Genomic DNA, 243,793 nt, shown 5'->3' on the forward strand with positions numbered 1-243,793 from the left:
CAAACCTCAAGTTACCGAACAGTGTAAATATCTGTCACGCAATGGTGAGACAAGGTAATTAAAACGAAAAACTGCTGATGTGTATATTTATAACAACCGAACGAACAATAAACACATGCGCATCGAGTGAATCACCATTAAAGTCTAGAAGACAAAGCAGTTCAGTTCAAGAGGAGTTTAAAAACTTCAAATCCTCTAAGCATTCTATCATATACAACCTAAGAAAAAGGAATAGTCAAAATAATCAGGTCATAACCTCATTTAGTGAAATAATTTACATTTTGAAACATTGCCATGACACAGAACCCCGAAATTAAACAATTATATGAACGTTATCATCATAAAGGTTGATCTACCTGTTCGGTGAAGTGCCTTTAAATCATTATTAAATAACTTAAATTATGTCAAGCTGTTATTTTGTCTATGTGGTTTTCTGTTAATGTTATTCATTTATACAACCATTGTTACCCCTGGTAGGCCGCGTTCTTGTATCTTTGCTATTCCTATTGTTTTAGATAAGAGATTGTATGTTATTCCAAGGACTTGCATCTAATTTTATACGGCTGGCAAAACGCAATACTTGCTAAAATAAAAATTTTGTACATACAAAACGAACACCTCCATCAAAGAAGTTAGTGTCTTCTTTTCTGCCATTTCTCTAGTCCAGCGCATTTTCATCTGCAAGAGGTAATGTTTATGTGATATATCTTCCTTGCGTGAGATGTTGATTACATTTCTTGAAAATATATCTTGAAATTTATGAATCCCGCAATGGATGCCACAGGTTACTCTGTAAACAGAACTATTTTAGCATAAAGTAAGAGTTCATTCATACGGTATCATCGGTCCAAAAAATCTCTTAGCATATCATATGAGTTTTGTTACTTTTTCTCAAATGACGTTTACGTCAAATGTCATTACGATAATATTATTCCATTCTGTGAATCAAAGGCGCTAATTGACACGTAGCAAGCAAGCGTTTCTTGGTGCGCGTTGAGATCTTGACAGTGATGTATTATCAATCACATTTAAGGAAAATTTATGGGAACCTGAAAACCGCTGGTAATTAAAGAATTTTATAGCAAAAGGGTAGATCACAAAAGGATCTTAGCTAACTGTTGTTTCTGTAAGAGCGTTTAGCAACACTTCTCTCAAGCAGGACCAGGTATTGCAACAGTACAATAAACGCTTCATTGCCTCTGTATTTGAAAGTTATATCAGTAGCAAAATTCCGGACAAAATGCTACATGAAAATAAGTATATAAAATCTTTGTATACTATAAAAGCAATCATCGATATTATGCCAGACTAAATGGCACACATTATACAACACCACGGTACGTTATTCAGTTTGGACAGATACTACACTATACTAAAGTATTAGATGCTTGTAGTACGAGGTTAGACATGGTGTTGTTTCTAAAGAGTGAAATTATCAGAACTAGAGCATTGTTTCCGAACAATGACATTACTGTCATAGATATCAAGGATCTCCGGCAATGTTGAATGAAACTTGTCTTAAGTTATTGGGCGTTCAATTGCAAAACCATGTTCTTAACTCACTATTGAATATCTCGTGAAAAGGCTTTTGTCAAAATATTTGGACCTAAATAGCAAACTCTAAGCAAGGAACAAATGTCAATTCTTTTTTGTACATGTAGTAGGGTCTGCTGATGGTATGTTAACTCTAACCATGCTGGACATGACTGGTTTTGCCTTTGCGACCAGTGCAGATCATGATCAGCCTGCACATCCGTGCAGTCTGATCATGATCTGCACTGTTCGCCATTCAGGCAGTATCTGTTTGTAAACACCCCTTTCCATAGTTAATGTTACTGTCCAAATTGAAAGATGGACACGTTTATTTTAGAAATTTGGCAGGGTAAGTGTTAACAAATATGCGACACGGATTCATATTAATAGCTTACGAATACCTTCTTCTCAGACTTGATCATAGATTTTCATTGCACAAATCCATAAGCAGTATGTGTTAGGCTTTACGCAAAAAGTATTTTTAGTTATGTCTCTGCATTGATAAGAGATACATTTATTTGAATATATACTATTTAAATTTCGGTCAATTGTGTATCTTATATTAATCACTCTCGGCCCCTTATTTCTGGAGATACCTTCCTGAACGAGAGAAAGATTAGAAGGAAAATCAATTTCGGATATAGTGCTGATAACCAAGCTAGGGTGACTACATGTACCATTTTGCACGTCTTAGGTATGACACGGCAAGGAAAAGAAATGCGCTTACTGCAGGCACTCTACTCCAGGGTTACAGAGGCAGTGATTATTTAGTTACATCTGCATGTCTTTTTGTATTTCAGACTTGTATTTGCATATAATATTATATTTACATTGGTTATATTTCAGTGTCATATTTATATTGAGTATAACCATACATCGTATAGTATTTTTCTCATATCTGTAAATAAATGCATTTATATGATATAGAATTAGTTCAAGAAGTTTTAAATCAACTCAGGAATATGTTGTGGCGAGCAGTTCATGAAAAAAGAATTTATCCGCGAAGATGAGGTACAAGATTTCACGAGCGATGTACGCTTATCAAAAATCCACAATACCTTTCAGCAAGAGAGACAAAAACAGAAAATAGTAACTTTTGAACTTAACATCATTCTTGAAATGCTGACATAAAATTATGCCTAGCCTAGTTTTATTTAAACCATTTATATAAAGTTATTATAATTCAAAGAGGGTCTCTACGGCGAGTGGTGAAGGTCTTTGGGTTCGAATCATGTGCCCCTCACCGATGTGGGTTCGAGTCTCAGTTCAATTCTTCATGTGAAAAAGCCGTCCAGCTGGCTTATGGATGGTCAATGGTTCTACCAAGGTGCCCGATGCTCGGAGAGGCACCTGGGAATCTGCCTCTACCATCAAAGCGCCATACGATCTATAATGGCTCCATATGATCTTTAATTGTGTCGGTGCGACGTTCAAATCCTGCAAAAACAAAAATACCATAATTCATAATTAACGCATTGTTCTTGAGTTCTTGATGTTTGGGCGAAAGCCATCGATTCTAATCAAATATTGAAACTATTATGTAAAAGCAGCAGCAAATGCGAACATGAAAAATGCGTAAGGAACCATGAAGAGTCATAAGGTAATTACAATAACATATCAGGTTTTCACTCTCCTGCATTCTATACTATTGATCATGCAGTCGTTACAGATTTGTTATTCTCTGCCTAAATTAGTTTAATGAATTAAATCCTCTTCTTAAGATTTTGTCCCCCGTTTAGCTGTAGTAAGTTACTGTTGTGTGTGTCTTAGTATTAGGCCACATCTGCAAATGCACGTCATGTGGCAACTTTCAAGCTATAATGGATATAGGAAGACCACGGGTATCCCTCCGGAAATTATTCAGGCCTGGGTTGTCACCTTAGTAGAAGCAGCAACCTTCCACAACACATCTTGGGATCTTCCTTAAATGACGTTCCGAGATTAACTCTGACCCAGAAGCGTGGGGCGATGTCAGCAACAACTGGGCTTACTGCAGCTGAGCTATAGTGGTAGGCTACATAATATTTGGTTTGACGGCAGCTTGGGCTTTTAATATACATGCGGAGGTAGACTTGGACTTTTCGGTAAAATGCGTTAAATTTGTAACATTTGACTGTTTACACAGTAGTTGTTACTTGGCGTATGATAAGCTTGAAGTCTTATACTGATTAAATCTGTCATAATGATTAATATCGTCAAAAGTATGACTTCATGTATCCATTCCTGGACCAGCATTTGTATGCAGCTGATAAGCGTAGAGTGTGGATCAGACTGCATCAGATGGTGTTTCTTTAAGCAACACGTCTGTAATGTTTGGTTTACAAGGATTGGTTACCTGTACTAAAACTTAAAGACCCTAACACCCCACATTTTAGGCAAAAAAAATAAATTCTCTCAAAAATCTGTAATAAGTGAGTACTCTGAAAGTGACTAGTGGTACAAACGTATTGACAAAGATTGTTGCAAGATATTCTTATAAATTTCTTAAAATATTGTGTAGAAGGTAATAGTGACAAACCGGTGCATCGCTTTTGAAATAATGCAGAAACTTTACATTCATTCTATGCCAAGCTTGGCGGAAATGAACGTGTTGAAAAATTGCACCCTAACTGTGGGCGAGTAGCTTTAATGTACAAAAGATAAAACGTCAAAAGTGAACCTGAAATGTCTTTTGACTGTTGACTATCAAGAATGGTGTACATGCTCTGAAAGCGCTTGCAGCTGTAAAAATGTAGGAGAGTGATAATCTGGTTTAAAAGACTTTCAGCAATAATGCTTATTGTATGCACGTGGACGTAGTGTAGGGAAAAACCTATATCTATTTAAGAGTAACAAGTTATCCACTTAAATCTTGTAGCGAATTACGTTGCGCAATATTTCTAGATGTAAACATAAGCTAAATATGCACATTAGCGACATTAATTTATCCATATAGCAGTAACATGAACACAGCCGCACAACATGGGTGTCATTGATTCGAACCCCTCTAGGATCACAACCAATTCCTCTCATATGACACCAGCGCTGAATTATCAGGAAGCGGACTCAAGAGTGGTGCAAAATTTTTGAAGCTCTCATCACAATCGAGTTAAAATAAATTAGTATAAACTAACATGAACATCAGTTTTAAGTCATCAGAACTTTTCCTGCAGTTAAGAAAAATGCTTTAATCAAAATGACGTCGAGTTATTGCTCTAAAAAGATACCCGGAAACGTTCGCGCTCGAAGATAACACATAAAATATCTCTGTCTGCAAATCAAGATTACTAACTGACACGTGTAATGCACGAGTTCTTTGCTTCGTAATGACTAGGATTAACGATCATTAGGGAAACGTCTTGTCAAAATGGCAAATTTTCTGTACATAGCGTGACATTTAATCGGAGACAAGAATAATGTTTATCACTAAAGATAATGTCATTAAGTGCTATGAAACTTTTATAGCAACCGCAATAAGCTCTATTGAGCAAAAGCTTTCTTTCATATAGTAAATAATAGTATGATATGCATATATTCGCACCAAAATTTCAGAGATCTACATATCGTTGTTTCACCAGACTGATTGAGATGTCACGACAGTATAGTAATTTAGAACCTTGGATAGTATTAAGTGACCTAATATTACTTATATATAAAATATTGGATTTTTTTTTATCACAACACTGCAATATTAAAATCACGTCGACATATCGTTTGAAACAAATGAGGCAAGCAGAATAATTCACGGCGAGCAGAATACGAGTAATTCACTATTTGTCTACACACACATGAATTATTCGGTCGGTCGTGTCACTGTTTCGCCATATTCAGTATTATTTAAAAATGCGCCCAGATATAGTGTTTCCTTACTTCGTCCTCTGTTTTACATAAAATGTATGAGTTGAAATAAATATAATATTTCGTCGTGTTCAAATATATTAAAACATGGTTCTGCTATGTATTATATCTTAAGGGAGAAAAATATCATGAATTGCTGAAAGTTATGTCTATAGTTTTGATGTACAAATACAAAATTGAAAGCCTCATAAAAATCGAAATCATAGACCCATAGACCATTGCAAATAATGATATGCAATGATAGTTTTATGATTTTGTGTAGGTGCAAAACATTTCCACATTCCATAATCACAGCTTTCCCAAAACGACACCTTACTGCAGTGAGTATGCGTAAATGATTAGAATTTACACAAAAATACATAGACAAATTATATCATTTACACAACACAGATAATGCAACGCAGTTGGCAACTTCTAGAAACAGTCAGTTGATGCTGAATACTTAATGAAGTTCTGATATTACATCCATAGTGCCACTCTATTTCACCTCTACTGTGTCATTCGGGTGCTGCATAATTTACGATATGTTGTTTTAGTTAAGCTCAATGCTTTCGCACATTCTAGGGCAACATGTTTTATTTTGATATAATATTTGTCATTTGGTCGCGGCTGGTCCCGGCTTCGTATTATTGGCTATAAAAAATAAATATTTCAGAAAGCGATTTCGTCATACGTTTTCAGTCTGAATCATATAGATTTATGAAAATAGTAAGTAGTTTTTGCTAATTTCTTGCAGTTTGAAGCTTTGATGTCTTGTAGTTTTGGCAAGTAAATATTTTAATCAAAGTCTTTCTTTTTTTAATATTAATGTCATACATTTTATATATTACATTTGTATCAGTTAAGTGGATACAATATATCATTTTGAAAACTGTCCTCATTCAGTACGAAGGGAACTATTCTTCTTAGCGAATCTGCTTACGTATGTATAATACACATGTAATTGGTTATGATCTTCGCATGAACAAAATCTCAGAAAAAATTCATAAAAGTAAAGGACAGAGTGTAAATCGTCGTTAACGCTTTTTATAAACTATTTCATAGTTATAACATTCGCGTCTCCCTAAGATACAACTCATGACTTCTCATTCTTTATTCCTGTTGTCTTCTTATAGCTTTCATTGGACAGACAACGAAAGACACTAGTATAGGAGGGACTAAACAATTAAATACGGTAGATGAAGCTATAACTCAATTCAGTTCAATTCGTTTATTTCTCTCGATTCATGATAACATTAGTTAATGAGGTACAATGCATGCTATACAATATTTAACTATAACGATGCTTATGCATTGACAAAACAGCAGGTATAATACTAGCACTAAATATATCTAAATTAAGTTATAATAGATCCGCAAATTCTAGCCCAATTTTTAGCATTAAACAATATGAATATGACTTTTCAATAAAATAGAAAGCAGTCAACAGTTTCCAAACATTTCGTATATTAATTACTATCATAAACTACTTAAACTTCTGGATGCTATTTTTAATAAATATACATATTTTTTATATTCTACAGTATTGCAATTCATATTCATGATATATTCGTAGTGTAAAACATTTGGAAATCTATAACATTTTGATTTTATATACTTTCATCAACAAGTGTTGGACATTCTAGTAGATAGTGGAATTCGTCACCAATATTTGAGTTACACAATATACAAGTTCTATAATCTAGTGGTACTCGTTTCAACATGTAATTTATGATTTTTTGTTCTGAATTTAATCATATATTGAAAAAAGTTATGTTGAGTTTTAACTAAATATTGTTCAAAACCAAAAGTACGCTTAACAAGTCTATAGTTTCCACAGTTGCTGGAGTTTTAACAATGAAAACCATTCATTAAGAAACAAATCTGACAATTTGTGTTTAACACTCAAGGTAAGCCATTTTGTATTGGGGAAATGCGTTTCCCATACATTGACAAGTCCGCAGGACAGACGAATATTTTGAACATTTACAATCCACGGAAAATTATTTGAGTTACTGTGTTTAAAATGACTAAGCAAATTAGCATAGATACTACTTGTTAGTTTCGTTCCTGCCTGTAGGGTAGACAAGTTTTGCCCAAAAAGATAAATATTTGTTTTCACTCTGGGGAATCACATGATCAAAATAATCTCTAAACCAAAACAAATTTATGAATAATGAGAAATAAATCTGAAACAACTTTTGCAGTAAATCTAAAATATATCCTATCATATGGCAACAGAGATGTTTCTTAAAACTACATAGATTTCAATCACAATCACTTTCTGATTATCTAGAACACTTCAAGAAACAGAAACTTCTTATTTTCCTTAGTGTTTGTAATTACAGGATACCTATCATCATAATTTGACAACTTTCATTAGTCATATGTTAGGCTATGTTTAAATTTCATATCTAATTTTGGTAGGAAATATATTCATGTTCTTCAAAATATAACTTTTGTTTGGAGATTATTTTGATCATGTGATTCCCCACAGTGGTTTTAATATCAACAGACAATGGTTGAACACCTCCATATATCATACAAGTTGAAGTACAACTTTTTAGATTCAAAATGTGTTTTAAGGATTTTAATTGAACTCTTTCTATGACATCTATATTTCCATAGCCCCATATTTCGCAGCCATACAATAAGATAGGTTAAACAGTTTTAGAAAAAAGTTCTATTTGCATATCAATAGGTAAACACAATGCTTTTTTTTTTTCAACAGGCAATACATAGCTTTAGTTCCTTGCTTAGCAATATGAATTTTAGCTTCAGAGAAAGAACCACTTCGAAAAAAAAGAACTCCCCAGATATTTGTACTTATCAACAACTTCCAAAATATCATTTTTAAAATGAAAATTATGTTGACTGCGTCGTCCTCTTGAAAAGATTATTTTTTGTTTTTGAGGTATTCAATGTGAGTTTCCACATTTCGCAATACTGTTTAAATATAAATTCAGTGTTTGTTGTAAATCATTTTTCAGTTTCAGAAACAAAATAGCAGTGTCGTCAGCATATAACAAAATGAGAAGTTTTAAATATTCCATTATTCACAAAATATTCATGTAAATCATTTAAATATACTGAAAATAGTAGGGGCAAAGGTTTTCACCTTGTCGCACACCGGTATAACAGTTAAGATAGTCTGATTTCTGCCCATTTTTCATAACTCATGATTTTGCTTGGTAATAAATACTTTTGATAACATTCAAAAACTTTCCATTTACATTCAAATCAATAAGCTTTGACCATAATCCCGATCTCAAGACAGTGTCAAAAGCCTGTCTTAGATCGATAAAAGCACAGAAAAGTTTCTTTTTGCTACTTTTGAGCAGTGTTTGTATGTTTTTGGTTTAACGCCGTTTTCAACAGTATTTCAGTTATGAAACGGCAGGCAGTTAGCCTAACCAGTGTTCCTGGATTCTGTACCAGTACAGACCTGTTCTCCGCAAGTAAGTACCAACTTCCCCACATGAATCAGAGGTGGAGGACGAATGATTTCAAACACAAGATCTTTTATCAAATCGTCACGGATAACATACGCCGCGCACAGGGCTCGAATTCACGACCCCGCGATCCGTAGATCTGTGCTCTCCCTATTCAGCTAAGCGGGCGGGCTACTTCTGAGCAGGTTTATCAACATATTCAGAACAAAGATATTATCTGTAGCGAAAGCCTGACTAACTCATTTATCAAATCATACTTCGTAACAAACTTTTGCAAACGAATTTTTAAAACAGCGGTAAATAATTTTCCTAGACAACTAAGTAAAGTTATCAGTCTGTAATTTGAAGGTTCAGTAGCGTCACCTTTTTTTATATATAGGATTGATAATACCTATCGTCCAGTTTTCTGGTATAATTCCATTGTTAAATATAGTATTGAAAAGTTTGATAAATATGTGTTTCATAACAGGTAAAGTATTTTAATATGTTCATTCAATATATTATCAACGCCACATGCTTTACCAGTGTTCAACATTTTAGCAGCATTTTCAATTTCGTTCATCGTGATAACAGAATTTATCACAGTACTATCAGGAAAATCCGTATTATTAAATACATTTTCTGATGCGGTATCATTTCCTTTTCATACTTCCACACAATACTTTCCAATAAGCTTTTGGGTTCGAATTTCTTAAGCATTGTATTTTTTCTTTGTTATTCATTCTGAATTCAGTAAAACTCTTCCTTAACACTTTCGTATAATGCTTACTATTACTCTTCAAGTTTCTCTTATTTGAATCATTTTTTCTAAGTTTATATAAAAATATGTTTGGCTCTATAGAAATCACGTCTGGCAGTTTACAGCTTTCATTAAACCAAGTGGGTCTATCAACAAGATGTTTTCTAGAATACGAATATTTCTTGGTGGTTCCGAAGCTTTTCCTTGCAATATCTTTAAACACACTACTTATTCTGACACAGTGTTACTAAAATATTCGGACGAAACAAACTTCATGTTTTTAAGTTGACAAAGTTCATCATATATTTCATCAATTTTATCCGGTGTGATTTGTTTAGATACAACACCACATACATTTAAAGATAACAGGTTTATGTTTTTCTGATAGTTATTACACATTACAATGTATATTATTTACTACATTAACCTGAAATCTATTATCACGTGACTCTCCCTGTTCTGCCTACAGCGTTCCCTGTGTATTGGTGATTTCGTCGTCTGTACAATCCATACCGTTATTTCCCGCCTGAAAAGATAAATTTGACTGGGGCCCCAACTGGGGTGGGGGCAGGGGTGGTTGGGGGTGGAGGGGATAAAAGTTTTATATTTTTAAAGGTCTCTTCACAAGGTGGACAGGAAGCCTCAGAGTTAAGACAGTTCTCACCATCTGTTCCTCCCTGCCCATTTTCAAGTTTGTAATAGGTCAACAAGTGTCTCATCTAATGGGGACCTTGCTTTTTGTTTGTTTCTACTCAGAGATTCGGATCTGTTCCGGTGTAGTGCAGCATATTAATTTGGAAGAGTAAAGTCTATAAAATTGTGTTTTGTGCGGTCGCGACTTCTGTGCTTAATCGGTACATGTAAATATGTTCTGGACTTTGAAGAAGGGGCTGATTGCTGACTTGGCACTTGAAAATCTCTTTGGCTACTTGGCGGAACGTTTAATTGGGTTTTATCTGGCATACGTTGTGATTTTTCTTCGTAGTGCTTGCTCGGTCGTGGATTTTCAGGCATACCGGTTTCGAACTTGTACGGCAATCCATTTACAAAAAGCTTATCACGGACAAGAACACATTTGTTAAATCTATTTGTTTTAAGTTTCGACATAATTTGGAAAAGTTTCCGGCGGCGTTCCTCCCCTTTAGGCGAGAATTGTTCATTGATAGAATGATCATTTTTCTGCTTGTTTAAATTAACACCAGTTTGTCTGATAAGATCTTTGTTTTGGTTCAGAGAACTTTGCAATAATTGCACACGGATTTTCCTATACGGGCCTCCAAGCCTATGCACATGGTCAAGCTTGATCTCATTAACGGTAATTTTACCGTCTGTATTTATTGCCAGTTCGTTCTGCACGTGATTCTCTAGGAACAATCGTAATTTAGATTCACAGTCTTCAGTATATGGAACACTACTTTCTCTTACACCAGTAAACAATACGTTGTCCCTCATGGATCTACACTAGAGGTCGAGCAACTTATAGTGCAAGCATTTCAGAATCTTGTGTTTCAAGTGTGGATACTTTGTTTTTAAGACACTTGTTTTCGTACTGTATATCACATATGGATGACGAACATTTTTGTTTATGGTTACAAGAATCATCTGTTATAATATCACTCACAATTTGGCAAAAAGTTTCAACTTCTATCATTTTTGTTTTCAAGCTGGAGTTTTCACTTTTCAAGTCCGCAACATCGCATCTGACTATTGATACTTCATTCTGGATTTGGTTGAATTTATTAACGTTTGTTTCTGTGGACTGGAGACGTGTATTAAGTTTATTTATCATATCAATCAACAGACTAGTCTGTTGATCATTGTTTGTAGGATGTGTATTGATCGACTGTGCAATCCTCGACTGTGTACTTCCGGGCTGTGAAATACTGGGTTGTGTAATTTCGGACTGTGCAATACCGGGCCAAATATCTGTTATCGCATGCCTGAACACTGGGTATTTGATATTGTATTTGCTGTGGAATATTCTTTTTCTTCTTCCTCCTCTGCCAATACTGTGCATATCTACTCTGGAGCATTTTCGCACAAGTAAAGAAGGTAAAAGCCATGGGAAAAGATTAAAATCTGTTAAAACTATGTACATCTTCTTGCGCAGTGGTGGTATTACATGCTTGCGAGTCCCTGCTTGAAGACATCATGACTGTGTGTAGTGGCAAGCTGGGTTGGCAGCTGATTCCACAGTCTTGTCGCAGAGGGGAAGAAAGAGTGGCGCAAGTAATCGGTACGGCAGTATGGCACGATGAAACGGACACTGTTGCCCCGAGTGGCGGTAGTAGCTGGACAGCTGGACGCAGGTATGTATCAGGAGTAATGTGGACGAGGCCATATATGATGCGGTTTCGCATGTAGAGCTTGGCCTGCTGTCGTCTCTGCTGCAGCTCTAGAGTCTGCCATCCAAGATCAGATATCATCTGAGACGTACTGGTTGCTGTGTGATAGTATCCCTTGATAAATTGCGCGTCTCTGGACGGCTTCGAGTTGGTTGATGGAGACTTGAGTGTATGTGTCCCAGACTGTAGACTTGTACATGTACAAGGGTTGGTCGAACGATCGTTGTATGTCATCGTTGTGACCCTCAACGAGTACCTGTTGGCTACGACCAGAAAGGAAGCTACGGATCTAACCCAGGAGTGAACCAGTGATACCATAGTGTCTGAGCTTGATGAGTAGACGTTCATGTGGGACGCTGTCGAAGGCTTTAGCGAAGTCAAGCAGGACTGCGTCAATCTGTTCTCCAGCATCAAGTGTAGATGTTAGGTCTTGTAAGGTTAGGGTGAGCTGGGTTTCTCAGCTGTATTTCTGACGAAAACCATGTTGCTGGTCTGCCAGTATCTGATGTAGGCCCAGGTGATCCATCACTTGGCTGTGTATAATGTGTTCTAGCAACTTGCTGCACACTGATGTAGTTTCCTGGTACACTGCGATCTCCTTTCTTAAATACAGGGATGACTTGAGCTGTCATCCAGTTTTCAGGAACACGGCCTTGCCTGGTCGATGCTTGGAACACGAGAGCTAGAGCAGGGGCAATAGCTGCGGATGTCTCTTTCAGGAATCTAGCACGAATGCCATCAGGTCCCGATGCCTTTTGAGGGTTTAGCTTGTTCAAGAGCTTTTGGACATCCTCTGTGCCAATAATAAATTTATGCATATCTGGGTAAGGGTCACTCTTCATGCTAAGGAGGTCACTGTGGTCCTTTGCAGTAAAGACACTGCTGATGACTATTGAGGATGGATGCCCTGATCTTGGGGTCGCTGTGGACAACACCATCATTCTTAAGGGATGACACGCCTGAGCTGTTAAACGTTTGCCCTTGATGTAGGAGAACAGTCTTTTACCACCCTTTTCGCCGGAGATACTGTCACGAATGTAGATGTTGTATGCTGTCTTACTTTCACGCTGTGATCGCTTCTTTAGTAGCTTGTAGCGTTCAACATCTTCAGTGTCACCGGTGAGTCTTGCCTTACGGTAAGCCCTCTTCTTCTGGCGGGATAGGCGCTTGATGTTTCTGTTGACCCAATGTTGGCTGTATCGAGAGGACGTCGTTTAAGACGGGGCATGATTTTTAATTGACTTTCTAAAGAAATCTCTGAAAGTGACCAAGAGACTATCAATATCAGAGTATTCTGTGTAACGGGTGGTGAAGTCTGCGGAGAAGTTGGCAACTAGGTGGCGTTTTTTCCAAAGTAAGATCTTGCGTTTCACCTGTCTCTGTTTGGGTACTGTGGCAGATGCTTGTAGAAAGACAATGTCAGGATCACTGATTCCAGGTAATGGTTTGATCTTTTCTATGAGGGATGGTCTGTTTGTTGTAAAGACATAGAGGATATTTTCACCTCGTGTTGGGAAATCAACAACTTGTTCAGGCCCAGTGTCGTACAGAGTGTCCAAAAAGAGCTGAATTATGGCATATATGAGTTATACGAGTTGCCATGTATGGACATGGTATTCCAGGAAATGTCAGGTAGATTCATGTCATCCGAAATCCATACGGTGGACTTTGGATACATGGCGTGTAGGTCTTCTACATTCTTGTAGAGCTCCTCCATGTAGTCTAGCTCTGTGTTTGGAGGGCGGTATACTGCACCAATAATCAATGAGGGATTTCCTTGAATTTCGAAAGAGGCAGCACATTTTCGACAGTCTGGCTGAGTGATTTGTTTGTGTTTTTTTTTGTTTGTTTGTTTTGGGTTTAATGCCGTTTTTTCAACAGTATTTCAGTCATGTAACGGCAGGCAGTTAACCTAACCAGTGTTCCTGGATACTGTACCAGTACAAACCTGTTCTCCGCAAGTAACTTCCAACTTCCACACATGAATCAGAGGTGGAGGACTAATGATTTCAGACACAATGTCGTTTATCGAATAGTCACGGAGAACATGCGCCCCGCCCGAGGATCGAACTCACGACCCCGCGATCCGTAGACAAACGCTCCTACCTACTGAGCTAAGCGGGCGGGTATCTTCCCTAAGTAAAGACCAGGTGCTGAGCCCAAGACACGACCACAGTCTTAGCTCGTTTAACAGTTCAATTGGGTCCCCACAGCAAAGGTCGTCCCCTGTGATGACAAACTTTAGATCTAGACCTCAGGCATCCAGAGCAAGATCATTGACATCCCTTCGTATACTGCTGATTAACGTTCAGAGTATTCGGGCGAAAAAAGCTGAATTCTGGTCACTACTTAATGAAGCCGACCAATGATATTGTCATTGGTAGTGAGACCTGGCTACACCAGGGGTTTTACGGGCGGGAAGTTATACTGACCGGATACCAGTTGATCTCAGTGACATCAGTGCAAATATTGCATTTATCATCGGCGGTAAGTAAAAACTTGGGCCAGTAAAGTGTGTATTTATGTTTCCCCCCCCCCACCACCACCACTCTGGGGGAGACATATTGTTTTTGCCCTGTCCGTCCGTACGTACGTCACACTTCATTTCCGATCAATAACTGGAGAACCATTTGACCTAGAACCTTCAAACTTCATAGGTAGGCAGGGCGTATGGAGTAGACGACCCCTTTAGTTTTTGGGGTTACTTCGTCAAAGGTCACAGAGGCCTTAACATGGAAAACCATTTCCGATCAATAACTTGAGAAAGACTTGACCAAGAAAGTTGAAACTTAACACGATGATTGGTCATGCAGAGTAGATGACCCCTTTGATTTTGGGGTCACTCCGCTAAAGGTCAAGGTCACAGGAGCCTGAACATGGAAAAAGATTTCTGGTCAGTAACTTGAGAACGACTTGACCCAGAATGTTGAAAATTCACAGAGAGATTGGACATGCAGAGTAGATGACCCCTATTGAATTTGGTGTCACTCCGCTAAAGGTCAAGGTCGCAGCAAACAGAACATGGAAATCCATTTCCGTTTAGTTACTTGAGAACCATTTGACCCAGAATGTTGAAACTTTATAGAGTGATAAGACTTGCAGAGAGGATGACCCCTATTGTTTTGGGGGCCACTCTATAAAAGGTCAAGGCTGCAACAAACAGAACATGGAAATCCATTTCCAGTCAATAACTTGAGAATCATTTGATCTAGAACCTTCAAATTTCATAGGGTGATAGAGGTTACAGAGTAGATGGCCCATCAGTGTCGCTTAGACTTTTGCTCCTGTCCCCTATTGACTTCCTGCCTATATGACTATGCATTGGGAGAGACATGCGCTTTTCTACAAAAGCATCTTCTAGTTGAATATGAATATCCACTAGCACCGTTGTATTTTCACGAGTGTTTATTCCGTTTGCACTGTTTGCACTGTCTAATCTACTTACACTTACATTTTATTCCGTTTATTCCGTTTACACTATTAACACTATTCATATTTGTTTTGGTTCCTTTGTTGTCATGTACTGTTGTTTTTGGTCACTATTTAGACTTTTTCTCCGTTTTATTATTTATATCTTATATATCTGACTGTAAAACTAAACAGTTTGTTAATTTATTGTTCCCTATAATCCAGTTCTATCTATAATTTCCATGTTTTCTTATGGCACGAAGTTAAATCCCCGGACACGAAGTTGACTTGAATTAAAAGAAAGAAATCGCATTTTGCAGAAAAAGCCTCCTGTTAGAATAGCGTGTAGGGCTCTAAATTTAGCTCCCAGGAAAAATGGCCTTACCAAGGATCCTGGTACAGTTGTAACAGAGGAAGCCAGCACCAAAAGAAAACACAGTGGTTGCACCAGAAAAAATGACAAAGAAAGAATACAAAACTGTTGGGAAAATGATAACACGTTGTTTAAAGCTGCAAAAACCAGCACCGTTGAAATCCTCAAGGATAAATAAATCTCAGGATGGGAACATTGGCTTGAGTGACATACCACCAGTTAAACCGAAATAAGATGTTGTGGAAAGCAAGACCAAAGTCAAAAGAGAAGGTGTCATTCCTATGACAAACAAACCAACTGAGATGAAAGCAAATTTCTTAATCAGTGAAGCTATAGCTGACTTGGAGGAATCACAGAAAAATTCTACACAGCCGACATCCATGCGGCGCTAAGATGTCAAAAGTGTGTGACGATTCAGGTCTAGGGGATATGTCGTCTTCTTTCTCCAGGCAGGGAAGTATGTTAGAAAGCCTGACAGAAAACCAGGACGATTTGGATTGGGAGGATGTAACCACATTTTCCTTCGGAAGTGAACATCTGCAGTGTTTAGCTACCACTGTGAACAAGATACAAACAGTCTGCTAGCTAATGACAATATCCAGGCGCAGAATTTAAATCAAACCGTCTGTCACAAGATGAAGAAGAGAGCTCGACAGTTGTCCCATCAAAATGTAAACATGAAAGTGAATATTTCAAGATCGTATAGTGTTCCGTCTAACATTTCTAACAGTAAAGAAACAGAATTTTGGGACGATGAGTTAGACTTCTCAGTAAATGACATGGCAAAAGTAGAAATAGCTGAAAGTTATCAAAATCTAGACATTTCTAAATCAGATAGAATGCACAGAGTATCAGAGTAGATTTAGTGAAGGAAAATGTTAGAAAACGCAACAATACATGCTCAGGAAACCATTTAAATGAAAAAAAGACATTGGTGTGATTCCTTTGAAAGGAAACCAACATTCCACACCAGATGTATTCACTTACCTCGGAAGACTGGGAGTCAGAGGTCGTAGATGTAGAGCAATATAAATATGTAGAGAGTGAAATTGCGAGACCATCCACGCCTGTAAATGTTAAAAACCCTTGTTAAAATGATAATTACAGTGCAATACATTATAAAGACACTTATCCAGATTCCACTCCAAAAGCTAGTTCAGTTCTACCCAAGTTCAGTGATCACCATTCAGCTGTGAAGCTGAAACTTTGCATTTCTTAAATCTTCAGGAAATGCTAAAAATGATAGTGCTGAACTCTTTGTGAAAAGTCACCAAAAGTGCTGCAATACTGGAGAACTGTGATATACCAAGTGCAATGATAAAGAATTTGCGGTCCTATCACCATTACCGAGATAAAAGAGACACTGATCTTAGCAGCTCTACCACTGATACTGATGATCAGATCAGTTCATGTATCTCAGACGATAGATTTTAACGAGCAGATGTATGCATGGGAACACACTGAAGACTTGTCAGGGTGAATTCTTTAAAACTTGATCAAGAAAAGTCATGTTGAAATGTATAACACAAAAAAGGAGAGTATGGAAAAGATGAGATTCCACCAAAATCTGTTGCATTACCGGAATATTTACATGTGAAAGAAGCAGAATTAAAGTGCATGAGGGAAAATTTAGATCTCTTTCAAAGTTTAAAATCTGAGTGTTCATTTGGTATTAAAGATGGCAAGGTAAGTACATGAGGAAAAAGCTGTAATTAAGGTTATACGTGAACCACTGAGTCCTTATAGCCAAGAGGATGAAATATGGCGAGCTGAAGAAAGCATGCAGACCGATTTCTGTAAAGTCAAAGAACGGCGAGGAATGTTTAGATAGTACAGACAGTGCCAAATCAATGGTAATAAAATAGCTGGAATACATGTAATTGTACATGTACATAGTTTTCAAGATGACGGCATTTTTAACTTTCTTACTTTCTATTAAGCAATGGTCACATTTACGTTCACGCACGTAGTTGATCGTAGTTCATTTTAAACGTAGTTTGTCGTAGTAATACTACGGTCAACTAGGTTGAAGTACACTCGAACTAGGTTTAAAAGATGAAATATGGAAAGTCTAAGTACGTGTAAGTACGAACAATTACGTTCAACTACGAGTAAATCGGGTACGATTAACTAGGGTATCACTACGTCTTACCACGAGTTACTACGTTGCACTACGTATATACTACGATCGAAGTACGAACAACTACGACAAATTACGATCAACTACGTTGAGCTACGGAAAAGCGTTGTGGTTGCGCCTTGCGCAGGACGGGAAAGCTACAGTCATTTTGCTCTAGGAAGTTGACGAGACAGCATCATTTAAGCTTCAATATGCCGCCTAGGAAAATACGAAAACTGAATTTAAAAGTAAAATGCATAAAAATGCGCAACTTATACCACAGATTTGCTAACTAATGCAAAGAAAATATAATTTAAATGCAATATATAAAATGGATTTTTCCCGGTCTTCATGGTAAATGAACAGTTGATTGCTAGCGCGATTCATGTACATGTAATTGCCGATCCAAATCTGTTGGTCATTTCGCATGAATACCGAAAAATTTCTATTTAATTTTTTAAGTATTTATAATTAGCGATATTATCATACTAGAACTGAAATTAATTTATATAACAGTAAAGTTTTTGTGTAATCGGCTCTGGTTTCATATCATGTTTGTACTTGTACTACGGTCAAAAACGATACACACTACTGTTAAGTACGATCAAGTACGTTTAACTAAGATCAACTACGTTCAAACTACGGTCACAGTAGGGTCAAAACATCGTAGTTAATCGTAGTCAGATTTTGAACATGTCGAAAAATTATTTGCTTACTACGGACAAATCATAAGTTCGAACTACGATCATTACTACGTTTGACTACGATTATCTACGTGTAACTACGCTTAGTACGATCAACTACGATCAACTACGACCATTCCTTACTACGATTAACTACGTGTAGTGTGACCACGCCATTACTTTATTCTTTAACCTAATTAATACCTATGCAGTAATATTAAAAGATCAGAGTCTATGGTACTGCACTTGTTGTTTACTCTAAATTGCAGCTTAAGAGCACCATCACGGGAGAGCGGGTTTGACAGTCAAAAGAGCGTGTGTGTTCTGATTCGATCCACAATCGGTATGTAAAATATAATATTTATTATATATGAATGTAAAAGGCTTATTTAAGGTAATACCTGGATTAGCCACTTGATGATGTACGTTGTATACTTTTACAGTTATTATAAATACACATAACACTATGTTGTAAATATACTGGTACGGAGTCGAACCTGACCTTTTCCTGCGAAAGCTTGTATTTAAATTGGTGAAATACTCCATGTCGGAGTATGATATTGACCGGGGAATACTCGTCTCTAAGTATGTCCGGATTGCCTTTGTTTTTATCTCATACTGCTGCTCAAGTATCTGTAAGCTGCATTTTATTGTATATTTTCAGGGCCACGACACTTTTGATACTTATCTTAGAATTGTATCATTTCGGTGTTCCCTGTGACCATTTTTGATGTTAAGAGAATTAAAATGATGAACTGTAGCAGTGTTGTGGTTCATACATATATGCTGTTATTTTAGAAGTTAAAGAACCCAAGGGTAACATTATTTTTAACTGAGAAAAAATATCTGCCATTTAACGGAGCCTCGTTTTCGCCTTAACAAAGTCTTTATTTGATTTTGCGCTAGTAATTACCTAATTGATCACGCGGAATTTTTCCGTACAAAACGCTGCCAACTATTATAATCAATCACGCGGTGTCCTTGTAATCACAATTCAATCATAGTTTCATTATCCCTGTGTTCGATTCACTAATCACAATTATAAGACAAATTCCTTTTCAAATATAAGGCAATTATGAAGTGTTACTTCGCATACAATGATTAGTTGCGTACAAAGATACCCTTGAGACATGTTCATTCTATTATTATCCATTACATGGTTGTAGATTTGTAATAGCTTGACAAATAGTTTCACAGAAATCAATTTACAGTAAATTACCATTTTCTTCCGTAGTTGATATTGTGTCATATGTTAAACTTTATTTTGTTTCAGCTGTCTCCAGGAATAATACAAAATATGCACCATCCTTGATTTGCACTCATCATATTCAATAGCATCAGTTTGTTATATCTTACTCCCAAAATTATGCTATCTTTAGTTTTTCTTATATTGTTATTTATATGTATCATAATAATATGTGTTCTCAATGAAAACTGCTAACAATTGATGTTCATATACATTTATTTATATGATACGTTCTGTGCAGTCTGCGCTCTTACTTCAAGTTTCTGTCGTAATTATGCATATAGGCAATCGGCAGCTATTTCTTGATTGAGATTAAATCTAGAGTTATTTCGGTCACGCGATATACCGTTTTATCGCAGTGCCACAACGGCTTATATGCTGCGTCACGCTTGTTCATTTGGTAGGAAGCAGCTATTGCCTGACGCAGCTACGCCACCTCATTTCTGTGACAAATTCTGAAATCTACTCTCACCTTTTAAGAAAAAAAAAAACAGAGTGTAAACTTGGGTGCATAGTTAGATAGTGACTGGACTTCAGCATTCAGACGAGTTAACTAACCAGCATATTGTATAAGGTATTAAATGCATTTGCACTATATGCAAACAGCATAAACAATAACATCATTTGAAGTGCAGCATCTTTTCACCGAAGTGCTTCTTGTAATCTACAAGTCAAGGTTTAATTTCAACCTCTGTAAATTGCAATAAATATCCAATCACTATTCGACATAACAAAAATTATCGGCTGTAATAGCTTGATCCGGTAAAATTCGATCTAGGGGATTCTAAAACCAGCTTTTCAAGGACCCTATGTTTTAGAAGAAAAGGAGCATAATCACATAAAAATTTTAATAACCCCAGGAGTTATCTTCCGTGGAAAAAATACGTTCTGAACAGACAATAGAAGGTTATAATAACATACTTAGAATAAGCCACACGCATAGGATACACGGATCTACTAATTAATTGTTTTTTTTCAATCGGTTCAATACTAAATTAAAATCATCTTGAATGATTTAACTTTACAAACGATCGAACAATGTCTCTGTGAGTTGCTATACTATTGTGCTCATTTATTTCACAGGAAAACGAACAATTTACTTTTTTTGACACTGCAAATTTCGAGGGTCCTCCTCGGCTTAGTGGTGAACGTCGCTGGCACTTAATCGGTGTGCGTTCGAGTCTCACTTGGAGTGTTGAATTATTCATGTTATGAAGCCATCCAGGTGGTTAGTGGTTGTACTCAGGTACCCACCTCTGACGAGGTATTACATAGAATTACATGAAAAATGGACCTACAATTGTGCCGGTGTGACGTTAAACCGAAAAAAAAAGTACAAACATCTGTAAAATTGAAACAAGGAATTATTTTGCACGTCCATTATTCATGTTTCTTTGTGCAAAAAATGCAGAAACATTACAATGCTAAAATATGGGTAGTTCCAGCAGTTCTTATCTTAGATATTTTTCACTGTTATTATCTTATCATTATGTAAAGACAGATGGCACATTTCATTACCTTTCATCAAACTGCTTTACTGCGTTTATGTACTCACAGATTTTATTAATCTGACATGGATTTCAACTGAGTTTTCGAAATCAGATATAAATTGTAACATAAAAGAATAAATCTAAGTTATTACTTGACTATATTAAAACCCTCAAATCCACGTTCTTTGAAATGTAACAGCTACTGCAGTTATATTGACAGAATAATTATATAATTCAACAAATGTAATCAATCAATGTTCCCGCTTAATAATCAAATGTTCACCATGCTGAACACCATACTGAGAATGTAAAATATGCACTTCTCCCTCAACTTACATGATTTTTAATCAGTATCATACCAGTTAGATGGACAACATATGGAAAAAATATATAGATTAATGTATTTGTAATTTTTGCATGTGCTGCTGATACATGTTCCATAACTGTAGCATTGAAAGTTATATCTAATAATATGCTTGTATTCATTACCATGTATGTACAGATTAATTTTAGTAACCGCTACGCAGTAATTGAATAAGTGATCTCATTAGTTCACTAGAGACTCTTACATACTCAGCAATGTCAATATGGTACTTGTTAGTTTATACATAGGGTGTTACTGTTTATCAAAATGTCCGAATAATGTGATTAGTTATACTTGGGGAAAAAGGTGTGTCCACATTCACTATTCCCCCTGTATCTTACATTTTCGCAATACATGTATGAGCAGTTTTTTAACATTTGGTATCTTGCCGAACTATCCGACGTGAGCAGTCACACTACACGATACATATAAACAATATAAAACATAGAATATAGGCCATATAATTTCAAACCATACTCGCATTTTTATTTTATTTTTATTTTTTTGCACGTAATGTCCTGATAATTGCGGATGTAAAAAGATCCCCCGGTACTTTGGCGCAGGGATATATATATATATATATATATATATATATATATATATATATATATATATATATATATATTATGGTCACTTGGAATCACGGAATGCATTCAGTTTTACTATATTAGAATAGAATTCCACCGATGCCAAGAGGCGTGAGGAGTGTATTACATTTGAGCCGCACCATGAGAAATCCAACATAGTGCATTTGCGAAAGGCATGGATCCAGACCAGCCTGCGCATCGACGCAGTCTGGTCAGGATCCATACTGTTCGCTTTCAAACCCTATTGTAATTAGAGAAACCGTTAGCGAACAGTATGGATCCTGACCAGACTGCGCGGATGCGCAGGCTGGTCTGGATCCATGCTGGTCGCAGATGCACTATGTTGGTTTTCTCATGGTGCAACCCATTTCATTTCTACTATTGTTTTGCTTGGCAGCCTTCTTCCAAAGGATCTTCTTACAGATTTTATTATATTTTTTAATTTTTTTTTATTAATGTCTCATCACATGTACAGCATATATTAAATCACATAGTAAAACAACAATGTACATATGCCGCTCTATACAGAGCTATAAGAGACAGAATACATATATACATATTAACAATGTTCCAGATCTTTATATAAAACACGGACTTAAAACATCACTCTTTATAAAAAGGGGTGAATAGTTACACTAGACTAAAATAAACTAAAACCTAGTCACATTATGTACCAGAATTTATAAATATTGTTTTTAAAGTTCTTTAAAACGAACAAGGTACGGACGGTATTTACAGATAAGAAAATTGTATCTATTTACAAAATAAAATACTTTTCCTACATTTTAAAATATAAAAGCAGGTTCCAGCAGTGTGTCTAGCTACTTCGTTATTGGAGAAAAGCCATATAAACTTATCAGAGTCATTCATCTGTTCAAATGTGGCAAAAATATCTTTCGCAGCATTGTATAACTTATCTCTTAACTGCTTATATAACGGACAGTAAAGTATTACATGTTTTTCATCTTCCACACAATTCTTACAATAAAATCAAGTTCTTGCATTAACATCTAGGTTCTCATATCTACCAGTCTCCAATTTCAGTGGAGCTACCCCACATCGAAACTTTGCCATAGCACTTCTAAAATGAGACGGAATAGTAGATTTCACATAATTTTCTGTACCAAAATCACTTTTAAATAATCTATATGTCCGTAGTTTATTATTTCCATTACCCCTTTGTGATTCTACTTTATTCAATGCATCCTTCCATCCCTGAATCTCAACCTCTAACAATTTGTTTTCTACTGCTTTAACACAACTTTTAACATTTGGTGATGGCAAATCTTTGATGTGGGAAAGGTTTGTTTGTTCTAACATTTTACACATACGAAATACACTATTTTTACAGTTGCGGGAAGATTCATTCTCAGCCCATAAAAATATTTTTTTATTGACACGATTATGCGTCATATTTTTAAAACGACAAAACTGACGAGTAACTGTACCCCATTGTTTAACCTTTGCTGGTATCCAACCCATTTCCCCATTAATTGCAGTATTTGGTGTATATTTGCCAACCCCAAGAAAATACCTCATTGCACGATTTTGTACAGCTTTAACACAAGAAAATTCTTTATCTCCCCAGATAGCTGCAGAGTAATTTAAGACTGGCCACACCATGGAGTCGTACAGTTTGGTGAAAGTAGAGAATTGGAAGCCACCAAAGGTTTTACTTTTAGATATTACCAGGCCTAAAGCACGGCCTGCAGATAAAGCTGCTGTCTTGGCCATTTCTGCATAATCCAAAAACTCACTGAGTAATACACCTAGATATGTATACTTAGAAACTACCTTTAAATTATCTGTTCCCATTTTAAATACAAAATTTGTTACAGCTTTCTTATTTGGTCTAAAATGTACAATATTTGATTTGTCACAGTTAACCAACATATTATTATTATTACACCAAATATTCACCGTGTCCAACATATTTTGCAAGTCTTCTGGAGATTCAGCCAACAGAGCAACATCATCAGCATACAACGAGATACTAATTTTTTCATTACCAATTTCAATACCTATATCCAGGTCCTTAATGGCAGTTATCAGATCATTGATGTAGAGATTAAACAAAATTGGTGACAGTGGGCATCCTTGTTTTAAACCAGTACCAACTTTGAACCAACGTGATTCAAACCCATTTACCCTTACACAACATTCCACATTCCTATATAAAGATAATATTGCATTATAAAACCTGCCACCGATACCAAATTCTTTTATTTTATCCAATAATGTTGTTCTGTTGACAGAGTCATAAGCTTTACGAAAACCTACAAAGCATACAAATGTATTAAGTTTCTTTAGTTTTCTTGTTTCTATTATGCTAGTTAAGCTATGAACATGGTCAATAGTACTTCTACCCTTAATAAAACCATTTTGCTCATCATGAAGAATATCATTTTCTTTACACCAATTACTTATTCTATTGCTAATTATGCCACCATATAGCTTATACATAGACGAAGCAAGTGTTAAACCTCTGTACTGAAGAGGATCCCGGGGATCAGCAGTTGATGATTTTGGTATGGGTGTTATTACCCCTTATATATATCCTACATCGACTACAAAAATAAAATCGGTGCACCGAGTAACTGTCCGATTGTAATAGTAAAATATCTTATTAATGTTAATAGTGTAACAGCATGCTAATTGCATTAATATTCACAACTGCATAAACATACGTTTTCACAAACATAATTAATGATGTAAAACATTGTCAAAGAGTTTGCACTATATACAAAATGTTGCCGCTACCAATACATTACCGTCTTGGCCTCTACAAAATTCAGTGATTGAAGTATAAAGTGCATTTTGATGTTCTTAACTCTCTACATACTTCATTTGTAGAATACTTTTGTATTATTATTTGCAACTGAATGGCCAGATTCCGACAATTTTGCATGTACTGTATATACGCTTTGATGATTTACAACATCATTTCAAATAGCTTTCTTTTGTAGTCCGGAATCAGAATAAATAATTTTCTTGAAATACGTGATGAGAATTCAGTATCTAAAGCAGTGATTAAATTACCCGAACTTTTGTGAGACACTGTGTATTGTCTGGTTGTTTTGTCTGGTTATGATTTTTTATCCCAGTTAACTTGGCATAAATGCATGCCATAACGAGAACGCAATTTTCAGTCACATTGGTTCACGCGGGCCAATCCATGTTACATAAGATATGTCAATTAACTATGAAGTTTCATTCAAATCTACATTGTAAAATATTTTCTGTACGTGAATTTCTCATTGATTTCCAAACGAAAATTTGAAAGAAGGTACGAATCAGTCAAGCAAAACAAAATCAAACACACGATCCTATTTTTATTGGCCACTCGTCCTAAGTATTTCTTTATGTTTCTGAATATTGTGCTTTAAATTATATTTACATTGTAAAAAGTTATTCTGAACACGAAGAACTACCTTTAAGTTTACTATTACTATGCGCTATCATATTTGGATTTATTCGATTCTGTTTGCGTTGGATATGTATAACAAAGCTTTCATGGATTGCACCTTAAATGTGTTGTTTGATATCACGATTTAACAAGTCTCCTCATCGTGCTACGACAGGTTCATTTGCTACCAATGCTTTTTTGAGCCGCACCATGAGAAAACCATCATAGTGCTTTTGCGACCAGCATGGATCCAGAACAGCCTGCGCATCCGTGCAGTCTGGTCAGGATCCATGCTATTCGCTAACGGTTTCTATAATTGCAATAGGCATTGCAAGCGAACAGTATGGATCCTGCGCAGGCTGGTCTGGATCCATGCTGGTCATAAATGCACTATGTTGGTTTTCTCATGGTGCGGCTCATTTGTTTTTCATTAAAAAAATTCAATTACTTTCAGTTGGAATGCTTTAAAATAAATCAGTTCTTACGATTTGTTGCCAAGAACATATTCGAATAAGTAGCTTAGTAGCTTTTGGTACGGGACATTGTGACGTGCATAATTCGTTTAGTTTGAACAAAATTTAAGGACTTTTCAAGAAAAAATCTAGAACTCGTCTGTTACGCTATTGTTTCAACAGAATATTAATCATTTAGATTACCCACTTTTATTCTATACAAAAATTGTTCTCTGAAAATAACTTACAATCTTCATACATGTGTCCGAAGTTGTAGAACAAATAATTTTAGGCATATTAGCTTTTTCATATCGTACGGAAAACATTTAGAAAATCGCCGAAAGATCGAACTGACGACCTCCCGATTTCCAATACTATTTTCTTCTTACAGTGCTATTATTGGCGGAACTATAACAGGTATAAGTGAGACTAAAACATTTACAAAGTAATCATTTAAACAAGGCGGTTTAAAACGAAACAAGAATCTTCATTTGATTTTGTACATGTAATTTCATTATAAAGCAGGCGGAATATCTAAATACAAAACGCTGCTTATTGTTTTAACTAATCAAGTGTACTCACAATTCAATATCCCAGTAAATATAAAAGCAGCATTCTCAATAAAATATATTATACAATTTCGAAAATGAAAATTCCCTCGCCTGTTTACACATAAAAAAGACAAATTTGGTGGATGAAAAAGATCGATGCCCCGTTAATAATACAAACTGTTTACACATGTGTTCGTAAGCTGACCTATGATTAAACTGAATCTTTGCCCGAACTCGAAATAGATCTATAAGGTTAATAAAAATTAGGTTACTTAACCGGGAGATAAATTTCAATACACCACGGTTGTGTTTCTTTAAAAATGACACAAGGACTGCTTATACTAAGGGTGCAGTCTCGAAAACGACTTTAATAAGATTCAATAAGTAATAAATCCACTCTAGCGAATGAATGGTTTGATAATTATCCATGCCCTACTTTGCCGAGCCCCTAATAGTGTTTCCTTTGGTGCCTTGGCTGATGCAAAATAATCGAGTACAAACATTTATGGTTCTATGGGTTTGATTTATGTATTTTTACACGAGCATATTTCTGGTTTTCTTTGCCCTTAGTTACGCATGTAAAGGATTGACCAGGTGGGCAGAAATTTTATTTGCACTAACAAAAATTTGCAGGTTAAAGCGTGTGGGTTTTGGCGCAAGCAATCTAGATTAAGATCATAGAAAAGGTGGAAACTCCCAGTGGTGTTTTTGCCACTGGCCGTACAACGGCGGTGTCCTGCTTTTGTCAGTCTTTATTTATGTTACTTCTTTGGTATTATTATTCCATATGTTTTTGCATGGAGGTCTATGGTTTTGTTAATGTGTACATATGCCCATCCGCTCTGTATGTGTATAAATTTTTCATTTCCCCTATTTCTTTGGGGTGTGCTGTTTCTTTGAATGTGGCTTTTTCTGTTAAATACTTTCTCCCTCATCCAGTTAAAACTAAATTACTCTAAATTAAACATTGTTTATAGCTCTGGCTGTCATTTCTTTTTCTTTAAGCAACACTACCTAGTTACTCGATAATCCGATTTACAATAGAAGGAGTGGCTTGTAGCTGACGCAAATAACTGCAAACCAAATTTCTAACTTGTAAATATTATATGAGCATGCATATTAACTTTGTCTCGCCCATTATTATTGTAATAAAATTATAACCGCCTCTTTAACACAGAAACTTTCATTTTTATTTAAATTCCTTTCAGACATTTACGGAAATTTGCAGAAATGTAATATTTATGAAACAATTCATTCGAAAATAGGTTGATCATTTTCTATATCCGTAAGTTAGCGTACAAATATATGTCTAAAATAAAGACCTTATATAAGCAGACGTTAAAAAGATGTACATTGTAGGAGTAATTCATGTTTTAGTCATTTGATGTTACACATTCAAAAATGTGTTGTACATTTTTTATATCCTTAAGTAACCATACAAGTATACGTCTGAAATACTGACATTACATAATTCAGACAAATACGTACAATGCAGAAGTAATTCATGTTTCAGTCACATTGTATTAAACAAAAGAAATGTGTTGAACATTTTCTATATCCTTAGGTAGCCATACAAATATATACGTCTGAAATAGAGACTTAAATAAACAGACATTTACGTGAAAAAAGATGCACAGTGCAGAAGTAATTCACGTTTTAGTCATATTTCATGAAACAGTTCATTTAAGAAATGTGTTGAAAATTTTCTATATCCTTAAGTAACCATAAAAATATACGTCTTAAGTAGTGACATTATATAAGAAGTAATCGTAGTCGAGTTAACTTATAATTTAAACCGCTTGAACGCTTTGGAACTCGTTGACAAAATATATATGATAATATTATAAAACAAGGCAGTCTGAAATACAGCTATATTCCCGACCGCTGTTATGGATAGTGAAAGGGTTGATGGTATTGGGTGGAAGCACTAACGTTGTTACGTATATTTTATAGTCTCTGTATGACGACATCAATAAATTTGAAAATCCTTCAAGGAGTTTAGGAGATACAGTGTGGACACAAAATGGAAGGCTCAAACCTTTGACCTTAAGTTATGACCTTGACCTTGTGCAAACATGGCTGACACATGAGTTCTGCACATCGTCTTGATGAGGTGATCATTTGACCAAAGTTTCATGAAAATCCTACAAGGGTTTTAGGAGATACAGTGCTCAAACCTTTCTCCTTCAGTTGTGACATTGACCTTGAGCCAAAATTGCTGACTCATGAGTTCTGCACATCGTCTTGATGAAATGATCATCTGACCCAAGTTCCATGAAAATCCTTCAAGGGGTCGGACACAAAATGTTACGGACGGACCGACGGACGGATGGAAGAACGGAAGGACGCACGGACCAATCGTGGGGGGATTAAAAAGGGATGTGCTTGACTAAATCATTTCAACTGGAAACTTACTGAGTAGAAAATATGTCTCGTTTATAGCTGAGGTTATCTGTTTTATACACTGCTTCGGATAGACTGATATACATCTCGTTGTCACGCACACATGTTAAGTTTTTGTCAGTATTTGTGTGTATGGTATACCATGTCTGTCCATTTTATAGGAAAAAACTTCTTTGAAGCGAACTCGGACTACAAATTTTATTAACTGACGGCGTTACGCTATTTCTTTATAAGTCCTGTCCTATAACATTGTATGTAGATTCAGTTTATAACCTTCTATATTTACGTTTATGTATGTTTTCCTATTGAAACAGATGTTTCTTTTTACCCAAGATTTTATTAACTTTTATTATAGTCTAGTCCGAAACATTTTGGTATTGCTGTTGAATTAAAATGTCAATTTCTTGGAAAAACGAGTTTATGAGATAAGTTTTGTCTGACTTTATTAGGTTTTGTCTATTTATATATAGGATTTATTTTGTCTTCATGTATTATTGTGTTCATATCTATTGTACATATAGGGTTAGGGTAACAAATAAGAAGGGAATTAAAGGGTCTAGTTTATGAACGGGTTCCTTCTGTTTGGATCTTTGATCACGTTTCTATCAGTTTTCAATGAAAGAACACAACGATTTATGTTATAGCGTTTAAAACCTAGACCACAATCAATGTTTTCTTCCGCAAGAACGCGGACTATTTTATATTGCGCAGCTCTGCAAAGATGATTAATTTTCTGACAACCTTTCAGCCGCTTGATGTTATCATAGTATGCGCTTGTTCAATTTTCAATAGACTGAATTATCGTAAATGAACTGAAAGCGTTAACTTAGTTATGTTTTATTTTCCTGCATAAAGTCAGAAAATTGAGCTGGACAACAAAATCGAAATCTGCGACAGATATTAACCAATTACGACGTATATCAGTAATCATCATTCAATAAAGGTTCCATAATTGACTTATACGGCTCACTTATCACATAATAAACAAGAGTGCAAGAATGTCACAATATACGCCCGTCACAGCAAATTTCTTTACTCTAGCACCTGTATTTGCAAATGGAATTTTGACTTTGTGGTTGTTTAGTAATAACTAAGTGTTTTGTTTTTCTAAGTCCACAAAAAAACTCCTTACCAGGTAGAGATACCTTAAAATACACCTAAAATTGGAAAGTAACATCTATGTTGTACCACAGAAAAGTGGTCTTGGTTTTTCCCTACGGTCAATTATAAAAAAGTTACAATATAAGTTATTTATAGCAACAACTAAGGGAAGTTAATCATAAAAAAAAGAAAAAAAAAATCTTTACCAGGTAGAGACTGGTCAAAATACACCTCAAAATTGGATGTAGCATGCATATTGTACTACAGAAAAGTGGTCTCGATTTTTCCCTATGACTAGTAATGAAAAAGTTACAATATAAGCTATTTATAGTAACAACAAAGGGAAGTAATTCGAAAGAAGGGAACTGCGCATGACACTTTGTCTCATGATGGTGTATAATTGTGTAAAGTTACATCAAAATCCCTCAATGCATGAAGAAGAAATGCTTCGGACAAAGTCATTCTTGTATCTGACCTTTGGCCTCTAAGTGTGACCTTGACCTTAGACCTAGGGACCTGGTTCTTGCGCATGACACTACGTCTCGTGTACGTGAACATTTGTGCCAAGTTATATCAAAATCCCTCTATGCACGAAGAAGACATGCTCCGGACAAGGTTTTCATTCTTGTATCCTTTGACCTCTAAGTGTGACCTTGACCTAAGACCTAGAGACCTGGTTCTTGCACATGACACTCCGCCTCATGGTGGTGAACATTTTTGCCAAGTTATATCAAAATCCCTCTATGCATGAAGAAGAAATACTCCGGACAAAGATTTCATTCTTGTAACCTTTGACCTCTAAGTGTGACCTTGACCTTAGACCTAGGGACCTGGTTCTTGCGCATGACACTCCTCCTCATGATGATGAACAATTGTGCCAACTTTCATCAAGATCCCTCTATGCATGAAGAAGATATGCTCCGGACAAAGTCATTCTTGAATATGACCTTTGACCTCTAAGTGTGACCTTGACCTTAGACCTAGGGACCTGGTTCTTGCGCATGACACTCCGTCTCATGATGGTGAACAACTGTGCCAACTTTCATCAAAATCCCTTCATGTATGTAGAAGATATGCTCCGGACAAGGTCTGTGGACGCCGCCCGCCCGCCCGCCCGCCAGGGGCGTTCCCATAATACGTCCCGTTTTTCAAACGGGCGTATAAAAATATTACTTAGTTTTGTTCTCGCCTTCCAAATGTTGTCATAATCCAAGATGTTAGTAATTATGCACTATTAGTTATGTAATTCTTGTTATACGGGATATACGCTGTCGAGGAAATCCGTATCAGGCGAGAGCCAACAAGCAGTGTAACGATTTTATCTTACCGACTACCCTTTACTCCCATGCTACAATCGAAATATTTTGTAAATTAATAAATCTACTTACAGTGAAGACTGAATCCTGCAATCATTTATCTGGTCATTATGTTTTGTATATAGTTGATTAACACCAGCCATAAAATGCATAATGACCTGCATTATGAATGAATCACAAAACACAAAAGCTCAGTTATACAGGTTATGAATCGGTTTAGATCAGAAACACAAAAGAAACTTTCGAAAATCATCAGATTTCACGATGTCAAAAATGTTTTTCATTCCGTTTCCTGTTAAATCCTTTACCTTGCACGTAGATTAAATGACCCCAAAACAAACTACTGTGTAATAAATATTGTAATTCCTTTGTTTTACGATGATATAACTTAAAACAAGATTTCAACGGCCGTGTCTCCGATACAGAGTTATTGTTCTTACGGCTAACTTTTGTCCCAACTTCTCGAGCCTATATTAAGTAGAGGAATGAAAACGGCAAAAAAAAAAACAACACTAAATTAACTTTTGGAAACGACATCTGTAGTATAGTTGGAGCTAATTATAATCTTATTTGATTAAATTATGCCAGCGATTCGGCAGCCATTTTGTTTTAATCTGAAATGTTCTTGCAGGATATGGAATATATCCTGTCTCCATACCGTGACGTTATTGACCAACAGAAATGCAAGAAACTTGTAGGAGGCGAGATAAATAATGATACATATTCATTTGCAGATGTTTTGTCATCCGAAGGTGGCGATGTATTTTTTTTTAAAAGTACGATTTGTGCAAAAAAGAAAAAACAACCAAATTATAACACATGATTTGTAAATATATTTTGATATTCCGGTATTCCACATATTTTTACATATTTTTCAAAATAGAAAGAAATATATTATAAAAAAAAAACAGAGATAACACTAGTGTTTAATAAATATAGAATGAGGTAAGCAATGATATACATGTCATTTATTTTAGTCTATAGCGGATATTGATATCGCTTATGTTACAACCTCGTCTAAGAAGAAGACACCGATACATGTACACATGAACTTCACAGAGAGAGATAGTAAAAAAAAAAATACTTTAACCCTTTATTTCCATCTTGTAATAACTGATAACTTTAAAAACAATAGGCTAAGATATTGTATACTTTTTGTAATAATTTACAAGAGTTGTAGAGACTATGTTGATAAGATAATGTTGATTAGTTTCACGGTCTGCAGCTGAATTAACACCATAGGAATAACCGGAGAATAAATTTGTTTGTTTGTTTTGGGTTTAACGCCGTTTTTCAACAGTATTTCAGTCATGTAACGGCAGGCAGTTAACCTAACCAGTGTTCCTGGATTCTGTACCAGTACAAACCTGTTCTCCGCAAGTAACTGCGAACTTCCCCACATGAATCAGAGGTGGAGGACTAATGATTTCAGACACAATGTCGTTTATCAAATAGTCACGGAGAACATACGCCCCGCCCGAGGATCGAACTCGTGACCCCGCGATCCGTAGACCAACGCTCTTACCTATTGAGCTAAGCGGGCGGGAGAATAAATGTTTGTGCAAATCCTTTAGATGCATAGAATAAAACCAAGAGAAATAATAGCAGGCTCACTTTGACTGATAATGTCCATGAGAGATAATGAGTTTGAAACACCTCTCACACCCTCTAGTACAGCCTTGATCGGAAATTTATAATACATAAATTGGACTCCATGATACCATATGAACAGAAAGTATAACATCGCTGTGTTGTCCGTTTTTGTTTAACTGGACCAATACAAGAAGGGGATTTACCGCAACAAACCCTTACAAAACACTTGATGCAGTTTTATCTATATTAAGGGAATTCCTATAGTAATTTATGCGCATCTTTCTGCGCAGCTGACACTTTCTATGGAAAATTGAAGTAAAGTCAACATTTGTTGAAACATGTGACAGACAATCTTAAATATGAGGAATCTTGAGTAAAATAACATTTTTAGTAAGTTTTATCAGTAGTCAAATGTCGATACTGGTTTATGTTGTATTGACATGTATCATGCCTGACAGGTATCTTGCCATTTCTGTAGCATTGTTTTCACATCACATTTTAGTACAAAGACAGTGTTGTTCATATATGTTAGACAATTGACTTTGTACTGATAAGACAATATCTCCTTTCAGATTATTTAGTATTCAATTATAGAAAGAATTAAGAACTTTTTTTTAACTTCTAGCAGATACATGTAATCAATTTGGTCAGGATCGCGCCATTTTTCGCCCGAACAGGTGTTGTATTCAAGCGGTCTTAACATAAAATTTAGCTTGGTGACCCATACATTTTTATGCTCACAATACAATTATTTATACACAAGAAAATCAGGAAAAAAATCTATGAAACAGTTTTTTTTCAAAATTTGAAAAAAAAATCTTCACTATGGGGATTTTCATTGAAAAAAGTTCACGAAAGTAAAGAAACAACATTTTTTTTTTTCATTTGTACCCATTACTGTAAAGATATAGTATTACAAATACGACTATGATATCAAATAAGTATATAATAAAATCTGTAAAAAGAATAAACCTTATTGTGCTGTCTTGATGCATATTTTGGTTGGTATTTATAAAAAAGCAAAAACTTATGAAAATGTTGATTTCAGCAACAGTGGGTGTATTCAAAACAATTTTTCACAAAAACAAGCCTGGTGACCTATTGTTTTTATTTGTTCATTGTTTTCAGCACAAATTTTCCTATCATATATTTGAATTTGAAAAAAAAAATCTATGAAACGAAAAAAAAAAACTATAGGAATTCTCCTTAAGACACTTGCCTTGTCACTTTTAAATGCCCTCCATGTGCAATAACTTTCCATTGTAAACTTGCATACAGTAGGCATATCGTTACTATGTATTTTAATCCATGATCAAATGACACTTTTACTACGGAACTGCCATGAATGGCTATACGTTAGTACTTTAATGAACGGACACGAAATCCACGATATCCACGCGCAGTTTCTTCAGTTCTTCTAACCGTCACAAGTTCATCTTCAAGTTCACTTTATCTGTGCTATTTACGCATCCAAAAATAGATCAAGTACGTCTTTTTTAAACGAAAAATAGTACTAACCCCCAGCGATAACGTGGTTCCCGCCGAAACGCGAGGACGAGTCTAATTCATGATAACTGATGAAATAACCATTCATAATGCTTGCACATTACTTGACAAATAAATATTAGTATTTCTTTCATTTCAAATACACACTACGTATATGGCAACATAGCTCAGTTGGGTAAAATGCAAATAATAATTGGGTTCGAGCAGATCGTTTAGTGGGTTCGAATCCTCACGAGGGTTGTTTTTTTTTCAGATATTTCTCCTTTTTGTTTTCCGTATTTTTGTTTCTTTCTTTGATGAACGCCACTTTCGGTGTATGTGCGTGCGTCCGTACGATTTTGTCCGGACCATAACTTTGACATCTATGGACCAATCTTGTTTATATTTTGCATTAATGTTTAACTCAATTAGAAGAAGTGTCATGCGCAAACCCCATGTTCCTATCTCAAAGGTCAAATTAAAGTTTGGCCGGAGCATTTCTTCTTCATGCATGGTAGGATTTTGATGTAACTTGGCATGAAAGTTTACCATTATAAGACGGAGTGTCATGCGTAAGAAGTAGGTCCCAAGGTCAAGGTCACAGTTAGAGGTCAAAGGTGCTGGTGGGTTCGACATTCTGCCCGTTGGCATACTTGTATTTGTATATATGTCTTTATATAAGACACTAACTATTATTATGTTCATTATTTGCATGGCTTAGTGCATGCATTTAATAATATCATCTTTGTTATGTAATACACTATTCCGATCTGCCATCTCGCCTTTAGATACCTCTGTCGTGTTGTCACAGAGCTCATGAAGGAATCTTAATTTTTATTCAAAAGTGAAATAAAAATTTAAAAAAATAAATGTTGATGCTGAGTTTCGAACCCACACGGCAAAACATCTGTTGAACATGGACTGTATGCTTTACCAGTGAGCTAATTCTTAACTGGTACAAAACCTCGAAATATTTAGATTGTAATATGTTAGTAAAATGTTGAATTCGCTATGTTCCATTTTAATCTATTTATAGTCATGTTTGTAAATATCAAGTTATCGTTGGGGCATAGTACTGTATATAATTATTGTTTCTTTTTTCCCCTATCGGTTTTCTATGTTTGAATATATAACTGTAAATAAGTTATCTTATCAGAATTCATTTCATAACCACAATATATAGCCTCTTGTTAATAAATGCTTTTCATAATATTTAGACATTCATTGTTAGACATTGTCATTTCAAGACAATTATCCATGCCCATAATAGAATATTTCTGTCATTTTATTTTCTGTTCTGTTATGTTATTATATAATACTTGTATTTTGTAATCTGTATCTTATCTCTAATAAAGTGTATGTTCTGTTCTGTTCAAATAAAGAAGAAAATACACATTAGCACTGTTTAATAGAATTAAATAAAATAGCGATGTTTAGATAATTTAGATTTAATAACTCGGATTTAGGCTTATTTTTACAAGAAATAATGTATTTCTATACCAAATATTGCACGTTTTTTTGACATCATGTATTTCCTGGTATGATTTCCTACACATACAACAATCGTATAAATCATCTAAATATGCATACATCTTACATGAAGAAATAAACAGTAATAACCATGTACTGCTTTGTTTTACCTTCTATCTAGTAAACATGCATTGCTGTTTTCATTGCATTTGTCTTAACGTAGGATAAAAACTTAAAAAGCGACATTTTTTTGCTTTTTACGGACACGTAGGTCGTTATGATTAATGCTGTCTGCAACTATTAACTTCGAAGGAATATTAATTAGTAACAGACAAGCAACTGCGCTAACGGTCCCGCAGTAACAACTGTCGGAAATGTCCTTAACGCAATTTCTGTTATTGTTCCTTTATAATGTTAACGTAGGTAGTTACCACACAAAAATCATCTCTATCTGTCAATCAAGGAGACTAATTGACACGACTAATACATGAGTTTCGTGTTGCAAATCGACATTTTGGCCAAAGTAATGACAAAAGTGACGACCTATGGAAATAAGCCTGACATTTCTTCCGCAGAAAATCACAAATGGCGTTTAAATGCGTGTCGTTAAGACAGGCAAAAGTTGTATGAAGACAACGAAGCTGGCCACAGAATATAAAATGTTTAACAAGAGCACATTCTGAGAGGCGGTATTTTTAGTGTAGAATGTTTGGTTGGCGGGGTTAGCTGAGGAAGAAATAATACGGAGGAGCATAATCAATTTAAACTGAAACAGATATATCAAATGTTGTGAAATTCGGGGGGAAATGGCGTTGTTTCTTGGAGGGAAAGGGTGTTTGTTAGCAGTGGATTACGGTTTAATATAAGACAATGTCAAGAAATTTAAGAATATCAATATCACTGTCAAAATACTGGATAATTATATTTCACTTAAGGTAGTTCCGCACGTTTGATAAACCGGAAGTGATGGCGTAACGTCATTTATCCGGAAAAACGTAAAATAAAGCCTGGATTCGGCGTACGAAAATGAAAATCATTTTATGAATTAATTGAAATATGTGAGTAAATTTATTACAATGGCACTGTTGCTATATTTCTAAAGTCAAAATATGATATTAAAACATATAACACGTTAAAATATTCAAAATAATGTCTTAAAATAGCGTGAAATGTCTGGTTCACTTTAATCATGGTCAACTATCTCAAAATTAAGCACACGGACCTATACATTTTATTTCACCAAATTATAGGCCATGTGTTTATTTACAACTGTGAGAAGTTTCATCAAAATCTACATTGTGGAAAAATTTCTATTCGCGAAAATGTTATGAAAGTAATGATTTTCCCATAGACTCCCATTATGAAATATTGCATGAGGTCCAAATTTTTCAAATCAGTCTAGCAAAAAATCAAGCACAAGACCCCATCTTTTTTATTTGCTGAATTTTCTAGGTATATTCCGAAGTTTTGAAAAATCAGAGTTTCATCAAATTCTACATTGTAGAAAAAAAAAATCGACCCAAACGTGCAGAACTATCTTAACAAAAGGTTACATTATTCTTGTATTTTTACCAATATCTTATTCTAATTTTCACCTGCTTTATCTTTTGTCAGTGTCATATACAAAGTCTATGCGAAACTTGATTGAAATGAGCATCTTGAAAAAATTATCCCAGACTGTGGGCAAGTAGTTTTAAATCTATTTATTCGTAAATTTGTTAACAACTTTATGTATCTTCTCAGCATACTGATGTCTTTATTCCATAATTACGTGCCCGTTAATAATTGATATTACCTGCTTGAATCAGGTCTCAACAGAGCATCCGGGCTACTCACAATGCTTCAATATTTACGCGAAGATGAGTGCAAGCTTGTTCTTTTTTGTTGTTGTCGTTCTATAGGATTTGTGTTTCCGTCCGTCATATTCCGTGTTCGTGTACGTCCATCCTTTAAGAGATTTTATCATTACTTCGCATAAATTTCCCCATTATGGTACGACGTGTCATGCGCAAAACTCAGGACTCCTAGCTCATAGGTGAAGGTAATATGCTTTGATATGAATAAAAATGAATAAAACATAGTCAAAATGATTATAATGAAAAAACTTAAGCACCTTGCTTGCTTGTATATCTTTAATCTATTGGTTTATTGGAATATCAGTTTGTTGAAGGGTTATATGAGCCGCGCCATGAGAAAACCAACAAAGTGGCTTTGTGACCAGCATGGATCCAGACCAGCCTGCGCATCCGCGCAGTCTGGTCAGGATCCATGCTGTTCACTAACCGTTTTTCTAATTGTAATAGGCTTTGATGCGCAGGCTGGTCTAGATCCATGCTGGTCGCAAAGCCACTATGTTGGTTTTCCCATGGCACGGCTCATATTGTTTTTTATCTTTATCAGTGTCTTACTTGCAAGTGAAAAAAGTGCATCTGTAAGGCAAAACTTTAATAGGTGAGCAGGATATGTTGAAGATTTCCTGTGTGTTACTTCGAGAATATCATTTGCTGAATCCCACTTGATCGTAATTGCTTCAGTTCTACTTCTTCCGTTTGCTATTTTCAATTTATTCAACAGTCGTGCAGGAAATGAAAAACGTAAATATAGTTTATTGCATTACACTAGAAATAGTCAAACAACTGAAAACAAAGTTCCTCTCGACGCTGTCAACATTAATAATCAATCAAGCGTTGTTTATGTAATAACCATCCAATCACAGTTTCATTATTGGCTTGCTCGATTGACTAATCACAATAATAAGAAAAGTTCTTTACAAATCTGAGGACAATTATGAGTTACTGCTTTTCACTTTGACGAAAATGATTACTTTCATCTGAAAATATCCTTGAGTCAAGTTCGCTTGATTACTGTGTTAAATAAAAAAAACGATAACTCTTTTCAATCTCTTATAAGACACTTTCAAATTACGCCACAATCAGGGGCTATTCTTCTTTTATAAGCAACACAAATCCACTATTTTATTTAATCGAGTGCACATAGAGCCCTTAATAGTGAATATAAGCGGCTCCCCATTGGTGTTTTGCCACTGACATGTTCGTTTCGTCCTCTACATTTAATGTTTTTAGTCTTTCTCTACGTATGTCTGTGTATTAATTAAACATGTACACATCAATACTTACTGTTATGGGGTTTAGGTTTAAGGAGTAGCTTTTCCTATGTGACAGTTATCTTTGTTTTTAATTGACTGCATGTTTTATACAATAGATAATATAATATATATATTATATTCATGTAGTGACAATGGTCTATTAAGTTTTGTGATCCTGTCTTTGAAATTTTATTATACGGTTTTATATACACTATCCTTTTAGGTCTTACTTAATGATTAATAATTTGATCTAAAATATGGTAAATATTTTTGCAATATTGCCAATACCATAAACGTACATAATTAAATTAAAACAGATCAAATATTCGAATGTTTCTTAATTAAGTTACTGTAACATTCCTGACAAGCACATTTCATAACTCTTCATCGTGTCTCTAGACTCTAAACTCATTTTTTCTTCTTTTGCTGATTAGAGAGGTGTTTTGGGATATATTTTTTCTTAAACTCATTGCCTGAATTTATTTCAGTCGATGCCTGATCATAGGTATTGAAATACAGAGTTATATAACTCATCAGTCAGTCTTGTCTTACAAATAAATTATTTCAAGTTTCAGTGTTAGCAACGATATTAATAGTAATTGTTAAAAATTGTGTTGCCTTGTGTCTTTAATGCGAGACTTTGTTCAGTTATCTCCCTTTCATACTCTCTTAAAGTAAGTAGGTCCTTTCATTTGAATTACTCTGTTGTTATCGCTATGTTATTTGTAACAATATGGTGTAAATGAAGCTAAGATATTGATCACCATGACTATTATCTAATAATGCCTTCATCTTCGTATTCTATAAACACACAAGTGTCTTAATTTTGACATTCCAGACATTTAATTTAACAAATATGCAAGATATCTCACACCTTAGAACTGAAATATGTCATAAACAAAACAGCGCTAAAGTCAGAGGATTCCAAATGATCGGACCAACTTACAATTTTATTATCTTGGACATAATCCAATAAGGGAGACAAATTGAAAGTCACTAAAGTCCCTAATTTCACTATGAAAAATGTATTCGTGTTTAACCCTTATCCTGCAAAATTTCTATAATGAACTTGTCCATCTATAAATTTGGACTGTATCATTAACTATTAAAAGGGGTGCTTACCTAAAAGATACTGACTGAATGGCGAACAGTGCAGACCATGATCAGCCTACACGGATCTAGGTGTGCACTGGTCGCAAAGGCAGAATCACTTGCCGCCAGCAGGCTAAGGGTTAACACAGAGCTATAAAAATAAAACTTTTTTGGGGTTAATTACAAAGTGTGACATTCTGAATACAATACAACATGCTGAGTACAAACTGTAACATGCTGACTACATACGGTTGCATCAAGCTATACAAATAAAACAAAGGATAGTTTCTTGTTATTTAATGTTTGTGCATATTGTTTACGTAGCTATCACGCGGCGAATCACTACAAGGGCGTGTACAATTCACAGTAGCCCATCCATTTATATTGCATTTTAACCAACGGTGATGAAGAATAGTTTAAAATAATTATGTATGGAACGCCTAAACTGCCTTTGCATGATAATGTTTAGTTCGTCATGTGCCATTTTCAATATATTCTCTACAAATCATAATATGTTACGTAGATAAAGCAATTTGTTGTGTACATTAACTAGTTTGTCAGGTACATATCTTAGTTTTTGCTGTACATTCACTAGTTTGTGCTGTCCAATTATAGTTCGTTTCGTGCATTTTCCAGTATATTCGGTACAAATCATAATTTGTCTTCTAGATAAAGCAGTTTGTTATGTACATTTATTAGTTTGTCCGGTACGTTAATTGGACAGCACAAACTCGGACAAACTAGCAAATGTACATAACAAACTGTTTTATCTACATAACAAATTATAATTTCTACCGAATATATTGGAAAATGCACATGACAAACTATTAATTGTACAGAACAAACTACTAAATGCACAACACAAACTAAAAAACGTACCGGATAAACTAATAAATGTACATAACAAACTGTTTTATCTACATAACAAATTATAATTTGTACCGAATATACTAGAAAATGCACATGACGAACTATCAATTGGACAGCACAAACTAAGAAATGTACTGGACAAACTATTCTAAGTACATAACAAACTGTTTTATCTACATAACAAATTATAATTTGTACCGAATAGGTTTTATCTATATAACAAATTGTTATTTGTACCGAATATAATTTTTGGAAAATGCACATAACAAACTATTAATTGTACATAACAAACTAGTAAATGCACAACACAAACTAAGAAATGTACCGGACAAACTAGTAAATGTACATAACAAACTGATTTATCTACATAACAAATTATAATTTATACCGAATATATTGGAAAATGCACATGACCAAGTGTTAATTGTACAGCACAAACTAGCAAAAGCACAACACAATCTGGAATAACTACGTAATAAAATAAAAAAAATATTATGTCAAGGCAGTCTAGACGTTCCACAATTATGCTAAATGGTTATTGTGCAGTTTGAAACAACTAAAGAACTAGGCTATGTACGTAGTTTGTGGTTCCGTGTATACGATGAATAACTGACTCGAGCCGAACGAGCCCGCCCGCTGAGCTCAGTAGGGAGAGCGTTGGTCTACGGATCGCGGGGTTGCGAGTTCGATCCACGGGCGGTGCGTATGTTCTCAGTGACGATTTGATAAAAGGCATTGTGTTTGAAATCATTCGTCCTCCACCTCTGATAATTCATGTGGGGAAGTTGGCAGTTACTTGCGCAGAACAGGTTTGTACTGGTACAGAATCCAGGAGCACTGGTTAGGTTAACTGCCCGCCGTTACATGACTGAAATACTGTTAAAAACGGCGTTAAACCCAAAACAAACAAACAAACAAGCCGAACGATACTTCACGACACTGTATATCGTTTCTTAAATGATATCACATGGGGTTCGACCACTTCCTGTGGTACTGGCTGCTCCTTCTATATCCCTGGTGTTTTCTTGGTTTCTTTGTTTTAAGCCCCAGCGAAGTACCTTGTGTTGTATGGCGTCTGCTACATTCACTTTGGTTGCGCATCCAAATCAAATCGCAGGTCAATCATTTAGAAGTCACGAAGCTTTCCCTTTCATCTGACGTCTTGTTGTAACTTATTACTGAACAACCAATTACACAGTATTGAATATTTCATGAGCATGCCATTAAAATTACCTTTTATAGGTGTATTGTTAATTAAATACAAAAATTAGATTATCACTTCAGCTTACAAAATCGATGTTTGTAAGAAAATAATTTAATATTACAACGGTGGACGTATAACATACTTACATCATTAAATCATTAAGTGCCAATCTTCAAATGATATATAATTGCAAAGTCTCCTATGGGTGGTAAAACACTGTCTCGGAAGCCTAGTGGTTTCGCTCCCTGGCCGAATCATACCAAAGACGTAAAAAGTAGTACTAGAAGCTTTCTCGCTTGGCGCTCAACATTACAAGAATACTGCTAGAACTGCTGAGCCCGGTGTCAGTATAAGTTCATAGTTTTGTCCAGTCTATAACTCTTATGCATAAATGGATTTTCAAGTAACTTAGCAATTTGCAAACCATCAAGCAAACGAAGAGAATATGTCCGGTGCAGGTCTGGGACTCTTAGCTCAAATGTCACGGTCACTCTTGGAGGTAATATAATTTAGTCTGTTTTATTGCCCGGTCTATAATTACTGTATACCTAATAACTTTGCAGTAACATTGAAAATAAGCATTCTAGGCTTATATCCTAACTCAAAGTTAAAATAGTATAAAGTGTTCTGTTCAATTTTCTTTTGTGTACACTTGAGAGCCACACTTACAAACGTATGTGTCCTACAATCACTTTGCGGCGGCAACTGTAGCCTCCGATAATGAAATAACGTGCAGAAACGTGCAGTTTCATAGTAATCATGAAATTATTATCATTGTAGGACTATATTTACGAAGTATATACTGAATTATTATTGTTAGATACATGTGAAAGCTAATTTTCTTGGACAAAACACATCCCATCCTACATTAAGCTGACGAATCGTCTCTAAAAGAGAACACTTTTTATTTCTTTTCGTTTCGTTTTACTTCCTGGAGCGCATATTTCGTCCGTCCATTTACGCTAGCTGTATATATTTTCTATAACAGACCCAGTGACTAATTTTAGGTCAGTTCTTCATCAACAATTTTTGTCGTAAATTACATGAAATAACGCCGTTGTTCATACTTTTGAAGACGTTTATGCGAAATCATTTTATATTACCTAGTGACTGTTGTGTGTGCATCGGTGATCAGTAAATATAAGATGCTGATACAACAAAAAGGGATATGAGTTCCTAACACGTAAGGCTAGATGCATTTTCTTGTAAGTCCCAAGACACAACGAGAGGACGAAATTGTCAGAAATTAGAAACAATAGATATGTGACAAAATTTAGTATAACTTAGATATGTTAACTTGATAAAAAGTAAATGTATGACAAAATATATTGATTACCTTTGATTCTGTGGATCCAATCCCATATTGTGAATTATAACAACATTATGTCAGTCATAATATAACTTTTCTCCTAGCCTTTTAGGTACGGTATGGATTTTTGTATCAAAACCAGCGGTAGATTCTGTGTACTTTTCTTAAAGTTTAAAGCTTCAGTTTTCTACTCAACATTTAACCATTCTATTTTTAAAGTACGAACTTGTCTGTGGAAGGATAAAGCTGTCTGGCTTTTGAATGTTATTATATTAAAATGCCATTTTGTTGTAATAAAGATTTAAGAGGATCTGTTTTATCTTATATTGTCTGGTTTCAACCGATGGAAGGAATATTGTTTACATTTAAGTATGTAAATTGATATAAAATTGATTCAGACTGTCAAAAAATGTTTACTGACGTATTGTTGCTGCAACAAATATTACAGTTTTTTTCCTGTATATCACAGAATAAAAAAAAACTTCAGAATATTCATTCTCAAATGATCTATTGTGAGCTTTTTTACTTATAAAGTCTCGCTATTTCAGCAATAGAAAAACGGCTGGATTAACTGAATATTTTCTGTATCTGATTGGAGTTGAATATACATGACACGATTTATTTCCCTATTCATTACTGAAATAGTGTCAAACGGCATTGAGACGCGCTGGAAATGAAAACGCACAAAATAGGTACTAGTAAATATTTGTTGTGTATCCTTAAAAATGTAGATAATAATTATTGATAACGTGTTAGATTGCTCGTGTATCAAATTGTTTATCTTTCGGATGCGTACTATTATATTCACGGGGCGTTGTGTGTAGTCAAACTTTCAGCCATCACTCTTTCGGCGCAGCAGGACTAAGCTTGCTGTTGCCCGGGATTCGACAAACTTCACAGGCAACAATTAAAACGTCATTTGAATGACAAGCTATTCGGGTTGGGGGCGGTTACCCGCAACCAAAGTCAGAAGTGTACTTGTGATAATCATAGAATCTTTCATTTTATTCCTTTTCTAATTTAGCATGTCTCCATTCACATTGACCATTTAGATTATATTAGATCTGTCGATGATAAGGAATTCCAGGCCATGGTTACATCACTGCTTTCAAGCTGGATAACTTCGTGTGAGGTCTTGTGGTGTTCATCTATAGATTTGAGGCACACTTCTATATTATTTCTCATACATATATTTTAATAATTTGGCGTAAAAATGTGTTACAAATAGAACAGAAATATATTATCAGTAGCGCAATTTATAAGTGAGACATTTATAAAGTAAAAGTGGTGAATGTTGATATTTCACAGTGGAGGTTTGATTTGATTTGCATGGAGATTGTTTGCTTGCGTGTGTGTGTGTGTGTGCGTGTGCGTGTGCGTGTGCGTGTGCGTGTGCGTGCATGCGTGCGTGTGTGTGTGTGTGTGTTTCTTTTTTAATTTATAAAGTTACAGTTTGGTACTGGTGGCGTGACACTTTTAATAGACAAAGGGTAAATTCAATTCAGGTATTCTCTGCTTCATCCTAGCTGTTAACGAATTGACTTTGGTTCAGGTAACTGATGATACAAGCTACTGCCAAACAACACGCTACCGAAAGCTGTCTCTTTCATCTCTATTGCTTCAAGGTTGTCTGGCAGAACTTGTAGTAGCTGTAGTTTGTCGTCGTGCAGTGGCACTATATTCTGCCAACCAGAAATAAGTGACATATCTGGAAATTCAGTTTTCACTGGATTATACAGAGTGCTACATACACATGATTCAGAATTCTTAGCATTTGCCTTTGGTATAACAAATTTTACATCTATCAGGTCCCTAGGTTTAATTCTATGAGTTCTTGGAGGCACCTGTCACTGTTGGGGACAAGATGTCTTGGATATTATATCAGGCGCTGCCTTCGTTTTGAGCGTTTTGTAGTGAGCTAACTGGTAGACAAGTGCTGCAACATGAGCACAGGACGCTTTCCCTGCACCACAACCACGCAACTGGTTTCAAAGCTCCTTGGTATTCAGAAGAGTGATCTATAAAAGAAGAGTTAAGGTTAAATATAACTCAAAAAAATCTAGGTTTACACAAACAGTGTACATGATAAAGTGGTCAATAGCTATACATAGCTAATGTTATCTCTATATACTAGTATAACACGCATGTTTGTTCATGCGCCTAATTTTTAGTTTTGATACACCAGCACATTTGAACCAGTAATGTCCTTGAAAGAGGTTATAACGGTAATAATTATTATTATGCGACTATTTTACATAAATCACCAGTTCATATTTTATGCTATTGACCGGTCAATAGTTCAATATAAGTTATGCCGGACAATTATTTTATCACTCTTTTAATATTTATTTCTGAAGTCTTGTTTACACTAAGGACAATAGTATTTATAAACAAATGACCAACAAGACATTCAATAAGTGTACTTGTTTTATCTTAAAAATTATTTAAGAAGAAAAGGTTTGGAACAACATGAAGTTATCAGAGTGTTCTTTTATGTATCAGTGTGTGACTGAATAGATCTACTTATGTCCCTAAATTTTCTAAAAGTGTATGTAATCTTATATGAAATTTAACTTGCTTCTATTGACCATGGAGATTAATTCTTTTTCATTGACCTGAAGCATTTACATCTCACACTGCACCCTTCTGCATTAACTTTAATTGGAAATATAAAAATAGGTATATCTTAATACACAAATTTCAATAAAGAATATCACACGGAACAACAATAACCTAAACAGAAATTACTGTCTCAAGAGTGTGGGTGGGGTAATGGGTGTGGGTAATGGTAATGGCTACATTTCGGTAACGATATAGATCGTAAAACATTCAATGAAACGAAATTTAATATTAAATTCGTGCGTTGTATGTTGAAAACAATAAAATTGAAGTAATAAAAGAAAGAATTTGCGTTTTTTTTAATGTGCAAATAATACACGGAGTGTGTTCAGAACTTCAATCGTTTCCAACCGGAATACATACCTGAAAGATCGTGAATGTACGATCCATTGAAAAATTTGTAGCCCTTTGAAAGGTGTTTGTTCGGTACTTTAGAATGTTTTTGAATGATTGAAACCACGTCACACATTGAAATATTTGGTATAGCTGCTAAATTATTTGTCCAACCTGGATACCTGAGGCCTTTGTTGACAGACGCCATTGTTTACATTACGCGTTGCGTTAAGAGTCTCGTTTTCGATTTTTTCAGAACGAGGCGTAAATAAGGAGTATGATTGCCATGAAACAGTAAATAAATCTACCAAAATAACGTTAATGGGCTGTTTACGATATATAAATACAAGTTTTTGATATCAGGTACTTGGTTAGTTAGTTATAGCTCCATATAAAAAGACGACACACCTCGGAAAGAACAATCAGTGGTTGATATTTATAATATACCTATATAAATTCTGTCAAAATACAGCTTGTATTTCACAAGTAAATATGAACCGTATTGTACCTTTTGTATTGAATGTTGCTGGACTACTTTCATTTAATATGCATGACCTGACACAGTTCTATAAAAAGTGCATACAAACAGTTCATTCATTTCTATTTTAACATCGACAAACATTTAAGACTTCGTTCTTTAACAAAACAACAAACAAAAAGGTGGAGGTATATAATAACGGGGTCATCACAATAGTAGCTAGATCTGGAATTTTGTAATCGGCTATCGTGGATTTTGCAAGGACGGATCACACTCTGACATCTGGCAAACTACACTCCAGCCGAATACAGCATCCCAGATCGAGCTCTTATTATAATAACCCTATAATATTGTGTTTTTGAAACTGATCTTCGAGCTCAGTTTTATAGGTAAATACAGGTGTTTGCTCAGTATGATTATTTCTATCATGAAAGTATACACAGACTTTTGTGTTTTATGGATTGAACTAAAATGCGCCGACTACTTTCCTAAAGACAGATCGCGTTAAAATTTGCATTTGAATCAAAATACAAAGTATAAAACGTTTACTTTTGGAATATGTCGCGTCCGCCATAGAAGTAAATTGGTTTTACAAGCAGAGATTGAGAAATTATTAATTACACAACTAACATCACGTCTACCCAACATCAGCTTTAAAGGGACTCAAATACACAGTGATATTAGACGATCTCGTGTTTGGATTCAGTGTTGTTGGTTTTCCGGTCCTCTGGGATAATAGAATCCATTAAACATTATTTAAGAAATAACATATAGCAGAATAATGTTTTAACGTACAGAAATGATACGAAGAGGTTATGCGAGTGCAGAATACGTCCACGAGGGCCTAGCCCGAGTGAATTATACACGCAGCATGTAACTGATTCGTATTGTTGAGATATTTTTAAACTTAGTTCTATTATATATCATTGCGATTCTTACATGTATTTTATGTAAGAGGAAAGCACTATTTTATTTGGCGCATGTGTGAATATAGTTGGTCGACGTGACGTCAACGCGTGTGTTAAAACACGGGCCGCGGAATAACTTTGGAGTACGTAAACGTGTAATGAGTTATTCGGTAGCCTAATAATCTATACATTGTGTGTGCGAATTTAATAGTAACACCGTTCTGTTATATTATTTCGATTCTAAAACGTCTTTTTATTAAAATAGTTAATATTTGGCGCCATACATGCGCCATAAAATTGTGCTTGCCTGTTCTATCAACTTGTTTACATTAAAGTCATATTAGAATTAAATAATATTTAGTAAAACCATGTATTCACATATCTCAACAATACGAATCGGTTATATGCCGCCGTGTATAATTCATTCGGTCTACGCCCTCGTAAAATTGACCCAATCGTAATGTTTTGATATGTTAAGGTTATGTTTCTGCTATATATTATTCTTAATTAGAGTTACACTAACTAGGGAGTGTGAGGGATGCTCCACATTTTATTACGTGTTTTGAAGAGACTCAGACGAATCGATATTTTTATATAGCTTAGTTACGTTATCAGCTGGTTTAGGATAGAATTTCAAGATTAGATAAATCATTTTCAAGTATGCTATTTGAGGCACTGTCGTCATATTATTGTGTTGGAGAATCCGAAAATTTACTAAATTTACCACGGAAAGTCGAAAACTTTAAGTTTTTGACAAGAAATTTGTGGCGCAAATTTCAGCCTCTCGGCCTTAAATTTAGCATGAAAAGTAGAATTTAAGTAGAAATTCTTGAGCTTAGCTATCCCCTCGAAAAATTGAAAAGTTTAAGTAATTTCTAAATTTCATGTACAACAAAGCAAAATAAAAGCTCTTGATGTCAACTTATTCAAAGTACATGCTCGTCTCCGAAACCCGCCATTTTACCGGTGAGTCGAAGAAATCGTAAAAAATACCACCCGAATATTATGGTCCTGCCAAATTTCATTCTACCGTGACAATTTCACGTTAAGAGCTCTAATTTCAACTTGATGCACAAACTATCTCTAACACGAAAAGTATAGACGTTGAGACATCAAGATTTTTACTCTTCGCACTAAAAATTTAGTCCACAAGTTGACGCGCCTAAACTTCTACCTTTTCAGGGGAATATCTTGCAGTGTGAAGCTGTCATTAGCTCTTTAAAACTTCTACTGTTCATGCTTAATTTTAAGTCGAGAAGTCAAAATTGTGGCAAAAACTTCAATTTGCAGCACGACAAATAGATATTTAATGCATTATTTCGTGTAGTCGCTTTTCTATCTGGTAGGGAAGTCGATGGCGGAAACAGGATTCCGTAATAACGAAAAATAATTGAATTAAACGATCTCGCAGAAATAGCATATCTAAATAGAATATTGAAAATTACTGGTACTATCAAGGGAATTTAAATTTACAGTTGAACCAACACTGGTGTATTATATTGAGACTTTGCGTCGGATTTTCATCTCAAATTTTTCTCCTTGAAAGCTGTTTCAAGTTGCCGTAACCTTTTAGAAGCCAATTATTTCACATTAAGAGTTTTAGAAATTCTTCACGCTTTCTTTGATGTCGATTGAAGTATTAATTTGTCACGTACTTGCACAAAGCGGGAAAGATGATACCTTTCTAACTCTCGTACATGTTACATTCTTTATGAAAGTCTTCCTATTTTACTTAATATTATTACTTAACGCTTTGAAACATACGAAATTTCCAATCACTATCATTGACTAAGATACGGTAAGCAGTGTTCATGACTAAGACGATGTTTGGGTAGGAACAGAGACATCCACCAGGGCGGCGTATAATTAATGGATTTTTTTTCTTCAAAATACATACTCTTTTATATCTGTTTTAAGGCTACATCTTTGTAACTGTCAGTAATTAATGATATGGGTCTGTCCTCAGTATGTCATATAACCCTCGCTCTTTTAAATTTATAACCGATTATGTTTGAAAGCAGCCAGAAATTAATATTACATGGATGAAATAAAGTACACTTCCGTATTTATACCAGAAACTTTCAATTTGTCTAGAACTGTAAATAGTGGGCAAGAAAGTAACTAGCACTTTTAACCTATTCAACACTAGCACGTTAATTTTCTAATTCATGTTTGTTGTCTATGCTCATTTCAGACCGGGGAAAATCCTGGGGCCTGCAAGTAAACATAAAACAAACCGAAAATACTCTATGAGCCTAACCCAGCAATTCTACTTTTTAAGATAATTTTATGCACAGTGCACTTGCGTTTCCAGTTATTTTACCCATGCCAACAATCTCCACCTCCCCCAGCCCTTGTCCAACTCATGACATAATCATCACTTTCATTCCATTTCAGTCTAATGAATATTTTTCTTTTCGTCATTAAATATACATGGGTAGCAGTCATGCCTGACAGACTGAACTACCTTAATTACGCTGATTTTAAATAGCCGTTGCTTGCGACTCAGTGGATGGACCGTCAGGGGAGGTAACTAGAGTAACAAATTGGTACTAACCCCCCCCCCCCCCCCCCCCCCCCCCCCCCCACACCCCTGATACCAGATGACCTTCGCGCTATGAATAACAACTCGCGATTCACGCATTGATTACGTATCGTTTAAGATGTAAAACTCAATAAAAATCAAATACCTTGATAGTTTCTCTTCGTTCCTTTTAGTATACTTCTCGGCTGAAATAAGACATTCTGAGGAAAAACATAACGTTACGCTACAAATGATAAAACTAAACAGGAAATGGGGGAGTGGTTAAATGGGGAAGAGGTTGTAATGTAGATTGTTGCAGTCTGCAAATCATCTCATCACCTACTGCCAATCTTCCAAATTTCATGTCAATACCTTTAATATTTTAAGTTCTGCTCTGAACACGAAATATGATGTGCAGATTTGACCTTTGACCTATCACCCTGCTCACCGTGTCATTATCCCCTACCTACATCCCAAGTTTGAAGTCAATGCCTTTCAAGAATGGTTAATAAGTTATGCTCCGAACATCGCCTCGGAAGCCTAGTGGTAGAGCGTCCGCTTCGAGTGCGGGAGGTCGTGGGTTCGATCCCCGGTCGCGTTATACCAAATACGTAAATAAAAATGGTACTAGCAGCTTCCTCGCTTGGCACTCAGCATTAAGGGGATAGTGCTAGGACTGATCAGTCCGGTGTCAGTATAATGTGACTGGGCGGGGTATCATGCCACGTGTCTACGGCGTGATATTCCAGTGAGGCAGCACTATAAAGTTGGGCATTGTGCTCACTGCTACAAGTAGACACTGTCGTTTATATGACTGAAAAAATTGTTGAAAAAGGCGTTAAACCCGAACACACATACACACACACACACACGCACACACACACACACACACACATTCACACACTCTAAATATGACGGACAGGTTTAACCTTTAAGCTCAATTTGTGACCTTGACCTTAAACCTACAGACCAGGTTCATATTCTCTGCATATCGCCTTATCACTACCTACATACATACCAAGTTTGGAGTCAAAACCTTCAATGGCTAATACGTTATGCTCCAAACACGAAATATGAGGGACAGGTTTGACATGTTTGAGCTCTACATGCCAAGCCTGAAGTCAATACCTTGCATGGTTATTTAGTTATGCTCCAGACACAAAATATTATTGACACTTTGATCTTTTAGCTCAGTTTCTGACATTGACCTTAACCTTTGACCTACAAAGGTAGTTAAAGTGCTCTGCACATCGTCTCACCGCCATCTGCATATACGCCAAATTTAAAGTCAATACCTTTTATGGTTATAAAGTTATGCTCCAGACACGAATTATGACGGACAGACCCCCGTCATCACATAATACGTCCGTTTGTCAAACGGGCGCATAAAATGGACAATAGATTTAAGCTTATATTGTATAATTACATCAATCCATTGTAAATTACTATAAATTGCATTGCCTCGGATGTTTTAACCACTGGATGTTACCTCTCCTAGTATAAAAGATAACACATCAAAAGAAAATCAAAAGAAAAGAATCTGTGTATCTTAGGACTGCTTGTAAAATGGTTTAAATGCTAAGTGCCGCAATCAACAAATATTATCACGTTTAGACAAATAGATTATCTAACTGCAAACGTTAAAATGTATTTAATGTCATGTTAAATCTCTGCGTAAAGAGCAGGTGCTATCGGATGACAGCAACGCTCGGCTTTTCAACATCCTTGTAAAATGAATTAAAATAAAAGTTGAAAAAGGGGTACAATTTTGTGAAAATGCAATAGAGAGTTATGTAACTTGTGGAATGCATGTCAGCTCAACGCATTGGACAGGTGTGTGAAGTTTAAATCTATTCCCACAATTAGTTACTGAAATACCAGCTTACATAAATCGGGACGCCGACGCACGGGTTGGTCCGGTGGTTCTATCGATTCACGGAATCTCAAGCTAAAAAGTATTTTTATGTTGTTTATGTACACAGATGTCTCTCACTTTCAGGCGAAATAAAGAAAAGTTTAACTAGTTTTAAAATTCATGAGTCAGTCTCAACCGTTGATCAGCCAGTATGCATATACGTGAGGCCATGGGGCGGGGGTGGGGGGGGGGGGCGCAGATTGCTTTCAAACCACGTAACTATCAACAAATGGTGCAAAAGGTAGAGTTGAAATGACCTTGTAATCGTTTTAATGTATTTTTGCCCAGGTGCGGACTGTTTAAATATTGGGTTAGGCGGGAAATCAATATTTGGAGATGATTTCAACATTGTATTTAGGTTTGATTCTTCTCATCCTCGTTGCACATTTAGTTTCTTTTGTTGTAAATAGCCTGAGGATATGAAATATAATCTAATTATAATTCAATTTGAAGTGCCTAAGTATACATAACATGACATTAAATCTTCCTAATGGATTTTAGCACACCATTTTCAGCACCTACAGGGATATGTAATACAAAATGTAATCTTGCCTATAGGTTTTAGAACACTCCATTCAAAATACCGAGCAATAAAAATTATATTCTTTGCTGTTTAATCTTCACTGTTGATTTTAGCACTCTCAATTTCAACAGTAATTGAAATTTACAAATGTGTCACTATTGAAGAAAATATAGTCTCAGGAGATCCAAAAGTTCCTGTCAACAAGTTGCATTGGTGCGTTGCGTTAACTTTTAACATTTAAAATTTTATCTGAACACAGGAAATCACTTGCATTTAAAAATATCATTTTATCATGCACGAAATTACAAGGTTTCATTCTACATTCGATAATTTTAAGATTGTTGAATGTGTAACATGCTTGTTTGTTCGTATTAGACAGTCAAACATCCAGAGGTACAACACAATATCAAAATAATAACACCGACATGATAGACAGCATTAATTGCTCGCTAGTTTTATAATGGGAAAACATCATATTTCAAAGTCAGAAAATGTGACAATATTACACTTAATTCTGTGATTTCTTCCAAGTAGTAATTCCTTATAGGTTTCTAAGAACATTTATAACAAGTCTGCAATAACAAAATGTTGACAAATGAAATCGTTTACATTAAATAATGAAACTCTACATCCCGGCGGTAAAATAATTCTGTCAACAACAAAACGCACTTTTATTCTTTTATATGTGTTCTTAGCCTTCTGCAGGTAGTCTCTGAAGAGTATAGTTATTTTATTCTCATCCGTCAGAGGTTCGTCAGAATCCCTAGACGAACTAAGGAACAATGGTAAATCTGGTATTCTAGAATGATCTTGGCTATATTGTAAGAGGACATAGCCGTCAGTTTTACCGTAACATCCATAGTTTCAAGAACTAAGACACTGGTTATGAAACTGAACCTTCAAAAGTCGAAAGTGCTAGATCTCTATACATAAGCATTCGGCACATTTGTTTGGTCAATAATGATGCTATATATGATAAACACGTCAATAGAAAGTCCAGGACCCAAAAATAAATCCAGCACCCATTTACTACATATTGATCGATTGAAGTTAAACATTTCGGCAGTGTGCATTTCACGGTGACCGTCATTTTTCAACCAAAAACGACATGGTCAAATAGCTCCTTCAGTTCCCGGGTAGATCATTTATCGTCGTTTCATTTCATTAAATAATGCCTATACAATAACACCTTTGGTTGTACCCCGCCAAGTCTTGAATTTTCCTCCTCAGTAAATGATCTTTTAGTCTATGTCAACTTGAATTGATTTTTTAAAAAGCGATAAACTAACGACCAGATAAATTTGATTTTCCAACCAACGATAAAAGTAATCAAACAACATATTTCGCGTACCCCAGTGACCGTAAGTTTGTACTTCATGTCACCCAGCATATCATTAACCCAAAATAACATTGAGACATGCGCGATTGTTTGGATCGGACTGGTGACTTAAGAAGTTTTCATTATGTCGGTATACATTTCGTCACATAAGGTAATAAAAGACATCTGATAAATGTCCTATTTTGAAATTTCACATTTACACATGTGGTAGTGTTGTAAATGATATTTGTTTTCAAAGCAAATGCATCAGATATGTACAAAGGGCTTTTTATGAGTTAAGTAAAAGCTTCAGTTGCGGTATACCTATGCTAATAAAGAATCTTAAAAAACGCATCGCTTTCACAAATATCGTTATTGGTATGTTACTTCACAAGTACTCGAAGATATTTTTGTATCATACTTGGGATATATGTCAAATATGGTAATTTAATATTATGTACCCGTGTCACCCAGCATAATATCATTAACCCAAAATAACATTGAGACATGCGCGATTGTTTAGATGGGATTGGTGACTTAAGAAGTTTTCATTATGTCGGTGTACATTTCGTCAGATTGTTCGGTATCATACTTAGGATATATGCCAAATATGGTAGATTAATGTGTACTATTATATACTCTACTAAAATTTATAAGGTACCAGCCCGCCGCAAATCAGAAAGAGAGCAAATCTACGCTAGTTCGAACCCGAGACAATGCATCTGTTCTCCTTGACGACTTAATAAAAGCCATTTCGTCTAAAATCGTTCTTCCCGCACATCAGGTCCGTGTGGAAAAGTTGGCAATTACATGTGGAGAACAGGTTAATACTTAGAACACTTAGGTTAGGGTAACTAAGCAACGTTATAATGAAAGGCTGTGGCTAAAAACAGAGCTTGTGCGCCTGTGTTATATTACAGACTCCGGTATATACCGGATTAACTAAATTTGAACGAAAAATATCTTAAATGTATATATTTTGTAACAATGGTGATACTAACCCAAACCTTAAGTCAGTATATTATGCATATTATACACTAAATGCGCGTGGACATGCAAAAAAATCGCCTAATTTTGTCGTGCGCTCCAATGGAAAATAATTTCGGGCATGCGCAGAACGGCTGCACCAGCTCTGTAATAAGAAACATCGTAATGAAATACCGTAGAAAAACGACTCTAAACCCAAAACAATGAAAATTTTTTCGTAGACTTTTGTGTGATCTGTTTTCTGTTGCAGAAGCCAAATCTAGAAAATTCCCCATTTTCCATTGGTCTTCACTATTAAATTTTTATGCCTTAATACCCAAGTGGTAGCGAACGCTTCGAGTGCGGAAGCTTCTGGGATCGCTGCCTGGCTGCGCTGTGAAAATGACACGTGAAAATGGTATAAGTAACTCCCTCGCTTGACATTCAGCATCAAGGTTGGTCAGCCCAGTGCCGGTATAATGTGGCTGGGTGGAGTATCATGGCACGTGTCTAAGGTATGATATTCCAGTGAGGCAGCGCTATAAACTAGGCATTTTGTTTACTGCTACAAGCAGGCACCGTCCTTTATATGACTGAAACTGAAAAATTATTTTAAAAGCCGCTAAACCCGAACATGCAGAAACACTACACAAATAGATGCATTAAAGACATTCTGACCTGAGAAAGTTCCTTGGAAGGTGAGTCGATGGAAAGGGCAACATCTTGATAATCACCTAGCAGATTTTTGGTTATCTTGGCCAAGGCTTCACGGTCATGGCCGCAATTTGCTTGAAAATTTGCAAATGCTTAAAAAACATTTACGTGCATAGCATATACAAGCATGACTTCAGTGTTGCTATGTTTTCTGGTCCTTTGGGGTCATGGGGTCCATTTAATATCTATGTAATAGAATTCCTCCTAAGCCAGTGATAGGCGACGTGAGAGGTGTTGCACTTTCCATTACATCCAGGAACAGACTCGGCTAAACCAAGTCTGCTATTTTTTGCTTGGTTGCATTCTGTGCTTCCAATGGATCTTTTTACAGATTTTAATAACACACTTGTCGGAAGTACCTAGTAAAATATTCCTCACTAGAGACGTATACTGCAATAGTCATTTTGTTTAGAATTTCGTCAACGATTGTGAATGAATGTATAAGGCGATAACGATTTGTTTAAAAAACGTTGCGTTTTTGCGTTGCTATAATTATGACCATATGCAAATATTGTGACACAGTCCAGTCAAACCTTTTCATACCTGTGATACTATTTTCATATGAAATATGATGGAAAGAAGTCACTGGGATATCAGGAGGGCGGCCACAAAATTGAAACTAATTTCATCATACACGGCATTGTTGAAAGAAGTCGTCTAGACTACTTCATCAATGAGAAAATGGCAAAAATATATTTTATTTTGGTTCTAGGTGAACAGAACAGAAAATATCAAAATTATAACGTTTATATGATCAAGACAAGTGGTCTCCACTCTAGTGTTTTATTCCAAACGTTTATTTCAAAGAACTAGCAGTTTGCTATCAGCATATGCCTTGACATTACCACAATCTGTGTCATTTTGACATTACACACAATTCTGTACCATTTTGACATTACCCACAATTTTGTGCCATTTTTCAGGTTTAACCTCCGTTCCTTTGGACTTTTTTATAAACGTTTACAATAAGGCTGTAAAAACAAAGATAAACTGACAATTGTGTCTCAATATGCATTTACAAATTGTTCTTCACCACGGATCCGTATACAAAGTTTTTGAATATACTAGATATAACTATATCTTAACAAGTGGTGGTTTCCGTTCATGTCATTTTTCCAGTAATGAAATTAGATTCATTTCAAGCGTTTTGAACTGATTAAAAGGTTCAAACCAATACAGCCTAAACGGATCGTTGGTTTAAAAAATACGGACTTATAAAACGAGTATGATTGATCCAAGACTAGTCAAAGGCAGATTTTTTTCTCCACGATACTGAAAAATTTGTGCCAAGAAGTAAGTTCAGATCAGAGGTCAAAGCTGCTAAACATTAATAAATATTTGATTACGAACCAGTGTAGAACAACATTCAGAACCCATTTTAGAAGTAAGGTAAAATAATCTGAATGTAAATAAAAGTAAACTTTTGATATTTTGTATGCATCTAAATCAATTGTTGTTTTTAATAAAATAAATATATAATATGTATGGTATTGTTATTTATAACAATAGCGCTCGATCTGGGATGTCGCACTCGGCTTGATTTTAATTTTGCCAGGTCAAGGTTACATGTGACATACAAGAGGCAACTGTAGAGTGCGCAGGCGAAGAATGTGATCCAGCCTTGCAAAATCCACGAGAGCTGAAAACTTCCCAAATGAGTCTGCTGTTGAGAGGAAACGCTTTATTTACTGAGTCATGAGTATGAGTGAAAGTAGTTCAGGCGCAGGAAAAAATACGGTTTAAAATTCATCTAGGAAAATATTGATGTTGTAATTTTGTCAGTTCGTAGGTTTTTTGAAATGCAAGCAATAGTTTTACATTGATAGATACATTATTATTATGCTTTATATTATTATTATCATCATCATTATTATCATTATATATTGTTATTATTATTATTATTATTATCAACATCATCATCATCATCATAATCATCATCAATATATACATATATGGTTATTATAGCAGTAGACTGATCCGAGTATACTAAAGTCTTCATAGTGTTCAATGCTAACTCAGTTTTGATAATTTCTATGTGTTAATCGTGCAACGGTAACTTGAAGTAAACAATGAGCTGTGTTATTTATACAAGTTTTTTTTATCTTTATCTGATTAAGTATTTAGCAATGAGCATTTGACACTTATTGTTTCGTATTTCGCAATCGACAATTATCATTTATCGTTTGACAATTACAATTTGGCATTAAGCATACAGTACAACCTCTATAGAGCGGCCCTCTCTTAAGCAAAACTATCTCTATAACAAGATCATCAAGATTTCCCTAAGCTGAAATATACTATCAAATTTACCTCTCCAGAACAACAGTCATTTTTGTATCTCCCAAAGGGTGTTGCTCTACTGAGGTTGCCCTGTATAACAAATAGAATTTTGCACTAACTATTTGTCATTTAGCATCTGGTAATTAGCATGAACGAAAATTATGTGAGCACAGGAAAGCAGGTGCGCCATGCTAATTGCCAAATGCCAAATGACAAATAGTTTGTGCGAAATGCTGTTTGCCAAATGCTTTATATCAAATATTGACTGTGAAATGGTAATTGTCAAACGATGAATGATAATTGTTAATTGCAAAATATAAGATAAAGAGCTGAAAATATCAGTGCATGAATGCATCCTTTTTAAAGGTAGTCACTGGCCTTCGTTACACAATGTTGTCTCTATTAAAACAAAAACGTCTTTTTAAACAATTTAGAGAAAAATGTTTCGGTCCCATGACCGGATGAACATGTTATTGGTTCAGTTAATCTGATAGAACTTCATAGATTTTAACGAGATTTAAAGTTACAGCCATTACTTTAAGAGATACAGGGCATTTACTCATAAAATTAAAGAATTTGACGATTAGCATTTATCAATAAGCATAAGCTATTTGACATTTAACATTTGGCATTTAGCATTAAATAACTGGTATTTAGTTGGATATATTTGTCATTTAGCATTTGGCATTTAGCATGGCGCAGCGGCTTTCAGTAGTACTAAACAGATAAATTTTGTTTTTGAGAAATATATGCACGTTTGTGCATATTTCAAAACGTTTTAGCTGGTACAACCTCTATACCGTATTCAGCACTCAAGACTTTTGCCAAGTCAAATCAGATAAAGTACGCAAAAATACATTATTTACTGCACACATGTATTTTGCATAGGAAAATCCTAGTACAATATTATTTTTGAATCATGAAAGTTTCGAAAAAAATGTCTAAATTAAAATAAAAAGCAGAAACTATTTTATCCTGACCAGAACATCCTGCAAAATAAATTAATTGTTTCATATAATCATTTGATTGCTCAAACAACTGGAAATTACAATTTCACCATTTTTTGATAAATGCCAATTAAATATCGATAAATAAAAATGTTCCTGTTACAAGTCATAGGTTTCTTTAGACTGATGTATCATCAAATATTTAAAATGATGAACAAGAAAAAAACCTGTATAATGTATAGAAGATTAAACTCTTAAGAGCTTGACAATGTAAATACTATTATCAACTACATTTTACAAATTACGAGTACTGTATATACTATATCTAATAAACATTTAGTCAACAATCTATATATTTGCGATTTAACATTATTTTATACATGCAATAGGTATAGCACAAAATTTTATCACAAAAAATAACGTACTTATATATAAAAGTTCATTTGGTCTATGTTTTTGACTTGAAACTGTCGGTTGTCAGTGTACATGTTAACCTTTAACCTTTTATCGTAAAGACCAGTACCGCAGCGCTATCACAACGGGTAACAATTTTGGCGATGTCATGTCGTCAAAATACGAGTTAAGTGATCTTTCTGGTTCTGATAGAAATATAGTTAGTGAAGACAAAATGTCTGCCAAGGAAGGAGGATGCTACGTTAGAACAGCCACAGGTATTTGTTATATATATATATAATATATATTTACATATTTGCATTTCTTTAAAATATTAAACATCAAACTATAATTACATTATAGAACTCTTCACAGCAACAGTTTTAACTCTATTATTTGAGCTCATTCAAATTATTGCTCTTACATATACCCATTAAAACCGTATTAAATGTAGAAGACATGGCTTTTTCTTCATTTTGCTATAAATGTTGATATTTTTGTTCTTTTTTTCTACTTAATCCACACTTCATTTTTATCAAATTTTCACTTAACCCATTTACTAAGCTGAATGCATGTTTACGTCTATATGACTAAAGAAGATTTCACCAGTAAAATGATTGAAGTGTACAGGATGATTTGCATGCATATAGACTAAATTTGTTTTCTTCAGAATAAATTTGCAGAAAAAATTGGGTGAGTTATCACTTTATCAGGGCAGGTATGAACTCTGAGCTTGTGTTCAGGCGGTCATGCGTTCAAATCATGCATCGATCACTTGCATATTTCAAGGATTCTGGCATCGCGGAAATAGACCAGAATCCGAATAAGCACGCGAGAAAAGAAACCCCGTATTGGGAGATAAAAGGGTCATAAGGTTTCAAGAGGAGACAAAGTAGTTTTTAAGGCGGATTAATAATAGACTGCCCGCAATTTTCAGTTATAGCGGCCGAGCTAGTGTTAGGGCGGCTGTAGCTTCGAATCCCGCACATATAGTAGCGGTTATTTTATAGCAGGCACCATTTTGTTGAAAAATAAATGATTTATTTCATTCATGGTTTTATTCTCCAGGGTTTCTTATTGCCCTTGTCGCAATCTTAATATCAGTGGGAGTGGGTCTGATTGTTCATTTTGCCGAGAACCGTCCTATCGAATGCAGTTTTCCAGACACATATACTGGCGGTGCAGGGAAGTCACAACAACAAGGACGTCAAGGTAAATTCCTGTAATAAAAACTCAACATAAGGAATTCCAACATCGTAGATTTTCATTACTAACATTATTAAAAAGAGACTTTACAGTATATTGTTCTTATCAATAAAGTATTTAATAATCTGTATTACAAGAAAATTGCACAATCCAGTTTTATTTCTTATGTAATACTTGAACCGTTCACAAAACTGGGAATTTATCTGTACATGGACTTGGATCCTTTTTTCTCATCAGTTGAAAAGTTTGCTATCAGTACCTTTTCTATAGATATATGCAATATAACAATATATAAGATAGTATGAATAGAATAAAGTTTATATTGGACGCAGTTAAGCTCGATATAACATTAAGCAGCTTATGTTAAAGCAAAGTGATTATGATTTTGAAACTTGTTATTCGTGAGTTTTCAATTGATGTCAAGGTTATAACACTGATAACAGATAATATTTGGTGCAATGATTAACTTAAGACATATTACAGAAAAAACGGACGAGGTCTATCCCATAAAAGGTTGTTAAGGGCTGTTAGCCGTTCAACTCTTCCCCGTTGTTAGGTTTCTAGGATGCACCGGTTTGAATTGACACACATTGAGAGCTTTCTTCTTTATTTCAAACTGATAATATTTATCAAGATATAATAAAAGGACATTGTTTATATTATTCCGGTGATACGACTATTTGCAGACCGTTATCATAACATACATCATAAATAGAGTGTGGTAGCTTTAACACGAGATTTTGTTATCAAATAAAAGGGAGTCGCCACTTTTAACTAAAGTACGAAAATATGTTAATAAACCGGACCTGAATTTGTGTATAAAAATGACGGGTAGATCTTTATCGTAGATCGATTCCCTTTTACATATTGTGTAAATTCTATCCAGCAACTTCAAATCAAATATAGATGCAGATAGATGAAGAAATATGAATAAAGACGATTAAAATATGATTCAAAAAGGTTTCGCATATCTCAATTCATATTGGCTGGGAATAGCATTGGATAAAATGTCGGTCAAATGTTGCACACTCGGACCTGCTTGGGTCACGGTCTCTGCTACTCATAAGCCGACAAGATGCATGATCTGGAATCTTCATGAAAACAGACTTGAGATTGAATTACAGTCCAACTAAACTGATTTTTACTTATAACATATCAGTTTACGAAAGTTTTTTTCATGTGTACGCCAATCGAACTTTTTATGATCTGATGTGGTATTGAAACTTTTATCATATTTAGAAGCTATCTTTGAATTCGATGCACTTAAATGTATCAACATTAAGATAAAACTTAGCCTTGAGATAGTTTTTTTTTCTGATAAGCGGCCGACATACCCTAAGACATAAACAAGTTATTACGTCAAAACAAAAACGATTTATGTTATTGTTTACACCGAACCTACACGTAAGTTTCCATTTACTGTTGCTACAGCAGTACTTAATTGACCATCCATGAAAACATGTTTTTAAAAATGTACATAATACCTATTTTATATATACTGCTGAAAGGATTTATGCGGATGAAGCTTGAATTCAGTTGATTTCCATGATATATCTTTCATCTCATTTGATAATTTGATATAAATTTAGATCTGAGTCCTATGTACATGCAAGTTTTATACAATTATATAAATTATGTACTTCATAACTGAACTAAACTTATGCAATAACCTTAAGAATAAATTAACGGCGCTATGAAAAAAACCAACAGAGTGCGTTTGCGACCAGCATGGATCCAGACCAACCTGCGCATTTGCACAGTCTAGGCAGGATCCATGCTGTTCGCTAACCATTTCTCTAATTGCAATAGGCTTTGAAAGCGAACAGCATGGATCCTGACTAGACTGCGCGGATGCGCAGACTGGTCTGGATCCATGCTGGTCGCAAACGCACTATGTTGGTTTTCTTATTGTGCGGCTCAAATGTTTTATGTACATGTACGGGTGTTTTAATATTCATACTTCTACAACAAGTTGTTCAGTGTCCACAATCGACAACAAAAGCCGCAAACTTTCATACGCCAAGTGTGTCACCATCAGCTACAACAGCCATGCCGCGGTTAAAAGACGTTCGACTCCCAACGTCTTTAGTGCCAGTGCATTATGATCTCAGACTTCAGCCGGAAATGTATTCTACGGATCCATCTAAATTCATATTTGAGGGAAAAGTTGCCATTGACCTAAACTGTACACAAGCGACAAGGAATGTTACATTACATATCAATATGTTGAACGTAAGTACGCATTTAAGCATTATGTTGATTACCTTTACCCTGCTAATTACGTAAATGGATTAGTCCATCATTTGATTTGGGCAGAACCACTTGTTCATCAAAGGGGTATTCAATGAAAATTTACTGGCAGAATAGCGAACAGTGCAAGATCAGCCTGCACGGACGTTAGTGTCCAGTTTGCATATGCAAATTTTATCAGATGTACATGTTTTTAATGTTTCAACAATTTGTTCAGTCACGAGATATGTGTTAGACACACATACAATTATTATGGTAGTGAATGAACTTTTGTGTGTTTTTTTTATATAAACATTTGTTAAAATACATAACATGGAGAACATTGTTTTTTAAGTATCATATTCTGAACGAAAATGCATCGAAGGGGAGGTAATGAAACAAATTAGGCGAGCCCTTACTATATGATTTCCCAGTTCAGTGTGAAGACTCCTCTATGAAAAATGTAAAAAGCAAGTGTGAATACGATTAAATAATATCTGTAATGTCAGCCGCCTATTAAAATGCTGAAACATGTCTATGACGGCCGATAGAACCTCATTACGTTGCATATTGTAAATCATTGATGTAGAATTGTATACTACATCGGTAAATCTGATTGCACAGAGCTTATGTATGCTGAAAATTGTACACTACATTGATAAAGTTGATTGCACAGAGCTTATGTATGCTGAAAATTGTACACTACATTGATAAAGTTGATTGCACAGAGCTTATGTATGCTGAAAATTGTACACTACATTGATAAAGTTGATTGCACAGAGCTTATGTATGCTGAAAATTGTACACTACATTGATAAAGTTGATTGCACAGAGCTTATGTATGCTGAAAATTGTACACTACATTGATAAAGTTGATTGCACAGAGCTTATGTATGCTGAAAATTGTACACTGCATCGATAAATCTGATTGCACAGAGCTTATGTATGCTGAAAATTGTACACTACATCGATAAATCTGATTGCACAGAGCTTATGTATGCTGAAAATTGTACACTACATCGATAAAGTTGATTGCACAGAGCTTATGTATGCTGAAAATTGTACACTACATCGATAAAGTTGATTGCACAGAGCTTATGTATGCTGAAAATTGTACACTACATCGATAAAGTTGATTGCACAGAGCTTATGTATGCTGAAATTGTACACTACATCGATAAAGTTGATTGCACAGAGCTTATGTATGCTGAAAATTGTACACTACATCGATAAAGTTGATTGCACAGAGCTTATGTATGCTGAAAATTGTACACTACATCGATAAAGTTGATTGCACAGAGCTTATGTATGCTGAAAATTGTACACTACATTGATAAAGTTGAATGCACAAAGCTTAATTATGCTGAAACTTGTATACGTCATTGATAAAGCTTATAGCTCATAGCTTAATTATGCAGAGAACTGCATATTACATTGATACAGTTAATAGCACAGAGCTTAGTTATGCTACATTGATAAATCCGGTAGCTGAAAACTGTATACTTCACCGATGAATCTGATAGCAAAGAAATTATACTGAAAATTGCTTACTTAATTAAGTAAGATGATAGAACTATTGACAAGTTAGTAAGGCTGAACTTTAATATTTGATACATTGTTATCAAACTGAAAAATTGTCTGTAAAAGATGAAAAGACGGAACTTAATTATACTGATATTTTTTTCCCTTTTAGATAACAAAAGACTCAATAGTGTTTAAATTGAAATCAGGATCAGGGAGCACACCACACTATGTTAAACATACGGAAGATAAAGAGCGTCAGTTTCTGATTATCCAGCTGGATAAAGATACAACACCAGGGTCACAGTACCAACTGTCTATGGATTTTGTTGGACCACTGAGAGACGACTTGCAAGGGTTTTACTTAAGTAGTTACAAAGAAGGCAATCAAACTGTGTAAGCAAATATCAGAACCTTTAACACTATATGTACGGTAAATTATTATGTCTCCTACATGTAGTGGGGGAGACATGTTGATTTAGTGCTGTCCGTCTGTCTTGTCATTCACACAGTTTGTCCACTCAACTCCTCCAACACCACTGGACAGATTCCACCGAATCTCACAGGAATAATCAGTGCCAAGCCTCATTATGCATATTGTCGGCATTTTCTTTTATTTCAGTGACTTCAGTCAGAGATATGGCCCTTGATTAATCGAATTTTAGAGCCCGCCCGCTTAGCTCAGTAGGTAAGAGCGTTGGTCTACGGATCGCGGGGTCGCGAGTTCGATCCTCGGGTGGGGCGCATGTTCTCCGTGACTATTTGATAAACGACATTGTGTCTGAAATCACTAGTCCTTCACCTCTGATTTATGTGGTGAAGTTGGCAGTTACTTATGGAGAACAGGTTTGTACTGGTACAGAATCCAGAAACACTGGTTAGGTTACATGACTGAAATCCTGTTGAAAAACGGCGTTAAACCCAAAACAAACAAACAAACAAACAAAATCATCAAATTTTATGATATTTTGGTCACAATTATAATTTGGCGGATATCTACCAAACCTTTCAAGAGTGATCAGTGCCAAACCTCACTGTGCATTCCTTTTCAGATGTTTACAGCAGAGTTATGGCGTTATGGCCCTTGAATATTTGACTTTGTCAGGGCAACTGCTCTGATACCATAAAGTGGAATTACATCAATCTTTACAAAAGTGATCACTGTAAAGCATAGTTCTGCATATCATGGACATGTTTCGGTTCGGAGTTTTTCAAAAGGCCTTTGATTTGTCAAATTGTATGATGTTTCAACCACTTCTGTTATCAAATAGGGTGGATCTCCACCAAACCTTACAGGATAGATAAGTGCCAAGTCTTATCATGTATTTTATCGGCATGTTCCCGTTCACAGATTTTCAGGGGAGTTATTGCCCTTTATTTGTCAAAGGGATTTATGTTATTTTGGTAACTCCTCCTATTCCATTGGGCAGATTTCCACCATACTTTATAGGAGTTATCAGTGCCAATATCATGAGCATCTAGTTCAGTGATTTTCTGCAGAGTTACGGTCCTAGATTTGTCACATTTTACAGTGTTTACACTACTTGCTGTATACAGTTAGGCTTAATTTAACTAAACGTCACTAATTATTGATGACAAGAGTAGTTCTGCATATCATCGTCATGTTTTGATTAAATAATTTCCCTTTGATTTGTCAAATTCTTTGACTTGTGATACTTCTTTGATATTACTGATGAGAATTCCACCTTACTTCGCAGACGTTACCAAACCTAGTAATATATTACTATGGGGAATCACATGATCAAAATAATCCCTAAACCAAAATACATTTATGAATACTATGGGATAATATTGAAGAAACTTTTGCTGTAAATCTAAAATATAGCCTGTCATATGGCAACATAGATGTATCCTAAAACCATATAGATTTCAATCACAATCACGTTCTGATTATCTGGAACACTTCAAGAAACTGGGACTTCTTATTTTCCTTTAAGTTAGTGTTTATAATTACAGGATATCTATCCTTATTGTCAATTACATAATTATCTAACAATTTTCATTAGTCATATGTTAGTCTATGTTTAAATTTCATATCTTACCATGGTAGGGAATTTATTCATGTTCTTCAAAATATAACTTTGGTTTGGAGACTATTTTGATAATGTGATTCTCTACAATGATAGATGTATATCTTGTTGTGATTATGGAACAGTGATTTCCCCTTGAGATATTACCTTTACTTTGTGCGATTTTACAATATCTGCGTGGTAAGTGGTGGGAAACTTACGTTTTTCGTGAAAAACAATCTCTAGTTTATGATAGCGTAACATATATGGAGATGGTTTCAAGAATAAACTTAGAGGTTCCTTCTCAAGCCTTTACACTGTTACTTTGTCGAAGTATATGTTAACAAATGAAACTATGTTTAAAACAAAATGGTTTATCCTAAAAGGTTTAGGAATAGATTAAATCATGTACTTCAATTCGCCTGTATCCCATTTGCACCTAAAATCTCGTCAAAGTTTTGAAAGATTTCTTTCAACAATGTTTTATTGTAAAAAGCGATGTTGCATTTTCCATTACTGCTCATGAACAGACTAAATCAAACCGAGTTTGTAATTTTCACCGTTTGCATTGTTCTCGGTGCTTCCGAGGGATCTACTTTCCAGGTTATATTTTATTTTTGTCGTGTGTAAAATAGTTTCAAGGTATACATTTATACAGGGACCTGATGATGAGTTCGAGCAAAGGGTGGTATTTGAATTATCAGAGTTCGAGCGAGCGGAGTTCGACTCTAACTGAGGCAACCAACTGTTACTTTTAAACACATAACTTGAGCATATTTCCACTTTTTCATTGTGATCTAGGTATTTAGCTACAACCCAGTTTGAGCCTACAGATGCACGGAAAGCTTTCCCATGTTTCGATGAGCCAGCTATAAAGTCGACCTTCAAAGTGACCTTGGTGAGAAAGAAACACCTGATGTCTTTGTCCAATATGCCACGCGAAAACGTTATACCAATGTAAGTGCCCTGTGTTTTTTAAAATGAAAAACGATTGTACATTGTATTAGAAGCAAAATATAACCACTTACAAGAAACTCACATTTTGCATTGTCTTGTGACTTTAGTTACCTCGTGTGGTATTTGTACAGCTCTGCTTAGAATGATATCAGTTGCAAGATGAAAAGCATAAATAAATTGATATTTCTAACATTTGAATTGATTAGTTTTCATCAGTAATAGCCAGTGAACGTGAATTGATAAAGCAACATGGCCAAGGTATCAACCGTAAATAAGATTTGAACTGTCAACGCAGCGCAGGTCTTTTACTTCGTTTAAAGTCGCTTCGAGAGTCTAGAAGTCTACTTAAAATCCACCTGTAGGTAGAGAAACAACCATTAAAGTGTAGCTGAAAAACACACGAATTTCACTCCTTATTTGATTTGTTGTAGCTAGTAATTTTACGCGTTTGAGCACATGGTTATGTCTATCTTTCTGGTATTATCCCTTGAGAATACCCCCTCTTTTATATCAAATTACATGTAATCTGTGTGCAGCACCTTTAACTACTAGTAATCAAAGAAAAAGTATGTTCTGTCAGATTGACTTTAGGAAGTATACTCGGGGCACGGGCGTTTTGATAATAAATTAATGGCAATTAAATTTGCCGATTCCGAAGTAGTGAGAAACATTCATGAAAAAAATTGTGCCCTATGAAAGTAATTATGACAAGAAAGTTCTACGGCAAATTTCAGCGCGGTTGTTATTCTAAATGTATTTTAATCTCACTGGTGAAACTGATTTTGAATTCACAAGAGACAGCCGCTATTTCACACTTTCTGCAATTTGATCGAATATGCATGCCAAATCAAGAACTTTAAATCGGAATACGTAAACATACTTAAGATAAATAAAATTTATATAATTATTTGAATATTTAAGGAGAAATTTCTGCTGATGTACAACAATGGCAATTGTCTTCGTTGTTTCCTAACTTTAGTAATGATTATTCTGACTCCTAGATACACTCTTTTTCAACGTGATAAATACACCTCGCCAAGCGAAGAGAAGAGTGCAGAATGCAAATTGGCATGTTTGCTCAGGGAGGAGCATTGTTTATTAAAATGATTGTTTGACAAAAGGGAAAATATATGCAATATCATTAGTTTATTGCACATATTATGTGTGTGAAGAAATTGATAGAAATATGCTCAGTACATCTAGAAACGCAACGTTTTACCCTCGATTTTTTAATACTTTCCGTGTACATGTTTATTTGAACTTTGTGTAGTAATATTGTAAAATCGTGTAGAAAACTGACCATCATCCAAAACCAAAACCCCCCAAAAAATCAAGTAAGTACATTTTCTTGTCAAATTTTAGGTTAAAAAGATATTGACTGTAGACCAAGTGTTGCGTTTCTAGATGTACTCGGTATATGTCAACGTCTTCTCTGATACTTATTCTTAGTTTTGATTATCACCTTTAGAGCCAACGATTACGTGGAAGATAAATATCAGATATCAAAAAAGATGTCAACTTATCTCCTTGCCTTTGTAATTGGTCAGTTCAACAAAACAGAAAACCGAACAGCACACAATCTTCTGTATGGTGCCTGGGCCAGACCACAATCTGTGGATCAGACTCATGTTGCACTGGATGTTGGCATAAACACAATAGTCAATTACGAAAAGTATTTTGGTGTACGTTTTCCCCTACCTAAACAAGGTAAGAACATCTTTGGTAAATGATATCATGTATTGAAGAAACGACCGAGAGCTTTGCTTTAAAGAAGATTCTTATTTAAAAATTTGTGCAATTTGTTAGAAGGATCTATCTTTTTGATAATTATTTAATACCATTGTTTGTTAATTGACACTTGAAGGCTATTATTATTTTCATTAATTTTAGCTTAAAGGGTTTAAATAAGTTGGCTTTGTATTGAAACTATGTTGCACATTGTTACCTCACATAAATGACAGATCTGTTAAAGCCCAACCAGGAATGAAGAAGGGGTTAAAACTGTAAAGTATTATTTAAAAGAACTGACATTTTTACTTTAGATATGATAGCCATACCAGATTTCGGACTCGGAGCAATGGAGAATTGGGGTTTGATAACTTATAGAGAAACCGCCATGTTGTTCTATCCGGGAGTATCATCAGAGAAAAATAGACAGAGGGTGACCGTTGTTATAACGCATGAACTTGCCCACCAGGTTAATGTTTTCTCATGTTTTCTTCAAAATGAAACATGGCGGTTACTCAAGTTATCAAATTTCGTGTTTTTTTCTAAATTTGAAACAGAAGCCGTATAATCATATAAGTAAATTTTACATTCAGACATGATAGCTATCCCTGACTTTGCTGCGGGAGCAATGGAAAACTGGGGTTTGATTACATATAGAGAAACCGCCATGTTGTTTTATCCGGGAGTGTCGTCAGAGAAAAACAGACAAAGAGTGACTGTAGTCATCACACATGAACTTGCACACCAGGTTAAGAGACTCACACTATCGCAATTGCAATCGATTCAGCCGTAGGCATGTCTTTGTCGCTGCATTTGCAAAACATCCGAGGAGCATAATAAATAGGCTTCCAGTACGCCGTACTGTAAACGCATATATTTTCGCGGGGTCAAAATTTCACGAATTTGAAATTTTGAGTATGTTCGCGAGGTTTAATATTAGCGAAATTGTAAAAATGGTATCCTGCTTGAATAAGAATTATACTAATGGTGAATATTTACGCGAGGATTAATTTTCGCGAGATGTAGGGCCTCGCGGATATAGCGAAAATTAAACCCTCGCGAAAATTTCTGCTTTTACAGTATGATAGGCCAAAACTTTAAGAAAAGAAGTATATGCTCGTACCTTCTTGTTTCTTATCTTATCCCCAGATAATTTAAATACGTGGAGTCCATGTGTTATACATGTAGTTGTACGTATACCCAGCGTCCCGAAAATTGTTCGCATATCTCTATCATAACAAATACACAAAAGAAGCGTTATGTTGTACCTAAAAGTTCAGAGGTTCAGAATCCAAATTTAAAAGACACACGACCCGCTTTATATCAGTACATTAAGAGTGACTTGTCAGCAGTCGGTAATGTGACAATTTTGCTGTTTATCGAAAATTGCATGTATCTTCAAATTCAACTTACAATATAGATAAACCAACCTGATTCTAAAACATCGTGCTGTTACAACAATGACAGAGAGCTCGAGTATGTTCAACTGAATACGATTATGGATAAGTTTTCATGGATCTGTTAAAAGACGCACTGTTCCAAGATTATGTTTGCAGAATTCAGTCGCGATTACTACTTGTTTGTTTAAATTGGCTGATTCCTTTATAGCTTGTTTGATGTTTAGTGGGTCATATGTGTTTTTCGTTTTCGAATCTTAACTTTATGACATTAATTACCCATATTTTAGTACGTCATTGTGCTATTTTTTAATAGCGAAATGGAAAAATCTAACCAACCTTCTGGCTAGACAATTAGTGAACTTAATGTATAACTATTGGTCCACCTGAAAATATTTTCTTTGTCATCTCAAGTTGAAAATAAGGACCAAGAAAGTACGACTTCATACTTCTTTTGTCTGTCTTGGCCAAACTAAAACAGCACAAAAAGCCTATCCGTCAGATCCTGCCGTAATTTTGCTAGTGCAGTGAAGCTTACTGCTTGACAGCTTTGTAGTTGTAGTATTTGAAGCTTTAATACTATTTTTTTTCTTGAGAATAATCACAACGTGGCGGTACTCTAGGTGATCAGAACAAGTAACAGTTATTGTTAAAAGTAACACCATTACAAAATTCAGATATGATAGCCTTGCCTGATTTTCGGCCTGGTGCTATGGAGAACTGGGGTTTGATCACCTATAGAGAGTCATACATGTTGTACACTACTGGTGTAACTTCAAGGAAGAACAAGCAAAACACTGTTACAGTCATTACTCATGAACTCGCTCATCAGGTGATTTGAGAATTTTAGATATCATTCTACTCACACAATTTTTAACCACTCTCATCGAACTTGAGCTTGTATATTATATACAGTCGAAACTCGGTATCTCAAACTCGCTTACCTCGAAATTCCGCTTAAGTCGAAGAAATTTTCAAGTCCCGTCAAATTTCCTTCTTTATATATGTAATTCAACTCCGGTTACGTCAAAATTTGACTTATCGAGACTCCGGATGTGTCGAAAGGGATTTTCAGTCCCGTCAGTAAAATTCAAGTGCATTGTAAACTCGGTAAGTCGAATTGAGGAAAATATGCGATAAAATTTCACACATCTCCTTGTGAATGTGGTTGTTTTTTAACACATGTCCATGTTATTGCCTAATCAGAGAGCCGCGATGCCGACATATCAAAGGTGCTGCGATAATCAAAGTGAAATGATGTCATACTTGTTTGCACGTGCCATTATTATAATTGTTAGATGTAAACATTAGATTTCTTAATCAGCGGTCATTTGTTTTTGAGACGTTATGAAAATTGCTTTTCATTTAAACTAATGAATTAATTAGTTTGAACAGCTACGATCTTTGATAAGGATTAATTAAAGGTAATCGCGATGTGAATGTATTAAAAATAACTTCTTGGGGGAATGTATCATTCATTCAAAATGTCAGATCGAAATGCTGTCAATCCTCCGGGAGAGAAACATAGTACAAAATGAAACTTTGCTCAAAAACATTTGAGGTTAGTATCATTTTCATTCTTCAAAAAAGTGAAAACTTTAGTAAACACAAACTGTACGGAATCGTGTACGTGTATAGTGCCTAAAGCGTATACACAGCATCACGGAAACAGCGTTTATTTTTTATTAAAACTTCTCGTAACTAAACCAACTTTTTTCATCATTTCGTCCAAACGTCCCTTCTCATAACTCGAATTTCGGTTATCTCGAAATAAAAGGCACGGTCCCTTGAAATTCGAGATATCGAGTTTCGACTGTATTTTATTCCGCGTTTACCTTATATGTGTACCATACAACATCCCGTATATATCATTTTGGTAAAATGGATTACCCTGCATGCATTGGCTTTTCTTGAGCAAACCCTGCTGATTGTCTTCTTAAAAAAAAACAGTGAAAAACTAGAACATACATATCACACGAAACTGTACGCGGTTACATTCTTATGTATATGATGTATTTTTGAATACTGCATTTGAGCCGCACCATGAGAAAACCAACATAGTGATTTTGCGACCAGCATGGATCCAGACCCAACTGCGCGGATCAGGATCCATGCTGTTCGCTAACGGTTTCTCTAATTGCAAAAGTCTTTAAAAGCGAACAGCATGGATCCTGACTAAACAGCGCGGATGCGCAGCCTGGTTTGAATCCATGTTGATCGCAAAGCAACTATGTTGGTTTCCTCATGGTGCTGTTCATTTATTTAAAAGTATTAATTAAATTTGTATATGCACGAGGTCGTTATCGTAAATATTGCCTGATACAACTTTAGAAGCGTAAAAATAGTCATGAAAGAGCGAGAGCGTATTGCTCAATGCAGAATTAATAAATATTTTCATCACGCTTATAATTGTCATACAAAAGTTCAATTACAAATATCATCGTAAATCGCTTTTTGACATAATTTCATAGTTTCGAACCACTGCAATAAATTAAAGACAAAATTTCTCAAGTTTGTTGAAACGTAACGCAATAGCTTTCTTTCCTTCATTAAACATTTCATTAAAGTATATTTTTCTGGCACGTTTTACATGTAGGGAAAAGATTATCCCGAGTAAACTGATACAGTAACTATCATTCACTGCTAGATAATTATCTTCCTTTTTTCGTGGTTAAGTGGTTTGGAGACCTAGTGACGATGAGTTGGTGGGATGACCTTTGGCTGAATGAAGGATTTGCCAGATTTGTTGAGCATATGGGTGCGAATATGCTATATCCAGACTGGAAAATGGTAATTTACGCTTGACTCTAGTAAGGTAGCCACATGAATTAGTGTCATTACGTTAAAAGTAACCTAAATTTGTGTTGTTGTTTTTTGTAAGATCGATGTGTCAGAAATGGAATTTCGTATATAAGTACATATAATTGAATGTGGTTTAAAACTGTAACTAAATATACTTATCATTAAATAGCAATTAAAAGTACTGTAATACAAAGCTGAAATAATTACAAGCAAGCGCGTTAACCAAAAGCTAGAGAGTAGATCCTTCTCGTTCTACTTTCACGTGCATTAAAATATAGTACCTTTGGATTTCATGTCATCCTTCAGGTCTGAATGAAATAAAGAAATCAGCGTGGTAAAGGAGATGTATTTTTGACATTTTTATAGAACGAAATGACGGAGAAGATTGTTGTTTTAAGGAAACCTTAATTTTAGTACGAATATTAGTATCAGGTCACAACATTTTAATTTTGATGTAATTTTGTAACAGGGAAATATCTTTTTGACGTTTTATGTCGATTTAAAGAATATTCTTCAAAATTTAAAAAAAAAGGATTTATATCCTGAAACGGGTCCAGCCATCTTTAGGAGTTCATATAAGAAATAAAATAGTATATTGATGCCCTATTAGGATACACTGGCCAAAATTTGATTTTGACTATGCACATACATAGACCTATTCGATTATTTTTTTTTTTCATTTAGAATATGTAGAGGTCATTATATTTGTATCGATATATACAGTATATGTATGAGTTCTGAAGCAGAAATATTTTACAACTGTTGGAGCGTTATATTATACGTTTAAGAAGCGCAAATTTTTCAATGCTATAGAATATTGTTTACATACGTACCTACACTTACTATTAGATGCATTACAAAATGTACAATCATTTCCTTTAGCAAGAGTTGTAAATCAATTTTCAAATACGACGACACTCATGAAAATGACGTATCGACGCACAGGGTATAAATTGGCGATTTTTGGGATCAGACATAACATTGCAGGGTTTTCAAATGAGCCTGTAATAAAAGTTTTTGAATAATGTAAATTTTCACCTTTAAGTTATTATAATTGATTGTTTTATAATATTTTTCTATGTCCTACAGTTTGAACAGTTTGTTGCTCATACTACGCATGCAGCTTTTGAATTTGATTCGCTGGTTTCTTCCCATCCTATTTACGTACCGGTAGAGAACCCGGATGAAATACACGAGATTTTCGACTCCATATCATATGACAAGGTAACTTTAACTACTCGAAATTTTTGTTTCACATGCTACTAAGTATTTAATTATTTTGCCGTCTTATGTTCATACTGATACAAAATATAGCATAGATAGCACTATAATAATCAGACTTTTGACCAATATGATAAAAAATCAGTACAAGTCTGAACAAATCATAAACCTTATTTTCCTTCTCTTTTAGGGTGGCTCTGTCATACGCATGATAAGATTTGTTCTCGGAGAAGAAACTTTTAAAAACGGTTTACAGGTAATTAATTTAAATATTTTCTTAACTGCAATGAATAATAGAAAAATACTAACTGCATTAATACACATTTTATCCTCTCTTTAACTATTCTAAATACATCTAGAATAAAGATTTAAGAATAATACAATTGTATTTGATCTGATAAAAAATATTTGGTTCATACTTAAATTGTTGTTTCTATCAGTTGAATTGACATTTTAATAAATAAACTTGTGTTTCAGCTCTACCTGAGGAATCATAGTTATGGTAATGCCGATCACAACGACCTATGGAATGCCTGGGCAACAGTTAGTACTTAGAGTATTTGGCTGTATGCCTTGTAGTTATTCAGACTATATTTAAAGGTCCATTACTAAGGGAAAGTGAGTTGGCATTATTTTTTCATAGCCAGTGCATAGACTTCTGCAAGACACTAGATAATGAAGATTGGCAGGTCAAAATTTACAGAAGGTCTTTGGAACTCAAAGAAATGTATGTGTATTATGTTGAAATTTCAATGAATCGACAGAATGACCCCCCAGGTCTTTTTAACTTTCTTCATACTTCATAGAAAAATAATTGTACATATACTGCGATTTATTTCGAATTTCTACATACCAACTTTCATTTTCCAATAAAATGAAATAGTTTCTGTGCTTTTTAAAAGAAATTAAAATGTTCACTTTCCTTAGTATTGGACCTTTAAAGAGTGCTTATACAATCTTAATTTATATGAGCTCCATTGTGTAATTTCTGTGACGTTTATTAAAGTCGTGGTCGATTTAACGTCCTCAGATACTAAAAGTCTGTTAAATGTTCGTTCTTATTTGTACATGTGAATGACATAATTTCAGACACTTTCATGGTCCCATAAATGAAGGAAATACATTTAGGAATTTACAATGCATTATTATTTCGACATATCTAAGACTATAAAGTCAGTTTAAAACAGATCAACACAAATTAAAATTCAGATATGATTTCTACTTTTCACATTTTTCTCTGTAATCAAGCAAGCTAAGAATGACGGACATCAGGTGGACGTTAAGAAGATTATGGATACATGGACACTCCAAATGAACTACCCGGTAGTTAAGATCACCAAGCTGAATGGTAAAATTCGTCTGGAACAAAGTCGGTTTTTAAAAAACAAAAATGCAAGAGATCCTGAAAAGTATCATAGTACATTTGGGTAAGTGATTTAAAATTGGTAAAGCTATTCTAGTTAACATGTTACACTACCGCATTCTGTAAATCGCCTTACGTTAACTAGCAGATTAATTACATAAACAGTCTATTCATGTAAAACAAAATGCAGATCGAAATGACTTCCCTTTGTTTGGTACGACTAGAGAATATGACTCTTAATTAGCTGTCCCTCCTACCATAGTAGGTTTCCTTCGCTTGATAAGCAATAAAATTGATTTGTAGAACATTGCTGACTCAACCAAATTATATCCAAGTACAACAAATATTGTGCGACTCGTGTACTACTAAGATCCAGCATGCGTTGTTTAGATGCATAAATTAAAATAAAGCTAAACGTATTTATTACTGAAAACAGTACCAGGATAGCCGATGTGAACGTTGAAGTGAGGATTATTGAGAAATATTGTTAAGATACAAAGTTGTCATAAATGTTGCGAAACATAAAAATTCTCTAAAATAACAATTATTCTCAAGGTGAGACATTAGTAGAGATGGACTGCCAGGCAACATTTTTTGCTTAACCATCTTCTTGTCAAAAACAAACTAGCCAGAATGTTGGAAAAATATGGTGTATAGCCGCCTAACATTTTACTTATTTTCTTATAGACCGCTGGTGCTGGAAAGATAAACAACTTAATATATGGCTGTAGCAGCCTTGTATATACTTTTCTAAATAGTTTTTAGATTGTTCAGACTGGTACATGAAGGGGCCACATGAATATCAGCAAAAAGCCTTATAACAACTTCATCATCCAATGAACCACTTGATGGATTTACACTTATCTGAGTCAATAACATCCTGCTTTAAACCTGTTTTAAGTCTGTTATAATAGTTATGATTGGTCACAATTAGGGTCCGCTAGATATAAACATAACAAAAACATTTAATCAACGTCGTCACATGAGCCACTTTATGGATCTTCACCAAACTTCTGAAGTTTGTTTCTGATGGTTTCTCATTGTCCTTTTTACGGCTCCATAAAAAAAAACAAAAAAAACTTTTTAATGCCCTCTTGATAGATCTTTACCAATATGGGTTTCTCTCAAGTTTGCTCAGTTGGTTGTACATTAACTCTTTTATTGCCTGATGGTCCTAAATGGTTTCACTTGACCATTTTAGGGGCCATCAAAGCTAACAATTAACAAATAGAAAAAAACAATTTAAACAACTATTTCCCACGGGCCTCTTGACAGATTTTCACCTTGTTTGGTATATAGTATCCTGTGTCAAGTTTATTCAAATACTTTCGGATAAGCCCCTACCGGGGCCACCAGAGATTATAGAAGAGGGAAAATGCTTTAAACAACTACTTAATTGATCTTCACCAAATTTGGTCTGTAGCATTCTTGGATAAGAACTGTGCTCCTCAGGTAAGAGACCATTTGTTTCATTTATCATATCAAGCTTGGACGCTTATCTGAACAGGGATTATATCCCAGTGACTTATAGTGTACGTAGCTAACTGCATATGTGTTTCAGATAGTCTGTAGTCCTTTATTCCATCTTACACTAAAGCTATATACACATGTTTGTAGGTACAAATGGGAAATTCCCTTCACTTATGTAACTAGTGCTGCACCAAATGTCAACATTACGAACTCGGACATTAAGTGGTTGAGTGATACAACCTTAGGTACGTAAAAAGGTGCACCTGCAAGTGTCTGTTTTATCTTTTTTCGTGTTTGTTTGTTTGTTTGCATTAATTAATGAGGTCTATGTTGTGTTTGATAACCTCTTTTCAGAACATTTTTACACCACGTACTAGGATATTGTTCTCCATGATATTTACCTTATTGTTAAAAACAAATAACACAGAATTTGGATTTTAGTTGTCGTAACTATGACGATGTTTCTTTTTTAACATCTACTCCGATTTTAACGTTCAATTTTGATTAGAGCATAAAAGCTTTAATAAAATTATTTTTGCTTCTTATAATTGTTTGTCTAACATGTCAATGTATTTCGGATAGTGCAAAAGGATAACTCAGTTCTTTGTTTTTTAAATGAAGTTTAAAAAATCAAGGGCAAGTAAAGAGACACGTAGACTCTTCCATTTTGTTAATATAAACAACCCTCAAAAATTTCAAGTGTTAGGCAAAAGGTCTTGATGGCATTTTTGATATCAATTGTAATGTTCGAAAGGAAAACGTCTGAGGAATTGTTTTAATGTAGAGCTTTTTCTGTGTCTGCTTCTACATATGTTTATAATTCAACAGTGCATATTTTTTTGCAACATGTCCTAACAACAATAGTCTGTACATAGAATGCTTAGGAAAATGATTCAGATAAATTACTTTGCAACTTTTCAACATCCAAACTGTATTTGTTACAATGCCGTTTATGTTATGTTTACTTGACTGACAAAAATACTGTTTAAACTGATGTCGAGTTTAAATTCTAAATACCTGCGTATACAACCTTTGATTTCATTTTTTTTATTTCTTATAAAAGCAAAGATTTATAGATTTCCCTAATTTGTACTCTTTCTGTGAACAAGTAACTTTGATATATATAATAATAATTATAGCAACGAATTGTTCATACATGTATGTTTTTTTGTATTGCATGATTTACGAATTAAACACCAGTGCTACATTTACATACGTTTAATTAATTCTATTTATTTTCAATGGCACTTTTTAAGAAAACAAAAATAGTAGACAAAAACAAGGCTGATATGAAAGTTAGAAACATATTGTAACATTTAATAGGGACAAAAAAACATAGTTTAAGAGAATATAGCTTTTCTGAAAAAAGCAAATATTCTATAAAACGAGATAATTAAAAAAATACGTAAGTTTGAGTTATCAAAATAAAGATAGGAGTGCATTTTTTCTTGCACTTTTTATATGTCTCCATTTACGAAATGAGTGATAGTGTCACCCTCAACTAATAAAAAGTGAAATGTTTTATTTAAATGCATTCAGTAAATGATGGACAGGCTTTGTGATCATGGAGCCTATTCAATTTTACTGTAAAATAATTCGTCTAAAATCGGTGCTAGGGGTCGTGATGAGTGTTGCACATTTCATTACCTCTCATGAACAATCTCAAATAAACGGACTTAGGCATTTTTTTGCAAGTTTCGTTCTGTGCTTCTAAAAGATCTCGGGGTAGAATTTCTAGATAAGTCATAGCATATCTTAGTTGCTCTTCACAAACACGCAATGTGTTATGATTTTAAGAGAATGACCAGGGTAACTGGCACTCTACAAATGTATTGTTTTTCTAGATATTGATCATGTGAATGTAGCTGCAGATGAGTGGATTTTGGGTAATATTGATCAATATGGGTATTACAGAGTTAATTACGAGGATTCTAACTGGAAATTACTTATACAGCAACTCAAAACAAAACACAAGGTAAATATTTCTTTTGCTATTAATTTAGAACTTATAGAATAGTCCTCAAACAATACTTACCAAAAAAGACTACTGAAAGAGAACAGTGTTTAAAACGTTTGTAAGTACCATGAAAGAATACTTTAATTGAAAACCTTGCAAAAATAGTAAACAATATTCCTTATAGTTTTTTTTTTCTTCTCTTTTTTTCAGGTCATTTCAAACATAAATAGAGCACAGATAATCAATGATGCTTGGAGTTTAGCGAGGTAGGACAATCTGATTATGAAGAATATATTTAGAACATTTCTATGGTGCTTCGGGTGACTAGTGACAATGTTTACACACCTGCACTTTACAAGCTACGAGCAGTTTTATTCTGTAAAGCATATACTTTCGTTCTTGTTTCAGGGCAGGCCAATTGTCAACTGATATTGCATTGAATATTCTCGAGTATTTAGGCAAAGAACAAGATTATATCCCATGGGTAGCTGCAAGAACTCAACTTCAATATCTAGATGACATGCTTAGAAAAACTGAATTATATGGGAAGTTTGAGGTTAGGCTATTTTTGTTTTCCCAAATACAATATGTAAAAGGCGTTAATAAATATTCATATCAATAGAATGAACACATAAAATGAAGTGTGTTCATTCCAGAGTTTCCCGCCGTAGCAAACTGTTTAACTTACTTAAAGAAAGAATCCTAGGATTTAACTAGCCGTTCAAACGCATCTTTCCTCAGCCAATAAAACGTAACTGAAAACGTATTTTTGGTCCTAGTCCTTGAAGTTTGTTTCAGACTATCGTTTTATGGCTCAATTATATCAATGTATTTTGTTTTTACGTCGATTCCCTATACTAACGTTGGATAATGTTGTGTGAATCACTACCAGTGGCTCTAATCAAGTATAAGTCGAAAAAAAAACTAATAGTAACGCATTGCCGTTTTTTTTTTCACGGTAATAACTTCTTATAGAGATTTTCGGAGAAATTTGAGAATATGTATAGCGAGAAAATTAATCTCACTTCGAATATACATCATTTACAGTGTTTGCTATGCTTTACATTTCCTAGCAAATTTTATATTATACAATTTTAATCGCAACATAAGATACATTTTAATCGTTTTAATATCATTAATACTTAATGATTTACCTTGCACTATTGTCATGGGAAATTAATTTGCTATATTATCTCAAAGTGTATCGTTAAAATGTACCTGAAGAATAACGTCGGAGTTCCAGCACTAAAATTATATTAGTTTTCCCCTTGCTGTATAAATAAATAGGTTATGTTTGCTTAAGAACATCAACTTTTCATTTCATCTCGGGTAAATAACTTTAAATGAGGCCTAGCTTTGCGTATAATGTTGTAACGCTTCATTTTACGGTTAAGACTCCGTCGAAAAAGAGGGGACATATTTTTTCCCGCATAGATCATAGGATTATTTTCTGCGCTTAGGAAATTGCCCCTATGGTTTGTAGGTAAATATTTGGGGTTACAGTGACCTTTTGACTTAAACTGGTTTCAGATCGATCAAGCCTTACATACATGATAACTATCTGTGGTCAGTAAATTTGTCAGTAACATTGTTTTGAAGGACAGTATATCAAGATCACAGTGACCTCAAGACTGAAAATGGATTCCGATCAATAACCGGAAAACTGTAGGGCCTTGGACTGTCACACTCCATATTAATTTTTTTCCTATGGTCAGTAGATGACACATATAACTTTCATATAGAGGTCAAAGTTCAACGTCAAAGTGACTTTGCCACAAACATGCTTTTCAGTCAATAATTGGATAATGAAATTTCCAGTAACAATCGAGACATTTCAACTGTTATCATACGATATATTAAGTTTTCAATCATTTTTGTTCACCATCGCCAACAAAGTACACTTACATGTATCAACTCTCAGTAAAAATGGGACGGGTTATTTGTGGCCCGTACAGAACTCTATTATTAAGTTGTGTGGCATCAGCAAATACAAGTAACAGAAATAGCTACAGTAAAGGATATTAATGCTATTACCAAATTGTTAGTAAACTGGAATCAAGTGTTTTCATTCATCAACATATAGACCTTTTATAAACACAACATTACATTAAACATTTATTAACGTAATAACTTTATGTTATTGTTCCTTTCTCACTTGAGACAAAATGCGGTGACATTTAATAGTGAAAATACTTCTTATCATATGGGGATACAGTATTTCGTAGAAATTGCTGATGTCTTCTCTTCGGGGACATTTTTTTAGAATTAACAGATTCCTTTCAAGAAAAAAGGAAGTTCAGTTACAGTTTAGCTTTGAAAGCTAAAACTCTTCTTCTTAAATATTCTTACATACGATTGTGTCATAAGTATATTTCTTTCTTTCTCCAGAATTTCATGTTATCGAAACTGTCAGACCCATTCAAACATTTTGGACTGGATGATACGAATGCTTCTCATATTGATTCGTAAGTATAAGGTTATGTTTTGCTAGCTTTATGTGCTTTTCATATTGATTCGTAAATAATTATAATGTCGAGTTTGGTCAGCCTTGCATGCGTTCATATTGATTCGTAAGAATAAGGTTGAGTTTGGCCAGCCATATGTGCTTCTCAAATGCTTAGTGAGTATAAGGGTGAGTGGGGTTTGTCTTTTAGGCTTCTTATATTGAAGGCTTGAGTTTGGTTAGACTTGTGTGCTTTTCATATTGATTTGTAAGTATTAGGTTGAGTTTGGCTAGCCTTATTTGTTTGCGTTCATATTGCTTAGAAAGTATAAGGTTGTGTGAAATTAGTCTTTTAGGCTTCCCATTTTGATTAAAAAAAGTATAATATTGATTTAGGCTTGCATTGTATTGTTCTCATATCGATGTACAAGTATAAGGTTGAGTAGGGCTAGCCGTATATGCTTCTTATTTTATTTTCTCAGCATAAGGTTGAGTGGGGCTAGCCGTGTACCCTTCTCATTTTATTTCCTCAGTATAAGGTTGAGTGGGGCTAGCCGTGTACGCTTCTCATTTTATTTTCTCAGCATAAGGTTGAGTGGCGCTAGCCGTGTATGCATCTCATTTTATTTCCTCAGTATAAGGTTGAGTGGCGCTAGCCGTGTATGCTTCTCATTTTATTTCCTCAGTATAAGGTTGAGTGGCGCTAGCCGTGTATGCTTCTCGTTTTATTTCCTCAGTATAAGGTTGAGTGGGTATGCCTTATATGCTTCTAATATTGATTCGTAAGTATAGGGTTGAGTTGGACTAGCCTTGTATGCTTCTCATTGTGGTTCGTCAGTGTAAGGCTGAGTTAAATTAGTCTTGTCTGCTTTTCATAATGATTTGTAAGTATACGTTTGAGCAGAGCTAGTCTTCATGCTACGACAGCAATTATATCGTATACACATGCTATACTATTTAATTACTCTTTCAATTTAGCAAAACATTTTCCGCATGTTATCCATGTTTTAGTGTACTGTTGACGAAAAGAATAATCATTTTAATAAACTGTTAAAACTGTGACACAAAAAGGATCTCAGATTGATCACCGTGTTTATGATTATATAATTTTTACCTTTCCGTTTTTCCTTTTCAGGCTGATAAGAAGCGATATTGTAGAAATGGCTTGTTCTTATGGATTGAAAGATTGTATTCAACACGCGAAACAGCTGTTTGGGAAATGGATGGACAGTCCAGATGATAATCCGTATGGTTACACATTTTTAGAAAGATAGCGGTTTACTAAAAAAGTAGAACTTAGTATTAGTTGTAGATATTTGTAAATGAAACGGTTAGCACCTTACCCACTAAGTATGACAACAGATTGCTTTCTATTTTATAGTTACGGTCCATGCTAACAGATTCTTGATGCGTAGGCTCTATTACGAGTACGTTTTGAAGCTATGTAGGTGGGAGTGTAATACAAGAAAATACCAAACATTTACAACTGCTTGTATACTATTTCGAAGAATAGTATTATAAACATTTCAGCATAGATCCTGATCTAAGACCTGCTGTATACTGTACTGCGATAGCAGAGGGAGATGAAACTGAATGGACATTCGCCTTCGAAAAGTTTAAAGCTGCCACAGTTGCAACTGAGAAAGTCACTTTGTCAAGGGCGTTAGCTTGCACAAGAAGCACGTGGTTGCTCAGCAGGTAGGTTCACTAATGGGTATAACAATATTATAAATGATATATAGCTATTTATTTTTATTTTTTATTTAGTAAAAAACAATATGATATTCCTTTAAATTCTATATGTTTCCTTTCTTTCTTCATAAAGGTATTTAGAACTGAGCGTAACGCCCAGCGTGGTACGAAAACAGGATGCTACGAAAGTGATACTGTACATTGGAGCAAACCCTATCGGGCAATCGTTAGCTTGGGACTTTGTTAGAGGAAAGTGGGACTACCTTTTCAACACGTTAGTAACTAAGCCAAATTTTAAAACAGATTGTATGATGGCAATTTGAGCAAGTAGAATTTTTGTTTAGACAGAATAAATACTGCAACAGTTTCATCTAATTATGATTTAAGCGGTTATTGCCACAGCTGGACTATATTGGGAAGATACGGTGGATTTTCAAATTGTCATCATTTGAATATGTTATATAACAATAATTGAGGTTGCATAGTTAATTATGACATAGAAAAAACAATATCGCGTTTTATAGAAACAGAGACTATTTGTTTGTTTTCCTTTCTTCAGGTATGGTAAAGGCGTCTTCTCATTTGCAAGGTTAATATCAGGAATAACTGCAACATTTAATACAGAGTTCCAGTTGAAGCAGGTAATACTTTACCACTTATAAGATCCGTGATTTAAGAGTAATAAGTTGCCACTGGTATTAAACGAGCCATATAAACCTAGTTTTATATCTTGAAATAATTCTAAAATCAGCAAGAAGATTATGAGAAAGCTTAGAATGCAGTAAAATAAAATGATACCAGTCTTGGTCTCATTGATTATGTTCATGAGAGGTAATGAGATATGAATCACCCCTCGCGATCTAGGAGGATTGTAGTATACACCGAATAGACTCCACGATGTCAAAGGATCGGAAAATATAACGAAATCCATATATTTTTATATATCTAAGCCTTTAAGTAAAACAGATGGAAAAAAAGAAACAATACAAAGTCTTTATCCGCTGATTTGATAATTCGTTGCAAATTGGACATTTTCCAAACACATTATTTTCATATTTAACAGTTACACGATTTTCTTGAGGAGTATCCAGATATGGGTACTGGTAACAGAGCCTTCAAACAGGCCATAGAGAAAACAGAATCCAATATTATGTGGATGAAGAGAAACAGAGATACCGTTGCTACATGGCTGGACAATGTTGGTACCCCTCATGATGCAAGGGTAAAGGACGTACGACTACCACTTCATCTAATTCCTGATTCGTATGATGTCACCCTGAAACCAAACATGTATAGCAATGACCCAGAACAGTTTAATTTCGAAGGACATGTGAAAATCGTAATGACGGCAAAGGAAATCGGACGAAATGTTACCTTACATGTAAACAAACTAAACATAAATGAAAAAAGCATTAATTTCGGCAAACAAGATGGATCGAAGGGACCTAAATATAAAGGTAAACAACATAAAAAAATTTTCCTTGGGCTTAGTTTTTATTCTTATTGTCGTGCAAGAACTTGTTATCCAAAAGAATTTTATTTGCCTGACAAGTTTTAATTGAAGGTGTGAAAATATGTTTGTATTACCAGAATACCGAGTTTTCGATACCCTGCTTTTGCAGAATAGTTTCATAGTATTTTATCTTTCTTTCTTTGTCTATTCAAACAAAGGTCAAAGACTAACAGATGATAAGAGACAATTTGAAATATTCTTTCTGGACTCGGACACTGTTGCGGGGGAAAAATACACGATTGAAATGAATTTTACTGGGCCTCTAACAGGAGATTTGGCAGGATTATACCTAAGTCAATATAAACGGGAAAATGATACCATGTAAGTATGCTAGGACTATACCTTTTATGACCTTTAGCAGCATGGTTATAAGAAGATGTCAATTATCTGATATTCGTTGTAGATAATTACCTTATGCATCAATAAAGCTCTTTCGTTGTGATGTATTAACTTGTTTGATGCAACATAAAATTAATGTATTCAGTCTAGTAACCAGTGCTTCGTTCGTTGGTTTTAATGTTTAAACAACGATATCTTATCTTTGTTTATGGATCATCAGGCTAATACGTTTGAATAAAGCTTTGCATATGAATACATTATTTCATACTGGAGCGTATAATATACTGCCACAGCTGTACTAAAGGTCCCCCTGAGCTCTACAGACAAGTAGATCTAGTATTTTTTTCAAGTTTAAAATAGCAGCGAATTTTAACTTGTTTATTCAGGAAATATATAAATTATTAGCACATTATGCTCTCTCGTGGTAGGCTTAAAATACATGTATATGATTCTAATATTAATTTATCATTGCAGATACATTGCCACGACTCAGTTTGAGCCAACTGATGCTAGGAAGGCATTCCCATGCTTTGATGAGCCACAGTTGAAAGCTGTATTCAACGTTAGACTTGTCAGAAAATCTCACATGGTCTCTATATCCAACATGCCAATCATTAGTGAACAAAAAATGTATGCTTAGTTTAGATTTTAATTATTTATTCTTTTAAATGGTTATATTATGAAGCAGGTGATACAACTGCAGTTAACAGATAAAAGTTATTATAACTGTCTCACAGTAATCAAACCATGTTACATATCGCAGTCAAAACGGATACGTGGCTAACAGGTTTGGTCTTGCTGGTAAGTTCTATATTCCGGACCAGGGATAACTGAGTCTTCAAAGTTACAAACATTGCCACACAGAATATTTTATTGTCACAGACAAAAACCGAGACCGTCACTTTCTAGTTTTCATTTCAAGCGCAGACTTCATAAAAACTACAAAAGATGAATGCAGAGATGTGATATTTTGTTTAGGCAACAAAAGACATGTTCTCAGATACCTGCAAAAACGCAAAAAATACTCCATTCAGAATATTTTATTGTCCCAAACAAATGAAGGTGGCCTCCATTCCAAGTATGCATGCGTTGTGCAAACTAGCCGAGAAATTGAACAAAATTGAACAATAGAAAGAGGGGCCATGCTGTTTGTAATTATAGTAAGTGAAGGATGACTGGCCAATGGGAAATGGTTCATAATGAGGTTAACAAAAATCTAACTTCCCTAATCAAAAGACCTTTGCCAGGGAAAATTTTACAGTTTCGTTTGCAATTTCGATAACGAGAAAGTATTTTTCACTAGTTGCATTGCAAAAAATATAATATGTGGACCTGTGACGAAGTTTGTAAAGCCCTTTCCTTTTTATTGAACTATATTTTCGTCAGGTTTGGGAATACAGTTTTCAGGCAAGCATTAAGTATTCCCATGGGAACAAATTGTGCAGATTAGATATTAGATTTGTTTTTATATTGTTATGAAAAGGCGGCTCTAAAATACATAGACATACATTATTACTGCATCTAATAAATACTTCACGCAATCTGGATGATATTCGTAATATGGAAAATCCGTTTTTTTATCAACTTGTGGCTGCAGTGTAAGTTCCGAAAACCGCAAACCACCGGGACCATAAGAAAAGTCCGGGTTTTGGTAGGTTCCGGTATTTGGAAGTACGAAAGGTTTTTGGACAAATACAACTGCATACCAGAAATCGTTCTCTGTGATTTAGAGCAAGTTCAGAAGTGCAAACTATTCATTTTGTCCTGTAGGGACAGTTCAGTTATACGATGTTTCTTCGTTGTCTTAGTCATTTTAGTTATGAATATTATAAGCAGAAAATACTTTATAATTTTGATAAGCATCATTTCTATACTTGTATGTTATTCTAGAGTCACTGTTATTATTGCGCTGATTCTAATTACAAAGGGAAGACGATTTTTTGATGGACATTTACAACACATCAGCCAAAATGTCAACATACCTTCTTGCGTTTATTGTATGCGATTTCAAGTACACTGCAGATACAACAACAACGGGCGTGAAGGTACGTTTTGCGACTTTTTCTGTATTGTTGGACCTGCTACTTTACACTCACATCAGATAATTGTCCCCCGCATTTTTTAAGAAAAAAGATGGACATAGAAATAGGCTGCGTCCTTCCGTCCTTCCTTCCGTCCGTCACATTTCGTATCCGGTCCATAACTCCATGAAGGGATTTTGAAAAAACGTGGTGTAATTATTTACCATTATGAGAAGACGTGTCATGCGCAAGACCTAGACCCCTAGCTCCAAGGTTAAAGTCACACTTAGAGGTCAACGGTTAACAGAGTCTGTTTCATGTTCGGTCCAAAACTCTGTCATCCATAATGGAATTTTGAAATAACTTGGTATAAATGTTTACCATAATGAATAAATGTGTCATGCGTAAGACCCAGACCTCAAGCTCCAAGGTCAAGGTCACACTTAGGGGTAATGAATAAAAGGGTCTGTTTCGTGTCCGATTCATAACTTTGCCATTCATCAAGGGATTTTAAAATTACTTGGCACAAATGTTCACCATAATGAGACGACGTGTCATGTGCAAGTTTCAGACCCATAGATCTAAGGTCAATGTCACACGTAGGGGTTTAAGGTTAACATGGTCTGTTTCTTGTCCAGTCCATATCTCTGCCATTCATAAAGGGATTTGTAATGAGATGACGTGTCATGCACAAGACCCAGAACCCTAGCTCCAAGGTCATGGGCACACTCAGAAGTCAAAGTTTAAAATGGTATGTTTCTTGTCTGGTCCATAACTCTGCCATTTATCAAGGGGTTTTAGAATTATTTTGCACAAATGTTTCCCATAGTGAGTTTATAAATCATGTGCAAGAACCAGACCCCTAGCTTCAAGGTCAAGGTCACCTTTTGACATTTTTTTTTTGTTCATGGGATTACGTCCTTTTTATATAATAAAGTACAATACTCATACATGTATTTTTGTATCAGTTTTCCCACAAATTTAAAAATGAAATTATGTTTAAACAGAGATGATCGGTAGTGATAGATATAAAATGCTATTAATAATTGTAGACTTGTAGCATGCAAACCTAGGCACAAGTTACAACTTAATGGTATATAGAGGTAAATGCAGCATTACTATGGTTACAGAACATTAGATTGATATGTAGTGCAGCTCTGCATTGACTAACAGTAGAATTAACCTTTTCTGGTGTGTAATTTAAAAACAAGCATTTTAGTACTACATAAGTGTCATGCATTTGATTTGTCTATGAATTACCTCCATTTAAAATGATTTAATAAAATACTTCATTATATTTTTTTCCCATACCAATTTAAGAATAAAATTAAATATTTGGAATACAGTTATTAGCATTTGAAAGCATTCACCTATTGTAGATTTCCAGACATTTTCAAACTTCATAATGTCTTCATGAATGATATGCTATATATTTAAGACTGACATCCTTGTTTGTAGGTTGCCCTATTATTCAGAAGATGCATGTAGTATGTTTTGTGAAAAAATTCTTTTGGCGGGGGACGTTGAAAACTTTGTCACAAATTCTTGTTTAGGCATTGTTTTTTTTTCTTCTTGATACTAAAGCTATATGCCCATCTGATCTAAACGATTGTCATTTTATAACATATTTTAGTACAGAGCATGGGCTCGTCCAGAATCACTCAACCAGACGAAAGTTGCTTTAGAAACCGGTACAACTTTATTGACTTACTATGCTGAGTATTTTGGAGAAGCGTTCCCTTTGCCTAAACAAGGTATTTATTGATGTTTTTGCTTTCCGATTTCAAATGTAAATGCTCCAAGGCTACTTGCAGTCTTAAACAGAATTTCAGTTCTACCAAACTTTGATTGATACAAACAACTGTACTTTTGGTTATTTTTGCTTCACTTTTATTTCGCGCTGTGATAAATAACAGACAAAGTCGCGTTGTTAAGAATTCGCGCTTCGTAGTTTTTTCTTCTTTGGGAGATAATGCTTTTTAATCTTCGCGAGAGTTTTGAATTCACATCGCTTTGATCGCGAATATTAGAAAAAAATAAAGACGTCGGGAATATAACCTACAGTAACTTACTGTATGGGGCGAATAAAGTAACAGCAAAACCACATGTTTGTTCACACAATGATATAAGAAAGGAACCGTCTTAATGATAACTCAACTGCAGAGCATGAAGTACAAATATAATTCTGAATTTTTTATTTCATTATTGAAAAAAAAAATATCTTGCGAAAATATAAATGTCGACAGTAAAACAAAGTACGCAGTTTGTTATTCGTTTCATTATGCGATACATACCACATTACGGAAATAATGTATTGGTAACTGTCATGAAATATGGTAAGTACAAGAACAGATTTTTAGAATATTTTTATTACAGTTATTGTTCGCTTTACAGATATGATTGCCATACCTGATTTCGCTGCGGGAGCCATGGAGAACTGGGGCTTGATTACATATCGGGAGACCGCAATGCTGTATGAGCCAGGAGTGTCATCTGAGGCCAATTTGCAACGAGTTAAAGTCGTCGTTGCCCATGAACTAGCACACCAGGTAAAGTGGAGGCAGGCTGACGTAAAGGATAATTGAGCTTACTGACTTAGTCTATATAGCCAAACCCCATTTAAGGCTATCTTCATTATGTGATAGAATGAGACGAAATATTCAGAGATAATCATCCAAGGAGGTGTTAAGTTATATGTACGTTTTATGAGTTACAACATCATTTCTGCAGTTCTACTAGTGCGTATTCAACTATCTAAGTGCATACCTTTGGGGTCAGATATTTACGAATAGAATATTCCTGTTTTCCCTACCATAGACTAAACTGCTCCTTCGTTACACAACAAATATATTGGTTAGAACAAAGGGAATGAAATATACATTTGTATCTGTTTTGAGTCTTTATTAGCTTTTTAGCCATGATTTACCCTAACTTGCTACACGAAAGCATGCTGGCGCGTTATGGAGATGATGCGAAAATAATTCGCCACATTAAAACAATGATTAGTCTGCATCAAAGGCTATGTAACTTTACATTTCTTCAGATTTGAATAATGTATAAACATGCCCTACTTGTTATTTCTTATAGACGCTTACTTGCTTTATGTAAGTGAATTTTGACCATATTGCACGATCTGTGATTCTTTTACAATCAACTTTTCATGATTTCCCCTTTCCAAAAAGAGAAAAGTCGTAAATTTTCTGAGATAAAAGCGAAACTTTGCCTCAGAATTTCGCTTAATAAAACGGAAAACTACCAATGAGAGGAAACATTATATCGGCTTTGTTTGTACGGAAGGTTTTAGACATTAAGCGTACGTTTTATTGCCTCTTGGGAAGTAAATAAAACAAACAGGAAAGCTTCTGATCGTATTCCTTGATAGCTGATTCAACTAATGCGCTGTATTACGTTTACATTTGCCTCCCGACAGAGGTTATCCAAACTCCGAACTGAGGTATTGGCCAAATGATATGAAACTACAGATTGATAGATTTCTGACAATTATTTGTAGATTTTTTTCCACACCTCTGATATAATGGACAGAGGTATTGAGTATATGATATGTACCTACCGATTGGCTCCTCGCAACTAGTTGTGGAATATTTTCTACGCCTCTGATCATGTAATATGAATTGTTCCTCAAAACTATTTGAATGTTCATTTTTCGCATTTCTGGTACCTTGGATAGAGTTTTACGGTGTATGATATGCATCTACAGAATGTCTCTTCACAACTATTTGTAGATTAGATTGTTTTCCCACAAATCTGGTACTGTGGATAGAGGAATTAGGTATATGATATGGATCTGCAGACTGGCTCCTGACAACTATCTGTAGCTTAATTTTCCACATCCCTTGTCTGTGGATGAAGGTATTGGGTATATATATGGATCTATAGATTGGCTTCTCCCAATTATCTGTAGACAATTTTTCCAAAAAACTGGTACTGTTGCTGGAGATATTGGATATATGATATAGATATGAAAAGGTTCCTGCCAGCATGTTTTAGAGGAGTAATAGTCCTCAGATTTTGATTAATTGGTTTGGACTACTCTCCACTGTCTGTCGATACTTTTATCAATTTACGTGAATGTAAAATATAACAAATACACATCAAGCATAACAGTATTAATTTTGCATGTTTCAACCTTTTTTCCATCAGTACAGATGCTGGCATGTATGTAATCGGGATCTTCAGATTAAGTGCTATTTCAGACTTACTATATCGTTTTAGGACACACGGTTTTACTCGTGTTATAGAGCTCATAACTCAACAGAAAATTAAGTACTGATAAACGTTGCTAAAATTGAGGTTTCTCGATTTGGGTGTTCCTCTGGCTAGGGGATGTATTTAAATCCGTAGGAATTTTCTTAAGATTCTAATATTTCTCTGGCTAGAGGTGATATACATAAATCAGTAAGAATTATGCTCCTGATATTTGGAAGTTTCTCTTACTGTGGGTAGCGACATTAGTCAATAGAAGTTCTCTTTAGATTTGGATGTTTCTCTGACTAGGGATGATGTACGAGGGTTATCCCTATAAATCGAAGACTTTTGGAATAAGTTTTATTGACGCCTGATTGAAATTATTTTACATTCATTTTACAACAAAATCATTCTGACTTGAATTCAAGTCCATAATGTTCCTTGTTATTCAAAATGTCTACGAGTACTTTGGAAAACCCTCGCATATAAAAAAAACAGGGACTATGTACAGATTTTTCTGACTAGGGATAGTGTTTATAAATTTGTAGACATTGTGTTAAGATTTGCATGTTTCTCCGACTAGAACATAGTTCAGTCTGAATTGTGTTAAGACATGAAAGTTTCTCTGACTAGGGATGGTGGTTATAAAGGGGGGTCCCAGTTAGGTGTCTGCTAAAACTCTGATTAATATTGGAAGAGTGGTACACTCTCAAACTGGGAAAAAGTGGTTGGGGTAAATAAATATTCGAAGCAACACTACAAAAATTGTGCAGTTGTTAAGAAATGGCCTCAGATTGTCTATAACTATCTTAATTTTATTAAATACAGAATTGATTGATAAATTAACAAAAAAATTCCCACTTTATACATGTGTTTCATGGAAAAAGCATGGACCTTGAACATGACATGTAGACAAACCAAATTAACCCTGAAAGCTCAAAGTATTTAACAAATGGTTTTGCCTGAGGCAGTATATTTTGGGGAAAGCTATTGTTCAAATTAACATTAAATTTTCTGCATTGATTTTTCCATGGCACACATGTATAAAGTCTTATTAAAGAGAAAATGTTTTTGCTAAAATTTATCAACCAAGTCTGTATTTAATGAAACTAGAATGTGTCTGTAGGACACATGGTGTGCCAAGCCCCCATCCCCCCCCCCCCCCACCCCCGACTGGTACATTTGTCACAAATAAGGGGAAATAATTCAAATATTTGCAGTCTTAATGGGGTATAGCCTCAAAAAATATGAAAAGGATTCATTATTCTATACCATATACTTTTTGAGCTATGAGCATCACAAACAAAAAATCCACTATTTTGGCTATTTCAAGGGCCATAACTCTGTAATGAATGCTAAAATTCTCAAAGAAAATGCCATGTGCAAAGGTCACATTATGATAAAGACTCAAGCAAGGTTTCATGAATTTACATTTAAATACTTCTGAGTAAGGCACCGAGAATACTTCTGAGTAAGGCACATAATTAGGTAAAAATGTGCATTTTTTTACTATTTCAGGGGCCATAACTCTGGAAATAGGGGGCAGACCCAGATAAAAAATAGTAGATGCGCAAGTTCATATCATAATAAACACTCATCAATTTATATCAAATACTTTTTGAGCTAGGCGTGTCACAAGGTGAAAATGTGCATTTTTTACTATTTCAGGGGCCATAACTCTAGAAATAGGGCGCGGACCCAGATTAAAAATAGGAGATGCGCAAGTTCATATCATGATTAAGACTAATGCAAGGTTTCATTAATCTATATCAAGTACTTTTTGAGCTAGGCGTGTCACAAGGTGAAAATGTGCATTTTTTACTATTTCAGGGGCCATAACTCTAGAAATAGGGGGCGGGTCCAGACGAAAAATAGGAGGTGTGCAAGTTCATATCATTATAAAGACTCGTGCAAGATTTCATCAATTTATCTCAAATACTTTTTGAGTTAGGCGTGTCACAAGGTGAAAATGTGCATTTTTTACTATTTCAGGGGCAGTAACTCTAAAATTAGGGGGCGGAGCCAGACGAAAAATAGAAGGTGCGCAAGTCCATATCATGATAAAGACTCTTGCAAGGTTTCATCAATTTATATCAAATACTTTTCGAGCTAGGCGCGTCAAGAACTTCGGACGGACGCTTGGACAAGAGCGAATCTATATGCCCCCACCACTCATTGGGGCACAATAAAGATAGTAATAGACAATCTGAGGCCATTTCGTAACAACTGCACAGTTTTTGTAGTGTTGCTTCGAATATTTATTTACCCCACCCACTTTTACCCAGTTTGAGAGTGTATCACTTTTCCAATATTAATCAGAATATACTGATATACTGTCATTTTTATGTTTATTTAGTTTACAATATCTGCTGAAAATAACACCTTAGTATCTCAACTAATAAAAAATATTTTGGCTTTTGGGTGAAGTTCGTTCATTGAAAATCAGTAAATTTGATTAGACCATTTTGTGGCTCTGTGCTGAAAAAAGTATTCAGTACAATTTAAAATGCAACATGTTGTGTGAATGTCCATTGCATAGTTATTTTACCATGAAAGTTTAAGGTAAAAAGTTAGAACCATTTAAAAAAAAATAACAGAAATTGTGTTCCTGGCTGGTCACATGTCAGATTACCCCACCCACTTTAAATGTGAATATCTATAAAAGTAAGTCAAAACTGGTAACAGTAACACTTGTTAATGAAACTTAATACATGTAGGTATATTACCACAAAGTATAAATAAAATCAAAAACATTTTGCGCAGACACCTAACTGGGACCCTCCCCCCCCCCCCCCCCCCCCACCCTTTGTAGACATTGTATTAAGATTTGCATGTTTCTCCGAGTAGGGGTGATGTACATAGTTCAGTCTGAATTGTGTTAAGACACGAGTGTTTGTCTGACAAGGGGTGGTGTATGTAAATCAGAAGGAAATATGTTCATATTTGGATGTTTCTGTGACTAAAGGTAATGTACATAGATCAGTAGAAACAGTGTTGAGATTTGGATATTTCTCTGACTAGGGGTGATATTCATAGATCAGTAGGAATTGTGTTAAGATCCGGATTTCTCTGACTAGGGGTAATGTACATAGATCAGTCTGAATTGTGTTAAGATTTGAGTGTTTCTCTGACAAAGGTGCAAAGATGCATGTAAATCAGTAGGAAGTGTCTTCATATTTAGATATTTCTCTGAATGAGGTAATGTACATAAATCAGTAGAAACTGTGCTAAGATTTGTAGGGTGATGTACATAGATCAGTCTGAGTTGTGTTAAAATTTGGATGTTTCTCTGACTATGGGTGATGTACATAGATCAATAGGAATATTATGGTACGATAGATGCTTCTCTGACAAGTAGTGATTGACATAAATTGGGAGTGTGTCCAGTGTTGATACTGTTAGATTGAAATCCTTACTTTTTATGTTTACACTCGTTTGACAGCGTGACGTATATATAACCGTTTATCCGTCTGACAGGACGTTTGATTCTATCGACTTTGTTTTAGTTCCGATAACATTAACGGTAGTAATTTAATATAACATTAAATCGGTATCTCCCATAATGCACCCATAACTCACTTAATGTTTTAGGACTGTGTTGTATGCGATTTTCATCTTAATCCATGTATGGATATTTCTCAGTTGGAATTGCAAATGTAGCACATTAGCAACACTCTAGCAACACCATGGTAAGTAAGTAAAATAATGCGGGATTCACTATATATTGTAGTGGTTTGGTGATCTCGTCACAATGGAGTGGTGGGATGATCTTTGGCTGAACGAAGGTTTCGCCTCTTTTGTGGAATATATGGGTACAGACCATGTCAGTCCTGACTGGAATATGGTACGTTTTATTTTTCGTGACTGTAGAAAGTTTGTTATTTTTCAGTTCTATATTCTATACATTCAATAGACATGTTCTACGATGCTTATATCATATCAATAATAAATACAAAAAGATACTTGATGAATAATTACATGTATGTCTTTGCAAATTGCAAGACATATGAATGAAAGCACGTCTAATAAAATGCTTGCTAGTTTTGACAATAATATGACGTGTAGTTATTTTCTTAGATCATTGATCTATGAATGAACCAAACAATTTCTTAGTTCAGACAGTCATCAATAACTTAAAACATGTTTTGCACGGAAGGATTGTCACAATTTGTTTACCTCGGTAACAACAAAGAGTGCATTCTTCTTCAAAAATACGCATTATGTAAGGAATGTAAATTTAAGAACATTTTTTTCTTCAGAACGGACTATCAAATAAATGACAGAAATCGAAATTGACCGGGTTTCTTGTTCTTGCATTTAGTCGTTTTAATGATACAGTTACTGGCGCCATAAACGCAGACCATGAACAATTTTGCTTTCATATGCATGTCCAGGTGTCAATTTGAGATGCCATTGTGTTTCATTGTCCTAAGATACGGCCAAACAGTTTGGGTATTGGGCCACATGAAAGTCTTCTATAAAAGAGTTGAGGTGCATTTTCAAGATTGTCTTTCTATTTTATATATAAGCATTAACTTAATTGCTGTGATGTTCCGTTTCAAAAACACAAAACTACACTTGCATTTGTTGAAAGTAAATTTCGTTCTTATTTTTAGTTTGAACAGTTCGTTTTCGAAATATATGAGGTGTTCGACATAGATTCTCTAGCATCGTCACATCCTATATATGTTCCTGTGCAAAATCCAGACGAAATCAACGAAATTTTTGATACCATATCATATGCAAAGGTGAATATAGCTTTTATGTACAATACAATGAAAATTAAAGGTTGGAGTAGATTTCCAATCAATGGTTCAGTTTCGCACACTATTATGCACCCTTGTGCAAGAGCAACACTATTTTAACAATAAACATCCATATATTAAAGTTGCTTTTTGCACATCTCACTGCACAAAGTACATTTTGGTGAATGTTTTATAAAAGCAATGTTCGGTTGCTGTGCATTTAAATGTGTTAAATTAACGACAATGCCGCATAAGTATTTGAAATTGAATCTTTAAAAAAAAAGAAATCGGACTTATAAAATAATAGTTCTTTTCTTCAGTCTTCTACGCAGTGATCGCCCTTATCTATAGATAGAGATTTCTGAACTTGAAGGGAAGCAACTCATGCGTGTAATTTGACTTTTCTTAAAATGACTGCCCCAGTCAAAATAAGAAAAGTCATATTTGGAAAGTTATTATTTCGTACTGGTAACAGGAAGAGTTTGGTATATTTGGTATATTTGGTTAAAAGCTATAATTTCCTCCATCCTTTTTACATACACATCTATTTCAGCTGGATATTTACTTGAAAAAATTAGCATAATTCCACTTTAATGCAATTTAATAGAAGTATTTCACGAAACAGAGTAACCAGATAAAAACATGTTTCAAAATGTGCAAAGTAAAATAGTCAAATAAGCAAAATATTTCTTCTTTGGTAACATTTTATTTTTATTTATTAAGTAAAATATGTCTGTTTTAAGTAACTATATTTACTTCTTACATTATTACATTTACGGAGTATAAACATTGCAGGGCGGTTCGGTTATAAGAATGATGCGGTTCTTCCTTGGCGAAGAGACGTTTAAGAAAGGTCTTCAGGTAAATTTGAGCCGTGCCATGAGAAAACCAACATAGTGGGTATGCGACCAGCAAGGATCCAGACCAGCCTGCGCATCCGCGCAGTCTGGTCAGGATCCATGCTGTCCGCTTTCAAAGCCTACTGGAATTAGAGAAACTGTTAGCGAACAGCATGGATCCTGACCAGACTGCGCGGATGCGCAGGCTGGTCTGGATCTATGCTGGTCGCAAACCCATTATGTTGATTTTCTCATGGCATGGCTCATATAACGTTTCAAGAGTCCTTACCACTGACACCAGACCAGAAAGAAAATGCCAATGTACATGTTATACCCTACCCCTACGTTTATTATGAGAACCATGGTCATGAACGGGAAAATATACTAACACATTTCAAACACGCAGTTGTCATCTAAAACGCGCAGGTACTGTGCATATTGAACATGTGGTAATTTATGTTCCATCGTGCACCAGTCACATTCTCTCAGTGTTCCATATCGCAAGACACGCCCCATAATCAACTTTACAGACAAAACTTGGATGAATTTAATAGCATATACAGTGGGGTTTTTATTTCTGGTCTGGTGCTAGTGGTCCTTACTTAACTGACTGTTTAAACGTAGACTCAAAAGTTGCTCCTCCAAGATAGAAATAAAAATATCAATGTTCATATCTTTAGTAAGGTATTTATATTTGATTTGTTTTTCATTTTACATATGAAATGCCAAGTACTTCAAATAAACATTTTATGTGTCAAAATAACTATAATATATAGTTATGTATACATTTGGATCAGACCAACAACATTACTATTTCTGTTAAATACTTCTGACATCTTATATTGAATAGTCAAAACTAAAATATTTCGCATTGTTTATACTTGCATCTACTATGACGGTAGATAGGAGAGTTCGGCTTAATTATCTACATTTGTTTTAACAGAATAAACATTTTATGTTTCAGCAATATCTACATGAAAGAAAATACAAAAATGCTTTCCATGATGACCTTTGGAATGCACTTGAAAAGGTGAAATGCAGCTTTTATTTTTATATTTTATGAAAGGCATGATCAAATATGTTGTTTACTTGTATCATTCATGTCAAACAACATGCATGTCAAGCTGGTTCATTTTAATCTCCGGTGAAATAAGAACTGCAGTGTCATACCTATAACATTTTGATTATAGAGGATATTACATGAGTGTATTTTCATATTGAATTTATTAAACGAGTTGAATAAAATAATAACATGCCGAGCATTTTATCAATTTTATTCAACTCGTTTAATAAATTCGATGTGGAAAGACACAAATGTAATATTCTTTTCATCACATGTTACTTTTCCTGTCGAAACATCAAAAATTCTACTTTCTTTTACTATATAAACAGGTCAATTTGACCAACGTCTCCTACACTATAATTGACGTCGACGTCAAAGCTTTATTACACTAGTGTATTATCATTTTTATGTAATGGCTTTATTACACTCCCGCGACGTCGAACATGTGATATATCTTCTTTCAAGTAGTCCAAGGTCCGAGTTGCTTTTCCTTCAGAATTTATTATTAAACATGTATTTTCAGAAAAATCCTAGAAAAGACTAAATGGTTTATGAATCAATGCTAAAATAATTATAAAGTGAAGTGATTCTTTTCATATGAAATTTACGTAAGTGTTTAATGTTCAGTTTGATAATCATAAGATGCGTGATGGCTTCTCCAAAACAGGCTTATTTAAGGAAGCATTTTTTGTTCTTGACAATAGATGATATCAGTTTTGGAAATTTTAGGAATATTAGTTTATACAACTTTATGAAATAAACCGCAGTCTTTGTTTTCATTTGTCAAGCGCTATGCCTTTCATCACTAAATACTAATTTCATCATTTCCGTGTAATGTTAATATCGTGTTCTTGTTAAGTTGAGTTAAACGTTGCCTAAACTGTGGCAAATACTTTTACAATAGATGCATACGCACAAAATTGTTTAAACGATTCTGTACACTGAAAAACTAACTATTCAGAATATTTTATCACATTTCTGATTCATATTTCGCACATAAACACTTAGTTCACAAACTTTCTGAACACCCGTACTAAGTTTCACAGTAAAATGTTCCAAAGTAAATGTGACATGATAGAATATTCCTTTATCCTTGTAGTTTTAGAAGTACCAAATAAATAATCATTAAATGCTTATTTTTTCCTTCAGACGTCACTTAATGAACTTTTTGTTTAATCGTTTAAATATATTTTAATTTATGTTCCAAATGATCACGTTATTCCCATTAAAAATTGCTTTCATACAGTTGTGTTTCGGTCATTCGAGGATGGTGTAAAGTTTGTTTAAAATAGCTACAGACTGACGTTTTAATCATAAGTATGGGGAAAGTGTATTGTGATATATATCAATGAACTATGCCATGTTAGTGAAATATTTCTTGGTTTATACGATCATCTAATATAAAATGTCTGTAATAAGAAAAAAGATAATAAACGACTTGTTATATTGTGGCATGCCCGACACGTTTATTCTTCATTAAGTTGTCTGCAGCTTGTCAGAAAGTAATATATTTTGTTGCCATAAAAACACCACAGATATATACAGAGTGTTTCAGAAGTTCGCCGAAGTTGTATTGACAATTTATATCGATGGTGTAAGTCGAAAAGGTGAACTAAAATTTAAATTTATAAATTCATCAAATGCAGTATTAGCTAAAATGTTAATAGATTGGTTTGCGCGATCTGCTGTTCAATAAAATAAGGTCAAAACTTTGTACAAACCTTGCTATCGTTAATTCTATCATTAGATATGCTAGTGTGACGTATATATTATAAATAACGGACATAGAGCACGTGTGACATATTGAAGTTAATATGAATAATTTATCATAGACTTAAGTATACTTAAATAACTTTCGAAAGAACCATACTATACACTTTTGCCTGTATTTTATACCGTCACTTAATGGTTAAGAGAACTCTGTCTGGCATTTCCGCCTTGCATATAGAAACGATCGGGAGGTAAATGTGCATAAGACAATGACGTCTCAGGAGTTGAAATTGATTACGCTTTTAAAAGGGATGGATACTAAGATAAACAAGCACTTTGCTTTTTATAGATCTACTTACAAGTGTTACTCCCCTGAATATCATCAAATACCGTGTGGATCAAGCTGCGCACATACTGTACTCTACTTCTATACATGGCATTGTTTGTTCGTTATTTTTTAAATAATAATATTTACCTAATACCTGCATAGGATTTTTAGAAGAAACACATTCCTTCATAGTAGGCATATGATATAATTCTTTGTTTTATTACTCTGGTTACTTTAATGAAATCAAAATTGGTAAATGCGCAGAAAATATGTAATAATTTAGATTTCCTCCATTTTCCTCAAGAAAATATTAAGTAGAAATCAATTTACTTTTGATATTGGGTCTATAGATTTGCGAAATATCTTTCTTAAACAGTTTTAAAAAAATATATATAATTTATCAAAAGTAGCTTACAGCATATAGCATATAATATGTGAAATATTCTATAAGTAGGTGATTACATACTGAGTTATTTGAAAAATTTGCATTATCCATAACTAGTATAAAGCCCTGACCCTCGCCATGTTAGATTTCTTTAAAGAATTTGTCTGATCAAGATCTGCGCTGTTTCACCTATTGGTCAGTATCTTTTGGTAAACATCCTTTGGTCACTCGATGGTACTGTCCGAACTAAAGGACAGACAATTTCTTTCTGAAACAGTTGACAGATTGTATTGTTTGATATTTCAATAGGTTTTAACACCCATTTAATAAAAAACTGAACGTGTTCTGTAATTGTAAAACTCTTTATACATCTAACAGCAAGCTGATACCGAACATAAAAATATCAAGGTGAAGGACATTTTAGACACATGGATATTACAGATGAATTATCCCGTCGTAACAGTTACCAAAGATACAACTGGAAAGATAAAGTTGCAACAGGAAAGATTTCTTAAGGACAAAAATGCGAAAGATCCAGGCACATATACATCACCATTTAAGTAAGTTACAGCTGTCCGTTTGAAAGAAACGAATAATTGTTTATCACTTTTGAAATATTACTTATGGTTCTAGTTCACAGTCATATTTTTACTATTAATTGATTTTAGTATGAAAACCAAAATTAGCAATGGACTATTTTCAGTTGCTAAGCAATAAAACGATTAAAAATATTGATTTTATCTGTACGTTGTTGTCTAATATTATAGCTACCAATGGAAGATACCATTTACATATACAACCAGTGAAAATGCACAATTTAACCAAACAGATAAAAATGTCATGTGGCTAAATGAGGGAGAGATGAGTAAGTTACCAAATGCTTCATACTATTTATTCATTAAGTACGAGGGGTGTTCCAAAAATAATGTCATTTGTGTTTTATTTCGCGGAAATCGTGTCATGTGTACACAAAACCACATCGTGTCGATAGAACGATCACTGAATCGTAACAAAGGTAAATATCGCGCTCACACGTTCACTGACTTTGGTACAGTGTACATTGCTTTATTGCGTATTCATTACACTTTACACAAAATGACTGGGAAAAGAGCTGAAAATGTGCTTGAAATTAGGGCCTAAATAAAAGGTAGGTCGCTACTCGGCATGAAGCTTGTAGATATTCACCGTGAGGTGTGCGACATTTATGGGGAAGGTCAAATGTCTCATAGGACTATTTGTAGGTGGGTAGCTAAATTTAGGACCGGACAGCAGCAACTCAAAGATGCTGCTCGCACAGATCGTCCTGCAACAACTACGTCGAAAGGTAACATCGAAAAAAACCTCAGTTTGCTAAAAAAGGATGTCCGATTCACCGTAAGGCAATTGGCCCGACTGACAAACTTGTCGTTAGCACGAGTTCATGGAATTTTGAAGAAACACCTAAAACTTAGAAAAATAAATGCAAGATGGATACCCCATTTGTTAACAGATGAACAAAAGAGGACCCGTGTAACAATGGCAAAAAAACTCCTGAACATGTACCTAAAATACAGCAAAAAGGTTTTTGATAATATAGTTACTGGTAATGGAACCTGGATTTATTATTTTGAACCAAAGCGGAAGTATTCCAACCGAATTTGGAGAGACGCCCAAGTATTACACCCAAACGAATACGAACGGTGAAGAAGGTTTTGTATGTGTTTTTTTTTCACTCATAAGGGTCCAATCATTCAAATTCCGGTACCAAAAGGCAGTACGGTCATAGGAAAATTCTATAAAAAAGTTGTTCTAAGAAAATTGAAGAACTACTACAAAAGTCGCCGCCCCAAAACAGGACTTAAGTACCTCCGACTTTTGCATGATAATGCACCCGCTCACAAGGCACGCATTGTGACCGAGTTTTTGGAGTCGGAGGTTACCGTCCTTCCACACCTTCCGTTTTCGCCAGACCTGACCCCCCTGCGACTATTTTCTGTTTCCCAAACTTAAATATCATCTGTCTGGAAAGAGATACAAATAGAGAAATGCCCTTAGATCTGCTGTTTATCAGTATCTGATGGGTGTTCTCATAGAAGAGTATGAACAATGCTTCCAAAAGAGGATTGACCGGCTCAAAAGGTGTATTAAGGCTGACGGAGAGTATTTTGAAGGGCAGAGCAAGTTAAAATGATCAGAACATTTGCAGTATAGGAGAACCGATGCAAGTGACATTACTTTTGGAACACCCCTCGTATGTGATCAGTTATTGGCTCTTTATGTGCTGGATGCATGAAATTGAGGCAGAACAATCATCAATGATGCATTTTTATTCGTATATTTAATTATCTACATTACAAGTGAGGTTTTATTGATGATAGAAGAAATTTACGTATGCAATTAATTTCACACAACCCTCCCCACCCCGAAAAAAAAACAAGAATATATTATTAAGAGACTGACGTTTAGTGAAAGTATAAAAAAGTGTTAAAACGAAATTACGCCAAAATCAGTTTTTGCTATGAATTATGAATATGTCTTAAACTTTATTGCCTGACCTCTATTACAATGCCTCTGCATGATAAGGTTCGTTGAAAGTCTAAATATATCTAATGATGCTAATGCAAAGACTGTGAATAGTTCACATTGTAGCTTGGAAACGTTATTCAAGAGAAAGAAATTACTTTTTCGGTGCGTCGGTCTTGCTAAGATACGTTAACATTTCAGGTTTACAAACGAATTACCCGACGTCCAAGGATTCCTGGATCATTGGTAACATTCAGCAGTATGGAGTATATAGGGTGAATTATGACAGTGACAACTGGAACAGCCTGATAAACCAGCTCAAAACGAATCACAAGGTCATTAACAAAACGATAATTTAATTTAAGAACCATTTTCAGTTTACACAGTACCATTATACATCTTACAAGCACGTTCCTTCAACTACAGCGGTATCCAACGTCACGAAGGCATCTGTTTTACGTAGAAATAGTCGGTTGTTATTTCGCTTCTATTTAATGTCTTTAGATTTCTTTTCTCAGTACAAACTCTATTGTTTTTATGTCCTTCACTTTAATAATTTGAAAAGCTTTTGAATGACGTAAAGCATGTCTGTGTTACCAAACAAGTAATGTCTTCATTTCTTGAAAACATCAATATTAAGTATAACGGATCGTATCTTGATCATTTTCTACTGCCTATTGACTTTTAGCCCATCTAAAATAAACGCAATCGCATGCTCTTGGGTTTGTTTTTGGTTTTTTCTCCTTGCCCTCTAGCAGTTGGTAGCAGAGCTATGATTGTTTTATTATTGTCTTCATTTACAGGTCATTCATGTGCTTAACAGAGGTCAAATTATTAACGACGCTTTTGGGCTTGCTCAGTAAGAATTTGTTTTATTTTTTGTTCCGTCATGGACATTGTTATTGAAGTTAATGCGCAGCTATGTAAATGTCACCATTTCTTGTTTACAATTATTGTAACGTTACACATACTTACGACAAAAAATTCACTGTAAATGATTTTTGAAGTACTGAATCGTTTGACGGCATGTCTATACTTAATACCTTTCTTTACAGTTTACCAGCTTATTTGATTCGTTCGCTGATTGCCTAATACAAAATTCTCCATTCAATCTAATTAATACAGAGCAAAGATGTTGTCAATGAACACTGCCTTAAACACCTTAGAATATTTGTCATCTGAAACAGAATATGTACCGTGGGTAGCAGCCAGCTCTCAGCTCGGTTATATACATAACATGATAGCTGAAACGGAGTTATATGGATCGTTTGAGGTTAGCACTATAACTGAAATACTATTAAACACAACTTATCGTCATTGGACCTGTTTTTGTGGCTTTCCTGTTTCGTTGACTTTTATTTCAGGCGCTCTAGCCTTTTTGTAACGAGCCGAATGAGACGATCAATTTAGGTGTAAACTTTGATCATTCTAGTCAACAAAAACAAAGAATGTGCTTAAAACACTTGCATATGCCTTACATTTGTAAATTTTGTTATATCTTACCCCAACGTTTATTGTCTCCAGAATTAAACATGTTAACCCCATTTCCGTCTTATAATCAGTGACTAGGGTTTTAACTGTTTAACAGTAAACGTCAATCTCAATTCATATTGTGGAGATGATGCCATAAACTCCATACATGCATTGTATGTTTAGACTACATTTTTAATTAAAAACAATAATGAGTGAAACATTTTATGTCATCAAACAAACAAGTAAGGCAAACTTCAGACTGCGATAGATGATATTAATTAGAATCAGCAAGAACACTTTTTAAGTTATTTATTTACTTACTTATTTGGGTTTTACGGCGCACCAACACAGTATAGGTTATATGGCGCCAAACAGGACTACAAATTTTGGTTTCACATCTCATTTACATCGAAATAAAAACATGAGGTATGGAATCAAAATTTGTATACCTGCTGGATTCACTGTATTACAGCAAAACCAAGTGTTAAGACCGTATTAGTCGCCTCTTACGATCATGCAACGGTAAGGCAGTGGTTCCAATTCTTTTCATAAACAGATCGTCCCAGAACCACATGAGGCACATTTTTTAAGATACCGGAAACACTATATTTAATGTTGCAAAGTAAGGTAGTCAACTGGCATGGAAATTTTGACTAGCCATGCCAAGCTACAAGTAACATAGTTTTTAACAAAGTTTTATGCTGATCATTTTATATTTAACATTCTAAATTCAATTGAATGACCATACAAATTTATAAAATGTCAGGTCTTTTGCATACATATTGTATTTTGGGAAACTTTATGAGGTCACTGAAATAGGTCCCATTTCTTTTGCATATTAGGCAAAAGGTATGCAGGTAAAAGAACAGGCTCCGTGTCTTGATAAATGGTCATGTTTGCTGAAATTCTCTGAATCATCAATCTAAATGAACCAATTTAAATGTACAGTGTCAAGTTTTGATTGTTATGTGTTTTTAATTACATATAATTGATATAAACTTATGGTCACTGAGACAGGTCCTTCAACGATATTTAAATTAGAAATATTTCTTGACAAACTCTTGAATGTATAGCGGTATTCCGGTGTTGTAAAAAAGGTTAAAGATGATAAATTAAAGAGAAAATAAATCAACAAAGTCCAATTTCTACATTTCGAATGATTTATGAGCACTGTGTGTGAAAATGTTACAGTACAGAGACTAAGTAAACTAATTTTGTTGCTTTACTTTTAATAACACCTCAAAATGGAAGGTGAATATCGAATGTAAAGATATAATAGAAGGTGGTACAAACATTTGATATTTTCCAGCGCTTTATGCAAAGTACAGTCATGAAACAGTATGAAAGACTCGGTCTGGACGATACAAATGCGAGCCATCTAGAGTCCTATGTAAGGGCCCGTATCGCTAGTCATGCATGTGGATATGATATAGAGAATTGCACAAATGCGGCGAAACAACTTCTGCAACAATACATGAATACACCGGATAATAATCCGTAAGAAAGACACATTAAACATTAACATATTTCTTAGACTGAAATTGTTTGTTTGTTTTACTTATCTCTCAAATGTTGATGCTTTGGTGATTTTTTCTACAATTATTAATATGTTTTGCAAAATGTTCGTCGCTGAAACACCGATTGCTTGCGAAAGTCCCTGCAAGAAACTGAAACAAATGTGCTTCATGGGAGACATCTAATGGATTACTTAATTCCATAACAATCGCAGACAAATAACCTACATATTTCTTGGTGAAAGATATTTATTCTTGCATATCCTAGTAGAAATATCGCGTTTTGAGAGCCGTCATGTTGCAGGAATATTTCTTGGATATGTTGTAGACGTACTTCTTCAGTATGAATATTCTGTGAGGTAGACCCGGTATTCTAATAACGCTTACTGTGCGCAATAGCATCATTTTCTGCGTACAATGTGATGTGCGCACAAAAACATTGTTTGGTTTTTGTGAAGTAGACAATCACTTGATTTACTGTTTTGCGTATCTGGTCAACTTATCAAGACATGCACTAAATCCGACATGTCTGCTATTGGCATGTTTATTTTTCGATCATATAAACCACAAGATACCATTAACCATCAAGGTAAAGGTTATTAGTCGCGTTTTATTATTCTATGTGATTGATAGTTCTATTAAATATCATTGTAGTTATAATATCTACGTTAGTGTTAACAAAAATGTTGCGAAAGAAACTCTTTTCTCTGTTAATGGTGATATAGTTGAAATATGAAATATATTCTAAAAATAGGATCGAACCAGAGCTGAAGTCTACTATATATTGCACTGCACTACGAGAGGGAGGAGAGAAAGAGTGGAACTTCTTGTTCGAGAAGTATATGACAGCTACCGTTCAAGCAGAGAAGTCACGCATTCTTAGTTCTCTGAGCTGCACGAGAAAAACGTGGATCCTTAATAAGTAAAAAAGCATTTTTTTTTCTCACAATTTTTGCAAAGTTATAATTGTAATGAAGAATTGTCTGAATTTGGACGCCATTTTTGACAGAGGGTACACTTTCAGTGATATAATTCACTTTATTCGGAATGATTATCGTAAGTTGTATACATGTATTAAACGAAACGGTAATGGTGTACTTAGAGTTGTTATTACACTGGCGAAAAGGCGGCGCCCGAGTGCAAATACCACTTCTCACACGCAATTTCCTTTTAATGAGTTATGTGGAATCATACTTTATTTTCGGTAACTCTATGATTTTATGATCCAGCCTCTTGTTATTGTCTTGCATTTTAAGATTCTGCCTTGTATTATTCTGTTACTATTTAGATATATACAAAATAATTTGCAATAGTAGGTTAGATGCGTGTGATGCACTTAAACGTCAACAGGTTTTGATACAGTCTTGTCCCGGCCTTGTATGAATAGAAACTTCATTACACAGAAGAGAAAATAGCATATTTTAAATCTATTGAATCGCTTATCAAGACTATTAAGAGGTTCTAGGGCAAGTCCCTCAATAAGTGTTCACAGATCTTTATCCACAAGTTTGGATGCTTAGCACAATGACTGTAGCATGGTCATAATACTCAAATAGCGGTTATAAAAAAGGATTCATGAAAATAATGTTGTACATTCAGATTTCTTGAACTCGCCTTAGACGATAGTGTCGTAAGAAAGCAAGACGCCTACAAAGTGTTCATCAACGTCGGCAGAAATATCGTCGGGCGTGCTGTAGCATGGGATTTCTTCAGGGCTAACTGGAATGATATCTACAAAACGTATGGAATTACTTTAGGGTCTTATTTTTTTCTCGTTATTGCTTTAAAATTGTAATAGTTTGTGTGACTTCTAGTCTGTTTATATCGCCAACCCCATTTGATAAATATTATGGCAATACAGTTTCAACCCGGTAACTTCCCGTATGTATTTTTCGTATGCCTTGAAGATGCAATAATAGTTTTCGTGCACGATTGCCTAGTAGGCTTACTGGTTTAATCTCTCACTTTCCAGATATGGCACGGGGTCATTTTCTTTAAGCGACATCATTGCCGGTGTCACAGCCTCTTTCAATACAGAGTTCCAACTTCAAGAGGTACGTGATTTTGATTCATAAAACATGTAATAAATATTTCATATTACTTACTAATCTAATGTTACATTCAGGCATGAACTTTTAAATGATGGCTCATTAAGAATGATTTTCTTAACAAAAATAAAAAAGTACGTTAACCGACTTTTAATGTTTTAAACCATTTAACTTGTTAAGAAAGCTTTAGGTACATGAACTAGAACTATTCCAAATGTCTACCTCCATGTGTTTATTTCCCCCCAAAGCTGAGAGACTTTCAGATGACTCATCCGGATATGGGCTCAGGAACAAGAGCATTTTCCCAAACCATTGAAAATACCAAAACTAACATTCAGTGGATGGGAGACAATTATGACACGGTGAAAGACTGGTTAAAGAAGTATACGAAGCCATAATTAAATCAGTGATTGATGAGTTATACGACATTCATTAATGGATGAAGCGCATCATGACACTACATTCTATGTACATATGTACGATAATCTACACATATTATGCATATATTCGGAAATACATTATATTTTTATACTATCTTAGTATTTGAATCTACCGCGTTTGACTATTTTGAAATGAATATCAAATTGATGTATAGACAGAAATTATAATTGAAACTTTTGCTGTATTTTTATTCCCTATTTTACCGAAGGATGAGCACTTTTATACTTTCTGCAATATATTTTTTCTTGTAGCTAAGTAACAGTTGGTATGGTGACGCACAAACATATCTTGTCCGTAGACACTTAAGGGTCATAGCACTGCAAAAAAATCTATAGAGTTAAATCTATAGAATCATTAGGGAAATCAACATGATTTGCATTACATTATTAAGGTTGGAGTCATTACCTATTAGAACTTCTAGGAATGGCATAGTGGTTGTGCTGTGGACCGTCACTATGCGGATGGGATACAGCAACTGCTATTTTTTCAATGCAAAATACAATTCAAAATGCTTTTACTATGAGTAAGTTATCGTGCCCACCTTATTTTAGGCTGCCGAAATCCTAAGACGGTGCCCGATTATTGTTTTTCCTGCTTATGTGTGTGCGTCTGTGTGTCTTGGGCAGTGCCCTACAGTGTTGTTGTATCTTACTTGTCTGTGCGGTGCCCTACAGTAGAAATCTACCCTTATCTGCCTTGACATTTTTACAAGAAAAGAATACTTTTATAACTTTTAATGCGTTAAACATTTGGGGTACTATTACTAGTATCACATGTTGTTCTTTGTAAAAACAGTATAATGTAATCGAAGTGAAATTGATATATACGTGTAATATGAAACAGAAATCAATACACTTTTTTATCATTTGTGACATTTTACTAGAAATCATATTTCCATTAAATCTTTTTTAAAATTTAATTTCTTTTTCATTATTACAAAATACTTAAGTAACAAGAAAATACGCTTTATAAAATGTACATACAATCTTTTTGTTAGAAAATAACTTAAGGAAATAAATTTAATACTGATGCATGGTTACTTCGTTTGTGAACGTGTCAGTGCCATACGTGATTTTAAAATGATTTGGAGCCGTTTTCACATTTTAGTCGCTCACATTGTATTTTTTACTACGCCTCTCATCGCGGTTTTCTTTGGATGCGAGATCATTCACGTGTTCTACACGACGGTAAATAAAAATAATAAGATAAAGAGAAAACGTAATTATCTTTAATTTCATACAAAGTAGTGTATACTAGTATCTTTTGATTATTCATCATTATTATACCTCATGTAAAACACCTAATGCAAAGTCCCTATCTCTCAAAATGTACTAATTTCAATGTCTCTCAAGCCGATCCGCGTTTTCAAATAATTCCCGGGTAATAATTTTAATAACACCTGCGCAGAGATGTCCTTTGCGCATCACACTCAATGGATGGTATTAGTTGTTTCGGTATAATAAATGTATTAACAACCTTGCTTATCGTTAATACATTTTTGTGTTGACAGTATCAATAACACCCCACTGCCATGTGTTATTTTTACCCGTAATACCCTAAAATCGGCGTCAGCCACATCTGACACGACATCTCTCAGAAAAGCAAGATGGAACACAAGTTGTTAATATTCGCCTTACGGGATTTTAGTCTGTCTGAATCTGAAATGTTTGTGATCTTACCCATAAGAAATCACCTATATTACAGCTACAGAGATTTGTGTTAGTTTCGCATTTGACAGTCATCGTATTATCATATTTGTTTCTTAACGTTATTTCAATATCCATCAGTACTGGACTGGACCAACAAAGCTATTTGACCTCTAAATGTGCCCTAGCCTTTGTTTGGTTAAAGTCACATCGATTAATTTAACTTTTGATGGTGGAAGAAAACCCTACTGCCCCTCTGAGCGTTGTTTAAGGCACGGAAGGCCTCTTTGGTAGAATAAGTAATTTTTAATTAGCCAGCTGGATCACAGGAAAAATTCTACACCCAAAGCGGGGTTTTGGACGAACACCGGTGAGGGTCGTGTGTAAACGACAGTAGCCACTCGGCCAAGGAGGCCCAAAAATGTGACAGGTTTCTGTCTTGCAATACGACACAAAGTCTAGGAGACCTCAAGCCAGCAAAAGCTTTTAAAAAGAATTTTATTGCAAGAGCGCAAGAAGTGGACTACATGTTCTGTTGGCCATGTTGGAAGTCAGCAAAAGGACTGTGCTACTACAGACTAAGAAGCTCTTCACCGCTACTGACAATTTTGTTAAAAGAAGTACTTAAAAGGTACTAAGCTCAGAACTGAAGGGAACGCGAGTTACATAATGGCTTTTTCTTGACAAAGCAGAAGCAGATATTTCTCTATGTCCGTCCGTCATTTTTTGTGTCCAAACCATTACTTGGTAGCCATCCAAGGTACTGACTTAAACTAGGCATATAGGTGGTCGATACGACGATGTGTAGAGCAAAAGGCCTAATTCAGAAGGTCAAAGGTCACAAACTGAGCTCAAAGGTTGTGTCTGTCGTATTTCGTGTTCGGGGCATAATTTAACTGACATACAATGCATTCAAGCTATTGACTTCAAATTTCGCAAATGCGTGGGTGAAGATTAGACAATGTTCAAGCAAATAAAACGGATCGGTAGGTCAAATTTAACGATCACAAATGGAGTTAAAAGATCAAATTTGTCCGTCGAGCGTAATTTTATAACTATTCGGGATACTGACTTCACACTTTAAATACGAGTAGGTACAGATGAAACTATGTGCAAAGCGTGCAAATCGAGCAAGTCCTTAAAAGTCAAGGTCATGTACGAAGATAGCAATGAGACGACGTGTAGAGCGCATGAACTGTATCGGTAGGTCAAAATAGAAAAAGTGGAAACTCCACAGGTCGCTCAACACAACAAAAACGAAAATGTTGCAGGCTCGGTTTGATTGAGCCTGTTCATGGAAGGTAGTTAAAATGCATGCTAGCGTCCACGCCCTCTAGCCCCGGGCTGAGCAGAACTCAACATTTACACATGTTTAAAGTACAAAAAACAATTTAGAGACATCCGCAGATGTGTTCATACGGCGGTGCACATGGAACCTTCAACGCTACACTCGCGTGTAATTCCATGAAAAGCGGCGTATGGTCCCCAGTTAAAATAATGGGTTTGCCCTAAACGAGAAAACAACGAGCAGAACTAAACAAACTGGAATTTAGAAAGGGGAAGTCATGGTTACAGCAAGATTAAACCTGTCAATCACATCATATGTTCGCAGCACATATTTACAACCATTCGAGATTGTCTTCAAACGTAGCACACACAACAGTTTGTCGATCATAAGTCAAGGTCACAAACTGAGTTCAAATGTTAAATCGGTCATTTGCATTTCGTGTCTGGAGATCATTCATCTTAAAAGCTATAGAAGTATTGACCAAGTTATTAATAAAGGTTGAAGGTTATGAGACTACTTGCAGAGTGTAACAATAAACATAACTCCCCTCAAAACATTTGGTTTCTTGTGCCTCAGTAACCAGTCACTTTCACCACAAAGAACACACAAACCCTCACAACATAACCTCCCCCACTTCCCCGAAAAACTTATACACCCCTAACAAATGTTCTTTAAATTTAACTACCTCCTCTGATCTAAACTTTCGGGCGTATACTAGTACATGTAATGCGCCGCTCTGTAAATCTCTTTTTCAATATTTTCACATTGCCATTAAGTTTATGACTTCAACTTAAAGTTTGATTCTTCAATTATTATACAGGTTTGTTAAGTTCAATGGAATAAACAACACAAGTGAAATCAATGCGAAACAATTATTTCGTTATTTAATTTCATATAGCTATATAAAGCAACCGATTTGTATTTGCACAGACTACATTAATTTCTTTGGTATCCCTTAGGAAATATCATTTTTATTTCTTTCTTACAATTTTTGCAAGTTTTTCATCGGGTCGGTCACTGTAACTGCAAAATTCGTTGGACAAAGATAAATCAAATTCACAAGACTGATGAAATCTATCATTTATTTATGAAAGTAAAATATCTATGAAAAATACTTACCTGTAAAAGTATCATACATAATCTTGATAACAATTAACGTGAAATAACGGTTGTTTTTACAAGAATTTAACATATATCAAGTCTTAATAAATTAAATTGGACGTATGGTATAAGGTAGAAATAAAAGTAATGGAACAGTATCACAGATTAGTAGGAAATAAAATATAAATCTAAAATGTCATTTAAAATTAGATAAAATGCACGTTTAACGATTTTAACACATCATATCAGGCAATTAAAGAAATATCTAAATCTAATTATAAAATATATAACAACGTAAAAATAATTGCACTAAAATATCAGCATAAAAGAATAAGAAAAACATCTTCAGAATGGTAGAGAACGAAAAAAAGACTCCGACAGTAATAGTCATGTAAACCGGCCTTTTGATATTACATCAAAACTATATCACAGGTAAAATCAATGTGCATTAAAAAATTAACAAATTATTTGACTATATATAGTTGCAACATAAGAACATTATAACAGTAAATCTAATTCACTAATACTACTTTTTATATAACGGAAGACAGCTGTTATCAAATGAAAATATATATATCAATTATTCATATCTGAAGATTCAAACGACAGAAAGTATGAAAAAGATGTAAAACTGAATATAACGTGTTGGTATTGTTTTTACGCGTGTAAAGGCGTTTTAGGATATAACATAACCTTGCTATAATGCTATAATAATGATAATAATGTTTCTTCCTCTCTTGTTCTGTGAGTCAAGTTTCCACGAAATTTTCATTTCTGTTGGCTATCATTAAATGGCCGTATTTAAAAGTCATTGACCAACCCTCGAGTTGATGTTATTACAAATTGTTTTTGACACGAGATATCAATACGAACCCGTAGTGATTCATAACATTACGCAGAAACAAAAAGTGTCGCTGCAATTGCTGTTTTTGACATGTAATAATTCATCAATACGGCCATTCATTTAGTGTGTTGGTGACACTTGCTGTACCAAATTGCATCACTTTTCGGTGGCACTACTGTTGATGCTTTTGGCACCTAATTAATGTTTGTTTTGAAACAATACTGAATGAGATGTCGTCAACACGTAAAATAGAAACTTCATCATGTTTTCTTGCATCGAGAGACATGTGAGTTTCTTCTAGAATTATTTTACAGTTCAATGCGTCTCAATGTCCAAGTTACTACATGGAATATGCAATAGCGATGCACAACAGGTTTATGTTTAATTATCTAACTGACAAAGACACGCGACACCACGGTTGATCCAGTGATTTTCAGGCTGTTTTGTTGGTAGGTTAATATTCATCACCCAATTAGTGGAGTGTCCAGTTGTGGATAAAACACCTCTTCTCGCACTTGTCTTATAAACTGAAACAAATCAATGACAACAGAAATAATTGCTGTTAGGTTATTTCACTAATAAATGAATATACTTAGAACCCAAATAGTTTATGTTTATTTAAATTGTATTAAGTTACTTTAATATGTGCTTTTTTGTGTTTTCGGGTGATATTGTACCCACATAATAAAGTAATTTAGTAGTTATATGCGACATACTCTCATACTATTTATCTCAACTGTTGTCCGACTCGAGGACAGATCTTTATACAAACTTATCCGTCTGATTTTAATTGTCTAAAGGAAAAGTGATACTGATGAGTATAAGACATAACAATAAATAATACAAAGCCTTACTTGGGCAGCTATATTCTTCTTTGTGTTCAAAGTCTGCTGATTTACCAGGCTTCAGCCATATCTACATTGTAATTAAGGACTATTTCTCTTGCCATCACGTCTTTGTATCTGTTTTGTATGGTTTCATGTTTTTCCACAATTCTTTATACATAATGGGGAACATGTTTCGTTCTTTAAAGCACAGTAGGTCTTCCATTTACGTTTTAAATTAAATTTGGCGGATAATATCGTCTCTTAAAATTCTTAAGTCAACACTAGCAAACTACGTAATTCTAAATAAACAACGATTTATTTGAGAACAGTAATGCGCGAGTAATTGATCGCAAAACATCCGTAAATGATGTTTTCCTACCATAGAGAGGAATACATGTGATATACCGAGCTTAAATTCAAAAACATGGTCCGTAACCGCACTTTTAAAAGGCTGTCATAAAACTATTTCACTAGAGAGAAAATGTGTACTACTGAATATAATAAATGCCAACTCAGCATTAATAAGTTTCCTTGATCCAAATGTATCGTTGGAAAGATGCATTATTCTTAAAACAATATCCTTCTTTCACTAAAACAAGAGCTAGGTGGCTCACCTGAGAAACAGACCATAACAGTGTAAACATGTTTGACCTGGTGATTTCATGGAAAGAAATATCCTGGCCAATTTTCATTAGGATTGGACCAAAAATGTGGTCTCTTGAGTTTAAACAAGTATTTTCCTTCATATGACCTAGTGACCTAGTTTTTGACCCCAGATGACCTATATTCAAAGTTGATCTAGATTTCATCAAGGCAATCATTCTGACCCAATTTCATGAAGATCAATTGAAAAATACAGCCTCTATCGCATACACAAGGATTTTTTTTATTTGACCTAGTGACCTACTTTTTAATCCCAGATGACCCATATTCGAACTCGATCTAAATTTCATCAAGGCAATCATTCGGACAAAATTATGAAGATCAATTGAAAACTACAGCTTCTATCGCATACACAATGTTTTTCTTTGATTTGACCTAGTGACCTAGTTTTTGATCACAGATGACCCATATTCAAACTTGACCTAGATTTTATCAAGGCAATCATTCTGACCAAATTTCATGAAGATCAATTGAAAAATATCGCCTTTATTTTTTATTTGACCTAGTGACCTAAATTTTGACCTCAGATGACCCATATTCGAACTTGGCCTAGATTTTATCAATTCTGAACAAATTTCACGAAGATCAATTGAAAAATACAGCCTCTATCGCATACACAAGCTAAATGTTGACAGACGACAGACACGACGGACATCGAGCGATCACAATGCTCAGGTGAGCTAAAAAGACATCAAAGAGGATCTCACTCAACCAGAGTGAAAAAAACTTTCTTGGCATTTGTTGGTTTATCGTCACACTGACATACTTTAGGTCACATGGCGACTTTTTCAAGCTTTCTATTGCTGGTAAAAAACCCCAGGTGCTCTGCTCTTCCGAACATTGTTGCGTGTGTGTGTGTGTGCGTGTTCGGGTTTAACGTCTTTTTCAACAATTTTTCAGTCATATAAACGACGGTGTCTACTTGTAGCAGTGAGCACAATGCCCAGTTTTATATAAGTGCTGCCTCACTGGAATATCACGCCGTAGACACGTGGCATGATACCCCATCCAGTCACATTATACTGACACCGGGCTGACCATTCCTAGCACTATCCTCTTAATGCTGAGCGCCAAGCGAGGAAGCTACTAGTACCATTTTTTACGTCTTTGGTATGACGCGGCCGGGGATCGAACCCACGAACTCCCGAACTCGAAGCGGAGAGCATTGTTGCGGTCATGGGCGAGCACCTAGGTAGAACCACCAGCCGGCCTTTCGTAAGCTCGTTTGATGGCTTACTTCCAAGAATTCTACGTGAAACATTCCCTCAAAAAGTTCTGCCGATAATACATGCATATGTATAGAGTATACAAATGTTAAAAAAGTTTGGAAACAGAACTATTTTAGAAAGTAAGACAAAAATGTATGTCCCGTCATTATTTATGTTATAATGTTCAAAAAGCAAATAAAAATATTTAAAATATATGATATATAAGGATACAACTGGCACTGTCTCGTACAATATCTTTGGCTGGGATTCTTCAATGCATTTCTTCACTTTGTCCCATCTGGCTCCCTCCATAAACACGCCCCTGATATACGCACCATTTTTCTGTAAAATCAAATTTTCAGAACCAAAAGAAATCACTTTTGATTTTCTTATTTGTTGTAAATGAATATTTGAAAAATAATATCTGAAGTAACAACAAAAGGTAGCCTGCAGCATGTTTTGCTAATATATCAATTATTTTGTTTGAATAAAAAACTAAAACAACTTTGCAGTTACATTAACCATTAAGAGAAGTTTCGCATATACACAATGATAACAGAATATTGAACAAACATTGAATTCAAAATATTCACCGGTTTCTGTGGCATACTGGTATCATGACCCATTACTTCAAATTCAAACCCAAGATGATCTATAGGAATCTGGTATCTTCTAGCATAGTTCTGCAATACACCAGTCAGGAATGACTGGGTAAAATAGAAGCCTGATATCCACATCACGATAGGACTGCCTAAAAAATACAATGCACATCTTCACATAAAAGCAATTGTATGGTAAGCCTCATTACTGTATCCACCAAAACTTCAGTTTGATGTGTCCGAGTAGTATTTCTTTAAAAAAAAAACAACATTTTTTTGTCATTTTGTTTCCTTCATTATAATTTCGAATCATACAGTTATGACGTAAACCCGAGTAAATGCTCGACAATTTTGACTACCAGAATTTGATGTCATATGAAAGTTTCAAAAAAGCGTAGAATGTGCCGTAACTATTACTCATGAATAGCATGATCTTTATTGAAATAGTTTGTACGGTCATGTAAGTATACAGATAGTTCGTCCATCTTCGGACAGTTTTGTGTGGTAAGTATGTAAAAAAAAAATTACCTGCATATACCCATTCTTTGAAGAATTGCAATCTAGCTAGAAGATCAGTGATGTAACTACCCAACGGTTTCAACGAAGGATACGACTTAGCTGCCCACATTGCTGGCACCTATACAAAAAATATATTCATGTATGCAGTTTGTCAGGTAGTCAAAACTTTAAAGATAATGGACAGTCAAAATTAGTTATTCCTTTATTAGTCACCTTTTTCGTGATGGAGATCGAACTTGGGTTGTCATACTTTAGTATTATCTACAAATTTCATTTAGGACTGCACTGCACCATTTTAAAGCATATACAGCAGAACCATATAAGAAGGTAGCTTCGTAAATTAGTCAGAATATCGTACATTTGACGAAGGCTTGAACACAGAATGATTATACTAAACTTCTTACAAGTCTAACATCTCCTCCAGTACTGTGATAAACAAATACTCCATCGTACCAGTAAATGAATATATATCCAGTTAAAAATATGTCCGAACAAGTTCGTTGTTTAAATATTTTGCCATATTACTATAAAGTGACTGGTTCTTCCTCTTTGCCTTATCCGCAGCTTTTAAAACAGAAAACAAACTGTTTACCTTGCCAACCATCATGCTATCAAACATGTCCTCCAATTCGGAGGACATAAGAACCAAACCCTTGATAGCTTTCCTGATGTCCTGTAGACTAGTACGAACAACCTGTATCAGCCGGTTGAATCGAATCAGCTCCTGTACCAGTACAGTATTCATCGACTCTTCGTATCGTACCGGATACTTCGTCTGAATTTAGACAGTATTATGCATGTAGTTTTATGAGAAATGTAGCACTTGTTCAGGGTATGTAGTCTGTGAATTCTTATACTCAATTCAATTGCAGAACGTTTCTGTTTGCTTATTTATGTTTGTGCAAGCAGAATTTCGAGCGAGATGTAAATATCGGTCACAACACAAAAATGGAAGTTGTACTCCTCATCAATTGCATCAAACAATGCCACTTAACGTATGAAACACGATGGAAATTAATGTTGATCATCAGAAATGTATTTCGCGAACGACAAGAAGAAGAAATGTATTTGAAATTTGTTTTTGTAAACTATTATACAAAGATATGCTCCAATTATTGTAGTAAAGAAGAAATCAACAAATCAGTGTTTGCACATAGACAAGCAAAAAGGAACGGCTCCCCTTTTCCAATTCCCTTTGTAGTGGAAAAAACAATAATACTAAATTTATTGTTTACCTGTATTTCCTCCAGGTTGAAGTCTGGGGGTATCTTGGTCAGAATGTCACTTGCAAGCTCCTCTATAACATCTTGGGAAGACTTCCCTCCACCACTCAACTATTCAATATAATTAATACCATTGTTCAAAGGTAACAAATAAAACAAATTCATGTGAATATCAAACTAATCTATTTTAGCAAAATAATTCTGCTTAAATTGTCTGTATCTAGACTAGGGTAACCTAAAAGCAGTTGCATGCTCATTCTAAACTATCTGTTCTGTTTGAACTGATTCTTGAATTTCTGGTCCACAAAAAGCAATGTATAAAATAAAACCAGCATCAAACAAATCCTTCTTTCTATGAGATTACACGAAATACACTAAAATATATATGCTTTTGTTTGTTTGTTTGTTTTTGGTTTAACGCCGTTTTTCAACAGTATTTCAGTCATGTAACGGCGGGCAGTTAACCTAACCAGTGTTCCTGGGTTCTGTACCAGTACAAACCTGTTCTCCGCAAGTAACTGCCAACTTTCCCACATGAATTATCAGAGGTGGAGGACTAATGATTTCAGACACAATGTCGTTTATCAAATAGTCACGGAGAACATACGCCCCGCCCGAGGATCGAACTCGCGACCCCGCGATCCGTAGACCAACGCTCTTACCTACTGAGCTAAGCGGGCGGGCTAAAATATATATGCAGCAAAAGGTCTCCGTCAAAGCATAATCATGTATCTACCTATGTAGATAGCATTGAATAAGCCTTACATGTATTCTCTAACAAGACCTATTACTGATGAAACAAATGAAATTCATATTATAACTGCAAAGCTTTACAATGTACTTCAATTTGAAATTTAAAACTTTCTTCAAATAAAAACATTAAATGGTTTAATAACTGTTCTAAGCACACATCACATCTAACAATTTATATACAACAGCAAAGGGAATGGAGAGGATTGTGTGATATGATACCAGATAGTGTGATTTGGTGATGAAGCATGTGGATTAATATTTAAGAATTTTTGCAAGCATCTTATACTTCCACCTCTGTATTTCAATAGCATTCCTCACTTGCTGAAAGGATTTGAGGGTTAATGTCTCATTGTACATATCTGATTATGAAGAATATGAGTATTTTGATTAAAAGGGGATAACATGGGTATCTTGGGTTATAATAAAACTAGTCATTATTTAAAGACCGTTTGTCTTGTTCTAAGAACCATTATTAAAGCGTATTTTCAAGATTGAAATGAGACTTGGACACGATGCAATCTTCAATTTCAAATGATATACACCACACATTATGCTTTCTAATTGACAAATTAATACATTGTTTTACATAAAAGTATTTAGAATCACTATGTTTGAAATGTTTATCAAGATATTTTTGGCATTATGGTTAGGGTAGGTAAATTTTCATGACTTCATAGTGTTTTTTTCCAAAGGAAATACATCCCATGAGAAAACTGTTATAAGTAATCTTAGGAGAAATTTCTTTATTAAGTTGAAATCGCTGTAAGAAGGTGTCGTTTATGTAAGTACTTTATATACATAACCATCAATAAATCTTAGAAATATGAAATAGAAATGAAGACAATAATCAACTGCAGAAACAGTAATACGGTGACCTTTGGTAAATGTAAATAGTTAACTAGAGCTATCACTAAAGGTGATTAAAACCCCCACGCGCCGCTCTAAAACAGGGAAGTAAAATGTTGTGATCATGACCATTGACCTTCTAGTTTGACCTTGACCTTGAGCCTAATGACCTAGACTATGCTCTCTGTATGCTCTCTGTATGTCGTCATGATAAGGTTTACAACTGATGCTAGTTTAATGAAAATAATTCCAGTGGTGTGACCTTTAGCTTTGACCTAGTGACTTAGTTGGTGTGATTTGCATGTCGTCTCAATGAGTTAAATATTTTGTGCAAGTTTAATGAGCTATTTTGTATTTGATCTCAAAGTATGATATTGACCTAAATGACCTGTGTTGTGTGCTCTGCACATCGGCTTGATAAGGTTAATACATGATGCATCAAGATTAATACATAATGCACGTTTTATGAAAATCTTTCTATGATGCGGACACGATGGATTGACCAAAGGACAGACATGCGTGACTCCAATATAGCCCCATATTCTTTGTAATGGGTTATACTAATTTCATGTGCAACGAAGCACAGCCATATACACACAACCAATAATATTTTATATACTAGTATGTGACAAGCAAAATACATGTGTTTAACAATATGATACTTGTGGATATAAATAAGCTGAACGGTCACAAATTAACCAACAATATTCTCACAAAGCAACAAAAAAGCAAGCCAACAATTTGACTAAAATTCACACCATGCATAATTTATCACTCACTTGTAGGTGTACTTTAATCAAGCTGCGTGAGGAATAATTCATTTGTCACTAAAGAACATACCACCTTCATATCTATAACTGTTCCATTATATAAGAAGTCATAGAGAAGCAGTCGGTATGTGCGTATGACTTTAGGTGAATGATATGTGCATATTTACTCGCATTATGAATACATTCAAGTATCACTTGTCCTCAGTAGCCATACCATTTGAACATCCAACAAAACATGTACTCAAGCCCTTGACAGCTATACGTTAATAAGGTAAATGACAGCCCCTTATGCTAACATATTGTTTATCCTTAACCGTTCACTAATATTTTATTTGAATGCTCAATGATAAATTGGTACAACAAGATTTTTTCTCCCCATACTAACTTAATATTAACTCTATATTAATAACACAAATACTAAGAAATTCCATGTTTTCCTACAGTTGTAAATGGAGTAATAGAGGTACCAGAACAACCACCTTAGCCCTTACTTTAACGAAAGTATATGTTTTATTGGCAGCTTGTAATCAGATGTCTGGATGCTTAGAACAAGTGATAGGAAACAGAGGTGCCATAAGATCGCAGATTTGACATGTTTTCGACATGCATAAAATGTATACACTATAACTGCATGCATAATATAAAGTACTTTTCTGAAAATCTTGCTATTTTCAGTAATTTTAGCAGCATTGTATATGCTCCAGCTGTCATTCTGCTTCGGCTGAAACAAAGTGATAATCATGAAGCAACGATACATGTGCTAACACCGTGCTGGCGGTCATGTGTTTTTTCCTTTAAATGGGCCTTTTGATAACAATGAAAAATTTATGGACAGAACAGTTTTTACATACAAAAATTAATAAAGAACATTAAGAAAAGTGTTACAAAACAGAAATAGACACAAACTTAAGATAACAGTTGTTTTCTACAAAAGGGAAACTGAGTTTTTGAGATCCTACTATGTAAGTCCTACATTTCAAACTCCCAAATGACCTGTACTCATGTCTTTTAAATGCAAAATCAGTTTCATTAAAAGTGCTAGCAACGAGTAGCGTTCAAATGAAAATATTTGTAACTATTATTTCACATAAAATTTCAAGAAAAAAATGTTAAACTTTTTAGTATGCTAAGCGTTCAACTGAAAATATTTGTAACTATCATTTTACATAAAATTTCAAGACAGAAATGTTTTACTAAATAAAAAAACACTGGTAACTTAGTGATTATAAAGCACATTTCACTGCATAGTTATTTATACATTATTAATTGATTTTGCAAATTAGACATACAAGCACTCGTATCGAGCGACAAGTTGTAGGCTTAGTGTAAAACTGTTCTTTGTTGTTTTTTTTTCCATACATATATTTAAAGAATAGCTGAACACTAAGCACAAGAAGTTAGTCACGGCAAGTGAAGTGATTGCGTCTGTGTTTATAATAAACACTTCAATCTTCTGATGTACCTACTACCTTTTCATTAGTCTATTTTGGCATGCAATAAATACAAAACAATGCATTATTATGACAAAATCATATGCTTTTGCATCATGAACATGAATTTTACAGTTTTTTTAATTAGCAAATGACAATTAAAAACCGTTACTTTATATGAATCATGGACGTTCTTACAAGCTAAAAGGAAAAGAAGGAGCAAACTTGTAAATGTCAAGTTCAAAGTTACAAGTAAGTTAAGTAAGTTAAAATAGATTTACTGTATACGCTAACTTTTATAAATCACGATATTTTATGCATTGCAACTACAGTAAACTGTTTAATAATATATCTTATAAATGCAGAAATTCTGTCTCTCTATGGTCAATAAGTTCCAGTGAAAACAAATCATGTCAATATTTAACCTATCTTGATTGAAGACGAGTCGTCTTGTAAATCTGTATATTCGAGAAGAATTTAATTAAGAAATTAAACTTGATGCAGGGCTTTTCTATCTCAATATAACAATCTTAGTGTCTAGGTGTACCCTCTCTGCTCCCAAACAGTAAGCGATAATGTGTCCCTGTCACCACTGAAACCATCTGATACCTACCAATCTGTATTTTACTTAATTTGAAAGTAATATTTTACACATATTTTTTCACAATGAACATTTATTTTACTTTGTGTACTTCTATTACTTTCAAAGATAACTGGCACAATGCATATTGTATAGGAATAACTATGTTAAATTTTACCTGTCGTGGCAGTGTTAGGAGAATACCATCAAATAGCTGTTGGGTCTCTTTCTGGTCCTTTGTTATATCTGCATTTTCATGTAGCCCAAAGACCTGAAGCATGAATTATGTAAGCAAGTAATTAGAAATTATTGTAAAAACACTGAAAGGATTTTCTGCGCAGTTACATCTTTGCCTAATTGCTTGAAACTCAGAGGCTATAAAATTATGCTTGCGGTGTAACGAAAGTAAGAGATACATTGCTAATCACAGGACTGTTTTATTCTCTCAAAAATCAAAACCAGTTATAACTTTTTTTGTTTGTTTGTTTGTTTTGGGTTTAACGCCATTTTTCAACAGTATTTCAGTCATATAACGGCGGGCAGTTAACCTGCACCAGTACAAACCTGTTCTCCGCAAGTAACTGCCAACTTCCCCACATGAATCAGAGGTGGACTAATGATTTCAGACACAATGTCGTTTATCAAATAGTCACAGAGAACATACGCCCCGCCCGAGGATCGAACTCACGACCCCGCTATCCGTAGACCGACGCTCTACCTACTGAGCTAAGCGGGTATAACTTTTTATTACTACAGTATGTTTACATATTGATTTTAAGACATTTAGGGAGTAAATGTATTACAATCACACACGGCGTCTTACCATTTCATTTATCTATAAATGGTTCTGGTATTCAACTTGCAGTGGATTACTGTAAAAACTCACTTACCTCAGGATGGGGAATTAATGGAAGACTTCTGATGTAACTGACATAGTTGTCGTATGAACCATTAGGAGGAGCATAGTATGTCCCGCTGTCTGAGAACTTATAGTTGTCATTGTATATGATATCTTCACAGTAGAAAATCTTGAGCAAACTGATGATAAGCCGGCGATCCATATCATCTGTAACACGGCCGCCATAGTTACATTCTCCTGTCAGATACGTCAGGGCTTCTAGAGGCGGCGTGTCATAGTCATTGATGAACATCTAAATAGGATAGAAATAACAAGCATAACTTCAAGTACATTGATGACGTCTCGGTGAAGGTCGGTGACTCTGTGATAAAATCCACAAAATGTGTTAGAAATCTTGGTGCAGTATTTGACAACAGTATGGATATAGAACAGGCTGGATATGCACAACTACACAGAATAAGTCACATCAAATGGTATCTTACCAGTGATGCCACAAAGACCATTGTCAACAGCCTGGTTACTTCACGGTTAGCCTACTGTAATGCTTTGTTAAGTGGTATTCAAAACAGCACACTTAACAAGTTGCAACATGTCCAGAACACGGCAGCTCGCGTCCTCACTAAGATGCCCCGTCGCAATCATATAACACCGGTTCTGAAGGAGCCCCACTGGTTGCCAGTGAAATACAGGGTGCAGTACAAGGTTCTGCCCAAACCTTTCAGGATTTACACAGTCAGTCCCCTGCCTATATAAGGGATATGACAGACGTATATAAACCGGTCAGAAACCTAAGATCACAAGACACGCTGTCACTGGTTATGCCAAAAACTAAAACCATGATGTATGGCAATCGCAGATTTTCGTTCTGCTCCAAAGCTTTGGAACTCCCTTCCCGTCAAAATCACCGAATCTCACACGCTAGCTGCTTTCAAAAGCCTGCTAAACCCCCACTTCTTTGTACAACATTTCGTTAACTGACCGATACATATTTATGTGGAATGTATTTTTTGTTTGTGTTGAATGCGTATTTGTTTGTACTGTTTGCAACTTTTCTGTAAAGCACTTTCGAACGTGTACATGTGCATAAAAAGAGTGCTATATAAATGTGGTATATAATAATAATAATAATAATAATAATAATAATAACTTGCTACTGTTTCATACAAATAAACTGAAAAAAATTAAAAAGAGAACAAATCACACAAAACGTATCTAAAATATCCTTACCTCAAGTTGTCTGACTGATATGCGTAGATCGGATTCGTTAAACTCATATGGTATATTCCAACCAAGTGCAGCAAACTTGCGTCTCTCTTGAACCAGAGCATGAAAGAAGCATAAACCAAACAACAGCTTCTCAAACACCTAAAATAAAACACAATTTGTTGCATAAATCTTTACCTTATATAGCAGAGATTGTTGCATAAATCTTCACCTTAAATAGCGGTTTGTTGCATAAATCTTCAACTGAAATAGCAGTTTTTTGCATAAATATTATCTAAAATAGCACATTTTTTTTATAAATCTTCACCTAAAATAGCACACACTTTACTGCATAAATATTCTTTAGTCAAGTATATATATCTCTATTTATATGCTGAGCAGGCAGAATACATACATTACTTAGTACTACCAAACAGTAGTGGAAATTCTTTTATGGTGCATAAAACTAGTAATACGTTTCACTCTTTACTTTTTAAATAACGATGTATATTGTATTGCAAAAATAGTATTACCCTGTAACAAGAATGACCTTTTGGATATACATTAAACTGTGGCTAGAAGTAATAATTATGTACCAAGGGCCATAAAACAGCTATTAAGTAAGTTCATAAAGCATGTGTATCTATTTAGGAGTTGTAACTTTTCACATATTTCTGAAAATGACTAATGACACATCATCAAACAGACCACAAACATGGCTATATTCTATGTATATGATTATCAAGGCATTCAGACATCTATTTGAACATCTTCTTCAGTAAAATTAGTTTATTTCCATTTGCTAAATGTTGACCACAAAAAATTCATTCTGAAAACAAATAGTTATCCTACCTTTGGTTTATTACATGAATTAAAGAAGGCAGGGTCAGAAATAGGGTCATTCAGATAGGATCTCAACAGGTTTGCCCTTAATCCTGCTGGAGGTTCATTTGTCATCTTGACGCCATTTTGCAACACAGATACTGGAAAATCGGGAGAGGGGTAGCTCGTCAACCATAGGCGGAAACAATCTTTAGTTTTTGTCGAATCAGTGATAACCTGAAATAAAAAAAAGCCAATGTGATAAATAATGAAAAACACTTTTTTTCTACATTAGAGAGACCTTAATTTCGCACAATTCCCCACATTTGTGCAAGTAACCTGTGTATGAAATATTTTGGATGAGCATATTTACAAAAAATTATTAAAGCTTAACTTTTCTTACAGTAACTTGTACAAAGGCATTAATATAAGTTATACTCGCACCGAGACATGAAGGTAGTGAACCCATAATGACACCCGGCGATTCCCGTAAGATTATGTACTCTGGTCATGCAATTCTTCATTCTTCGGATGTAAATGTAGCTGAATGCGCACATGACTTTCCGTAAAAACCAGGAGAATACCGATTTCGCATTCGGAGAATATGTAATTTGCCGATTATCATTATGGTATAAAAGCATGATTGAAACAGGAGCGCCGCCAAGCGGGGCAATATACACCCGAAGGCTTATATCATAGGACGGGAGCAAAATTTTAAGAACTTGACTGTTGTAGCCCCAATGGACTGGAACAACAAAAGGAAAACTTCAAAAAACAAATCTAAGTCCACAAAAAAAATATTCAAAGTCTACAAAAAAATCCTTATCAGGTACAGGTATGTAAAAATACACCTTAAAATTGGAGGTACCATCCATGTTGTACCACGGAAAAGTGGTCTCGGTTTTTCCCTACGGCCAATAATAAAAAAGTTTCAAAATAAGCTATTTATCGTAACATAAAAGGGAAGTAATTCAAAAAAAATTATTGTAAGTACAAAAAAGAGATCTGCCAAATAAAAACAAGAGCACTGCAATGCAGAGCAATATACACAAAGCAAAGTCATATATGACCTTTGACCCTTTAGTGTGACCTTGACCTTGAAGCGAGTCATCCGGAACATGCGCGCTGCACATCGTTACAATGTGGTGAACATTTCTGCCAAGTTTCTTTGAAATCCTTCCAGCAGTTCAAGAGTTACAGAGCGGACACGAAACAAACTGATATGACTTCTGACCCCTAAGTGTGACCTTGACCTTGAAGCAAGTCATCCGGCACATGCGCTCTGCACGTCGTCTTGGTGTGGTGAACATTTGTGTCATGTTTCTTTGAAATCCTTCAAGGGGTTCAAGAGTTATAGAGCGGACACGAAACAAACTGATATGACCTTTGACTCCTAAGTGTGACCTTGACCTTGAAGCGAGACATCCAAAACATGCACTCTGCACATCGTCTTGGTGTGGTGAACATTTGTGTAAAGTTTCCTTGAAATCCTTCAAGGGGTTCAAGAGTTACAGAGCGGACACGAAATTGCTAACGGACAGACGGACGGACAGACAGGCAGACGGACACCAGCGTCATAACATAATACGTCCCTTCGGGCGTATAAAAATGGTGAAAATACAAAGAAAGCAAATCCTCGAAAGTGATATTTTCTAAATCTCACAGTTTCACATATTCGTTCAAGTTCTCCAAGCCATGATGCAGCAAGATGACAGTTCTGTAAGACAACCCAGGTCCCTAATTCCACAGCCTCCATTATCATCTTCTCAGCTATAGGACCTTGACCTTGACCCAAAGATATCGTCTGCAATCCTTTGCTACCCATACCTAAAAAGCATTAAACAAGATATTTTATTAGAAATTACATAACTAAATTGTTAAATGTAAATCATGGGTAATTACCGTTAACAATATCACAAAACAGCCATCAAGCTGAAAACTTGAAAACTTACTAGGAAACAATTATGATGTGTACAATTCTAGTAAGTCTAACCAAAATATTAGTACTATTAAAACATGTGCATACTTGATATCTGCTGAATTATTCTGTATAACATGCTATCACAATAAGCAAACCTATAGGAAAACATCACTTGTCTTTAATACTTTAAATACAGAAAAATATAGCAAATAAACTTTAATCGTACGAAAATTCTTTAATCTGGTGATATATATTCGATTCTACAAAGCATTCAGGTGCTATGGTATTTATATACAATCATGTAGTAAATTTAGAGAGAGGTAATAACAAGGAGAGGTATAACAAAGCAGATGACTCGAAGGATTTCCCACCAAATTCTACTGTGTTCTATTTTCTGAAGGTTGAATACATCCACTAGATAAATGCCATTTTCCTGTTCACACCAGTATGAGACTCACATTTGATAAAAAGATAATAAGCTTTTGTGATGATTATAGTAGAAATCTTAACCCTATTGTTCTCATGTTATTTTGTGTAGAGTCACAAAATATCTAGTTTAAGTTTATAACAACTTCATTATTATTACCTCTCTGCTACAAACCACATTGAGTTTCAAGAGCTAAAACAAAACTTTAAAATAAAATCTAAGTAGAATTAGAAATTCGTTTACTGTAGGTATATCACCATATATTCAATGTTTATCATAAAAAAAAACAAAATTTATTGTCAGATTGATTTAGACATAGAAAATAATTTCTAATAACTTTCTACAAATTCTACTGTAGATCTAACAGAACAAGATATACTGTAAAAACTAAAATAAAAACTCAACATGTTTTCAAATTTAAGCTGGATGATTGTCTGCCTCTTAGTGCTCTGATCCTTTATTTTCATTTGGGTTTAACATCACATCGACACAACTATAGGTCATAAGACAACTTCTTCAGCGTTTCGTGGTGGATAAAGACCCCGGGTACTCTTTCTTGAATTATTTCATCATGGGCAGGCATCTGGGTAGAACAACCAACCTTTTTTTAAGCCAGCTGGATGGCTGCCTCATACAAAGAATTCAACGCCCTGAGCAAGGCTCCAACCCACATTTGTGAAAGGCAAGTTATTTCAAGACAGCAACCTTAACCACTTGGCCATGGGGGCCCCGCATTGATTCTTTATCAACTAGATCAAATCAGTAAGAAAATACTAAGGAAGCATAAAATCCAATCAAGCAAAATAACAGCAGACTAATCGAGTCTGTTCACAAGAGGTAATGAAGTGTGCAAAAAAATCCTGATGCCTCTAGCACCAGCTTAAGTTGAACTCTATTATAAAATAACACTGGCTCCTGGTGGTCCAAAAAGGACAATACGGAGTCCAAATGAGTGAGGTATTGGCAGCATTTACTGACTTCTGTTGTGAGAGTTAATCAAATCTATAAGGTATCCATATTCTCTGCCACTTCATTTTTTTCTACCTCTTTAGTATCATTAAGTTCTGAATCTTAATCTATCTGTATGCTTTGCTTTGAATACCCTCACCTTTTCCCCCTAAACCTATTCAATAGCATTTATGGTTGAAATATGTCACATTTCAGCATCAATGTGTTCATCAACACCACCCAAACGACAACTCATATCTGACTGCTGTAAAGATAATTGTTACCATGACAACATTTGCATTCCACTCCATTCAGTGCAGTGTACTTACTTTGACGGATATCTATATAAATATTTGATTAAAAACTTTAAGATTAGTACAACAATATTCAGAAATATCAGAGTCGAGATCAAATGTTATTTGGCTGAAACATTTGAAGTAAGGTTGATTCATGTGTAAAAAGGTAAACACTTTGTATACCATTAATTACAAAAAGGTTTGACATAGAAATGTACTGTGTAATCATTTAATTTTGTGAACATGGAATTTCTTTGTTTTGACCAAAATGGTTATTATGTACGGTTTTAATACATGGATTTCAACTTCTAGAGATAATGAAATAAAATGAATGGGATTTCTGTTTGTGTGATTTAATTTTGTGGACTGATGCACCCAAATCTACAAAATTTAGTCCCCCAAAAATATAAATGAATTCACAGTAGTCATGTTGCAAATATAACAAATATGAAAGACAACAATTTACAACATAAAATAACAGGCATAAAAACAACTACAACCCCCTACTTGAGGCAATAAAAGCAAAAAGCAAATGGATAACCTTATCCAGTAACTGCGAGTGATAAAATACATGCACTAACAGTGAACTAACAATGCTAAATATATTTACAGAATTGTCTATATAGCTAAACACATTTGCAACCTAATATTAACATTAACCTCTGTGAAAGCACTATTTGTAACTTCTGTTATACTATTTGCAAAAAAATGTTTTCACACTGGTCCTGGTATTTTAATGTAAAATAACTTGTAATGGTAGTTTACTATAAATGCTTAGATAAAAGTAATGTATTTCAGACGAGTGAGAATAACACTTGTTTTCACTCAGGTATGTCTTTTGATCTGCTTAACACAAGGTAAGGGAATAAATAAGCATTTGGTAAGACAAAACAGTATAAATGTTGCATATGCAAAGTTGATTGATTCATATATGGAGTTCAGTCCTGATGTCTCAAACAATGACTTCACCGAGGTGTCTACCAGTGAAAACATAAAGCTGAAAGAAAGCTTGAAACATGATAAAGAATAGATTTTGTCCTTTTTTGGTAAAATAATTAATATTGAACACCGTTAGTTCCCTCTTAACAAAGGTAATGTACAATGGGGTAAAATATTGAAAAATTTATTGAAAAAAAAGTAAATAAAAATATATACATTTTATACACAGAGCATACACAAAAAGGCAATGTGCAAGTATGGAAGTATATAGTGTTTCAGGTACAGGGCTACATTTCCATATTAGGAACATACGCGCTAGTCGTTCCTGATTGGCCAAGACTGCAGAGTCAGCCCCGAATATGCTGGAAACTCTTCGACGCCGATCAGCCTCGGTCATTCGTCCTTTTGCCTGTGGTACTCCAAGCGAGGGAGGTTTAGGATTGAGGTCAATGTTAAGTTTGGATTTAGATCTTTCACCATTATGAATTGTTGTTTGGCGGGAAAGTGTGCGGGCTATGATACCTAGTATAAAATGTATTTGCAATCAACCGTGTTAGTATATACTATAATCTGACACCAAGGAAAAATAGGTGCATTAAATTACACAAAAATGGAATGTCTATTATTAGTTTGTACAAGACAACAAAAAACTGATACACATTTCCCTAAATACAACTGTTTCATAGCAATAAAAAGATCAGCTTTGATCCAAAACAGAACAAATTGCAAAATGCTAAAAGCATAGCAACTTCTTTAGAACATTAAGTCAACAGATCACTTAACTTTAGAATAAGGGTTGGCAAACAGCCAATAATCCAGAACAAACTTGTCAAGATTAGAACATTTACATGACTATGTACAATTTACCAGCTTCTGTATTTTATAATGTTACAAAAATGGACTGCACAAACCTACAAAGTTGGTAGACAGCAACTCTTCATATATTGTAATATTTAAGAGCAGTTTTATATCATGACTCTTTCCACAATGACATACTTAAATTTAAAATGTAACTTTGCAATATACTGCGATGCAATTTCAATAATTTTTCAACCTTAACCTGTTCAAACTTTAAATAACATATTTATATGTAGTATAATGATACTCAGAGACTGAAGTATTTCCCTTTACTTCAGTGAAATAACCTTTATATTCATCAACATTAAAAGTGTCATTTTCTTTCACTCTCACCTACAGTTCCGACAAGACAACTGGTATGTGAGAATGTTCACCAGTTATCATGTAATTAAGGTAGAATAATTTTTCTACTGCAACAATAAAACCAATCTTCCCTCTTTTGCTATTAGCTATTGCAATAAAGTAAAAAAGGTGCATAATTTAAATTAAACTGTATTCCAAGCTAGGAGAAAATAAATGCTCTATTATGTAAACCATATTCATAAACCAACAAGTATATATCTGTAACCATTAGAAACAGATGTTACCATGAGAAGTTCTTGTCCAATGAACTGATTAAATAAATGACTATTTTTATTTAAAATTTAGTAATTAATTTGAAAGGTTTATAATATTGTAATATGGTGAGAGTTATCTTTACATTAAATGAGTAAATGTTCAAGCCATATTTGAGAAAACAAAAACAAATTTCGATATATAAAATTTTGAATTTTTTTCCATCAAAAATCAAATTGAGCACTGAATAGCTATTGTGTCAAATCAAACATACAGTTATTAAAACATAATTATATGTGGGACAAATGCATAACAAGTAAATGCCTGTGGTCATACACACCTTTTTCCTCTGCAAATCTGAAAAGGCCTGCCATAGGATCTGCACCAGGTGAGAGAACAAATATAAGAGGAGAGGCCGAGTTGGAATCTTCGTAACTCAGTGACAGGTCAAACGTTGGAGGTTCAATATATTTCTGGCCCATCGCTTCCTGAATATATGTCTGTATTGCTGATACCATCTGTAATTGCAAACTTTCTTTATTCTCACGTGTTGCAATATTCAATTTTGATGTTTTATATTCCTCACTATACAAAACACTATCTTTATTTCAGTGTTATTTGAAATAATATAGCACGCCGGTTTGACAACATACTCTTTAGTTATCAACACTGAAGACAGCAATCTGAGACAATCAACAAACAGTTAAAATCCTAAAATTGTTAATTGTCCAGATTGCTTTATTTTTACTGATGCAAATCTGAAAAATCTTTTTAGTACCACTTTCACAAAATAAATGAAATTTTTCCAATGTAAATGACTGTACAATGCCCTGTCTAATTTGCCAACTGCTGAACTTGCAAAACAAGAATAATATATATATATACCTTATCTGGTCTGAGACATCTGAGTACAATAAGTTTCTGTAGTTTGGACAGTTTTGCCTGCCAGGGGTCTGGAAGTTTCTCTGACTGTGGGGTTGGGGAATCATACACCTTCTTCCAGAGGCTTAACTACAGTAAAATAATAAAGTAAACAAGAGCTGTCGGAGAACAGCAATACTTGACTATTCAAAAGCCTTGCCACTGAAAGAAGGAATAATTACAAGTCTGTTGAAAAAGGGACATAACTTTTGTACAAAAAAAGTAGAATTATTATTTACCAGATTTTTATAACGCTCTTTTCATCTTTAAAAAAAATCAAAAGCGCTGGAACGTTCAAAAGCGCTGAGAATGAATGTGTGAGTGCAGTAGCTCTACTTACTCTTCAAACAGTCGAGCAAAATAAGGAAATTCAATGCTGTTCTGATTGTAACATCTATTATACAAAATAATAATAACCAGCTATATTTGTTTCTGTTTCCTAGAGTTTTCAAACTCAGAGAGCTAGAACATGATATTTGAGGCTTCTTTACGTCAGCCCATTTTTCAAGATTTTATTTCTATCCAACTCAGAATGTCGAAAATCTGAAATTTCTATTTTCTAGAAGTTTTCACATAAGTTTAAATAAGCAGGTCACGGGTGTAAGCAAGTCTCAACAATTAAGCTTATTTTTTGCATTGTCGCAATGAGCGTGGATATCTGTTAATTCCATTACCTTCTCTCTGAACTCATCCATAAATCCTTTAAATGCATGAAGATCGGAGCACCTAACTATTTCTGACCATGATTTCTCAGACAGCCATGCTGGGGCAGGGTTGGGGAAGGGATTCTCTAAGGCTACACCTCCTGTCAGTAAGAACCTCCATTCTATATCATCTATAGTGCCTCTATAGATAAAAAACATGAAAAACAGAATACATTTCAAATCCAGGTGGTAGTTAAATCTGCAACAACTAAAACATATTTTTGGTATGTTTGTATGTACACAGAATTCTAAAGAATGAATGAATGAATGAATGAATGAATGAACATGTTTGATTTTTACAGCGATTCAAAACAAAATGGCCACACGGAGCAAGGGATAGTTATCGACAGGTGACAGTTATCAACACTTTTGAATTAAGGCAAAAAAAAAATAATAACGGTCATAACGCCACGTCATGACTGATATGAAAATTATATTGCAATCTAATCAGTTATTTCAGCACGTTTTGTAAACTTAATCTGCTAGTGGTTTTACTACTGTAACATAAACAAAGAAGAATTTGTCCTTCTCAAATGAGATCAGCATACTTTCTTGTACAGATGCTTATTTTTAACACCTTTTTGCTTACAATGTCCTTACTATTTGACTAATTAATAAGACGGAAAGCATTGAAGACGAGAACACGAGTATTCCTCGACAGAAAGCATCTGTGAGACATCCTCAATACTGTCTTCAAACACCGCTCAAATTCCAGTGTTCACGTAACTATGCATTTGATCGGTGGCAGAATGACAAAAATAATGGGGATTTCTGGCAGACGCATTGTGCCGAGCATAACTTAGGAAGTACAAACCTGTTGATGCACTTGTATATAATAAAACTTACTCAGCTTTAGCTATGCCAATACAGAGTATGAAGGAGAAGAGCAGTTTGTCCTTCTCAAACAGGGATCTACACACATTTTTGTATATACTGTATGTGAAATGGTTGTTCAAGTTGCCAATCCTCTCCTCTAATACCACTGATGGTTCACTGTTGATTATTGACTGCAAATACAATTCTCAATTTAAAGTACACAGGGCTGTTGTACCCCAAAATAGATTATTTTCTGGTAAAACAAACACAATACATACTATTTCTTTCTAATCTATCGTTGACCTCTACTATTAAACATAGTAATATATGCAACCATCACCGTACATCTTCCAACAAGCTGGGTAACAACTGATATGCTTATCATCTCCCAGCAACAAGCTACGTACACAAAATTGTATGACTTCATTTTAGCTAGAACCTTTATATAAATTTAAGTCGTCGATAATTGAAAGCTTTTAATACAGTAAGAGAGGTGAGCTATAAATAAAATGTTAAAGCAAGATATTATAAAAGTACAGGTGTCAGCAGCAAATTACTAAAGCTTTTTCTAATGTAATCCATTTAATTCTATGATAAGGTCAGGGAAAACAATGTTAAACCTGTAAATACAAGTTGATGAACCATGTGAGAGAATACTGGTACATGGGATCTATGTTTGCCAAGTCAGAGATGGTGAAAAACAAAATACTGCCATGTTTAGCAACCTGAAATGTAACAGTTAGATCTTTTAAAAACAGATATATATTTGTTGTAAAATTATTGATGAAATATTCGTAAACATAGAAATAAAACTTGGAAACAGAAATGCTTTCAACTAATTTCACTTCCAATGTCTTATATTTAATGAAAATACAGGCATGTATTTTCCATTATCAAGTAAAACTGTCATTGTAAGCAAGCATCTAGTACACAATTTACCTATCATCCGTCAATTTAAGTTTAATTATTTGTTAAATATCAATTGTATCAAACCTATCAAGTCACTTTCGAATCATCTTTCTTAGATAAATTGAGCCACTGAACATAGTTTCTAATTTGGAGTGGTTCATTCCATTCAGTGTTCAATAAATCAAGCAACAAATAGTGATACAAGTAAAACTAACAGGTTTGTATCCATTCCTGACTTCATCTATCTCTTTCTCTGTGTGTGAAGCTATCTTCTCCTTCTCAGAGATCTCCAAAGACAGAACCTTACTGGATGATAACACCTCTATAGCTGTCTCATCTTCCAAAATGTTACCCTGTATTGAAACAAATGAAGGAGTAAGAAGAATATATGTATTTCTGACAAGTATCTTCAGTAATAAGTACTGGAAAAAGATGCCCAGATGTGTCTTCTTGTATTATTCCAGAAAAAATGTAAGCATCTTAACAGGCTCGACTCCACAAAAGTCATACAAAAGAATTTTAAGAGTTCAAACTAAAGTCAAGAAATTTATATCAATTTTATGATGAAAAATAAATTCTGATCCAAGATGAATTACATCAGCTTAACTTTTTCTTTATTCCTTTGAGGTGAAGACAAAGGTATATCTACATGCATACACAACAAAGGACCACTTTTAAAGAAAAACCGAACTACAAATCATGTTCTCACTTCCGATTCAGACAGAACTTCTAGGATCCTATCCTCAATCTCTTTAAGTTGTCGTTTATTATGAGCACTTTCTAGAATGAGCTGGTTCTTCTTTTCCTCCAGTTCTGGTTTCTCCTTGGCAGCAACTATACCCAGTAACTGGTCATCTAAACCCAGGGGTGTGATCATAAAATTCAACAAAGTCACCTGAAATTAAATGTATGCCTATAAACTTCTGTAGATTGAATTTCTATATTCAATTTAGAGTGTCACGGATATTGTCTGCTGCAATATAAAACAGGAAATCAGAAAAAATATTGTCAAATCTGAGGCTAAACAACACATCATAAATTAATATAAAAAGGTTGTATATGTAAAGTATGGAAGCTATATACTCAGGTAAACTCAATATTGAAGCATTACGCTTTTGTATATTGTAGAACTGCAACAAATGGGAATCCTACCAGGAAACTGTGGTACTGCTACAAATTCGAATAGTACTAATAAATTGTAGAACTCCAACAAATACGAATAGTATCAGTAAACTGAAGAACAGTTAAAAATGGGAATAATACCATGGCTTGTAGAAAATTAATATACTAAAATTTACTACATGTGCTAAATTCCATTATAAAGATGCAATTGTTCTAAACATAGTACAAAATATCTTTGCTCTCCATACCTTCACAGAGACTTCAGGTAGATAATGTGGGTTCCGGAGTCGTGATGTAATGTAGAACCTGAAGTCCTTGCTGTATTCCACCACCTGGTCACCTATCCTCATATAGTCTAAACCACTCTGTTTGAATGTCTGCTTCAGTAATATAGGTTCCAGTATAGGATCTAATTCCTCACCTACATTTTCAAGTAAACATGGATTCCCAAACTGAAAATAATATGCAAGTGAAGTTTATGAATTCGTCAAAAAGTTACATTTATAACAAAAACCATTAAGTAACGGTTTTGAAAAAAAATCCAGATATTCCAGTACAAAGAAAACAAAAAGAAAAGAATGGTGAACTTGGAAAAGAATGGTGAACTTGGAAAACATAGATCTACAGTCATTTCACTGTTACAAAGTACAGTAATTGAAAGAATCTAAATATTCCAGCAATCTTAAGTACATGGCATGTTCACACAAAAAAAATGTAAGAAATTACAGAAAAAATGCAAATCATGCCCCCTCGTGTATGACCAAAGAAGTTGTTTTTTGGGGGGTTTAAGTTTAAAGGTGAAGATCATATGAAAGTCAAGGACATCTATAAATAGGTCAGCTTGTTGGTCTTGTCACAAGGTTTCTTGGGTGTGAGCATGAATTAAATAGGTCATTAATGCGGGCTGCAGGCAAAACTGTAAAATCTGGTTCATACAGACGGATAAATGGACCAGGGGATAAACAGACGGACAATTCAATCGCTGTAACCCGCAGCATAAAAAATATGTATTTTACAACTACCAAATGATATTCCTTCATTAACAAATACTCACTTCACTACGAGATTGAAAATAATTCCGAGATGAAAATTGATATCATACCTGTACACAATTCTCCAATGACCTTGTAAAGTTTTGATCTGACTGTTTAATAACTTCTAGTTTACTTGATTTCTCCATATTTTTCACCCACTTGTTGGCCTGACCCTGGGGATCTATCATCAAGGGCCATCTGTTAGCACTTGTAGCAATCAGAGCATTGTCAGTAGAAAAACTGGAATATAATGTTTCAATTTGTAAAATTCAGTTACAACCATAGGCAAAGTTGTAACAGTGTCACTTCTTGTAACAGTATAGTCCTTCACAAGACTCATATAACATAACGTACCTAGTTGCAACTATGCCTGTTTCAAAGTGCATTTCCAAGATGGCATGTGACATCACATTAAACAAATTGTATAAGGGATCTAGAATGACATTCTTAAATATTTTCATGTGTTTTAGTTGAATCCTATCTAAATAACTGTAACTTTCTATTTAGTTATAATTATGATTATGATACTGTTATAATAGAAAAAGTGGAAACTTCCAGCTTTTACCATCAAAATAATATAGACTAACGCATGTGTTCTAATAAGTGACTTTTAATAGGCATATTCATAAAATATCTCAAACACTATTTCCTTATACTTTTTTGGTAAAGATAAAACAATCAGTTAACCCTTCAAAGAATTTTGCATCTTGTCTACACCTCAAAACAACTTAACGTATTAACTTGTTTCATACTTATCAACAGGAAGCCCAGCTATTTGCCAGTCCCGTATCTTTACTGGGTCACCGAGGGTTCCTGACAGGGAAAATTGTTCAGACAGAGGTATACCTTTCTCCTCACACATGGTATACCATTCTTTCAAACATTCCTGTAACAAATGATGCCATCAGTTTATATAGGTTTACTACCTCAAACAATAACACATTTTCTGTAACATACATTTTGACATTATGTACCATAATTTCCCTAAGTTTTTGGACAATAGAAAGTAATTATTTTTTACTGTCCCAAGATTTAATTTCCAAAAGATATATTTCTATAAAAATGTCCTAAACTTTAGGTGTATGAAAATGTCAATAAACCTAAAAGTACTTGCATGTTTGATTTATATATGAGCAAAACTGAACCACATGTAGTAAATAAAGAGTATTAAATATAAATATAATTGAATCTTGAGCCAGTGACTGGAGGGAATGAGTGAAAATCTGTCTGAAAACAGAAAAACATGACATTGTTGAATGAAACTGATTATCTACCTGTCTATAAGCCAGAATGAAAGGTCCTAGATATGCTACTACACTGGCAGATAACAGAACATCACCAATTATGTTATCATATGTCTCACTTAAATCTTCAACATTCTGAAATAAATATGTTAATAATTTTATGCCAGTATGGGTGTATGATGATACATTAATAAAGAAGCAATGGCCACCCCAAACCTACAAGAATATAATTCACTTGTTATATTCAGCCCATCCAGTTTCCACAATACAAAAAGCTCCAAACCATCAACATAAAGGTCAAAAATTTAATCACTAAACTAGAGCTGCTTTTGAGAAAAGCATATGTCTCCCACAACTGCCTAATCATCTAGATTGGCATTTCTTCTCCATTATATATCTGAGTTAACCATGTACCAAGACCTGTATAACTGGCATCTGTATTTTCGGTTATTCAAGGGCCATAATTCCGAAGTGCCTGGGCTGATTTGGCTAGTTATCGAACTTGGCCGAGGACTTATTGACAAATACATTTTGTTCAAGTTTGGTGAAGATCGGATGAGAAATGTTCGACTTAGAGTGCGGACAAGATTAGTGACAGACTGACTTACTGACTGTGGGATGCACCAAGACCTGTATCACTGGCATCAGTATTTTCGGTAAGTCAAGGGCCATAATTCCGAAGTGCCTGGGCCGATTTGGCTAGTTATCGAACTTGGCCAAGGACTTATTGGCAAACACATTTTGTTCAAGTTTGGTGAAGATCGAATGAGAAATGTTTGACTTAAGAGTGCGGATAAGATTTGCGACTGACTGACACACACACAGACAGGAGTAAATCAATATGTCTTCCACCACAGTGGTGTGGGAGACATAATTAATGTGGCCATTTTACAACAAGAGGACCATGATGGTCCTGAATCGCTCACCTCTTCCCACATGACCCAGTTTTGAGTATGACGTCGTTTTTTCTATTATTTGACATAGTGACCTAGTTTTTGAGCTCATGTGACCCAGTTTTGAACCTGACCTAGATATTATCAAGATAAAAATTCTGACCAATTTTCATGAAGATCCATTGAAAAATATGGTCTCTAGAGAGGTCACAAGGTTTTTCTATTATTTGACCTATTGACCTAGTTTTCAAAGGTACGTGACCCTGTTTTGAACTTTACCTAGATATCAAGGTGAACATTATCACTAATTTTCATGAAGATCTCATGAAAAATATGGCCTCTAGAGAGGTCACAAGGTTTTTCTATTTTTATACCTACTGGCCTAGTTTTTGACCGCACGTGACCCAGTTTCGAAACTGACCTAGATATCATCAAGGTGAACATTCAGATCAATTTTCATGAAGATCCATTGAAAAATATGGCCTCTAGAGAGGTCAAAAGATTTTTCTAATTTTAGACCTACTGACCTACTTTTGACCGCAGTTGACCCAGTTTCAAACCTGACCTAGATATCATCAAGATGAACATTCAGACCAACTTTCATACAGATCCCATGAAAGGTATGGCCTCTAGAGAGGTCACAAGGTTTTTTTATTATTTGACCTACTGACCTAGTTTTTTATGGCACGTGACCCAGTTTCAAACTTGACCTAGATATCATCAAGGTGAACATTCTGACCAATTTTCATGAAGATCCATTCAAGGGTATGGCCTCTAGAGAGGTCACAAGGTTTTTCTATTTCAAGACCTACTGACCTAGTTTTGATCGCAGTTGACCCAGTTTCAAACTTGACCTATATATCATGAAGATAAACATTCAGACCAACTTTCATACAGATCCCATGAAAAATATGGCCTCTAGAGAGGTCACAACGTTTTTTCATTATTTGACCTACTGATCTACTTTTTGATGGCACGTGACCCACTTTCGAACTTGACTTAGATATCATCAAGATGAACATTCTGACCAATTTTTATGGAGATCCATTCACAAGTATGGCCTCTAGAGAGGTCACAAGGTTTTTCTATTTTTAGACCTACTGACCTAGTTTTTGACCGCACATGACCCTGTTTCGAACTTGACCTAGATATCATCAAGATGAACATTCAGACCAACTTTCATATAGATCCCATGAAAAATATGGCCTTTAGAGAGGTCACAAGGTTTTTCTATTATTTGACCTACTGACCTAGTTTTTGACGGCATGTGACCCACTTTCGAACTTGACCTAGATGTCATCAAGATGAACATTCAGACCAACTTTCATACAGATCCCATGAAAAATATGGGCTTTAGAGAGGTCACAAGGTTTTTCTATTATTTGACCTACTGACCTAGTTTTTTATGGCACGTGACCCACTTTCAAACTTGACCTAGATATCATCAAGGTGAACATTCTGACCAATTTTCATGAAGATCTCATGATATATATGGCCTCTAGAGAGGTCACAAGGTTTTTTCTATTTTTAGACCTACTGACCTAGTTTTTGACCGCACGTGACCCAGTTTCAAACTTGAACTAGATATCATCAAGATGAACATTCAGACCAACTTTCATACAGATCCCATGAAAAATATGGCCTTTAGAGAGGTCACAAGGTTTTTCTATTATTTGACCTACTGACCTAGTTTTTGACGGCACGTGACCCACTTTCGAACTTGACCTAGATATCATCAAGATGAACATTCAGACCAACTTTCATACAGATCCCATGAAAAATATGGCCTCTAGAGAGGTCACAAGGTTTTTCTATTATTTGACCTACTGACCTAGTTTTTGATGGCACGTGACCCACTTTCGAACTTGACCTTGATATCATCAAGGTGAACATTCTGACCAATTTTCATGAAGATCTCATGAAATATATGGCCTCTAGAGAGGTCACAAGGTTTTTCTATTTTTAGACCTACTGACCTAGTTTTTGACCGCACGTAACCCAGTTTCGAACTTGACCTAGATATCATCAAGATGAACATTCAGACCAACTTTCATACAGATCCCATGAAAAATATGGCCTTTAGAGAGGTCACAAGGTTTTTCTATTATTTGACCTACTGACCTAGTTTTTGACGGCACGTGATCCAGTTTCGAACTTGACCTAGATATCATCAAGGTGAACGTTCTGACTAATTTTCATGAAGATCTTGTGAAATATATGGCCTCTAGAGAGGTCACAAGGTTTTTATATTTTTAGACCTACTGACCTAGTTTTTGACGGCACGTGACCCAGTTTCGAACTTGACCTAGATATCATCAAGTTGAACATTCTGACCAACTTTCATAAAGATCCCATGAAAAATGTGACCTCTAGAGTGGTCACAAGCAAAAGTTTACGGACTGACGCACGCACGCACGCACGCACGCACGCACGGACGGACGACGGACGACGGACACCGCGCGATCACAAAAGCTCACCTTGTCACTTTGTGACAGGTGAGCTAAAAATAAATCTATCTACTGTTTGAACCACCAAATCTGTAGCAATTTTTTTACAAGCTTTACTGTTCAAGATCCAGATGTGTAAGTAACAGGCGTTCTTAAGATATCTTTAACCTTCAGCCTGCTTAATTTCAAAAATGGGTTGGTCAATTCATTCAATTTGGTAAATACCATTTATTATTCAAAGGGTTGTTCACTGACAACTTACTGACTGAATAGCAAACAGTGCAGACCATGATCAGCTGATCTTGGTCTGCACCAGTCGCCAAGGCAGAATCACTTGCTGCCAGCACGCTAAAGGTTAATTACATGATAAAATGTTGCACTGACTTGTAGGTGGAACCAACAACACCTTAAGCATAGAGATCATTATATTTTGACATCATAATGATGGGAAGGAAATGACCAACTGTAGCAAATGTTTGAATTTGGTTACTCTTTTCTTATATAACCTTTCAGCTGTTGCATTTTATAAAAAAATAATTGCTACATTTTAGGTATCATCAATATGACAATTTATAGACCTGGTAATCGTAATATCAACCGCATCTATGTATTTGGTCAATATCAATATTTCTAGGTTCATAAAACATCAAAAAGACCTCATTAAACAGCAATATTTACGTAATATTAATGAGAAAACATGAAAAAAATCTTGTTAAGGAAACTATTGATCAAACAATTGTCACTTTTGTTTGACATTTGACTTACGTGTGAGGCAGTTGCAAGTTACTTGTTGAAGGCAATTTAATTCTGGAAAATATTCAGGAATGCAATTTTAAAGTATTTATAAATGCCCATCAAAAGCTCAAATGATTTGTCAAACATAAAAGCGATTTAAAATCAGTGTCGTTTTTCTCACTTTTGTCCATCTTTCCTTCTCTCCACCCAGTCCACTGATCAATTTTTCTGCTCTCTCTATTTTCACTTTCGTTAATGCTATATTGTCTTCCAAATTCTGTAATAAATATAACAATGGTTTACACAGCAGATGTAACAAATATTAGTAAAACAAACAAATATTAGTAAAACAGTTTAAACTTATTTTTGACAAGCCACTAATATTACACAGACAGCAAAAGACCTGTTCTGTTAGACCTAAAAAACTGTAAAGTAATTAGGCTGACATTGTTCATATAATAAAATAAATAACCACTGATTATGCATTTAAAACATTATAACTGGAAAATGTCCTTCATATACTTGAATCTAGTTAGCAGAATATTAGTCCAACTTGTGACGTAATAATCCCTTCCATTTCATTTCAGTCTGATATTACATCCAAGTGGACCAGCTCAGCCATGTCTGATAACCGGCGTAATCAATAGTGATTCCTAGCCGAAGATAAATTGTTAGCTCAAGAATACAAGAAATGAATAAAACCTTTAATTTGCTGTAAGTAATATATTTATCTTGTGAACAGGTAAGTGCTTTTAGCTAATTCCCAAAAACTGTAGAAAAAAACAGCTACTAAATTTGCATGAACATACGGAATTAGCACAGTGCAAGTCAGTGATTTATCAAGAGGTTATTCGGATTCATAAGAACAGCATTTAAAATGATAAGAATGGAGTTTCTGTATACAATCTTGTCAGAATATATTCCTTATAAAATCAACTGTAATTGCGCAAATGCACTTTGAATTTACCCGACACGTTGTGTTTTCCAGAAACTGCTATCTGACACCAGTACATATAGCTGAATGAAATGCGCCTACAGAAATGTATTATTTTTTTGGTTGGTGTAACGTCGCAACGAACATTTTAGGCATATGCGACTTTCCAGCTTTGATTGGAGGAAGACCCAGGTGCCCCTCCGTGCATTAAGAAATGTAATAAGGATGTGACATCATCAATGGTGAAAAACAAATCAATGATGCAGGTTTGTGGGTGACTTTCTTTGGGCACTACGAAATACTCATACTGTAAAATATCAGTGTTGCACACAATAATGCACAAAGATAATGCTATCAAAATTTTTTTTTTCGTAATTAAATATCACTGCGTTAACAATCATGTTTGGAAGGCTAAGGTACCTCGATTACGCCATTTAAATAGCCGTTGCATGCGACTCTGTGAGGACCGTCAGTGGAGGTAACTAAGTCATAAATTTGGATACAAATATTGGTCGATATTTCTTTTTTATGTCTACTTTTAAAATTTACAAAGCAAAACTTTTAAAAAATTTACGTAATTATTGAATCAAATAAATTTATGACCAAGACGAAATCATCATAGCATTTGATAAAAAAACATGCCTATACTGCTTTGACCTCTTGTTTCCTCTGTGAGTCATCCCAAGCTGAGCTTGTCAGTCAAGCTTTAAGTCCCTCTTCATAAGTTTGGACCATGCTTTGCTAAGCTCGCTTGCCTTATCAAACTCTCTTTCTTGGAGCAAAACCTTTCAAATCGTCATAACATAATGCAGACATTTAAACAGTCCTTCAGGCTGACGAGAATTTTTCAATTAATCTGGATCAAAGTCTGCATTGTTATTAACGCTCGATCTTTTTCATGTGGCTGCAGGTATATTGTCTTTCATATTCTTTAGATTTAAGAATTCATATCACTAACATCTGTAATCATTACCAGCTTCAGTATATTATAAAAGTTTAAAAATATATTTTTGAAACAGGTTTAAACTTTATTTAATGTGATGAGGCCATATTTATGTAATTTCCTCTTGCAAAAGACTCAAATTCACTTTAGTTTTCTTTCTCAAGACAAGATTAAGTTTAGTAAAATGCTGCATGTGACAACTAATATTCAATGAAAGACATACAGTTAAGTAAGATTGAAAAATTGATCAAGTAATGAAGATAAAGTCCTCACTTTCTTTGCTGTTGGCAAAATTTCCCCAATTTTACACGCATCAGTTATCCTTCTCTGTTGGACCTTCATTATCAAACAGCTTCAAAGACAGTCTAACTCGTGTGGTTAGCATGGTCTTCAAAGACTGATGTATTCTGTTTAAGTGTCCAGGGCGTAAGCTGCATTATAGTGGCATTGCTATGGCCTAGTATTTTCAACTCAACTGATAATAAAATGTATGAAATCTATAAGCACACATTGATGAAATGGCCAAAGTCTCCTCACATTTAGTAATTGATAAGAACTAACAGACTTCATGATATACATCTTTTTCACACACTACTTATATACAACACAGTTCTTGCCTTATTCCTAGCTAAGTCCTATTTATATATGCAACTGCAGTAAATGATACTTCCATCGGAGGTATTCAACACCGAGGAATTTGTTAATAAAGAAACAATTGAGAATATTTGAACCATAAAGGAAACAAAATCATTAAAACGTACATAAATACACAAATGTATATATAAGGAGATGTATTAATTTACTTAAAATATTATCTTAAGACATCAGTACATAGAACATCTTAAAAATGTAACCATATTGGGTCAAACATATTTTTTAAAATATAAAAACAAGAGATTACTTCTTTTATTCTAAATGTCTATTCAGTTATTAGTTTGAATCAACTATAACTGAGATTCTATCAAAATGTCACCTTTATTGCATGTGATTCCTGTGCAGCTTTGTTGGCAGCTGCCTCGTCAACTTCTACGACCTGTTTCACCTGTTGCACTTCTACACTCTCTTTCTCAATGAAAGCTATCAGCTCCTTTGTCTCCTTGCTAGTCTGTATCAACTGTGGACGCAATTCTATCAATTCTTTCTGCATTATGTTTATCTGTAAAAGCAATGAATAACACTGTAAGCATGAATACTGCAAATATGCTTATCTTTTTATCTAGTGATTTTTCACTTTCATAGGTCCCATTATTAGCTACACGCATGTTGTTTTGTTATCTAGTGACATTACTTTTGAATGTCCAATTACAGCTACACATATGCTTGTGATGCATCACTTTCTGAGGTCCACTTATAGCTATACAGGTGTTGTCTTGTTATCTAGTGATTTATCACTTCCCATGTTCATTTATAGTTACAAATACACTTCCCTTTTATCTAGCGATGTATTTCATTCTCATGTCCCATTATAGCTACACGTATTTTCGTCTTGTTATCAAGTGATTCACCACTTTCTGAGGCCCCCTTAAAATTATACATGTTGTCTTGATACCTTGTAGTTCACCACTTTCCAAGTCCCCTTATAACTACATATATGTTGTTTTGTTACCTAATGATTTATCACTCTCCGAGGTACCTTAAAGCTACACATATGTTATCTTGCTATGTATTGATTTATCTCTTTCTGAGGTACCCTTAAAGCTACACATATGTTGTCTTGTTAAGTTGGGATTTATCTCTTTCTGAGATACCCTTATAGTTACAAAGGTTGTCTTGTTATCTTGTTATCACTTTCCTAGGTCCTGTTATAGCTGCACATATGTCTTGTTATCTAGTGATTCATCACTTTCTGAAGTCCCCTTATAGCTTCATATGCCTGTCTAAAACAGTCCTGTTATTTTGTAATTGATCGCTTTCGGAGATCCTCTTATAGCTACATATGCCTGTCTTGTTATTTTGTGATTTATCGCTTTCTGAGATCCTCTTATAACTACATATGCCTGTCTTGTTATTTTGTGATTTATCGCTTTCTGAGGTCCTCTTATAGCTTGTTATTTTGTGATTTATCGCTTTCTGGGGTCCCATTATAGCTACATATACCTGTCTTGTAATTTTGTGATTTATCGCTTTCTGAGGTCCCCTTATACTAAATATATTCATAAACCGATATAGTGTAGAACAGATATGTGCGATGCAATTTTTGTTAATGTCAAAATCTCTACCATTCGCATTATCATCTTCCTAACATTTGTATTACTATCTCTGTAATCCTGACATCATCTCCTTTGCAATATTATATCTCTAACATTTGTATTATAATCTCCCTTACATTTGCATAATCGTCTCTAACTTTGGGATTACCATCTCTAGTTTTGGCATGATCACTTCTATTACATTGGATATTTTTTACTTTACTATGTAACAGCTGTATGTACAAACCTGTTGTTCTGAGAAGTCCAGCTTTTCCAGACCAACTTGATATCTGTTTTTCAGTGTCAGAATTTCAAGACGTTTCTTGTTCAATAAATTTTTGAATGTCTTGATCAATTCTAGGTATGAGGTAGGAGTAACATAGTTCCTTCTCCTCATTGTATTGTAGAACCTATATAATGAGCACAGAAAGTAGAAATATTGTGTGATATTGCCTGTCCTTCAAGTTATCATGCAGTTTAGTTCAGAACTGATTCTAATTTCATTATGTTTGTGCATACAGTTTTAAAACAATTTCCATAAGCTGTCCTAAATAACATGCTATTGTCTTCATACACAACAAATGGAATGTACATTGTAAATGAAATGGTTGCAAAGGTATCAACATAAAATTGCAAATGATCTTTATAGACAAATGTGTTAACTATAAAGTTTCAACTGTATAAAGATCTACATAAACAAACAGCTGCCTTTTGTACAGACCATAGACAGGTAATAAAAATCAAATGCGTTTCATGATCAAAAAGAGTCAGGTGTTAAATTCTAGAACAAATATGACATGGCATGGCAGTTTAGTTCTAAAAAACAAGTTCTGATATTATCCTTTATTGAATACTCAGATTATAATATACCTTTCAGACAGTGCCCTGACACTTTCATGGAAATGTTTACACATGACCACAGTCTCTTCACGTACTTCATTTGTCATCTCTACTTCATCCAGGAACTTGTTGGCAACTAGCTCTAGTGCATCTTCAGGCCATGCCTACAGGTATATATAAATATCATAATAACATTAAATGTCAATTTCGTATGTCTGTGACGTATTTTCATGGAAAAATTGCCCCACTGCTTAAATTTATCAAAGTTCAACTTTCATTTACAGGTTCTACACTGCAAGAAACAACTGGCCAGGACAGCAAAACATCTATCGTTTGAAGTCCCAAGGTGATGAACAAAACACTTGAGTTATCAACGGGTTCAATCTCTTCAAACATAGAAAATATAAGGGATAGGGTCAGGGACCAAACTGAATTGCTTAAGTCAGTCCTTGTGTTTGAGTAATTGCTGCTCAAGCAACCACTGTTTCACTGTATTTAATTAGTGCTTTAAAAGTTGCAGTTTATCATCCTGTGGAAACTTCTTCCCCATAATGATTTTACACCAATTGTCCCCTATCTCTTGAATATGTCAAAATTAGATAAAATAACATAACAAAAGGCAATTTAACTCTAGTAAAAACAAGTATCACAATTATAACATGATGACTAATTTCAATTACCTTAAACCAGTCTATAGTACAACAGTTGATGAGTGAGGGAAACATTCTTATCCTAGCTCTAAATGCATCTCCAATAGGACTGAAAGCTAACACAACATGTAGATTACGTCTCACACGCTCTATAAACTTGTTGTACATGTTCAATGGTGTCCTTTCCAGAGGGGAATTCTCATTTTGACAGATCACTTGCATCTGAAAATAATTCATGTTTCAAAACATATGCTAAACATTGTAAGGACCATACCAATTTTACAATCAAACCATTAAAACTGATCATATTACTGTAATAAGTTCACTTTAGATTTCACACATTTCTTCCAACAGTTCATTCACACACAAGTTTCTCACAAAACTAGAATGTTCGCCATCTAAAATATTTTTACCATCCTTTCCTTTTATAACAAACTAAAATTGAAGTATGTTTTACCAAAAGATGGCAAAGTAGTTTAAACTATTTCATATAACATGTTTATTGAAATAGAGAAAAGTGGAAACTTCACAGGTCGCTCAACACGACAAAAACGAAAATGTTGCAGGCTCGGTTTGATTGAGCCTGTTCTTGGACGGTACTGGAAATGCATGCCCTCTAGTCCCGGGTTGAGCAGAACTCAACATTTACACATGCTAAAAGTACAAAAAGCAATTTAGAGACATCAGCCTAATCTAAAAGAGAGTGATAATAATACGAATTGAACTCTGCACTTAATATACTGGTCACTCATTACGGATTGTGATTTCAAACATTTAGCTTCCATAGCATAAGAATTTTACCTTTTCAATGATTTCTAATCTGTCTTCATTGTCATAAAGATTAGGTATATCTCCTGTGTTCAAAATCATATTCACATCTTCTAAGAATGCCACATCCTGTGTAAGAAAAATAGTTAAATAGTGTACAATATACCAAACCTCTAACCTCGCCATATAAGCAAGCACTACAGATATGTCAAAATGCTACATGGATTTCAAAGTATTTTGCCAAATAAATATATTGGTGACACAAACTGTTTCCTTTTAAAGTAGATGCTAGACAGATTTGTTTCAAAAAGGAATACACATCACTTGGAAATTAAAACAACAGGACTTGTATGATAATCAAAAAATATAAATGTACTTGGCTGTCTAAAATATAACACAATTATACTGTGGCCTGGTAAGAGCACCTAAATCTTTCTGGTGGCATACATAACTATAAACGTCAAAGACAAGGCCTCAAAGCAAATGTTAATAGAAAGTCTACCTTGATTTGATGATCCCCAAACAAGAAGACCATTGATATACCCTCATCTCCTGCCTTTCTCATCATCTTACGTAGATCATCCCGCCATTCCGGCATGTTGTAGTTCTTAGTTATCTCTATACTGAAGAGCTCAAAATCAGACATAAATGCAGCTAACTTTGTAGCACTCTGACGCCCACTTCCTCCAATACCTATAACAGAAAATATCATGTACCTGACTATACAAAACAGAAGTATTCATGTACTTTACAATGCAAACAGACAAAAATTATGCCCCTAACAATGTAATTCTTACAAAAGTGAATATTCATGTATAGCATTGTAGCAACATAAACAAGAGGACCATGATGGTCCTGAATCGCTCACCTCTTCCCACATGACCCAGTTTTGAGTATGACGTCGTTTTTTCTATTATCTGACATAGTGACCTAGTTTTTAAGCTCATGTGAGCCAGTTTTGAACTTGATTTAGATATTATCAAGATAAAAATTCTGACCAATTTTCATGAAGATCCATTGAAAAATATGGTCTCTAGAGAGGTCACAACGTGTTTCTATTATTTGACCTATGGACCTAGTTTTCGAAGGTACGTGACCCTGTTTTGAACTTTACCTAGATATCATCAAGGTGAACATTCTCACTAATTTTCATGAAAATCTCATGAAAAATATGGCCTCTAGAGAGGTCACAAGGTTTTTCTATTTTTATACCTACTGACCTAGTTTTTGACCGCACGTGACCCAGTTTCGAAACTGACCTAGATATCATTAAGGTGAATATTCAGATCAATTTTCATGAAGATCCATTGAAAAATATGGCCTCTAGAGAGGTCAAAAGATTTTAATTATTTTAGACCTACTGACCTAGTTTTTGACAGCAGTTGTCCCAGTTTCAAACTTGACCTAGATATCATCAAGATGAACATTCAGACCAACTTTCATATAGATCCCATGAAACGTATGGCCTCTAGAGAGGTCACAAGGTTTTCTTATTATTCGACCTACTGACCTAGTTTTTACAGCACGTGACCCAGTTTCAAACTTGACCTAGATATCATCAAGGTGAACATTCTGACCAATTTTCATGAAGATCCGTTCAAGGGTATGCCCTCTAGAGAGGTCACAAGGTTTTTCTATTTTAAGACATACTGACCTAGTTTTTGATCGCAGTTGACCCAGTTTCAAATTTGACCTATATATCATCAAGAAAAACATTCAGACCAACTTTCATACAGATCCCATGAAAAATATGGCCTCTAGAGAGGTCACAACGTTTTTTCATTATTTTACCTACTGACCTACTTTTTGAAGGCGCGTGACCCACTTTTAAACTTGACCTAGATATCATCAAGATGAACATTCAGACCAACTTTCATACAGATCCCATGAAAAATATGGCCTCTAGAAAGGTCACAGGGTTTTTCTATTATTTGACCTACTGACCTAGTTTTTGACGGCACGTGACCCACTTTCGAACTTGACCTAGATATCATCAAGGTGAACATTCTGACCAATTTTCATGAAGATCTCATGAAATATATGGCCTCTAGAGAGGTCACAAGGTTTTTCTATTTTTAGACCTACTGACCTAGTTTTTGACCGCACGTGACCCACTTTCAAACTTGATCTAGATATCATCAAGATGAACATTCAAACCAACTTTCATAATAGATCCCAAGAAAAATATGGCCTTTAGAGAGGTCACAAGGTTTTTCTATTATTTGACCTACTGACATAGTTTTTGACGGCACGTGACCCACTTTCGAACCTGACCTAGAGATCATCAAGGTGAATGTTCTGACCAACTTTCATGAAGATCTTATGAAATATATGGCCTCTAGAGAGGTCACAAGGTTTTTCCATTTTTAGACCTACTGACCTAGTTTTTGATGGCACGTGACTCAGTTTCGAACTTGACTTAGATATCATCAAGGTGAACATTCCGACTAATTTTCATGGAGATCTTGTGAAATATATGGCCTCTAGAGAGGTCACAAGGTTTTTCTATTTTTAGACCTACTGACCTAGTTTTTGAAGGCACGTGACCCAGTTTCGAACTTGACCTAGATATCATCAAGATGAACATTCTGACCAACTTTCATAAAGATCCCATGAAAAATGTGACCCCTAGAGTGGTCACAAGCAAAAGTTTACGGACGGACGGACGGACGCACGCACGGACGGACGGACGACGGACACCGCGCGATCACAAAAGCTCACCTTGTCACTTTGTGACAGGTGAGCTAAAAATGAAGGCTCTTATTAATTCAGTCCTCACTAAAGGTTATAAACTAAGGAAGTTTAACAATTGCATCTCTTCTGGCATATTAAATCATTATCAAAATAACTGTACTCTAGGCTACTCTACAAAACAAACTGACTATTTTGACTGCCATTAAAACTTTATTTCTGACCTGAACAACTACCTTTTTCAATGACACTAGAATTCATCTGGGCGGATTAAATCTAGGAGTATTATTACATTATACTTAAACACATTTTTTACAAATATAAAATGGTATTACATCTGTCTATCTGTCATATATACTTACCTACAAGCAGACAATGTCCATTAGGTTGTTTCAGAACACGACTGATTCTTGATATATGTTCAATTGCAAACCTGAACATGACAAGGTCCATTGGAGCTTTACTCATCATGTTGTATTCCTCTAAACACTGTTCTATCACCTGTAAAAGAAATATTCATTTGACAAATACGAAGTAGGAAAATGTATGTTTTCCCCTACATGTTATTGGCAAAAATCTAAATCAAAGTTTTTTTCAGCAAAAAAAGCAATACATATAACAATTCCGGCATCATGTGTGTTTCAAGTATTATTCAATCGACTGTAGATAATATATGTTTATAATGGTAGTTCTTAACCTTTAGCCTTTTGGCAGCAAGTGATTCTGCCTTTGCGACCAGTGCAGACCAAGACGTTCGTACAGGCTGATCATGGTCTGCACTCTTCGCTATTCAGTCAATATATTTTCAGTAAACACCCTTTTGATATACAAGTGGTACTGCCCAAATTGAACGATGGACCAATCTTTTTAAAAATTTAGCAGGGTAAAAGTTACAATACATAGGAACTTTTGGCAGTTCGGAAACCACGCTACCTACTTTTTTACCTGTATGTTCCATTACCACATTTTCGAGGCATTCTTTCTCGATATTTAGATCTTAATTCATACCTCTCTCAACTCATCGAGATTCTGTATCTCATCGTAGAGTTTCTCTGTTTTTCCCTTGTTGAGATAATCTCCAAACAACAAACTGCGTATATTATCATCAGTAACCTCTGCCTTTGGATCACCGGTGATGTGTGAAAACAGACTAGGCATCTTGTCCTTAAACTGGCCCTCCACTGATGTCTATAAAGGTAAAATTGAGAAATAGATTTTAGTTTTGCGTGCTTTGTTGGCAATTAAAACACGGTTTTGAGTTCAGATGCATAGTAATTGAATCGCGAAGGCCAAATGAATGAGTGATTAAAAACGACGCATCTGAACGAAAAAAAAGTGTTTTATTGACCAACAAAGCACGCAAAACTAAAATCTATTTCCATCTTAACATGTTCAAATAACACCAGGAAGGAATTCTAATCTACAATCCTTTTTAGGCAGAATAGCCAAAAGTAGGTCATTTTGCGAAACGTGTTTTAATCGACAAGACAATACACGGTAAAATCCTTCTTTGTTTATATGAAAGAAAATCTTAAGTGTTAGAATATATTATATAAAAAGGCCCCTATAAAGAAATTCATGGAATATTTCTACAAATATAATGGAAAAGATGATGTCTTCATGTCGATTCCTGCAATGTATCTATCATACTCAATACAATACTCAATTTCATGTTAAATGCATGATAGTGAATGAAGACGGGAGTAAAACATTTCAATATTTATAAATCAGTTGTGCCAAAATTTCTCTAGCTTACTGACAGCAGAAATATTTGATATAATTGATTATTCAGTTATAGTAGCTAAAACATATTTTGTTTGTCTGATTTTTTATTGAGAGCTATGCAGCAGTTGAAGTTTTGAAGCTTACTGAGGAATTAATTAACAGGAGTCTACATAAACTTCTAATACCACTGGCTGTTTGTTACAAAACTATTACATATGTTATGTCTTTCATACATTTGCCCCAGCTGCCCCTAAATACAAGATATTACTGTATGATAAATGAACACCAACCTTAACCATGCCAAAGAACGTATCTCTGTCTGTCTCGTCCACCAGTCTATCATAGAACACCCGATAAACCTCGTGAATCCACAGTCGGATAATCTTCTGGGATCCTTCTTGACCATCTGGTACTACTTCAGACTTCAACAATAACACACCCTACAAATGTAAAGGTTTACATTATGATATGCTGAAAATCAAATCAATACAATCAGAAAACAAAACTGCAGTGACTCATATTCACATGAAGATTATACTAATTAAAGCACCGTTTCAAACAAAACCCAATTCGTCTTTGTTCTAGCTGTTATGTAAGGTTGATTATTCCTTGCCAATCATTCCAGCTGGAGGTAAAGCTTGCAGCATTCGTTCTATAAACTTTCTGTATAACTGTACTTAAGTTGGTTTTGCATATCTGGATCAATTAGTTTTTCTAAACTGTAGAATTTGATTAAACCCTGATTTTTCAAAGCTTGAAAAAATTCAGCAAAGATCCAAAACTGCGGTAAAAATAGTCACAGCAAAAGATACATGCCCATAGTTAAAGAGATCCACACATGACACGCTGATTTTAAGACATCATTTGGTATTATATAATGCGTTAAACGTTTAATATTATATGTTATCTTTAGAAAGATAGTTTACCTTGCCATTTAAATAAATGTACTCACAGATTGCCATTAATTTACGAAACGATTTTCATTTCCGTATACTGAGTTCTGGCTTTATTCTACATTATCTGGATAAATGACATAACGCCATTACTTTCGGTTTATCAAACATGCAGAACTACCCTAAACAGATCTTTTCTGTAAAACATAGCTCCAGGTTCATCACATCTGACTGGTTAAGATGGATAATTGAATTACTTGCCCTTCATCACTTTGGGTTTGTTTCTACTTGCTATGGTAGAATCATGCGTGTGGGGACTTATTGAAGGCCAATGGTTCGCCAAGGAGCATCTGTGTGGTCTTTTTCCACCTGTTTAACTTAAAAGTCGCCGTATGGTTCTAAAACTTGACATGGACATAAAAATCGTCAAACTCCTTCTTCCCTTAAGACTGGAATTTACCTGAACAACTCTAGCAAAGTCTCTGAGATTGAACACATAATGAGAACGTGATGGTGAAGGTAGGAAGTTCTGAATTGCCTTCTGATATATCTCTAATGTAGCTGACACTATGATCTGTAAATATACAACATCATCTAGGTATTAACTTAAATACTTCAATAATAGAAACAGTAGTTACTTTAACTTTCACTGACAATGGTGCTTATAGATTTTTAACTTGATTATTACTGGAAGTGGTGTTGAGGTGTCAGTGAATATAATATTTAATCCCCATTACCACTGACAATGATGTTGTGGCATCAGTGAATAAGGTATCATAGACAATAGTGTTGTGGCATCAGTGAATATGATATTTAACTCCATTAACACTGACGACTGACAATGGCATCAGTGAATATGATATTTAATCCCCATTACAACTGGTAATGATGTTGTGGCATCAGTGAATAAGATATCATAGACAATAGTGTTGTGGCATCAGTTAATATGATATTTAACTCCATTAACACTGACAATGGCATCAGTGAATATGATATTTAATCCCCATTACCACTGGCAATGGTATTTTGGTGTGAAAATGATAATCTATATGGTATGACTGCTATAGTATTTCTCGATGATAATGCCAATTTTGTTTCTGTTTTAAAATAATTTATAATTAAATGTCTTTATTTCATGTTATTTGAATAACATCTCGGGAACTTGATCTATCAATAAATGATCCATCATTAAAGTAAAAATCAAATCATCCTTACCCTTGACCATTTTCGATGTGCAGTTTCAAAAGATCTGAAGTGCCAGTCAACAATCGGAGCAAAAATATTCTTCATTGTGTCCTCATCAAATGACAGAATGCTAACCACATTGAAATGTCTCAGAAATCTCGGTGTGACATTGTTACGACCACCACCTGGGGGTCCCATGGCACATAACATACTTATATCAACAAGGTTCAATATACTAGTGTCCTTCCTGTGTAAGTAAATAAAAAATCATTTTACATCGTTTACTTTTTTCTTGTTAACAGGGCATTCATATAATAAACAGAAGAAAAAAAACAATGAATAACACTGAGTATGTAAATTTCTATGTTTTAAGGATGTAATTTATAATAATTTATATTGAGGTCATCTCCTACAATCCTCCTACAAGTCATGTCTAAACAAGTTAGTTCTACCCGAGTAGATGACAACTTTAAACAGTGGTATACATGCAGCAGGATGCATTTTGACATAGTCTGATAGCCTGAGTCTCTTAACCCGCTAAAGCACATACCATCCATGAACATGACATCCCTAAAGTGATTCATTATTGAAACCTTGGTTTCTGATTCTTTTATGAGCAAAGTGTGTCTTTCCTAAAATATTGCATGACACCAAACACGAAGAATTGTAATGTTAAGAGACTTATTAAGTTTGTTAACCTGTCAAACCAGTATCCCTGGTCTATCCACTGCCTCAGCACCTCTATTGGGGGCTGTGCCCCGTACTTCTCTTTCGCTGGCATGTTTAGATCATCTACAAACACCACCAACTGTTTACCTGGGTTGGGACCATACACTCCTTTCTTTCTCCTACAACAACAAATATCTTCAACAATACTCACAGTACAAATATAAATTTCTTACTTTCATATTAATGACTTCAGATTCTACATCATGTAATAAAATCTATATTGCAAAGAATATTCTTTGGAAGCATAGCTTGCCACCAAGCAAATTAACAGCAGAATTGGTTTGACCGAGTCTGTTCATGAGAGGTAATGGAAAGTGTAACACTCATTTTGTCCCCTAACACCGGTTTAAATGGAATTCTATTACACAGATATTGAATTGACTCCATGTTTGCAAAGGACCAGAAAATGTAACAACACTGAATCAAAGTCACAGATCAAGTTCAAAAGTAACAAATGTTTTCCCCAACAGATGACATCATTAATTCAGGACACTTCAGGTTTCACTCAAGGTTCTTTTCTTACATCTATGCAATTCATATTTTTATTTTCATACGTTTGTCACCTGGACATTAAAAGTTAACTTTATGCTCTTTCTAAAACGACTCTGAAGAATTTATAGTTGGTTTTGAATATTGAAAACGTAACTCCTCTCGTGTTTACTGTGGTAATCTTTACAAAAACTGAAAATATAATCCTGTACTCAATATAAAAACAAATAAAGACGATGTAACTAAACCTGTCTAATTTTGAGAAGATGATATCCTGTGTCTGATTGGCTGACGTCTGGGCAGAGAAGTTCACATTATTGATGATGTATTTATCCTTGGGCAATGACGAGAGATAATTGTTGGTTATAGCACTCTTCCCAGTCCCCGTGGGTCCGACAAGAAGTAAGGGTTTGTCATTCAACAACAAACGTTCTAGGAAGTACTTTTGCCGCTCTGTCTCCATGGTGTTAATGATCAACTCATTTATCTGATCATAAATAAAATGTTATCAAATAAAATAAAATAACAACAACTTTAGAATGAAGATTCTAAATTCCTGAAAAAAAAAACATCATTTAGAAATAATCAAAAATGTTATTATAGATTTGATAAATTTGGTAAATAAGAATCAAAAGTCATTTTGACCTGAATAAACCCCTTGAAAGTCAGTTTTACTCTCTATTCTTAATTTCTATTTACCTGCTCTACAGCATGGATTTGTAGAGAGAAAGAAATTTTTCCATAACAATAAAATATCAAATTCTACAAAGATAAAACAATATGTTATAGTCTATGTACAATTTTGTCAAAAACTGAAATATTCATTAATTATTCATTTTATATCTTGAGGTGTTTAAGATCTAAAACACTAAATAAAGCTGAAATAATGTTTCCTTGAACTTTAAAATGTGTTTCAATTCCACTTGAATACTTATTCATTAAGCTGTATTTTAAAGTCTATGCAATCTAAAAATTTCCACACACTTTCTGCAAAGAAGAGGAGTAACTAAAATATCAAGATAACATTTTGTTATTGCGAAAAACTGAAAATGTCAGAAAACAAATTATCATATTGCCATATAATACGCTTAACTAAATAATAATGACAGACTAGTTATGAAATTTTCTTGTCGGTATGTATTTTTGCTGAAATCCTAAAACCTTGTAATAACGTACCACTTATAAATCATCAATGTTGCCTCTATTCATGGGTATAACTGTAATACCCTTAAATATGTTTCTTAATAATATCTGTTTTCTCACCTCAGAAAAAACACTAAAAAGGTCAAACTTTATATTTATAATCAGCATACTTAAATGATGTGCTAATAAATACATGAATATCTTACCATGATTCGTAGCTCCCTGTCCCTCTATTGTTAGTAACAGGGTGGGCAGATCAAATGCAAAGTGAAAAACACACAATATTAGTTTATCTCCATCAAAAAGGAATGTTAACCTTCAGCCTGCCAACAGCAAGTTATTCTACCTTTGCAATCTGTGCAGACCGATCATAATGTCTGCACTGTTCAATATTCAGTTAGTAAATTTTCAGTGTACCTCCCTTCGAATAATAAATGTTTCTGTCCAAATTGAATGATGAACTAGTCCATTTTAGAATTTTAGCAGGCTAAAGGTTAATATAAATCAGTTAAGCATAATGTTAGTTCAATATCAACACACACATTGTAAAATGGTGAAAAGCAAAAATAAGTGTGCAAATTGGTAAAACTGCTGTAAATTGAAGTGTAACAATTACCTCTACAAATATTATATTAATATAAAGTGGATGATGAAATTATGTTATGTAGTGTTACAAATTGTTATGTAAATATTCCATTGCCAGTTAGTTTTTTAACTTCCTTTCATTTCATATGAAATATAATTATATAAGTTACTTAAAAGTAACGTAAAAGTATGAGAATAATTTTGGCATTGAAAATACCTTACACTATTATGAATTAGTTATTAGTTTTAAAGCTAATATTGCAGCAAGCAGGGCTAGTGTTTAAAACTACATAAAACTGACATACGATTAACTAAGTTACATATAGTGTAGTGCAGTCACTATCTAATACAGTGGAGTCACTATATACAATGAAAACAGTGCAGTGTAACCAATATATACTGCAATGGATTCACCATGTAAAACAGTGGAATCACTTTATATAATGTAGTGCAGTCACTGAACAGTGCAGTGTAACCACTATATAGTATAGTGCAGACACTATATAGTACAATGCAGTCACTTTACAGCTGCACAGTGACAGCACGAGTGTACTAAGACCTGTGGCTGTGCTGAATCTATGTTACAAACTAAAAATAGCTTATTTTTTCTATAAGACATACTATTGACTACTAATATTATACAATGAGTAGGTGACATTTATTTAATTAAAGCTTAACAAGTAACTTTGGCCAAGCATACTGATGTAAACCTGAGGATTAAACAGTTCAAACATGTACTTGTGATGGAAGTTAGTAGTACCAGTGCAGTTATACATAAATGAGCCATGCCATGAGAAAACCAACATAGTGGCTTTGCGATAAGCATGGATCCAGACCTGCCTACTCATCCGCACAGTATGGTCCGGATCCATGCTGTTCGCTAGCAGTTTCTCTAATTGGAATAGACTTTGAAAGCGAACAGCATGGATCCTGACCAGACTGCGCGGATGGTCTTAATCCATGCTGGTCACAAGCCACTATGTTGGTTTTCTCATGGCGCGGTTCAAATGTTCTATAAGTCATGTATTCCTGTAGACATCAGTGCAATAGTAATGTATTCCTGTAGACCTCAGTGCAATGGTAATGAATTCCTGTAGAAATCAGTGCAACGGTAATGTATTCCTGTAGACATCAGTGCAATGGTAATGAATTCCTGTAGACATCAGTGCAATAGTAATGTATTCCTGTAGACATTGGTGCAATAGTAATGTATTCCTGTGGACATCAGTGCAATGGTAATGAATTTCTGTAGACATCAGTGCAATAGTAATGTATTCCTGTAGACATCAGTGCAATGGTAATATATTCCTGTGGACATAATACAATGGTAATGTGCTCCTGTAGACATCAGTGCAATGATAATGTATTCCTGTGGACATCAGTGCAATGGCAATGTGTTCCTGTAGACATCAGTCCAAAATTAATGTATTCCTGTAGACATCAGTGCAATGATAATGTATTTCAGTGGACATCAGTGCAATGGTAAGTTATGTGTTCCTGTAGACATCTTTTGCAATTGTAATGAATTCCTGCAGACATCAGTGCAATTGGGATGCATTCCTGTAAACATCAGTGCAATGGCAATGTATCCCTGTAAACTTCAGTGCAATAGTAATGTGTCTCTGTAGACATCAGTGCAATGGTTATGTATTCCTGTGGACATCATTGCAATGGCAATGTGTTCCTGTAGACATCAGTGCAATGGTAATGCATTCCTGTAGACATCAGTGCAACAGTAATGTGTCCCTGAAGACATCAGTGCAATGGTAATGTGTTCCTGTGAACATCAGTGCAATGGCAATGTGTTTCTGTAGACATCAGTGCAATGGCAATGTATTCCTGCAGACATCAGTGCAATGGCAATGCATTCCTGTAGACATCAGTGCAATGGTAATGTGTTCCTGTCGACATCAGTGCAATGGCAATGTATTCCTCTAGACATCAGTGCAATGGCAATGTATTCCTGTCGACATCAGTGCAATGGTAATGTGTTCCTGTCGACATCAGTGCAATGGTAACGTGTTCCTGTAGACATCAGTGCAATGGCAGTGTATTCCTGTTGACATCAGTGCAATGGTTATGTATCCCTGTGGACATCAGTGCAATGGCAATGTGTTCCTGTAGACACCAGTGCAATAGTCATATATTCCTGTAAACATCAGTGCAATGATAATGTATTCCTGTGGACATCAGTGCAATGGTAAGTAATGTGTTCCTGTAGACATCTTAATTCCTGTAGACATCAGTGCAACTGGGATGCATTCCTGTAAACATCAGTGCAATAGTAATGTATCCATGTGGACATCACTGCAATAGTAATGTATCCCTGTAGACATCCGTGCAATGGTAATGTATTCATATGGACATCAGTGCAATGGCAATGTGTTCCTGTAGACATCAGTGCAATGGTAATGTATCCCTGTGGACATCAGTGCAATAGTAATGTATTCCTGTAGACATCAGTGCAATGGTAATGTATTCCTGTAGACATCAATGCAATGGTAATGTGCTCTTGTAGACATCAGTGCAATGGTAATGTGTTCCTCCAGACATCAGTGCAATGGTAATGTGTTCCTCTAGACATCAGTGCAATGGTAATGTATTCTTGCGGACATAAATGCAATAGTAATGTGTTCCTGTAGAAATCACTTTAATGGTTATGTGTTCCTGTACATATCAGTACAATTGTAATGAATTCCTGTTAACATCAATGCAATGGTAATGTGTTCCTGTAAATTTCAGTGCAACAATAATGAATATCTGTAAACATCAGTGAAACAGTAATGAATTGCTATAAAGATAAGTGCAATAGTAATGTGATCCTGTAATCATCAGTGCAGTGGTAATGTGTTCGTGTATGTGTTTTTGCAGACATTAGAGCAATAGTAATAAATTCTTGTAAACATCAGTGCAATGGTAATGAATTCCTGTAAACATCGGTGCAATGCGAATGTGTTGCTGTAAACATCAGTGCAACAGTAATATATTCCTGTGGACATTGGTGCAATGGTAATGTATTCCAGTGGTCACAAATGCAATGGTAATGTGCTCCAGTAGACATCAGTGCAATTGTAATATATTCCTGTAGACCTCAGTGCAATAGTAATGGATTCCTGTAGACAGTGCAATGGTTTTGTATTCCTGCGGTCACAAATGCAATAGTAATGTGCTCCGGTAGACATCGGTGCAATAGTAATGTATTCCTGTAGACATCAGTGCAATAGTAATGTATTCCTGTAAACATAAGTGCAACAGTAATGTATTTGTAGACATCCGTGCAATAGTAATGATTTCCTGTAGACATCAGTGCAATAGTAACGTATTCCTGTAGACATCAGTGCAATAGTAATGTATTCCTGTAGACATCAGTGCAGTGGTAATGAATTCCTGAAGACATCAGTGCAATAGTAATGAATTCCTGTAGATATCAGTGCAATGGTAATGTATTCCTGTGGATATAAATGCAACTGTAATGTGCTCCTATCGAAATCAGTGCAATGATAATGTATTCCTGTGGACATCAGTGCAATGGCAATGTGTTCCTGTAGACATCAGTGCAATAGTATTGTATTCTTGTAGAAATCAGTGCAATGATAATGTATTCCTGTGGACATCAGTGCAATGGTAATTTGTTCCTGTTGACCTCTTTGCAATTGTAATGAATTCCTGCAGACATCAGTGCAATTGGGATGCATTCCTGTAAACATCAGTGCAATGGTAATGTATCCCTGTGGACATCAGTGCAATAGTAATGTGTCCCTGTAGACATGAGTGCAATGGTAATGTATTCCTGTGGACATCAGTGCAATAGTAATGTGTCCCTGTGGACATCAGTGCAATAGTAATGTGTTCCTGTAGACATCGGTGCAATGGTAATGTATTCCTGTGGACATCAGTGCAATAGTAATGTGTCCCTGTGGACATCAGTGCAATAGTAATGTATTCCTGTGGACATCAGTGCAATGGCAATGTGTTCCTGTAGACATCAGTGCAATCGTAATGTGTCCCTGTAGACATCAGTGCAATGGTAATGTATTCCTGTGGACATCAGTGCAATGGCAATATGTTCCTGTAGACATCAGTGCAATGGCAATGTATTCCTGTAAACATCAATGCAATAGTAATGTATCCCTGTAGACATCAGTGCAATAGTAATGTATTCCTGTGGACATCAGTGCAATGGCAATGTGCTCCTGTAGACATCAGTGCAATGGTAATGCATCCCTGTAGACATCAGTGCAATCGCAATGTGTTCATGTAAACATCAGTGCAATGGTAATCTGTGGACATCAGTGCAATGGCAATTTGTTCCTGTAGACATCTTTGCAATGGTAATGCATTCCTGCAGACATCAGTGCAATGGCAATGTGTTCCTGTAGACATCAGTGCAATGGTAATGTATCCCTGTAGACATCAGTGCAATGACAATGTGTTCCTGTAGACATCAGTGCAATGGCAATGTATCCCTGTAGACATCAGTACAATGGCAATGTATCCCTGTAGACATCAGTGCAATGGTAATGTGTTCCTGTAGACATCAGTGCAATAGTAATGTATTCCTGTAGACATCAGTGCAATGGCAATGTGTTCCTGTAGATATCAGTGCAATGGTAATGTATCCCTGTAGACATCAGTGCAATGGTAATGTATCCCTGTAGACATCAGTGCAATGACAATGTGTTCCTGTACACATCAGTGCAGTGGTAATGTGTTCCTGTAGACATCAGTGAAATGGCAGTGTATTCCTGTAGACATCAGTGCAATGGTTATGTATCCCTGTGGACATCAGTGCAATGGCAATGTGTTCCTGTAGACATCAGTGCAATAGTCATGTATTCCTGTAGACATCAGTGCAATGATAATGTATTCCTGTGGACATCAGTGCAATGGTAAGTAATGTGTTCCTGTAGACATCTTTGCAATTGTAATGAATTCCTATAGACATCAGTGCGATTGGGATGCATTCCTGTAAACATCAGTGCAATGGTAATGTATCCCTGTGGACATCAGTACAATAGTAATGTATCCCTGTAGACATCAGTGCAAAGGTAATGTATTCCTGTAGACATCAGGGCAATGGTAATGTATCCCTGTGGACATCAGTACAATAGTAATGTATCCCTGTAGACATCAGTGCAATGGTAATGTGTTCCTGTAGACATCAGTGCAATAGTAATGTATTCCTGTAGACATCAGGGCAATGGTAATGTATCCCTGTGGACATCAGTACAATAGTAATGTATCCCTGTAGACATCAGTGCAATGGTAATGTATTTCTGTAGACATCAGGGCAAAGGTAATGTATTCCTGTAGACATCAGGGCAATGGTAATGTATCCCTGTGGACATCAGTACAATAGTAATGTATCCCTGTAGACATCAGTGCAATGGTAATGTATTCCTGTAGACATCAGGGCAATGGTAATGTATTCCTGTAGACATCAGGGCAAAGGTAATGTATTTCTGTAGACATCAGGGCAATGGTAATGTATTCCTGTAGACATCAGGGCAAAGGTAATGTATTTCTGTAGACATCAGGGCAATGGTAATGTATTCCTGTAGACATCAGGGCAAAGGTAATGTATTCCTGTAGACATCAGGGCAATGGTAATGTATTTCTGTAGACATCAGGGCAAAGGTAATGTATTCCTGTAGACATCAGGGCAATGGTAATGTATCCCTGTGGACATCAGTACAATAGTAATGTATCCCTGTAGACATCAGTGCAATGGTAATGTATTCCTGTAGACATCAGGGCAATGGTAATGTATTTCTGTAGACATCAGGGCAAAGGTAATGTATTCCTGTAGACATCAGGGCAATGGTAATTTATTTCTGTAGACATCAGTGCAATGGTAATGTATCCCTGTGGACATCAGTGCAATGGTAATGTATCCCTGTAGACATCAGTGCAAAGGTAATGTATTCCTGTAGACATCAGGGCAATGGTAATGTATTTCTGTAGACATCAGTGCAATGGTAATGTGCTCCTGTAGACATCAGTGCAATTGTAATGTGTTCCTCTAGACATCAGTGCAATGGTAGTTTGTTCCTCTAGACATCAGTGCAATGGTAATGTATTCTTGTGGACATAAATGCAATGGTAATGTGTTCCTGTAGAAATCACTTGGGTACTTCTTGTACATTTATTGGTATGAACATTTGAGCGATAGTGATACATTTAATTAAAGATAAGTGCATTAGAAATGTTTTCCTGCAGACATTATTGCAATTGAAATAGTTTCCTGTAGACATCAATGCAACTGAATGGTGTGAGTGTAAACATCAGAGCAATGGTTATGCATTAGTGAAAACATCAGTGCAAGAGAAATGTATTCTTGTCAACATCAGTACAATGGAAATGTTTTAGTGTTAACGTCAGTGTAATACAAAATGTATTCCACTATTCCTACAAACACCAGTGTAATGGAAATGTATTAAAGTTAACATCAGTGCAATAGAAATATATCAATGTAAACAAGTGCAATTGTAGTATGTTAGTGTAAATAATTCTAATAGGAACATATTAGTGTAAAGGAAGAGAGCTATGAATATTGTCAGATATCATATAAATAGTTACTTGTATATAAGTACACACACATATATTTATCTAGCATGCAATAAGATATATATATTTACATTAAAGATATCATTTTTTCACATCCATGAGAACCCATTTACTAAACTGAGTATAACTAACATGAAATTGTTATGACTTTATCAGCTGTTAAATACATATATTAAATGATGAAAATACAAGTTACAAAATCAAAAGTATATGTTACAATCACCCTTGTCCTATAATCAGACATTCCTTAGATTGTCTCCCTCATAGAGTATAATGAAAATACATCCGCAAGAATTTCAAATTTCTGGACTGGTTCTCGGAACCATTTTGAATTATCACACACACAGTCAAACCATAGTCTCAAGTCAATCTATATTTGTTTGTTGTGATGTCATCTTAACCTTTAGCCTTCTGGCGGTAAGTGATTCTGCCTTTGCGACCTCTGCAGACCAAGATCAGCCTGCACATCTGTGCAGACTGATCATGGTCTGCACTCAGTGAAGACCCCTTTGAATGATAAGTGGTACTGCCCAAACTGAATGATGGAACAGTCCATTTTAAAAATTTAGCAGGGTAAAGGTTGAATCTAATGATGGAACTAATTATTAAGGATAACATGTAAGTGAAACAGGGAGATAAAAACTGATTTTATTTGATATCTGATATGGTGGAACATGCTAACAATACTCTGCCAGTAAATAAATGTAAATATTTTCTAGAATTCACTGATTCACTCGTATCAAATATTCTAACTGGATCCACAGTAGTTGCTATATAAGCATATAACAAGCAGCCTATATATGAGTCTTCCATACAATTTGCCTGGCTGTTTTATACCCTACGATTATAACATACGATACTACTTTTATTCAATTATATTCGAACTTTTCCAGTGCCAAATTGGTGGTAAAACAACATTTCAAAAAAATAATCACATTATTATGATGAAACAAAGTATTAACTTATGTGTGGGGCCAGAAACCTGTTTTGATTTCTGTGAATGAATTTGCATAATAATTCCCATGATCAGCCAGCGTGGTATTCAGTCAGTAAATTTTCAGTGAACATCCTTTTAAATAATAAGTGGTTCTGCCCAAACTGAATGATGGACCCAACCATTTTAGGAATATAGCAGGGTAGAGGTTAATGGCATGTGCTAAACTAAAGTGACAATACTGATGGTATGATGGATTGTAACTAATTAATAAAAACTTTCTCTAATTGGCAAGGATTTTTGACAACAACTGAATATTCACTAATCTGAATCTAACTCTTACAAAACATGGGTAAATTACTAAGGATAAATATTTTATCAGCAGCAGCTGTGCTGAGTCAAAACTTCTGGCAAAAGTTTTCACCATCATGTTTCACACTTATAATCACTGACAGGTTAAATATAAGTTCTAGATGAACATAATTTAGACTAAATTTAAAAACTGGGAGTGGTAAAGAATCCTGTATATAGGAAAGTAGCATTCTAAATGTTCAGACAACTATCTCTCTACTGAAACACTTCTCTTACCATTTCTTCAGTAAAGAACATGTTTTGAGGTTTGTCCTTTAGAGCATAAAAGTACTGTTTAATTAATAGCAGTATAAAATATCAGTATTGTAAAATTAAGAAGCCTCCACTGTGTACAAACCAGTGCACCCATGATCACAAAGTCAAGTTCCCCAGTGACAGTGCTGAAAGATCTATCCTAAGGCACCACTTCCGTATTGAGAAGTAGTGTGTAGGACAACACATTGCAAATGCACTGCAAGTTATATTCTATCATTTGAAGGAAGATCACTGCCTAAAACTCAGTTACAATCACAAAAAACTATTATTGCAAGTTAAAATCTTTAATAATTTGCTCATCAAAATTCATACAAACATTCCAAAACAGTGTGACTTTCCATTCATTCATAAATTTAGAAATACTTAACATCTGCTTTTGTTTCTTTTTCAATACCTTTGAAATTTCTCTGTAATATACATCTTACAATTTTAACCAAACCCATCACAAATACAAACACAGGTGCATTCTTCCACCATCTGCTCACAAATCACAAACTTATATCTTACTCTACATCAGTCAGATCATATATGTACAGAAATGACAAAAGCGCATCACCAAAATTTTATTTTATTCAATTACAAAACATGTTCCATGTTCCTTGTTAGACCTAATCACATATCTTATACACTAACCAATCTTATAAACACAGAAACCAGAAACACCCATCTGGTTCTGTTGGCCTCTGTGGAACAGTGGGAAAGCTGCCGACTTCCCACACCACTGTGACGTTCAAAAAAAAGCTCTCAATTGTGGGAAAGGCATCCAGCTGCTTTGCAGGTCAATGGTCCTATCCAGGTAGCTAAATATGCCTGAAATAATATTATGAGATACCCAGTGGCGTTCCCCCACATTTAGATTTATAAAGTCAACAACTGACCAGAAAAATCGATCTTATTTCACAGGAACCAAATTCTATCCGATAGTAAAATTGTGATTAAAATTCTATCTGATCACAACCATATCCAATCACAAACACACATATTGTTCTGCATCAACCAAATCCAATCATGTAACAAACATATGAAATGATTCAAACTAACAAAATCCTACCTAATCAAAAACGAATTATGATGTTTCATTATGACCAAAACTGATCATGTAACAAACATGAAATGATACACACTAACAATATCCTACCCAATCAACAATGAATATACGATGTTCGACATTGTCCAAATCCTATCCTTTAACAAGAGTATGAAACCATATACAGAAAAAAAGCCTACCCAGTGTCAAAACCAAAAATAAGATGTTCCACATTGACCAAACCCTATCATGTAACAAACATGAAATGATATACACCAACAAAACCCTACCCAATCATAAATAAATACATGGTATTCAACATTGACCAAATCCTGTCCAGTCACAAACACATTTTAAACAGTTGAATGAAGCATTGCCATGCAATAAAAGTCCCTTAAGGCTTACAGGAAAGTAACAAATTATCTCAACTGCAGCACAACCTTATGATCTAATATCTGTGACTATCAATGATGTGCATAAACCAAGGTAGATAAAACATCCATTCATGGATGAAAAAGTAACAGGCCGGACTAAAAAATCACCTTAAATATTTGACCTCCAATGCAACCTTGATCTTTCAGCTATGTATCTCGGTGTTGTACAAGACAAATCAACTCATTATGATGCACATTTTTGCAATGTAAGATAGAAGTATCTTAATGGGCAGCAGTGTTATAGACCAGACATAAAAGTGTGGATGGATAGAATGACAAAATGTCATACTGATGGACAAAAAAAACACAGTCCTATAGTCCCGGAAACAGGTTTTCAACCAGTAGGCAACTAATTATGATGTTACCATCAACCAATTCCTATCAAATCACAATGACCACAGACACACATCTTGTCCAAACAAATTCTATCCCATCATGACCAAATCAAAATTCACTCCACACTGTGCATTATACTAACACTTTCTATAACATCAGGTAGTTTTATATAGCTGTATTCCGAATATAATTCTTCATCTTTCAAATCAAGCTATAATAATCAAAAGGCGCTTTATTTATTAAATTAATACACATTATTTATAAGCCAGTCTTATATCCAGACTCTCATGACACAGGTATTTTTATCCTTTTTCTGTTAGAAAAGTTTTGTTTAGTTCTAAGAAAATACTCCCAGCTCAATAATTTTCCCAATCAAGGGCCATTATTTGGGAGTTAATCCTCTAAACTGGCCTATTACTTGACTAGATTTTATAGAGAAATATTTTCTATTCAAAGGCCATACTTTTTGAGATGCTGATTCAAACTAGCTGTTTATCAAATCTGGTTTAGATTTTATAGATACAAATTTTGTATAAGTTTAGTTCAGTTCTGAAGAAATATATATCCATTTTTCTATTTCTTGTTTAAACACCCATACTTTTAGTAATTTCAAGTAATTCAAAGGTTGTAATTCTGGGGATAATATTCTGAACTAGTTGCTTTTCAACCTTGGCTTAGATTTTATAGATACAAGTTTTGTTAAATTCTGAGAAAAATATACTCCAGTTATTGAATGGTCACTTAAACTTTCCTCACTTTGAATCATTTCAAGGGTCACAACTCTGGAAAAAAATAGTCCAAATTGATTGGTTATTGAACCTGGTCAGATTTTATTGTGAAACACCTTCTGTACAACAAGTATAGTTGAGAGCAAAGGCAAAATATTCTAGTAATCAAGTGGACATTTTCAATTTTGGCAATTTAGACTTATTCAAGTACCATAATTCTTGAGATACTGACCCAGACTAGCTAGTTGTCAAACCTGGTCTAGATGCTAAAAATACGTACTCTGAAGTTGTTTGGTTCTGAGGAATTATATGCTAGTTCTAAGCAGACATAAACTTCATCCGTCCATCCCACCCATAAATTGTGAAAAACAAAGTATGTTCAATTTTTCCAAAAGGGGGCTTTAAAAATTATGAAAGTGTTGATATTTACATTTCTTACTAAACAGTTCATAATGGTATATTTTATTTCCTGACTAATCTGGCATTTAGTATACATTCAGTAGCTGTGTTTAGAAGCAAATCCAGTGAGTAAGTCATAGTAATAGACACATCAACATGTGGCCGAGAAACTCCTGCAGGGACAAGGGCTTTGCCAAGTTAAAGTTATTTTAGAATATATCTTCTCTTATTCAAAACTGAAAGGCTCACACAAATACAGCAAGAGTTGTCGGATGACAGCGCGCTCGACTTTTCGAACAAGAGGGCCAAGATGGCCCTAGGTCACTCACCTGATAAACACACCATAACAGTGTAAACATGTTTGACATAGTGATTTCATGGAAACAAATATTCTGACAAATTTTCATTAAGATTGGATCAAAAATGTGGTCTCTTAAGTGTAAACAAGCATTTTCTTCAATTTGACCTAGTGACCTAGTTTTTGAGCTAAGATGACCTATATTCGAATTTGACCTAGATTTGATCAAGGCAATCATTTTGATTAAATTTCATCAACCTCGATTAAAAATACAGCCTCTATCGCATACAAAACGTTTTTCTATTTGATTTGACCTGGTGACCTAGTTTTCGACCCCAGATGACCCATTTTCAAACTCGACCAAGATTTCATCAAGGTTATCATTCTGACAAAATTTCATGAAGATCAGTTGAAAAATACAGCCTCTATCGCATACACAAAGGTTTTCTTTGATTTGACCTAGTGACCTACTTTTTAACCCCAGATAACCCATTTTCAAACTCGGCCTAGATTTCAACAAGGCAATCATTCTGACCAAAATTTATGAAGATAAAATGAAAAACACAGCCTCTATCGCATACACAAGGTTTTTCCTTGATTTGACCTTGTGACCTACTTTTTGAACCCGGGTGACCCATTTTCGAACCTGGCCTAGATTTCATCAAGGTAATCATTCTGACAAATTTTCATGAAGATCAATTGAAAAATACAGCCTCGATCGCATACACAAGGTTTTTCCTTGATTTGACCTAGTGACCTAGTTTTTGACCCCAGATGGCACATTTTCGAACTTGGCCTAGATTTCATCAAGGTAATTATTCTGACCAAAATTCATAAAGATAAAATGAAAAATACAGCCTCTATTGCATACACAAGGTTTTTCCTTGATTTGACCTAGTGACCTAGTTTTTGATCCCGGGTGACCGATTTTCGAACTTGGCCTAGATTTGATCAAAGTCTTCATTCTGACAAAATTTCATGAAGATCAATTGAAAAATACAGCCTCGATCGCATACACAAGGTTTTTCCTTGATTTGACCTAGTGACCTAGTTTTTGACCCCAGATGGCACATTTTCGAACTTGGCCTAGATTTCATCAAGGTAATTATTCTGACCAAAATTCATAAAGATAAAATGAAAAATACAGCCTCTATTGCATACACAAGGTTTTTCCTTGATTTGACCTAGTGACCTAGTTTTTGATCCCGGGTGACCGATTTTCGAACTTGGCCTAGATTTGATCAAAGTCTTCATTCTGACAAAATTTCATGAAGATCAATTGAAAAATACAGCCTCTATCGCATACACAAGGTTTTTCCTTGATTTGACCTAGTGACCTAGTTTTTGACCCTAGATGACCCATTTTCGAACTTGGCCTAGATTTCATCAAGGTTATCATTCTGACCAAAATTCATGAAGATCAGTTGAAAAATACAGCCTCTATCGCATACACAAGCTAAATGTTGACGGACGACAGACAACAGACAGACGACAGACGCCGGACATCGAGCGATCAGAAAAACTCACCTGAGCATTGCTCAGGTGAGCTAAAAATTGATTGAAGAATGGGGTCAAAATATTACCATAAATTTTCAGAAAAAAGAAAAAATGGATTCAAAATGTTCCTGTACTTGTGAATTTTGATTAGTCTTGCACTAAATGGCAATGTGTGACCATGATGGCAAATATGTTATGTTAAATGTTAGGCAAAATATGGACTTGTATGAAAAAATTAACAAATTCAGTCAAAATGGTTGACAGAGTTATGTACTCTTGACTACAGATGGAAATCATTTTGATAAACTAGTGTTAAAAGTTTCAAAGCCACAGTTCAAATAGTTTTGACAAAACACTGACTTGTAAGAAAACCTGAACAAATTTCAAAGTTCAAAAAGGGTCATAATTCAGCCAAAATAGTTGTCAGAGTTATGTACTCTTGCCTACAGATGGAAATCATGATGATAAACAAGTGTTTAAAGTTTAAAAGCCATATGTCAAATAATTTTGACAAAACGTGGACATGTACGAAAACAGAACCAATTTCCAAATCCAAAAAGGGCCATAATTCAGCCAAAATAGATGACAGAGTTATGTACTCTTGTCTACTGACAGAGACTATTATAATGAACAAGTTATAAAAGTTTCAAAGCCATATGTCAAACACTTTACACAAGATATGAACTGGTACGAAAAACTTAACCAAGATTTCTAAGTAAAATGGGGCCATAATTCATCCAAAATCCTTGATGGAGTTATGGAATCTTGCCTATAACTGAACATGGTAATGGTTAACAAGTGTTGAAAGTTTCAAAGCTTTATCTCAAAAGACTTTGTCAAAATGTGGACTGGTACGAAAAACTTAACCAAGATTTCTAAGTCAAAAAGGGGCCATAATTCAGCCAAAATCCTAGATGGAGTTACGTACTCTTGCATATAACTGGAAATGGTGATGGTAAACAAGTGTTGAAAGTTTCAAAGCTTTATCTCAAAAGACTTTGTCAAAATATGAACTGGTACGAAAAACTTAACCAAGATTTCTAAGTCAAAAGGGGCCATAATTCAGTCAAAATGCTTGACAGAGTTATGTACACTTGCCTACAACTGGACATGGTGATGGTAAACAAGTGTTGAAAGTTTTAAAGTTTTATTTCAAAAGACTTTGTCAAAAAGTGGACTCGTACGAAAAACTTAACCAGGGTGTGACGCCGACACCGACGCCGATGTCGTGGTGAGTAGGATAGCTCTACTTATTCTTCGAATAGTCGAGCTAAAAAAGACAGTAACTGTTACAAATAACAAGAGAAAACATTTGAGCCGCGCCATGAGAAAACCAACATACTGCGCGGATGCGCAGGCTGGTCTGGATCCATGCTGTTCGCTTTCAAAGTGTACTGCAATTAGAGAAACTATTAGTGAACAGCATGGATCATGACCAGACTGCGCAGATGTGCAGGCTGGTTTGGATCTATGCTGGTTGCAGACGCACTATGTTGGTTTTATCATGGTGCGGCTCATTTAATATCTGACAAATCAATATTAAACCCTTTCTAGTTTCAATTTAATGTACTCAAATTTTATCTGTGTGTTCTATTTGTATTGATAGAACAAATATAAAATAAATGTGGGGTAAAATATATAACTATATATGGATTATATGACTACATTATTTTTAATAAAAGTGCTAACTGTAGACCAGTGCATGCAAAATACATACCCTGATTTCCTGTAATATAGCATCAAACTTTACTATAGTTATTAGTACTAATATAAGTATATACATGTCAGCGTATCACATCACAGCAATATCTAAATAACTATATATTATATAGAAATTATGTCTGCGCACACATCAGCATATCACATCACAGCAATATCTAAATAACTATATATTATATAGAAATTATGTCTGCGCACACATCAGCATATTATATCACAGCAATATTGTGTCAACATTACAGTTACTTTCTATATCATTGGTTATATATCTTAACACAGCAAACAGTATAAGTAAACTGGTTAGAGTAAATGAATAAGACTGTATAAATACAACAGTTGTTTGTAAAAGGCACATGAACCTCTGGTGGCCCATTGGGAACGCAATTTTCATTTTAATAGACTTTATGATTCCACACACAAGAGGGGCCATTTACTGATACAAAAAAAAAATTCTATTGATGGCCAAAGGCCGAAGTATTTTGTTTGTTTTGGGTTTATCCCTGCTTTACAACAGTGTTTCAGTTATGTAACGGCGGGCAGTTAACCTAGCAAGTGTTCCTGGATTCTGTACCAATACAAACCTGTTCTCTGCAAGTAACTGCAAACTTCCCCACATGAATATCAGAGGTGGAGGATGATTGATTTCAAACACAATGTCTTTTATCAAACCGTTGCATGATTGAACTCACTACCCTGCGATCTGTAGATCTGCGCTCTCCCTATTGAGCTTAGCAATATTCTAGTTAAGGATCAGAAGCTATATTCAGTCAATCAAAACCTGTTTTCAATGTATCAGTCACTTTGACGATGTTCTTTAATGTACGGATCAACAAACATTAGGGACCGCCTCGGTAGCCTAGTGGTAGAGCGTCTGCTTCAAGGGCGGGAGGTCGTGGGTTCGATCGCTGGCCGCGTCATACCAAAGACGTTAAAAATGGTACTTGTAGCTTCCTCGATTAGCGCTCAGCATTAAGAGGATAGTGCTTGGACTGGTCAGTCCGGTGTCAGTATAATGTGACTGGGTGGGGTATCATGCCACGTGTCTACGGCTTGATATTCCAGTGAGGCAGCACTTTAAAGTTGGGCATTGTGCTCACTGCTACAAGTAGACACCGTCGTTTATATGACTGAAAAATTGTTGAAAAAGACGTTAAACCCGAACACACACACACAAACAGTAGGGATAAAAGACCACTATCCTAAAAAGCTTGGCGGTGAAGGCTCAGGCAATCTCAACATTAAAATTTTCAGTCTCTTTGTTACTGTGACATTGACCTTTAACCTATTGACACATAAAATAAGGATCATCTACTGACAACAGACATAAATTTGATACTCATAGGCCAAAATAACTTTACCTTGACCTTTCACCTGCAGACCGCAAGAATCTTTAGAGGTCATCTATTGACAACAAGTAATAATATTATGTAGACTAAAAGCTGTAAGTCCAAGCTTTAATTACTGACTGGAAACCAAATTTCATCATTAAGGTCACTATGACCTTGACCTTTGACTTACTGACCACGGCAGACAAAAAGTAACACTATAAACTCTAAATCGGTTAGAAAAAAACATTAATATTATAGAGTTTAATGTGTTAGTGGACGTACTCTTTCTTTAAGGATTATAAATAACAAGCAAGATGTAGATGTAACTGTGGTAATACACTGTTATATCATTAACTAGCACATTGTTATATCATTAACGTGTTAGACAACAGGGTTCTGGTTTATGTCTTACCTGACGATTTTCTTTCTATAGAGAGGTATCATTTACAAAGTTAAAAAAAATTCTGAATGTCTTAATCGATAACATCTATTACTATTATATAATGTTCTCATCAAATATTAATGAATAAAAAATAATTTCCAGGTTATCCAATAGCCCTTAATGACTTAGAAGACATTTTATGGCATGACATTTCTAAAACATTTCCCCTGATAGTGTGATTTCAACTGTCAGATATAAAAATTAACCCAATAACTCAGTTCAAAATCAGCTGATATATATTCTCTTTTAAGGAATTTAACAGAAATTGTGTTCAGCGCTGAATGACTGGCTCTCTAAAATGCAATAAAATAATTCTATTTCAAAATAAAATGTAATCTTAGATATGATTTGATGATCTTTTTCACACAAATTTCAAGTAGTTTTACTAGCAAGAACCACTGCAACACATCAAACTTCATTTGCACCTTACAACTTAGAAGCGTTCATGCTTTAAGCAAAACTGTACTGGTACCTTAGTTTGTTCATCAATGTCAATATTGGTAAGCAAAGAGCTCCACTGATGCCAGGAACCATACTGTCTCTTTATATAGACATGGTCATAGATGAGGCCCCGCTTGGGAATCAACAAACCGCGAGACAACTTCAAATCCTTTGGCCTGAAATTATATCAAACACAATGGAACTTTGTTTACAAAAAGTGTTGGCTATAAAATGCTACAGTCATTTTATAACTGAGAAAATATATAAAGTAATATTTCATCTTGTTATATATTTTTCTATCACATTAATGTCAAATTTTCCAGTCACTGATAAACTGAGAAATCTGTTAAAGCTTTTCAATAACTTTAAACCACACTTTTGATTAGACAAACATATTTCATTAAAATAGCATATAATACATGGAATTATTGTATAAAATACCATATTGAAATTTAATATTTTCATGGTCAGAACACTAGCTTAGAAATGGGTACCCTATAACTACACAGTAATCTGGCATTAAAAAAAAAATTTCAATGCCTTATGAATTAATCTACTGAAATTCCATTCTGGATATAAAACTTTCTACCCTACAAAAAAACATTACAGACAACACAGTCATTTAAGTTTATTTGTTAAGTCTGAATCTGACTGCATCATGTCTTGAATTAATAAAAGCTGTGTACAATTGTTAGATTTTAACTAGGATGTATATTTCATGATCAGCTGTTCACCATTCAGTCTGTATATTTTGGTAATTATCCTTTTTAACAGTTAATGGTACTGTCCAAATTGAAAGATGGACAAGTTCATTATAGAAATTTAGCATGGTAAGGGTTAAAGACAAATGACATTCAGTCAAAACCGTTTTGAGCAGCCAGCTAAGAGAATGACACAATCTCACTGCAAAAGGCAGGTAACTGCTTAAGTCAGTTTAAAGTAAGAACAACATGCCAATTTGGAAAATTAACTGACTGACAGCTTAAGGCTAGTAGCTGCTTAATACAGGGTGACCAATAAGGCAGGTTCAGCTGTAAAACAGACTTCTGTAAAACAATGAGTAAAACTTTCCATCAAACTGTTACTATTCCAAAAATAATCAAAGCCTTGAAATGTCTGATGGTTGCGGGTTTTTGTAGCTTTATTTTCTGTTTAAATGCCAGTCTATGATTATACATGAATGAGAAACAAATACAAATTTAATGTGCCTCATATCTAAGATGTATTCTGCCTGACCCAGCTTGTGATGTAACCATGGGCTGGAATACCTTATCATTGATAGATCTTATATAATCTAAATGGTCAGTGTGAGTGGATACAGGTTGAATAAGAACTGCTTGTTCATTGATAATTCATCCGCATCATCGTTCATGAATGGGACTATTTTGTGTAGCACATGAACATCCTTTGGATGTGATTCGGAATAAAATAAAGATGCTATGATTGTCAGAAATACACTTTAACTTTGGTAGCGGGATAAACCCGCAACCAATAAAAAGGATTTCAAAATTCAAGTACTGACTCTTTGACTCTATACTTCATAAGCTCTTGAATCCTAAATTTCTCAAGTCAAGAACTCTAAACTTGGACATTGCAGCTTTTTATATAGATAAAACAAGGAAAGTTTGTTTTCCATGTTAGATGTTACAGTGCAAAAAGGGTAAAAATATATTGTTACTGCAAAATCATTATATTTTAAAGTGCATGCCATTTCTTTTTTATTTTAGAATATTTATAGAAAAGTAAACACAACCTAAAGCAACAAAGAAACATTTATCCATATTTTTTCAAATTTGTTCGCAATATATCAATAATACTTGGAAGAATAAAATCTAATGGAAATATCTGTTTGTTAATGATTTTGCAGTCATTCATTTAAATTTATGATAGATTTCCATCATTTTATGCATTGTTTTGGAATCTTGTAATAAAACAATAAAGCAAAGTTTGAGCAAAAATGCTATTATAATAACTTTACATAAATAAATCATGTGTCACTGAAACATTTTTAAAAACAAAAACTAAAAAATATTTTGTTTCATAATCAAAAAGCTATTTTTAATGAAATGGTTAATTTGAACTTTTAATGAAAGTTGCAATTCCATTAAATAAGCAGTAAATGGTATGATGGAAATATACCATGACTTATTATATAACTATTCATCTTAATGGTATAACTAACTAAAATCTGTTCTCTCTGTTATAGGTAATAAGCACAATTAGAAATTCAGTAAGGGGAGTGAACTCCAGCTGGATTCTTGCACACACTATCCAACAAAACTCTTGTTAAGGGGCAGTAACTCTGTCTCTCTGGCAAATTGCCACTTTTCTTACCTAGGAGGTTTATCACTTTCCTCATTCCTGTCAGATCAATATTGATTAGTCTTTATATAAAACATATTTATATTCAACACCATTTCTACCCTACTAGTTCTTAAAACTGGATTCTAATATTGAGACACACCTTCAGTTGATATCTGGCAAATACCAAAATATCTTAAATTGCAAATTATTACATCCATGAGATTAAAAAAAACAAAAAACTTATTCCAATTATTTGGTTTATTTGCTTTATCAGTTTGTTAAATCTTTCATTCTTTCCATATTTCTTATAGTAGCATTCTATTTATAGACATTAAGTGACTTCATGAATAATATTGTTTTATCTAAAGAAAATATATATTCCGATTAAAGTAATTTCAAGAAAAAACGATTTTTAAGTGTATGTAAAATGGTTATTAGAATAAATCATTCTTGTACAAAGACAATATAAGTATTTACAAATGGAAATTACAATATGAAGATAAAGGATTTGATAAATTTTCTATACAGCTGATAAAGGTATAGGGCCTCAGTTCTGAACATAGAAAATTCAAGCATTTTTTTTTACCTTGGGTTTTTGTCCTTGACACTCTCCATCTCGCACAGTGACCTGAAAAACTCATCAAACTTGATACGAGAGTTTTCATCAAGTGTTGCTCCAACAGACCATACCATAGAGAATAAGAAATAGCATATTATCATGTTAGTTTTTTCCTCGATGATTTTCTGCTCGGAAACACTTGTTGGTTTCTCCTCCACCTTCTCCTCCTCTTCCTCAGGTATCTCCTCAAATATATCTTCATCATCATCTTCTTCTTCTCCTATTTTCCTACAAAAATACACGTCAATATATTTGTATCATAAAACATTAGTTCATATTTCATTCTAGGCATATATATATATTTGATTAGAACTACTTAAATACACGGAGGTCGTGGGTTCGATCCCCGGCCGCGTCATACCAAAGACGTATAAAATGGTACTAGTAGCTTCCTCGCTTGGCGCTCAGCATTAAGAGGGTAGTGCTAGGACTGGTCAGCCCGGTGTCAGTATAATGTGACTGGGTGAGGTATCATGTCACGTGTCTACGGCGTGATATTCCAGTGAGGCAGCACTATAAAGTTGGGCATTGTGCTCACTGCTACAAGTAGACACCGTCGTTTATATGACTGAAAAATTGTTGAAAAAGACGTTAAACCCAAACACACACACACACACTTAAATACACTACAATGTTAAATCAGTAATATTCATGAAGAACTTGTTTTCAAGGATTTCATGGTGGAGTAAGTTTGAGTTAATGAAATTTAATCTCAACAAACGAGTAAAATTCTCATGTATTTATTGTTCAAAATTAAAATACTCCCATGAAATAACTGTTTTGAACAAAACCATGAAATTTTGTACCACCGAAATTATATGATTTCACAGCATGTAAATAGCATTTCTTATGGTTGAAGGAAATATGTATTTTTACATTATACAGAATAGAGCCGAAAAAAATGTTAATGAGATTCATGGACTTACAAATTTCTTTTCAGGCATGTTTTGAGTTATTTTGCAGTTTAAGGATTATGTTATTAAACATTATTTCATAATTAAACTACAGCTATCACGAACGTGATTAATGCCACTAAATGTTCAGTCTGCAGTAAATGATCAGAAATCAATTTGGTGACCTTATTCTTTGACTAACTTACTACACCATTAGGAATCATTTACTCATCACAAGCAATCATAATATGAGCCATGCCATGAGAAAACCAACATAGTGGGTTTTGTGACCAGCATGGATCCAGACCAGCCTGCGCATCCACGCAGTCTGGTCAGGATCCATGCTGTTCACTTTTAAAGCCTATTGGAATTGGAGAAACTGTTAGCGAACAGCATGGATCCTGACCAGACTGCGCGGATGTGCAGTCTGGTCTGGATCCATGCTGGTCGCAAACCCACTATGTTGGTTTTCTCATGGCATGGCTCATATGAAAGTTGACAATCCGAGTCAACATCACTGTTACCTTGACCTTTGACCTACTTATCCCAAAAGCAATAGGGTCATCTAGAGACTACACACAATCATACTACAAAGTTTGACCACTGTAGGCCTAAGTCTTCTCCAATTATTGATAGGTATCAGTTTTTAGTCTCAATGTCACTTTGACCTTGACCACAAAAGCAACAGAGTTAATGTATATACTGACCGCAGGTAATCATCCAATAAAGTTTGAACACTACAGGCCAAAGAATGTCTTGGTTACTAACTGAAAACCAACTGACTGACAGACTTACCAACAAACAGACTGACTAACATTGGAAAACAATATACCCCCTTTCCTATGAAAGGGAACATAATTAAAGACAGGGAGATGCAACCAACAGTTACAATTTCAACTGTCAATCCATTTCTTATTTGGTTAAATATTTTAGTTCTCTAAACCATTATTGACAGACATCTTTTTCCTATATAAAAATTGTTTCTTGAAAGATGAAGGTCTGAAGTTGCTCCCAATAACTTCTGCTTATTTTGTTTTTTTTGTCTGCTGGGCAAGCAGTAACTTCTGTATCTGCCTGTGACTGGCCCAAATTTATGTCTGAGAGAATATCTCAATTTACTTACTGTTATTAGCTTAGCATGTAATGTTTGCAATGCGACTATAATTAAACATACAGTATGCATATCTGATAATTAGAGTGGTCACAAGGTTTTTCTATTTTTAGACCTACTGACCTAGTTTTTGAAGGCACGTGACCCAGTTTCGAACCTGCCCTAGATATCATCAAGATGAACATTCTGACCAATTTTCATAAAGATCCCATGAAAAATGTGACCTCTAGAGTGGTCACAAGGTTTTTCTATTTTTAGACCTACTGACCTAGTTTTTGACCGCACGTGACCCAGTTTCGAACTTGACCTAGATATCATCAAGATGAACATTCTGACCAACTTTCATGAAGATCCCATGAAAAATGTGACCTCTAAAGTGGTCACAAGGTTTTCCTATTTTTAGACCTACTGACCTAGTTTTTGAAGGCACGTGACCCAGTTTCGAATTTGACCTAGATATCATCAAGATAAACATTCTGACCAACTTTCATGAAGATCCCATGAAAAATGTGACCTCTAGAGTGGTCACAAGGTTTTTCTATTTTTAGACCTACTGACCTAGTTTTTGACTCCACGTGACCCAGTTTCGAACTTGACCTAGATATCATCAAGATGAACATTCTGACCAACTTTCATGAAGATCCCATGAAAAATGTGACCTCTAGAGTGGTCACAAGGTTTTTCTATTTTTAGACCTACTGACCTAGTTTTTGACCACACGTGACCCAGTTTCGAACTTGACCTAGATATCATCAAGATGAACAATCTGACCAACTTTCATGAAGATCCCATGAAAAATGTGACCTCTAGAGTGGTCACAAGGTTTTTCTATTTTTAGACCTACTGACCTAGTTTTTGAACGCACGTGACCCAGTTTCGAACTTGACCTAGATATCATCAAGATGAACATTCTGACCAATTTTCATGAAGATCCCATGAAAAATGTGACCTCTAGAGTGGTCACAAGGTTTTACTATTTTTAGACCTACTGACCTAGTTTTTGACTGCATGTGACCCAGTTTCGAACTTGACCTAGATATCATCAAGATGAACATTCTGACCAACTTTCATGAAGATCCCATGAAAAATGTGACCTCTAGAGTGGTCACAAGATTTTTCTATTTTTAGACCTACTGACCTAGTTTTTGACTGCACGTGACCCAGTTTCGAACTTGACCTAGATATCATCAAGATGAACATTCTGACCAACTTTCATGAAGATCACATGAAAAATGTGACCTCTAGAGTGGTCACAAGGTTTTTCTATTTTTAGACCTACTGACCTAGTTTTTGACCGCACGTGACCCAGTTTCGAACTTGACCTAGATATCATCAAGATGAACATTCTGACCAATTTTCATAAAGATCCCATGAAAAATGTGACCTCTAGAGTGGTCACAAGCAAAAAGTTTACGGACGGACGGACGCACGGACGGACGGACGGACGACGGACGACGGACACTGCGCGATCACAAAAGCTCACCTTGTCACTTTGTGACAGGTGAGCTAAAAAGGCATCCATGACCTGCTTAAACAATTTACTGAACTGTAACTCTCTATAAAATGAAATTATTCTATTAATTCCATCAGACAAATCATTGAAGAATACAAGATAAAACTTACTTGATATCCTCTAGAAGGCATGTATACAGCCTCAGCATACTCATTGTCAAATGCATGGGGTGGCATGTCAGCATGTGTTTACAGTATTTATTTACATAGTTCAAACATGGAGGTAGCAGCCATTCAAATAACAACTGAAACAGAATATAACACAAACTGAGCATTCAATGTTGTGTACTTGTTTTGAATGTATCTAATGAAATGATAGCTTTGGTTACCTAACGATTTGTTTTATTATCTTTCTTGGTACATTGAATGATCGCCTGTGGAAGTGAGACTAATGATGATTTCGTGTCTCCCTAACAGGAGATCACCTTATCTTTTCTCTAGGAAAAAAATAAACTTCATATGCACATACTGATGTCATAATTTGATGTAATTTTATGTTGTCATGTGAACGAGCCATTTTTCATTTACTATATCTTTGAAAACATTGCAATGATATTAAGGGTAGGCAAGAAAAAATAATCTAACATGTCTGCCTGAGTAAGGCAGGTGTTTTCCCAACATTCTGGACAGTAAGGATGAAAATCTCATTAGTTCTTGATTTTCCATCCCACACTGCTCCTCGGGTTTGGGAAAACCCTGTCTTACACAGGCAGTCATATAAGATCCTACTAATCCATTTTTCTAAAATATGTATTAAAGGATCTGGAAGTGTTACTAAGTGACATAAGAAGAGAAAGTAGAATATACCCTGATTGTATCTTTTTGTTCCTGAGTAAGTTTATAATCTGGAAGACTGGTTGCCATCCAGGACTTGACAAGTGGTTGCCAGCCTAGCTGTAGTGGATCCATATATATCATACCACATCTAAAATATACAAAAAAGTATTTATTACTGAAGTATCTAGGAATCAATTAACTTTTTAATTAGGTGAATTAACTTTATTTCCTATTTAACCTTTAGCATGCTAGATAAACTGTCGTCTGCTGGAAATGTCGTCTGCTAAAATTGTAAATTCATTCAATTCGCTCCGAAATTGGAAGAAATATTGTCAGAGTAGCAAACAGCTTGAAACCTGATCAGACGCCGATTTAATCGGCGTCTGATCTGGTTCCAAGCTGTTTGCAAAGGCTGTTAAATTCGCCTGCAGCAGGCTAAGGGTTAATCACAATTTGCAAGTGATCTAAATACCAGACTAGAGGATGTAACTGTCATTAACTGACAAACAAAACATATTTTAGTACCATAATATAACAGATAGTTGTGTAAATTATACTATTCAAATTTGAATGTTTAAATGTCATTAAAAAAGCTACCTATACATGTTACTATAAAAATATGAAAAAGGTAATAGTAAATTAAAACTATCACTTACAACAAAGTCCACAATCCAGTTTTCTGGCATATACTTATTGAATGGCTTGCTGGCAAAATGTCAGAAATATTATCTATGGTCTGAAGGACTGAAGGCCAATAGCTTTCATTATTAACAGACAAATCATTCAACAAGTATTTTCTTATATGACATCTGAAATGAGCCTCGCCATGCGAAAACCAACCAAGTTCACTTCCAAAGCCTATTGCAATTAGAGAAACCATTAGCGAACAGCATGGATCCTGACCAGACTGTACGGATGCGAAGGTTGGTCTGGATCCATGCTGGTCGCAAATGCACTTTGTTGGTTTTCTTTTGGCGTGGCTCAAATAATGTGTCATGTAAACAATATTGATTACTTAACTCAAGGACTTTAAAACCATAGTTCCTCAACAACAAAACTTACCTGCTGACGGTAGCTGGTGAAGCCTGCTCCAAGTCCTGGGGCTCAAATATCATGTTTTGTTTGTTATTCATCTGTATGATCTCTCCACTCATCAAACATAACTGGAATACAAAGACAGAAGGCATCAATTAATTCTTGTTAACATTTAAAATTCTCCAAATACATGATTGTGTGTTATTTGTAAAGACAAAAAAAACAAACATTAAGTACAGTAAAAAAACCTGAGTGAACCACAGCAAAACAAAGCTATTTAACTTGGAAAATGTTGTAAAATGTATCAAATTGAATATATAGATTAAAACTTTTCTGATAATGTAACTGAGAATACTTGAATGTTTAACTGTCTCTACATACCTTTTTGTTATCATCAAGTACTGTATTCATGTTTTCAATCCACACAGCATCCACAGGACCATCAAAGATAATCCACTTCCTATGATGTGTGGTGCTTGAGGCATGCTCTCGAAATGTGTTGGCAAGGATTCCTAAATAACAATCACGAAACAAAATTAGTCAACCTTTAGCCTGCTGGCGGCAAATGATGCTGCCTTTGTGACCAGTGCAGACCAAGATCAGCCTGCATCTCCGTGCATGCTTGTCATGGTCTGCACTGTTCATTATTCAGTCAGTTTATTCTCAGTGAACACCCCTTTGAATAATAAGCGGTACTGCTCAAATTGGATGATGGACCAGTCCATTTTTAGAAATTTAGCAGGGTTAAGGTTAATGATTCCACAGTAAAATATTGTAGTTTTTATTGAAATATTTCTGCTGAGAATATCACCATTATATGTCTATATTACCTGTAGTTCTGCAAGACAGTCCTTTGTTGTGTCTGGTAATATAACTTTGTGTACTTACCATCAGTCCATTCATGAGATACAGGATCAAATCTACCATACAACTGCCCCATAGTTACAGCTTTTGGGTTGATAATTCTGTACCATACCTGACAAGGAAAAATGAGCCGTGCCATGAGAAAACCAACATAGTGGGTTTACGACCAGCATGGATCCAGACCAGCCTGGGCATCGGCACTGTCTGGTCAGGATCCATGCTGTTCGCTAACAGTTTCTCCAATTCCAATAGGCTTTTAAAGTGAACAGCATGGATCCTGACTAGACTGCGCGGATGCACAGGCTGTTCTAGATCCATGCTGGTCGCAAACCCACTATGTTGGTTTTCTCATGACACGGCTCATTTTAATCATTCCTGCTTAATCATAACAATACAAGTGGTAAACAGTACTCAGTCTTGTTGGAGTACTGTTCAGATATCCAAGGAGCAATGTTATCAATACCAGAAGACTTTTTTTACAAGCAAATACATAATTTGTAAATATACAAGTTTAAAATCAGTTTCTTAATAGAATCATTTTCAGATCAAAAGCAGAATTAGATGTTATATGTTTAAGTGTTTAAAATAACAAAATAAGCATATAAAAATTTAACAAAATTTTCTTCCAGAAAAATATTTGAAATTCAAAATCTTACTCCATTTTCTTCCATGAGTCCTTGTTTATGAAGATCTGCTAGAGAGTCAGCTAGCACCATGAAAGATGATGATTTCCCAGCTAGTGGGTCCCCAACAATCATCAGACCATGGCGAACCAATATCATATCATATATCTGAAAAACACACAAGGATTCCATTTCAAATATATCACATATACATATTATGCTTGTTCCAATCATGTTTAGACTGTCATGTTCATTAATTTTTGTCACATTTTTGAACATTTGTTACATTTTTTAAGGAATTCTACTGTACAAAAAAGCTTTTGATGGTGGATGTGCCCCAGCCTCCTCCCCATCCCATCTCAGGTGTCCCTCTTGGCAATATTTCAGGTATAGGCGAGCACTTGGTTAGAACCATTGACCTTTTATTAGCCATCTGGATGACTTCCTCATATGAAAATATTCTAACCCAAAACCAGGTATCGAACCCAAATTCGAAGTCAGTGACCTTAACCACTGGGTCACCATGCCCCCCACCCCCTCCACCCCCACCCCAAATTCTTAGCATAATTTAAAATCGTAAGATATAAAGAAAGATCACTTGCCTGTATGATTTTTTCTGTAAAGTATGGAACAGCCTGGAGATTTCGAGACTCTATATGTTTGATTAGTGCAGACTCAAGGGCATCATAATCTGGTTTTGGAAGTTCTACTCCAGGGAACAAGTCAGAAATTATACCCTCAAACAGAGGTATGTCATGTGACAAGAACTGAAAATAAAAAGCAATGTAAATTAAACGGAGAATGAATATTAAAGTTTCTCAATCTAGGATACAATACAACCTCTCTTTGGCAACAGCTGTTTGAAAGACAAACATGTTGTACAGATCGAGGTCTCTCCTCCAAGCTGATTTTTATTTATAGGGACACAAAATATGTCTTTTTGAAGAGGTATTTCGACTCAGAGGTGAGTTTACTAGTGGTTTTAATCAATCTCTACTCCCTTTACATTCATGTAGATCTGTATTATGCACATTTTGAAAATAATCATTTTATTTACACAAAACTTCAGTTTTTAAAAAGGAAAAAGAACAGGCAATCTTGAAATAAAAAATAAAACACTATGACAAAAAGATGACCTGTAATCAATTAACACTTTCCTTTGACCTATATTTGTATATTTCTTATATACTGAGTCTATATAAATGACAAGAAGAGCTAGACAAACCTTTGGCAAGTTAACATCATTGATAGATCTCAGTACCAGGACGTCTTCTCGCTGTTCTGGATATTTTATTTTAAGATTTCCTGCAGCCGTCAACACCGACTTTACTGCTCTCATACCATAGTCATAGTGATGTTGTGAGGACAACTGCTCAGAGCACAGTTTGTATGTGGCAACAATCTTGGTTGATAGACTTCGAGCATCGACAAAGCCCATAGAGTACAAAGATATCTCGGCAATCATGGCATAGTCTGGAATCATCATAGCAACCGTACGGAATAGCACCTAGAAATACAAATGGTTTATATAAAACAAAAATGTACTACAGAAACACAGGAACTGTTCAGGATAGCAACTAGAAATACAGAAATGTCATATTTGTCAGAAACTGTTAAGGATAGCAACTAGAAATATACCTAGAAACACAAAGGATATATTTGTCAGAAACTGTTCAGAAAAGCACCTAAGAACACAACTAGTTTATACGTGACAGAAACTATTCAGAATAACACCTAGAAATACAAATGATTTATATTGTAAATTGGAAGAGCCAACACTCTGTGCTCTTACTGAATTTTCAATGGGAATAACTTTATTTTGTTTAAGGTATTTGTCTCTACAATTAACCATTTTACCATTGTTTCTTTCTACACAAATTTATTTATAGTCGCCACCAGTTGCCCATATTGGCAACTCCTCTAGAAATTAAACTGTTAGAAATTTTATGTTTCTGAGAACAGATCTCCAAGAGAACATCAATTTACCTTGAGATTATCTGGAAGCTCGGCTCTACCTGCATACCCAGGGTTCATAGTAATAAATATTGTACACGTAGGGTCAAGAGAAATCTCTGTTCCCTCAAACACGAAAGTTTGTAGCTGTTCTGCAATAGCCCGCTGTATAGTCTGTACCTGCTGGGCTATCACTGACAATACCTGCAGTATAGGGTAAAATAAGTGGGTTATTAAACTGAAACATTTTACTATTACAATATTGAGGATCTTTAAACTGGGCTATGAATGACAATACCTGCAATACAAGGTAAAATATGGGGGTTATTAAAGTGAAATGTTAACATTCTATTATATCAGTACTGAATATCTATATATTTTAGCATACTGTCAGAAAAGTTATACCTACAATACCCATATTTTTTTTGTTTTGTTTTGTTGGGTTTAACGTCGCATGGACACAATTACAGGTCATATATCGACTTACCAGCTTTGACAGTGGAGGAAGACCTCATGTGCCCCCTCGTGCATTATTTCATCACGAGCCAGCACCTGGGTAGATCTACTGACCTTCTGAAAGTTAGCTGGATGGTACAATACCCATAACTGATAAAATAGGATATATAATAAATGTTGCTCCATTAATATATTTCATTAAACAATAAACCCCAACTATAAAGTTAAGAAAAATGATATAATTAAAAATTAGATCCACTAGCCTTTCTGAAAACTCAATTTAGCACCACTTTTTTCACAATATTTCAGATACGTAAAGGTGCACAGTTAACCACACAAGTACTCTGACTTACATTCCATCCTTCGCTTTCAACCTTGCCAAAATAGCAGGAAGAATGACTTAATGTGTACTGTCTTCTGTCTATTGACTTCACCACTGAAAATAACTCGGCTCACTCTACCTGGATCATAAAGCAAACTTCCACGTATAGCACTACTTAGCTAACTCTCATAATTAGTTTTTGTACTCACCTCAAGTTCAATTCTGTTGAATTCATCAAAACATGCCCATGCCCCAGACTGTGCCAGGCCCTTGAAGAATTTTCCCATAGCTTTATAATCAAGACCATCAGAGCAGTTGAACACAACACACTGAAACATAAAATCAATACACAATGTATGTCCAAAACTTTGTTTGTAGAAATACTTGACAATAGGATTGCTCTGATTCCCACATACATGTACATATCAGGCACAGTCTTTATACTGCACCACTGGTCTTCATGTACACATAGAAATACAGACAATTCTAGAAATATTACAGTTCAAACAAATGTGATTTTTTGTTAGATTTTTTCTAAAGAAAATTTCATATTTTTGTTTCAGATGTATACCTGTTTGGCAACAGCTTTAGCCAGATCTTTGGAAGTCTCCGTTTTCCCAGTGCCAGCTGGCCCTTCAGGAGCCCCTCCAAGATTCAACAACAGTGCCCCCATCAGTGTCCTGTAACACCTATCAGTGAGAGGTGTGATCACCAGTCTTCCGGTGTTACCCAAGTACTCGTATCCATACGCCACAGTGGTGGTGATCATACGGACCATGGTACCCTCCTCCTCCTTATAGTACCTGAGCTGGGAGATCCAAGAGAAATCCAGGGGATTCTGTATGTCTATATCTGTCAAATTCTGTACAACATCTCGAGCTGCAAACAAAACAACACTGGCAAATTTATTTCTTCCAATTAACAATGTGTCAAACTCTAAATCTTATAATCACTGGTAAACTAAATATAAGGTACTTGAAACTAAACCTAGGACCTTTTCTCATGTTTTAGTCTGTACTGATGAATACTTTGCTGTGGGTTAAGGAAAAGTATGCCTTCATTCTAGTTTGCTATGAATTGTAAGCACTAATTAATTTTACAATATACAAATTTATTATCATTATTTATTTATTATTAATGTTTAGTTATATCACTGTATGAATTCATATGAATTAAAGTTAAATGAACAGTAACTAGATGCCCATAGGCAACCTGTTACCTTGACCTTTGGGATGGGAACCTGAGGTTTGCACATGACACTCCGTCTCATTGAGTTAAACATTTATGCCAAACATAAACAAAATTCCTCAATGCACGTCAAAGTTATGGGCCAGACAAGATCTCACATAACTTTTGACTTCCAACTGTGACCTTGACCTTTGAGATAGGAACCTTACGTTTGCACAGGACACTCAGTCTCAATGAGGTTAACATTCATGCCATATATTAACAAGATTGCTCCATGCATGTCAGTTATGGTATGGACAAACAAATTCGGACAGACGGACGCATGATGCACGCATACACCAAACAGCCATTTAGACGACTATGTCTCTGATTTCGCAAGTGAGCCCGACAAAAAATTATATTCACTACATTTCACCTTTTTCAGCATTAAAGACATAAATTTTTACTTTGTATTCAAATTATTTTGCACCATAATTTTTATTACGATAAAAAAAATGTTGAAATATATTATAGTCAAAATATGTAGGTTGTAATGACTTACCATGGACATCAATGACAATGAGGGCCCCCAGTGTGATTCTAGCCATCTTGGAGAGTGAGCCTCTCACCATGGTAACAACCTCCTCAATCTGTTTGTTACTCTTCTGTAGATAGGGACCCAGGCTGTGGTACTTGATAGACTGTAACCAATAAATCTCAAACTGTAGTTCATACAGAACATCTGGCACAAATTTCAAGTCCTTTCAATGATTTTTTAATTCCTTTTTTTTTCCTTTTCAAGGGCTATTTTTCTACAAACTATTTCAAGAAACAGTGTCATAGTAGAAATTAAACTGTGTATAAAGTACAATAAAATGCAGTCACAAATCACTACTTTTGTCCACTACTGGTGCATACAAGATTGTTGATTAAGCACCATATACTCTTTTCAAATCATCTTAATTTATTTCTTTTAATCAATTTTTTACAAAAAACTAAGCAGGAGCTGTAACATATTTTTCAAGTTTTTGGTGAAATTCAAGCAGTTTTTTTCTCTCAAAATTCAAGCACTTTTCACAATGTTACAGGGTTTCAGTCATTTTCAAAGATTAACCTCAAATTCAAGGACTGTTTAAATTCTGAGTGAACCTTGTAAAGTGATGATCAAAACAAGCTTACAACTGATGAAATTATTATATATTGTCATGGAAAATATAAACATATACTAACATGATAGGAAAGTCTCTATGTGTTTAGTTACAATGATTTTGGATTTTATGGACGGATACCAACAAGATTAGACATCTTAGTACTTAGCCCGTTTCAGCCTATGTCAATAAGCAGTTGCATGTGTACCACAATCAAAGCTATGTCATGAGACAAAGTTTAAGCATACAACAAAAAATGTCCCTATTACCTGAGTGACCTCTGTAGTCCAGTGTATCTGTGAGGCAGCCAGTACAATCTGTCCAGGCCACTGTAACACCCATTCACCTCGAGGAATCTTTGGGTATGCCTCAGTTGCCTTTAAACTAACTTCCTTTAAACTTAACTTCATCACTTCCTCAACCTAGAGTCAATTTTCAACCCATTTATAAACTTCAGCAATATTAAAACTTCAATATTTTAAGAATGACACATGCAAAATTTTTAGAAGTAACAAAACTTTCTATTTTGTGTAGAAATGTGTGTTAATTGAACAAATCCACTAATCATTTGTTAAGATATATGAGTTGCACCATGAGAAAACAACATAGTGCGTTTGCAACCAGCATGGATCCAGACCAGCCTGTGCATCCGCACAGTCTGGTCAGGATCCATGCTGTTCACTTTCAAAACCTATTGCAAGTAGATAAACCATTAGCGAACAGCATGGATCCTGACCAGACAGTGCAGATGTGCAGGCTGGTCTGGATCCATGCTGATCGCAAACGCACTATGTTGGTTTTCTCATGGCTCTTCTAATATCTCTTTTTGCATAATGAACCAAAGATCTCATAGGTAACAAAAGAATTTTATTTTCTCAAAAAGCCACTTACAATCAAAACCAGTAAAACACAACTTGGTATTTTGATAAACTCTTGTAAAACTTTATATAAACAGCCAGTGAGACATATATATTTTTTAACAAACACCAGTACCAAAGCTTTATTGTAACTGTTTTCATATGTTACAATACCTGCAGCAACCACCTCTCAACAAGACCTTTGGCCTGTGCTGGAACTATTTTTTTAGCAAACGGAACTACTTCATTCTCTGCAGATTCCATCGCTGTGATAACTTTGTCTACGTCAAAGCTCAACTGTGATATTCCCTCGAAACATTTCTTCAAGTGAGGCTGTACACGTAGTGGATCCTTTGTCTCCGATAGGATCTCTAGTAACTCATCATTGGACAGGAAGAAAAATCTGCAAACATGTAAAATAGATGATTTGTTTGTTTGTTTTGGGTTTAATGCCGTTTTTCAACAGTATTTCAGTCATGTAATGGCGGGCAGTTAGCCTAACCAGTGTTCCTGGATTCTGTACCAGTACAAACCTGTTCACCTGTTCTCCGCAAGTAACTGCCAACTTCCCCACATGAATCAGCGGTTCAGACACAATGTTGTTTATTAAACAGTCACGGAGAACATACGCCCCGCCCAAGGATCGAACTTGCGACCCCGAGATCCGTAGACCAACGCTCTACCTACTGAGCTAACCGGGTGGGCGTAAAATAGATGAAACATGAATTCTGAAATTTATTATTCACCTTATGACAGGCCTATTTAAATCTAGTTTACACAAAGTCATTTTTTTGTGAGATTATGACAAATGCTTTAGACAATTTAAATGTTAATTGCTGCCACTACCTGTAAAAACTAGTACTTGTGTATATGAGGTCCAATTGCGACCCAAACAGGTTCAAAACTATGACCTTTGAGCTTAGCAGCCATGTGGGGACTATGGTGAAAACTGCATCCCATAAAGTAAGTAGTCGGAAGATCACAATTAAAATCTTCCGAGTGAGATATCAAGATAAAGAAGTAAGTCTTCCCGATAAAGCAGTCAATGAATTTTAACATAAATTGCAAAAACAAAATCCATCTTGAACAAAAATGAAAAGAAGTTTATGAAAAATGTACCTGGGAAAGAATAGTCTCTTCTTCTCTAGGTAATTATTCAATCCTTTCTGAATATCATCCAACATGGACTGAAAATAAAGTACAGGGATTCATTTAACAAGGTATGATGAAAATACACGCTAAGACTGCTTCCCTCAGAATAGCATGAGGGTCTGTTTAAAAAGATCATAAATTACAAGAGAAAATATATATCTGAGTAAAAACTCTTTAAAGTCACATGTAGAATGATGTAGAAATAAACACTAATGAAAACACAAACACCATACATGTTTGAAATACATAAAAAAATTTAGGAAAATGAAACTGAATGTAAACTTATTCTGTATTTGAAACTTTGGTTAGAATATTCTTAGAAATAAATTTTGTGTCAAGATACTGTGGTAATAAATCCATTTACAGACACTTATACTTGGGGCGCTACAGGACTCACCTCAGAATGTTTGAGTTTTTCAAGCATATTATCCTGAGATACAACAACCAAAGCTTCCGTGTTCTTCACTGCATTGCTCATTATAGTTCTCCTGTTAACAAAAATAAAACAATGCAATGTACTAAAAAATCTGTAATGAAGGTGTATTCTGTTTTCATCCCCGTTATAAGATAGAATCAGTGCCCGAAAAATTCTACAAGTCATAATTTTGCAACTTTTTTTTTGGATAAATTCATGCATTATGGGAAAGAAGTTGGGTGTTAAATATAGGACAGGCATTATTTATGGGTTATTTCATTTCTAAGAATAAGAAATAATTTTCATATAAAAATTACATGACACTCTCTAGAAATATCTTGAAACAAATCCTTATGAAACTTTCTTAAGTTATGCCTTGAATATCTTGTCAGGGGAAAACATTTTGGTTCATTAATTTACCAGTGTTCATCGACCTCGACAAACATCTGACCCTCCACTGGGATCTGACTCCTTATGTCTTCAGACCCAAAGATTGGCTCCAGGTACAGCCAGGCTGCCTGAACATTCAACCAAGACTCTAGAGTGTCCTTCATTCTGTGCTGTAATGTAACACAATGTTAAAATGAATGACCTCAAATACAACCTCCTACTCCAGTGAAATGATGTGAACTATGGTGGTCATATATAAGTATATTACCAAACATGCAAGGCTTGACTAGCTTGTCCCAAAACTAAACTATCACAAATATCCATGTTTATATATTCAACAATCTTTTCGTCAAGGTCATAGAGTATGTGGAATAAGTTATTTTACCAGTGAAGACTAATACAAACCTTTTCATGTTTTACGGGTTTATACATATCCTTTCATTCTAGTGGAGAAATTTGTATGCATCAAAGATGTTCTGACACTTCTACACAAATGTTTGTAACATGATTTTGTTAAGGTATGACCTTTATAACTAGAATCATTACTAATAAGCCACTTGTCACTTATCCAATTACAATAAAACTTGCAATTATGTGAGTGAAATACAATGGGAATATACATGAGTAAATTAACTGTACCAGAAACAAGTCCCATTCATTGACTTCCTCTTCAAATGGTCCAATAAATGGTGATCCTTTCATAGTCATGGTCTTCACTATATGATCATCAAGTAACACCTGAAATTATACAGCACAAGTTTGAATCGAATCCATTTGATAATAATTGAGATGGGGTGATTGTGCATCATAACTTAAGCATAAAGGTGCATAATTCATAAAATACTGAAGCCACAGTTAAGACCTTTTGGCAAATGATGTGGGTGATAATATAGAAGACTTGATGTCACTTTAAAGCAGATCCATCATGTTATAATGGAGAAAAAGTGGAAAAAAATATCAAAACCAAGCTACGGACAAGAAGACTGTGAGACCAAAACACGGTTGAGCAGGATAGCTCCCCAAATACTTTGTACAGACTAACTACCAACAAGAGCACCGCCTTGCGGGTGCTGACGCTCATCTGATTTTTTTTGTGTAATAGAAATATTGTCCTACCCATGATTTTCTAAGTCTAAAAAGGGCCATCATTCTTGCAAAAAAGCAGGTTAGAGTTATGTTTCTTGATGTTCAGTGTCCACTTATGATGGTGAAAAACTGTTGCAAGTTTTAAAGCAATAGCTTTGATAGTTTATGAGAAAAGTTGACTTAAACATAATACTCAACCAAGAAAATTATTTTCTAAGTCCAAAAAGGGCAATAATTATTGCAAAAAGCAGGATGGAGTTATGTTGCTTGCTGTACAGGGTCAGCTTATGATGGTCAACAAGTGTTGCAAGTTTCAAAGCAATAGCTTTGATAGTTTAAGAGAAAAAGTTGACCTAAACATAAAACTTAACCAAGAAATCTGATATTTTCTAAGTACAAAAGGGGCCATAAATCTTGCAAAAAGCAGGATGGAGTTATGTTTCTTGATGTACAGGGTCTGCTTATGATGGTGAACAAGTATTCCAAGTTTCAGAGCAATAGCTTTGATAGTTTAGGAGAAAAGTTGACCTAAACATAAAACTTAACCAAGAAATCTGATATTTTCTAAGTACAAAAGGGGCCATAAATCTTGCAAAAAGCAAGATGGAGTTATGTTTCTTGCTATACAGGGTCAGCTTATGATGGTGAACAAGTATTCCAAGTTTCAAAGCAATAGCTTTGATAGTTTAGGAGAAAAGGTGACCTAAACATAAAACTTAACCAGGCAACGCCGACGCAGACGCCGACGCCGACAACCGCTCAAGTGATGACAATAACTCATCATTTTTTTTCAAAAAATCAGATGAGCTAAAAATGGTAATGGTAGCTCTCAAGTTTGGCATTTTGATTAGCCCTGGTAAGCATCTGTCATTGGTTACCATGTTGATCACAAAAGGGCATTGTAGCCCATGTCTTCTGTTGATAAGACTAGCCCCTACATTGATAATAAAGATATTTCTACATTTTTTACTTTTTTGTCTTATTTCATTTCATACCGACAATACCCAGTATGTAGCTAAGAGTATACTATGTCCGTATCTATATACACATACAAATATATCAAGACTTCACCTGTATATCATCTGGTGCTGCTAGTATACTGATGCCTGTATCTTTATACTGTACAAAACTGAAGTGCATGTTCTTCCAGTCCTCCTTCATCTTCTTCAATGCCTGTAAGAGAAAGGGATAAATAGACAAATCTTGAATCATTTAAAACAGCATCTGATGTCTGTATCTGGATTCTTTTTGTCCAATGTAAGCTTATCAAACTTATAAGAAACAAGTAGCTGGCTATCAGGTGAAAGCTTTTGCAAAATCTGGACAAACACTTACTGTAATTACTCAGTTTTAAACCATGTTGGCCAAGAAAGCATTAAAAATGTATCCAACACTGAGAATGTTCTGAAACCTAAATCTTTGATCTAAAATAAACTAATGCAAGATTGAGTTCTTATATCAACATTATACATAGTCAACAAAATACCTACATTTTCTAGAGCAAATTCCTTGCTAGCCTGGTTACTGATCAACTGTAGTTTATCAAGATATTTCTCCAGTCCAAGCTGTAACACCTCCATTAATGGTGTCTCCTCTGTAGGGGCCATATTGAACCTGAAATTACATATGTAAGCCCTGATGACAACATATGCTGTTAACATTTCTATCGAAATATTTATCAACCACGGACTGGAGTTTTTATAGCATGTTTTAAAAAGCAGATCTAGACATTTTTAAAACATATACTGCAAATTAATGAAATGCATGTAAAAACTAATTCAAAGTTCAAAACAGCATATACATGTGGACTTTTCAAATATGACCCCTAATATGACACTATGCAGATGGTTGGTTGTTACTTTTCAAAACATCTAAATGATCAGATATATCACTTATGAGAAATTAAAAACAAAAGTGTCTATCTGACAAAGTTCACAAGTATTTATCTACAAACTAAATTAAGTTTTTTATCGACTTTCAGCAGACTCTTATTATCATTATGTAGTAACCATATTGGAAACTATACGAACGAACGCACAGATGGGCAAACACCCACACAGATGGGCAAACACCGGGAGAAAAGAAAACCAAAACAGCATCCCTCCACCTTTGGAAAATCTATATTGATATCTGGACTTACAACTTACCATATTGAAATCTGGAACAAGAAGTAACCATACTGAAATCTGGAGCAACAAGTTACCATATTGAAATCTGGACTTACAAGTTACCATATTGAAATCTGGACTTACAAGTAACCATACTGAAATCTTGACCAACAAGTAACCATATTAAAATCTGGACTTACAAGTTATCATATTGAAATCTAGACCAACAAGTAACCATACTGAAATCTGGACTTACAAGTAACCATACTGCAATCTGGACTTACGAGTTACCATATTGAAATCTGGACATAGCAGTTACCATATTGAAATCTGGACTTTCAAGTTACCATATTGAAATCTGGACTTACAAGTTACCATACTGAAATCTGGACGAACAAGAAACCATATTGAAATTTAGACTTATAAGTAACCATACTGAAATCTGGAGCAACAAATAACCATATTGGAATCTGGACTTATGAGTTACCATATTGAAATCTGGATTTCAAGTTATCATATTGAAATCTAGACTTACAAGTTACCATATTGAAATCAGGACTTACAAGTTACCATATTGAAATTTGGACCAAAAAGTAACCCTACTGAAATCTGGACTGACAAGTAACCCCATATTGAAATCTGGACTGACAAGTAACCCCATATTGAAATCTGGACCAATAAGTGACCATACTGAAATCTGGACTAATGAGTAACATACTGAAATCTTGACTAATGAGTAACATACAGAAATGTGGACCAAAAACTTAGCATAATGAAATCTGGACCAACATCTAACCTTATCGCATAGTGCGGCAATTTTCCTTTGATCTTTGCAGCATGTTATACATAGTAACACACATTATTACTACAAAACTGTGCTGATATCTTACAAAACTGTTGCGATATATATCAACACGGAAATCTCTATGGAGTTTCATAAGAAAAAAAGTGTTCCGATATATATCAGCACAGTAAAACTGTTCCGATATATATCGGAACACTTTTTCTCTAGTGAGGTCCTATCAAGGGAGTATAATTTTTTCCTTTCAAAGAAAAGATGATTTTAGCTCCAATTTACAGTTCACAGAGAAAGAATTGTCACAAACACCTACATTTATAAAGTAAAAGAATAAATAAACTAGAATATTTCAAAAACTTGATAGTTATTGCCAAATTCAGAAATACATATATATGAAATATATGAAATTCTGAGATTTCTCAAATGTTTCTTTTTCTTTGATTTTTTTTTTTACAAACAAAACAACAAGTTTTACAATATGTCTGGCCAATGAAATACAAATATTTAAAACCAATGCAGAAATTTGTTGGGTACTTTTATCTGGGGAACACATTTTCTAAAACAGAAGTTTTAGTGTTTCAGTCAGCGAGGCGCAGAAAGGGAATCAAAATAGTAAAAATAATAATAAACAAATTTAAATGAAAATAATATATAAATTTTAATGATAAATTATGCGATAAAACAGTTATAATATGTAGTGCTCGTGTGTTACCAGGATATATCAGAGCTAGGGGTACATCTCGTTATTTTTCTCTTCACAAATCTGTCTCGGCCTACCGGCCTCGACGATATGTGCAGAGAAAAATACCCTCGATGTACCCCTAGCTCTGATATATCCTGGTAACACACTCTCACACATACTATAACTATTACATATTGAAATTTGGACCAAGAAGTAACTATACTAAAATCTGGACCTCTCTATGGAAAAATGAATATATGTATAGCACTTTGTCTAACAAACCCAGACCTTAGTGACATTCTTTGTACTTTGCATAAAACAATACCCCTTGTGTTAAAATGTAGACTTGACTTAAGAGTAAAGTGACATACATGCACAATTTGTAAGAAAGTAGATGTAGGCTTTTATTACAAACTAACTACATACCCAACTTTTTCTGACATCATATCCCAATGTCTCTGTTTGATGCCAGGATTACAGAGAGAATTTATCAGTGGTAGATTGATCTGGAACTTCTGCAGTTTGCTCTTGATGGTGGCAGCAGCTCTCATTGGACCCTGGTGGTGTTTCTGACTGAAGTTCTTCATTAGTTTGTACACTGTCTTCCATAATGTTTGAATCTAGTAACAACACAATACTTGATTAATTTCTGTATCTATTACTGTGAAATCAGTTAATTTTGTGAGCAAGAAATTCCATGGTTTGGGAAAAAAAGCCTATTTGTGGAGATATGAATTTATGAATTTCAAAACTTTGAATATAAAATGAATGAATTTAATTTCTTGAATTCATTCAACCATAACTCTGTAAATATTAGTCTCAGATGAATATCAGCTTTCAACAAAACAGTCCCAGACAACATCCATTCTCAAGTAAGCCCTGATGCTTGAGTAAGCAATGTTTCTGTGTAGTTTGTATTTCACTTTTGTTTGTTAAATACATTATGAAACCTTTAAAACAGATTGAACAAAATTCAAAGCATAAGTCTGACTGTGGTCATATTTTCTTACTGACTCATCAAAATTAGAATTCATTCATTATCAACCTCAGTTCCATTACAGGAAATTAGTAAATTACTTTAAATATGTAGAACAAGTTTTTGTTTTTGGTTTAGTTTAGTATTTCAACAGCATTTGAGCCGTGCCATGAGAAAACCAACATAGTGGGTTTGCGACTAGCATGGATCCAGACCAGCCTGCGCATCCGCGGAGTCTGGTCAGGATCCATGCTGTTCGCTTTAAAAGTCTACTGCAATTAGATAAACCGTTAGCGAACAGCATGGATCCTCACCAGACTGTGCGGAATGCGCAGGCTGGTCTGGATCCATGCTAGTCGCAAAGCCACTATGTTGGTTTTCCCATGGCACGGCTCATTTCACTAATCTAATGACAGGCAGGTAGCCTAACCAGTGTTCCTGGACCCTGTACCAGTACTAACATGTTCTCCGCAAGTAACTGCCAACTTCCCCACATAAATCAGAGGTGGAGGGAAGAGCAAGCTAGTACAAGTTCATAAACTAAGTTTAAGATTAAGGACAGAAAAACAACAGGTATTTTGACCCAGATAAACATAGCAAAAAGGAATTATTGCCTTCAAAAACAAAATTTTAATTTTCTAGTTTTATTCTTAATGCTTAAAAAAAATCAAACATTTAAAGAAATAGTTGTAAAGTTTTCAAGTATTACCTCCTCCTCAACAACTTCAGCATTCACATTCAGCAGTGGACCATTCATCCATTTATCATACTGAGCGTGGAAATGTACCGCTGTAGTCCACAGCTTGTCAAATGGTTCTTTCTGTGCAATGAAGTCCTGTATCTGAGGATACTGTGTGATATGTTCTACTCCAAGCATCTGTTCCTCACGGTTTATCAGCGTTTTCTGGGAAATAATGAGCAGAAATGTTTAACTCAAAGTTTAATTTTTATAGATTCATAGAAAAGGCAATAAACCCCATAATCTAAAGTAAAGTGTAATTAAATGATTTTTTTATTTGGAATTCATGTTTATATTGATTGTTAAATTTAACTGGGATGACCTGTCAATAAAAGCCTTTACAAATAAACAATTAATCTATCAGTGCAATTACTAAATATATTGTAACCAAAATTTACCTCCTCTTGGAAAAACTCTATCTTATCCTGTATGTCTTTGAGCTCTGCAGTGTACACTTCAGCCTCTGACATTCGATCTTTCCCTGAGAAATCTTTCAGTTGCTTAGCAACAGTATCTAGCTGTGTTTGGAAACGTTTCTGCCAATCTATCAGTTTGTTAGAATAGTAGTCATGTTCTTTTTGTAACTTCAGCTCCCTGTGGAAATCAAAACATGTACGGAATCATAAATAATTAAGGCACTTCACTTGAAATGCAAGCAGGGTCTTTCAATTTTTGTATTCAACATCTACTACCAATAAAACTTGACACTTCAAAATTTACAAATTCTTTCAAAAACAAATCTGAGTACGAATGCTTCCACGAGATGCAGTACTTATGTACTTACGTGCTTGTTATCATAGGTATGATCCTCTCAGCCCAGGAGAATGTATTGTTGTTCAACAGAATGTCATCTTTAGGGAGATACCCATAATGCATCAAGAACATGAGGTTCCCAGCAGCAACTTCCTGCTTCTCCTGTTATAGGGAATATATCAAATTCTACATTATTGTCTTTTAAAAATATAACAAATTAGGTTAGATTCCTGTAAAAATAGTCACTATGGAAGACAAAAGTACTTAGATAACAGACACTGAATAAGATTTGTTTGTAAAACACGTATGTCCCCTGTGACTGCCTGTCTCAGATTCAGTCACGAGATCATTATGAACTTGAACTTAGACCTACTGACCCCCAAAACAATAGATGTTATCTACTGATGGCAGGCAATCATCATATAATGCAGTTTGAAGGCAGTAGGCCCAAGGGCTCTGTAATTAAGAAACGTTTTCAGTGTTGCAGTCACTGTAACCTTGACCATTAAGTTTTACGACTGCAGGCCAAAGCATTTTTTAGTGATAGCCATGAAACCATTTTCAGTTTCGAGGTCACTGCCACCTTAACCTAGTAACCCATAAACAACATGGCTTATCAACTGACTACATGCAATCATCCTATGATTTTACCAGTGTGAGACCAAGCATTCTCTAGATACTGATTGGAAACCAAATGGTCTACTGAACGACTGACAAACAGCAAAACAACATACAACTTCTTCTTTCAAGAGGGGCATAATAAATCTTTACAATGACAAGGGTATATGAATGCTTTTCATGTTCATGATTAAAAGAGAATCAGATACTTGTAAGAATGTTCTAGGAAAGTCAGCTGGTACATACCTTAAGTTTAAGAAGTTCCCCAGCTCTGAGTCCTTCTACATATTTCATCTGTGCGACCAGCTCGTCTGTCCTCTCGGACTGTCGGGTAATGTTCTTCACAATAGCATCATATTGTTTACAGATATTACGGTTAAATTTCTCACTGGTTACCATAATATTGTCAACCATTCTCTTCACAAGGTGTCGTGCTCTGTCAACCATCCACTGATGACAGAAATCAAATACAAAACAGCTTTAAAAACTAAATATATAATGTTGATCATACACAAAATAGGTATGTTCGATTTAGTTACAGTTATTGATGTGTTTACATTTAAGGCATCAAACGTCGACTGGACCACTATTGTACTGCTACAGTTATAATATTAAATAGCCTCTAGTTTTGTGCTGTGTGATGTTTTTCTATTTTATTAATTACAGTTGCAAGCCGACATGATACTAGTTATAAAGGTACCAGTTATACTAAATTGCACATAAACGTTGTTGTGCCAGGCATCGTATTTATTAAACAGTCATCATAACTATCAAAATCTCCACACGAATCAGCGGTAGAGGACAAAATGACATCTGGCACAATGTCTTTTATCGAATCATCACAGAAACTGAGTGCCTTGAACGCTGGTCAAACTCATGACCCTACAATCTGTAGATCTGTACTCTCTCTAATGAGATAAAAGGGCCGGCTAAAATGAATTTTACAAACCTGGTTTAAGTGCGAACAGTCTAACAGGAAGAAATACATCGGTACAAATACAGGAAAAGATGCGATATCAAATTCCATTTTCTTCAGTTTCTCTATCTCACGTGTGTATTCCCGCAATGAGCGGTCACGACTGAGAAACTTGTCCACTTGTTTGTCAGCATCCTCCGATATCAGGTGCTTGTAGGGCTCGTACAAAGACCGATACCTAAAACAATATGTTGAACTTACATTTCAAGATATACAATTTCTATATTCAGTGGATTTCCTCTCGATACAGTTCATTAAAAACTATCAAAAATATAACTTAGATTTCAAAATTCCGTGGATTTCTTCTTCTTACAGTTTGTTCAAGACTATCAATAATATTATGAAGATCATTTACAATCAATATATTAAATTAACTTATTATCTACTTCTACTGATCTTTTTATTACATAATTACCCATACAAATATTCTGTATAAAGGTTATTACAGCCACTATGCCTAAAATAAGGGTCGTACTTCATGTATATAGTTTTTCAATTTTTAGAGGTCAAAATATGAATGAAATCCAATTTTGATAAGAGATTAAATGAGGTTAGAAAAGTGAAAATAAAACAAAATAGGTTACTTATATGCATAAAAGTCACAAGAAAATAACTACATTTGAAATAAATAAAGAACTAATAGTATTCCAATAATACCCCTGGTCAATATATAGCTATAAGATACAATTTTTATATATATATTTTGGCTCACGACAACCTACTTTAGTGGTCCATGGCTATTTGCATAGATAACAGTTTTGATTCTATCTTTTGCATCAATTACAAGTTCCTCTTCTATCTGTACAGTCTTTATCACTGATATGTCTAGGTCCTCCACAGCTTCAAACAACAGATGTTCGATCCTTGGTAACTCTGCTACACTGATCACCATGAAGTCTATTATAGCACAGAAGAAATCACAGGTATCTGGGAACTTTGGCTTGAAGGTCACCTCCACATTCTCCATATCCTCTTTCTGAATATACAACATTAAAAGTTTACAATTGTAAAAGGGAGAGTTCAAATATTTAAAATGGGAAGTAACTCAGTCTTACCTGTCTGTGACATCAAAGACGTTAATCTCCCTTGTATAAATAAATGTTGATGTGTACAAAAAAACAGTCTGCTCTAACTTTCCCCCTCCCACTCCCTTGCATCAATTTTATATCCCAAGCAAGAAGCCTAACAATGAAAGTAAGTAAGGTACTCTGAAGCACAAGTTATTTTTGATTATTAAACAAGAAGTATTGTTTTTCTTGAATTCTTGAATTTATGTATTTAAGTATTTATTTTAATTTTAATGGCGATTATTGTGCTCATCGCTTAAAGCAGTATATACATATTGTTCAGTTAGGGAGGGTTTATTTGTTAAGAGAGATAATGATGTGTTCTGATATAAACGAAACAGCTGATAAATGACTTCTGGCGATGCTTTTTTTTATTTTTTGGAATCATCGTAACTAAACGTAACAAAATTTGCTTGCAAAATAAGCCAAGGAATTTTTCCAATATGTCTTATTTAAAAAATAATATATAGCAGAACTAAGTTTTAACATCACGAAACAATACCATGTAGATATATGCTTGCGCAATAATTTCATGAAGGCCTAGCCCGAGTGAATTATGCATGCAACATATAACCGATTCATATTTTTGAGATATGTCTTAAAATGCTTCTGCTATATATTATTTCAATTCTAATATGTATTTTGTGAAATAGGGAAGGACTACTTAATGGAGCATGTTTGGTGCTAAATATAGAAGGTCAAAGTGACATCAACGCGTAACAGTGTTTTAAAAGTAACACGTACCATGGAATTACTTTGGAGTGCCTAGATGTCTAGTGAGTTACTGCATGTGCCTAATAATTGATACAGTGTGTGTGAATTACGTGTAACACTTGTCTGTTATATCATTTGATTCTGAAACTTCACTGAGTAGTAGATCAAATGTGGTAGCACTCTTAACAAACAAGCAATTTAAAGACAAAAGAATGCAGCGGAAGTAAAACCTTACCATAAATATTGTGACAGGATGTAACTTTTGTGGCAAGGCAAGGCCTTTAAATATACTGTAATCATCCTCATAACTATTTCCTTCATGGTAGTCCTCTACAAGATCTAGGAGGTCCTTGATGGAGTTACACACAGTGTAACGTAACAAGTTAGACATCAACATTGCAATACTGTTGAAGAAATGATCCATCTTCTCTTGTCGTAACACCTGCAAAACATACATGTAAATGTTACAACTTCCTTGCACATCTCTAAAGAATGCACTAGACATAAATATGTAATTACAAGGAATGCACTACACATAAATATGCAATTACAAGGAAAGCACAACACATAAATATGCAATTACAAGGACTGCACTACACATAAATATGCAATTACAAGGAATGCACTACACATAAATATGCAATTACAAGGAATGCACTACACATAAATATGCAATTACAAGGAATGCACTACACATAAATATGCAATTACAAGGAATGCACTACACATAAATATGCAATTACAAGGAATGCACTACACATAAATATGCAATTACAAGGAATGCACTAGACATAAATATGCATTTACAAGGAATGCACTAGACATAAATATGCAATTACAAGGAATGCACTACACATAAATATGCAATTACAAGGAATGCACTACACATTTATGCCAAGTTATTTCAAAATCCCTTCATGGATGGCAGAGTTATTGACCGGACACGGAACAGACCCTGTTAACCTTTAATCTCTAAGTGTGACCTTGACCTTGGAGCTAGGGGTCTGGGTCTTGCGCATGACACATTGTCTCATTATGGTGAAATTTATGCTAGGAAAGTTATTTCAAAATCCCTTTATGGATGGCAGAGTTACAGCCCGGACAAGAATTTACACGGACGCATGCACGCAAGCTCACATGCACAGACACACAGACGGACTGACAGTGTGATTTTAAAATGCCCACCTTCAGAGGCATAAAAAGAACAACAAAATGTAAATAACATCATTACATAATATATAACACTGAGAAAACATTGTTCTTAGCACTGGACTGTAACATGAACGAATGTTGCCTGAAATTACTTTTGAATATATTATTACAAGGAGTGCCATTGTCATAAATACATAATAATATTTTACTACCTAACATATCAGTTGTTCAGAGATAACTAGGAATGACATGGAGGGAAGCTGAGGAAAGGCAGGTGCTGATATTATCAAAAAGTAACAAAATATTTCTTTTTATGACCAGGAACTGCAGTTCATCCATAATTTCTATATGCATGTTTTATTCAAATATTTACATAACAGAAATTTTCTGTTGGTAAGAGATACATTCACCTGATTCCATTCAGATGCACTGTTCCATATTTCATTTAAAGTAAGTTAATATAAATTTTATTCTAACAGTGTTTGATGTGCCCGTCAGTTAAAGAAGGAGGGATGACAAGCATTGTATACTCTGCAATAAACAATGGTTGGCATACAGACCAGTCAAATATGATGTCATTATGATATCAAATTGCTGCATGACACCCACTTCATTAGTACTTCTATGGCCAGAGTTCAGCATAATTTTTTACCATAATTATATATAAAAGACCACATAGGAATGAAAATAAACAATACTTTCCTGTGGTTTATCATCTGGTTTACCATGGATCGTTGTTTAGATGCTTGGATTCAGGATAATGCCCTCATGATTCAATTTCTTCACATCCAAACTATGAACCATGGTAAATCAGACAATAAACTAACAAAGGCCTTGATTATTTAATATATCAATTAAAACCTAAAATAATGAAAAGTATGACTGTGCATGAAGGAGATACACAAAGCAAAATGTGTACTGTCTCTGGACAATCAATTAACATTAACTGCTCAGCTAACTGCTCATCATCATAATATTATCCAAATGTGTATCTAAGGCTAACTTATGGAGAATTAAAACACTATACACATGCATAAATCTGACCTCATTATCTTGTGGCATCCACTGTTCCACTTCCTCTCGTCTCATATCAACTATAGCACAACATTCAGGCAGCCAGTCATATCTCAACTTCTCTACACCAGCTTTCGTAGACTCTTGCACATGTTTCAGGAAATCTTCCATCGTTATTGGCATAATCTCTAGCAAACCAGGAATGTCTATCAACCGAAAATCTCCATATCTGAAACATTAGTAAACCAGGAATGTTAAGCAATTAGAAAAGTCCATTCCTGAAACATAAGTAACAGGAATGTTTTATGAAGTGGAAATCTGAACATATGAAACAAAAGAACCTGGAATGTCTATAAAATTAAAATCTCCATATCTGATAAATTAGAAAACCAGAAATGTCTCACAACCAGAACAATTTGGAAACATTAATTCATATCTGAAACATTAGTAAACCAGGAATGTCTTTCAACCAGAAACCTAAATATCTGAAACAAACATGTACAGATGAAAATCCATTGACCAACTTGAAGTATTGGTGTGTGAGGTGGCTGTTTAAAGATCTAACATATAAACCTCATCCGTCAGTGATAATTACAAAAATGCAACATGGACTCCATTAAGCACAAAATGAATTACATTTAAAAACTGAATTCAAACTTGGTTGTCACTGAAAGACTATTAATGAAATACAATGACTGTACATGATACATACTTTGAATGGAAGTGGTAGAGTATATTATACATGACAGGGTGTGTGATGTAGAGGTCTTTCCGCATGAATTCTCGTGCCTCATTTACCCTCTGATGCCAAGGAAAGCCAAGTCTGCCAGCAGAGTTGGATGGCTGTAAAAGAATACTGTGTTTATTAACAAGTTTCCAAATTAAGTAATTTCATACCTAACTAGCATTTGCAAGAAGGCTAAGCAGATACTTAAAGTTTACTATCAAGTTGCATCCTGTTAAGCTGAGAATTTAGTTCATAAAAAGTTACATATTATTATACCAGAATCATATAGTGCCCTTTTCATGACAAACACATTCAAAGGTGGTTTACATAGTGCAAAGGCAACCACTTAAGAGTGCCAAATTCATCCTCTACTAGTTCAGACACAGAGCCATCTGACCAGGGGGACAGAGTGAGATAAAGCCCCGTGAACAGATAGAGAGAATACTTTTTAGATACAGACCTATCTAGCTAACTTAGCTTAGCTCTTGGCTAATTGACGGTCTAGTTCTTTAATGTGCCAGTGTATAACACTGATACATGCAAAGCCGTCTTTCCAGGAAAGAACCAGTACAGGCCTCTTAGTTAATTGGGAGATACTCAAGAGCATCTCAAAAATATCCAGTGCCTGGACATGGATTCAAACCCTGTACCTCTGGATTGACATTCAAGCCACTAGACCACTGGGCCACATCTAAAAACAAGAGCTGTCACTAATGGTGACAAATGCCCCCGCGGTGCCTTGACCTTTAACCTGGTGACCTTGACCTTTGACCTGGTGACCCCAAAGTCAATAGGGGTCGTGTACTCAATAAGTACTATTAGCATGTGAAGTTTGAAGGTTCTGGGTGCAGTGGTTCGCGAGTAAAGTGCCTTCATGCAAAAAGTTAACATTGGCTCCTGTGACCTTGACCTTTGACCTGGTGACCCCAAAGTCAGTAGGGGTCGCGTAATCAGCAAGTGAAGTTTGAAGGTCAGAAGGTGTCGTGTACTTAATAAGTACTATCAGCATGTGAAGTTTGAAGGTTCTGGGTGCAGTGGTTCGCAAGTGCCTTCATGCAAAAAGTTAACATTGGCCCCTGTGACCTTGACCTTTGACCTGGTGACCCCAAAGTCAATAGGGGTCGTGTACTCAATAAGTACTATTAGCATTGAAGTTTGAAGGTTCTGGGTGCAGTGGTTCGCGAGTAAAGTGCCTTCATGCAAAAAGTTAACATTGGCCCCTGTGACCTTGACCTTTGACCTGGTCATCCCAAAGTCAGTAGGGGTCGTGTTCTCAATAAGTACTATCAGCATGTGAAGTTTGAAGGTCCTGGGTGCAATGGTTCGTGAGTAAAGTGCCTTCATCTAAAAAGTTAACTTTGTGACGAACGAACGAACTAACAAACGGACGGACAGTTGAAAACTAATATGCCTCCCTTCGGGGGCATAACAAGTTAGCAATATATAAAACAATCCATTTTCAGAAATATAAACTTATCATTCCATTATTGAGCAATTACTGATATTTTCTATCCGGTGTCAGATAATATATTTATCAAACCTTCAGAGGTATTGGAATACCCAGTCTTGTTTGTTCTTTCTGGTCCAGTAGTATATAGTCCATGATTGCTTTCTTTATAGCATATCTCCGGTCTTCCTCCATCTCCTGTTATAGACAACACACAACTTGGTTAAACGCTTGATTAATGGTACGTATTTCCAGCTAACACTAAAATTATCTTTTTACCAATTTTTATGAGCTGATTTTTTAATATACTGAGTAATGTCTGAACATCAACAATATTATATTGGCAATTTAGTATTACAAAAATATAAACTATAAATGTTTATAAATGGATGATTTTAAAGCTATCTAACATTTTACTGTCGAGATCCTAATTCTGAAGAAGCCTTGCATCATTATCATGTGGTCTTAAATACATTTAGTTGAAATTATGTTTATACTGCCACATCCATTTCTATACTACAAACTGCTCCACACACCTACCTCAGAATTTGGTATATTGTAAATAAGATTATTTACTGCAGAAATCTCTGACAAAAGTGGACAATTTACATTTTGCTGCAATATTTACATCACTGCCATGGCCCAAATGTCCTTAAACAAGAATATACCTGCAGGAAATGCCTAGCTGCCTGTGGTACACACATCCTCAGTTGTTTTGGCACAAACTTATAGATTCCCTGTAGCGTTTCTTCCTCCACAGGGGAGATCATGATTGGTTCTATAGCTTTCTCTACCAAACTGTAATATCTGTAAATGTAATCAAGTGAAACTTGAGAAAATACACAAAGTAGCATAAACAGGAAGAAACGTACCCAAAGTCATTTTGCCTTTTTCACATAAGAAATTATATTATTAAATTTCAAGGTTATATTAATCATTCTATTGAAGGAACATTTAAATACATTCCAATTATCAATCTCAATATTACAATGTCAACATGATTAATTAGCAACTTGACAGGCTCAGCACTACATTGTCCATTTTATTTAGCTCAGTATCAAACTGCCTTCATTGTTAGCTCAGAACTTAACACTGTCAACCTTGATAGCTCAGTATACTACCTATGTTCCCCTGAATAGCTCAGTATTACACTTCCTCCTTGGTTAGCTAAGTTCTACCCTAACTGTTTAATTAGCTCAGTATCACACTGCCCATCATGTTAGCTCAGTACTACACTGCTCATATAGTTATCTTGGTACTACACTGCCCATTTGGTTATCTCAGTATTATACTGTCTACCTGGTAAGCTCAAAATTTACTGCCCAACAGTTTACCTCAGTACTACACGGCCCGGTTGGTTAGCTCCGTACTACAATGCCATCGTGGTTAACACAGTATTACATTTCCGACATGGGTAGCTCAGTACTATACTACCCACCTAGTTAGATCAATACTAAACTGTGCACTAGGTTAGCTTGGTACTACACTGCCTAAATGGTAATCTCTGTATTACAATGCCCATCTGGTTAGTTCAGTATTCCAATGCCAACTTGGTTAGCTCAGCACTACATTGTCCCCTTGGTTAGCTCAGTGCTACACTGACCACTTTGTTAGCATAGTACTTCACTGCCCACTTTGTTAGCTTAGTGCTACATTGCCCACTTGGTTAGCTTAGCACTACACTGCCCACTAAGTTAGCACAGGATTACACAGCCCGCCAGGTTAGCTCAGTACTATACTGCAAGTTTGGTTAGCTCAGTACTACACAGCCCACATGGTTAGTTCAGGGGTGTTAAGTCTGATCTCCAGGTGACTGAGTCCTTTTACACATGAACATTTGACAGAAGATATCGTGTCTAAGTTCATTCATCCATTGCAGGGAAGCTGTAAGCTGATTAGGCAAAACAAGTTTGTCATAAAATCAAGAAACACTGGTCACAACAGATTAACTGAGTGCTGGTACATAATTGAAATACTGCTGAAAACGTCATTATACCCATCAAACAAACACACATTACATTGAGTCAAGCAACCGCAGGCACGCCCAACACAGTGACTGAAAGGGTATACACATGTAAAATATTGCCAACGTCAGGGAAATCTGTGTGATGTGCAAGTCAATAACTACTGTTTCATGATAAGCCTGTGTACTCACCTTTCTGTGTCATCCTCTACCGGGGTACTGGGGCGGGACAGGCCATGTGTGGAGAAGTAGAATGGTGGAAACTCCACTTGGAGTGCAGCTATACTGTCACGGTCATATTTCTCACAATAACCACCTGTCTCCACTTCTTCCACATCATCTAGATCTTCCTTGTTGTCAGATTCCTCTCCATCTACCATATCTTCACCTGTAACAATATATTAAATTATTCCATGTCATTTTTTATGTTCCTTTTTTTTTTACTTTTTTAGATTGGTGGTGTTATACTGTGAAAAGTATTGTACTACCAATCCAAAAAAAAGAAAAAAAAGAACCAAGATAATCCATCAATGCATTTAAAAGTTATGGAGCAGAAACAATTTTTATCTGACCTTCAATGGTGACCTTGACCTTTGAGCTACAAGCATAAGCCATGTACAGGCATAACCTACATACTTCCCTCTAGTCACATACCAAGTTTTATGAACCTTTAGCTTGAATACTTTTTGAGTACTTGCAGGATCCAGACTTGCGGACAGACAGATGGAAGGATGGACTGATGGATGGGCAGAGGGACGGAGGACATTTCTACCATCCAGTGTTCCTCTTGTAAGTAAACAAAATTTTACAATGAAATGATCCGGTGATTTGGCCTAATGACCTAGTTTTTGAATAAGGTAACTCATGTTTGATTTTTATCTAAAATTTAGAAAGATAAAGTATCTTAAAGATAAGCAGAATATGTTGTGTCCAGAATTTTAACAAGGTTTTCTATGACCTGACCTAAGCGACCTCGTTTTTTTTTACTGCATATGATCCAGTTTCAAAAGTGCAAAGCACACATTCTGACAAGAGTTCATAAAGACAAGGAAGAAAATATGGCCTCAATGGCATTGACAAGGCTATCATTTGATCTAGTTTATGAACCCAGATGAACCAATTTTGAACTTGTTCAAGGAAAATATTCTTACCAAATTGCATTAAGATTGTGCATAACTGCAATCTTTAAAGTATTTAAACATTAAAAATATTAACAACAAATGACAAAGGGCAACCACCACAGCTAATCTTGAGCACTTTATACTCGGGTAAGTTAAAAAGGTCTTACCATTTTGTGATTCAGCTTCTGGTACTGGGGTCATTCCTGGAGCATACGCTCCAGAGATACCCAATCCTGAATCAACACTTTCTGACAGACTGTGTACACTTTTTCCTGAATCCTTGACTGGTTTCCCATTTTGCTCAGAATGCTGACCTGAAAACAAAAATATACACAGGTCATGCAATGTCTTTACTGACTTCCCATTTTGGCAAGTGATAAAAAGACTGTGTACACACTTTCCCGATTCTTGACTTGGTCAGTGTGTACTTTGACAACTATCTGACCATTGCTTTGTTAATTTCTTTCAAAAGTTTTTCATCATTGGGCAGCCATTTAACTTCCCAGTGGTTCTGGAAAATGACTGCTTATCCAATTAAGCTTATTCTCCACAACTTCACATCATCTGCTTAAACAAAGCATTTACATCAGCAATTCTTCTGATAGAAAATAATTCATCTGCCATGAAGATCTCATATATAAGTATAAATTTCACAACCAATCTGCGGGTTTTGACAAAGCTGCAACAACTATAGCAGCTAGATTATATTTCTCAATTAAAAAGTGGACATCATATTAGAAATACATAAAATTATGATACAGATAATAAAACTAAACCAGAGCACTAAGCTGATGTGTCATGACAACATCTCGATTTACTGAATTTCCCGTGCTTCATGCTCTTTGAATACAGATCATACTTCTTAGTGCTGCCAAGTCAGTCAATGGTTTTTATTTTATTTCCGCCAGTACTTGTACAAAGACTCTATCACTGGGAGTAGTTTAATAGATGTAAATACCTGGCTATCAGGTAACTATTTTTGCAGTAACTTGGCAGATCCTCTCTACATCCTGAACAGTTACCCTCGAGCCAGATCATCATAACTGTCACCCACCCAAAAAAAACAGTGAAATATTCTGATAATGCAAACTTAGAAAATTAATAAAAACTTTTACCTCATCAGACAGCAATGAAGAACAAAACACTTTAATATTTAGCCCGCTGGCGGCAAGTGGTTCTGCCTTTGTGACCAGTGCAGACATCCGTGCAGACTGATCTTGGTCTGCGCTGTTCGCTATTCTGTCAGTAATTTTTCAGTAAACATCCCTTTGAATAATAAATGGTACTGCCAAAATTGAAAGATGGACCAGTCCATTTTAGAAATTAAGCAGGGTAAAGGTTAAAAATGTAATATGGTATATCCTCTAACAAAGGCAATAGTTTCCTTAGGATGGAACTAGCTACTTCTTACCTCAGTGTTTCAAGATAGTTACCTTTACATTGCTAATTTTCTAAAACGGATTGGTCAATCATTCAATTTTGGCAGTACCACTTGTTTATCAAAAGGGTGTTCACTAAAAATTTACTGACTGAATGACGAACAGTGCAGACCATCAGATGTGCAGGCTGATCTTGGTCTGCACTGGTCGCAAAGGCAGAATCACTTGCCGCCAGCAGGCTAAAGGTTAAAGGTAAGCAACAACAAAAGTGTGTTTGTTAAAGGATGGTTACTTTTGACCTCTTAAAATTCTAAGTTTTTTGTAAATTGCCTCTTTATGCAAGAAAGGACGATAGACATTACCATCATTAACATGCATATAAATCCGCTTATTTCTGGTAGATCTAATTAAAGGTAATTGTACCTAATAATCTCTTCAAATGCTTGTATAAATAATCACTTTATATAACTGCCAATGCATTATTTAGTGAGCTCGGCGAGTAGCTTAAGAGAATAATAATTTCATTATGATAACAAATTAGATTTATTGTAGGTACATTGTACGCTTAGATCAAATATCGCCAGTAAATACATTAAGATATGTAACGTCTATGTTTTATTTGACATGATTTACCTACACTTGATGGTTGCTGGGTATCGCCCCATTGTTCAACTTATAACGTGCATTTTGTAAGAGAATTCAAGGTACATTCAAACATTACACCAGTGATTGCTTTTAACATTTTTTAGACTACAATCATATAAAATACAATATTAGAATTAAAATACCCACATGGGGGCTTAACACACTTAAAGTGCACTTTGCAAGTTTGATTGGTTCTTTTGATACATATCAATTTATTGCTAAAATAATTGCCACAGACTTTATAAAACTTAATCTATCAAACTTAGTTATTCCATGATATATTTTGTAAATGTTTTTAACAATAATGTTCTACACAAACAATACATTTTGATTGCATTGTCCCAAAGAGGAGGCCTAAATTGGTCTAAGCTGCTCACCTGAGGAGGACCTTGACCTGACATTGCTTCTCACCAAGTTTGGGGACGATCCATCAAGCAATTTATGAAAAGTCATTCAAGGCATTATTTTATAATTAGCTGTCTAAGTGGCCTATAAAAGTGAAGCCAAAACAGAAACCTCTGGTTCATCAAAGGGTGCAAAACTTATGTCTGATAGAGAACCATCAAAGGGTGCAAAACTTATGTCTGATAGAGAACCATCAAAGGGTGCAAAACTTATGTCTGATAGAGAACCATCAAAGGGTTGATATAAAGAAGCTTGTTTGAAGTTTGTTTTTTTCTATTTTTAGCTATGACCACTCATAATATGGTCAAATAGAACCATTTCAATAAATTCAAATAAGGTTCATGGAAAGAAATGACCATGTCTGGTGAAAATTCATCGAATGGATCAAGAAAAGCAATATTATTGTTTAAATGTTGTTTTTTTTATTTTTTATATTCTGGCAGACACTAATTGGAGATATGCTAGAGGTTGCTTCAGACCAATTTTGATGAAAAGCCACCAAACGTTTCATGAGGAGATATTGCTGAAGTAAAAAAAAAATGACAAAGAATGACACACAAAATAGCTCCTTAATGTGTTACATCGAATACTGCAAAACATCTTTATACAGATTTTAAGTTTATAACCTTACCTCATCAATTACAATGTTTCAACATTAAGACCTACTGAAAGTGCACTTTTCCTACTTACAAACACTTTTTATTAGTGATCCTCTAAAAGGATTAATTTTCCATAGCCATTCACTGTATTTAATGCATTTAATACCAAATCTTTACAAGGGCTCTTGAATGATCTCATTGTTCAGCCTATTGATAAACATTTCAATTACCCTCTCTAAGGTATCATCAATTTTCTTTAAAAACTCTAATACCTGTTTTGTTAATAGAAAATATATTATGCTTATATCATATCAATTGCACTGAATAAAAAATAAACATGTAAAATAAATGAAATAACTTTTCTATATTGGGATTCAAATATAATGGCTTCCTTAAGAATTAAAAAAGTAAGTTACACCTAAACTGATTATTAAGCCAAATGTGATGATAATTTGTATTGAGTAAAGTAAAGTAATAAAAAAGTAAAACTAAATTTAATATTTTAATATACTGTGACATTCATGTTCTATTCAATATATCTATTTTAAACTAAATATTATATGAAATTCTATAAGCACCCAGCTGCATGAACCTATATTCAGTTGCCTACAATAATATATTTTCAATTTATATCTATTTTATCTATCCAATCGTGAACTTTCATTTGCAACAAGTGACCGTACAATATATTACCTTATTGGACGCATGTGCGTACAAAAAAAACCTATATTTAACATACGATAAAGCCCGAAATGTGTGAAAATGTTCCGACTGTAAATCGGGTGAAGTAGGCGTTCTATGTACAGAATTAGATTATGCGTCTTGAAATGAGAAAGGCAGTACAATATTCAGTGAATCGTTTTTAATTTAAACTAAAATAAAGAAGATATAGAATAAAAAGGTTATTTAACATTGAACTGTACAATACAAGATATATTCCCCCTAGCGGCTCATCCAATATGGTTTTCTCAGCTTGGTACTCATCCAAATATATCTCCGTATTGTATAGAACAATGTTAAACAAGCAAATTCGATGAATTGGAATCCCCCGCCGAAAGGGTCAGAGTTGAGGAACGGCAAAAAAATATATCCAGCAAAAAGTTAAGAATGTTACCAAGAAGCAAATAATTTCATTAGTCAAAATCAAATTAAAAGAAAATGAATGGTTTGTTTGTGGGTGGGGGGGGGGGGGGGGGGGGGGGGGGTGAGGATACAACAGTGTACATGTTGATTATAAATATTGATAGAAAGTGAAAAATGAAAAAAAAAAACATAAAAAAAAATGGTGGGGGGGGGGGACCAAGGTAAGGTGGTGACCAGGGTAGTACACAACATCACATGTTTATAATAAATGTTCATGGAAAAGAATGAAAGAAATTTAATGAAATTCTTCCAATTGGTTGGTTTGTTATGTACAGATCTGTGGATTTTTAAACAATTAAAGGGCAATAACTATATGGAAAATTGACCAATCAAAAAAAAACCTTGAAGGGCATCGTCGCAGTATCTTGGTTCATGTCTGTTTCAAGTTTGATGAAATTCTACCTGCTAGTTACTGAGAAATGGCTGCAGACGGACATTTTTCATTAAATCAAGGGCAATAACTCTGACGGAAATTGACCTATCAAAAAAAAAAGATTGACGGGCATCCGCACAGTATCTTGGTTCATGTCTATTTCAAATTTGATGAAATTCTACCTGTTAGTTACTGAGAAATAGCTGCAGACGGACATTTTTTATTAAATCAAGGGCAATAACTCTGAGGGAAATTGACCAATCAAAAAAAAAAAACTTGACGGGCATCATCGCAGTATGTTGGTTCATGTTTATTTCAAGTTTCATGAAATTCTACCAAGTAGTTACTGAGAAATGGCTGAGGATGGACGGATGGACTGAAGGACTGACGGACTGACGGACGGACAATGCCATTTCAATACCCCCCTCCCGATTTCATCGGCGGGGGATAATAACCTAATAATATATAATATATACATTTTATATATATTCACACACACACACACACCCATGCACCCATGCATGCACACAGACACACACACACAAAGACAAATACTGCTTGTTACAACTACAATGTAATGGGCACCAGGGCTGACTTAAGCAATTCATGAGGTCCTCAAGTCATTTTGCTTATTTTTTCATAGGTTTGGATTGCTCAAAACCCAGGATAACTTAACCTTTACCCAAGATGGCCCTAGGTTGCTCACCCGAGAAACACACCATAACAGTGAAAACATGTTTGACCTAGTGATTTCATGGAAAAATATTCTGGTCAATTTTCAATAGGATTGGACCAAAAATGTGGTCTCCTGAGTTTAAACAAGTATTTTCTTTGATATGACCTAGTGTCCTAGTTTTTGATCCCAGGTGACCCATATTCAAACTTGACTTAGATTTCATCAAAGCAATCATTCTGACTTAACTTTATGAAGATCAATTGAAAAATACAGCCTCTGTTGCATACACAAGGTTTTTCTTTGATTTTACCTGGTGACCTACTTTTTAACTCCAGATGACCCATATTCAAATTCAACCTAGATTTAAACAAGGCAATCATTCTGACCATATTTCATGAAGATCAATTAAAAAATACAGCCTCTATTGCATACACAAAGTTTTTCTTTGATTTGACCTAGTGACCTATTTTTTTTATCCCAGATGACCCATATTCAAACTCGACCTAGATTTTATCAAGGCAATCATTCTGACCAAATTTCATGAAGATCAATTGAAAAATACAGCATCTATCCATACACAAGGTTCCTCTTTGATTTGACCTAGTGACCTATTTTTCGACCCTCAAACAGACAGCACAATCTCTATAAATGAGAAATATTGTAGGTCTTCTCTACAAATAAAGTTTAATGCCCTAAAAAGTCTTTACATCAATTACAAATGAATTAAATTTACTAATAGACAAGATTTTTAATTTAGTTTTAGTCTCTAAAACTATTTATAATCTTTATGAAGATGTATTTTCTAATTAAATTTTAAACATCTCTTTTGAAAGCTATAAATACTACTAAATTGGATAAGTGCTTTTCAAAATTTTAAGACAGGGTTTTATGACTCCAGTTTGCTCTTAAAATGATGCACTTTCGCATCCAGGGGGCGCTTTCAACTACCTGTCAAAACCTTTTTCTTTTCTAAATCCATAAACTATCAGTCAATGTTAATGTGAAATCAATACATTATTTACCCCACACTTGAAACTTAAATCTTTGTTAGTGGGTCACATCGGGCCATTAGAAATAATCTATAGAGAAAACAGATAAATAAAAATATCAAAGACTAGTCAATGAAATCAAAAATCTTGATCTATCAAGGTAAAGTCTGATTTATGTAACATTTTACACTTTGCATATTAAATGTCTCAATTTTGAACAGAAACCCCAGAGATTTGAAGTATGTGTAGATAAAAATCTTTACCACTTTAATATTTGGTTTTCTTATTACAAAAGGGAAATATCAATAATGAAAGTATTAAAAAAAATCATCTACACAAGTGATTCAAGGAAACAATTTATTGTGCATTTCAATGTCTATTTCAATGCATATTTGATAATCAATGTATTCCAATAATCTATGTATATTTAAACTGAACTTTGGAAAATTGTCTCTTCCTTTTCTCATTCCAGAGTGTTTTGTTATCAATTAATAATAAATTTAAATTAACAAAAAGTATGTTAACTGATATGACGTACAATACTGGAAAATGTTATTTCATTACAATGAAACCATGCTCGCTTGAGAATTGGTGGCTCAAGCAGTGGGTATGGTCCTTAGCCAATCTGACTAAAGTATATCTCCTATTACGCTACGCATAGGAGCTGACAACGAGCTATTGATGCCCTCGTTCTGACAACCCTTCCGCTAGCCAATCAGAAGTTAACTTACAACATTCTGCAAGCTTTAAAAAGCCTTGATATTTGATATTAACAATTTTTATGTAGATAAATTCAGATAGCCGGTTAGCTCAGTCGGTAGCGCACTTGCTCTGTAAGCGAGAGGTCCCGGGTTCGAGCCCTGGATTAACTGCAAATTTTTCTTACTCTTTGACATTTGAACAAGTTGTCTGATTAGTTCAAACAAAAATAGATTTGCGAAAATAAAAATAGCAATCTTGGAAATCCAAAATATACAGAAGACGAATGTGAATGGGTCGTTCTCAGATCTTCGTTTAGAAGATCAAGTACTTTAGTCAGATTGGGTCCCTAGCTTTTTTCATACATTTTCAATGTCTGAATCATTTGAAACCATGTGATTGATGTTTAACTATAAATGTTTCAGTTTTTCCTTTCACCCCAAGGTTTGTACTAATCACTCGATAAAAAGGTGCAATAAAGCAGTTTATTATAACCACTGAGGCAAAAAATTGAAGGTTGGCTAAAAAGGAAATGAATGGTTGTAAAACAGGCAGGGTGCCTGGCGGGGCAACAGGGCAGAATGAATTTCGGAACAGGCGATGCGACCTGCTAAAATTAGCTAGCTGGAGCACTGTTGTTGCATTTAAAAGAGTCATATTCAGACATATATGAAAGGCAATGCTTGGTTAATAAGTAGTTCCAATATCAACAAGATGATTTATTATCATCATTACTGTTTATAGTAGTACAGTGGATAAGTCCAACACCGCCCTTCGCAGCATAATCCCTGTACAATATGTTTTGTTCCATGGCTCAAACTACAAATTAGAACCAATTTTTCCAGTCCCATCAAGCTCGAGTGAACAAAATTTTGACTGTAATTTAAACAGGATATGGTTCTGAATAAGACCAAACTATTTTCACGTATCTTTTTTATTGTCTCATTAAGTACGCCATACACACATTGCGGAAGTATCTAACATAGACTTACCATTTGTAATAACTGTATTTGTTTCTATCTCACTGCCCAGGCCCGAGGTGCTCTGTATTTGTGGTAGTGTTGTGAACCCTGGGGGTCGTACGTGGAACTCTGGGTCAGACCTGAAAGCCACTGAGGGGGCAGACCTTCTCCTACCATTGATGCCATAGATCCAGTTTGTAGGTTCCACGGAGGCATACTCCGGAATGCTGCAAAATATCAGTATAACTAAAGTTACATATTCTGCTCTTAATAAATGCCAGTAATTGGCCATAACAATGCTTCAGATATACTATTCAAAAAAATGATTTTTGGTTTTCTTTGAAAAAAAAAAAAACATGTAGAATTCTTCCAAGAGGCTATTAAACTTTTAAAAAATTTGAGAGCACAAAATTTCATGGTTTTTGTAGGAATTACAATTTTGATTTCAAATTTTGAAGAGATAAGATGAAAGGGAATTTGGTTTAATTTTTTGGATCGACTCCACCAGGAAATCCATGAAAATTAGTTTCCCACGAAGATGAATAATTAACTAAAAATTAATAAACACCAGTGCTGATTTGTTAACATAATAAAACAGACAGGAGGTGTTATGACATCTGTAAGTTGATATGAAAGAAAAATGTGATATTTATCTTAGACCAGGCCTATACTTACTGATGTCGACAATAAAATAGGGGAAATATTTACTGTAGATATGAAAGAGAAGTAATGTAAACACTACATTTTATTAGAGATATTGTTGACATCTCTGCTTAAGAAATCTAACGTTTGAGTCAAATTTCACTATTCACAAAATGATCATGAACTTCTGTGCAATATAATAACTATTAACATTGTTCCATTCTCCTGTATAATTTCTGAATTGAGTTTTTTATTCAACATTCAAATATGCTAGTTTCTGTTAAAACATGCTGACGCTAAAATGATGTCACGTTAACAGGCAATGACACCAATGCTTTTGTTGTGACCAAGAAAGAGCGCTACTATATTTTATCTTGTTTTAGATGAAGGGCATATTAGAATCGAAATAATGTATAGCAAAATCATGTTTTACTTAAATTAATCACTCAAAATCGATTATACGTTGCCAGAATAATTCACTCCGGCTACGCCCTTGTGAGATTATTCCTCGGATGTACAACCTCTTTTTCGTGTATTAATAGCGTTAAAACACAATTTTTCCATAAATTATTTCTTAAGTGAAATCACAGAAATAGGTAAGAGAGAATATTTGTTAAGATGTTTGAGTGGAATTACTGAGTGAACATCAGATGTAGTATGAGCTTTAGGAGTGGTGCAGCCGCTAGTGAAAATTTAAAATCTATTGTTCACTAGAGAAAAATGTTTCCATCTTGCACGTTAAACAAGAAAATTTTCTTTTTATTTCATGTCTTTCAAAATAAATGGTTGTTAGCAAATTCTACCAGTTATACACATGCAACATTGCATGGACTGGGAAAGTTCACATGCAAAATCAAGATGACACAATGTTAATTATTAGAGAAAAATTAAATAATTCTTCAAGTTTTTTAGACTTCTTTTATATTTTCATACGGTCAAGTTTATATCTTTATGTTTTGTAGGTACTTACATACTTTCATATGTTTACTGCAACTTTGGAAATTACACCGACGAGACATGAAAATGCAACAAACGTAGGCCTGGATATATTTTTTACTACAAAAAGCATCACCTTAAAATGTTCAACACATACACATCTCGATACTCTTTACCCATTGTGTTCAAATTTAATCAGCACAAGACTGTAAAATTAACACAATGGGTATAGAGTATCGAGATGTGTATGTAGAACATTTCAAGGTGGTGCTTTTTGTAGTAAAAAATATATACAGGCATGTTTATTGCGTTTTCATATCTCTTCAGTGTAATTCCAGTTATTTATAATTCATATTCTTATGCGCTCAAGTGTAGTTCCATAACAGTTAGAATTATACAAGAGCACCGCCTTGCGGGTGCTGACGCTCATCTGATTTTTTTTGTGTAATAGAAATATTGTCCTACCCATGATTTTCTAAGTCTAAAAAGGGCCATCATTCTTGCAAAAAGCAGGATAGAGTTATGTTTCTTGATGTACAGTGTCCACTTATGATGGTGAAAAACTGTTGCAAGTTTTAAAGCAATAGCTTTAATAGTTTATGAGAAAAGTTGACTTAAACATAATACTCAACCAAGAAAATGATTTTCTAAGTCCAAAAGGGGCAATAATTATTGCAAAAAGCAGGATGGAGTTATGTTGCTTGCTGTACAGGGTCAGCTTATGATGGTGAACAAGTGTTGCAAGTTTCAAAGCAATAGCTTTGATAGTTTAAGAGAAAAAGTTGACCTAAACATAAAACTTAACCAAGAAATCTGATATTTTCTAAGTCAAAAAGGGGCCATAAATCTTGCAAAAAGCAGGACGGAGTTATGTTTCTTGCTATACAGGGTCAACTTATGATGGTAAACAAGTGTTGCAAGTTTTAAAGCAATAGCTTTGATAGTTTAGGATAAAAGCTGACCTAAACATAAAACTTAACCAAGAAAACTGATTTTCTAAGTCCAAAAGGGGCAATAAATCTTGCAAAAAGCAAGATGGAGTTATGATTCTTGACGTACAGGGTCTGCTTATGATGGTGAACAAGTATTCCAAGTTTCAAAGCAATAGCTTTGATAGTTTAGGAGAAAGTTGACCTAAACATAAAACTTAACCAAGAAATCTGATATTTTCTAAGTACAAAAGGGGCCATAAATCTTGCAAAAAGCAAGATGGAGTTATGTTTCTTGCTATACAGGGTCAGCTTATGATGGTGAACAAGTATTCCAAGTTTCAAAGCAATAGCTTTGATAGTTTAGGAGAAAAGCTGACCTAAACATAAAACTTAACCAGGCAACGCCGACGCCGACGCCGACGCCGACAACCGCTCAAGTGATGACAATAACTCATCATTTTTTTTCAAAAAATCAGATGAGCTAAAAATGAAAATTGTTTTTTTTGGTTTTTTTTGGTGGGGTGTGACACCCGTGTGTGTGTGCGTGTGTGCGTGCGTGCGTGCGTGCGTGCGTGCGTGCGTGCGTGCGTGCGTGCGTGCGTGTGTGTAGAGAGGGGTGGGGTTACTACTATACTGACAAGTTCTCGATCATATCAAGACTTTTCAAGCTGTTGGCAAAGGAGGAGGGAGGAGGTCACCCCATCATCCCTGGCATTATTTCAGTGAAATTTTCAAAATATAATCCAGCTTTATATTTCAATAATTTACTTGAAAAAACATGAAACAAAAGCAATAAAAATGCAAGTGATATTATAATTTTATGTTTTTAAAACTTAAATTAGATAGAAGAATTTTTTTCGACCTTAAAATAGTAAAGCACAACACCTAAAAATCTTCCACATATATGAGCCGTGCCATGAGAAAACCAACAAGCGGCTTTGCGACCAGCATGGATCCAGACCAGCCTGCGCATCCGCGCAGTCTGGTCAGGATCATTGCTGTTCACATTTAAAGTCTATTGCAATTAGAGAAACTGTTAGCGAACAGCATGGATCCTGACCAGACTACGCGGATGTGCAGGCTGGTCTGGATCCATGCTGGTCGCAAAGCTACTATGTTGATTTTCTCATGGCACGGCTAATATATAGTTTACAGGCAGTATCAAGGGATTAAGCTAGAAATCTTACATATTTTTGGGAGCTCTGACTGTTAAAAATGCACCATTTGCATCAATTGGTGGTGGTTGAGTGAAAATGCGCTGTCTCGGAGTGAGATAGTAGCTTTCCTCTCCTGTGAAACCTGAAAATTGTAGTACAAAGCAAACTATGATGTTAGGTTTAGTAAATAACAAATCAGGAGTATTGTCACATGCGAGTGTTTACAAGGAGCATGTGGTTTCACTGTAACCAGTTCTAATAGTGCTGATAAATTTTTCATGTGTTGAAATTGAAATTTTCTGAGGTAAAAGTGTACCTCTAGGCAGACATCTTTGCAAAGGATCTTTGCAAAAACAGTGACCTGATCAGAGCAAGATGGATAAGCTTCTAACATAAATTATTCAACCCTGACTGGGTTTGAAATAATAATTTAAAGACATTCTAATGCAAACATATCTAAATCTTAATTTTGAGTAGGCATTAGGCTTATGTCGCCTAAAATATCCACATTACAGGCGCTTATCCAGCATAAGAGCAATTAAAACCAGATTATATAACTACTAGCAATCATAAACAAAATAATGCTTAAAAGATAAATTGTACTGCAAAAACTTGTAAACTGAACTGTTGATAAACTCTGATAATAAATTTCACAGCATTGATAACTTATAACACTGTGAATAATCAATCAAATTATATTGACTTTAATTTTTTTTAATCTAGAATTTGAAACCGTAGAGGTTTTGGCAGATTATCGATGTTCTCTAATTAAATGCAAATTTATTCCTATGCAAACTAATACACTGTCATATTTTGTTGGTATAAAGATTTTCATATTTATCTAGTCCATATTCAAATAAATCAGATAGCAATTTGGCTACCAAATTGGGGATAGAAACTGGAAAATGATAACATGAGGCTAGTTTGTGGATCAATATTTGACACACAAACAAACAAACATTTCTCATATATATATATATATATACTGAAAAATTAAAGCTAACAGTGTATGCCAGAAGAAATATTTGCTAAATAATTCTGTAAAAGTGTTTTGGTCCTTGCTAATATTCATCCCAGAAGATACTTTAAAGGCACTTACCTCCAGATCATAATTATGGCAAAAACAAAAGGAACTTTTTTGATATCAGAAATGATCATTGCTGTATTTCTTAAAAAAGCTTTGAAACTTAGTAACTGACAGATTAAATGTTATTGAAACACATAAGAATTAGTTGTTTTTACTATTTCTTCCACTGAAAATTGAAATGCCTATACAACTGGGTACCAAAGGTAAACTGCCTTAATCATAAAGCTGTATAGTAAGCGACTATTACCGTTAAGTACATATTCCTCCACCGTGTATTGGTCAAGAACACAGAAAAAACTTTATTGCCGCTGTGGCCCGGGTTTGATTCCCGACTCAAGCATGTTTTTTTTTTTCTTGATTTGGCATTTTTAAAATATTCTAGAAACTAAAACTCATGTTCTAATTTCATATAATATGACCAAACTTCAATTTTAATGGCAGATAATTTTTAACCAAAATCTGGAGGTAGGTGCCTTTAATGCACCCGTTTTGTTCATTTTAATAAAAAACAAAGTTAACTAGAACTATCACTAAAGGTGATGAATGTACCTCCCGCATGCACTGACACAGTACATTGCAATATGACGCACACAAGATTGCATAATTATGTGGACTGTATGTATATAGACTGTATGTATACAGTATAGTAACAAAAAACAAAGTCCCATAACTATGCAGAATATTTATCTAAAAGAATGTAACATGCACCATGCACAACTAGGGTTGGTACTGATCACTTGTGTGAAGTTTCATTAAATTGTGTGCAAGGGTTTGGTAGACTAGGCACGCACAAGATTGCATATGCAGACTGTATGTACATAGTATGTTAACAAGAAACAAAGTCCCATAACTGTGCAATTTTTGTCGCTGAAAGAACGTAACATGCCCCATGCACAACTACTGTTGTTACTGATCACTTGTGTGAAGTTTCATTAAATTGTATGAAGGGGATGAGGAGAGATGGTGCGCACAAGATTGTGTCTATGTATATAGTATAGTAACAAAAAAACAAAGTCCCATAACTCTGCAAATTTTTTTTCTAAAAGAACCTAACATTCCCCATGCAGAACTACTGTTGGTACTGATCACTTGTGTGAAGTTTCATTAAATTCTGTCAAGGGGATAAGGAGAGATGGTGCGCACAAGATTGCGTCTACTGACAGACGGACAGACAGACAGACAGACAGACAACCTGAAACCAGTATACCCCCCCTTACAACTTTGTTGTCGGGGGGTACAATAATGAGATATTTGCATAAAAGCTCCTAGCATAAAAAACTGCAAAATTTTATTAAGAAACAGCACTTAAATCATCTTCTTTGAAAAATTATAGCACAATGAAAATTAAATGCCATTCAAATAACATAGTATTACTCAAGAATGTAACATGTCTCATTCACAAATCACAACCAAATATCTAGTGCTTCTTTCTGGAGAGTAAAGGGCTATCTAAGGCCGTAGCAAGGCCAAATTCATGAATTTACCTGCTTAGCATGTACTGAGCCTATATTTTAATGACTTCAATCGAACTAAATGAAAGTTATGCTACCTTGAATTATACAATGCTTTCTAGTTGTGATTTAATCAATGACATAAAAAGAAAATAATCCGAACAATTTCTTATAGACAGAGAGCCAGGCTGTACCAACAGATCTTAAGTGATCGAACAATGTCTGAAACAGAGCTATGTATTTAAAATCAAATGCTTTTAAAACTGAATCATTGCCAATTTCACAATATAATACTAACTGGAATTTAAGTGGTTATGAAATTTCAGTTTTCTTTATAAGTATGACAAGTGCCATAAATCAGTCCTTATTAAATCTGACAAGCACTTTATGGAAAACTGGTTACAGGTACACAAGCATTTCAATTACGGACTATGAGCATGGGGGTCTACTTTAATTAACGTTTCTATAATTTAATGCACACTGGTCCTCTTAATGTCTCTTGAGTACTTCATGGAGGCCGTACAGGACCTATCATCTATAAAATATAGTTATAATAAAAACATTTTGAAATTGTAAGATCTGTTGCCTGGTATTATTTTTTCTTTGACTTGGTGCTAACTACCACTCAAGTGTAATGGATGCTTTTGATGAAGTTTCATCAATATATTTCAAGTCTCCAAACTATGAAATTTATAAATGTTTTTATCAGCAATGACTGTTTCATTTCAGAACATTTTAAAGAGTCATATTTCTTACGCAACATACCCTACTGTACCCATGAATAAGACTGCAGGTTGTACTTACTGTTTTTATAATTTTCATATATATATGAGGATGTAAGATGTTGAGCTGTTGGACTGTAGTTATTGCCGATAGAGTCACTGACATGTATATGATGTTTCTTCTCTTTGATTGGTGCAGCTTTCGTCCACGATCCACGCTCTAATATCTGTGGTTTTTCACTCAGCGCAGGCTGAAAGAGGTAATAGTTACACAATTTGTTCAATTACACTTTATAAATAAGACTTCTCCATTACAGAATTAAAACAATACTGGTAAAACCATGGATGCTCCCAAAAGTTTGTTTTTTACTTTTGTTATGTGGAGTAATCAAAGGGCAACAACAAAGTGAAAAATCATGCAACCGAAACATAAAGAAAATATGTACATCTCCTCTTAGAAGTGAAGCTTTCTGTGAAGTTTTGCTGAATTCCAGCCAGTGGTTGCTGAGAAATACTTTGGACAAGACTTGTAGGACCAATGGACAGCCAAAGCGGCTATATGCTTCCCACATCGGTGAGCATAAACAGGCTGAATGACCCAAGATACGCTGGCACAGAACGGAACACAACAACGTGTGTCCTTTGTAAGAACAAACATACGACAGATAAATGGACAGAGCCCTAAAACTTATCAATGGTCTGTTTAAACAGGTTTACATATTAAAAGTAGTACTTTCTCCTCACTGAAAATATTTTGATTTATGTTTTTCCATAGTTCATTTATAATATTGAAACTTCCACTGTTTCAAATAGTGTGATTTCATATTTCAATTTTCACCATTTCAAAATTACCCTGTCTTGAACATGAAAGAATATTAATTTAATACCTGACATGTGCTTCAGCATATTAGAATGTAAAAGAAATCTAAAAATGTTAAAGAATCATTTAAGTTATAACATTGTGTCATGAGTGTGACTTAACACCACCAGTATGATGTTGAGTTGGTTACAACTGGTATAATTTGGTAAAAACCATTTAAAGGCACTGACCTCTTTTATGCTACCAAGGGTGAAAGGCTTTAGTTTGAAGTCTTTTTCCTTTATAGGTTGTAAATTATGGAATATGCTTCCATCTCAAATAAGGAATCTGTCCAGCCTTGCTGTTTTCAAAAGTGCTTTTAAGGATCTTTTTTTTTTAAATATTAGATTACACATGCAGAATTTTGTCCTACTTTGCTAAACTTTGTACCTAGTCTTTAATTAAGTGCAATTCTTAATTTTTATCAATATCATGTTTCATGCCTCTCTATGTCCGAACATCACTAACAGGGACCACGATGGAAATAAGGGATTTCTTCCTTTTTTTGTGTTATCCCCGATATTGATTTACTGATATGGTTCATTACATATGCATATTTCATGAATTTTTTTTTTCCCTTGCTGATAAATCTTAATATCATATCATGAATGTGTATGTACCATTCATTGTCAATACTGAAATAACAAAACAAACCCCAGATTATACAACACCAAAAAGGAAATTTTTTTAGATGGTATATTTTAAAAAGGCTTATAAAACTTAGTCTGACAGATTATATGTGTATGTGTGGAACACATAAGAATTGGTTTGTTTTTACAATTTTCCACTCAAATTGAAGGTTTGTAACGGTTACCAGCGGTTAAAAATGCCTAATGATAAAGTTATCTAATGATCATAAGTATGTATCTCATGTGTATACTGGTCAAAACGCTGAAATTTTATTGGCACTGCAGCCCGGGCTCGATTTCATCAGGCTTTGTTTTCTTGATTGCATATCATGACATTTAGAAAGAAAAACTCATTTCTATGATTTATAATACCAAACCTCAATTTAAATGAAAGTCTTTTAGCAAAATGGAGTAGTGCTTCAAAGAAATTAATGAAATTTCTGTTTACATGTAAGATAAAAATATTCTTCTGGATGAACCGTTTTGAATTATGTTCACATCTCAAATAGAATCTGATCACCTTGATTATTGTAAAAAGTAGCTTTAACGTCCCGACTAATATCTTTAATAAAATTATATTACAAATGCAGAAATTTGATTACTTAGTGACAAGAGTCTAATTCTAACTTAGCCATTTAATTAGTAATTACTTATTTTTTAATCAATAATCATTGTTCATCATAATGTCCGTTTACTATCAATAATCTGGTCCAACTATAAATAAATTGCTATTCCTTGATTTGAATGTTCAATCCTCGATATGAATATAGATACCTGGTTGCATTACATAATTCATATTATCATAATTTTATTTTTATTTCCCTTCAGAAAATATAAATAATCATATCATGAATGTTGTCATTGTAGCCATGTTTGTCAATACTGAAATAAACAAAACAAAAAGACCTCCAGATCATACAACAACAAAAAAGGAAATTTTTTTAGATGGTTATATTTTTTAAAAAGGCTTTAAAACTTAGTTACTGACAGATTATATGTGTATGTGTGGAAACACATAAGAATTGGTTTGTTTTTACAATCTTTCCACTCAAAATTGAAGGTTTGTAACGGGATACCAGCGGTAAAGTGCCTTAATGATAAAGCTTTATACCTAATGATCAGTAAGTATGTATTTCTCTGTGGTATACTGGTCAAGAACGCTGGAAATTTTTTATTGCCACTGCAGCCCGGGCTCGATTTCAACTCAGGCATGTTGTTTTTCTTGATTTGGCATTATCATGACAGTTTAGAAAGAAAAACTCATGTTCTGATGTTCATAATATGACCAAACCTCAATTTAAATGAAAGGTCCTTTTTAGCAAAACTCTGGAGGTCAGTGCCTTCAAAAGAAATGAAATAAAAGAAGATTTGCTTGTTTTACATGTAAGATCAAAATATTTTTCACGGAGTGAACACTAGATTTTAAATTTTCACTCTCAACTCATGAAAATATTGAACCTTGTATTAACTCGGTGAAAAATATTTCAACTGTTCACCGAAATAACCAAATATCATTTAATAATATATGATATTTCTGTAAACAGAAAATTTAATACTTTGAGGAACCAATAGAGATCAAATACCTAAATTGGCCAGAGTAATTGATTACAATTTTTTTATCAATAAATTGTCCGCGTTTTCTATCAGAATAATTTCCAACTTATCAAATTAAATTGAACTATTCACGTTAGGATTACAATTTACGAATTTTTCATTGAATAAGATTATCCTGGTGTTTGTCATTACAGTAATTTTACTTTATTCAAACTTTTCATGTATATGATAATTTCTACAAATAATAATAAATTAGTACTTATTTACAATCAAATGTTCGCAATGATTGGCATTACAGAAGTATGTGTCACTGTAAAGAGTCAACATTATTTCTCACTGTCTTGTTACTTCACAACATTCTATCTGAATAAGAAATTTGAAGAATTTAAATGAGTTCTTTTAACTTTATACAACATTTTTTTCACTGACTATATCTCTCAAATAAAACTTAAAAAAATGGGATTCATATTTTATCAGATCTTTCTAAAGAAAACTAACACTTTATTTAACGCAATATAGGTTCAAGATCTCGAGAAAGGAAAAACATGAATAAAATTTGACTCTAGCTGAAAAACTGTACTTGAGATGAAGGTGTGTGTAATCTGGATACCGTTTTCATGGTGTGATAAATCAGTCGCGGTAAACTTTTCATTTATCCGAATCTATTTTTCTCTGATGAATGGTCATGGGGAATAATTTTTAACTTCAAATAAAATTAGTCCATTTAAATTCGGAATATTTTCACACATATAATATACCGCCATAAAAAGTAGTGCGGCGGCCACATGATGCCAGCACTGAAATTATTATCAGAACCAGATTGTAAATCGACATGTTTATTAATTCGCTCAACAGTTTGATACAAGTAGTCATGGTACCAGACAATCAGACTAGGACAATGCGTGTTTTTGATCCTTGCAGCAAACGCTTGGTTCTCATCGGCTGCAAGATTTCGGAAACTGATGACCATCTGCTTTGAATATCTGTAAACACCTCACGCTGACAATAATATTACTTACTTTAAGATCTGAATAAAAAGATGTAACATAATATCTCTTATTGAAAGACTCATTTTCTAGTTTATCTGTAAAATCAAATAAAAATTATCAAGTTTTAATAGTCCTAGAATAGGAAAACTAACTCTTTATTAGATACGTTATCAAATTTTTGCCTAACCCACGAATGCATGCCTCCATATCAATCTGACTAAAGTACATCTCCTATTACGCTACGCTTAGGATCTGAAGATGTGCTATTGATAGCCTCGTTCTGACGTCCCTTCCGCTAGCCAATCAGAGCCTTACTTATGACATGTTGTAAATCTATATTTAGCCTGGGTTTTTCATATTTACAATTCTTATGACTACGCCCTCGTGTTTTGAGAGAAATCATGTCATGGTACGGACTTGGTCACGTAAAGTATCAGACAGCCGGTTAGCTCAGTCGGTAGGGTGCTCGCCCTGTAAGCGAGGGGTCCTGGGTTCGAGCCCCGGATGACAGCACATTTTTCTTACTCTTTGACATTCCACACTATTTTGATAGTTCAGCCAAATGCTTGTTGAATCCAGTCGTCTGATTGGTTCAAATAAAATTAGATTTGCGAAAATAAAAATAGCAATATTGGAAATCCAAAATATACAGAAGACGAATGTGAATGGGTCATTCTCAGATCTTCGTTTAGAAGATCAAGTACTTTAGTCAGATTGGCCTCCATATCTACTTTACTACTTCAACTGTTAGGCTTAAAAAAAATTGTTTGTTTCCGGTAACATGCTAAAAAATTTAGGGTAGGTAGGTTGTTGTTTTTGGTGGGTGGATGGGCGGGGGTGAGGGTTATTAAGTGGGACTTTTTTGGAAATTATTTTTGTGTCAAAAAATGAATACAAATAAGGGGGTTATGCCTTTAGAGCATCAGTAAGTTGATTTCTAACTTCTCTGACCACGTTTAAAGGTGGATAATCAGATTTTGGCCATGTAACGGATTTGTTCGAAACTTTAGCATCTGATCATTTACACACATTTATGTTCACTTAACACTTAATACAAATTAGATTTTCACTGGAGGTATTTTTTAAAATTTCATTTTCCTATCCTTGTTGCCAGGATAGAGTTATTTTATCATAAGTAAAAATTTGATAAACATACTTTGCCTAAGGAAATGTATAAATATTAGACATATTGTAATATATTTGTAAAATATTTGCATTAAAAATTATGTATTTAGATGGAATTCATTAGAAATGCAAGTTTGAAAAATTATTATTATCTCCCTTTGCCTATCTTGGTTGCGCAACCAAGACAGATTGGAAATAAATGAATTCAGAAGCTACACACAGCTTTTAAACTTGCATTTGGTTCAGATTGTTCAATAGTTGATATGTCTATCAAATGCAAATGTAAAACTAGACATTGTATCGAAATAAAAAGAAATACCCAGCTTTTTATATACTTTCATATTAAAGGGGAGTAATTACAAAATTTTATAAAAATAATAAAATATACATTTCAAATAGGAATCTAACTCTATGTAATCGGTCTTTTTGTTCCTTAAATAATTCTCTACCAGAATATACAAAAAGTAAAAAATGTCATTAAATGCTGTTTAAATGTGATTGACCACCTTTAAAGCATAAAAAGTGCAGTTTTGCAACTTTTTGTTAAAAAGTTGAAAAAAAATTCTCCAAGGCCATAAAAATATCTAGGGTTGGGCCAAAAATTTAGGGTAGGTCTGGATACAGGAAACAAAGTTTTAACAATTTTTTTTACGCCTTATGATAAAAAAATCTTTTAAAGCAAGATTTATAGCATCCTCATAAGATATCACTTAAATCAATACTGCACAGTCATTCTGTAAATTAAAGTAAAAATGAGCCGTGCCATGGGAAAACCAACATAGTGGGTTTGCGAACAGCATGGATCCAGACCAGCCTGCGCATCCGCGCAGTCTGGTCAGGATCCATGCTGTTCGCTAAAGGTTTCTCTTATTGCAGTAGGCTTTAAAAGCATGGAGCCTGACCAGACTGCGCGGATGCGCAGTCTGGTCTGGATCCATGCTGGTCGCAAACCCACTATGTTGGTTTTCTCATGGCACGGCTCAAATGTTTTTTCAATTTTCCATAATTCTTCAGTCTATGTAAATTTCTTTCTGGAAAATTCTTTTACTTGTTTAAACTTTTCTTAATCTGTGGTTTTACTCTGGTTTTATAAAAAAAATCATAAACATTCCAGAGAACAGTTTTATGCTTGAATGAATGATAAATTATGTTTAAATAATTTCAGAAAAAAAAAAAAACAGGTGTATTTTTCATTTTTCAACAAGAGGACCTGGTGTCTATTGATAGACTGGCTCCCGTCCCTATGTTTGTTCTTATTTACATATATATGTTTATTCATTAAGAGGGAAGTAACTCCAGCAGGTTGTTTCTACATTGACTTTTTTATTGCCCCTGGCTCCGAACATAGGTTCAGACATCAGATAAAATGTGCTATTTTAGAGGCTAAAGATTTTCTTATTTTGCTTGCAGTATTTATATATATAAAAAAAAACATGCAGCCAGGGAGCCAGGCTAGTCTATTGACAGCACACTCAACTTTGATGATTCTTTCACCATGTTCACATAACACCAGCTCAAATACATTAAAGCTTAACACAATTTTCTACATTGAAAAAGGGGCAAAACTGTGTAAACTGTAAGTCGGAGATATGGAACCTGGCTCAGAATGGTCATTTCATGATCTTAAAGGCTTATGAACAATCTTAAAGTATTCAGTACAACACTGACTGAGATACCTGCTTACCTGCAACACTTTCACAATATTATCTAAGTTAAAAAGAGTCACAGTTTTGCCATAATGTAAATCAACAGTAATGAAACCTGCCAGGAAAGGTCTACCAAAGATCTACATGGTGCTTAATACATTTGGGTAATAGTTTTTAGGAAAAGCTGGCTAACTTATAAATCTTCTACAAAATTTCTATGTTAAAAAAGGGGCATAATTTTGTTAAAATGTTAACAAGAGTTATGACCTGCTCTGTGTGATCATCATCCTCCATGATGAGGAATACTTCTGATGAGTCTGAAGAATTCATTCAGTCAAGTAGTTTCTGAGAAACCTGCTTACAAGCGAAACTGTCATAAAATTACTTTTTTAAAAAGGGACATACTGGTTGGGAACAATTTCCGGACAGTACCAGTTTCCGGACACATGCAATATCCACTTTATTTCGTTGTTATTCATATAATCGTTTCAACTAGATCATTAAGATGTTTGTTCTTCATGTCTACAACAAACCACTAAATTATAAGGCTGTATGTTTGGGTTTGATGATAACTCATCTAAGTTTACAAAAGAACTTTCTGTCTTAACGGGGCATGAAGATAGCATTGCGCATGCGCAGTAGTTCACACTAGCCGATGCATCAAGAGGGGAAGAAATAATTAAACTACATAATGATTGTCTGCTGATAACATGTTCTACTTTAAGTTTCACAGTAAAAGTTACTTAGGATGCAGGGCTGTCGATTTTTGCACTAATTTTATTCTATATTTATTGGAATTATCAAGAATTCGTGTTAGACAGAATTCGAGTTTTTTATAGTCAACCTCGGTTTGCTTTCGTAGCTGCTATTGAAAGTCGGGATATGTTTCAAGTGCAATTTTGAAGAGATGAATGATAAAGTCTGTGTAGAAATAGTTTAATTACTTATTTTGATATCAAATTGACTGGTTTACCTGACAGGGAAAATAACTTCTTTGAGTGACCCAATTTGAGGCCCTATGGAACAAAAATTTTATGTCACAACGCGATGCTGGTTACAACATTGGATGCGGCAGGAGCTGAAGTTTGTGCAGTGTGGGCTTCATTTATGTCAAAAATTCTTTTAGGGAATAATGGAGCCAAAATACTGTGTCCGGAAAATGGTTCCCAACCAGTAATTTTGAAAACTTTCACCAAATTTCTATTTTAAAAAGTAGCATAATTTTGACAAAGCTAGAGTTTATGAAATTTGTACTGTGAGGTTACTTATCATGATTGAACCTTCAGCATAAAACTTTTGTGACACTGACTTTACATGGATGCTAGCTGACACAGACTTAAGGGTGACACTAAAAGCTCGATTTAATATTTGAAAAATTTCAAACAGTTCAGCTTAATTTCTTAAACATGATTTACTGTAATAAGTATGCAACCTAAGAAGTCATGTAACCGTATGATATATTTTTACATAAACAAGACCAATTTAAGCCTTTGTAGGTGTAAGATAAGCCTCTGTTAGACATAATAACCAACAAAATTCCCATTCTACAAAATCTATATAAAAATGGACACAGTACAAGATTACTAAGGTTAATCACTTTAACAGGTTAATTCCTTTCATAGTACTTATAGACCAAACAAAATAATTCTTCAAGGCATTAAATTCCAGACCACAAAAACAAACAAGAAAAAAGGTCAGTTAAAAAGATTTGTTATACTTTCTTTTTCCAACTGATACTGTGAAATCATTAATATTCGTGGGGGACTAATTTTCGTGAATTTCGTGGTTGAGTCAATCCACGAAATTAAATCCCAACGAACATGTAAAATTCCCGTTCATTTTATGTTTGAAAGTTGAAATCCCACGAATTCATATCCCTACGAAATTGCTGTTTTGACCAAAACCACGAAATTTCATGCCCATGAAATTAAATGATTTCACAGTACCCAATTTATAAGAAAGTTTGGCACAATATAAGGGGGCACTGACTATGAGAACAAGGGTTCAAATTCAGCTCCAAGATCTCTACCAATCATCATGAGACTTGATGCTATCATTTATAACCCCAAAGACACCTGTGAAGTTTCAATTTAATTTCTAAGTCCAAAAGGGGGCATAATTTTGTCAAAATGCAGGTCAGAGTTATGGGACTTGATGCTATTGCCTAGTTTTATAACCCCAAAGACACCTGTAAAGTTTCAATTTAATATCTGTATTAGTTTTTGAGATAGTAACTTGCATGCAAAACTTTACCCAGGATTTAATAAGTCAACAAGAGCTGTCGGAGGACAGCAACGCTCGACTATTCAACAGCCATGTCAACTTAATTAATACGGAAGTCGAAAAAGGGGCATAATTTTGTAAAAATGGGAAAAAGGGTTACGGAACCTTCACAGTGCTTATCAGCTCATAAAGTGAACAAGTGCGTGAAGTTCAATCCTTTCCCATAGGTGGATACTGAAATACCAGCTTACATACAAAAACTTAACCAAAAACTGCTAAGTCGAAAAAGGGGCATAATTTTGAAAAAAAATGCAAAGTAGAGTTATGGGACCTACACAGTGTATGTCAGATCATGACAGTGAACAAGTGTGTGAAGTTTCAATCCATTCCCATTAGTGGGTACTGAGATACCAGCTTACATGCAAAACCTTAACCAAGAATTTTTAAGTCGAAAAAGGGGCATAATTTTGTAAAAAAGGCAAAATAGAGTTATGGAACCTGTGCAATGTAGGTCAGTTTATCACAGTGAATAAGTGTGTGAAGTTTCAATCCATTCCCACAAGTGGTTACTGAGATACCAGCTTACATACAAAACCTTAACCAACAAATTCCAAGTCAGAAAGGGGCATAATTTTGTAAAAAAGCAAAATAGAGTTATGGAACCCTTGCAATGTAGGTCAGTTTATCACAGTGAATAAGTGTGTGAAGTTTCAATCCATTCCCACAAGTGGTTACTGAGATACCAGCTTACATACAAAATCTTAACCAAGAATTTCTAAGTCGAAAAAGGGGCATAATTTTGTAAAAAAGCAAATTAGAGTTATGGAACCTTTGCAATGTAGGTCAGTTTATCACAGTGAATAAGAGTGAAGTTTCAATCCATTCCCACAAGTGGTTACTGAGATATCAGCTTACATACAAAACCTTAACCAAATCGGGACGCTGACGCTGACGCCGACGCATGGGTGAGTCCACTAGCTCTACTATTCTTTGAATAGTCGAGCTAAAAAGGGGGCATAATTTGGCTAAAATACATGTCAGTGTTATGGGATTTGACCTAGTGAGGTTGGTAATTGACCTAGAAAAAGAAACAAGAGCTGTCCGTAAGACAGCACCCTCGATTTTTCTCAGTGTTTGACTGTAAATTAGAGCTTTGCCAGTAAAAGGGGCTTAACTGAATCAAATATATAATCAGAGTTATGGGGACTGTTTCTTCTTGTGTAGACTTTGAAAGAAAATAACTATTTTAAGTTTCAGGTCAAAGCTTTGAAAGTAACAGAGATATTTGACTATCAAAAACTTAACGAAAAAAATGTTAAGTTAAAAAGGGGCATAACTCTGTCAAAATTCAAATCAGAGTTATTGGGATTGTTTCTCCTGGTGTAGACTTTGATTGTAAATAACTGTTTTAAGTTTCAAATCAATAGCTTTGATAGTAACAGAGATATTTGACTTTATCAAAAACTTTAAGTTTAACCAATGCCTACACTGATGCCAGGGCGAGTGCAATAGCTCTTCTTTTTCTTCGAAAAGTAAAGCTTAAAGTAAGTTTCAAAGCTATAGCCATATGTACTTGCATGCAAAACTTTAACCAAGGTGTGACGCTGATGCCAACGTCAGGGTGAGTAGAATAGCTAGACTATTCTTCCAACAGTCGAGCTAAAATGAAGACATGATGTTAAAGGTATGTTAAACTACTTGACAGTGAGTCGCCTTATCTAAGTGAAAGGGAGTCTCTTCATAAATCACTGTGAAAACAAGATTTAAAATATATATAAACAAAAGCTCATTTAAAAAACTTTACCTAATACAAATGTCTAAGATTTGTTGAAAGGTTGTTGTAAGTTTTTAAGTAGGTGTCTTATCTGTTTTAAGCAACGTTTAACAACATACATGGTCTTAAGTACCATGTACTTTGGTACTTGCATATATTAATAATATTATTTTGAGTTCAGATTCAAAACCAAGTTACTTAAAACAATCTTGTATATCGGGTTAAGTTGTTTTAAAAACTGCTACTTGGGTTTCTAACTTTCTACTTGGGTAACTGGTAGTCATGTCTACATTGGATGGGTGAGGTTTGGGAAAGGAGTGTTACATTGAAACTATCCTCAATCTTAGTAAGAAATACAACAATCTACCTATGCGAGCATATTTTGTTTTAAATTGTATTCTATCAATGGAGAACAATGAGTAAAATTTGAGAAAACTTATGTTGCATTATATATCTGAAATTTCTCTTGTTAGTCAGAATGCTATTTCCCATTTAAACAGTAAGAAGTTTCATAAAAAATCTACATTGTTTGAGTTCGAGTTTTTCTATACATGGAAACCAAAATTGATCTTCCAATATACTCCAATAATGAAACCTTGCTAGACGTAAAAAACAAATTCATATCAGTCCCACGATACATCAAGCATATGACCCTATGTTTTTTATTGCCTGAATTTCTTTAACTATGAAAAAATCAGTGTTAAAGTGAATTCTACACTAAAGAAAAGAGAAAGTGTTGATCAAAATGTGCAAAACTGCAATAAGCAATTATGCAATTTTTAAGATCATTTCATTTACATGTAATGTAATTAAAAATCAAAGGCATTTATCTTTGTGTCTCCGTTTACATCACAGAAAATGACATCTAAAAAATCAAAAAAAAGCTTTCAAACTACTTCAAAAGCAAGGAATAATTAAAGTTTTCAAAAGCCAGAAATACTATACCACACATTGTTGTATACCCACTTGTAATTGTAAAAAATAATTTTCTCTCTTTAAATGGGTATTTGTACATGAAAATGTGATTTTGATCAGAAATATAATTACATATACAAAATGTACAGTGATTTGACACTGTGGTCAACTTGACAATGCACGTATTGTTACACTGTTCTCTAAAATTATAAAATAAATGCGACAGGATCTTTGAAATGAAGAAATCACACATTCAAGTCTTTGTGTAAAAAAACAGTTATAGCCACCATTCATGCTTTACAAAACGAAAAAAAGAAGACTCTAGATATGTGTAATATATCATAAATGGTTATTTGCAGTTGAAAGGAGAAATAAATTAAAGTCCAAAATAAATATAAATAAATATTTGAATTATGGATTAATTTTCCATTTTTCTTTATATTACTTTGTTGGTTTTATGATTTGGATAAATATGCACTACTTATTTTCTTTGACTTTGTGGCAAAGGCACTTTCCGTTGGCAGTGTATATATAAAGATCAAACACAACTACTGTGTATTACTTACATGATCTCTCTTACTAGGATTGGGAAACTATAAGAAGTTTCATAACTCTTCTTTTTAGACAGAATTATATCTATTTGTTTCAATACCATTACCTTTATCTGTCACTGACAATATCTATGCCACTCATTAAAATGGAAAAGCAGTTAGACTACCCATATCATTGAGAATAGTTAAGTTGTTAGGGCTTTTTCCTGCAATTGATGTAAAATTAAAGATTTAAACTATTTTTATTCTATATAAGCAAGCATACTTCTCTAGCAGACAGGGGAGGTAAATGTTGTATCACACTTGGTCTGTATAACTTCTCAAACTCATTTGGCTCTGCCACTGCAAAACCATGTCTCTGAAATAATAAAACATACATACAGAAACAAACAGCGAGCTGTTGATGGAGAGATCTACTATCTTAAATGCATGATACCTGTGTGAGTGAGCTAAACTTTAGCATCGTTACTTTTGTGGCTTATATATTTCAGTGTACCGAATCAATTAGAAAATAATATTTCCATCCTGTGTATCCAGCCATTGCATTATAAACATATTAAAACCTGAAGTATAGGAACATTATAGGAACCAGAATTATTAATTTCTGTTTTATACTGGAACTGTCAATATTTGTTTTGATGTCTGGCATTTGCAAATACAATGTCATTAGCATGTGAAATTCGAAACCTTTTCCTTGGGGGATTTTGATTTCATTAGAAACTGGTATAAATTCAATACACAATTAAATGTGGCATCATTAAGGTGCTTTTACTCCAATCCTTTCCATCAACAGGATGTCCTAAAAAATTTAATCACAATAAAAGAGGAAGAATAAATTGAAATCCTGTCAATATTGAACAATACCTGATTAATGACCAGATTCAGAGGACAGCTTTCAATATTAACTAAATTGAAGACTAGGTAAAGAAATATAGGGAAAGATCACATGTGTTTACTTCACTTATTGCTTATCTGAATTCTTGCACTATTTTGCCTTGGGTTGTTTTTTTTTCTTTAAAAATGAATATTGCTGTTTTCCGCCACTGACACAATGGGCAAGGCCATTATATATAAAAGAAAATAATATAACAATTGTTTAAAATTATCATAATACCATAATTATGCTAAGGAGGTATTGGTCAGGCAAATTTCTTTCAGCTTTGTCTCTTACTTTAAAAACATAGAAAAGTCCATATATTCAACAAGGTCAAGATCAGGTTTAACAGGGTTCAAATTTAGACAAGCACACAAGCTAAATGCTAGTGGTATTTTAAAATAGCTAGTGGGTTTGAAATGTACAAGCTAATTTCAGCTAGTCAATAATATAACAAGCAAATGTAAGTAAAAAAAGTTTCAAAAAAGTAAGAAACAGGGATGATGCCAACGTTGTATAACACAAACATCCTGATAATGCTTGAGAGAATAATACAGGCTAAATATATTAACTCAAGAAAAAAAGTTATCATACAGAAAACTCCCACGAATATATGCCCATGTTCACTCAATATTAATGTTATATACCTTTTTCATTTAAACTGGAAGAGAAGTGTAGGAGGAATTATATACTCTTGTTAGCCTAAAAGGGGCCAACATCATCAACTAAAAAATGATAAACATACATGAACGTCTCCACAATAATATGTGAATGACCACTTTATGTTGATGGTGTATACAAAGTTTAATCTAAACAAGATTAAAACTTTAGGAAGAGTTGAGAATGCAAAAGTCAGATATAGCTGTAATTATAATATATTCTTAGACTTTAACTCCAAAAAACACAGGGATCCGTCACATGCTATGATAGGGAAACATTTTTATGATAAGAGGGGATTTTTTTTAAAATGATTTTTAGATGAAATTCAAGAACTTATATGTAAAAAAATCTCTCATAAAAATATAAACTGATCCCTATGGATGGAAAACACAAACAAACACAAGATCATGAACTTCTGACAATGAAGATGCCTCTCGCATCTTCGACAAGGCAAGCAGTCGAAGTTTTGAAGAGTAGCCCAGTCAAATTAGTCCATCTCTTGGTCCTGGTCCCGAGTCCTGACCAGCGGCTGGTTTCTAAATAATAATGCCGCTGGGTACCGAATCAGGAATTAAAACATTTTCCGGCCATTTCGTGCAAGGTAGGCCCTACAATATCATATTTGAAAATGGTGGCTTTGATATAAAGGGAAACAACTTATACTGGAAAACATTTCCTATAATACTACAGTACGCTCAAAGTTCTACGCTATTTAATTTATCAATAAAAAACAAAATCGAAATGATTCAGTGATATGGTCATGTAGGCCTATACAAGCCAGTTCATTAGGTTCTGTAATAATAACTAGAGTTCCGCTTTTTTTAAGGCAGTGGGTACATTTGACGAATCAATAAAAAGAATTATTACCTACATTGTACCACATTGTCACTGCAGCCTTACAGCCGTTGAAAGTCTTTCCGTAGGTACTTGAATGTGTAAATTATTATATTTTCTGTTTCTTTAGGATCATGCAGTCCATTCGTACTGCAGATTTCGTGCGCATTGATTAGCAACAATACAGGTTCGATTCCTGTTCGCAGCCAATATCCAGACTGGGTAATTTACTTAGGTTTGTACATTTTCTAGATCTATCGGTACTGACAGGATTCTTGAAGGGGATATGGGGTGGTGGGTAAATAAAAAATAAAATTGACGTCTGTAGTGGGCTCGACTGGAAATAAGTTATTGCATCAGTCTGGAAGTATGCGGAAACAAAGGAAACTAGCTAGTACAGTACCCGCACACAAGCACAATAACCATCGTGCCGTTCTTTAATTCAAATCTAAGTAAAACGGATCATCGATTAAGAAAGAACACATTTGTGGACAGAAGCAATTTTCTCGTGCCCGACGTGCCAAAATGACATGTACCTTCGCGTTAAAATCCTTAAATTAACGATGTTAACAGCAACTATATCCTGATAATGGTGGCCATTAATTTTAAGGAGATTAACCAACGTAAACGGAACTCTTGACCTTTTATCACGATGTTACACAATTATTAGCATTTACATTTCTCATAAAATAAATATTGACACATTTTATTTAACAATTAAATCGAAGGATATTTCCCTGTGGCACGGCCGATACACAAACAATGCCGACAAAGTAGGCTTCTGTGCTGGGGAAACTCTGAAACTCTGATATACACCAACGCAATACTTCTGTCGTATTTTCGATTGATTCATATTTTTTTTTTTTTTTTTTTTTTTTTTGCAAATCATTTATTTTCTGAATGACTATTATAGCTAGTTCTAAACCAGTGGGCAAATACAACGCAGGTAACAAAGGTGACGACATTTGACACAAATATACTTAATGATTATGATATTCCTTTTTGTACAGTTATGTTATACCTTTCATGTATATCATATTACTTAAGATTACTAATTCTGAAATTTAATAATCAATTTTCGCACCAATGAGTGTGAAAAAAAGGATTAAGATTTAACAAATGTTGATCAATTTGGTTTCCGTCTACTATAAAATGAAAAAAAAAAAAAAGACCCTTTTTTTCAATTCACCAAGACATTCTTTATCACCATTATTTCTATCCGATTTAGTGTGACATCTATCTATATAGTTTAATTCTTTAAACTATTCATAAAATTTCAAATATCCGCACTTTTATCACGAAGTATTAAACATTAATTTACCTGTTTATGAGGCATTTTTGCATCCTATATTTTATATCAAATTTCACTTTTTAAATCACACATCATCATATAATATAGTTTTAAATCCAAGTTATTAATCCCGAACACTTCAAAGCTCACTGTCACTTTTACCTTCTGTTTTCAATATTCACTGTACGCATGTGCTACGCCAAAAATCGATATAAACTACGGTACCCGGTATCGTCGGTCGTTATACAAAAAAATGTACCAAAGACCGGTTGCGACAGTCCAACAAGAATACAAGAATAAAAAAAATGATACGAATGACACCATGAACACTCTAGTTTAGGCAATACCAAATTAGATCTATGTTCAGCGTCCTGGGGCTGGTAGGTTCCCGGCTGTTTGATCGAAATATTGTTAAAACGCCAGTAATGACGTATAAAAGAAATCACAATCGTCATGCCATTTCTTTTCATGACAAAATTACTACTAACATTAGTTTTATACTATTCTAATGAAATAATTATATACATGTTCTAATTGCTTAAAACATATATTGTTAAAACTCTATTTTCTAAAATCTATCTGAAAGTAACTATAGTTTTTGGCTTTTCTCTGTCTGGTAGATAGGTTTCGAAAAATGATGGGGACGCTAAGCGAAGATCCTATTTGGTATGGCTTTGACAGGAAACAGTAACCGCGTACTTCCGGAGAGTGACAATGTTAAAACAATGTAAACAATAAACTAACATGTAGGAGCATTATTTGGCACTAACAATAGATAAAGCATCAAGTGCTTTACTTATTTTTTTTATTATTATTATTTATTTATTTATTTTATTTTTTTTGTAAATCATAATGGAGAAAATTTCGTTTCTTTAATTTTTTGAAAGTTTACGTGTTTATTAATTTAAGTTCAGAATTTTGGCCTTCACACACTTAAAACAGGTCGGTGTGTTTTATATTTAAAGTGGTTACTATATAATCACAATTTTTCCTTTATAATGGTTTGACATTTTCCGACTTACTGTAGGTAATGTCTTCAAGACTATTTATAATGTCCGTTTGATAGATATGGTTTCGACTTATTTCTGGAAAAACGTCTTCTTTTTTGACATCAATCAAATATATATCGTATTGAATAAACTTTTATACTGGTATTACATAGACGTTGAACGTTGCCATTAACTACCCGTTTTAAATAAACTTTAATACTGGTAGGCCTATTATAGAGACCTACCCGATTTAAATATTCATAGTCGCATATACACAGGGGTGATAAAAAATTCGACCACCCGTCAACACCTGTTCGTATGTAAATTATTCACCGTGACAACTGTAAACAATATGGCGATCTTTATGGGTAAAATGAAATTCCGTATTGTTTACACTTTGAATTAAAGTCAGAAGACACTCTAGACGGAAGATAAAATGTTCTTAATTGCTATATACAAATTAATATCGAATCCGATTACGTTACAGTGAAATAGATTATATTTTCTCTCCTTGAAAAAATAAAAATAAGAAGGATCCCTCCAAGATGTACCGATAAAGTTGATTTTTTATTTTCTCAAAAATCCAGTGTTTTCTTTTTTTTTAACTGGTTTTTCTCTTTGTTCGATATAGATCTACGTATTGCCTCAAATTTTGGAAGTTTTCATCCCATTTGGAAATGATATTCTTTAAACTGTATTAAAAGGCTGTTTATTCGTTTATGGTAACGTTTGATATCGACAGTGGAACAGTTTTAATGTCCTTACCAGTCTTTTAACAAACATATTTGCCGCAACAAATTCCCTTTCATGTGGAACCATTGTGACCACTGTAAATTGAAGGTTTAAATTTTATTGTCATTATATTCTTACGCTGTATTCTGTCTATCTCGTGTAATGTCGTGGGTAACCCAGACGCCGACTATCTCTGAGGCAGCTGTGGCGCCAAGAAGCCAACGCAGAATGTGGTTCCGCCAACAGTGCCAGGGGGCTAGACCACCAACAGGTATTAGACAATGATTTATCTTCTGCTTGGACATGCACGGTTCATGACAACGTAATGCACGATCTGTAACAACGTAATGCATCGTCTGTGACAACGTAATGCACGATCTGTGACAACGTAATGCACGATCTGTAACAACGCAATGCATCGTCTGTGACAACGTAATGCACGATCTGTGAGAACGTAATGCAAGTTCTGTGACAACGTAATGCACGGTCTGTGACAACGTAATGCAAGGTCTGTCGGTCTGTGACAACGTAATGCACGGTCTGTGACAACGTAATGCACGATCTGTGACAACGTAATGCAAGGTCTGTGACAACATAATGCGCGATCTGTGACAACATAATGCAAGGCCTGTGACAACGTAATGCACGATCTGTGACAAGGTAATGCGCGATCTGTGACAACGTAATGCGCGAGCTGTGACAACGTAGTGCGCGATCTGTGACAACGTAGTGCACGATCTGTGACA

At 34.8% G+C, this 243,793-nt stretch overlaps 2 protein-coding genes across 4 annotated transcripts; one reads left to right on the forward strand and one right to left on the reverse strand.

Annotated features, from left to right (window-relative positions):
• The first annotated feature begins 59,544 nt into the window (after positions 1-59,544).
• LOC123530511 (aminopeptidase N-like) lies at positions 59,545-109,493 on the forward strand. 3 transcript variants are annotated; one of them, XM_053521203.1, is made up of 41 exons: positions 59,545-59,709; positions 60,500-60,643; positions 62,610-62,869; positions 64,560-64,783; positions 67,219-67,374; positions 68,843-69,081; positions 71,177-71,331; positions 73,176-73,289; positions 74,391-74,525; positions 74,713-74,778; positions 75,000-75,065; positions 75,771-75,949; positions 77,503-77,600; positions 79,200-79,330; positions 79,523-79,578; positions 79,721-79,868; positions 81,701-81,777; positions 82,891-83,001; positions 83,286-83,453; positions 83,581-83,721; positions 84,007-84,088; positions 84,511-84,904; positions 85,119-85,281; positions 85,774-85,929; positions 87,227-87,344; positions 88,954-89,074; positions 89,715-89,869; positions 95,257-95,370; positions 96,143-96,274; positions 97,067-97,132; positions 98,075-98,140; positions 100,975-101,156; positions 101,364-101,461; positions 103,300-103,433; positions 103,902-103,957; positions 104,224-104,371; positions 105,881-106,068; positions 106,840-107,007; positions 107,685-107,825; positions 108,058-108,139; positions 108,382-109,493. In XM_053521203.1, exons 1-41 carry the CDS (start codon positions 59,601-59,603, stop codon positions 108,529-108,531), a joined length of 5,691 nt encoding a protein of 1,896 aa, XP_053377178.1. In that variant the 5' UTR covers positions 59,545-59,600; the 3' UTR covers positions 108,532-109,493. The 3 variants fall into 3 exon arrangements, with proteins under 3 accessions (XP_053377178.1, XP_053377176.1, XP_053377177.1); XM_053521201.1 differs by lacking the exon at positions 71,177-71,331 and adding an exon at positions 69,417-69,571 and having other exon boundaries at positions 59,546-59,709; XM_053521202.1 differs by lacking the exon at positions 71,177-71,331 and adding an exon at positions 69,696-69,850 and having other exon boundaries at positions 59,546-59,709.
• A 3,080-nt stretch (positions 109,494-112,573) lies between these two features.
• On the reverse strand, positions 112,574-241,494 carry LOC123529765 (dynein axonemal heavy chain 3-like). The gene is made up of 82 exons (XM_053520732.1): positions 241,357-241,494; positions 237,933-238,025; positions 225,485-225,653; positions 222,173-222,284; positions 218,506-218,702; positions 210,773-210,919; positions 209,677-209,872; positions 208,190-208,328; positions 207,615-207,719; positions 206,060-206,190; positions 205,378-205,576; positions 203,417-203,623; positions 202,123-202,376; positions 201,374-201,578; positions 200,671-200,874; positions 199,838-199,968; positions 199,452-199,647; positions 199,024-199,218; positions 197,765-197,958; positions 195,240-195,363; positions 194,821-194,922; positions 193,303-193,401; positions 192,694-192,833; positions 192,256-192,346; positions 191,826-191,893; positions 190,881-191,109; positions 190,119-190,271; positions 189,264-189,402; positions 188,106-188,413; positions 187,744-187,863; positions 186,790-186,960; positions 186,029-186,310; positions 185,406-185,570; positions 184,837-184,971; positions 184,205-184,292; positions 183,698-183,828; positions 183,344-183,444; positions 182,312-182,429; positions 181,616-181,749; positions 177,956-178,216; positions 177,400-177,426; positions 175,097-175,241; positions 168,356-168,424; positions 156,809-157,047; positions 156,041-156,190; positions 155,373-155,589; positions 154,618-154,731; positions 153,555-153,704; positions 152,548-152,727; positions 151,902-152,040; positions 149,351-149,541; positions 148,882-148,977; positions 148,111-148,302; positions 147,461-147,594; positions 146,838-147,000; positions 145,375-145,557; positions 142,706-142,843; positions 138,480-138,584; positions 137,958-138,091; positions 137,274-137,445; positions 136,420-136,623; positions 135,759-135,944; positions 135,265-135,402; positions 134,761-134,865; positions 134,171-134,331; positions 133,295-133,466; positions 132,585-132,710; positions 132,040-132,217; positions 130,599-130,808; positions 127,419-127,582; positions 125,786-125,992; positions 124,958-125,095; positions 123,762-124,022; positions 123,050-123,142; positions 121,511-121,582; positions 118,505-118,603; positions 117,862-118,044; positions 117,279-117,387; positions 116,745-116,902; positions 116,383-116,493; positions 114,308-114,368; positions 112,574-113,980 (listed from the first exon to the last, which is right to left on the reverse strand). The coding sequence occupies exons 1-82, from the start codon at positions 241,369-241,371 to the stop codon at positions 113,835-113,837; spliced, it is 12,468 nt and encodes a 4,155-aa protein (XP_053376707.1). The 5' UTR covers positions 241,372-241,494; the 3' UTR covers positions 112,574-113,834.
• Positions 241,495-243,793: the final 2,299 nt, after the last annotated feature.

This window comes from Mercenaria mercenaria, chromosome 13 (assembly GCF_021730395.1).
Source record: "Mercenaria mercenaria strain notata chromosome 13, MADL_Memer_1, whole genome shotgun sequence".
Classification (NCBI taxonomy): domain Eukaryota; kingdom Metazoa; phylum Mollusca; class Bivalvia; order Venerida; family Veneridae; genus Mercenaria; species Mercenaria mercenaria.

Excerpts from the sequence above, each read along its gene's own strand:
- LOC123529765 (XM_053520732.1), bottom strand. Across the intron at positions 186,961-187,743 it reads TCAACAGAATTGAACTTGAG|GTATTGTCAGTGATAGCCCA; the intron begins GTGAGTACAAAA and ends CCTATACTGCAG. Across the intron at positions 117,388-117,861 it reads ATAGCATGATGGTTGGCAAG|GTGCCAGCAATGTGGGCAGC; the intron begins GTAAACAGTTTG and ends TTTTTTGTATAG.
- LOC123530511 (XM_053521203.1), top strand. The coding sequence starts at position 59,601 with ATGTCGTCAAAATACGAGTTAAGTGATCTTTCTGGTTCTGATAGAAAT. Across the intron at positions 59,710-60,499 it reads CTACGTTAGAACAGCCACAG|GGTTTCTTATTGCCCTTGTC; the intron begins GTATTTGTTATA and ends TTTATTCTCCAG. Across the intron at positions 107,008-107,684 it reads AAAACGTGGATCCTTAATAA|ATTTCTTGAACTCGCCTTAG; the intron begins GTAAAAAAGCAT and ends TTGTACATTCAG.